The sequence below is a fragment of the Pleurodeles waltl genome, chromosome 9 (genome assembly GCF_031143425.1).
Source record: "Pleurodeles waltl isolate 20211129_DDA chromosome 9, aPleWal1.hap1.20221129, whole genome shotgun sequence".
Lineage (NCBI taxonomy): Eukaryota > Metazoa > Chordata > Amphibia > Caudata > Salamandridae > Pleurodeles > Pleurodeles waltl.
In genome coordinates, this window is record NC_090448.1 from 776,979,628 (window position 1) to 777,267,985 (window position 288,358).

Genomic DNA, 288,358 nt, shown 5'->3' on the forward strand with positions numbered 1-288,358 from the left:
GTGACTTCAAAGACTAAAATGGGTATAAGAAGGGCACCCAAATCTACAGACTTTAGAAACACTTCTGGAACCAAGAGGAACCTCTGCCTGGAGAAGAGCTGATAGCTGAGGAAGAAGTGCTGCCCTGCCTGTGACTGTGCTTTGTGGAGCTTTCCTGCAGTGCTGCTTCTGCCAGAGTAAGAGGGCAAAGACTGGACTTTGCGTGCCTTCCATCTTGTGAAGAAATCTCCAAGGGCTGGAGTTAGAGCTTGCCTCCTGTTGTTTGAAGTCTCTGGGACAGCAAAGACTTCTCTCTGCCAGCACCTGGAGTCTCTGGAGAGACTCCTGCTCTGACAAGTGGTGCCCGATCCAGTCTCTGGGCCCTTGAAAGGAAAGCTGGTGGAAATCCAAGGAAATCGACTTCGGACGACTCCGGACCGACGCCGCTGCTGAATCCGGTGACGCCGCCTGCACCCGACACCATGACCTTCGCTGGAACGCGATGTTCTTCGCAGGCCTGATGCCGCAGCAGCCCGCTGAAGTCCGCGACTCCGTGGAAGTCGCCGCACCACGTCGTGACCGCCGCCGCTCGAAGTGCACGGATTCAAAATTTCGCACAGACGCCACGATCCCCGACTTTGCGCATCGGCTTGTTTTCACTCTTCACCAAAGGTACTGTACTTGGGGGTCTACAGGACTCCGTGTCCGGCGCCACTGGTGTCGGCTTGTTGGGAACATCTCGTGTTAACATCTCATCGAAGCATTCTTGCTTCTAAGAGCTATTTTTGAGTTTAATCTCTAAAAATTCATAACTTGACTCGTGTATGTTGGATTTTTGTCGTTTTGGTCTTGTTTTGTTTAGATAGATATTTCCTATTTTTCTAAACTGGTGTTGTGTCATTTTGTAGTGATTTCATTGAGTTACTGTGTGTGTTGGTACAAATACTTTACACCTAGCACTCTGAGGGCAAGCCTACTGCTCTGCCAAGCTACCAAGGGGGTAAGCAGGGGTTAGCTGAGGGTGATTCTGTTTTACCCTGACTAGAGTGAGGGTCCTTGCTTGAACAGGGGGTAACCTGACTGTCAACCAAAGACCCCATTTCTAACAGTTGTCAATGAGGATAAGAACACAATAAAACACACTCCCACACAATCTCCACTCCCCAAAAGAGTTAGCCATGCTCCCACGCCTGCTGTTATTTTTTCACTAAATAATTACGCCAATATTCTTGCAAATACCCACGAAAAAAATCACTTCACGGTGGCATCTTAAGAAAGAAAATGACATGAAGTTATGGGAGAAAATAATTTTTATTATTTGGCAACAGTAATGTGCCATATATGCAGACAGGGTTGGGCAAGTAGCTAGAAGCAGCCATGGAAAATATTTGTTGTGCAGGACTGACATTGCAGAGAGCAAGGATGCGTGCCGAGCATCCCTGGCCCAGGTTTTCCTCTGAAGAAATAAGGGCGACAGACAGGTAATTTAATAGCTCAAATAAGAATCTTTCAGTGCACTCGGGAGCATTAATTCCCTGTGGAAACTCATTTAATCGACCACTATTGCTCTGATCACTGCCGAAAGTCCTCCAGCCTGTCATGGGGTTTCTTTCCTGTCTCTAGTCTTGCATTGATGTTACCCAAAACCCAGATTGGTTGGGCGGAGTGGGTATTTCATACAAGTGTGAACCCACATCCACTTGTGCCGCAATTCTACACTGAAACCCATTCATAAAGAACAGTTGGAGCAGACAGCCTTTTACAATGTGCCTTGCAATTAACGATTTTGGTTTCACTCACCACTAGAACACTGTAATCGTTGGATTTGTAAATCTATATTTGTGATATTTGTAAAAAGCAAACTAGCAACGGGTCAGACTAAGGGAAGATTTCGCCTCCCTAGATCCGCCTATCATCAGTCCTGGGTTGCAGAATGGAATGATTTTGTCCGTGTCTTCGACGGGCGTTGAGTGGAAGCAAGCGTGGAAGCGAAGTGGGGCCCGTTGTGCAGATGCTCAGGAGGGACAGGAAACTCTTTTGCCGTGGTTAAGGATGGCAGTCACCGGGTATTTGGTGATGCCGCACATATTGGTTCCTCGGCTAAGGCGAAAATAACCCTACAAAAAGAAAGTGCAGGAAAAGTGTTAAAACATTCATATGAAATGTAATGTCCATTTTTGCTTTTTCCTCTTTTTTTTTTTAGGCATTTATAGTGCATACACTAAGCTGAGGCCTTCTTAGTTCATGCTAAACGTTTTTGCAGCTACAAACGGTTTGAATCGCAGGATCTACCTGTTTGTGAATGCAAAAAAACACATTTTGGTATATATGAATCTCAAATTGCGATTTGATAACACATTACCACATCGCAATTTGGAATTGTGAATACATACTGATTCGGTATTTGGAAGGGGCGTCTTTAGGGCATCTCGTCCTAATACCAAATCTGAACGGGCCCTATTAATGTTTTGTGACCAATTTCCGGTAACAAAACATTAAGGGGCATATTTATGAGATCCTTTGCGTCGCTCTTGCACAACACAACATGGTGGAAGAGCAATGCAAATGAAAAGAGAGATTTATGAAGCCACGCAAGGCCACCTTCCGTGACCCTGGGTGACTTCATAAATCTTGAGTAATGTAACGTAGCTCAGATCGCTGGTTTGCATTAACCTGCACCAGGGAAGCATTTCCATGGGTGTTCTCATGCCACATCCATGATTTTGATGCCTTCCCAGATTTACAAGAACAGGTAAACCTGGGAATGCTCCAAAAAGATACGCTTTCCCAGGAGAGGCATAACAAGGAGAAATATCTTTAAAAGAAAAAGCCTCTCAGGATTGTCTTTGTGCAGGAAGGTGCCCAGCGCAGCAGTAAGGACACAATTGTTCCGTATTGCTTAAATATGGTACATTCCTGCCATTTCCCAGTGTCACAAAGCAGCAAGGTGCCCTGCACCACTTTGTCATAAATATGTCTCTAACATTTTACTGACACCTTGAAGGTGGTAACCTAGTCCCCTTTGAGAATGTTTCTTTTTTTAAACGCATCCTGTTTTCTTTCAAGGCTTGCTTAATCAGTTTCTTGCACAGGTATGTCTGCGTCCTCAAACACAAATCACATTAGAAAAGTGGTATGACCAGTGTCCAGTGTGGGCCTTTTTTAGATGGAAAACAAGAGAACATTCCGCATAACAGGGAGGTGGGAGGGCAGTGATAAATTTGGGGTGAGATAGAATATCCACCAGAAAGAGCATTACCAAAGGTAAAAAACATGTTCCTCTGGTAGAGACTTCTAGTCAGCTGATAGGTAGATAGTGGCATGGGTGGCAGGGTTTCCTGTGAATGGGAGGTAGTAACCCCACTGAACAATTTAGGGGACCCACTGGTCTGAGGTTTTGGAATGCCAAAGGGGCAGGAAGTGCCTAATTCTGCATTGACTGGTTGCCTGTGATTGTGAGAGAGCATAATATAGGGCTTTGGAGGCTGTGGCTGCTGGGGTGGTGTGTGTGGAAGACTGGGTAGATCTCTCTCTTGGGTCCCACAGGGCTTGTGGGAATCACATCTGTGGTCCTGTTTGACATGGTGGTTGGGTGGTACAGGACGTGGTTGGTAGCTTCTCATTTAGCCACGGAAGAGGCAAGTGGGGCAGGTAGGGTCTGGGAAGAGTCCCTGTGACTGGGCGGTGGCCCTGCTATCCTGAAGGTACTCAAGCACAGAATGTGCTGTATCACTGAACAGAAGAGCACCATCGAAGGGCTTGTCCATAAAGGATTCCTTACATCCCACAAAAAGCAGTAGGTCTTAGCCAGGCGTGGAGTGCCATTAACAAAGCAGTTGCTCTGCCTTGTGAGTCAGTCGTTTCTAGTCATATCCAGTCTGCAGCGTATAATTGATTTTGCTGCATCCCTCCCATTAGCCCTTCTCCAAAACCATTGGCAGCACTTGTGCACTGAATCTCAAATGGTTTGGGAATACCAGCTCAAGAGGCACATATTGTTCACTGCCTGCAGTGCAAGGTTGGTGTAAGAGAAAATCTTCTTACCTTCCCTATTCAATAGTGTGGTAGGGATTGCCTCAGGGCTGACTTTGGACATCAAAACCTGGACAACCAGATTCTCCGGGGTGGGGTGTTGGTTGAGGAAAGCTGTTTCCCCAGGAGCAAGGTGGGGGCAATGGGCAATCACCTGTGCACCGGAGAATCTGAGCAGGCTTAGCTCATGTCCTGAGCAGGACATCAGAGAGGGCTTTATTAAATAGTAGAAAAGCACCTGTGTCAAGACATTTGTCTTGACTGCCAATGAGAGCAGCGTAAGGTCCAGGACCTCAGCCATCCTCCCACCACCATGATAAATGAAGCCCCTTCCTCTATAGCCACACTAGGAGGAGAGACTAAGCCAGTGTCTGGAGAGTTGTCCATACTTCTGGCATCCGCCAGTTCCTCATACCAGTTAAACCTGTACTCTTTCAATGGGTTGGGCGTAACAATAAGCATTGTCAAATCTGCCACAATCATGTTCTCCACTAAGCCTATCAGTAAAAAGAGGCACTGTCTCCAAACCAGAGGGTCTTGTTCTAGATGCCACCAGTCCAGCTCTGTACTGGAGTCTGGTACAACAATCGAATTACTGCTGCAGAGTGTTCTCAGCAGCACCGAGAACAGCGCGACTGGAATGGGCTCAAGGGAAGGTCAAAGACTCACAACTGGAACTGATCCAGATCCATAGGCCCCAACTGGCGCAGAGGGTGAACCTGATGGCGGGAATTCAATGGGGGTACTGCCCTTGGGCTTGAAAGTGCTGCATATGGGTAGGCCTGCCCAAATATGAGGTGTAGTGCCTCAAAAAATTGTCTTAACCGGGCAGGGGTCACTCCGGCTTTGAGAAATTCTGGGAGGCGCAGAGCACACCTGGACTCAAGCTCAAGCTCTGCAGCTGAAGTGTGGGAGTGGGCCCTAGATTTGTGGCATTGTTTTGACTTGGACCTGCATGGTGAAGTTGAAACCTCCTGGACTTTTTGTAGGACTTACCCAACGATGACTTGGACCATGACAATAACATTTAGTAATGACTCTAAAAGCAGGCCCCAGGCCTTGGTTGCAACTGGGGCCTTGAGCATTGAGGAGTCATCCAGTTTCGGGTGACCAGGAGCTTCAGGGCATGCTCCTAAACTGCCTTAGGTTTCATCGCTCGACAGTCGGGGCAGGCCATGGAGTCATGGCCCAGTTCTAGGCACCAAAGGCAAACCAGATGGGGGTCTTTCACAGACATCGGCCTGTTACAGGAACCACAGGGTTTGAATCCGAAATGTTTTTTAGGGGACATCCCTATTTGCACACTGGGAGCAAAAGCTCAAAAGAATTGACAAAACATTTAAAAAAACAGTCTCAAAAAATGGACTGAAGCAGCTCTCTCTGGATCTGCACTGATGGCGCAGAAAGAAAAGAAGTGATGTCAGCACTCTGGAGTGGCACCGAGATAAGCGGCACACACATCACATGCAACGCAAAGCCAATTCATGCCACCTACTGGTGTGCACCGGTACTGCTCAAGATTTTCCAGATCCAGTCTGGCGTCTGGGGAATATTGTAAAGCAGCGGATCCCAACCTTTTTGTCTGCTGACCGCCAGGGATCTGTGACACATTCCCGGGGGGTCCGCAGGCCTGGACCGACAGGAAGGCACCTCTCCAGGTGGGGCCTCTCGACCGAAGCACATGCGTGTTTTTATATTTCTTACTTAATTTGTGCAGCAGTTTTGAGAGCACTGCTTTCGGGCAAAAATAAAAGTGTCAAAATAACTCTAGTGATTAATGTACCTGCTGAAGTGAGATGGGAGTTTTGTCTAGTGGCAATTTTGACTCATCTAAGGTAGCGCAGATGGTTAATATCCCTGCTGTAAAGAACGTGTATCATGCAAAGAATAGTATTCTATGTGCGTAGCACAGTGGGTTACCGCCTTTGTCACTGAGATATTTTTGCTACTGTGCAGGTCATAAGTTATAATTGTAATCTATCACAGTGAGCTATAAACCGCCAACAAAGAGCTGCATGCAAACTGCATGGCACAAATTAGAAAGTTATGTTTTTTCACCCAGTCTTTGATTATCATTATGCTGCTAAAAGTTTTGCTTGCGTAAAAATAGTCTTACTATTGAGGTCAACGCTAACCACTGTGTTATGAATCCTGAGTTTGTGCTTCTCCATGTGAGGCACTCTTAGAAAATGCCTACCAGTATGGATGATGTGAATCCTACACCTTGTAGTCCCCTGTAAAGTGCTCCGACACCCTACACTGGTATGAGAGGTGCTATAAAACAAATGATTTACATGTGACAGAGAGGCTATGGAGAGATGAAAGGGCCTTATGGTTCTACACCCTCTCCCCACCACATATTTATGTGAAAAAGCTTTCTCAGATCTTATGTACCTAACAAATAAAAACAGAAATCGCTTCAGAAATGTAGAATCTGACCTGAGGATTCAGCTTTCCTAAATAAAGCCAAACATTGAAATGTTAGTCGCTGAGATGCTGCACCAACCTTCCCGTTAAAATCTTTACATTTTTGCATATTTTTTCATTTTGTTTTACTAATTACTGTTTTAATGTTTGAAATTTAAATTGTACAAATTGCTTAGAGGTCCCCAGCTTTCAGTAATGATTTAGTAGGGGTCAAAAGGTTGGGAACCACTGACATAGAGAACGAAGGGGCAGATATGGGGGGGCTGGAATCAGCGCATGTGGGTTAGCAAAAACAAACATACACTTTTATGTAGTGCTTAAAGAAAAAAAAGTAGTTCCCAAAATGTGAGCACTGGAAGGATAAAAGGATAGTAAAGAAGGTATGCTCCAGGGAAGGACAAACACAAGAAGAAGGCGGGATGCCTTCGAATAAGAAGCAAGCAAGGAGGTGACAAAGTCAACCAACCGTAAGCTTTAATCCCACTGTAAGCTTTTGCTATGGACCACAACAAGTTACAATTACCAAGAGAATACTGGGGTAATTCATGACTGTTGTTCAGACTACCCTTTGTGGGCATATGACCTTTAGCATGTTTTCCTCAAAGAAGACCCCCTGAACCACTCCTGACGAAGGTGAGCTCGCTAACTTTACTTACGGTCAATGTAACATGCAGCCAGCACCAATGGTAAATTGGGCCATACCAGTGGTGGAGGTGGGCAGTGTTGGAGGTGGACGGCAGCAGTCAGGGAGTGAGTGGCACCAGCGGGCCGAGTGGCCCCCTGTGCCTTTTTCGTTTATGAATTAACCACTGAATTTTCTTGAACAATGTTAATGTCTCCCTGAATTTTATCGCAAGACCGTAGGCTCTTATTATGCTTTCTAATCTTGCTTTAGTTTAAAGATCATCAGTCAAGACATATAGAAAAAAAAATACAAATTGCATAAAGCTTGAACAGCACAGCCAATGGGATAACAAACGTAGTACATGTGAACAGCTAATACCAACCTATTGACAGCTATAATACCTAGCTTGACTGTGAACAGCCCTCTGTTCTTGCTGCTTGCAGTCAAGAGAAGTATTTGCATACATTTCTCTCATTTCACTTTTACATGTTTTGTGTTCACTGCCGCTTTGTTTAATTGCTGTGTGGTTGCTAATAATTCAGTTTGCTGGTTCGTTGCTCTGTCCCAATCAGCACGTTGCAGCATTGTCTGTGAGCGCTGTTCTCTCTCGCGCTCTGATGAGTTTTGGACCGCAGTAGGTATTTTATTGCCGCCCGAGACGCTCGTTGACATTTCACACTATTTTTGTTTCCTGCAATACAGCAGAATTTCAGCCCCTTTCTCCCTGCTTGGGGTTTCGCTTCCTTACAAGGATTTACTCGCTCAACGATTTGTCTGTTTTCAAGTGTCTGAGGAGTGTTGGGGGCGTGGCTTCTGTTGCCGTCTCTGACCTTTCCGTTCATTTTCCCAGCACGCCCACAGGAGAAGTCTGAGTCTCTCCTCACAACTTTCTATACTTTAACCCCTGTTTTTCACAATTCCAGTGTATTCTCTGATTATATTTGCCTATTTTTGGTTATTATTGAGATAGATAGTTTGGCCATCTTACATTACAATAATGAGAAGGACAAGTCCCTCAAAGGCAATTTGAATTAATTTATACAGACTTCAGTGGAGCAGGATGTTGCAGCCTCTATTGACAAAGTTTCCAAAAATATAGAAGATTCAGTGCTTAATGTCAAAGATGATTCTGGCCCATTCTGCGGGGGAAAGCAAAAAGAGCAATGAGATGGGGTTTCCTTCTGTGGCTGGTTTTAAAACCAAAATGATGAATAATGCTGCACAATTGATTGGTGAGGTTTCCCCACACATGACAGAGCCGTGGTTCTTCCCAGGCCTTCTACTCAGGAAGGGAACAAATAAAATTCTACTATTATTCAAAAGAAATTTTCTTCTTCCAAGTATAAGGCCAAGTTAAAGCACATTTCTTCTCCTATCGTCATTTCTCAAATCCCTCATACTGACAAAGATATGGGTGATATGGATTCTGATCAGGACAATGATGGATTGGGGGGCGTGAATCCTTTCGCCTCTCCTCCTCCCAAGAAACAGAAAATGGCCTCTCCCTCTCATGATCCCTTCAAGGCCAAAATAGTTATGAACTCAGAGGGTGTGCCTATGCTCGACCCCATTCTAATTCATCACCACAAATCCACTGAGTAGTTGCCCGCTGACCATGTGGAAGAATATGTGGCTTCTAGGTTGCGGTTGCCTCTGGACAAGCAAACAAGAGCTAAAATTAAGTCTGAATGTCCTCGTCCTTCTCTTCCTTCCAAAATTACAGCAACTCCTGCCATTGATCCCTCTCTACTAATTTTCTTTTTGAATTTTTGGAAAGACCTACACAATGGGATTATCAAAGCCTGGTCCACTTGCCAAGACAAACTATTAGATGTGGTTGGTCCACCGGCTCGGATGTTTGATTTGACTGAATCGGCAAGGCTTGACAATTCTCCTGTTGATCTAGTTGACCTTTCCCTGTGGTTACAATTGGCTTTTTGCTTACTGGACAATGCAAATTCTGCTTTGACTCATGAATGCAGGAAGAGATTCTTGTTAAAATTGGACGCTAAACTGCTCAACCTTGCATCTATGGATTCCAGAATAAAAGCGAAGGGACTGCTGTTTGGAGACTCATTTATCAAAGAACTTAGTAAATACGTCTCTACATTTGCATCCCTGAATAAGGTTCAACTGTCGCTGAGAAAAGTTTTCTCCCAACAGACTTTTGTCAGTGCCTGTAGAGGCAGGAACCGCTTTACTGACCGCAACATACAACAACCAAGGTTCCAGAGGCTCCTTCAATGTGTCCTACCAGGACTACAGGCTTCAATTTTACCCACAAAGAAGTTGAGCCTTCTGTGGTGCTGAAAACAAAGATGCCAGATACAATTCTCAAACAGGTGAGCCTCTCTTCTGGCCCTCCTTCCGTAGGGGGCCATCTTCGTTGGTTTCTTCCAAAGTGGTGTTCCATAACTTTATATCCATGGATGTTAAACATCCTCCAAGGTTATGCTATAGAGCTTTACTCTGAGCATTTCTAAACTGTGTTTCCTTGCCCTCCATGTTTTTCTTCCGAAATGTCCAACCTCGTATCACTAGATATTCAGACCTTATTACAAAAACAAGCAATACTGACTTCCCCTCCGGATCCATCCGGATTCTTCAGTTCCCCCTTTCCAGTCTAGAAGAAAAACAAGAAAATGAGAGCTGTCATCAACCTCAGATAGTTCAACCGTTTTGTTGTTTACCGCCACTTCAAAATGGAAACTATTATTCATCTCAGGGATTGCTTCAACGTGGCTGGATGGTTAGTTTGGATTTACAGGATGCTTACCTCACCTCCCCCATACATCCAGATTACAAGAAGTACCTCCTGTTTCAATGGTTGGGGCATATTTTTTCATTTCTCTTCTCTACCTTTTGGACTTTCGGCAGCACCACAGTGCTTTACAAAACTCACGAAACCAGTTGTAGCCTCCCTGAGGGCCCAAGTTGTCCGAATGATCATATATTTAGATTACATTCTTTTGATGAACCAAAGTCTGCATTCTTTACAAGCTCAAAGTCATCTAACATGTTCCCTAGTGTCACACCAGGGTTTTCTCATCAATTCGGAAAATGTTGCTATCAACTACAAAACAGCTAGAGTTCTTTAGTTTCATAATTAACTCATCCATCGCCACCCTTCAGCTTCTGCCTGTGTAGGTAAAGTCAATAAAACCACAAATTCTCCAGACTCTCCAGAGTTCAGTAATCTCCCTCAGAACTCTAGTGGAATTGTAGGCCTCCTCTCTTTTTCCTTTAAGGCCATCTTTCCAGGTCCTCATCATTATCGGGCCCTTCAAAGATGAAAAATTCACAATTTACATAGAGTTTTTTTTTATTCTGATACCATATCCATAGATTAGGAGTCTCAACTAGAACTTCAGTGGTGAATAGAACATTTAGACGTCTGGAACAGCAAGACCATCTGCGCATTAGCCCCAGATCTTGTGTTAGAGTCAGATGCAGGTCTAATGGGCTGGGATCAGTCTCGACTGGGGGTACATGGTCTCTAAAGGAGTCCAATTTGCACATCAGCTGTTTAGCTCCATTGCAATCAGAAGCCTAGCAAAGAACAGAGTTTGTTGTTCCATTCTTCTTTGGATGGACAACATATCAGTCTGTTATATCAATCATCTAGGTGGCACAACTGGCTGAACTAGCAAAGGGTTTTCAGGAAGTCTGCCTCATAAACAACATTTCTGGACATGCAGAATACTTGCCAGGAAATCTCAACTCTGTAGCAGATTGGCATTCCCGTTATCTTCGAGACTCCAGCGAGTGGAAAGTTCATCCATCAGTGTTCACTTCTTTGCAACGCAAATAGGGTCCCTTTCAAATAGACTTGTTTGCTTCCTATCTGAATTGCCAAGTTCCTCAATTCTTCAGTTGGTGCCTGGGTCCCTTGACTTTAGACTTAGATGCTTTCCTTCAGGACTGGTCCATCTCAATCAATTATGCTTTTCCTCCTTTCCTTATGATAAACAGGGTATTAGCGCAGGTCAGGGGACAAGAAGTAGTTATTGTACCGATGGCTCCTTTCCGGCAACAAAAGGTGTGGTTCCCTCCACTCCTCTTCTTTTCCCGATCTGCTCTTGGATCCCCCCGACATTCTGCACAATCTAGTAATAGACAACTCCCTCATTCTTTCAGCCTGGAAGAAAACAGGATCTCACAATCTTTCCCATTATTTCACCTGAAGCATCACACTATATTAATAAATCCTTGGCCCCAGAAACTACAAAAGCTTACAAATTAGCTTGGTCTTTATGGGTAAGCTGGTGTGTGGGAAAAGGTATCAGTCCCTTTTCAGCAGATATATCCTACATTGTTAACTTCTTGGCAGAGGAAGCTAGCAGCAGAAAAACTTACCCCATTATCAACCTGGTCAGATCTGCCATCTCCCCCAATCATCCCTTTATCAATGGAAAACTGTTAGGACAGCATCTGCTCATCTGTCAACAGTTAAAGGGAGTAAAGTTTTGCAATCCTCCTATTCTTAAATACAGTACTTTGTGGGATGTAAATGTGGTTTTGATTTAGTTTCCTTCATGTCCTGATAAAACTTTCCTCTCACTAAAAATATTGTCAGCTAAACTTACTATGTTATTATATCTGATTTCTATAAAATGTTTGTCTGATGTTAGAGCTTTAGATATTTCATCTAGTCAGTTTACGCATACAGGTGTTTTGTTAACAGTTTGTAGATGTACTAAGACAAATTTGACCTCTGTCTTTTATCCCTACATTCCTGATCAACCTAAATTATGTGTGGGATAATGCCGCAAAGTATTTGAGCAGGGTACATTTAATCTCAGAAGGTCCTCAGACAATGAACTCCTTAGCTCTTTTTGAAAGCCCCATAAATGGGTCTCCTCCCCTGCCTTTGCTCGCTGGGTGAATCGGATTATGTCTTTGGCTTGTATAGATACTTCCATTGTTTGTGTCCATTCTTCTAGAGGAGCCATGGTTTCCAAAGCTTGGGCTGGCTCTCGTCTCAAAGACATTCTGAAATCAGCTGATTGGTCTAATGATAATGTATGCAGAACGTTTTATTGCAAACCTGTACATACATCTTCTTCTGTTGTTGTTAACATGTTTTAAGCAAGCATAAAAGAGCCTCCGGTCTTGCCATAAAATGTAGATTTTCCTTGTAATTTATGAAGGAAAGTCTTAATTCTATTAAAGAAACAGAGGCCAGTATTATCCCAACTCAACACTGTTTAATTTAATGTTTCTTTCCCTCCCTGACAGTGGCTTCAGCACCTCCACCTTCCTCATAAGGCTACCTCCTCTTCTGCTGGTGCTCCACTGCAGCCTCCAACAATTTTGGACGTCCATGGTGTTCCTGTTTCTTCTACACCATCATCTGTTTACCTTGGACCTGAATTTATGAACTTTGGCAAAGAACAGTTTTCTCTGATAATGGCACTTGCTATTGTGTTTTCTCTTATTCTGTTATTCAATATTTATTTTCTTCTTGCACAAGAAAAGATGGCTGTTCGCTATCAAGTTAGGTATTATAGCTGTTCATATGTTGCTATTGGCTGTTCACATGTCCCGTGTTTGTTATCCCATTGGCTGTACTGTTCAAGCATTATGGAATTTGTAGTTTTTTTCTATATATCTTGACTGCTGCTCTAAAAATAAAGCAAGATTAGAAAGCATAATACTCACCTCTGTGTCTTTATTAAAATTAAGACTTTCCTTCATAAATTCTAGGAAAATCTACATTTTGGTCTATGACTCCCTGTCCTTATGTGCTGGTATCGAAGACCTCCTGTTCTGTTTTAGGTGTATCTCTGCATTTCTCTGTTATTAACTTGCTTCCTTGTCCCGTAGTCCTTGTTGCAGAGTCTCAGTGTGTGCTTGTCTATGTCCCATTGTAGGTATAACCCTGTTCAATTTAGCCAATGCCCGTGTCTGCGTATTCTGTATTTTCCCCAAGATTCCCACCCACGTCTCTCCTTGTGTACAGGTCCCTCATCCATATCTGGCTAGTACCTCTGCAGTCTTGCATCTAGGGGTTTTCCTGCCAACACCAAAGAAGGTTATGACAAGAAATACAAAAACAAAAAGCCGGAAATCACATACCACTCAAACAGACATAAAAGAGAGGGAGGGAGAACATGAGCATCCCGATCTGTAAGCTAAGACAAGAAGGTGCCTGGACGAGGTAACAAAAAGTCACCGTGACGGGGTAAGTGGCCAAGGGGGAAAATGCCTTCAGGACAGGGCATCTCCCCTCACCTGTACCTGTGGTCCGTTCGCATAGACCTTTCCCCAATTGCCTGTATGTCTGTCTCAAAAGGTCCCTTTATCTCCTGTCCACTTTCCATATGGTCTGTGTTTGTGTAACCCAGTGTATTTCTTCCCATGTCAGATTCTCTAGTTGACTTCCATGTCCCTTTCTCCCTTTAACCTTATATTCTTGCGTTCATAAAACATCTAACTTTGTCTCTTCGTGTACACCGGTGTGATTCAGTGTGTTTTCCTTCCAGTGTCCAGGCTTTAATGCATTAGTGCTTCCCCATATTTACCTGTATCCATGCTTACTCATGTCAATAAGCCTCTGTGTCTCTCTGGGTTTCTGTCTCCACATGGCTGTGGACAATGCCATCATATCTCTGTGTTTTCCTACAGTCATGTCTCCCAATTAAAAAAAATATTATGTAAATTATATATATTACTTTTATTAATTTTACATAAAATTAAAACAATGATTGTTGCACTTGCTTTGTAGGGTGTGGGGGAGCATCTCTTTTAAAGCTGCTCAGCAGTGGCATGCACTTGCAGTTACTGTGAGAGCGCATTCTGAGCTGCTGAAATTTAGGAAAGCCCTGAAGACTTGGCTATTTCCCAACTAGACTTTCTACTTTGATCCGGGCTTCCTTATGCTCCAGTTCTTCTCTTCCTCTCTTCACTTCCCAATAATCACTGCAGCAGCAGAATACCAGTCAGTGTCACAGATGCACTTTACAAATATCTTAAATAGATAAATAACTAAAAGAGGTGATACCGGTTTTCAGCAGTTCTTTAAAGGGAAGGGGTTGAACTAATATGTAGGGGTTTAGTGTTGCAAAGGTTGGGATTGTAAACCCGAAAGAGCAGCCCCAAAGATGTTCAGAGCTCCAAGTTGGACATGATGATCATATGATTTTATGAATTATGAAGAGACCCTAAAACAGGGATGGCTCCACTCTTTCTCCTAAAACCATGAAGTTGACCTTCCACATCATCACCTCATGTGAAATTTTAAGAGGTATTTGATAAGAAGTGAATCAGCACAGCAGAGAAGTGTCCTCTTATACTTTGGTCTTGTCCAGGGAGCCTGAGTTGCTAATGAGAGTGGGCTAGGAGATCTAATCATTCTAGGAGGGATTCATTCATAGATGCTAAAAACTTAAGAGCCTGATTTAGAGTTTGTCAGAGGGGTTACTCCGTTACAACGGTGACAGATATCCCGTCCGACCGAAATATAAATCCCATGGAATATAATGGGACTTATATTTCAGTGGATAGAGTAACCCCTCCGCCAATCTCTAAATTAGGCCCAAAGTTAGTGTGGTGGCTAAATTACTTTTAGCAAGATCAGGCTCCTCAGAGGTGACAAGTTACCAAACTTGCTGAATCTATAACACTTGCAGGAGCTTTCCCAGTAAGCTGCAGAGGGTCAAGTAATGGTGTGAGAACTTTCATGACAAGTGAAGGGTCTGTCGCAGACTACAACGCCTGCTGTAAATTTGCTTGTGCAAAGCTTAATCACACCAGATACCCCATTTTCTAGTGTATGTTTAAATGGACATTTGTGGCTCTTACCTTTTCGCCGAACGTCTGCCCCCAGCTGTTCTGTAAGATCCAGTACGGTTGCTCTTTTCCTCTTTTTTTAAAAACTAAGCAGGAAACAAATCACACATTCGATTGTTACATTTAAGTTATGAATTGCAAAACCCTCCCCTAAAGCAACTAACCTTCTCAAAGTCCCATCCCCTCTTTAGTCATTAACCAAAACCACAACAGCTGTTTTGTAGGAAAGTTTCTCCTTTGCGCCCTGCTCTTTTGCTGAAAACATAGAATCGCACATTTGCTCATAAATATGCAAAGAGATCAGGACTTCCCCATCGTATTCAGTGCCACAAACCCTCCAGCTCTCCCATATTAGCATTTCCTAAAATAGTTTTCATTTTGGTAATGAACCACATTACCAAAGCCTAATTTGTGCCTCTGGTGGCAGGTGAGGGGCATCCACACTCCGTTTCTGTTATGGAGACGTATTTTTCATTGTTAGAATATGATCTAGGTCAAGAGAAACGAAGGCAGAAAAATAAAGAAAGAGGAATAGAAATGTAGAACAAGGGTGATCAAGGGAAAATCAGTGGTGAACAGAACCTAGAAGAATGAAATAGTGGGACAGAGGAATGAAGTGCCATCAAGAATGGACAGATTTGGTACTGAATAACCACGGCATTCGGCGGCGAGCTCATAAGAAAAGCTTTAGGCCTCTGCTCCTATTTTTGTTATTGTTTGTACAAATTAAACACTGGTGTTAAGTAGCCCCATTCACTTTTAGACAGCAAGGCTTAAACTAACCCTCTACTAAACACAGCAGTTCTGCCCCCGTGTATGCCTTCTCGAAGTATACTATTTACCGCCCAAAGGTCCAGGGATAGAGCTGCAGGACGACTTTAATTTCTGCTAAGGATTTCAAAGACTCACCGCCATAGCCGACAAGAAGAACTGAGTGGTTCACGAGGGAAGGGTCGCATTCTTTCTTTTCAAGTTTGATAATCCCCTTCTTATAAGCCTAGACACACAAAACACAGAACAAGACTTTGTGATCGATGGAAGGAATTTTAGCAGAACCCAAAACTTCTTAATTCAAACGCATGACATGTTCAAGCCCAGAGAGGGATACCTCCTACATTATTATCTATTATAACCAGCATTATTATTCTTCAGACAGTCACTTCACTCAATAATGTTGCTAACCATTCATGGCTTGACTCATGCTCTCACATGAACTCTTGGTAAACTATTTGTTTCACAATTTTAGCAAATGTTTTCAATTTTAGATTATGAACCATCTGTTCAGTATTAAGGCCAATGGGTATTGCTCTCATGGTAATGACTGATAAGAATCTTTTCCTGGCATTGCAGAGATCAAGCCCGATCACGTTGCATATAACATTGTAACTCACATTGTAATCATAAAGAGCCAGAGCTAGTGGGGTGGGTATAGATTTCAATATAATTATCACATTTTGGAGACTGAATATGCTTTCCAGCGGACAGAACCTGTTTCGTCCAATCTAATCCAATCATAATTTATAGAGTGCAACTACTCACCCACAAGGGTCTCAAGGTGCTGAGGGGGGTTGGTCCTCTGTGCTACGGTCGAAGAGCCGGATCTTAAGGTCCTTCCAGAATTGAGGCAACAATGGTGAGGTGAAGAGGCAAGGTGTTCCAGCTCTTTGCCGCGAGGTAGGTGAAGGATTTTCACAGAGGGTGTGATGCAAGACTGTGTCAAAGGTGGCTGATGGGTACAGTAGGATGAGGGCTGCTGTTTGGCCCCGGTCGAGGAGCGAGTGGATGTCATCTGTGGCGGCGAAGAGGGCGGTCTCCGTGCTGTGGTAGCTCCTTTAACCTGATTGGGAGATGTCCAAGACGATGTTGTCCTCGAAGTGTTTGCGGAGCTGTACGTTGAGGGCCTTTTCGATCACTTTGGCTGGGAAAGGCAGCAGAGAGATGGGCCAGTATTTCTTGAGGTCCAGGGGTTCAGCTGTGGGTTTCTCCAGCAGCGGACGGATCTCGGCGTGCTTCCAGTCATTGGGGAAGGTAGCTGTCTCCATGGAACATTTGAGAGTGTGGCAGAGCTTGGGAGCGATGGAGGTGTTGGGTTTGTTGAAAATGTGGTGAGGACAGAGGTCAGTAGTGGCTCTGGAGTGGATGCCGTTCATGATGAAGCAGGTCTCGCCAGTGGTGAGGGTGGTCCAGCAATGCAGAAACTGTGAAGGTTCGGAGGGCCCAAGCTGGAGGGTTGTTGTTGGGCTCAGGGGGTCCGTAGACTGTAGATGTCTTTTTTTTTCCGGTGGAAGAAGGTGGCTAGTCTGTCGCAAGGGCCTGAGATGTGGGGATGCTTGTCGCTTCTGAGTGGGGTTTGGAAAAAACTTCGACCACGGCAAAAAGCTCTTTGGTGTTGGAGTTTAGTGTTGTGTGCTGTGGAGCTTATACAGTCTTGCAGGGTGGCTTTCCTGGTGGATCTGATGTGGCGGTGGGATTTGAAGGCTGCAGGGACTTAGGAGGACTTGCTGTTTCTCCATCTTTATCCTAGCCATCTACAGGTACACCTGGAGTCCTGCAGTGTGGTGGAGAACCAGCTGGCCTTCTTAAAGTTGGGTTTTGCTGAGGTCCTTCAGGGTGGTGCTAGGGTGTTGGCACATTCGGAGATCCATTGGTGGAAGTTCCGTGGTGAGATGTTTGCGTCTGTGGTGAGGGGAGGAAGTGACTTGCTGAGGGTGTTAGTGAACTGTTCCTTAGTGATCTGGTTCCATTTCCTGCATGGGGAGCAGAGTGTGCAGAGGTGGACAGTTGGTGTGGTGATGGAAAAATGAATGCAGTGTTGGTCGGTCCAGTGTAGCGTGGAGGTGTTGTCAACAGTGATGCTGTTGCTGGTGGAAAAGATGGGGTTGAGTGTTTGTCCAGCGATTTGTGTTGGTGAGGTGACCAGATGCTTGAGGCCTATTGTGGCGAGGTTCTCGAACAGGGACGCGGTGTTGATGTTGTTGCAGTTGTCAATGTGGTAGTTGAAGTTGCTGAAGAGAAAGTAGTTTGTGGATGTGAGTGCGTGGGGAGATATGATGTTGACTATGGAGTTGCTGAAGGCTGGGTGGGGGCTGAGTGGACTGTAGATGAGGGTGCAGCGGGAGGTGGACTTGGGGGGGACATGGATCTGAAAATGGAGGTGCTGCATGAGGTGGGAGTGTTCTTCTACGTTGGTTGTTAGGCGGAGGGTGGATTTGTGTACGATGGCCAGGCAGGCCTACTGGTTGAGAGGACCGGTCTTTGAGGAGCGGTTTGTAGTCACTGAGGATGGCAATGACGATGTCTGGTGCTTAGCTAGGTTCATCCATATTTCTGTGAGAAAGGCGATGTTCAGGTGGACGGAGTCTAGCAAGTCCCAGAGTTCTACGGCTTGTGGAGGGAGCGTATGTTGAGGAGGATGCAGTTGAGGCACTTTGTGTGTTCAATGGCTGGAGGGTCTGGCGTTTGGTGTAGGGTGAAGGTGCAGTGGCCGTGGAAGCAGGAGATAGGTGTCTCTGGGTGATGCAAGATGACAATCGGTGGAGCGTCCTGTGTTCAGCAAGGAGAAGGTCTCTACGTTGTAGTGATGGATGATCAGAAGACCAGGGTTTGTGGCACAGACGGGCCTGCCTTTGGCGTGCTAGCGGCAACCATTAAGAAGGGGAGGGAGGCGAGAGGGTCCTGTCAGCTGGGAGGCGGAAGGTCAGGAAAGCACTTTGCATGGAGGCGACGGGGCCGCAGGGGTAGCAGCAGCACAGAACAGAGCACGGGGAGAGGGAAGGGTGTTAAGAAAAGAGGAAAAAAGGTGCTACAAGAAAAGAGGAGAAAAGGAGAAAAAGCGAGCCAAAAAAAAAAAGAGACAGGAAAAATAAAGATGACAGAGCAAAGACATACACATACAGATGGCCACTGGGCCACCAGCGATAAGGCGCAAGCGGGTGCCTGTGGGTGGAGGTGGGCCTCGAACTGAGAGTCAGGCATACTGTTAGTTCGCTTGCAGCAGAAGCAGCAGCAGCAGCAACAGGTGGAACTGCGCAGAGGAGAGCGACCAGACGCTGACCAGGAGGTCCAATTCGATTTCCAGGATTGGTTGTACATCAAAACATCTAGATTTTGGTTGTTTATTAGAAAATTGTACGTAGACATTTCATATGATAAATATTGTGTCCTCAATATTGTTTGCAAAAAATGTAGTGTATGTTTTCTGTTCACTCCAACTGGGGTGGTGATTATTTTAAACATCAGATGGTGATTTCCATGGTGTTTTTGTGACGAAGCCCTGCCGGAAAGTTGTGCTGCTCTGTTACAAAGGAGAAAGTGGTGGAGTCAGACCAGGAAGAGGAGAGAGTGGTGGAGGGTGGGTTGGTTTGTTTCAATTTGGTAGCTGGATACTCTTTCAAGCAGCCCTTTTTTTCTGTGATAGGATAGCAAGAACAGCAAATCAGCTAAGAGAACCACCTTTTGCCAACTATATAACTAACTAAAAGCTACAGTACTGGCACATGAGTGGTCCCACTGAGCCGTACATCAGCCCTAAAATGCTTACCTTCTTGAATATTGTAGTCTTCAGATCTGTTGGACGAGTTCTCTTGTGTTTTTGCTCAGTTCACACATTTGGCTCCCAATACACTTGTTTCTTGGGGCTCTTTGGTGCCGTATTTCTGCAGGCAGATCATCCTGCCTATCAGCTTCTTAGTGCAGATTTCTGATCGCCTCTGATTGGTTCCTGTCACTGTCTTCAAAGAATGCAGGTATGTTCCTACAGACTGTCCTCAGAGTGCTTGAGGATCTCAACATCTCATGCATTCAAGCTGCTGGTAGGATTATTTTGAGTTTTGCCCATCAAGAATTGGCTGAACCAGGGAGAAAGTCTGCATAACCCACCACTTGAAGGGGGCGTTTGCTCTCAACCCAAATAACACCCAATAACCTTAACTAGAAAAGGAACTGGAAACCTCTGGTCTAAAGGAAAGTTTGAAGGTCTTTCCTAGCCCTTGCATTAAAGTAAAGTTCACAGCATGGGCTCTCAGAAACATTTTCCCAGCGGATCAAAAGTTTGGTCTGTGGTGTGACCGAGGGCAGCACTAAAGCCAACAGGCTGGCGGTCAGGGACATTTTTGGAGGGGAAAGATGTAAGGTGGATGTATGGAAAGCAAAGCATGTACATCTAGTGGCTGAATTGCACAATGTGAACCCACAAAACCTGGGATCATTCCTGGCATCCCCACTTGACCTAATTGTATGATCCTAGGCAATTGTTTTATTTGATGTTCCCTCCTTTTTTTTATTATCACATATAAGTGATCCTCAAAAGACATGACTTTAGGATGTGGGCTATTCAAAACCTTTTCCTGTGTTTGATTTAATAAACTATAATATTCATGTTCATGTATGAAAGTAATCCTGGCCACCCAACGGGTGCACATAACTGACTTACCTCTTAGTTTATTATTAGCACAGCTGACAGTGTGGGGGTGAGCATTCATGTTTCTAAATTTATGCTAGCAAACTATTACTTTAAAAAAAAAATACTTCTCGATGCACGGAGATAATCTGAGGTCCTATGGTGAAAGGGCTCTGTATGTTAATGAAAGACACTTTTTGAATTTTGAGGAGACTTTTTTGCAAGAGGGCATTAACAAGTAAGGCATTCCTGCAGTTAAGTGGTGCAGGACACTCTATTTTCTTCCTTTAGCTTCAATTACCCTTTAAATAAATGCTTGCCCATAGGTTGAACCTCTTTTCAATGTTAATGCTGAGTTGAGTAAACAGTATCCCAGTGTTGCTGCTGACCAGGGGGCCGCATGTAAAGGTCAGGAGGGCCACATGCGGCCACTGGTCTACAAGATCTAAGCTTTTAGAGAACACTTAAATAAGACAAATCTAAAGGAATCTACCCTGGTCTAATATCTTCAGCATGTAATAGAAAGACATCCATGTGCATGAAGGTGAAAATCCAATTAACGTAGAAGAGGTCCATGAAACCCAATTGGAATGACCATTCCAGTGATTCCTTGATCTGGTTCCTGCTTGTGTGTTGTGCTTACAATCAGAGTCAGCTTTAGTGCTGGTGGTGCCCAGTGTGACAAACCTTCTTGGCGCCCACCCCCATAATCTCTTCCTCGATTACCTCACAACCATCCAGAAAAAGTGTGTCTCATCTCTCCACAGCCCCTCTCTCACATGCATTTTATTTGTTTTGAAGCATTGGTACAGGCTGGCTTTACTAATCCACTCATCTATCAACATAAAATACAGATCTGTTCTTTGCAGCAGGCATATTAACCCTCTGCACTACTTTATGGCAGGTTAAAACTGCCACTGGACAATACACCTGATCTGTCTCTCTCTCTGACTAGCAGTAACATTAATCACAAAAGTTATCTTGACATTTTTATTGCTGCATTAAAGCTAGATGCACAAAGAACTCTGCAGCAGATGCTTTTAAATATTAAATTATTACTAAACACAGCGCCCTCCCAATGGTCACTAGTTTTACTCCCTTGTTGCATGGCACTAGATATCAATCATTAGGGGTGAGCGCAAAGCGCTCCGTCCCCTGTTGTAATCTCTCTTTGGGCGTAAGTCACTTTCATTGGTTCGTGGGCTTGCCTTTTAAAATCTGCTTGCTTTTATTAGTGAAAGACATGCATATGTCATGCCTCTTCATGTGTTTAGCACTCCTCGAGGACACCGGACAACTACTTAAAACATACGAGGCTCGATGTTTTCAGCATGGTTTCCCGAATATTTTCTCTTTTTATTTCCAAGCAGCCCGATTGCGCTGGGGTTTACATAGCGCCCTCGCACTTGGTTTTTCCGTTTTCAATTTCAGCACGATGGCGCTGCGTTTTACATAGCATGATCGCTCTGCACTTTTTTTCTTTTAATTTGTATGGCAAGAAAAGTCCGGTTATGAGTTTACAACTCTAATAGCTCTAACTCGAGCAAATATTACAAACGTTGCATTGCAAATGCTCGTTTTTACCTGCACTTTTCTGTTTGTTCTGAAAAAGGCGAGGAGGCTAAAAATGTCAAAAAGAAAACTGAAACTGACAAAACCGGTTTGCACCTATCAGGCATATCATTCCTCTAGGACTCCCAAAACAAAATACAATGGAAAAAAATAGCACGTCAACCCCTTTTCTCACTACATTTCCAACCGGGTGATGTGATCTTTCTGAACAGGGTTTGTAAGTTGGCAAACCCATGAGTGGTTTTGGCTCATTTAGTGTTAGGATTTCTCTGTGTGTATTAAGGCCAGGGTTCACTTTGAGGTGGTTCAAAAACGGATTCCTGCAAAAGGTGATATGACTTTTCACGAAGTGTCACATTCATCTCATGTAACACGAAGGACTCCTTCAAGGTGTGTGCTGATACTCCAGGTTTGGCCAAGGTTTTTCAAATTCAAGAGTCTAGACAAGAGTAGAGTGATAAAACCACAGGGAGTTATTGTGTGCCGCCAAACCAGTGATCAAACCGGACTCAGTTTCACAGGATTTGATGGGATCCAATTATTCTCTTTCCATTTTCATGTTATCACAACCTCTCGCTCTCATGAACTTTGTGACTCAAGTTCCTGGGGGTTCCAGTCACCCATTCCAGCTGAAACCCGAAGGGTATATTTAGCTCATTGCACAATAAACCTTACATTTCATCTTTGGCACAAATGAAAAAATTACTTCCTTGTGGTATGATCTTTCTGGTGGAAACTCTATCCTAGATTATACTTGGAAGTCCAGCAGGATGGACATAGCAAATTTACTATCACTTCTCACTTAAGAGTCTAGACAATAGTGCTCAGCAAATGTGTGCATAGGTCCAAGTTTCCACCTTCCAAATATCTGCAATTGGAATGACCTATGCAAGAGCAAAAATTGTAGATTTGGCTTTGCTGGAAGGAGCACCGTTCACCTTCAGGCAGCTCGTTCTTGGCTATGTTGTAGCAAGTATTAATGCAGTCGATTATCCATCTTCATAGCATCCTTTTCTGTACCACCTTCCCATTTTTGGCACCACAGTTGCCATTAAAGAGCTGATCATCTAAACAGTGTTAATTGGTGTGGTCTAGGTAGTAGTTGATTGTTCGCTTAGGATCTAACCAATGGAATGGCTTCTCCTCTTTTGGGGGGGTGATAGGGAGGATAAAAAGTCAAAAGTGTGATGGACTGGGCAAGACGGAAGGGGGTGACCACCTTAGGAAGGAAAGCAACTCTGGTTTGCAACATTAGCTTGTTTGGGGAAAATGTTGTGAAAGGAGGATGACAGCTAAGGGCTTGCAATTTACTGACCTTCCTAGCAGATGTTATTTCAACCAAAAAGACTGCCTTAATAATTAACATATGAAAAGTACAACTGTGAAGAGGCTCAAACAGACTCCCCATCAAAAATGTAAGAACCAAATGTAAGTCACATTGAGGCGCTACAAAGGTGGAAAGAGGATAAGATTGGTCGGGCCCTTAAGAAAATGCTTGACAACCGGGGACTTAAACTGGGAAGGCTGATCTGGCAGAGTAAATACAGACAAGGCAGCTAAATAACCTTTCACAGTGCCAACTGCACATCCAATTTTAGTCAAGGAAAGCGCAAACTGCAACATGTGAGATAACTTGGCCTGCAAGGAATCCACACAATTGTCTGCACACCATACAAGAAAGTTGTCCAATCTGCCGTAATTAACTGACTTAGTGGAGGGTGATGTGCAGATAAGATGACATCCACCACCACCTCTGCCAGCTGGAAAAGGCTTAGTTGTCTCTGCTCAATCTCCAAGAATGTAGTTGGAGGTCTCAGAGATTGGGGTGCAAAATCATTTGACCCGACTGGCAGAGAAGGTCCGGCCTAAATGATAGGCAGAGCAGGGGACATGTGGAGAAGCACAGGAGATCTGCATACCACACCCTTCTCAGCCAATCCGAGGTGATGAGAATAACTTGGGCCCAGTCTTGGCTAATCTTCCTCAGAACCCACAAAATTAAGGGTATGGGGGGGAATGCGTTAGGCAGCTGAAAGTTCCACATCAACCAAATTATCCTTCAAGGCTCCCCTTAACAGATACTGGAGAACGCAGAACTGCAGGCATTGAGCATTTTCTGGTGAAGCGAACACGTCCACCAGAGGAGATGTCCTGTGTCCTCTGGCTGAAGGTGCCACTCATGATCTGCAAGATGACAATGGCTCAGACTGTTAGCTTCGACATTCAGAAACCCTGCTAGGTGATTGGCGACAAGCCATATCCCATAGTGGTGAGCCCAAGACCACAGTCTCAAGGCTTCCAGACAAAGGAGGTGAAACCTTACTCCACCTTGCTTATTGACATACCACGGTGCTGTTGTGTTGTACATCAATATTTTGATGGACCGACTGACATTGGAGGGGAGGATGACCTTGAGTGCCAATCAACTTGCCAGCAATTCTAGCAGGCTGATGTGAAGCACCTGCTCCTCTGGACACCAGAGGTCTCTGATCACCCGATGAGCACCACACCCCACCCCAGGGTGGAAGCATCCATCCCTACCATAGCCACAACTGGCGGAGAATTGAAGGAGGTCATCCTGTATGTCAGGTTCGCTTAATTCCCCCATCAAGCCAGTTTCGCTGCAGCGCTGGGGAGATCACGATTAAGTCAGACAGATCTTCCCCATATTGTAGTCACTTCTTTTGGAGGTGCAACTGTAGGGCCCTCATGTGCAAATGTGCGTGTGTGACTAGGATAATTCAGGAAGCCAGCAGACCTAGGAACCACAGGACTCTCAGGACTAGGATTGTCATGCATGGTTGGAAGAGGGGAATCATTTCCAGAATGTCTTGGACTCTCTGAGAAGGTGGAAAGGTGTGCAGAAGGTTGGTGTCCACTGCAGACCCTCTCAATTGGATTTGTTGGGCGGACCACAGATGAGATTTGGGCTCATTAATAAAAAAGCCAAGGTTGATTGGCAGAAATGCCAACTGCAACTGGCACAACACCAACTCCAGCAAACTGGCTTTGAGTTCCTAAAAGACATGCCTGACCGTCTGAGCTGGGCCACCAACGTTGGCATCATCTTTGTTGAGTCTCCAGGGGCCTAAGTCAACCCAAAGGGCAGTATTGCAAATTAGTAATGTACACAGCCCCATCACAAATCGCAAGTACTTCCAATGAAACTGCAATATAGGGATGTGGAAGTAAGCACCCTGCAAGTCTAGGGACAACATCCAGTCTCCAAGCTCCAACACCAGTAGCACTTGAGCTAGGGTCCCCATTTTGAACTTTTCATTCATGAAAAATTTCAGGTGCCCAAGGTCAAGGAAAGGTGGGAGACCGCCATCTTTGTAGGGCACCAGGAAGTAACATGTGTAACAACCTACTCCACTGCTCCTTTGAGGAGAACTGCCACCTCCTGTTGCAGAATGGCCAGTGGGTTGGAGAAGCAGGTACAGGGGCAGAATGGTAGGAGGAACCTGTAGGCCGTCCAGGCCTGCAGAAGATGGGTCACCCTTCCTCCCACAGGCTTTGTGTGGGGTTGAGGAAGAAACTAGGCCTGCTTTCTTTGGGCATTGGGGAGGAAGAGGAGGTTTCAATGCTGATCCTCTAACATTTGCCCTGCCATGACCTCTGTGCTGCCTGACAGGCGGGTTCTGCTGCTGTTGTTGCTGCAGACGTAATGGTGTGTACTGACAGGACAAAAGGAGAATCCTTTTCCAAAGCCTAGAAAATAACAAGAGCTTCTGTAGTTCTTAGCAGGCAGAGACTGCAAATCTAAGGATCTTGTGATGGCCTTGCACGTCCTAAACCCCTTTAGTGCAGAGTCAGATTTATCTTCCAAGAGTCCAACGCCATTGAAAGGAAGAGCCATGAGATTGGCTTGGATATCAGAGGAGAAATTCGATGTCTGGAGCCAAGCGTGTGGTTACACTGAGATGGAGGCGCCGATCACTCTGGCAACAAATCTGCGGTATCCAGCTCAGATTTTATGATGTGCTGTGAAGCATTCTGACCATGTGCTATTACTTCCTGGGCGTGTTCGTTCATGTCAGCTGGTACCTGAGAAAGTATCATTGCGCCATGTCCCACAATGCATGGTTGTAGTGAGTGAGCAGGTAATTAGCATTAAGGGATTTGAGGGCCATGTTCCCTGTTTAAAAGACTTTCTTCCCCAAAACCTCCATTCATTTTACCGCAGCATGGTAGAGCCAGTATCGGCGCCATCCACAGCACTGGCTGCAGTGCCATGAAGCAAAGTGCAGGGTCGAAGAGTATGGAGTTGGCATCTGGTCCACAAAAATGGCCCCAAAGAACATGCAGAGTGAGAAACACTGCACTCCGTTGGGCTCAAAGGAGCATTGTATGGCTTAAATGCTTCTGCAAAGTTGGAATACATGGTGTTAAGAAATACTGCAAGATTGGCTCCAAGTACTAGGAAATTAGGAAGCGCCAGGGCTGTGCTGAAGGAGTCACTGCTGTCTGGACTGGAGGTCAATATATAGCTGGCTCCTCAGGGGAAGCAGGGCTGCATGAAGGATCCTCTGTGGGGAGAAGGATGATCTCTGGCTCTGAGGCTAAGGGCTCTGTTGGAGAGGGAGATCGACTAGGGTCTGTCTCTAAGTTGCTTATTGTCCTTCCTCTTATGTTTGCACCCACCACTTCCTACCTGAGGATCTCGATGGAGACAGGGAGAGGTGAGACCGTTTTCGGTGACGTTGATCAACCTTTGCCCGAGCCATAAGTAGTGTGGCCTTGTGCTCTTTAATGGCTTTAGGATTCATGCTGAGGCATGAAGAACACCAAATAGTGTTGTGGTCAGAGCCCAGGTGCCATAGACAAATGGCATAAGGGTTGTAATAGATATTTGTCCTTAACATTCCTTGTAAGACTTAAACCCTGACTTTTTTAGGGGAGGCCTTCTTTTGAAGGAAGGTACTGCATATTTGAAGAATTTGTGAGCAAGGACTTCCCTCAGAAGAAAAGCTCCGGATCTTCATCATAGGCATAGAAAAAAGCGAACTGATGTCAGTAGTAGGGCAGTTGATATATGAGCTCGGTAGCATCACCTGATGTCACTTCCAGCACTGACCGAGTCCAGCACCCTCTACTAGTCACCACGAAGCTTTGAAGGTACCGGGTCCAGTCTGACAAGTCTGATTCCTGGGATTATTATACAAGTGATCAATCTGCAAACAGAAGTATTCATCAGAAGTAACCAGTGTCCCTTGAAAGGCCTTTGATTGAGAGTCTCTTGCACAGCTCTGAAGATTCACGTAGCAAGTCTATGCCCTTCCCTAGCCCTGCAGTTTTCAATGCTTTAGTCTGAAATTCAACATTGCACCTCTGCTTCCCAGTTTTCCACTTAAACTCCACTACTGCAGCTTGAAGCATCTGCCCTACCTGGTATCAGTCTCAGATATAAGTATACCTGTTACACTTGGACTACTGGCTGAAGTCTGTTTTATATGCCATCATTTTTCTGCTTATGATTCTGCAAGTTGTATGCCAGTGCCTAATCATCCATACATCATCACCTGCTAAGCTTGCCTGGCCTTTTAGAATTTCTGGAACCACCTCGTTCTATGCCAAACAAGCCACATTTGCACTCTGGAAACTGTGGATAAACAGACAAAAATTAGGAGTCTAAGAAAGGCTAGATAGCTAAGATTCATGTCTTTCCTCCTCATGTGATGATGTAATTTTATGAATAGGGTTGTAACTCGGTGAACCCACTCCTACTAGGAAAACAATGGTTCCCCTTTTATTGTTATTGTATTAGCAACATCAAGACCAAAGGGAAGGGCAGACTTATTCAATGCCTATTGTCAATTTGAAAATAGAAAATGTTCTTATATACATCTGGGTGAGCCTGAAGCCCCTAAACATTTCCACAGATGATTCAAATATAATGCAGAGCTTTGATAGGAAGGTCTGGTGGTCATTTTTGCTAAGTTTGCTGTCAGGTCCTTTCAACTACCTGCAGTGGCTTCTAAGGAGACAGAGATCTCTCCATGGATCCGGAGGCTTCTCAAGTAGGATAGCTAGACATAACAGGTCCTACGATTACCAGTAGTTTTCAAGTAAGCACTAATCAACGATTACTCTTCATCTGTAAATACCATCTCCTTACTGTCAGGTTTCGAGAGATATTGGGTGCCTTCAAGGGGAAATTTCTGTGGTACGTCAAGTGGTTATACCCCATGTCCTCATCTATTTATAGCCATTAAATTTCTCCAGGGCTAAAGAAAGAGATAAAGGGTCATCCAGATATAGGATGTTCACAGAACTGGTTTCCTTGCCAGAGACTGATAACTCATTCTGCTCTCACCTCTGTTGTAAAACAAAAGAGGGTGTCTTATGACTGACTATACTTAGCCTCAATAATGTTATCCTCTCCCTAATAATGTGGGCTTTTAAGATAGTCACACAAGCTCAAATCCTGTTAGCATTTTGGAATCCATACTCTTAGCAACACTTACAACACTGGTATGTGTTGGCATATTACTTTCAGGGGATTTTCAAAGGACGTACCGAGCATCTGTGGATGGAAACTCACCATTGGTGCCAGGTACACTTCTTTAGCCTGTATTTTGTACAAAGATCATGACAGTAGATGCTGAGTTTCTGCTTAATGTGAGAGTTTCTAGTCCTCCCTATGCTGACAGGTCTGGTTTGAGAAAGAAAAGAGAGCAGCTTCATCTCAATCTGCGTATTATTCCCCGAGGATAGTAAAGGTCCTACTGTTGACCATGGAGAGGAAAGTGAACAGGGCCTAATTTTAATGTATTCTGTCCAAGGGATCAACCAAGACACCTCTCCTGGACAGGCCTTTTCTCCTCATGACAACATCCTGGTTCTATGCAATGCATTTTTACACTTTCAGTGCCACCTTTTTACCAGATGGTCTTTTCAGAGGATGACTGGCTTTATGACGTCTTGTGTCCAAGGGATTTCTCGCCAGAGTGGAAATGTGCCATACTAGCTTCATCTAGCAGAGCATTTGGACCAAGAAACAAATCTCCAGCCCTGGGTGATTACTGTTTTATAGGTAGTATTTTGGGATTTGTATTTGGTTGGTACAGGAGAGGTTTTTTCTTTAAACTCATTTCCTATCCTTTGGCCCACAAATTTCACTCTCAACAAACTTGTCTCAACATCGATCAAGAACTGTAATTAGAAGCTTCACGATTCACAGCCCTTGGTCACTAGAAGGATGGGCCTTTCATATCAATATCCTAGAGCTGACAGCCATCTAACTAGCTCTTTTAGGCCTTCACCCCTTTGGTTGAATGGATGTGGGCGGGTTTGGGACATCACAACTGCTATCTCTTACATCAACTAACATAACCCTGCTCACTGTCCTCAGCTTTGTCTTCTGGCTTTGGAGTTGTGGTTATCAGACTAGAATGTGTCCCTGTATGCCTTTCCGGAATTTTAACTTCTGGGCAGAGAGGCACAGCAGGTCATCTCATAATTCACGGGAATGGATCTGTGTTAAGAAGTGTTTTTTGTCTATTTACAGGGGCGGGTAGCTTAGACTTCAGACAAGGTTGCAGTGAACAGCAGGACACCTGTCTGTTTCTTGGATCGGCGAATGGGATCACCTCTCAGCTAGTTACTCAACTGGAGTGTATGTTCCCAATAGCTCTGCTCCTTCCCAAAGCAACTCAGAAATGTGACTCTCACAACAGTTGTTAATAATTCTGTTTAAGCCATATTTCCCCCGGCTTCCAAACATTCAAATCGGATGCAGTCCCTTCCACATCTATCACGCACGGGTCAAGTGACTCAAAAAGGAGGAGTGGTGCTTCACTCCTGCCCATTATTGATGACCTTGGCTGACATGTTCTGGAGCAGTCTAGTCTATGGACATCTGTGTTTAGTTCTTCAATACTTATCAGGCATCAGTCTTAGCACAAGCAGCTCATATTCTGCCATTGCACCCTTATAAAAGAAATACATCAACCAAAATGTTCAATCAAAAACGTTCTGTCCTCTGTCGGACCCCATCTGAGTTCTTGGTACCATGACTTATATACTCCACAGTATCCAACATGTATAGGCACCTATAGAGGTTCAGAGAAGGGATGTTAGCTTTTACAGAATGTTCCTGTTATAGAACAGTGTGATAACCTCTTCGATTTTTATGCTTTTTCTGTGACTCCTTACACTTTGTTGTATTAGTGCCAACTCATGAGTCCTTTGGACCCACATATACCAGTGACATTAAACTGATGACAGGGAAGACCGACTTCTCTGTTGCAATTATTCTGGCTAACAGGCAGGTTAGATGCAATTGTGATCTCCTGGTGACCTCTACATGGTGTTCCAATGAGACAAGGTACTCCTCTGAAACCATCACTCATTAGACATGAAGATTTTCTTGTGAATCGTACAACTTTTCATCTGATATGCTTTCAGATCTCCTCTTTGGTTACAATGTGCCTCCTTCCTAGCCTGAACATTATAATGGGTCTCAAAATTCACAGAAAGGTTTTGCGGAAGCCAGATAGGATGTTGTTTCTTATTGTGACCTGGCACTAGGTAAGCAGGATTTGCTTTGCCACATCTTATATTTCAGACCTTCTGCGACTTTCTGCTTCCTTTTCAGTGCATGGTGTTTCCAGAGACTCCCTCAGAGTTACTTGCAACACTTTATATGAAGCGTACATATCAGATACCTGGTCCAGACCAGATGCCTAGCGCTATGAATCTCTGTTAGGTAACATTTTAGCATTTTAGCTCCGCAAGTCTTCATGCAGCGCTGCCCTACGTCAACGTGATAGGGCGGGAATGCACTGTATTTTTGAAATACAGTGCATTCCTAGCCTTAACCCCTGCGCTGGCACACAATTGGTTGTCAATCGCCAACGCAGGCACCCTTGCACCATGGTGCAAGGGTGCCTGGGCTGCATGCAGGAGTGTTAATGTGCAGGAAGGGACATCTTCCTGCACAAAAAGAATGTATGGAGGGTTTTCCACTTTCTATGTGTGCTGCACAATGCAAAAGAGGAAAAAGTGACGAGAAATGAAAATACCTATCCTTGTTATGCCTGCTCTGGGGTGGGTCTGCTTGATTAAGTACATCTGGGGCAGTACCAGAATTCATGTGGGGGTTGCATGGTAAAACCCACTGCAACGACCATGGAACGCCTCCTTGGCGCAGAGTAAGGAAACGCAGCGACTTGCTTTACTTTGTCTTACTCCATATCTATGAGGCCATGCAAAGTGGCTTTGAGTGGCCTCATAGCTATGGTTAGGAGTTTTGCATCACCAGAGTGCCAAAAAGTTACGCTGTGGCAGCGCAAGTCTCTCATAAATATGCCCCTCAGGGCATAGGAGCACCTACCAGAAGGAACTCGCCGTATCAAGCTTGATGGAACCCATAGCCTGCCTCACTACACCAAAAATCTCAGCTTGAAATGCTTGGAGCGCCATCCACAAAAACACACAAACTGGTGCCTATTTATGAGATGGTTTGCATTGCTCTTGCACCATGCAACGTGGTGCAAGAGCCGGAGCATCAAAAAAAGTGATGGTCCGCCTGCGCAAGCCTCTTATAAATATGCCCCTCAGGGCTTAGAAGCACCTACCAGAAGGTACTTGTCAAATCTAGCTTGACGGAACGCATAGGCTGGGCAAGCACACCAACAATCTCAACGTGAAATGCTTGGAGCTCACACTGGGGCCAATTTATGAGATAGTTTGCATCACTCTTGCACCACGTAACGTGTTGTAAGAGCGACGCAAACCATAAATGCGATTTATGAAGCCACATGGCCACTTTGCATGGCCCTGAGTGGCTCCATAAATCTGGATTAAAGCAATGCTGCACAAATCGCAGTGTTGCCTTCCTCTGTGAAAGAGAGGCGTTCCATGGGCATTGTGTGGGTGTTCCCTATCAACTCCCATGGTTTTTAATACATTTCCGGATTTACCAGAACTGTTAAATCTGGGAATGTGTAACAAGGAGAAATATCTTTATTTCTCCTCGTTACTTCCTCTTTCTGTGTGCTGCATTCTGCTGCATACATAGAAAGAGGAATATTCCTCTCAGGATTGTTTTTATGCAGGAAGGTGCCCCTCCCTGCACAAAAACAATCCTGCATGCAACGCAAGCACCCATGCACCATGGTGCAAGGGTGCCTGTGTTGGCGCTAGGCAGCCTATTGTGTGCCAGCACTAGGGAAAGGACAGGAATGTGCCATATTAATAAATATGGCGTAGTCCTGCCCTTTCCCTGTAAGACAAAGCAGCAAGGTGATTGGTTGTGCTGCATTGCGTTACTATCTCATAACTGGGCCCCACTGTGTCTACCAAGCACAACAAACTGTGTTGCCTCTCACTAGTCCACAAAGAACAGCTTTGGGGCCTACAAAGGAGCCTGTGGCACAAACAGTACAATATTGTTTGTCAATGCTTTGCCCAGTTTTGAAGACCAGGCTGGCAGCTGCTACCACCCTTTTGCTTAATTTGTGCAGGTGGTTGCCTGTGGTGGGCACCAACCCTCAATTTTGGGGACTTAGATTTATTTCTCATAATTGGACTTTGACCAACAACAAGAGAAAGAACTGCCAAAAAGTGCAAAAGACGAAGGAAAGGAGTAGCAAAGGGAGAAGCCATGGCTGAAAACTAATGTGTGAGAGTGAAGTTTAGAGACTGTAAGTGTATGGTGGGGAAAAATGAGGCATGATATAAAATCAAGCCTTGGCATTTTAAAACACCAGCATTCGGCAGCTCTGGCAGCTGGTACCTATGGAAAGCTTTAGCCATAGTACATTTTTTGCATAAAACATTGTGCCTGGAGGTCCCTTTACCCCATGTAACAAGAAGGAGTTTGAAAGATCTTGGAGCTCTTACCTTCAGCGCTGTATCATTAATAGTAACGGTTATGGGACCGTTTGAAGCCACATATTCAGCCATTTCTTCTCAGAACAAACCAGCATGCGTGAAAAAGAACAAAGAGGAAAGAAAATGATAAAAATAGAAGTCTGATCCATTGAATGCATAGTGGTCATTTCATATCTGTGTTTGCCCCGTGTCACACTGCCAACCTCAGTATCTCAAAGTCAAACCTCTCAAATCGTCTGGGCAAATGCTGATTTTCTTTCGTGGCTTGGAGCACAATCTGTATGTATCGTGGCGTCTGCAAAGTCAAGTGCATTTCTGAACCCCAAGGTGATCTCTGACTGGTCTAATGAAGACATACCTTATCCTCCAGTGCATGGATGAGGGAAAGCTATTGGTTGGCAGTATCCTCAGTGTTGACTTTTGGAACAGTAGGTGTGCTGCAGATTTGGCGCTCCTGCGTATATCAGCTTCTTATGCATGAAGCCAACCAAGGTACAAGGTATTCTGTCTGTAAGGAGGAGTGGGCTTTCACACTGACATACTTTATGCTTGGCCCTACTGACCAGGCTGTTAAGTGTGTTTTTCTTCAGCAACCTCTCCCTGTATTTTAAGTATTTAAGTACATGATCAGGTGAGTAACAAAGGTCCCCACAGCCCCCGCGATGCGGCCCCTCCCAAGCTCCAGGGGCCCCCTCAGCAGAGCACCTTGCCTGAGTGAGTCCAAAGGGGGCCCTTCCATGTTCTAAGCAGGGGGCGCCCTTCCAGTTTCGTTATGCCACTGTGGATCATAATAATAAGAAAGCTTTGTTCTGGGAAAGTTATTTCATTAAGAGCCTGCAAAAAGACTAAGGACCTAATTTAGAACTCGGAGAATTGGAAACTTCATCACAATGGTGACGGATATGCTGTCCACTGAAATCTAAATCCCATAGGACATAATGGGATTTAGTTTTCGGCGGACGGGATATCCGACACCATGTGACGGAGTAACCCATCCGCCGAATTCTAAATCAAGCCCTAAATCCAACCCATTAAGAAATAACTCAATTCCTTTAAGCTGTGTTAAAGATAGTAATTCCATTCTTACCTTTTTTTCATACGGAGGACTTGGTCAATGGCGGTTAAGCCAAATGCATTCCTTGATGTTTTCCTCAAAACCGTAAAACAGATCCCTGAAATGGTCACCTCAGACACCCTTTCAGAGCAGCACCAAGGAGTGTCCTTAGTTGAGGGTGAGGGAGCTATACTCTCCATCTCGTTGAAGATTTCACATTACCAGATGGGGACACTGAGGAGATAAATAACCTTACAGAATAGTAATATCCTACTGTATCTGTAGGAGGCTGGCCTGGCTTGTAGTGGGTACCAAGGGGTACTTACACCTTGCACCAGGTCCAGGTATCCCTTATTAGTGTAGAGGGGTGTCTAGCAGCTTAGGCTGATAGAAAAAGTAGCTTAGCAGAGCAGCTTAGGCTGAACTAGGAGACGAGTGAAGCTCCTACAGTACCACTAGTGTCATATGCACAATATCATAAGAAAACACAATACACAGATATACTAAACATAAAGGTACTTTATTTTTATGACAATATGCCAAAGTATCTCAGTGAGTACCCTCAGTATGAGGATAGCAAATATACACAAGATATATGTACACAATACCAAAATATGCAGTAATAGCAATAGAAAACAGTGCAAACAATGTATAGTCACAATAGAACGCAATGGGGGCACATAGGGATAGGGGCAACACAAACCATATACTCTAGAAGTGGAATGCGAACCACGAATGGACCCCAAACCTAGGTGACCTTGTAGAGGGTCGCTGGGACTGTAAGAAAACAGTGAGGGTTAGAAAAATAGCCCACCTCAAGACCCTGAAAAGTGGGTGCAAAGTGCACCTAAGTTCCCCAAAGAGCACAGAAGTCGTGATAGGGGAATTCTGCAAGGAAGACCAACACCAGCAATGCAACAACGATGGATTTCCTGACGAGAGTACCTGTGGAACAAGGGGACCAAGTCCAAAAGTCACGATCAAGTCGGGAGTGGGCAGATGCCCAGGAAATGCCAGCTGTGGGTGCAAAGAAGCTGCCACTGGATGGTAGAAGCTGTGGATTCTGCAAGAACGACAAGGGCTAGAAACTTCCCCTTTGGAGGATGGATGTCCCACGTTGTGAAGAGTTGTGCAGAGGTGTTTCCGTGCAGAAAGACCGCAAACAAGCCTTGCTAGCTGCAAGGGTCGCGGTTAGGGTTTTTGGATGCTGCTGTGGCCCAGGAGGGACCAGGATGTCGCCTATTGCGTAAGGGGACAGAGGGGGCACCCAGCAAGACAAGGAGCTCTCTCAGAAGCAAGCAGCACCCGCAGAAGTGCCGGAACAGGCACTACAAAGTGGAGTGAACCGGAGCTCACCCGAAGTCACACAAGAGGGTCCCACGACGCTGGAGGAGAACTCAGGAGGTCGTGCACTGCAGGTTAGAGTGCTGGGGACCCAGGTTTGGCTGTGCACAAAGGAAATCCTGGAAGAGTGCACAGGAGCCGGAGCAGCTGCAAAACATGCGGTTCCCAGCAATGCAGTCTAGCGTGGGGAGGCAAGGACTTACCTCCACCAAACTTGGACTGAAGAGTCACTGGACTGTGGGAGTCACTTGGACAGAGTTGCTGAGTTCAAGGGACCTCGCTCGTCGTGCTGAGAGGAGACCCAGAGGACCGGTGATGCAGTTCTTTGGTGCCTGCGGTTGCAGGGGGAAGATTCCGTCGACCCACTGGAGATTTCTTCAGAGCTTCTAGTGCCAGGAGGAGGCAGACTACCCCCACAGCATGCACCACCAGGAAAACAGTCGAGAAGGCGGCAGGATCAGCGTTACAAGGTCGCAGTAGCCGTCTTTGCTACTTTGTTGCAGTTTTGCAGGCTTCCAGCGTGGTCAGCAGTCGATTCCTTGGCAGAAGGTGAAGAGAGAGATGCAGAAGAACTCTGATGAGCTCTTGCATTCGTTATCTAAGGAATTCCCCAAAGCAGAGACCCTAAATAGCCAGAAAAGGAGGTTTGGCTACTTAGGAGAGAGGATAGGCTAGCAACACCTGATGGAGCCTATCAGAAGGAGTCTCTGACGTCACCTGCTGGCACTGGCCACTCAGAGCAGTCCAGTGTGCCAGCAGCACCTCTGTTTCCAAGATGGCAGAGGTCTGGAGCACACTGGAGGAGCTCTGGGCACCTCCCAGGGGAGGTGCAGGTCAGGGGAGTGGTCACTCCCCTTTCCTTTGTCCAGTTTCGCGCCAGAGCAGGGCTGAGGGATCCCTGAACCGGTGCAGACTGGCTTATGCAGAGATGGGCACCATGTGTGCCCATCAAAGCATTTCCAGAGGCTGGGAGAGGCTACTCCTCCCGAGCCCTGACACCTTTTTCCAAAGGGAGAGGATGTAACACCCTCTCTCTGAGGAAGTCCTTTGTTCTGCTTTCCTGGGCCAAGCCTGCCTGGACCCCAGGAGGGCAGAAACCTGTCTGAGGGGTTGGCAGCAGCAGCAGCTGCAATGAAACCCCGGAAAAGGTAGTTTGGCAGTACCCGTTTTTGAGCTAGAGACTCGGGGGATCATGGAATTGCCTCCCCAATGCCAGAATGGCATTGGGGTGACAATTCCATGATCTTAGACATGTTACATGGCCATGTTCGGAAAACCATTGTGACGCTATACATATGTCGTGACATGTGTATAGTGCACACGTGTAATGGTGTCCCCGCACTCACAAAGTCCGGGGAATTTGCCCTGAACAATGTGGGAGCACCTTGGCTAGTGCCAGGGTGCCCACACACTAAGTAACTTAGCACCCAACCTTTACCAGGTATAGGTTAGACATAGACGTGGATGTTATTTCACTCAGGCTGCACTGGCAGGCCTGTGTAAGAATTGTCAGATCTCCCTATGGGTGGCATAAGAAATGCTGCAGCCCATAGGGATCTCCTGGAACCCCAATACCCTGGGTACCTCAGTACCATATACTAGGGAATTATAAGGGTGTTCCAGTATGCCAATGTGAATTGGTGAAATTGGTCAGTAGCCTGTTAGTGACAATTTGGAAAGAAATGAGAGAGCATAACCACTGAGGTTCTGGATAGCAGAGCCTCAGTGAGACAGTTAGTCATAACACAGGTAACACATACAGGGCACACTTATGAGCACTGGGGCCCTGGCTGGCAGGGTCCCAGTGACACATACAACTAAAACAACATATATACAGTGAAATATGGGGGTAACATGCCAGGCAAGATGGTACTTTCCTACAGTATCTCTCGCAACCCCTGTGTATAATTCTCAGAACTCTATGTTTAAGCTCTTTAGTAGTACGCATAGTGAGAAGTCATTAAAGGTCTTGGAAAGTTCTGCTACCTCAGACCTTGAGTTCCCTTAAAAAAAATCCTTGTGTAATCCACCAGAATTTTATGTCTAATACTCTGAGTCGCTTAAATGTTTGGAAAGGATTCTGCCTTCTATTCTCGCATTACTGTAAAACCTAGTAAACTACTCGGATCATGTGCTAAACTTTCTCCTGGAAATTCTTAAGTCAGTTGATAAAACATAAAGAGGAAAAAGCAAAAGCCACTCTTTCTGAAAAAGAGGAAGCAATTAGCCCTTGCGATGTGGGACCTTGCCTTTCAAATCAAATTAGGGGGGCTAAGGCCCCATGGAGTGATAATGGAATGCAAGCGGGCAAGGCTAATTTAAGGGACCTAATATGAATAATAAGACAGTGACCAAATATACTCTTAAAAAAAAATCTTGAACCTTAAGCTCTGAATATTCTTGAGTTGACTGTACCTGGAGTATCATCCTGCTCACAAAGCAAGGTATTTCAGATTTTTAAGGGTAAAGAGACTTCATCATGGTGCTCATCCAATCCAGCTAGAGGTACACAGTCCCAGAAGTATGGTAAACAATGAAAGCATATTCATCAGAAGAAAAAAAACAGCACAAAATCTGAAAAAACACCCACAAAACAATCTGTTTTGAGAATTCAGAGGCACTGGACTTAACTACCAATAGAGGAGAATCCCAGTTCAAAGGTGCATGGTCGAAAGATGAGTATCTCAAGGGTCCATGTGGATCCGTCTCAGGCAAAGGCGTCAAATACAGATATTTCTCATAATGGACATTATTCTCTTAATGTGCTCTCAAGTTGTCTCAATTCTTTGTACAAAACGTTTGCCTGTCCCGAAAAGGCCACCAGCAATGGATCATTCCCTTCAGGAAACGTAATGTCACAGGCTGTGCCAAATGTAACTTCCACACTAGATTTTATTGCCATATTTGACCAAGATGTCATTCTGAATAAGTCCTTTTTCTTATCTTGTTTTATGATAAAAAATTAATAGAAGATAGTTCAAAGTAGTGATATCGCAATAGTGAATGTTATGCACTCCCACTTGATTACTAAGGACCTAGTTTGGAGTTTGGCAGGCAGGTTCCTCTGTCACAAATGATTCCTACAGGATATAATGGGATCGTAATACTGTGGACGGGAGATCCGTCACTTTTGTGACGTAGTAACCCTATCCACCAAACTCTAAATCAGGCACTAAGGGCCTCATTATGACCCTGGCGGGCGGCAGAGGCCGCCCGCCAGGATCCCGCCCTCCAAATTACCGCGCCGCGGTCAAAAGACCGCGGCGGGTATTACGAGTTTTCCCCTGGGCTGGCGGGCGGTTCCAGTTAAACCGCCCGCCAGCCCAGGGGAAAACGACCTTCCCACGAGGATGCCGGCTCGTAATCGAGCCGGCGGAGTGGGAAGGTGCGACGGGTGCTACTGCACCCGTCGCGTATTTCACTGTCTGCAAGGCAGACAGTGAAATACATTTTGGGGCCCTCTTACGGGGGCCCCTGCCGTGCCCATGCCATTGGCATGGGCACGGCAGGGGCCCCCAGGGGCCCCGCGACCCCCCCCTACCGCCATCCTGTTCATGGCGGCTTTCCCGCCATGAACTGGATGGCGGTAGGGGGGGTCAGAATCCTCATGGCTGCGGAGCGCGCTCCGCAGCCATGGAGGATTCCAATGAGCAGCGGAAAGTCAGCGGGAGACCGCTGACTTTCCGCTTCTGACCGCGGCTGAACCGCCGCGGTCAGAATGCTCATTGGAGCACCGCCAGCCTGTCGGCGGTGCTCCCGTGGTCGGTGGCCCTGGCGGCCACCGGCCGCCAGGGTCAGAATGACCCTCTAAGTCTAGAGTGACAATGTTGCGTAAGGCAGTGTCTAACTTGAGCCTACAAAATAGTGGGTATTTCAATTGTAGGGGGATTGATGTAATGCCAGTATCCCATGAAAGTCACAGAAATTGGTACCCCTATGAAGTGGGAAACTTCTCCCTATGAAGGGGAAAGAGTTGCTGGTGGGAAACTATGACCATCTTTCATTTTCCCTAGGTGAGGTTTCTCTGCTGGAGACAAGGGAGGAAGGGGGCCTTTCAAAAACAGATAAGTTGAGAAGATGGCGTTGGCTGCCAGCCACGCTCAATAGCAATCATGTGTTGGGGCACAAGATTGAAAGGTGCAGTTAATAAAACGTTTAAAAGTGGTTTTCTGGAATGCCGAGGAACTTTTTAACTACCCTGATTACATGGATTTTTTAAATAATTTGAGAGCTGATATAATTTGTGTACAGGAAACATGGTGCTTGAATGACTTTGTTTTAGATGGCTATTTTGTGCTTAGCTGTAAGGCTGCATGGTCTGGGGGGACATGCGAAGGGTGGTGTAGTTATATTGTTGAGCAATAAATTGAGTTGGAACTACTGTAGTTTCTCAAATCCATCAAATATATTCCAAGCTGGAAAACTCTCTTCCGTGCAGGATAGGATCGCGGACGAGTCAGTGTTATTGGTCAATTCTTCGATTTCTTCTGACCTGTGCATAATGCTCTTCTCTCCACCTTGTTTTCATTTATAAATGTGGTGGTGGACCAGGAAAGTATGCATAACGTTTTATTAGTTGGGGAACTGAACTATAAAGTCTTTAATTGCTCAATTTGCCTTTTCTCTGACATAGAGAAAGAAGAACTCTGAATATTCCCCGACTTGCTGCCCCCACATATAAAACCTGATAAAAGAGGCTTTCTATCTACTCATAAAAAATGAGTGTGTAACAGTTAATGATAGAGTTGATTTTTACTCCCCGGCAAACTTAACCCATAAGTCAGTAACTGGGTGGTCTATAATTTAATATTTTATAGCTTTTTACCCAGCATATAAATAGATTATGGAGATAACCATTATTCACGACCCCTGCACTGACCATAAAGCAGTTTCTTTATTGGTAAAATTCTCCCCTTTAGCGGTGAATCCATGGAAGTTCAATTGAAATACAACAAATTTTGGGAAATCAACAGGTAGAACCCATTTGAGACCAGTTTTGATTATTAGAGTATAAGTGCTGTTGTAAGAGACGATGTATAATAGGGAGTCAGTGGAGGTTGATGTTCTTCATATATATCTATTAAGACTATGAGACTGTTCACTCCATAGAGCCCCCTTTGACAAGGAACTGAAGCTATGGAATCTTACGCCTTTTCGGGCATAGATAATGCCATGTCCATGAAGCAATGGAGGGCGAGGGGTTGGGAAGTGGCGGGTGATATCTATCCAGGCGAGACAGTTATAACATTTCAAGAAACCCAAGACACTTTCGGAGTTGGCCTGGGTCACTTCCAACACTCTGCAAAATTTGAGAGCGTCGCAAGAGAGATTTGGTGAAACTTTTCAGCTGCCCTGAAGCCCTCGCAGGTGCTCAGAGGTTTTTTGGGATGGGGAGAGGGATAGCATCTGATCACATTATTCTTAAATGCTCTAAGGGGCGATATCTTTCACCCCCCCCTACCCTGCACGTGGAGCCTGGGAGAGGGAGCTGGCAGAGCCAATAGCAGATCCTGATTGAGTTAGTGCATTAGTGTTAGTGCGCACAGTCTCTTGAAATAATAGGTTTAAGCTGCTACTTTTCCATTTCTTCCACCAAACATACATGACCCTTTATAAATTAAACAGAATATATCCCATTTGAAGGAGAAGGTGTGTGCTCTGCAGTGAGGTGAGAGCTACATTTCTGCATTTAGCCTGTGACTGTGTGGAAGTATGGGTATTCTGGGGATCGGTGATGCCTAGAATCACAGGAGTCATGTGTGTGACAATTCCTTTGACTTCGCTGGCCTGTTTGTTGGGGGTAGTGAAAAGACCCAAGGGACATAAAATCCACTATATGTTGGCACAGCTGGCTCTGCTCCTAGCCAAACGTAGGCCCAGATTTCAGAGGGCCTAGCGCCATTCTAATAACACATTAGCGTCATATTTTTTTTACACCAATGTAATGTTAGATGACCAAAAACGCTGCACCATATTTACAAAGTGGCGCAATGGATGCCTTACGCCATTTTGTAGCCCTTTGCGCTACATTATGCCTGCGCCAGGCATAATGTATGCAAAGGGGGCCATTCCCCTGTTAGAGGGGCCGAAAAAAGATTTATTTGCGTCATGTTTTTCGGCACTTTTAACGGCTGCTCTGAGTGGACGTTAAAAGGAGGCTCGCATTGGTTACAATGTACCACTGGGTGCTTTGCAGGATTTGTGTCAAAAGTTATACGATCTTGATATTCCATGGTCCCTGTTCTGTTTAATTATTGATTCTGCCGCATGGTGCCAAGTATTGATGAGGGGGGCAAGGGTTTATTGCCTGTATTTGATTAAAAAAATGGCCTGAAACAGGCCTGTCTTTCGGCTCCATTGCTGTTTTCGCTTTTCATCGCTGATTTACCTTCGTATATGGATAACAGTACAGGCGATTTGCCAAATACTGGTGGCAGGTTGGTGTCTTGTCTGTTATATGCTGATGACATTGTGATACTGGATTTAACACTAAAGGGTTTGAATAGACTTCTGCTATAATTACAGAAATTGGTGTTACACGTTTTGAAAATTAATGTCTCTAAAAGTATGATACTGGTATTTAAAAATGCAACCTCCCAGAAATACTATAATTACACTTGGCTCATGTGAAGAAAAACTAGAGTTAGTTAAGTCATACTCCTTTCTGGGGAAAATCATGTTGAGTAACTTGAGTGACACAGATCATATACCTCAGAGTACCAGTAAGGCTAAATCTCAGCCCAACTGACTAAGGGCTTTTTACAGTGCTGCGGGAAGAAGGCATTTTGGGAACATACTAGCTGTGTAAAAGGCAAAAAATCCCATTCACCCTGCGTTATGCATTGGTATGAACTGATTTGAAGAAATTTTATTTTTTGGATAAGACAGAGGTTAGTTTTGAGGAAAATATGTGGTTTCAATACGGAGGTGGTTCTTACAGCAATTAGATTAGAATTTCGTCTAAAGCATGGGTACTCGCAAACATTTTCACAGGGGCCACAAAGTTTGGTTTGTGATGTCACCGGGGGCCGCATTGATGCTAGGCGGGGGCGGAGGGTGCAGTATGGTGGGTGAACTGCATAATGTGAAAACAGAAAACCTGGTATGAATCCTAGCTTCCCCACTTTAGCAAAATGTGTGATCCTAGACAATTCTTTTATTTCACTTTCCCTCCTTTTTCTTCATTAGTGCATATAAGGAAACCTCAAAATACTTGACTTCAGGACGTGTGCTGTGCAAAACCTCCTCCTGTGTTTAATTTAATAAACTATACTGTTCATGTGTAATAAGAACCCAGCCCACCCATAGAGTGCCCATAACAACTGACTTGCCTCTTAGTGCACTATTGGCATTGTTTTCAGGGTGGGGGGGTGAATGTTTCTGGATTTATGTTTGAAAACCATCACTTTAAAAGAAAATACTTCTCAATGCACTCATATAATCTGATGTACTAAGTTGAAACGCCTCTGTAAGTTAATGAAATACAGTTTTGATTTTTGAAGAGACCTTATTATACTTATACAATTTTGCTGCAGTATGTCTTTAAAAATGAAGGCTTTCCTAAAGGTGCAGGACAACCTAGTTACTTCCTTTTTTTGCCTTCAATTATCATTAAAAAAAGGGTTTCCTTTTATTTAACATATTTGTAATCCTTGTGCAGAGTTGAGAAAACAGCAGCCCAGTCCTGCTGTTAAGCAGGGGGCCTCATGTAAAGGTCAAGAGGGCCGCATGCGGCCCCTGGCCGTACTTCGAGTATCACTGGTCTAAAGGTTGACTTTGCACAAGGTCTCTCTGAAGTTATCTGCTGGGGCTTTCTGCTATTAAAAAGTGATGTAACGCCATTAAGAAATTGTATGTGTAAAGAGATCTTCGAAGTAAGAAAAGAAAAGTGCCTTTTTAATAGAAATGTTATTCATGCGTTAAGTATAGTTGATTTAAATCAAGAGCATTTACTTTCCTGGTCTGAGCAGCAAAGCATATATTAAGATTCTCTCCTCTACTGTAAGATGCATTTAGATGCTGATTGTTGTAGGAAAAAATCTCAATTTAAAGTGATAGTGAACTATTTCATTCCAAGAAAGCCACCGCAATATTTAACTTGGAATATTGACCGTGGTGTTAGATGTTGCTAGTCCATACTATGCCTTGATATTTTACCATTAAAGATTTTAACTGCCAGCTGGCATCATTTACCCAGCAGGGATAAAATATGTAATTTCTGTATTTATGGTGTCAAAGATCTGAAACACATGTTATTTATTTGTCTTGCACTGCTTCTCCATCTCTGCAAAATTTTGAGATCACTGTTTCTGAATTACCTGGTTCGAACTGCAGCTGACGCTTTAGACTTATCAATATCCTCTGCTAATTAAATGATTTGTCCTCAAGTTTGTACATTTTTAGGGGCATGTCTATACAATGTTTGCACAAGATTTGTGTCATTTTTTTTTAACGCAAATCCGGCGCAACCTTAACTCCTTATTTATAATCTGGCACTAGACATGTCTAGCGCCATGTTATTGGAGTTAAAGTCATTTTTTGCCTGCGGAAAACTACCTTGCATCAATGAGATGCAGGGTAGGCGTTCCCGGACAAAAAATGACTCTAAGGCCCTAGCGCCTTATTTATCTTCCCATGCAAAAATCATGCACTGGGAGAGGAGAGGTCAAAAAATGGTGCAAAGCTTGCTTTGCACCATTTTTTAATGCCTGGGTCAGGGCAGGCGTTAGGGGTCCTGTGGGCCTATTTCCATGGTAAAACACCATGGAATAAGCCCACAGATGCCCTCCCCAGACCCCAGGGACACCCCTAATCGCACCAAAGGGACAGCGGAGGATGGGGGACCCCATCCCAGATAAGTATAGGTAAGTAAAGGTAAGTATTATTTTTTTAAGTGCCATTGGGGCCCTGAAATGGGCCCCCTACATGGCACTAGGTGCAATGGCCATGTCCCTGGGACCCTGGTCCCCTGTGCTGGCCATTGGGGTGGTGGGCATGACTCCTGCCTTTTCTAAGGCTGGAGTCATGTGGTGTGGATGGTTTTGCATCAGAAAATGACTCTAGGCAGGTTAGAGTCATTTTTTTAAAACTTTAACCTGCCTTACGTCATTTTTTTGGTGCAAAAACCCCTTCTTCCATACCACCAGCCCCACCTGACCAATGTCATTTTTTTTTACGCTAGCCTACCCTTTGCACCGCCTTGCACCATTCCATGAATATGGTGCCCAGCTAGTGCACAGAAATGGTGCAAGCAGGTGCTTTAGTGCAGTTTTGCACCAAAAAGTATAAATCAGAGCCTAAATGTCTTTTACACTTGCATTGACTATAATGTTATAGTTATAGCTATTAATTAATGTTGTTTTTGTCCATTTAATGAAATGTCTAGTTTGCATAATTTTAAAACTTGGTGTATTTCTTAAATCTCTCCTTTTATTTTACAATGCTTTATTGTATTGTTTTTGTGGATCTAATATGATATTCACATCTTAAAATAAACTTGAACATGACTAGAAACTCAAAGGGCATCCCTGCCTGGGATTTTGGTAGGAGTCACCCATGAGCAACAGAAGTGAAAACTCCTGGAGGCACTTTTAAGCAACTGGAGGAGATTGCAGCCCAGACCTGGTTCCTGGTTCCTCCTGACCCTCTATGGGGGCACAGAAGGAGCATGTAATGCTCTTCCATGCCAGGCTGAACCATGCAAAAAAATGATGGATGGAATGTTGAACTAATCTCAGTCACTGGTAATCATGTGGGTTGTATCTTAGTCCATTGTTATTTTTCCCACCATGTCACCTCAGTTTGGACCAAACCATATTCAAATCCATCTTGACTCTGCTCCAAATGCAACAGTCCAGTTCAAACTGTGAGGTCCCCCCTGGACCAGAACACAAACAACTCAAAACCGGTTTTGATCAGGGCTCATTGTTAGACCTGACAGCCTTAGGGTGGTCAATTCCTTCCTTGTCACTGGTAGGAGGCTCACCCACCTCCCCAAACACTCCCCAGATACTCCCCACCCCCCTCCATCCATGCTCCCCCCTTCTGATCCCGCACACCCCATACACGCACACTCGCAGACACGCACCACACATACACACACTCCCTCACACTGGCATACACGAATTCATTCACACATGCATCCATTCATTCTCGCACACATCCGTACACACATTCACACTGACATGCAGACACGCATTCACATTTCCATTTGTACACGCATTCTCACACATGCATACACCCACGAACACAACACTACACACACAAGTGCATTCATGCACACACTCACACATACATGCACACAACCCCCCCACACAACGTTCTCCAGCCCCTCTCCTGTCGGAAGCCCAACTTACCTGCTCCAGGGGGTCTTCCGGCAGGGAACGGGACGGGGCGCTGCTACCGCCGGCAGCGCCCGCCAGCATAACACCGGCAGGCCGTTTCATGTGTCATGATATGGCTGGCGGCAGTCTACTGGCGGGGCGCTGTTACCTGATGGTAACAGCGCCACCTTACCACCATCCGCCAGTATGGCCACAGCTGGATTTCCGCCTTTCTTTTTGGCAGAAATCAAGCTGTGGTCATAATTTGGCAAACGAATGGTAGCCGCGGCGATGGTCTTTTGGCAGCTGTCGCCGCGGTGGTAGGGAGCTTTTACTGTCAATTTTAAAATGAGGGCCTTAATCTCTCCAAGGAAACTTCTTGTGCACCAAAAATCGATGCGAAGTCTGCCAGAAACTATGCACAGCCTACTCTGCAATGAGAAAATCGCCGCACAGCCGACCCAGAAAGATGCAGCCCGTCTTCCTGAGTGAAGAATCGACACAAGGCCTGCCTTGTGACAGAAAATTCAATGCATCACCTACTGGATCGATGCAACGCCTGTGACTTCTACTCGCACACCCAGGATTTTTCTCTGCATCGTCCCTGGGTGTCCAAAGATGCCCGATCGCAGTGAGGAACCAAGACTGCGTGCCGGGAATCGAAGCAAAGCCCCTTGCAGCGTGGAAAGAAACAATGCAACATCTGTGCTGCGTCAGAAAATCCAACGCACACCTTATTTTTCCACGCATCTCCTCTGCAGTCTCCATGCATGTAAGTTGACGCAAACCAGGTACTTTGTGCACACAAGAGACAACTGTTGATTTTTTAAATCTAAGACTCCTTTTAATCTTACATTAGTGATATTTCAACCTGCGCTTATTGAATCGTTATCATGTTGACCTTAATTTAACCAGATAAGTATCTTATATTTTTCTGAGCCTGTATGGTGTATTTTTTGTGGTGTTTCAACTGTATTATTGCATGTTTTTTGCACTAATACTTCACACATTGCCTTCTAAGTTAAGCCTGGCTGCTCAGTGCCAAGCTACCAGAGGGTGGACACAGGATAATTTGGATTGTGTGTGATTTACCCTGACTAAGCTTGTGGTCTCTACTTGGACAAGGGTGTACACCTCTGCCAACTAGAGACCCAATTTCTAACACTCAACAGTTGGGTATAGCTGGGTTCCAGGTTCATAGTGTGAAAGGAAATCCCTAAACCCCTGGTGGCAAAGTTAAGCCTTCATATGAAATGCTATTGCTCTGTTTACAAGTTAGGAATGAACATGAACAGAAATTTCTGCTGGCTGGAATTATAGTTTGCAATCGGTATCTCAACACATTCCTCCTATTACAAGTTAAACACAACATAATGGGGAATAACTGTACGTATCTGGATTTACCAGTGTAAAACCAAATGGAATGCTCATTTTTCTTAGGGTTTAATGCTCTCGTTTACCACCTACCTAAAGTAGGTGGTAAACAGGAGAAGTGGTATATCTGCATGTAAGTGGTGGAAGGGAGGAGTTTAGAAGACTGGGGATGTGGACGGGAAGATTTCCTCTGGCTGTGGGCGGATCACAGAATGCTGCCCTCTTTGCCATATAAAAAAAGATCAAGGATCAAAGGACAAAGGATTTGTAAAAGAATATCACACAATAAATGCTAAATTATCATAAAAATACCAATGTTTGTGTGTATCATCGATAGCTGCAAGTCTTATCTCTGTTCAGATTTAGGTAGTTAGGGATATCCATCCCTGTGCTGCCCTGAACTGGACACCAATATTGTTTGGTGGACATTTTGGGCTGCATTAACTCTGGACGGCCTACAGCCTTGGACTGCAGACTGAACTTCAGTGAGTATATTTATAGTATGCCGCATTCACATAACGTATTACATTTACATATCCTTATAATATGAGATATTCTCAGAAATGATAAATTGCACAAGTCTGGTGGGGTACAACTCTTTAACCATACACATGTGGCTTCAGCATAATTCGAACAGAACTAGAACCACAAGTAGTCAACTATAGTTTCACCGATTAGCTACATTTTTCACAGGCTTTCTGATGCTTTGGCTATCTTCTCAGGCTAAATTACGAGTTGCATAGTACTGGGGCGATTTCATTGTGTCCTAGTGGTAAAATCGACTCAGTAACATGTAAATCTGAATAAAACGCTATGGAATGGGGAATTACCATCTGCGGCTGAGTTTTCTAGCAGGAAAACCACACAGAATCCTCTGTTTAATGTGATTCTACCACATATATTTATTACATCGTGGTTTAAGCAAATGCATGAGGGGGCTGGTGCTTAGTAGGGGTGTTTTTTTTAAGTTTTTTTTTTTAGCAAGGGGTGCATTGTAGGCTTTCCCATGTCAGGATTAAATAATCCTGCAGCAGTCAAAAATGATATTTTCCCACCGAAACAATCCGATTAGGCTATTCCACAACCAGTAAACCGGGGTGCAGAAATGCTAACAGCTAAGGGGCAAATTTATGAAAAGTGTTGCTGCACCTAGTGCAGCACCACTTTTCTTGCGCCCCTTAGCACCCCCCTAACTCCATCATGTGTGCTGTATTTAACATACGGCGTACCACGGTGGTAGGTGGGGAGCTAGCGTCAGAATTTTTTATGCTGGTTCTGCGCTTTGCAGGATTAGCATAAAAAATGTTGACACTAATCCTGCAAAGCACTCAGAGGCCCATTGTAAACAATGGGAACCTTCGTTTAACGCCTGCTCAGAGCAGGTGTTAAAAGTGCCACAAAAATGATGCAATGAAATCTCTTAGATTTCTTTGCGCCATTTTTTAGGACCCCCCTAACGAGGGAATGCCCCCTTTGCATACATTATGCCTGGCACAGGCATAATGTAACGCAAAGGGTTACAAAGTGGCACAATGCATGCATGTGCCACTTTGTAAATGTAGCGCAGCGTTTTTGGCCTTCTAACACCACATTGGCTTAAAAAAAATGACGCTAATGTGTATTTAGAATGGCGCTATGCCCTCATAAATCTATGCCTAATAATCAGATAGAGTAAATTTAATTAGTTGTATTGAACTGTCCTCAAGTCGGTGTTTCTATTTGTAATCCCAACAGTGTTCCAAATAGTCCGTTTGCAATCTATAAGCCGCCATTATGACACCTTTGAGTCTTTATTGTGTGATACATAAAAGTACGAAATAAACAGTTATTCTCAGTGTAACTATCTTTTAATGGAATATATACAAATGCATGTTGCTTGGTGGGACATTGAATGAATGCAGAATGAAAAGTGTATGGAACATACCTGCTCTTGTACTTCAGTTATTATCTCTCTGTTTTTTTCTTTGTAAATGTATTTTGAGGGACCTTAACAAATAGGATTTTTTTCATATCTGTGTTATCTTGTTCAAAGAAAGCGTCTTTATTTCCTACTCCGCCTGGTGTAAACGGGCTCCGACACCTATTTAGAAGAATCATAGGCTACAATGGGGGAGAGGCTTTCTTTTATTTAGCTGGTGTCTGCTCTCCTCCCAGAGGAATGTAGCAGGGCAAACGTTCCTTGAGGAGCACACAGGCAATCTTATGTATGGCAACTAGAGACCCCACTTCTAACACAAAATCCACAGTATAGAGTAGGAGGCTCAAGAAAAGGTGCAAGGATATAAAAAAGGGACAAAATAGTATCTATAATCCTAGCAGAGATTTTAGCAGCTAAAAGTATGAATGGAAGAGGGATGCTGAACCAGCATGAAAAAGCACATGCAAGTATCTTATATAGTGGATCAGACTCACCAATGAGGATGAAAATAAGTTGTTTCCTGAAGAAGGTATCTTTGACATAAAGCCACTAAATAATCGTAAGAAAAATGATTAAATTAATCCAAAAGCAAGGCAGATGCCAATCAATGGGTGGCTTTTTTAAACTGGTATGAGATAGCCAACAAAAAGAAACAAGAGTCTGAGTTGTATGGAATTGCATGTTAAAAAAAAAACATAAGAGACTAAAATGACAAAATACCACTTGAGCAACAGGACTAGAGCTTCTGACCCTCTTGCCCCATCTCCTCTTTATTTCTCCAAAATATACCTGCTAAAACAGAATTAGTTGAAGGAAAGGTGAGTGATACATTACATGTTCTGACCTCCCCCATACTGGTAGAGGATACTAGGGATGTACCATTGTGTGTCCCTGAAACAGAACAGCACCTGCGGTGCAGCCAGTCAATGGTGTAAAACATATTAAATGCATGCAAGTGTAGGAAGCATGGTGAGCACAGAAAATGAGACAAACAGCAAAGCATCACAGGATGATGCAATGTTTGGGAGGCAAGAGGCTGACTCCACAAAATCACATTCCTCCAATGGAGCTCGTTCTTGGGCGGCACCCTTCCTTTCAGATGGCCGACATTGGTGCATCAGGTCATGCAGCGGGACTGCAATTTAGGACTATCTAAGATGTACAGCAGGATGGAGAACAAGAGATCTTGAAAGGAACACTTAAAATGTCCAACATACCAACCTCCTGTAGTAACAAAAAGTGATAACTACCAGAATATACCTGTCCAACCAGCACAGGCCCTCCTGCCCTACAAGATGATCCTGGCACCGCGACAGGGCACTGTATCGCCATCCCTGCCTGGTCCCCAATCAAAGTTATGAATATAAAACAACAATTCCCCAAAATCTATGATGATCTCCGAAAATGTAATTGGCCTTGACAGACCTCCTGCAATGCAGCCACTCTTGTTAGGGCAAGAGAGGCTCTGATTAATACTGTGATGGACATGTGTCTGGCCAAGACTGAATGGACTAAGATCAGTAAATGTAAACGAAAGTAGGGGTGAAGTTCCTACTGATAATCTTTATTGTTTGGAAGATGTGTTTGGATGTTACTGTGGTATTGCACAAGTACCAGAATGCACAGGAAGCTGCAGGTTCTGCTTTTGTTCACAGGATGCTGCCCCAGGTGTAGAAGCAACTTTACTACTATCTGCATCACATGGCAAACGAGTAGCCTTGCTTTACTAGTTTCAGTTGCAAACCACTGTGTGGCGATACAAGAAAATAACGGGGAGCCAAAATGATAGAGAACACCAAGGAACAAATGCTGATGTGCTGGAAATGGAATGCTGGGGCAAAGCCAGGTGTTCAAAGTGATTTGGCCCCAACAGTGACTTCTCGTGTTAATTGTGGATAGCTAGGATATTCGAAATGCCATATTATCCCTACCACAAAACTGAACTGCCTAAATTCACTTAGGTTTCACAAACTCGTACCCCACTTTTCAGCACGGCCCAAGAATAGCTGACTGCACAGTAAACACTCTAATTTCTGTAGATCAAAATAAGCTATACATTTGGACGTGTTACTAATGGAAGGCCCATCTCCTGTGTTACTGATAGAGGTGCTAGCTGTTCTGCTCTAAAGACCTCTGAATTCTCTTGCTTAACTCTCCTTGGCATGTCTCTTGATGCAGTTGGCATTTATAACACTGGCCTCCCACACCAGATAACCGACCTCGTATCTATAACTTTGGGTCCCATAATTGATCAATGAGCCTTTTTTGTTACGCTCTGCCTCTTAGTTAAAGCTCTTGGTAAAAGCTCTTGGGGAGAGATCTTTTGTGGTCGAAAAGTCCATATTTACTCATTCTGGAATATCTCACAGAGGGGCATTAAGGCACAGTGTTGCATATGAGATTTCAGAGCTCAGGATATTATTTAAGGATTTAGAAGGAGAGATGTATCCAAAGACAAGATCGGTGACCTGTGCATTTGTTTTCTCCTCAGGCAAAAAAACATGCATCTGTTTATCTTTATTAGTTTTAGTTTATTTTGTTCATTTATTGTTTGTCCCCACACCACCTTCCCTTGGGGTAACGGCTGGTTACCTGGAAGTTAGATTTCAGTGATCATCGCATGTTTTGGAGGGACTATTGGGTTTCATCTAGCTCTGCGATCAAAGCAGAGAGAAGAACACATCACAAAGTTCTATGTCTGACACCTATGAGCTATTAATGGTAGGGTAATATGTAGTTCTCTTGTTGTTCCTAACCATGCAACCATATTGTCACATATATCTGATTGAGACTTCTAGCTGCAGATTACTTACTTTAGAATTATCCCCAGATGTCAGACTGGACCTAGAAAATCTTGTACAGTAACCTTCTGTGCTGGTAGGTGGCTGTGCTTCAAAGTCATCTGCACAGGAAGTGACGTGCACTGTACCTATATAGATGCTAGTCAGTGCAGATCTGGAGAGAGCTACCCATAATACATTTTTGACTTTTTTGACATTTTGTTGAAGATATATTTTGAAACTCCTTGTGTGCTAGCGATGTCCCCTGTAAAACCAACAGGTTTCAAGCCCTGTAGTGCCTGTCACAGGGTGATGTCTGTGATAGACCCCCCCTTGGTTTGTCGGTGGTGCTTGGAGCAGGACCACGATTCCAAGACCTGTGAAGACTGCTGTGCCATTAATTCAAAGGCACTGAGGGAAGGCTCTTTGAAGCTCTTCACTGCCCGATGCCAGATGACCAGGCAACGTTCAAGATCCTGGTCACATGGAAGGTCCCGGGACTGCTCGCAGAGCTGTTCCTTACGATCATATTTACAGTCCAAGTCATTTTTTAAGGCCTATAAAAGGAAGATGTCAAAGCCCTATTGAACATCACTGCATTGGTCCAAGTCCTTGGATGACGAGTGGGAATCAGTGGCGTAACAAAACTTGGGTGGGCCCCCCTGCAAAGTACCTGGAGGGGGCCCCCTCCTACCTGGAACCAATCAGGGGCCTCCTGCCCGTGCACAGTATACTGTGCTGAGTAGGCCCCCTGGAGCTCACGGACCCCACAAAGTGCTGGGGCTGCAGGGGCCTATGTAACACCACTGGTGGGAATGACGACTGCTCAAGGCTTAGGTCCCTCTCTTCCACTGCAGAGCCTGTGCCTGTGTCTGCTCTGCACCTCCCAGGGTTTCCCATAGCCAGAGCAACCCACACTCAACGCAAAGAGTTTTATGAAGCCATGCATCTCATATTTGGTGGACTGATCCCTCTGGATTGTCATCGGCCCCAATGTGCTCAGAAGGGACACCAACTGGATTTTGGCTGGCACATCCATCCTCAGCACCAGTCGGGCCTTATGAATCTGGTGCTGGATCTGGAGTGGCTCTGCTCACGAGGCTGTGACCTTCCATAGACCCTATTCCAGTGCAGCTGCCGACTCCCTCCAGTGGTGCCAGCCCTATTGTCATACCACACTCCGATACGGCGATACCAAACGCTGACTCTGGCACAGGCCGGTACCATGCCTTCCGAGTCAGAGGCAGTGCCTTTTTCTTTTGATAGGCCTTGAGAGGCAGATGATTTGGATGGGTTTGAGGACCCATATGTATTCCATGTCCCCTTGCGTACCTGAGGACGTCTGGTATGAGGAACTGGGGGATGCCAGTGGTTTGGACAAGTCACCAGACTCTGGCTTGATCTCTCCTCTCACCATGGCTGTGGAGGAGGCCGCCTACTTTGCAATGGTGGTGCGGAGGGTGGTTTAGGGTGGCAGCACTGCGGGTATCCCTCAGCGGTATTCAAGATGAATGTCTTGATGGAGGTTCTTCAGCCGGAAGTTACCCCCTTCAAACCTATTCTCCCTTTTAATGAAGCCCTTATGAATGTTCTGCATGGGACATGGTCCAATCCCTGCACAGGGGCTCCTGTGCACAGGACAATGGTCTGCTGCCATTGCCCCACTCCTGGGAACCCCAGTTTCCTCACTCAGCACTCCGTCCCAGAAAGGTTGGTGGTCCAAGCCTACACATCCTCAGTAGACCCTGGTGTGTTTACTATCACTCCACTGGACAGGGAATCCAAAAGGATGGATGCCTTTGGAAAGAGGATATTATCTTCTGCAACCCTTTCACTGTGGTTAGTGAACACCACATATTTTTTGAGTGGATAAACCCTCAATGTGTGGGATTCAGTTGCACAAGTGCTGCCCATGGTATCGGAGGAGGCCCAAGCCATACTCTCTGAAGCTATTGCTGATGAGAGAGATGCAGCAAACTTTACCATTTGATGTGGGCTGGACAGAACGGACTCGCTAGGCAGAGTGATTGCATTGTCAGTGGTAGGCAGCACGCCTGGTAGAGAACTACTGACTTTTCAGGGGAAGTCCAGGTTTCTTGCATGGACATGCCACTGGTTGACTCTAGCATTTTTGGCGAAAAGGCAGACTGAGCGCTAGAGCACTTTAAAGACAACTAGGCTGCTGCCTGGTCTTTGGGCTTTTCCATACCTCCCTGCCAACCCCAGTCAGCCTTTTGCCCCTTCCATGGCTACAGTAGGGGCTACCAACTGTGTCATTTGCGACCCAGCCACGAAGGCCAACAGACTTCCCAGGCTTTTCATGGCTGCTGATGATGTTCCCACAGACGTTGTGGGACCACAAGCCAGAGGTCAGGCCAGTCCACCAGCCCAGGGGCAGCTGCATCCCTCAAATCACTTTAATTTGCCCTCATACCAGAACAGGCATCCAGTGGGAGGCAGGATTTGCCATCAGCTGACCCACTGTCAGTCTATAACATCGGACAAGTAAGTACTTCATATAGTCCAGCAGGGTTATACCATACCCTTTTTAGAAACCTCACCACCCATGACCCCTTCTCACGACTGGCTGAGGGAGGATCATTTCTCCTTACTCCAAGAGGGTTCCAGAATAAGAAGTAGGTTATGGTTGCCATTCTCGCTACTCCCTGGTGCCCAAAAAGGATGTAGGTCTCTGCCCTATTCTAAACATGCACTCTCTCAACTTCTTCCCGAAGAAGGAGAAGTTCAAGATCCTTACCTTGGCTCAGGTTCTGTCTGCCTTGACCCTGGAGACTAGATGGCTGCCCTGGACTTGCAGGACGGTTATTTCCACATCCCTGTCCTGCCTTCCATCAGGCTTTATATGCAGATTACAATGGGCTATGAGCATTATCAGTTCGCTGTGGTGCCCTTTGGCTTTTCCAGTGTCCCTGGACACCAAGGCGTTGGCGGTGGTTGAATCATGCCTGCGGAGGTCTGGGGTTCCAGGTTTCACCTACCTCTGTGACTGGCTGTTGGAGGCAGGCTCGTCCTAAGTGGTCATCTTCCACCTTCACATTACAGTGAACCTCCTGCCGAAGTCACACCTGACTCCCTCTTAAATACTCTTTTCATCTGAGCTATTTTGGACACACTGCAGTTTCTGGCCTTTCGTCCAGAATGGTGAGTCCACAATATTCAGGCTATGATTCTGATGCTTCAGCCTCTATCCTGAATTTCGGTGAAACTGACTCTGAGGTTGTTGGGACCCATGGCTTCCTGTATCTTGCTAGTTATGCATACCTGTTGACACATGCAGGCTCTGCAGTGGGACTTGAAGTCCCAGTGTGAGCAGCATAAGGATAATCTCTCTGACCTGGTCTGGATCTCGGAGGGAACTGCATAAGACCTTCCTTGGTGGCTAACAAACCCCAAGGGGGTAAGGGGAAAGGGAGAGGGGTCAGTGGCAGGCCCTCTCCCTTCCCCAGCCAGGGTTGTCTGTAGCGATAGATGCAGCACCCCGGGGTTAGGGCGGCCATCTGGGAGGGGTGGAGATCAGAGAACTCTGGTCTCCAGCAGAATCACGGCTCCACATCAACTTGTTGGACCTGTAGGCAATCCGACTGCCATTGAAAGCCTTTCTTCCTCCAATCAAGGGAAGGCTGGTGCAGGTGTTCATGAACAATACCACCACCATGTGGTACTGCAGCAAACAGCAGGATGGGGTTGTGGACCCTGTGTCAAGAGGTCCTGCTTCTCTGGACATAGCTGGAATGTCAGTGCACTTCTCCGTGGTTCAACACCTGGCAGGCTCTCTGAAAGCCAAAGCAGACAAGCTCAGCTGTCAATGTCTAGCAGATCACAAATGGCATGTCCATCCGAGGTGGTGCAAGGTTTTTTGTGAGATTGGGAAGAGCCTTGGTTAGTTCTGTTAAATACTAGCAAGAACGGGCAAAGTCAGCAGTTCTGCGCACTATAGCTTCCAAGGTGGCTCTCGCTTGGAGATGCTTTTCATCTCCTTTGAAGCTCAGGCCTCCAGTACGCCTTTCTGATGATGTCACTCCTGCCGAGACTTCTCACGAAGACCAGAAACAACATGGTTCAAGTCATTCTTGTGGCTCCAGAATGGGCATAGAGAGTTTGATATCCCAGACTACTGAGCATCTGTCCTCTGATCAGGCTGCTCTTCAGATGGATCTTTTGTTGCAGCAGCAGGACAAGGTGCTGCACATGAACCTGCACATGCCCCGCCTGCATGCTTGAAGACTGATCAGCGGCAGTTTCCTCCTCCCCCGAAGTCTGCAATCTTTATCTGGCAGCAAGGCATCCCTCCACCTTAACGGTACATGCCGTCCATTGGGACCAACTTGTGTTATGGTGTGCATTTAAGAATATTTATTCCCTTTCTACAACCTTATTCCAAGTTTTGTTGTTTATTCTTTCTCTGGCGCAGCACGACTCTGCCTTGGACACAGTCAAAGGTTACGTTTCAGACATTTCTGCTTTTTTGAAGTTGACAGAGCAACCTTCTTTGTTCAAGTCATCCATTGTGACTCATTTTCTAAAGGGACTGTAACACTTATTCTCTCCACAGCCATTCATTATGCCCCAGTGGGACCTCAATCTGGTCTTGACATTATCTAATGTTTGAGCCCTTTGAGCTTCTACACAACTGTCCACTTTGTTGACTCATCATCAAAATGGCTTTTCTGGTGGCCATCTTATCAGCCAGGAGAGTCGGCAAACTGCAAACACTGCCTGGGCACCCACCATACACAACATTTTACCAAGACAAACTGGTTCTGAGAACTAATGTATCCTATTTCTCAAAAGTAGCGACACCTTTTCATGTAGCCCAAAATATCACCTTGCTCACTTACTTGGCTCCACCTCACACTTCGAGAGAAGAGGAGAGACTCCACGGCCTGGACCAAAACACAGCGTTGTGGTTCTATATTGATTGTACTAAAGAGTTCCTGGTAGATGATCAACTCTTTGTTGGGTACATCAGGCGAAGAAGGGAAAGGAAATGCAGAAAAGAACTATCTCAGGATGGATAGTTCTTTGCGTAAAAATTTGCTATGCATTGCTGCAAAAAAACAACCCCCTGAAGGCTTGCACACTTATTCCACTAAACCAAGACTGCAACCACTGTGTTAGCTTGTGGACTCCTTGTCCTGGATATCTGTCAGGCATCAATGTGGGCTTCTCTGCACACATTCACCAAGCATTACTGACTGGACATTCAGGTCTGTTTATTACAGACATTTTGCCCATTCGATCCTACAGGACTTTTTGACCTAATGGGTTTGCAAACCCACCTTTGGGGAGGTATTGATGGGTATCTTTTCTAAGGTAAGGAATCTGTGGCTAGAAGTCTCTATCAGATGAACAATTTACTTACCCTCAGTAACGCCTCATCTGATAGAGAATCTGTCTAGCCGCAGATTCCTTACCAATCATCCCCCTTTACGAACGGATTTCTGCATAAGATCAGTCTTCTGAGGCCCTTAGTGCTGCACATCAGTGCATTAGCATCTTTTGTCGCTCCGCCCTTCTGGCATAGAAAGGTTGTGAAAAGAAACTCATGTTGGCACACCTTAGCAGAGCCTATCTAGGCACTGCGCCTGTCACTCCTGGTGTAGATGACAATGCCAACGGGGAGCTGAATGATGCCACCTACCTACTTACAGGGGTACTGCTCAAGATTTTCTTTATCCAGTCTGACACTGGGGATATTTCTAGGGTAAGAAATATGCTGCAAGATAAAGCCTCTACCAGATAAGATGTTAATGAAGGTAAGCAACTGGTTCTTCATCTACCTCCAAATAGTTTACTGTAGTAAATTTTTGCTCAGCTTCTGTAATTCCTATACAATGATATGGTGAATATCTGTTTGTATTCACATTCACAGAGGTCCAGCTGACATTTGGGTTTACACAGTCACCATTTATTTTCTCCCAAGGACTCATTAAAATTTGGACACCGTTGTCATCCTGGGAGGATCTACATTAATTCAATAAGTAGATTATTTGTTAGTTGCGACTGACTTCTTGGACCAGTGTCAAGTTAAAGCTTTGTATCCGATTACTGAGTTAACAAAGAATGAGCACGGAGCTCCTAGGGAAAAACACAATACTACTATCCAATGTTCACTGTCTAGGTCACAATATTTATGCAGGGGAGAGGCATTTCTACAGACCACATGTACCGCCCACAGTATCACAACCTACCAATCCACCACCTTTTCCAGGGCGGATTCACCGCAAACAAAAACACGGCGGAAACAGGACTTCGAAGGGAAAACGCTCACCTCTACACACCCCACTAGGAACCAGGACGCCATGGAACCGGAACTTCAGATACTCCCAGCCATTATCTTCCTGCTCCTCTACCAGGAGCACGAACGCCGGCGGCGATGACCACGGTGAGTACTGCACCTTGACACAGGTGAGGGGGGAGGGAAAAACCAGGGACACACACACGCAACACCCCCACCCTCACCCACAACAACTCACACTAATACATGTTGATACATTACAGTTACACCCCCCAAACCCCCCAGAAGAATGCAAAGACAAAAGGAAATTAGTGTAACCATAGTAATATATTAAAATCCAGTACGCAAAAATATATGTACACTATAAACAAATATATACACCAAGAATAGTAGTCCAGGTATTGCTCCATTGAAGTCCGTGGAACACTGGGCCCACACTGCATGGGCGAGGCCCACACTCAATACCCGAACATGACGGAGAGAACACTGCAGGGGCATCAGATAGCAATAAAACAGGCACCTCAGGGGGAAGGGAAAGGGGGGGCACCTCAGCCGGTTGAGTGCATGACACCAAATCCACGAGGGGGCCCCGTGCCCACTGTTCAATCCTGGGGAGTTCAAAGCCACAGTCTCACAAGTCTCTACAGTGGGTGGGTTGGCCACTGTTCAATCCTGGGGAGGGCAAAGCCACAGTCTCTCAAGTCGATAACAGTGGGTGGTTTGCCCACTGTTCAATCCTGGGGAGTGCAAAGCCACAGTCTCTCAAGTCTCTACAGTGGGTGGTTTGCCCACTGTTCAATCCTGGGGAGTGCAAAGCCACAGTCTCTCAAGTCTCTACAGTGGGTGGTTTGCCCACTGTTCAATCCTGGGGACTGCAAAGCCACAGTCTCACAAGTGGATAACAGTCTCCACTGGTTCTGGAGGGGGCTTTGTGCCCAGAGTGCTTCATCCTGCCAAGGACTGAGGTAGTGGATGCCTTACTCCACTGGTTCTGGAGGGGGCTTTGTGCCCAGAGTGCTTCATCCTGCCAAGGACTGAGGTAGTGGATGCCTTTCTCCACTGGTTCTGGAGGGGGCTTTGTGCCCAGAGTGCTTCATCCTGCTTGTGGCGGACTCAGTAGCGTCAGTCCCCTAGGTGCTCATGGGCCAGCGGTGCTTGTGGCGGCAGTGTCCTGTTCAGCAGTGCTTGTGGCGGAGGTGTCCTGTTCAGCGGTGCTTGTGGCGGCGGTGTCCTTGGCAGCGGTGCCTGTGGTGGGGGTGTCCTGTTCAGCGGTGCTTGTGGCGGCGGTGTCCTGTTCAGCAGTGCTTGTTGCGGTGGGGTCCTTGGCAGCGACTGAGCTTCTGGCGGTCCTGTCGGGCCCAGCGGAGCTGGTGCTGGAGGTCCTGTCTGGGCCAGCGGGGCTGGCGGTCCTGTCAGGCCCAGCGGGGCTGGTGGTGCTGTGTGGCCCAGCGGGGCTGTTGCTGGCGGTCCTGTCTGGCCCAGCGGGGCTGGTGCTGGCGGTCCTGTCTGGCCCAGCGGGGCTGGTGCTGGCAGTCCTGTCTGGCCCAGCGGGGCTTGTGCTGGCGGTCCTGTCTGGGCCAGCGGGGCTGGTGCTGGCGGTCCTGTCTGGGCCAGCGGGGCTGGTGCTGGCGGTCCTGTCCGGCCCAGCAGAGCTGGTGCTGGCGGTCCTGTCTGGCCCAGCGGGGCTGGTGCTGGTGGTCCTGTCTGGGCCAGCGGGGCTGGTGCTGGCGGTCCTGTCTGGCCCAGCGGGGCTGGTGCTGGCGGTCCTGTCTGGGCCAGCAGGGCTGGTGCTGGCGGTCCTATCTGGCCAAGCGGGGCTGATGCTGGCAGTCCTGTCTGGCCCAGCGGGGCTGATGGCGGTGGCCAACAGGCCAGCGCGGCTGATGGTGGTGGCCTCCTGGCCAATGGGGCTGATGGTGGTGGCCTCCTGGGCAGCGGGGATGATGGTGGTGGCCTCCTGGCCAGCGGGGATGATGGCGGTCTTCTCCGCCGTGCTGCTCTTCCCAGACTTGCCGGGTTTCTTGTGCCCCTTCCCCACCTTGGAAGGTGTCGCAGCTGACTCCACACTCCCACCTGTACCACTGGGAGCGGCTTTGGTGGCTGGCGTCTTCCCCATATCCAGACAGGCACTGGCCAACTTTTGATGCTTGACAGGTGGGGGACTGTCTGTGCTGTGGCTCCTTGCTACACTGGCTGCCCTGCTGCCTGGTGCACTCCAGAATCCGGTGACTACTGGCACCACTAGTCCCAGAGATGTTGTGGCTGAGGTGCTAGGTTGGGACCTGGAGAGTCGGGCCCTAGGAGACTGACGGGGTGGGGGAGGTGAGGGAAAGAGGTCAAGGGTGGACAGGAAAAGTTTCTTGGGAACACTGGGATGCGTAGCTGGAGGGGGTTTGGGAGTGGAGGAAGAGGTTGTGGTTGTAGGAGGTGTACGTTTGGTGACTTTGGGTGAAGGTGCATGCGCTGGAGGCTGTCGTGAGGTGGATAGCTGTTGGGTGGGTGTGTGCCTGTGTTTGTGTCCCTTGGGAGGTGGCGTCACAGACACACTGGGAGAGGACACAGGGGACGTGTGAATGGTAGTGGGGGTGGTGACTGCACGTGAGCGGGGTGTGGTGGTGTGTGTGCTGGTGATGGAAGTAGTGGCTGTAGATGTAGTGCATGCAGGTGTGAGTGGAGACGAGACTGGGAGGGAGGAGGGAGACGAGGAGGAGGGGGACACAGTGCAGGCAGTGGATGCTGGTGTGTCTATGTGTGTGATGCTTGCGTGAGTGCCTGTGGAATGTGTGGTGCTTATGTTTGCCTGAGCTTCCTTTGTGTGTTGAGGTGTGTGCATGCTGGTCTGATGGTGTGCTTGGGGTAGGCTGAGGTACAGGGGTGTGGGTCTGGGTGGAGCAAGTTGGAGGGGGGAGGCTATAGACAGGGACAATAGCTGCCATCAGTGCTGAGGCCAGAGTCTGAAAAGCTTGCTGAAAGGCTGCCTGACCAGAATGAATGCCCTCCAGGAATGCATTGGTTTGTTGCAACTGCCTCTCTACACCCTGGATGGCATTCTGGTAGACTGCCCAACAGTGAAGGACCTGAGGAGGTCAAAGGCCTCCTCACTGAGGGCAGCAGAGGTGACTGGGGCAGGGCCTGAGGTGCCTGGGGCGCAGGTGATGCCCACCCTCCTGGGTGAGCGGGCACGGGACAAAGGCTGAGGGGCTGCTGGGAGGGCGGTGCTGGTAGAGGGGGTGGTGGCTCTACCTGTAGATGCGGGGGCACAGATGTGGCCACCGCCACAAGGGAGCTCCCATCAGAGAACGAGTCCGTATCACTGGTGTCAGCTCCTGTCCCCGCCGTGGAGCTCCCCCCGCCGTCCGTCCCACTGGTGAATTCAGACTCCGTAGTGTCGCCCTCCAGGGCCATGTGGGATGCAGCTCCCCCCTGCTCCGGTGCCACTGCTCCTCCGCCTGATGATGCTAATGCACACAAGAACAGGGAGACCACCAAAATGGGGGGGACGACAGAAGAAAGACATGTTGAGTGCATGCATTACCGCTACCGTTGGCAGACACAACAGACACAGAAGCCCCCTGCACTACGCCACGCACTTGGGGTCCACTGTTCAATCCCTGGGACATGGCCTACAAGGCTATGGTTGACATCTGCACACATGGATGTCACAGGAGCCTGACTAGGTGTAGTTGGCACTGGACACAGGTGGGGTGGGGTGCCACAGGGTCTGCCAGAAGAAGGGGACCTAACTAGCACACTCGCCCTGGCCTAGGGCAACCCACAGCCCACCTCCCCACCCAGACACCTCCACTGCGCACTGAATCAGCTGAATGAGAGTTTACTCACCTCCTTGTGGCTGCTGTGATGCCCTCAAGCGCCCATCCAACTCCAGGTACGCCACCGCCAGGATCCTGAACATCACGGGGGTCATGGTGCAACGGGCACCCCTCCCACGTTGGGAGGCCATCCCCAGCTGGGCCTCCACCTTCTTCTTGCTCCAGCGGCAAATTTCCTCCCATCTCTTACGGCAGTGGGTGCTCCGTCTGTGATAGACCCCCGGGGTCCAGACGTCCTTGGCGATGGCACGCCAGATATCCTTCTTCTGGTGGGCGCTGACCTACATTAATTGTACAGGGGAAAAAGAAAAGTTATTACCAACTGCACTGTCACAGTCATTGGCTCCCATCCCTACCCTTGCCATGTGGCACATGCACTCACCATCGTTTCATGCACGCCTCATTCTCCCCCCCCATCTTTCATCCACCCCACTCCACACAGACATAGCCCATACAGCATGCTCCCAGTGTACTTACTTGTTTGTCTGGAGGACCGTAGAGTAGCATGTACTGGGGGAGGAGCCCATCCACAAGTTTCTCCAACTCCTCTGTGGTGAAGGCAGGGGCCCTTTCCCCAGACGCACGAGCCATTGTCTGTTCCAGACTGAGGTCACAGCAGCACTTGCAGTGTAGTTCCTCTACTGTCGAAGATCAGGTATCGAGTGATTGAACAGAGAGAAAATGCCAGTCACGTCCGCGGCGGTGCGTACCGTCACCGCCGGCGTACATCTTCTTTGGCTCCTGGGACCCATAGGGTCCAATGTTAACCAATGCAGAATTGCACCGCGGTCTTCGACCGTCTACCGTGACGGTGTACAACGCCAGTGCAGTTACCTCACATCCCATTGTCCCACTTTACAGGTCAGGAAGCCGCCATTTCAGGGGCCCACATGGCTTAATTTTTTTAACTGCATCGCAGATACCTAGGCCTTACCTCAACACTAATACATGCAAATTCCGGATTATGAATCATGTTCTGTGTAAGCTGTGGGTACGTACCTCTGAGTTGGTTGACTCTGTGCTCGCTGTTGTCCTTCATAGGCACCGTCCGCTGGGACATGTGAGGAGATGGGGGCATCCTCCGGTGTACAGACCGCTGGTGGACCTGTCGACAATGGAGGAAAGACATGTGATCATTACCTACAGGCTTGATTGTGCCACAATCCTGGAACTGTGTGCCCAGTTGGAGCCAGACCTGATGTCAGCTATCTGCCATCCCACAGGAATCCCCCCCTCTAGTGCAGGTGCTGTCAGTACTCCATTTCCTTGCAAGTTGATCATTTCAAACAACAGTGGCCACAGAATCAGGGATGTCCCAGCCTATGTTTTCCAACGTGTTGTCCAGAGTGTTGTCTGCCCTGCTGAAACACATGCGGAGCTACATCGTTTTCCCTCAGGTGGCGGATTTGCCTATAGTGAAAGGTGATTTCCATGTCCTGGGATATATCCCCAACATCATAGGTGCCATTGATAGGACACATGTGGCTTTGGTACCCACCGCAGGAGTGAACAGGTGTACAGAAACCGGAAGAGTTATCATTTGATGAATGTGCAGATGGTGTGTTTGGCAGACCAGTACATCTCCCATGTGAATGCCAAATTCCCTGGCTCAGTGCATAACGCTTACATCCTGCGGAATAGCAGCATCCCTAATGTGATGGGGCAACTCCAGAGGCACCGTGTGTGGCTATTAGGTGAGCAACTGGAAGCAAGTCAGTGGGAATGGTTGTCTGGGTCTGGGGATATCCCTACAGGTTAGTGTGTGTCTAACAGTTGTCCCTCGCCATTTGCAGGTGACTCTGGTTACCCCAACCTGTCATGGCTACTGACCCCAGTGAGGAATCCCAGGACAAGGGCAGAGGAACGCTACAATGAGGCCCATGGGCGAACTGAGAGGATTATAGAGTGGACCTCTGGCCTCCTGAAGGCCTGGTTCAGGTGCCTCCATATGACAGGTGGATCCCTACCCTACTCACCAAAGAAAGTGTGCCAGATCATCGTGGCCTGCTGTATGCTTCACAACTTAGCTTTGTGAGGACAGGTGCCTTTTCTGCAGGAGGATGGTCCAGATGGAAGTGTTGTGGCAGCTGTGGAGCCTGTGGACAGTGAAGACGATAAAGCAGAAGAAGAGGACATCGACAACAGGAACTCGGTGATCCTGCAATACTTCCAGTGAGACACAGATAAGAATACAAACCTGCCTACTACATGTACTTTAACACTACTACCTCTCTACTGTCTGTCGTTTTCACCCAGTGTATGGTCACTGAGTTGTCACTTTCCCTTACGATTTCACAGATGTGGGTCCCACTGTGTGACATCTGCTTTGTTTCCTCATGGACTAGAGCTGTGTGACATAGGTATGTTGACATTACAATTGAAAGAGCATTTTGTCACTGCAAATGCTAATACACTATTTCGAAATCACGGACAGACTCCAGATTGTCTTGTGCTGTAAGGGTGTTTATTTAAGTATTTAAGTGCTCAATATTGGAGGGGGTTGTAAAATGGTGAGGGGTGATGGTGGAGGAATGTCCATGGCAGAGTCCAGTCTATTAGTCTCACAGGTGCATTGCCCAAAGGGACATAGAAAGTGGAGCTGGGTCAGTTTGAGGATGGACAGGGTGACAAGGTGGGACAAAAGGATGACATTCATGGCGGTCTCATTTCTTGGCGGGGGTCTTGGCATCCTTCTCTGTCTTTGTCCTGGATCTCAGGGACCGCTTGCGGGGTGGTTCTCCACCTGCAGGGGGTGGGGTGCTGGTGTGGTGGTCCTGTGGCGGTGCCTCCTGTCCACTAGCACCGGCGGAAGTGGTGGGCAGTTCATCGTCCAGGCTAGTGTCAGGGGCCCCTTGTTGTGCCACAGTGCCCTCCTGCTGTTGAGGACTTCCTTCAGCACCCCTACGATGGTGCCCAGGGTGGAATTGATGTATCTGAGTTCCTCCCTGAAGCCCAAATACTGTTCCTCCTGCAGCCGCTGGGTCTCCTGAAACTTGGCCAGTACCGTTGCCATTGTCTCCTGGGAATGATGGTACGCTCCCATGATGTTGGAGAGGGCCTCGTGGAGAGTGGGTTCCCTTGGCCTGTTCTCCCCCTGTCGCACAGCAGCTCTCCCAGTTACCCTGTGTTCATGGGCCTCTGTCCCCTGGACCGTGTGCCCACTGCCACTTCCCCCAGGTCCCTGTTGTTGTTGGGGTGGTGAGTTAGCCTGGGTTCCCTGTAGTGGTGGACAGACTTCTGATTGACGTGTCCTGAGGACAGAGGTATGTGCCCGCTGGGTGGGTGCTGTGCTGGTGTTTCCAGAGGGGGGAAGCTCTGTGGTGGCCTGTGCCAGTGTGAGGGGAACCGAATGTCCCGGGGTCCCAGATGGGCCGGGCTGGTCATCTAGATCCAGTTGGACAGAGCTGCTGTCATCACTGTGGGCCTCTTTTGTTGGTGATGTGGACATGTGTTGACCCTCCTGTCCGGTGACGTTGGGTAGGGGTCCTGCAGGGGTATAAAAGGATGTTTATTGCATCTGTGTGTACCATGTTGTGCAATGGGTGGGTGACTGTGTACCCCAGTGCTTGCATTCCTGTGCGGGACCTTGTGTGATGGTGGTTTGGGGGGATGTATGGGTATGTGCAGTGGCCATGCTTTGGTGATGGTTGTCCATGCTTTGTTGTTGCATGCAGGGCTTGGTGTTGGGATGTGTGGTTTGTGATATTGGGACATTTGTGAGGAGTTGGAGTGATGGGGGTGAGGGCGAGGGTGGGGGTATGTGATGGCATGCAGGTAGGGTGGGGGATATAGTGGTAAAGCATTGCCTTACCAGAGTCCATTCCTCCATCTACTACTGCAAGGCCCTCAGGATGAAGAATCGCCAAGACTTGCTCCTCCCATGTTGTTAGTTGTGGGGGAGGAAGTGGGGGTCCGCCGCCAGTCCGCTGAACCGCAAGGTGGTGTCTTGATACCACGGAACGCACCTTCCTCCGTAGGTCGTTCCACCTCTTCCTGATGTCATCCCTATTTCTTGGGTGCTGTCCCACTGTGTTGACCCTGTCCATTATTCTTCGCCATAGCTCCATCTTCCTAGCTATGGAGGTGTGCTGCACCTGTGATCCGAATAGCTGTGGCTCTACCCGGACGATTTCCTCCACCATGACCTTGAGCTCCTCCTCAGAGAACCTGGGGTGTCTTTGCCGTGCCATAGGGTGGTGTGGGGTGGTGTGTGTTGTGATGATATTTAGTGGTGTGTTGTGTGAGGTGCGTGGAAGTTATGTGGATGATGGTATTGTGTGCCTGTGGATGCTTCGTAGTAGTTTGTAGTGTCTCTCTCTGGCCTTCTTTCGGTATTTTGGTCGTAGGGGGTGTGTTTTATATTGTAATGGGTGTGTGGGAGTGGTGTGTGTATGTGTATCAGGTGTGTGTATTTTGATTTGTCCAATGTGGCTGTGTTTTGTAAGAGTGTGTGTATTTTGAGCGCGGTGATGTGTACCGCCAATGGAATACCGCGGTTGAAAGACCGCTGCGTGGATTCGTGGGTCGTGATAGTGTGGGCGTATTTCTGTTGGCGTGACGGTGGAGGTTTTGTTTTCAACAGTTTATCAGTGACCTTTAGTGTGGCGGACTTGTGTGGGTGTCTCAGTTTTGGCGGATTCGGAGCAGTGGGTCATAATGACCGTGGCGGAATTCCGCTGCCGAGGCGGTGTGTTGGCGGGCTTCTGCATGGCGGTAAGCAGCTTTTTCCGCCAATGTTGTAATGAGAGCCTATATGTAATCTGTACAAAGTAATTGAAAGTTATCTTTCACTTCAAGTGCATTCTCCTCAAGTAGCTGAATTTATTGATCTCACATGTTCTGATATTCTTGCTGCTCCAATGATTGTTACCATATTTATGGAATCAAAATATGACTCTAGGGTGGTCTACGGTTTTGCACTCCTCCGAATGCGATACAGTTTCCTTATCTCAATAGAGACCACAATCATGACACCTATTTTAAAGGATTACTCGAGACACCCATGTTGCCTCCTAAACTGGCCATTGTAATGTGTGTTAAACACCAATCCTCTGAAGTTTCTAGAGGAAACACTCTACCTGACCAGGCTGCTAAAAAGCCTGTGTTGTGGCCACAGACTGAATAAACTGTACGTTTCTGAGACTATTTAATTTCTTCTGCTGACTCGACTCTAAAAGATCTTTCTAATTTACGAGAACACTCCTCAAAGACAGGGAAGCAGATTTGGATGATGGTAGAAATGGGGTTTTTGGTTGGCAGTCAGGTTACCCCCTGTCCAAGCAAAAGCCCTCACTCTAGTCAGGGTAAGTCACACACAATCCAAGATTGTCCTGTGCCCACCCTCTGGTAGCTTGGCACGAGCAGTCAGGCTTAACTTAGAAGGCAATGTGTAAAGTATTTGTGCAATAAATCATACAATACCACCATATAGCACCACAAACATACACCACACAGTGTTTAGAAAAATATATAATATTTATCAGGATAATTGTTGGTCAAAACGAATAAAGTTGCAATGTTAATTTGTAGAGATATCACTGAAAAGTGATATACAGTGTCTTAAGTCTTTAAAAAGCAAACAAAGTCTCTTTCAAGCACAAAGTACCTGGTTTGGAGTGGAGAATCTCCTCAGATGGCCACAGAAGAAGAGATACATGGAAAAAGGGTGTGTGCGTCGATTTCTCCCCAGCACACACGGACTTGCGTCGTTATTTTTCACGCGGGGAAGTCGTGCGTCGTTTTCCGGTGCGCGGACAGTCTCTTTCTGTGGATCGCGGGGATTACCAGATGTCCCGGGTCTGTGAGTGGATTCTCCTGCTTGTTTACCGGCTGTGCGTCGAAGTTTCGCTCTCACGGCAGGCGTCGTGTCGATTTCTCCTCTGGAGGTCGGGCGGCGTTGTCCTTGCGAGGCCGTGCGTCGAAGTTCCGGTCATCCCGAAGGCGTCGCGTCGATGTGCAGTGTTTTTCTCGCCGCGGAACAAGCTGTGCGTTTAAAATTTCGGCGCACGAAGCGTCCAAGTGAAAAAGAGAAGTCTTTTTGGTCCTGGGACTTCAGGGAATAGGAGGCAAGCTCTATCCAAGCCCTTGGAGAGCACCTTTACAACCAGACAAGAGTTCAGCAAGGCAGCAGGGCAACAGCAAGGCAGCAGTCCTTTGTAGAAAGCAGTCAGATGAGTCCTTTAGGCAGCCAGGCAGTTCTTCTTGGCAGGATGCAGGTTCTGGTTCAGGTTTCTTCTCCAGCAAGTGTCTGATGAGGTAGGGCAGAGGCCCTGTTTTATACCCAAATGTGCCTTTGAAGTGGGGGAGACTTCAAAGAGTGGCTAAGAAGTGCACCAGGTCCCCTTTCAGTTCAATCCTGTCTGCCAGGGTCCCAGTAGGGGGTGTGGCAGTCCTTTGTGTGAGAGCAGGCCCTCCACCCTCCCAGCCCAGGAAGACCCATTCAAAATGCAGATGTATGCAAGTGAGGCTGAGTACCCTGTGTTTGGGGTGTGTCTGAGTGAATGCACAAGGAGCTGTCAACTAAGCCCAGCCAGACGTGGATTGTAAGGCACAGAAAGATTTAAGTGCAAAGAAATGCTCACTTTCTAAAAGTGGCATTTCTAGAATAGTAATATTAAATCCAACTTCACCAGTCAGCAGGATTTTATATTACCATTCTGGCCATACTAAATATGACCTTCCTACTCCTTTCAGATCAGCAGCTACCACTTCAATACTGTATGAGGGCAGCCCCAATGTTAGCCTATTATGGGAGCAGGCCTCACAGTAGTGCAAAAACGAATTTAGGAGTTTTACACTACCAGGACATGTAAACTACACAGGTACATGTCCTGCCTTTCACCCACACAGCACCCTGGTCTAGGGGTTACCTAGGGCACACATTAGAGGTGACTTATATGTGGAGAAAGGAGAGGTTTAGGCTTGGCAAGTACTTTTAAATGCCAAGTCGAGGTGACAGTGAAACTGCACACACAGGCCTTGCAATGGCAGGCCTGAGACAAGGAAAAGGGGCTACTTAAGTGGGTGGCACAACCAATGCTGCAGGCCCACTAGTAGCATTTAATCTACAGGCCCTAGGCACATAGAGTGCACATTACTAGGGACTTATAAGTAAATTAAATAGTCCAATCAGGTATGATTCAAGGTTACCATGTTTTAAGGGAGAGAGCATATGCACTTTAGCACTGGTTAGCAGTGGTAAAGTGCGCAGAGTCTAAAAACCAGCAAAAACAGTGTCCAAAAAGTGGAGGGAGGCAGGCAAAAGTTAGGGGTGACCACCATAAGGCTGTCCGGTCTAACATGTGTCCCCCCCAGCTGAAAGTGGGGAGAGCTACCTGACCTCCTGGGAGCTCTCATCGCTAAGGCGGAAGTATCTGGAGAGACCATCAGCATTGGCGTGGTCAACCCCGGGGCGATGTTCCACCGTAAAGACCATCCCCTGTAGGGAAATGGACCACCTCAAGAGTTTTGGATTCTCACCCTTCATCTGCATGAGCCATCTGAGGGGCCTGTGGTCTGTCTGAACCCGGAAGTGAGTCCCAAACAGGTAGGGTCTTAGCTTCTTCAGTGCCCAGACCACAGCAAAAGCTTCTCTTTCAATAGCACTCCACCTCTGTTCCCGTGGTAATAGCCTTCTGCTAATAAAGACTACTGGTTGATCTAGGCCCTCCTCATTTAGCTGTGCTAGGACCGCCCCTGTGCCATGCTCTGAAGCGTCTGTCAGCACAATAAATTCCTGGGAGTAGTCAGGGGCCTTGAGCACGGGGGCCGTGCATATGGCTTCCTTCAGGGCATCAAAGGCTTTCTGACAAGCCTCTGTCCAATTCACCAACCTAGGTTGTTTCTTGGAAGTGAGTTCTGTCAAGGGTGACACAATGGTACCATAGCCCTTGACAAATCTGCGGTAGTATCCTGTGAGGCCTAAAAAGGCTCTCAGCTCAGTCTGAGTTCTAGGTGGTTGCCAGGCCTTGATAGTTTCAATCTTGGCCTGGAGTGGCTGCACCTTGCCACCACCCACTAGGTGTCCCAAGTACACCACGGAACCCTGCCCAATCTGGCACTTACTAGTCTTGATGGTCAGGCCTGCCTGTTGCAGGGCCTGAAGCACCTCCTTGAGGTGGAGCAGGTGTTCCTCCCAGCTGGAACTGTAGACAGCTATGTCATCCAGGTAGGCTGCACAGAAGGCATCCTTGCCAGCTAGGAAACCGTTAACCAACCGTTGGAAGGTAGCGGGGGCATTTTTCAATCCAAATGGCATCATCTGGAACTGGTAATGGCCATCAGGGGTTGAAAATGCGAATCTCTCTTTAGCCCCCTCAGTCACGGCGATCTGCCAGTACCCTGCAGTAAGATCAAACGTACTCAGGAACTTGGCAGCGCCCAGCCTGTCAACGATCTCATCAGCTCGGGGGATGGGGTGAGCATCAGTCTGTGTGACTGAGTTGAGACCCCGGTAGTCCACACAGAACCGGAGTTCTGGCTTTGCACCTGGGGCAGTAGCCTTAGGGACCAACACCACTGGGCTGGCCCAGGGACTACTGGATTTCTCAATAACCCTTAAAGCTAACATCTTGGAGACCTCCTCCTTGATGCTGGCTTTCACCTTATCCGATAACCTGTAAATGTTGTTCTTCACAGGGTGACTGTCACCTGTGTCAATGTCATGAACACAGAGGTGGGTCAGTCCAGGAGTAAGGGAGAACAGGGGGGAGAACTGCTCCAACAGCTCATAGCAGTCTCCTTTCTGGTTTAGAGACAGGGAGTCAGAGAGAATGACCCCTTTCACTGACCCATCACCTTCTTGGGCAGAGAGGAGGTCGGGGAGAGGTTCACTCTCCTCTTCCATTCCTTCATCTGTGACCAGAAGCATGTTGACCTCAGACCCCTCAAAATGAGCCTTTAGTCGGTTGATATGGAGCACCCTTAGGGGGTTCCTAGGGGTTTGGAGGTCCACTAGGTAAGTGGCCTCCCGTTTTCGCTCCTTTACTTCAAATGGGCCAGACCAGCGGTCCTGGAGAGCTCTAGGCTCTACTGGCTCCATTACCCACACTTTGTCTCCAGGTTGAAACTCTACCAGGGTGGCCTTCTGGTCATAACAGCGTTTCAATACCTCTTGACTGGCCTCAAGGTTACTTTGGGCCTTTTTCCAGAAGCAGGTCATCTGGTTGCGGAGGGCCAACATGTAGCTGACCACATCCTGAGGGGGCGCCTTTGGAGCTTTCTCCAACCCCTCCTTGACAATGCTTAAGGGTTCCCTGACAGGGTACCCATAGAGAAGCTCAAAGGGACCCACCCCCCTCTGGGGGACCTCACTGTAAGCAAAGAGAAGGCATGGTAAGAGGACGTCCCACTTACGCCTCACGGCCTCAGGGAGGCCACCAATCATGCCTTTCAAGGTCTTGTTGAATCTCTCCACAAGACCATTAGATTGGGGGTGATAGGGTGTGGTGAACTTGTAGGTTACACCACACGCATCCCACAGAGACTTCATGTATGCAGACATGAAGTTAGTGCCTCTGTCAGACACTATCTCCTTCGGGAATCCCACACGGGTAAATATCCCCATCAGAGTTCTGGTCACCACTGGTGCAGTTACGGTCCTCAGAGGGATTGCCTCTTGGTAACGGGTGGCATGGTCCACCAAAACCAGGATGAACCTGTTGCCTAAGGCAGTTTTGGGGTCCAATGGACCAACAATGTCGATGCCCACCCTTTCAAAGGGGGTGCCAACGACAGGAAGTGGGATCAGGGGGGTTTTAACCCTTTTTCCTGCTTTACCACTGGCCTGGCAGGTAGGACAAGACCTACAGAACTTATCTGAGTTTGTCCTCATTCTGGGCCAATAAAAGTGGGTGACAAGCCTGTCAAAGGTCTTGCCTTGCCCCAAATGTCCTGCCAGGGGAATGTCGTGAGCCAGACCCAGTAGGAAGGTTCGGTAACACTGGGGGACCACCAGCGCACGCGCTGCCCCAAAACCGGATCTTTAGGCTCACTGTAGAGGAGATCATTATCCCAATATATGTGGTGATCACCAGAGGCTTCACCTGCTGCCTGGTCTGAGGCTTGCTTCCTCAGACCCTCTAGAGTGGGACATTCTTTCTGCACCTTGCAGATTTCCTCCCTGGTGGGTCCACCCTCAACTTGCCAGCCAGCAAGCTCAGGTTGGTCACCTAGGGTGGCAATGTCTTCCCCAGTTGGTCGGGAGCTTCCTCCTCAGGAGCTCCGTCAACCACTGTGGGAACTTCTGGGACCGGTTTCCCGCGCTCCTTGCCCCTCCTCTTGGCAGTTCTCTGGGCCATTGTTCTAGGCTCCAGACGCCCTTGACTTCCGTCTCGGTCAGCCATGGACCGTGTGCTCATGCAGACCCACTCAGGTAACCCTAACATCTCCAGGTGAGATCTGAGCTCCACTTCTTTCCAAGCAGTATGCTCAAGATCATTGCCTAACAGACAATCTACAGGCATGGCAGGACTCACAGCTACTTTCAGAGTACCAGAGACCCCCCCCCCCACTCAAAGGGAACCAGAGCCACCGGTAGGTGACTCTCACGATTGTCAGCGACTATGACCTGGTGGAATGTATTAGGGACTATCTGCTTTGTTGACACCAGCTGACTCTTGATAGTAGTCATACTGGCTCCTGTGTCACGCAGAGCCTCCACCTTCTGCCCATCAATGGTGACCCACTGCCTGTACTTGGAAGTATTTTGGGGCATGTGGGCTTTGGGCATAATTTCTCCTTCTCCCAGGGACACTAGGGAAATCTCTACCTGTTCCCCAAAGCTATCTGGATCCATCTCCCCCCGAGCGCTACACTAGTCAACCCAGGTGTGTGTCCGGTAGTGGACAGTGCTCTCTTGGAGCATTGGGGGTCGCCTTTATAGTGACCATACTGGTAACACTCCATGCATTTGGGGTTGGACTTCCCTGACCTATCATATGTCCCTGGCTTTTTCCCAAATCTGGAAAAGGAATTGTTGCCACCTCCTCCCTGGGAATTCTTTTGGGGGCCTTTGGAGAGTTCCTTATCTGTAAGTTTATCTCCCCCCTCTTTCTTCTGTTGGGAACCCTGACCACCTTTGTGGGTGTCTCCCCCAGGTACCTTCTTGGACACTCTGGTGCTAAGCCAGAGGTCCGCCTCTTCAGCAAGCTTCCTGGGATCAGTCAGCTTACTATCCACTAAGTGCTGGCGCAACTCTGTAAAAGTAGTATTAAGCATATGCTCTCTCAGAATCAAGTCATATAACCCTTTATAATCATCTACTTTGTTGCCCCGCACCCATCCATTCAGTGCCTTACTGGAAAAGTCAAAGAAATCTACCCACGTTTGTGTGGTTTGTTTAGTGCTGTCCCTGAACCTCTGATGGTATCCCTCAGGGGTCAGCCCAAACTTGGCAAGTAAAGTGGCTTTTTGAAGTGGGTATGTGTTTTGATCAAGTTGATCCAATGTAAGAAGTGTGTCCCTCCCCAAAGGCGGCACATAACCCCACATACCTACCCCCCATTGCCCTTCAGGAACCTCATGAGCCCTTAGTGCAACTTCATAAGCAGCTAACCATTTATCTATGTCATCTCCCACCACAAAACTGGGCACCACGTTTTTGGGTATACAAACCTTCTTTTCTCCAGCAGGTCCTGTCAGTATGCTGCCGCCATTATTGCTGGATTCAGACTGCTTTCAGACTCAGTTCATGAGCCAATAACAGTTTCTTTTCAGCCAAGGCTCTCTCAGCTGCAGCTTCAGCTCTTTCAGCTTCAATCTGTTTGGCTGCTCTTTCAGCCTCAGCTTGCTTGGCTTCTCTCTCTGCCCTTCTTTCCTCCTGTTGAGCCTCAATTTTCAGTTTTGCCATTTGCAATTGGAACTCCCTTTCCTCTCTCCTTTCCTCTGCGGTCAGGCTTTGCACAGAGACACTGCTCCCTGGTCTGGAAGGGCGCACAATTGCAGTGGTAACACCATCCACAGATAGTAACAAATCCTCTGAGGGGCCATTTTCTGGCTCCTCTCCCTCATCATCCTCTTCTAAATGGGCATCTGCCCAGGCCATCAGCGCCACTTGAAAGTCCTCCTTTTTGGAGGCCCCTTGGGTGGGTACCCTCATTGCCCTGCAGAATCCTTTTAGTTGTTTGACCGTATATGTATCCAACAGGACTAGGTTAAAGTCTCCTATCTGAGACCCAGTCAGAGACATGTTGAGTGAGGATTTAGTTTTTGAAAATTGTCAGGAAAAAACGAATTTGCAAAAAGAGATAAAAATCAAGTTGACCTTCAACTGTGGGTAGGTAGTGAAATACTTAGCTACTGTATGTCACTGCACAAATACAAGTCCTATCCCACTGCTGCCACCAATGTTAGAAATGGGTTTTTTGGTTGGCAGTCAGGTTACCCCCTGTCCAAGCAAAAGCCCTCACTCTAGTCAGGGTAAGTCACACACAATCCAAGATTATCCTGTGCCCACCCTCTGGTAGCTTGCCACAAGCAGTCAGGCTTAACTTAGAAGGCAATGTGTAAAGTATTTGTGCAATAAATCATACAATACCACCATATAGCACCACAAAAATACACCACACAGTATTTAGAAAAATATATAATATTTATCAGGATAATTGTAGGTCAAAACTAATACAGTTGCAATGTGAATTTGTAGAGATATCACTGGGAAGTGATATACAGTGTCTTAAGTCTTTAAAAAGCAAACAAAGGTGGTCATTACGACCCTGGCGGATTACTTCCGCCAGGGCCGCGGGACGCGGTGGCACCGCCGACAGGCCGGCGGTGCCCCGCGGGGCATTCTGACCGCGGCGGCTTAGCCGCGGTCAGAGAAGGGAAACCGGCGGTCTCCCGCCGGTTTCCCGCTGCCCCCAAGGAATCCTCCAAGCCGGCGCAGCTTGCTGCGCCGGCTTGGGGATTCCGACTCCCCCTCCCGCCATCCAGTTCCTGGCGGTTCTCCCGCCGGGAACCGGATGGTGGGAGGGGTAGTCGCGGGGTCCCTGGGGGCCCCTGCAGTGCCCATGCCAACGGCATGGGCACTACAGGGGCCCCCGTAAGAGGGCCCCAAAATGTATTTCACTGTCTGCATAGCAGACAGTGAAATACGCGACGGGTGCAGTAGCACCCGTCGCACCTTCCCACTCCGCCGGCTCGATTACGAGCCGGCTTCATGGTGGGAAGGTCGTTTTCCCCTGGGCTGGCGGGCGGCCTTTCGGCGGCCGCCCGCCAGCCCAGTGGAAAACTTGGAATACCCTCCGCGGTCTCTGGACCGCGGAGCGGTATTCCTGACGTGCAACATTGACGGGCGGCCTCCGCCGCCCGTCAATGTTGGAATGAGGGCCAAAGTCTCTTTCAAGCGCAAAGTACCTGGTTTGGAGTGGAAAATCTCCTCAGAGGGCCACAGAAGAAGAGATACGTGGAAAAAGGGTGTGTGCGTCGATTTCTCCCCAGCACACCCGGACTTGCGTCGTTATTTTTCACGTGGGGAAGTCGTGCGTCGTTTTCCGGCGCGCGGAAAGTCTCTTTCTGTGGATCGCGGGGATTACCAGATATCCCGGGTCTGTGCGTGGATTCTCCTGCTTGTTTACCGGCTGTGCGTCGTTCTGCGGGGCTGTGCGTCGAAGTTTCGCTCTCACGGCAGGCGTCACGTCAATTTCTCCTCTGGAGGTTGGGCGGCGTTGTCCTTGCGAGGCCGTGCGTTGAAGTTCCTGTCATCCCGAAGGCGTCGCGTCGATCAGCGTCGGTGTGCGGTGTTTTTCTCGCCGCGGAAAAAGGTGTGCGTAAAAGATTTCGGCGCACGAAGCGTCCAAGTGAAAAAGAGAAGTCTTTTTGGTCCTGAGACTTCAGGGAACAGGAGGCAAGCTCTATCCAAGCCCTTGGAGAGCACCTTTACAGCCAGACAAGAGTTCAGCAAGGCAGCAGGGCAACAGCAAGGCAGAAGTCCTTTGTAGAAAGCAGTCAGGTGAGTCCTTTAGGCAGCCAGGCAGTTCTTCTTGGCAGGATGCAGGTTCTGGTTCAGGTTTTTTCTCCAGAAAGTGTCTGATGAGGTAGGGCAGAGGCCCTGTTTTATACCCAAATGTGCCTTTGAAGTGGGGGAGACTTCAAAGAGTGGCTAAGAAGTGCACCAGGTCCCCTTTCAGTTCAATCCTGTCTGCCAGGGTCCCAGTAGGGGGTGTGGCAGTCCTTTGTGTGAGAGCAGGCCCTCCACCCTCCCAGCCCAGGAAGACCCATTCAAAATGCAGATGTATGCAAGTGAGGCTGAGTACCCTGTGTTTGGGGTGTGTCTGAGTGAATGCACAAGGAGCTGTCAACTAAGCCCAGCCAGACGTGGATTGTAAGGCACAGAAAGATTTAAGTGCAAAGAAATGCTCACTTTCTAAAAGTGGCATTTCTAGAATAGTAATATTACATCCAACTTCACCAGTCAGCAGGATTTTATATTACAATTCTGGCCATACTAATTATGACCTTCCTACTCCTTTCAGATCAGCAGCTACCTCTTCAATACTGTATGAGGGCAGCCCCAATGTTAGCCTATGAAGGGAGCAGGCCTCACAATAGTGCAAAAACGAATTTAGGAGTTTTACACTACCAGGACATGTAAACTACACAGGTACATGTCCTGCCTTTCACCCACACAGCACCCTGCTCTAGGGGTTACCTAGGGCACACATTAGAGGTGACTTATATGTGGAGAAAGGAGAAGTTTAAGCTTGGCAAGTACTTTTAAATGCCAAGTCGAGGTGACAGTGAAACTGCACTCACAGGCCTTGCAATGGCAGGCCTGAGACAAGGAAAAGGGGCTACTTCAGTGGGTGGCACAACCAGTGCTGCAGGCGCACTAGTAGCATTTAATCTACAGGCCCTAGGCACATAGAGTGCACATTACTAGGGACTTATAAGTAAATTAAATAGTCCAATCAGGTATGATTCAAGGTTACCATGTTTTAAGGGAGAGAGCATATGCACTTTAGCACTGGTTAGCAGTGGTAAAGTGCGCGGAGTCTAAAAAACAGCAAAAACAGTGTCCAAAAAGTGGAGGGAGGCAGGCAAAAAGTTAGGGGTGACCACCCTAAGGCTGTCCGGTCTAACAGATTAAATAAAACTGTAAGAGGGATCCTGATGTGGAAGGAGAGCATCAGTAAAGTGGTTGCCCCAGAATTCATCCACCCCATCCTCTCTCTGCTGTATCACATCAGCAAGGGAACCATGGTTGGTGCTGCAGGTTGCTTCATTCTTTCCCTTCTGTTGCCCAACAATATTGCCATTGCTGTACCACTTGCCAATCCTATATGTTGTACGTACATATGTCCTTGTTTTGGTATGTATGTTTTCTGGCTATAATGATCCTATTCTCATGCTGTTCTCATTACAATTGTTAAAAGGCTGATCAGGTATTTCATTTCTAACTTAGTGATTCCCTTTTGAATAGAGAGTGCACGGGTGCCCACTTTGTATCTTCTGTAGTTCAGGACCCATGCTAAGCTTTAGGAACTAAACAATACATTCAAAGTGCACATTAACCCAAATTCTCCAGAAATGTGGAGTGATTCAACTCCAGGTTGGAAAACAAAATAGCTAAGAATTGTCCTGAGATGGGTCTCAAATGGCCAGATGTTCTTCATTAGCACGGTGATCGATCAGAGCCATTCTAGAAAGAAGCCTAAGTAGCGTGAAACTGTGATGGGTCAGACTATAATGCTTCAGTCAAGCCATCCCCTGTCTCTAGCTTTACTTTATTTGTATTTAACCGATAATATTAAATTTCAATACTGCAACTTATTTTCTGTCTTAACACCTTCCGTTCTCATGTCCAAGCTGCCTTACCTGCTGAAGCTTTCCACTATCTGCAACCAGGAGACTGGGTTTATGGGCAAGTACATCAGCAGAAGTCAGCGGTTCAACCTCTTGACTTTTGACATTACCTCTTCAAAGTCCTGGCCACCATGAACACAGCTGTGAAGTACCACAGATTATCACCCTGCATGCACACTAGCCATTGAGAATGGACCATTGAGCCCAGAAGTTGCAACCCTGCTGCTTCCTCCAAACCTCTTGTTCGTGCTCCAGCAAAAAGTCATGCTTCCTTGGCTCAAGGAGAAATTCCTGCTGCCAATATTCATCAACCTTGCTCTCACCAGGATGCAGAAAACCTCCTGCTCACAAGTAGCACCTCGGGCCTATTACTGGATTCCTTGATGGGTCTGACCATATTCTTTGCTACAAGTCGTATTGTTTGGCTCACTGTGTGGTTGTGCCTAGAAAGGCCAGGTAGTGGGTGCCCAGAACTCAAGAACACCCTCTGACCCACTTTTGAGATCAATGATTTGTGTACAGTTAGAGCACCACTGTGTTCATTTTAAAGCAGTACAGACAACATCTCAATGTTTCCTCTTGGACTTGTGCCCAGGGTCTACAGATTCCCAAAGAGAATACCAATTGTCCCCTATTCCCTTTGATGAACAAGAACAATGTCTTGACTTTTGCCTATATGGGCCTTATTGTGATGCAAGTCCATTTTGCTTTTTTAATTGGGGGTTTCAGTTTCCCTGGGACCTCCTGTGTCCCCTTGCTGACACTGTCCATACAATGGCCTGAGAAACTCAAAATATGTGGGCCACAGCGATTGTGATCTATTTCTTGTGGCCTGCTCGGATTTTCAGCTCTGCCCCATTATTTTGAAGTCCTTTATTTTCACTGCTGTTCTAAGAGGATCCTAGTACCTAGTTAATCTGTGGCAAGCAAGCTGATACTTGGTTACCCAAAGACTGGTCTGGATCTTGCTAACCTGTTTACACCATCCCAGCTATCTGACATACTCCTGCCGAATCTCCAAACCAATAAAGAGTGCCCTGGGAAATATTCTAAACTGTCTGCTTATTCACTATATTGCAAACAAACACAAATGATGGACGGAATGTGGGACCAATCAAACATTCACAGACCTCGGTTTAATCCATCAAATCTTCTGCTCATAGGGGGTCATTCCGACTTTGGCGGGCGGCGGAGGCCGCCCGCCAAAGTAACCCCGTCGGAAGACCGCTCCGCGGTCACAAGACCGCGAGGGTCATTCCGACTTTCCCGCTGGGCCGGCGGGCGACTGCCAAAAGGGCGCCCGCCGGCCCAGCCGGAAAGACCCTGCAACAAGGAAGCCGGCTCCGAATGGAGCTGGCGGAGTTGCAGGGGTGCGACGGGTGCAGTGGCACCCGTCGGGATTTTCACTGTCTGCAAAGCAGACAGTGAAAATCTTTGTGGGGCCCTGTTAGGGGGCCCCTGCACTGCCCATGCCAGTGGCATGGGCAGTGCAGGGGCCCCCAGGGGCCCCACGACACCCGTTCACGCCATCCCGTTCCCCGCCAGGAACGGGATGGCGGGAAGGGGGTTGGAATCCCCATGGCGGCGCTGCAAGCAGCGCCGCCATGGAGGATTCCCTGGGCCAGGGGTAAACCGGCAGGAAACCGCCGGTTCCCCTTTTCTGACCGCGGCTTTACCGCCGCAGTCAGAATGGCCCTGGAAGCACCGCCAGCCTGTTGGCGGTGCTTCCGTGGTCCCCGGCCCTGGCGGTCATGGACCGCCAGGGTCGGAATGACCCCCATAATGCCACTGGTCCCAGGATGCTTGTTTCCGGTCCAGGGAGGACCTGGCCTGGCAGTTAGGGCTGGACTGTTTCCATGGGGAACAGGGTCAAGACTGATTTGTATACAGCTGGGTCCAAACTGGGGTGGCATGGTGAGCAAAATAATTGATGGATTAAACCCAGATCTGTGACTAGGGGTGAATGTTTAATTGGTTTCGCACTCCGTCCATCACTGAGTCAGCATTGAGTCAGAAACAAATTTTCTGTTTTCATGCCATATACATGATATGCTCAAAGAAGAAAATTTTGTCACAACCTATACTGAATCATGGTAAGAATAATCATCAGAACATAATGAGAAGATGAAAATTTGAGATTCTGAAGATTATCAGGATAGAAGTATCACATCTCTTTACTTGCCACCTGGAGGATCTGTTGCAATTTACTTCAATCTGCTTTTAATGAATAATGAATTTGTGGATATCACTTTACAATGGAATTTTAGATGTTTATATTTTTATATAGTTATTATGTTATTTATTATGTTCGTGTCTAGTACGGATATGTAATATGAATGAACATTTTTGATTGATTGATAGACTAATAAAGAACAACTTGTGAATGTTTGGCCACAGCACTGTGGGATACACTAATCAACGTTTACTAAATGCAGGGCTTCAAAAACTAAGATATGCATTTGCTGAGGTGAGATGTCATCTTTAATAATGCTACGTTGGATCTGAACGATAACAGGATTAGCTATGATGACCCTGATTTTGCGGTAAAAGTTTGTATGGTTGACGGGCACTCTGTAGTAGACCTGAATTTTGTAAATTTGGGATGCGTTGACTTTACCATTGGCTTGCCCACAGTGAATGATGGGCACCAGCTAGGAAAATATAAAATGTTACTATTAACCAGCGTGCTCCAGGGAAGTGGAAGTTCCTTTTCTCTGTCTTTTCCCACTGCCTCTTGATAATGGAAGTATTGTAAATTGTGAGGAATTGGACTCAGAGCAGGGTGGTGGGTAGGAAAATGCACCCATTACTTATCGTAAATGGCATTACTCCTAGTCCTATTCCCTTGCCTTCTTTAATGACCAATAAGGCCCCTTTGCCTCACCTAGACCCCTCCCCTCTCTTTTTTAAAGGACCCACACCCACTCCTGTACAGAAACAAGCCAAAGGCAACTCAGTTGTCCTGTACCGGGAGGGAGGGAGGGAACTGTAAGGGAGGGGAGGGAGTAGGACTAGGAGTAATGCCATTAACGATAAGTAATGGACGCATTACCTCCCGTCCCTCCCTCGCCTTCCTTAATGACCAATGAGACATAGCAAGAAAAACAAGAGACAGACAACTGAGTTGCAATACACAAAAAAACATATTTAATTACAACCAGTCCAAACACAGAAAGACCCCTATTACTTCATAGAGGACAAAACCCTGTTCCCCAAAACAGCCTAAAAACACTCCAATTCAGGAATACAGCAGTGCCTCACAAAAGTGGACGGAGACACCCAAGTAGCGGCTCTACGAATCTCCACCACCGAAGCGCCCTGCAACTCAGCTACAGTAGCAGCCATACCCTGAGTGAAAAGACCCTGAATCCCAGAAGGAGGCACCACCTCTTTCAAATCATAGGCCATCAGCACCAGCAACCAGATACAGCGACTCAGGGAAGCAGTAGAAGGCTTCTCCCCTTTCCGATCAGGACCAAAATTTTAAAACAAAGAATCCCCTTTACGAAATGAGCAACCACCTTCAAATAACACAACAAGACCCGCCCCACATCCAAAGCATGTAATCTGTCCTCCTTCGAGGAAGGGTCAGGACAAAAAGCAGGAAGGATCACCTCTTGTCGACCATGAAAAGCCAAATTAACCTTAGGCACAAAAGAGGGAACCGGAACCAGCACAACCCGATCAGGAAAGATTTAGCAAAAAGGAAAAGAGCAGGATAACGCATCCAACTTCCCCAAACGCCTGGCCAAAGTAATAGCCACCAAAAAACAAGTCTTCAACGTCAAATGTTTTAAATCAATGTCCCCCAAAAATTTGAAAGGGGGGGTCCAGCAACACATCTAACACCAACTGGAGATTCCAGTCAGGAAAAGATCGCACAGGTCTCGGAAATAAATTCACCAGACCCTGAAAAAATTTGAGCTTCAAATGACCTTCATCGTCCAAATTTCGCCAAGGATCCCGAAAGGCTTGGATCGCCACCCACTGTATTCACAACGTAGCCACTGACAACTCCATATGTGCCCCCATCCTGCAAAAACTGCACGATCACAAACAGAGAAGCCACCGTAGGGTCAATATGCTGCTGCAAACACCACGAGGAAAAAACCTTCCACTGACATCCATAGGAATGTAACATGGATTTATGCCTAGCAGCCTGCAAAGTCACAGCCAAAGCACTAGGAACCCCCAGTGCAGTCAATTCCCGCCATTCAACCTCCAAGCCATCAAGTGCAGCCTTTGCAAGGATCCCCGGGAGAGACAAGGAAACACCGGAGGAGATGGATAGAGAGGAAGAACCCACTCCGTCCCGGAGGCCCACCGCTGAAGCAGAAGAAACCAATTTGCAAGAGGCCAACGGGGAGCGATCAAAATTACCCGAGCCCCCACCTGTCTGACCCAGACAAGAAAGGATCAGATGAACTGAAAAGGGGGAAAAGCATAGAGAAGACCCTGCGGCCACTGACATGTCGGACCATCCACTGCCCATGCCTGAGGACACCGAGGCTGGGAGCAGAACTCACCACCTTCACATTTTCCGGGTATGCAAACAAGTCCACATCCGAACGACCCCATTTCTGCACCAGACAACGGAATAGAGACACCCGAAGGGAAAAATCCCGGGAGGAAGGAATGACTCTGCTCAATTGGTCTGCTAGAACATTGTCCGCCCCCTGAAGGCAGGTGGCCCGAAGAGACAGAACTGAATGCTTAACCCATAATAAAATGGCCCGAGCAACCCGATTCAGAGAGCAGGACCCGGTCCCCCCCTGCCTGTTGATATAAGACTTGGTCACCAAGTTGTCCGTCTGGACTAACACTGCCTCCCCTTGCAAGAGTGCTTGAAAATGCCCCAGAACTAGCCGGACCGCAGTCAACCGCCTCCAATTCAAGGACCTCCCCGATTCTCTCAGAGACCAAAACCCCTGAACCTGCTCCGACCCCAGCCACGCCCCCCACCCTGAGAGACTGGCATCAGTCGTCAGTACCACAGGCCCCGGAGGAGACAAAGGAACCCCAATCTGCAGAGGATTCTGCACCATCCACCAACCAAACTCCCGGCGAATGTAATCCGACACAGGAATGGGGGTCCGAAGATTGCAAGGATCCGGAGACCACCGGGAAAGCAACCAATTTACCAGACAAAGAAGATGAAACCTTGCCCAAGAAACCAAGAATATCACTGAAGCCAAGTGACCCTGTAGCCGCAACCACTGAAGTGCCCCGGGAGCCACCTGAGACAGCACAGCGTTCACCTGATCCTGAAGACCCTTCCACCTCCTTTCTGACACAATCACCAACCCACTCAGATTCAGAAATAGAGCCCCGATAAACACCAGGTCCTGGGAAGGCACCAAATCTGATTTCCCCCAATTAATTAAGAAACCGTGACCCTGGAGGACCCCCAAGACCCTTTCCACATGAAACCTCATGAGATTTGCGTCTGGAGCCTAGATCAACAAATCATCCAGGTAAGGATGCGCAAACACCCCTTCCACATGCAGAAGCGCCGCAAGAGGAGCCAGCAGTTTCGCGAACACCCTGGGAGTGGACTTCAAGCCAAAGGGAAGAACACAAAACTGAAAATGGTCCGGGCCTATTGCAAAGCGTAGAAACCTCTGAGAAGAAACTGCGACAGGCATGTGGTGGTATGCACCTTGAAGATCCAGAGACCCCAAAAAATCCCCTGGAAAATTCAGAGAAAGAATATCCTGAATGGTCAACATCCAGAAGTGCACAGTCTTGATCCAAGAATTCACCCATTTGAGATTTAAGACAGGACGAAAACCCCTGCCAGTTTTGGAACAAGGAACAGAACAGAATAAGCCCCCTTTCCCCATTGCTCCACCGGCACCCTGCAAATGGCTCCTTTGAACAGCAAAGTTTGGACTCCTTCCACCAAAGCCCCTCGCCTGCCTTCTTCCACAGGTAAAGGAGTCGGACGAATCCGTGTCTGGAGGAACAAGATTGAACTCTATGGAGTATCCATTCTCTACAATGTTGAGGACCAACTGATCAGTGACATCCTTTCTCCATTCGGACAGAAAATGCCTCAGTCTTCCTCCCACTGGCCACTCTCCAAAACCTTGATTGTCAGTAACCCTTCTTTAGAGCCCCCTTCGCCGAGGGAACTGACCTCTGAGGAGAAAACCTAGGCTGAATCCTACACTTCCTGGAAGAAGAGGACAGAGGAACAAACTTGGGCGAGGACCTGGAGTGCGACTTCCACCCCTTGCCTGATGCGGAACTTCCCTTATAAGGCAATGCATGCTTGCGGTCCTTAAAGGCTTTAGAAATCACTGCAGGCATTTGATCACCAAACAGAGTCTGACCCTCAAAAGGAAGTTTCAGGAGAGCCGCCTTCTCCCCAAGATCAGCCTTCCATTGCCACAACCAGAGAGACCTGCGTGCTCCAAAGACTGCCACAGAAGCCATAGCTGAAGAGAGGATAATATCCAAAGAAAGTCTGACCCTCAAAAGGAAGTTTCAGGAGAGCCGCCTTCTCCCCAAGATCAGCCTTCCATTGCCACAACCAGAGAGACCTGCGTGCTCCAAAGACTGCCACAGAAGCCATAGCTGAAGAAAGGATAATATCCAAAGAAAAATCAGCTAATAAACGGGCCTGTTGTTCCATAACAGACAGTAATTCAGAACATTCCGACCCATCCTGCACAGCCACAGCAAGTCTGTCAAAAACCTGAACCAAGGACTGCGCAGAATAAGCTGACAAAATACCAGCAGGAAGAGTCAAATTTGCAGCAGAAAAAACCCTCTTCATACCAGAGTCTACCTTCCGGTTGGTGGCATCAGAAAGAGTACAGTCTTCAGGATTGACAGCTGTTTTACCAATCAAAGTAGCCAGCATGGAATCTAAATGCACAGAAGGAGGCAGAGCATCCTCTCCTTCCAGCAAATACAATTTCCGGAGAAAACGCGGAACCTGGGCTTTGTCAACCTTCTTCCATTCCCGGAAAACCATGTCCTTTACAGGCCCCAGGAAAGGCATAGCAAACCGAGAAGGAGTAACATATTGAGGAAATAAGGCAGAATCATCTCCTGCTGGCTGAAAAGCAGGAAAACCCATATTGTCCCGTATGTGAGCCAGAATGCTCCACATCTCCTCACGAGACACATATTGCCCCCAGAAGAAGTAGAAGGACCATCCTCCTTTGATGAAGATGAACCAGCAGCCTCCATGGAGGTGGGAGCAGCAGATTGATGACTCGACCGGACAGCCCCAGCCTAGAGAACTCTTGAAACTGCCACCTCAATGATATCTTGAACCTCCTCACGAGACATAAGAGAAGCAGCACCAGCCACATCACCTCTGGCCACTCTAGTAGACTGCAGTGGCACAGGAACCCCCCCTTCCTCAGAAGAGGAAGAGGAAGAAATAACCCTTCTTCGTTTTGCACCCTTCTGCCCCAACATGATGGAACATAAGAAATGCCCAACTCAATCTTTCTGAGTTTAAAAAGGGTTAAAACGCCCTCTCAGACCATCAATCAAAAATTAATCCGTAACAGGCCCCCCAATCAGGAAAACCCATGAAAAATATAAAAAATGCAGGCCCATACGCCCGCCTTACCGCACAGAAAGGTAGAAATCATGCTGCTGGGCGTTCGACGTGCTCCGCAATACTTCTATCCAGAAGCACAGCCCCAGTCACAGCTGGGCCGGCCGACCACGTCAGACGACGCTGCAGGGAACAACAACGAGGCAGCCATGCACACCTCAACATTGCCGTCGCCCAGCGAGGGAAAACGGCACCAGAGGCACCGCGACCAGCACCGAGGAAAAAGACGACGACTCCCTCAGCAGCGCCAAGGAGGAGAGAAAGGTAAGTCTAAAATGGTGAGTAGACAAAGAAGGGTGGGGTGTCCTTTTAAAAAGAGAGGGGAGGGGTCTAGGTGAGGCAAAGGGGCCTCATTGGTCATTAAGGAAGGCGAGGGAGGGACGGGAGGTAATGAGATCTCTCCCTCAAGATTGCACTACCCGATGCTGGAAGCTTTACCTGATGTTCTCGAAGGGTTGGCCCATACTGGGGTGTGGGACTGGTGTCGTTTCCAGCCTGGTGGTGGTTGGAAGTGTGTTCCCCATATCTTGAAAAATTCTGGAAGGAAGCTGCCTTAAACACACAGCAGATATCTTTAAGGAGATTGAAGGACTTTTCCCAAACTATTTCTATTTTCTCTTGGTGGTGATCATCTTGGTTTGTGAAGAGTTCAATGCTTTATTTGCTTCTCATGTCAGTCTGTTGTTAAGTACTTCCTATTACTCTATTTCACTTCTAGACAGTTTATTTATTTACAAGCAGCATTATCAGTGAAACTTCGTTGCAAAATTGCAAGTTGGTTGGTTCTTTAACTTCAACTAAGTTTTCACCAGTCCTTCCTAAGTTGAGCAACTTTGTTTTTTTTGTCATTCCCTCAGTTCTCCTTTTTTCCTCGGTGATCAGTTGTTGCTTCTCCTCTTCCTTCTCCTTCCCTCTACATTCTCCTTAAAGAGTGCTCCTGGGGACCTTCAGAGGCTCATTTCAGTCATTGTTTCCATTTAGACCAAAGCAGAAGGAGTTACACATTTACTTGTTATTTAAACACTAGTATAGACTTATCCTAATATTTTTAAATACCCTTTTGGTCTTATTTTTCCCTATACAGTAAGCTACTGGTACCTACGCTTTGCCGAAGGAGGGCTCAGAGTTTCACTCCTTACTTTGCTCGTTTTGCTTTCCTGTTTCCCCTTTCTTCTGGTGGGTTGGTTAAGTTAGTCTTGGCTAATCGCTAAGATGACTGAGGAGGCCATGGGTCTCACAGTGGTTCAGGTTTGAATAGCAATTTCCTTGGATTACATGCCCTAATATAACTCTACATGCCCTCCTTGATACTCACTTGTTTCATCTTTCTCAACCATTGCAAAATCATGGATCCAGGCGACCGGAAGGATTTTTCTTCTTTTGCAATGCCCTTTCTTCCCCTTGTATGGATATTCTTCTTCACTAGATAATCCAGCTGTATGGCGAGAACACAATAAGTAGATTTAAGAACTGAACGCTTTTTAAAGTAACCTCTTCATGGAGTCCTACTAAGTATCCCATGACACTAAGTGAGTTTGCAGCGGGTTTTACTGTTATAAGACCATGCCCTTTAAAAAAGCACCTCCTCACTGCCCTACCCTGTTCCTCTCTATGGACATCATTTATGACATAAATTTCGTATGCCTTGAAAAAGGATGCTGTTTTACATTTACTTTTAAAGAGATACACTACAAAAGATCACATAAATTTAGAAAGACTCCTGAATCAAGTCAAGGTTAATAAACAACGAATTCAAGAAATAATATAGGTGAGTAGGTGTGCTGAGTACTGGAGTTTCCCACCTTCAGGGTCAGCAAAGAAGCAGCAACATTCACATTCATGTCAGTAGTGAGGGGAAAGGTCATATAAGGAACTCAGGGTTGTTAAAAACAAAAAATGAGATGTTGTCAGTGATTTAATTGTGCAGGAAGATGTCGAGGCTGAGAAGAGAATGGTAGTAGGAGGATGGATGGTGTAGAGTTGGAGGTACAGCAGGGTTGGTTGTCTCTCAAGGACAGAAGGAGGGTAGAGGCAGGTTTGAGGAGTGAAATGGTAGACATGTATTTAAAATGAAGGTGCAAACGTCTGCCCAGTTGCATGGCACATTAGTGAAAGGACCTGAACTTTAATTTGGTAAGATTTTGTTGGTCATGGTGCTTGAATGCCAAGTGCTATGTAAGGGTTATGCAATGCTCAGACTATAAAAGCATCGTTAGGTAGTGGCAGGTGAGTATCTTCGTGAGAATAGAGATGAGGTCAAGAATTGTGCCATTTGTATGGGTTAGTTAGGGTGTATGTCATTTTTCATCCAGTGTTGACTTTAGGTGGAAAAGGTGTCTTGGCAGTTTGATGATTCTGAGGATGATGACGTTTGAATAATGGATGCATTATAAGGTGTATAAGTTTCTAAGTGAAAGTTTATGTGGCTATAGAAGTGGATGCATTATAAGGTGTATTAGTTTCTAAGAGAAATTTTCTTTGGCTCCAGAATGCCTGCAGATCAGGTGATAGTGACCGTCTAGAAGCTGAGATGGGGACATAGTAAGCTAGGACCTATTTAGAGTTGAGTGTAGGGAGGCCACCTTCTGCCATGAGTATTGATACTGTAAGCTGTACGTATAAGAAAATCAAGAACAAATGTGAAGGTCATCATGTGACATATAGCTGTGATAAATATTACCGCTTTGTTACTTTTCTTTTCCTGCTCCTAACACATCCTAAGACATCAGACCTATACTACACCTGCTATTTTATTCTGTCTTTGAGAGAGGCAGACTCCTGTTGCCGTTTCCTGATCTTGATGGATTTCTGATTTGGGTACTGCTGTACTGATTTCCTTTTTTCGTATTAATTGTCTTAAAGTAAATAGAGTTAATGCTGTGCAGCCACTCCTCTATACATAATGAGGGTAATTTATGTGTTATGTGGGCTGCCGTCCGTTTCCCAGCACAGCCAGCGGAAGACTGCTTCTGGCTAGAAATGACGGAAAGAGCATGAGAGCCAGTGGCAGCCGGCAGCTTTAGGAGGGAGGGGGGCGGGCGGGAAGCACACACACACACATACACACTCATTCTTTCACACACAGACACCCACGCATGCACATCCATTAACAACACTCATAACATTCAAACATGCACGCACCAAACATTCATTTTAAAAGATCACACACACTCATTCTTTCACACACACACGCACGCATGCACGCACATTAACAACACTCATAACATTCAAACATGCACGCACGCACCAAACATTCATTTGAAAACATCACACACACTCACTTACCTTCAGCCTCGAGGTCTCAGGAGAGTTGGGACTGCTGCCTTCCCTGGCAGCAGTCCTAACTTCGAAACAGAGTGGGGTGGGGTCAGTGAGTCTCACTGACCCCACTTCTCACTGACCCCACCCCACTCTGTAACAAAATGTCACTGATTGACACTCGCCCTGGACGCTTCAGGGCTTACACCTGAAGCGCCCAGATCAAAGTCAATGGGTGACGCTTCCCTCGTCACCCAGGGGAGGGCCTCGAGGCACCTTTGCTGAGCCGAGGAGGTCACGCCCATAGGAGCTGTGACTTCCTCAGCCCAGCAAAGTTCAGCTCAGGCAGCCAGGAGTCTGCACAAATCGTGCATGTCTCACTCCTGGCTGTCTGAGCTGAAACTGAAGTGTCTGTCAGGCTGACCTTTGTTCAGCCTGACAGACACTCTTCATGAGGGACAAAAGGTGGGGGGGGGTGCCCCCTCGCCCTAAAGGACGGGCCGCGCCTTATGAGAGCCAAGGGTGCGTACTCCTGAGTCTTGTCTGACTGGGCCGACTGGCCGCACCCATAGGAGAGCCTGAGGTCTGTTACCGCTGAGGAGAGGCCTGGACGCTGTGAGGTGCCATCTGGTGGAAGCGAAACAGCCGAGAAGAAAGGAGAAGTGCGCCTAATTATGACCTGACTGTCCCCTGGGTGGATTGGATGGACTGTGGATGCGCCCCGCCTCCTTCGCCGGTAAGGAGAGCGGCTCTCTAATCCTCAGTGCCAGCTGCAGAGGACTACTGCAGGCAGCGAACACCAGGAGGAATATGGCAGCAAGGGGTGCTAGACGAGGGTCAGTGAGTCGACACAGCAGAGATTCTTTCCGTATTCAAATAATACTGCTCTGCCTTTTTCAGGTGCAAGCCTTGGACGAGCGTTTTCCAGATGAGTATTTCCAAGGCTTTATGCCCCCGACATAGAAGCAGATTTGCATCGCATGGAGGAAGAGATCTCCCACAATGAAGTCCGGGCAACCATTATTGGCCTGCCTTCTAGAAAAGCATCGGGCGCAACAGGTTTTCCACTTCCTTCTTCAAGACTTACACCTCTTTGCTACTTGAGCCCCTAATAAAGGTCTTCAACCATTTCCTAGAGTCAGTGGTGACAGATTCCATGAGAGGCTCCCATCTGGTTTTCCCCTTGAAGGCCGACAAAAGTCTGAGGTGCTGCCCTTGCTATCAGCGCATTCCACTCTTAAATTATAATGTTAAAATATTCACCTCCATATTAGTCGGTAGATTACACCATGTTTGGCCACACTTAATATGCCTTAATGCCTTAATATAATTAGACTTTATCAAACCCAAGGAGGTCAATTATAACACAAGATTGGCAGTAGTGCTTATGGAGGTGGTAGAACATTAGAGACAACCCATGGCCCTTCTGTCCCTTGAGGTAGAGAAGGCATTTGACAGGCCCAACTGGCCATACCTGTCAAAGGTGCTGGATAAAACTCACCCTGGCCCCAAAGTGAAGGTGTTCGTTATAGCCAACTACAAACATCCTACCACCAAACTTAAAGTCAATGGAGAATATACCCTGGAAATGCTATTATTCAGAGGGAAAAGGCAGGGCTGCTATTTGTACTTCATTTGCCCTGACCCTGGAACCCCTTGTTTCCAAAATCCAGAATAATCCTAATATCCATGGCATGCGAGTGGGGGACAGAGATCAGGAGTTATCTCTATTCGCGGATGACATCCTCTGCCTTGTCACCGACCCTGATATCACCCTGCTGGCACTCCAGGCGGAACTGTACTGCTATGTCCTAGTATCTGGCTTCCAAATCAACTACTCCAAATCCTAAGGTGTTGTGGTGGCAGACCCACAAGGCCAACTTCGCGGTCCCATGTGCAAAGCCGATTGTACCTGGGTAGAATCTACCATCCGATATCTGGAGTTTGACTTGCCTAACCATTCTTGGGCACTATTTGACTGCAATATCCCATCATTGACCACAACCTTATTTAAGGAACTTTACAGATGGGGGAAATTGCCTCACCAATTGTATATTTTAAAGACCCTCCCCCTGAATCTCCCACACACAACTCAACAACTATTCTGTCGAAGAATGCTTAGTTTTGGTCTGGGGGATGCAAACACCCTTGGGGTCGCAAGTGGCCTTGCCAAAGTCTGTTCATGAAGGGGGCCTAGGTTTACTGATATATCCACATACCTACTAGCAGCCCAGCTCTGCCCCTTCCTTGATTGGAGCTGTCACCCTGAGAGTAAGCCATGGGTACAGGCCAAACAAGAGTTTTCAACCATGCCACTTAAAGACATACTGTGGCTGCCAGAGGGGACTGGCCCTGCTTCCTACCCTTTCTACCTTTAACATCCACACTACTGTCCTAATGGCACCATATATTGGCACACAGGCATTCCTGTCCTATCCATTTCCCTCCCACTTTAATTTAGAGTCCAGATTCCCCACCAGGACTGTTGGACCTGGGGTTACACTTGTGGAACGCAGGCCGGTCACCATGTTTTTGGGAATTCTATAATGGGGAAGACTTACGTTCAAGGAGATAATCAAGCACTTTGCCCTAATTAAGCAGGATACTCATAGTCTCACACAAGCTCTGCATTGGACGGGGAGTGACCAGGCAAGGAGGGCACTTCAGAGGGGAGAGCAACAAATTGAATCCTTGTTCACTAATAATGTCAGACCGAAGGGCATTTTCTGGTTCTAACAGCATTCTGGGGCTCACTCCTCCTAAAAAACATGCATAACTGGACCAATGGGAAAGGACCTGGGTACGGAGATATCAGAAGACACATGGTAAGTTATTTGGGCGAGGGCTGCCAAATTGTCTATATGCGTGCCTTATAAAGAGAATACTTACAAGTTATTGACTCGTTGGTACTTTACCCCAGTACGCTTGCATAAGACATTTGGGCCCATATTTATACTTTTTTAGCGCCGCATTTGCGCCGCTTTTTGACGTGACAAAAAATGACGCAAATGCAGCGCTAAAAGAGTATAAATATGGGCCTTGGTGGCTCTACTGTGTGCTGGAAAGGCTATGGCGACAGGGGTACTTTCTTGCACATTTGATGGTCATGCCCCAGTGTCCAGCCTTTATGGAAGACCGTCCCTTAAATGATAAGCGACATCAGAGGCACCACACTGCCTTGCAACCCGCTACTTATTCTGCTAGGAAGCCCTGGAGACCAAAGACTGTAACCCACATCTACACCAATTCTCTCTCTTCCTTTCAACTGCTCGGCTGTGCATTGCCCAACTGTGGAAGCCACCTCAGACGCCTGTGGTGGGGCAAAAATGTGGTCAGTTTTCACAATGGAAAAACTTACAGCCCTAGTTCACAACAGAATCACCAAGTTTGACAAAACTTTGCACCCATTCCCAACTCACATAAAAGTTCTGCAGAGCTCCTGAGGCTTAAACATGTCAACGTCCAAGACACTGCACACCTCTGGCATTATCAGACACAAAGCCTGCCAACCAAACCTGACAGGTAACTTAGCTGAACCGACAGTATTTGATTTTTTACCTCCGTACATGTTGCACAACTGACCACTCAGAATACGTCTGATACATGAATGAGGTGCATTAAATAGGAAATAATGGGGGAGGTGATGGTTCATTTTAGTGAAAATATGAGATTTCCTGATTTGGCCTCTGTCTTTGGGCAACACATTTGACTATACTGTTTTCGCTTGTTACCACCCACCAACCTCAACATCTCTTCCTTGTCACCCAGATATAAAAAAGATCATGTTGCAATATATAACAGGGCCTGAATAGCCTCTGTTGCTATGGACTGGGCAAAATTGTATTCATTGGAAGATTTTGAAACAGCTCTCCGGATTCTCTCATAATAGACTCTCTTTTGCCATGTCTGGCTGGTCTCTCTTGTATTGTTTCAGAAGATTTGGCTTCTGCTGATTCTATCAATAAGAAACTGGAGTTTTTCCTTCAGAGAGAACATGAGGCTACAATCCTCTCCATACAAGCACAGACCAGTGCTACTTATTTGTCTCAATCCTTATCCAAGGTTTTTCAGTACCTGATGGTGGCTTTGGAGGAAGGAAATTATAGTTACAATCTCCGTGGCATTTTATAGAAGCAGCTGTAACTGATTTCAGATATTGCTTTTGATACATTCAAAGTTTCTTCATCGGTGCAGTTTCAGAAGTGGCTGCTATAAGGAAATTCATGACTTGGACATTGGAAGGGGAACCAGGGTCAAAAATCTCTTCACTTGTGATTACCTTTTCTCTGCCAACACGTCTTTGGACCTTGTCTTAAAGAACTGGTTAAACAGGTGAAGGAGAATAGAACACCAGCAAATCCTTACAGCCACTAGGCGTCAAGCACCCCTCTACTAGGTACCTTTCTATATGCTTTTCCAGTGGAAAAGGTGGAGGAAGAGGTAAGTACCTAACAGTTAAACTCAGATAATCACTAATCACTATCCTGGGAATTATTCCCTCAACACCAGCTGAAGGATGTATTAAACTAGTTGGTGCTAGATAAAATCTAAAAGAGTCATTCAATGTAGTTTGCCCAGGACTTTCCCTTTAGACATCTTCAAGACAACTCCATAGTCAAAAGGGCTTTGGAATTAGGAGGCAATTTCTCTGGGAACAGAGAAACTGTTGCAGAAAGGAGCCATTATCAGAGTTCCACCATCCTTGGAAGGAAAAGGTGTATACTCCATTATTTTTCAAGTGCCTAAATCTTTGGGAGACTTCCGTCCTGTGATAAATCTAAATGATTTGACTACCTTCATAGAGGCTATTAATTTCAGGATGCTCACTCTTAAGGACATAATTCCTGCCATATCTCTTGGGGATCTGTCATCACTAGATCTCCAAGATGCATAATTTCATTTTCAACCCTATAAGGTCATCAATGCTTTCCGAAATTCCAAACACTTTCAAATTCAGATCCTTCCATTTGGCTTGGTGTCAGCTCCACATGTGTTTACAAAGGTGCTTGCCCCGCTGGTTGGAATCCTACAAAAGAAGGCATACAAATCCACCCATACATGGACAACTATTTCATTAATTTCTCATCTCATCACCAGATGAAACAAGACACTCTGGTCATGTCTGCATGCTCTGGCAAGCCCATGGCTGGACATTAAACAAATACAAATAACGTCTACAGCCAACTCCTCAGCTCAAGTTCGTTGGAGCACGGTTCAACACATCCACTGGAAAGGTTTTCCTCCCTACTCATTGGATCCCAAAGCTACAGAATTGCCTCCCCTTCCTTCTAAGGATAACATCTGTTCCAGTGTGTCTTTGTCTTCAGGTTCAAGGAGACATGGCTGCATGCTGCAGTGATGTTTGTGGTCCTGGGGCAAGGTTACATATTAGATCCCTCATTTGCCTGTTCTTGCTAATTGGAATCCTGAATCACTGGTAATGGTTGAACCTCAAGTTCCCTGGCATTTTGTTCCATCTCTGTAGAGAGTGGACACACTGAGCAGACTCTTACTACAGTACTCACAATTCTGCCTGAGAAGGAATCATTTTTGGCAGATATGTCTCAGGTTCAGACTTCCAAAGTCCCACACACCTGGAAGTTGCCCTTTTTGTAGGCTGTTACAATTCCAAACTGCCCGTTTCTTTTACAAGAGGAGGGATCCTCGGGCACTCTGGGTAGATGCCTTGATGTCTGCATGGGCCCGAAAAAAGCCATTTGCCTCTCTTCCTTTCCCCTTTCTTCACAGATTACTCTTGAGAAACATGTGGGACAGAACTTATGTAATAGTGGTTGTCTCAGCAGGCCAAGAAGAACTGTTTTTCTCTTCTCAGTAGCATGTAGGTATGTAAGGAATGGTATATATTCCTGTCTCAGTCTCCTCTTCAGTAGCCATTCTTACATGTGCAGATGTCTACATCTAACAGTTTAGCTTCTGTGAGGCCTTTATGTAAACTGGGGTTGCACCTGAGATAGCAATTTCAATTCAGAACTCACATAGGTCTCCAACATTACCTTCTTGCAACCACCATAGGAACTCATTTGTTGAATGGTGTTCTAATAGCTTAGGGCATCATTTAGACCAGGGTACGCTGTACTTCTTTCCACAAGAGCAGTGAAGGAATGTACTCAGCTGCCCACGTGGACTGTCATATGTAAAGAGTGCTGCACCTGTCTGGCAGCTCCTCTGAAGGCTAGGAAAGTTTGTTGAACAGTCGCCATATTTCACATGGATACTCAGAAATATTTTTTTACAAACTCCTAAACCAGGAGTGTAATGGCCTGGACACCCTGCCAGGTTTCTCCCAGGTAGTGTGGTCATTTCTATTTTTTACAGTTTGGGAGCACCAGGCTTTTCCTGCTTGGTGCAAGCCAGTGGGGACTCTGCTGGTAGAAACATGACAGTCCATCCAACTGTAAGTAGAGAAGGCAGACCATCAATTTGGTGGACAGGGTATGCCGACACATTTGTGGAGAAGTAACCTACCTGCCAAACTCTAAATTAGATCATTAGTTCAATTGTCTTGAAATCCTATGAAATTCTTACACTTTTATCAAAATTGTATCAATATGAGCCTTGCTGTTCCTTCTTCGAGGTATCAGTATGCAGCCTGTTGGGCCTTCTGTTCACCATAGGGAGGAAGAGAAACAATGCTTTTCTTGGAAGCCCAATCCCTACATAGTTGGGTGGAGGTGGGTGTCGGGCCTACCTGTTTTTGTCACCAGTGGAGTCCCACTGTGAACTGCACTTCCCGAAGATCAATATTTCTGTATTTCTGGTGTTGAGCTTCAGACAGTTGGTCTTCCAGTGGCCAATTTCAGTCAGGCAGGCATTGAACTTGATTTGGGTATTGGGTATTTTGTCGGGGAGGGTGAGTTGCAGTTCGAGGGTGTAGGAAAGGACGTTGATATTGTGGGGGCTGGTGATGCTGGCTAGAGGGATCATGTATGCGTTGAAACGGGTCAGAGTCAGGGAGGGCCCTTTACGAACTCTGCAGATGAGGCTGCAGGCATTTGAGGTGTGCGATGCTAGGCTGACTGACTGTGTCCTTCCAGAAATGAAGGAGCAGATCCATGTAGTGTGTGCCCTTGGATTCCAATGCCATGTAGCCACTGGATGAGGATGTCTAAAACACTGCTAAAAAGATGAAGGTTGCAGTGTCTCCTCCGTCTTGGCTGCCTATTAAGCAACAAATACAGTTTAAAACCTGCTGCTTAGAATTTATGGCCATCCATCATCTTGTTCCTACTTTTGTTACAAAGAGACTAAGAAAATACATTTCTTCAAAGACTCTTCGACCTTCTACTGCCAGCCGGTTGAAAATATAGAGATTTAAAATGGTCAAATTTTGTGGTTGGAGATTTTCTACCCATGTTCCGGTAGAGTGGAACAATCTATCTCCTTATGTGCACTCTAAGTCTGATTTAGTTTCTTTTAGAAAAGACCTCAAGGCATGTCTGGTTAAACAAGCCTTGTTCTAGGCTGTAACAGATATGGGGCTGACTATTCAAAGTTCCTGAATCTGACAGCATTCCTTCTTGCCATCTGCCGATACTCACATTATAAATAATTCAGCACTGTGAGAAACTGGATTAATAGTTGGAGAGGATGTAAGTTCTCACCACGTAATAATGTCAGTGGTCCAGTTAGGTCTCAATAATTTAAACCTGAGCTCAACCCTTGGTAGTTGTAGAACAGAGCAGATAGGCTTAACTTGGGAGCAATGTTTACACCAGTTATCACTACCAAAGCCGTTATAAAGTAGACAGCACAAAACATTAGAAATCACACTCCAATTTATGAAAATAGAGTAACATTTACTGAGCAAACAGACATCAACATGACAAAAAATCAGACATAGGAAACCGGACATATGCTTTTTTAAAGTTTTAAGTCAAAATATTGCCAAAACAATGTTAAGTGCCAACCGTGGTTGCACTTGACCGGTACTTAGGCAAGAGTTACAGCCCACGCAAAGGAATACTGCTCGGATACAGAAACCAAGTTCACACAAATCAGGATTTGACCTTTTGACAATCTCAGAAATGGAAATGAAACATCCTCAGTGGGCTAAGGCAGCAGGCTGTGGCTTGGAAAGGTTCCACAAGGCCAAATAACCTTCGGACAAAGTTTCGGTGAAGCTGTTGATTTATGGCTGGAAAGCTCAGAGTGGGAGAAATTAAAAATTTATGCCAAAGGATGGTCCACCGTCATCTGGATACTCTTGATGCCTTCACCCGGTGAAGATTTACACCTTCAGACTTAGGGCTTGATTTAGAATGCAGCAAAGGGTTACTCCATCACAACATTGACGGATATCCCATTCACTGAAATCTAAATCCCATTCTATCCTATGGGATTTAGGTTCCGGTGGATGGGATATCTGTCACCATTGTGACAGAGTAACCTGTCCGCTGAGTTCTAAATCAGGCCCTTAGTCACTTTCTGGATTCCTTCTGAGGGGCATGGCTGCAAGCTGTGGCCAAATAGAGCTCCATGAGGCTGAAATCTTCTCAGTGATGTTCATTAAAATGGATTTGATGCTGTGGAAAAGCTCCCAGCCGGAGCAATCTAAATCTTTGGCCCAATAGCAACGCACTTTCATCGGATTGAGTTGGCAGATTCAATCCCAATCTTCTGTCGATTCGCCAGGCAAAAATCATTGAAAAGTTTCTAAGTCCCAGCTCTTAGGGTTAGGCAGGAGGTGTACACTTTGACACTTATCCACGGACCCCAGGACCTTAGCGAACCCATTTGGGAGTCAGTACCCCCTCCTGGGGACACCAACAGCAGGGTTCAAGGCAGGAGGGCTTCTTGCAGCTTTTGTGTCCCTGAGGCTTAGCAGGTGGTCAGCCTACTAACCCGTGGAGTCCACCTCTTAGGCATGGGTACAAGTGGGAGCAGGTGCAGCCCTTGGTGTCTCTATCCACAGGTTCAACAGCAAAAGCAGTCCTTCTTTTCTCTTCTGCATGTTCATAGGTGTTTTGAGGAGATTACTGAGGGTACCACTTTTATGCACAATGCCAACTTGTGGGTGGGTGAAACTCCTGGTCTTTACCTAACCAAAACATTCACAGGGGTATCCCTATCCACTTTTCCAGCACTTCCTGTGTGCTTTACTATAAGCTATCCCACTGTGCCCTTCTTAACTCAACACTAACATGGTAGTATCTTTCGTTCTTTCTGCAGAGGTCCCTGGGCCCATCCAGAGTTGTGGCTAGTATAATGGGCTAGCCTTCCGTTGTGTTCACTCTAAACCGGTTCTGCAGGCAGCCCCTCTCGCACTGGAATTGGTGTCCAGTTGGCTATCAAGACAATTAGAAGCCAGACCTATGTGAGTAACATCTGTTTGTGACTGAATAAACACTTTTGATGTTTAATTAAGTTCCTGGGCACAATCCAGATGACCATCCTGTTAGGGAAGGAACAGCTCCTCCAACACCCAAGCCATTTGTCCACTGTCTGGAAGCAAGACACAACTCATCACAGGAGAGTCATTAACAGTCTGGTGACACTAAACACTGGCAGAAAGGCACCCACCAATGTATGCTCCAATTACCCATTATCACTCATCAACATGACAGGGAAAGCCCTTTGCAAGTTTCATGCCAATATAATACAATGCTTAACGCTGCCTTATTACATAAGGACCAATGTAGGTTTATTCCGGGTCGTAACATCTTCCTTAATTTACAGCACCTGTTCCATGTTACATTCCATGTGGTTGCCGCAAACCTGGTAATTCTTTCGACAGATTTCAAAAACCATTCAATACTCTCTGGTGACCAAACTTATTTGCAATACTTCAGACCATTTGATCCTTTGTGGATTTCATTTTTATACACCCATCTATTAACAAAGATATGCACAGGTCACACAATCTTGCAACAGTTGTCTATTGGATGCTGCACTAGGCAGGGATGCTCTTCTTTCTGGTAATATAGACTTTAGCTGTTCTCCTTCATTGACGGGGGTCCGAGTGGGTCATCCAGTTACAGCATGTCACACATATTCTATTGATGCATGCAGATGATACTATTCCATATTTGTGGGATCCTGAGGTGTGCTCTCTGAAGTGATGATGCTGTTAACGTTGTTGGCCATGTGTCTAGCCTGAAAGCAAACTGGAGTAAGTCTTGTCTCTACTTCTGCAAGCCATGCCTAGACTAGACTGGCTATTGATAAGTACTGTTGAAATGTTATGAGAAGCTGACAGATTTTGATATCTAGGCTGCATATCTAGTGTGATGAAGTCCGTCTGTTCAGTGAGAACCTGGGCTGGATTCTAGCAGCAAGTAGAGGCTCTCTTGTCTTTTGGTGTGCCCTCCCCATGCCCCCAAGATGCTGTTGCTCCCTCGGGTTTGCCCCTCTCCCGTTGCTGCTGCACAGTGGATTTTATACAGAGTTTGAGACTCTCCGATGACAGCTGATTTGAGGCGGAGGCAGGAGAAGAGTAGAACTCTGGAAGCTCCAAGGACTGCTGGAAAGGGCGTCTGGGTGCTCGTAATTACAAATAGTACTATTTGGTGGTGCAACTTCAATGGCACACAAGATAGTTGGCCCCAGGATGGGATATAATTCAGATGGAATTTGTGAGAGTGATGGACCCTATATATATATATATATATATATATATATATATATATATATATATATATATATATATATATATATATATATATATATATTTTAAACAAAAGCGTCCTCTCTGTGAAAGCGCACTCCCACCAGGTTAATTTAGGAATTTCGATATAGGCCTGAATTTTGAAAAGACTGAAAGGAATTCGCTGTGAGTTGCTGAATTTCGATTTTCCTAAATCAACCTGGTGGGAGTGCGCTTTCACAGAGAGGACGCTTTTGTTTAAAATATATATATATATATATATATATATATATATATATATATATATATACGTATATATATATATATATATATACAGGGAGTGCAGAATTATTAGGCAAGTTGTATTTTTGAGGATTAATTTTATTATTAAACAACAACCATGTTCTCAATGAACCCAAAAAACTCATTAATATCAAAGCTGAATATTTTTGGAAGTAGTTTTTAGTTTGTTTTTAGTTTTAGCTATGTTAGGGGGATATCTGTGTGTGCAGGTGACTATTACTGTGCATAATTATTAGGCAACTTAACAAAAAACAAATATATATCCATTTCAATTATTTATTATTACCAGTGAAACCAATATAACATCTCAACATTCACAAATATACATTTCTGACATTCAAAAACAAAACAAAAACAAATCAGTGACCAATATAGCCACCTTTCTTTGCAAGGACACTCAAAAGCCTGCCATCCATGGATTCTGTCAGTGTTTTGATCTGTTCACCATCAACATTGCGTGCAGCAGCAACCACAGCCTCCCAGACACTGTTCAGAGAGGTGTACTGTTTTCCCTCCTTGTAAATCTCACATTTGATGATGGACCACAGGTTCTCAATGGGGTTCAGATCAGGTGAACAAGGAGGCCATGTCATTAGATTTCCTTCTTTTATACCCTTTCTTGCCAGCCACGCTGTGGAGTACTTGGACGCTTGTGATGGAACATTGCCCTGAATGAAAATCATGTTTTTCTTGAAGGATGCAGGCTTCTTCCTGTACCACTGCTTGAAGAAGGTGTCTTCCAGGAACTGGCAGTAGGACTGGGAGTTGAGCTTGACTCCATCCTCAACCCGAAAAGGCCCCACAAGCTCATCTTTGATGATACCAGCCCAAACCAGTACTCCACCTCCACCTTGCTGGCGTCTGAGTCGGACTGGAGCTCTCTGCCCTTTACCAGTCCAGCCACGGGCCCATCCATCTGGCCCATCAAGACTCACTCTCATTTCATCAGTCCATAAAACCTTAGAAAAATCAGTCTTGAGATATTTCTTGGCCCAGTCTTGACGTTTGAGCTTGTGTGTCTTGTTCAGTGGTGGTCGTCTTTCAGCCTTTCTTACCTTGGCCATGTCTCTGAGTATTGCACACCTTGTGCTTTTGGGCACTCCAGTGATGTTGCAGCTCTGAAATATGGCCAAACTGGTGGCAAGTGGCATCGTGGCAGCTGCACGCTTGACTTTTCTCAGTTCATGGGCAGTTATTTTGCGCCTTGGTTTTTCCACACGCTTCTTGCGACCCTGTTGACTATTTTGAATGAAACGCTTGATTGTTCGATGATCACACTTCAGAAGCTTTGCAATTTTAAGAGTGCTGCATCCCTCTGCAAGATATCTCACTATTTTTCACTTTTCTGAGCCTGTCAAGTCCTTCTTTTGACCCATTTTGCCAAAGGAACGGAAGTTGCCTAATAATTATGCACACCTGATATAGGGTGTTGATGTCATTAGACCACACCCCTTCTCATTACAGAGATGCACATCACCTAATATGCTTAATTGGTAGTAGGCTTTCGAGCCTATACAGCTTGGAGTAAGACAACATGCATAAAGAGGATGATGTGGTCAAAATACTCATTTGCCTAATAATTCTGCACTCCCTGTATATATATATATGTATATGAAGCAGTTGCTGTAGCAAGATGCCTCTGCCTACAGAAATGCCTATAAGCTGTACAGGTGGTTAGACAGTGCTGGGTATGGTTAAGAAAGTGTTTGGGACTGCTGAAATTGTATGCCCCAGAGATCCCCTCCGGCTTCATCCAAGATTCCCTGTGCAGTTGAGTTACCATAATCACGGGGTGTGGGCCTAGGTCGGGATACTAACAGTGGGACACCTGTTCTCTAATGGCACTCTATAACCCAATGACATCCTGCCTGATAAATGGGAAATGGGCTAGGGTCACGTCCTTGCATACGGGGCCTCAGGACTGTCGTCCGGATCATATATGGAGAGGGCCAGATTGAGCTGCCTACGTGTGACATCCTTCAAGCCATTCCTAGCCACGGGATAGAACAAAAGGCCATTACTCAATTATATGTCACAATCTCAATGATATTCTATGCCAATCTGGGCCAGGTAAAATTCTTTGGGAGCATGCCCTGGGGAGGGAGCTTACTGACCGGGAGTGGGACATGAGCATGCAGTATGCTACGGTACTCTACGTTTTAAATTAAATTCACACAATTGCACCAGGCCTATGTGACCACAGTAAGGATAGTTAGGATGTACCCAAAATCTACTGATACCTGTTCTTGATGTTGGTCACCAGGGGCTGACTTTTTATATATGATTTGGACCTACCCTGTGAGCACAAACTACTTGGCACAAATAGATTTGATTCTTTCAAAGGTGTAGGGCAAGTTTGTACACCAAGAAATACTGAACTGCTTGGTGGGACTCTTCCCCGCCGATGTGCAAACAACCAGACCAATCAGGTTTCTCAACTTAGGCCATGTGCTTGCCAAGCGGGCCATAGCAATGCCTTGGAAGGCTTGTCACTCACCAGACAGCAAGCAATGATAATTGACTGTCCAGAAATCATAGTTTTAAAGGCCTTCAACAGGGGTTCCAGTCTTCTCTTACCCTGACCACTGTCTGTTGTAGTTATCACACACCTCCAGACTACGGCAGACCTCTTGCATTTGCTGGGGTTAACTATCAATGTGCCTAAGTCACACCTGACTCCCTCTCAAATACTCCCTTTCATCTGAGCCATTCTGGAAACAGTGCAATTCCATGCCTATCATCTGGAGCAGTGCATCAAGATCATCAGGCTATTATACCAATGTTTCAGCCTCTATCTTGGATTTTTGTGAGACTGACTCTGAGGATGCTGGGTCTCTTGGTGCCTGAATCCTGCTGGTAAAGCATGCTGGTTGGCATATGCAGTCTCTACAGTAGGACCTGAAGTTCCAGTGGATGTGACATTACGGGAATCTCTACAACCTGGTCCAGTTATCAGAGGACACTGCAATAGCACTGCACTGGTGGCTATCAAACCGCACTTGGGTCAGCAGAAGACCCCTCTTCTTCTCCACCCTGAATGACAAATGCATTACTTGTGTGCTGGGGTGCCATCTGAGTGATCAGAGGACTCTGTGACGGAATATCGGCTTCACATCAACTTGTTGGAGTTGAGGGTGGTTCACATAGCACTGGTGACCCTCCTTCAAGCGAAGACTGGTTCAGGAGTTCATGGACATCACAGACACCATGTGGTACTGCAACAAATGGTGTGTAGAATCTGAGCCTTAGTACATGGCTGGAACATCAGGACATTATCCTGGTTGTGCAACACCTTGAAGGGTCTTTGAACGCCAGGGCTAACAAACTCAGCCGCCGATGACTTGCGGATCACAATTGGTGTAAACATCCGAAGGTGGTGCAAGATTTCTTCCACAACTGGGGAGAACCTTGGTTAGATCCATTTGCCACGCTAAGAGCGTGCAATGTCAGCACTTCTGTGCGTTCGAGTTTTCAAGGTGGCTCTTGTGTGGGGCTCAGGACTCCTGTATGCCTTCCCACTGATATCATTCCTGCCCCATGTTCTGAAGAAGATCAGAATGGACTGGGCCCAAGTCATCCTTGTGGTTCTGGATTAAGCACAAAGAGTATGGTATCTCAAACTCCTGAACATAAGCTTCTGTCCTCTGATCAGGCTGCCCCTTTGGGAGAATCTCCTGTCGTAGCAACATGGAGATTGAACTGCAGCAGTGAAGAGTCTTCGAACTCCTTCCCAGAGACTGTGAGGACATCTTGGTTTCAAGGAGAGTTTTTTGATTTGTAGGACATCTTGGCAGCTAGGCGTCCCTCCACAAAAACCATATACAATTGCCATTGGGACAAGTTTGTGGTTGGTGCACTGCAAAACAAGTTGAATCTCTTTCTGCACCCTCTTCTGAAGTGTTGGTGTTTGTGTTATCATTAGCCCATTCTCTGGGAATGGATAAGTGGTATCTGTCAGCCATTTCTGCTTTTTTTCATCTACTGGAGCAATCCTCCCTGTTCAAGTCTCCTATTGTGACACGCTTTTTGAAATGTCTTCAACACCTGTTTCTCCTCAAACCTTTTGTTATGTCCTAATGGGACCTTAACCTGATTTTAACTTTATTATTGTGTTCACACATTAAACCTATGCATAGTGCCCCTCACACCACTCATGACCAAGATATTCTTCTGGTGGCTATCACATCGACCAGAAGGGTCAACGAGCTGCAAGCATTCTCTTTTAATCCTCCGTACACAAACTTCTTCCCAAACTGGTTCTCCGCACCCATGCCTCTTTGTTGCAAAAGGTGGCAAAAGCAAGAGGCTGCTTACCTTCTTTGCTCAGCCTCACCCCTCTAAGGAGGAGGAGAGACTCCATTAGTGGGACCCAAAAAGAGTGTTGTCTTTCTACATCGATCACACCAAAGTGGTGCATGACCAGCTCTCTATTGGGTTTACTGGAGAGAAGAAGAGGAAAACAATGCAGAAACGGACCTTCTCCAGATGGACTGTCTTCTGCATTAAGATTTGCTACCCATTAGCTAAGAAGCACCCCCCTGAGGGCTTAAGAGCTCATTCTATCAGAGCCTAAGTTGTGACAACTGTGTTAGTTTGCGGAGCCCCCATTGTGGACATCTGTCAGGATGCTCGGTGGGCATCATTGCATAGGTTCATCAAACGCTACTGCCTTGACAGTCAGGTCTGTACTGACAGGCACTTTGCCTGTTTAGTCCCCCACTTTTTGGTCTGAACCAGTGATGTTTATGCTTTATTGCGTAATTACTTAAAATCATTGCACCCGTACAAGAGGAGACGTTAAAAACACCATAAAACAATTAATACATTCTTACTTTCTTTGTGTTTTTTAGTCCAGTTAAGCCCTGTTCACGTATTGATCGTCTTGTGATTTATAGTCGTACTTACTGGACAACACTGAGTTACTCACTGTTAAATTAGACATTTCTCGAAGGGCGTCTAGGTGAAAAACATCAGAAAGTGATTTTCTTTTTTTGTTGTTGTAACTGATAAAATATAAATAGTTCCGTCCACAGGTGGAGTATGCAGAGTGCCGTTGGTGTGAATGCTGCAGCCATTACTCATAAGCCTCGGGCTGCTGGTGATCATGTCTTATGCCAGTTGAAGGCTTGTTTTCTCATCTTGTTTCTTTGTGGCCTGGTGTAAGGAATGTTCTGTTTTTAAAATAAATTTTGCAAAACAGGCCATGTGTTGCGGAGTCAATCCTTTCAGACTAAACAGGATAGCCTGCCTGCATGCTCTCATACCATTGTTGTTGAAAATGTTTTTCAGATACAGCTTTCTCCAGGGTAGCAGAGAGGGGCAAATACAAAGGATGTGTATGAAGTCTTCCCGGTGATGTAAGTAAAGTCTGCATCGTCTGTTGTTTGTGGGTCTAAGCCATTTTGGTTCGGCCTCCAATGCAGGTAGTAGTCCGAGTCTGGCATGTAGCACCTTTATTTTTAGTGACGTTTCTAATATTTCTGCCATATAAGGCTGTGCTGTTGGAGCCTTATATGTGTTAAGTGTCATCCAAGAGTGAGATTGATTTCTGAACTTATCTTTGTTCTTACTCCAGGAGAGCATCTTAATTTGTTTGTTTAGAAGTTGCTTGAAATTTTTATGGGGAAAAGACTTTTGCCATAGCTCCTCTGCCTGCAGATGCTTTATGGCAAAAGCGATTCTCTTTAGCAATAGAGCTGAGACTCCCCCCTGGTTTGTGTTGATTCCCTCGCAAATCAGTGCCTTTAGTGTGTTTGGTTGGGCATGTCTTAGCATGGATGCGTATTTGAGCAATGGCCCGTCTTGTACTAATGAACCAGTTTCCAGACTCAACTTCTGGGAGGTATTGCTTTGGTAACTATTCTTTGCTTTGGTATCAGTTCTAAAGTAAGGAATCACCAGCTAGAGATCTCTATCAGAAGATCAAGTTACTTACCTTCTGTAACGTCTTATCTGGTAGAGGCCATCTAGCCGCAGATTCCTTATCAGCCTTCCCAGCTGCCCAGTTACTGCGAGTGGGTCTTCCTACCTAAAATGGTCCCCGCAGACCCTTAGTTTGTGAACACTAGCCAATCAGCCTTCTGACGTGGATCTGTGCTTCTGGTGTGGAAAAACTCCTGTAAAGAAACTGATGTCATTATGCTGGGGAGGTGCCTATATAAGCACCACGCACATCACATCCGGCGCTGATGACAAGGAGCAAATCAACACCACCTACCAGCATGCAGAGGTACTGCTCAAGAGTTTCCGGATCCAATCTGATGCCTGGGACTGTTCTAATATAAGGAATCTGCAGCTAGAAAGAGTCTCTAGCAGATAAGGTATTTAGGGATTAGCCAATCTGCTTGTGTTTAAGGGTCAGAGTACATATACTGGATGCTGAACTTTTTTCCCCACGGTTCAGGGTCCACACACCAGCAAAAAAATCCAGGAAACACATTGTGGTGTGTGAGGGGGAGGGGGTCACAAGCACCATGAACCTTTTAGGCGTATGAGCATTTTGTAAACTACATTAGCATCTATAATCAAGGGCTGTTCCATCTCCTATTATATCTTCTTTGGTTAGTAAAGGAGCGAGGAGGAGGGACAAACTGGTATTGGTTGGATTACTTAAAGGTAATCTTCATAATGCTGTGTCTTTCTCTTCCTTACCCTTTTCCTACCCTCTCCCTTCTCCCTGGGTGAGTAGGCATGGATTGTTTACTATTGCCTGATGAAATGGAAAGTAAAGTGGAAGGTATGTCCTCTTACTCCGTCTGCAAATGGAAAGAGTTTAAATTTATTTTAAACAGGTGCTTACAGGTGACCTTCTGAGGGGTAGAACTTTCTCATTGCCAAGGAAGTGGACAAGAAAAGCAGAACTCAGAGTAATGAAGATTACCAGTGTATATTTCTATCATTGTGTCTAGCGGTATGTGGTGAAGGTTTGTCATGCTAGTGGCATGAGGCACTCTTGAGAACATGAGGCATTGGGGGTGATTCTGACCGCGGCGGACGGCGGTCGCCGCCCGCCACGCGGTTCCCGCCGAAAGACCGCTCCGCGGTCAAAAGACCGCGGCGGTCATTCTGGCTTTCCCACTGGGCTGGCGGGCGACCGCCGAAAGTCCGCCCGCCAGCCCAGCGGGAAACACCCTTCCCACGAGGACGCCGGCTCAGAGTTGAGCCGGCGGTGTGGGAAGGTGCGACGGGTGCAGTTGCACCCGTCGCGAATTTCAGTGTCTGCTAGGCAGACACTGAAATTCTTTTTGGGGCCCTCTTACGGGGGCCCCTGCAGTGCCCATGCCATTGGCATGGGCACTGCAGGGGCCCCCAGGGGCCCCGCGGCACCCCCTACCGCCATCCTGTTCCCGGCGGGAGAACCGCCAGGAACTGGATGGCGGTAGGGGGTGTCAGAATCCCCATGGCGGCGGAGTGCGCTCCGCCGCCATGGAGGATTCTCAAGGGCAGCGGAAAGTCGGCGGGACACCGCCGACTTTCCGTTTCTGGCCGCGGCTGAACCGCCGCGGTCAGAATGCCCAGCGGTGCACCGCCAGCCTGTTGGCGGTGCTACCGCCGACCTCCGCCATGGCGGTAATTACCGCCAGGGTCAGAATGACCCCCATAGTGTCTTTGCCCAGGACATGGTTTTGCTGACTTGGGTGTAAATGGGAATTGTGGTGTTGAATACTCAGCAGTGTTATACATAAGTCACAGTTCGATAGATGGATAGTGCCAGGTGTGCAGATGAATTTATATTCTAAGGGCAAGAGTAGCCCATAAGTCTATGAGAATATGCTTATATAATTATTTCATGCAACAATGTGTCTCACAATTTATTTCAGACTTTTAGCGAAATCACTATGTGCAAAGAAAGCTTAGTCTTATTATATGATCAACAAATACAAATTTCTTATTCAGAGACATTTAATTAATGTGATTAAATAATTAAATTTACAGAACAATATCTGAAAATCGTTTGATAAGTTCTAGAAAGCAGTAAAGGGTTTCCCATGTGAAAGAAAATAAACCACAAGAGAAAAGGAAGTGAACAGTGATTGACAAATGAAAATGTGTGTTTTATTGACGTCCAAAAACCATCTCACTAAAACAACAGCATATTCTGTCTGGACCTAAATCTAATTTAGGAGAAAAAAGCATCAGTCTGTTTGTGGCCCCTGCTGACTACGTTTCGATCCTGGATGGGACATCAAGGTTTTTATCAGGACTAACTGTGTGTCAGAACACATAGAAGAAGTAATAGACACAATTAGGAAGGTAGCTATGTGGTCAGCCAGTGTGACAAGAAGGTGATACATATATATTCCCCTTTTGTGGGACCCCTCCTGCAAGGGATAGGGAGTGTAAGGTAATATCAAGTGATACCGATGGGCACTTTATATCTATTACAGGACCATTCAAACATAGCATTGTCCTTGTGCTATAAGCAAGTAGTTGCAGGGGGGCAGGGCCACCTCACCCAACCCCTGGGGACATAACTTGAAGCACAGGGCGGTAGGGCCCAACAAGCAGGCCAGCACAAGGGGTTTGCAGTCAGTGGCAGTTCCTCCTAGTGACCCAGCAGGTCACAGGTCAGCACAACAGCAACAGTCCAAGGCAATTTCTGGTGAGAACCTCCATCAGCATTCTGTGTCCCAAAAATAACTCTTCTTGTTTCAAGGTATCTCTAAACATGGGGAAAATCCCCTGTACTTATACCCAGTTTTGCACAATACTTATAAAGAGGGGGGAGTAGAGGTTCTCCTCCAACACAGGCTCCAGACATCATTTGGGTGTAAACGAACCCTTTGTGTGAAGCCAAGGCACAACCTTTACAAATGCAGGAGTGCCTCACCTCCCCTTCTCTCAGCCCGGGAAGACCATTCAATATGTAGAAGCATCTCTGTGACATCTACAGCCTCCCTGTGTACAGGTTGTCTGAAAAGTATTCACAAATCCAAGCTGTCACTCTGCCCCAGACGTGGATTAGAGTCAAGCTGCAAAACACCAGACTCATAAGCACAGAGAAATGCTCACTTTCTAGAAGTGGCATTTCTCTAATGGTAATAAAACATCTACCTACACCAGTAAGCAGCAGTTCTCGCTACCATTACAACCATACCAAACATGCCTACACTACCCCTCACAGATCAGACAATACCCCTTAGATGTATGGCAGGGCATTTCCAATGCACTCCTATGAGTAAGACAGCACTCACAGCAGTGAGAAACCAAACAGGCTGTTTGAAACTACCAGGACAGGCACATGTCCCGCTTCTTACGTACATGGCACCCTGCCCACAGGGCTAGCTAGGGCCTATCTTAGGGGTGACTTACATGTATTAAAGGGGAGTTCCAGGCCTGGCAAGTAAATTTAGATGCCTGGTCCCCGTGGCAGTAAACTGCGCACACTGGCACGCCTGAGGCAGCTTTGAAAGACTACTTCTGTGGGTAGAGCAAGCAGTGCTGCAGACCCACTAGTAAAATTTAGGCCCTCATTACAACATTGGCGCTAAAAGCCGCTTACCGCCGTGCAGAAGACTGCCAACAAACCGCTGCGGAATACCGCTGCAGCTATTACGACCCACTGCTCAGAAACCGCCAAAATCTAGACACCCACACAAGTCCGCCACACCAAAGGTCAGTGATAAACTGTCGATAACAAAACCTCCACCGTCACGCCAACAGGAATACGCCCACAATATCATGACCCACAAATCCACGCAGTGGTCTTTCAACCACGGTAAACCATTGGCGGTACACACCGCCGCGCTCAAAATACACAGACTTTTACAAAACACAGCCACATTGGACAATTCCAAATACACACACCTGATACACATACACACACCACTCCCACACACCCAATACAATATAAAACACACACCCACATTACCCACAAACCCTTACTACCCAAAAATCCAAAGAAGGCCAGAGAGACAGCAAAGCAAAGACAACACCAGCATACAGAGGCACACATCACCATCACACATACACATCCACGCACAAAACACCACACACTCTTAAACATCACCCCACACATCACAACACACACCACCTCACACATCACCCACACCACCCCATGGCACCGCAAAGACACCCCAGGTTTTCTGAGGAGGAGGTCAGGGTCATGGTGGAGGAAATCATCCAGGTAGAGCCACAGCTATTCGGATCACAGGTGCAACACACCACCATAGCTAGGAAGATGGAGCTATGGTGCAGAATCGCAGACAGGGTCAACGCAGTGGGACAGCACCCAAGAACACGGGATGACATCAGGAAGAGGTGGAACGACCTACGGGGGAAGATGCATTCCGTGGTCTCAAGACACCACATTGCGGTTCAGAGGACTGGTGGCGGACCCCCACTTCCTCCCCCACAACTAACAACATGGGAGGAGCAGGTCTTGGATATATTGCATCCTGAGGGCCTCGCAGGAGTAGCTGGAGGAATGGACTCTGGTAAGTTAAATCTTTAACTACTTCATCCCCCACCCTACCTGCATGCTATCACATACCCCCACCCTTGCCCTCACCCCATCACTCCAACTCCTCACATATGTCCCACTACCACAAACCACACATCCCAACACCAAGCCCTGCATGCAACAACAAAGCATGGACACCCATCACCAATGCATGTCCACTACACATACCCACACAGACCCCTAAACAATTATCACACAAGGTCCTACACAGGAATGGAGGCACTGGGGTACAGGGTCACCCACACATTGCACACCATGGCACACACAGATACTACAACTATGCATTTACACCCTTGCAGGACCCCTACCCAACGTCACTGGACAGGAGGTTCCAGACATCTCCACTCCCCCCACAGAAGAGGCCCACAGTGATGACAGCAGCTCTGTCCAACTGGATATAGATGACCAGCCCGGCCCATCTGGGACCTCCGGACAGTCGGTTACCCTGACACAGTCACAGGCCACCACAGAGCCTCCCCCTCAGGTAACACCAGCACAGCACCCACCCAGCGGGCCCATACCTCTGTCCCCAGGACACGTCAAGCAGCAGTGTGTCCACCACTACAGGGAACCCAGGCCAACCCACCACCCCAACAACAGCAGGGACCTGGGGGCAGTGGTAGTGGGCACATGGTTCAGGGGACAGAGGCCCAGGAAACCCGGGGAACTGGGAGGGCTGCTGTGCGACAGGGGGAGGACAGGCCCAGGGAACCCCCTCTCCACAAGGCCCTCTCCAACTTCATGGGAGCCTACCATCATTCCCAGGAGACGATGGCAACGGTACTGGCCAAGTTTCAGGAGACCCAGCAGCTGCAGGAGGAACAGTATTTGGGGTTCAGGGAGGAACTCAAGTCCATCAATACCACCCTGGGCACCATTGTAGGGGTGCTGAAGGACCTCGTGAACACCAGGAGGGACACTGTGGCACAACAAGGGGCCCCTGACACTAGCCTGGACGATGAACTGCCCACCACCTCCACCGGCGCTAGTGGACAGGAGGCACCACCACAGGACCACAACAACAGCACCCCACCCCCTGCAGATGGAGAACCACCCCGCAAACGGTCCCTGAGATCCAGGACAAAGACAGAGAACAATCCCAAGACCCCCGCCAAGAAATGAGACCCATCCTGATTGTCATCCTTCTGTCCCATTTTGTCACCCTGTCCATCCTTAAGCTACCCTAACTCCACTTCCTATGCCCCTTTGGACAATGAACCTGTGAGACAAATAGACTGGACTCTGCCATGGACATTCCTCCTCCATCACCCCTGACCATTTTACAACCCCCTCCACAAATTTGCACTTAAATAAACACCCTTGAATCACAAAACAATCTGGAGTCAGTCTGTGCTTTCACAAATGTGTATTAGCTATAGCTAAGGAAAATACCAATGTCCATTGTATTGTCAACATACCTATGTCACGCAGCTCTAATCCATGAGGTAACATAGCAGAGGTCACACAGTGGGACCCACATCTGTGAAATCGAAAGGGAAAGTGACAAATCAGGGTCCATACACTGTGTGAAAGTGACAGACAGATGAGAGGTCGAACAATTTTATCAGATGTAGGAGGCAGTGAGGTCTTCTTACCTGTGTCTCACTGGAAGTATTGATGGATCACGGCGTTTCTGTTGTCTATGTCCTCTACTTCTGCCTCCTCTTCTTCACTGTCCACAGGCTCCACAGCTGCCACAAGACCTTCATCTGGACCATCCTCCTGCAGAAAAGGCACCTGTCGTCGCAAAGCCAAGTTGTGCAGCATACAGCAGGCCACGATGATCTGGCACACCTTCTTTGGTGAGTAGTATAGGGAACCACCTGTCATATGGAGGCACCTGAACCTGGCCTTCAGGAGGCTGAAGGTCCTCTCTATAACCCTCCTAGTTCGCCCATGTGCCTCATTGTAGCGTTCCTCTGCCCTTGTCCTGGGATTCCTCACTGGGGTCAGTAGCCATGACCGGTTGGGGTAGCCAGAGTCACCTGCAAATGTCGAGGGACAACTGTTAGACACACACACTAACCCTTAGGGACAACCCCAGACAACTATTCACACTGTATAGGGTCCATGTCCTTACCTAATAGCCACACACGGTGCCTCTGGAGTTGCCCCATCACATAAGGGATGCTGCTATTCCTTAGAATGTAAGCGTCATGCACTGAGCCAGGAAACCTGGCGTTCACATGGGAGATGTACTGGTCGGCCAAACACACCATCTGCACATTCATTGAATGGTAACTCTTCCGGTTTCTATACACCTGTTCACTCCTGCGGGGGGACCAATGCCACATGTGTCCCATCAATGGCACCTATGATGTTGGGGATATGTCCCAAGGCATAGAAGTCATCTTTCACTGTGGGCAAATCCTCCACCTGGGGGAAAATGATGTAGCTGCACATGTGTTTCAGCAGGACAGACAACACTCTGGACAACACATTAGAGAACATTGGCTGGTACATGCCTGATGCAATGGCCACTGTTGTTTGCCAGGAAATGGAGTACTGACAGGACCTGCACTGGAGGGGGATACCTGTTGGATGGCAAATAGCTAACATCAGGTCTGGCTCCAACTGGATTGTGGCACGATCAAGTCTGTAGGTGACTATCACATGTCGCTCTTCCATTGTTGACAGGTCCACCAGCGGTCTGTACACCAGAGGATGCTGCCATCTCCTCACCTGCCCCAGTGGACGTGCTCTATGGATGAGAACAGTGATCAGAGGGTCAGCCAACACTAAGGTACGAAATAAACAACTTTATTGCACACATTTGTCAATCCGTTATGTGCCTGTCTTGGTGTGTATGCAAGGTCTAGATATGTGTGACGCATTTAAAATTAATGTCATGTGGCCCCCTGAAATGGCGGCTGCCTGACCTGTAATGTGGGACGATGGGATATGAGGTAACTGCGCTGGCATTGTACAATGTCGCGGTAGGCGGTCGAAGACCGCGGCGCAATCCTACATTGGTTAACATTGGACCCAATGGGTCCCAGGAGCCAAAGACGATGTACGCACCGCCGCGAACGTGACCGCCATTTTCACTCTGTTCACTCACTTGATACCTGATCTTCGACTGGAGAGGACCTACACTGGAAGGGCTACTGTGACCTCAGTCTGGAAGCGACAATGGCTCTAGTGTCTGGGTAAAGGGCCCCTGCCTTCACATCAGAGGAGTTGGACAAACTAGTGGATGGGGTCCTCCTCCAGCACACGCTACTCTACGGTCCTCCAGACAAACAGGTGAGTACATTGTGAGCATGCAGTATGGGCAATGCCTGTTTGGAGTGGTGTGGATGGGAGATGGGGGGGGGAATGAGGCGTGCATGAAATGACGGTGACTGGATGTGCGTCAGGGCAATGGTGGGAATGTGGGCCAATGACTGTAATGGTCCGGACGGTTATAGTTTTTCCTTTTCCCCTGTACTATTCCTGTAGGTCAGCGCCCACCAGAAGAAGGATATTTGGCGTGCCATCGCCAAGGAAGTCCGGACCCTGAAGGGTCCGCCACAGACGGAGCACCCACTGCCGGAAAACATGGGAGGACATTCGCCACTGGAGCAAGAAGACGGCGGAGGCCCAGCTGGGGATGGCCTCCCAATGTGGGAGGGGTGCCCGTCGCACCATGACCCCCCTGATGTTCCGGATCCTGGCGGTGGCGTATCCGGAGTTAGATGGGCACTTGAGTGCATCACAGCAGACACAAGGGTGTGAGTACAGTCACATTCATCTGATTCAGTGTGCATGGGAGGTGTGTGGGTGGGGGAGGTGGGCACTGGCTTCCCCTAGGCCAGGGCGAGTTTTGTAGGCAAGGTCCCTTCGTGAGGCAGGCTATGTGGCACCCCACCCCACCAGTGTTAAGAGCCATCTACCCCTAGTCAGGCTCCTGTGACTTCCATGTGTGCAGCAATGGGGCATAGGCCTTGTACCCCATGGCCCTGTGATTAATTAGGGAACTCTAAGTGCATGGCATAGTGCAGAGGGCTGCTGTGTCTGTAGTGTCCGCGGTAGCGGTATTGCATGCACTGAACATGTCTTTCTACTTTCTTTCCCCCCGTTTTTGTGGTCTCCCTGTTCTTGTGTGCATTAGCATCATCACGTGGAGGAGCAGTGCAACCGGAGCAGGAGGGAGCTGCAGCCCACATGGCCCTGGAGGGCGAGACTCCGGACTCCAAATTCACCAGTGGGACGGATGGCGAGGGGAGCTCCACGGCGGGGACAGGAGCTGAGACCAGCGACACCGACTCCTCCTCTGATGGGAGATCCCTTGCGGTGGTGGGCCCGTCTGTGCCCACCGCATCTACAGGTACAGCCCCCACCCCCCTACCAGCACCGCCCTCCCAGCAGCCCCTCAGCGTGTGCCCCGTGGCTGCTCACCCAGGAGGGTGGGTATCTCCTTCGCCCCAGGCACCTCAGCCCCTACCCCTGTCAGCCCTGCTGCCCTCAGTGAGGAGGCCATTGACCTCCTCAGATCCCTCACTGTTGGGCAGTCTACCATTCTGAATGCCATCCAGGGTGTAGAGAGGCAGTTGCAACAGACAAATGCATACCTGGAGGGCATTCCTTCTGGTCAGGCAGCCCAACAGCGAGCTTTTCAGACTATGGCCTCAGCACTGATGGCAGCCATTGTCCCTGTGTCCAGCCTCCCCCCTCCAACTTCCTCCACCAAGACCCAATCCCCAGTACCTCAGCCTATCCCAAGCACACCATCAGACCAGCATGCACACACCTCAACACACAAGGGTAGCTCTGGCAAACATAAGCACCACACATCCCACAGGCACCTACACAAGCATTATACCCATGCAGATATACCACATCCACTGCCTCCACTGTGTCCCCCTCCTCCACGTCTCCCTCCTCCCTCCCAGTCACGTCTCCACTCACACCTGCATGCAGTACATCTTCAGCCACTACGTCCATCACCAGGACACCCATCACCACACACCGCTCACGTGCACTCACCACCCCCACTACCATTCACACATCGCCTGTGTCCTCTCCCAGTGTGTCTGTGAGCCCACCTCCCAAAGTACACAAACGCAGTCACACACCCACCCAACAGCCATCCACCTCACGACAGCCTCCAGCCCGTGCACCTTCACCCAAAATCAGCAAACGAACACCTCCTACAAACACTACCTCTTCCTCCACTCCCAAACCCCCTCCATCTACCCGTCCCAGTGTGTCTAAAAAACGTTTCCTGTCAAACCTTGACCTCTTCCCTCACCTCCCCCACCCTTTCGGTCCCCTAGGGCCCACCTTTCCAGGTTCCAACCCAGCACCTCTGCCACCACATCACCGGGAACAGTGGTGACAGCAGTAACCGGCTTCTGGAGTGCGCCAAGCAGCAGGCCAGCCAGCGTCCCAAGGAGCTAGGCCAAGGACATTCCCCACCTCAAAAACAAAAGAAGTTGGCCACAGCCCGGAGGGAGAAGGCCAAAACACCTGCCACCAAGGGCTCTGCCAGGACAACAGTTGGGAGTGGCAAGACAGCTGTGCCACCATCCAAGGTGGGGAAGGGCCAGAGAAGAAAAAGGGAAGTTGCCGCCAACCTGCACAGCGGACAAGACCGCCACCGGCACTGCCACATGCACCGCCGCCCAGGACACCACCGCCAGCAGCACGCTCAGTGAGCCCCCCACCAGCACTGCTGCCCAATGAGCGCCGCAAGCACCGCCGCTACTGAGACCGCCGCCAGCACCCCCAGCGGCCACGCCACATCCTGTGCCAGTGGCACCACCGTAGACATGGCTGCCATCCCCAGTGGTCAGTCGTACGAGGCTGGTGGTCAGTTCCAGGGGCCTGGACAGCTTCCATGTTGGCCCACCGTCAGTGGAGTGTCAGATCCACTACCTCTGTCCTTGGCAGGATGAAGCACTCTGGGCACAAAGCCCCCTCCAGAACCAGTGGAGAAAGGCATCCACTACCTCTGTCCTTGGCAGGATGAAGCACTCTGGGCACAAAGCTCCCTCCAGAACCAGTGAAGAATCACATCCACTACCTCTGTCCTTGGCAGGATGAAGCCCTCTGGGCACAAAGCCCCCTCCAAAACCAGTGGAGACTGTTATCCACTTGAGAGACTGTGGCTTTGCACTCCCCAAGATAAAGCAGTGGGCAAACCACCCACTGAAAAGACTTGAGAGACTGTGGCTTTGCACTCCCAAGGATACAGCGGTGGGCAAACCACTTACTGAAAAGACTTGAGAGACTGTGGCTTTGCACTCCCCAGGATAAGTCAGTGGGCAAACCACCCACTTGAGAGACTTGAGAGACTGTGGCTTTGCACTCCCCAGGATAAAGCAGTGGGCAAACCACCCACTGAAAAGACTTAAGAGACTGTGGCTTTGCACTCCCCAGGATTAAGCAGTGGGAAACTACCCACTGAAAAGACTTGAGAGACCGGCCGAGGTGCCCCCCCCTTCCCTCCCCCCTGAGGTGCCTGTTTTATTTTGATCTGATGCCCCTGCAGTGTTCTCTCCGTTTGGATGGGGTATTGAGTGTGGGCCTCGCCCATGCATTTTGGGCCCAGTGGTCCACGGACTATGTAGGTGCAGTACATGGACTTGAATTCTTGGTGTACATATTTGTTAATAGTGTATATATATTTTTGAGTAATGGATTTTTCCTGATTACAATCGTTCAAATCATTTCCTTTTGTCATTGCGTTCTTCCAGGGGGGATTGGAGGATGTAAATGTAATGTTTCAGCATGTATTGGTGTGTGTGTTGTTGTGTGTGAGGGTGGGGGTGCTGCGTGTTGTGTGTGTGTGTCACTCTCTTTTCCCTCCCCCTCCCCTGTGTCGTAGGTGCAATACTCACCGTGGTCGTCGCCGCCGTCGGTCGTGCTCCTGATAGAGGAGCAGGAAGACAATGGCAGGTAGAATTTGGAGTTCTGGCTCCATGGCGTCCTGGTTCCTGTGAGAAGGCCAAGAGTGTGTAGAGGTGAGAGTTTGCCCTTCCAAGTCCAGTTTCCGCCGTGTTTTTGTTCGCGTTGGTTCCGCCCCGGAAAAGGTGGCGGATAGCCGTGTTGTGATAGGGTAGGCGGTACATTGTCTTCCGCCTGTCTGTTGGCGGTGACCGCCATGCTGTTTGTTTGTACCGCCATGGCAGTCGGAGTGTTAAAGTGGCTGTCTATGTTTCTGCCATGGTCGTGATTTCATTTTTTTTACCGCCGGCCTGTTGGCGGTGTTACCTCTGCTTTACCACCGACCGCCAGGGTTGTAATGAGGGCCTTAATGTACAGGCCCTGGGCATAGGAATACCTCTGTACAAGGGACTTCCAAGTAAATTAAATGTGCCAATTAGGTGTGAGCCAATCATGCCAACTTTAGAAAGGAAGAGCACCTGCACTTTAGCACTGAACCACAGTATTAAAGGGCTCAGGGTCCTAGAGCCAACAGCAAGAGGTCAGAAAAAAATAGGAGGAAGGATACAAAAAGTTTGGGGATGACCCTGCAAAAAGGGCCAGGTCTAACAATGATAATTGCCCCAAGGATGGAAGATTTCAGTACTAAGACAGGCATAAGAAGCTGATAGTAAATTGCATTATATGTGAGCCTGGAGTAGTGGGGAAAATGCTATAGGCACTGAGAGGGTGGTAGACCCGAGAGTGGATGTAAAATACATTCCCTTGCTGACCCCCCATAATGTGGATGCATTTTTGACTTGCTCCTGTTAACAGTATCTTCCTGTGATTACTGGGGGTCTGTGCAACACCTGGGAGGAGGCTGCCTCTTGTCTTATTGCGTGGTGACCCTTTGGAGTAAAGAGGTGGGCAGACAGTCCAGAACTGTGGAAATTGGGCCATATTACTGCCTGAATCGCTGCACTGTGATGCCAAAAGGGGACCTAGTTTTCTCATGCCCCCTATTCACTAGTGGGGTGAAGCGAGTCTCTGGCCAGTAAATAGCCACTTGGCTGCAGGGACCTGATCAGCTGCTGTAATTCTGTGGCTGGTGAGGTCCCAGCTCTGTGCATTACCCTAATGTGCATGTAGACACTCAGCTAAGTGACAATCTGCACCAACCATACCCCAAAATGGGCAAAGCAGTGGACCGAAAGCAGTACAAAATCACGTTTGAGGATGTGCGGGTGGGAGGCTGGGCAGATGAACAGACTTTGAAACCACCCAGGAGATGCCAGCGACTAGTGAACACCAACCTACTGAAGAGGAGATTGACATGAAATCACTACTTGGTGAGATACAACACCGGACGATGCCTTTTGATCGCAAGATAGATTCACTGACTGTGCGAATGGACACAATAACTCAAAGATACAAAATCATGAAAGACGCATCTCAGAAGCCAAACAAAGAATCTACAGCGTGGAAGAGGATCAACAGACATGCAACAAAAAACGCGTTCAGATGCATAAGGGCCTAGCCCTAATAAATGCAAAGAATGAAGCTCTCAAAGAACTCTCTCGAAGGAATGATCTATGCATAATGGAAGTTGCAGAGTCCACAGCAACTGGGGAAATAGAACTCTATGTACAGGAAATGTTGGTGTCCCTGTTTGGGGAGGTAAGCTTTTCCAAACTGTTAATTATAGAGAATACCCACAGCTCACTCACACTCCGTCCTCCCCCAGGCATTTCATTTCTACAAGATACTCACCTTACACCTATTATGTCATCCTTCTCAACCTATGCTTGGGGAGAGGCTATCCTCGTCAGATGAGGCATTTTCCACTCCAACTGATCTGCTCGCTGAGAGATGATATGGGCAGACATGTCTTAGTCAAGCCCACTGGAATTATGTGATTGTGCAGCAGCAGCGATTTTCAAATAATTATAGATTCGCTGCATTTGCCACATGACCCATCATCTGTCACATACTCTGCAGATTTTACCCAAAAAAATTGTTACTAGCTCAAATGGTTCAAAAGTTACTAAAAATGTAGCAACACGCGTTGCTGTACCGTGAAAAGCCCTTTGCGGAGCTGGACTGGTCTCCTTCTGTTGCTTATTGCTATATTTGGTGTTAAACTGTTACTAATGAGGTGCAACAAATGCCAGACTGTGTAAGTAAGTTTAAAAATTATGAAATAATAACATTATACCAATATAATGTGCCCCATTATGCTGCATAATTTGCCTTTTCTTGCTGCATAATTTTCTCAACCCTTTGCATATTTTGGCCATCTCCTGTCCCATAGTTCAAGTGGCCCTGGTCATAGTGCAGGTTGTGTTATACTTCAAACATGTCACTTTGGTGAACATTTACTGCCCAAATGTGGATGACCCAAAGTTTTTTTGTGCCTATTGGGTAAAGGTCAAAGAGTTGTCACGCAAGTACTTATATGGTGTGGGGACTTCGACTACTCTTGACCCTCCCGTAGACAGACCACATACATCGTCTAGGGATCACTCATCAGCTAGTAAACCCAACAACAACATTATCGGGATCTATGAATTGGCAGATATGTGGAGCAGTACACATCATGGTACAGGGGAGGAAACGTGTTAGTCAGCTGTCCACAATATGTGGTCTAAACTAGGTTAATTGCTCATAGCCTGAGATATTAGTTCCGGGGTGAGGACAGTGGAACACCAACCTGTACACTTTCTGACCACTCCTCGGTGGCACTTGAAGTCTCACTGTCGGATGTGTCTTCAGTGACAAGATTATGGTGCCTGTCACTGATGATACTCTTAGATAGCTGTTTCTAGGACAAAATACGAACCAACATTCAGAACTATTTCACTGAAATAGAGGGGCAGTCACAACACTAGTCACACTTTGGGAGGCTTTTAAAGCACTTTGGGAGGCTTCTAAAGTGGTGCTAAGAGGAAACTGTCTGGCTAGGCAAAACTGGGTGCTCAAGGCATTACAGCAACAAATGGCGACCTTGGAGAGGGACATCAAAGAAACGGAGTGACAGTTGACTAGAAGCAGTCATCATGGGGAAGAGTTCAAATGAAAAACCACCGAATATAACAAACTTGGTGAGCGAGAGGTCAACTATTTAGGCAAGTACACGCAAGCCTGAGCATATGGGGAAGGTGAAAGGCCCTGGAAAGCACTGGCCGCTATCATAAGGAAACCTTGGGTCACGAATGACATCCCTCCAATCATACATGATGATGGTCAATTGCAATATGAAGCAACAGAAATACGGGTGGTGTTTCATGCCTTCTACAGTCACCTCTGAACCTCTAAATGCACAGGTGCTCCTGAGCAAGTACACAACCACCTTCAAAACAAATAGAATTCAAGAAGGATTCTACTGGGAAAAGTAACAAAAACGTTTTTTACAACAAATTATTTAATAAAGGGTCAAAGAATCCCTTTTGTTCAATTATGTTTAAATATAGCTTGCATCAAACTCTTAATTCATGTAATTGTCAAGATTTTAACCCATAAATTGTTTGAAACCGGGTTTTCCCCGGGACAACAAGGATGGAATACAACCTTGGAAACCACATAATGGTTAGCGGTGTTACTAGTAGAGGTCGTTCGTCCTTGTAGGCATGCAGAACAGGAACTATCCCATGTATTACCCTCTGAGATACACGCAAGTAAAACATATACGCGGGTTGAAGCATCGACAAAGAAATAAATTATAAGCTTGATGCAGATTGAATGTCAGAGGCCAAAATAAGGGGTTGCAAATTGCTCTTTTTTTAATAACAATGAACATAATAGTTCACCGGCTCTTATTGATATAATATATGTTGTACATTGTTTTGTTGTAATCTGACTTTCACGAGCGCTGTGCCGATCTCATTGTGTAGAACGCCCATATACAATGCTGTTGTCTTATGATTCTTAAATATAGTTTGTTTTGCATAAGTGGTGTGTTATTCTAAGTTAATATACTATCCGCTAATGGGGATTTTGGACCCCCTACTAAATATTTTATTGTTAAAAAACCTTTTTGTACTTTTCCCGGCAGAATCATTCTGGAATTATATATGTAGTAGACCCAGATTCTGAAGGTTACAGGGTCCACACGCAAATATTTAAACTACTTAGAAAACACGTTGCTTGCGTAGTAGAGTATAGCGCAAAGTGAATTTTTGGTTCACGCTCTCACGATAGACGAAATAAAAGACACTATCCGAGGGCTGCTCAACGGAAAGGCCCCCGGTCTGACGGCTCACCTGCTGAAAAATACAAAACCAAGGGCCAGATGTAGGAAACAGTTTGCGACTCGCAAACGGCAAAAATTGCCGTTTGCGAGTCGCAAACCAGAGTTTCCTATGCAGAAATGCATTTTGCGAGTCGGGACCGACTCGCAAAATGCATTTCCGACTCGCAAATAGGAAGGGGTGTTCCCTTCCTATTTGCGACTCGCAGTGGTATGCAATTCCATGGAGTCGCAGTTACCATCCACTTGAAGTGGATGGTAATCCACTCACAAATTGGAAGGGGTCCCCATGGGACCCCTTCCCCTTTGTGAATGGACCCAAAAATATTTTTTCAGGGCAGGTAGTGGTCCAAGGGACCACTACCTGCCCTGAAAAAATTCTGAAACAAAAGGTTTCGGATTTTTTTTTAAGTGCAGCTCGTTTTCCTTTGAGGAAAACGGGCTACACTTGAAAAAAAAAAACTGCTTTATTTAAAAGCAGTCACGGACATGGAGGTCTGCTGACTACAGCAGGTCTCCATGTCAGTGAGTGCCCATAGTCGCTATGTGGCTGCAATTTGTGACCCACCTCATTAATATTAATGAGGTGGGTCTTTGCGACCCCATTGCTTGGTACCTACATCTGGCCCCAACTGATCTGTTAGCGCTGGTTTGCTAACTCTGGTTCTGGCTGTTGCGCTGCATTGCATCAAATCTTAATAAATATGCCCACACGTGTTAGGGCTTACAAAGAGTAATAACGCACGACAAAACCTCAAAATATTGCATTATTCGAAGATTAGATGGGGAGACATAACGAAGTGACAACACAAGTGTGAAAAATGTGAAACAATTGTGACATTGAGACAAGGGGAAAAGTGTGCACTTGCAGTGGTGCCAGTAGTAGAAGTGGCCACTACAGTGCTGGAAGTGGGTGGCACCTCCTAAGAAAGAACTTTGGGTTCTGGCCCTTCTGAGGTTTTTTATACACATTAGGCACACAGATTTACCAGAGAGGGCCAACAGACGGCCTCCCCAGCTCGGCGCAGGTAAAAAGACCATTACGCCAGGAATAAGCTAACACTAGGCACCAACCCTTAGTCAAGTCATGGCCCAAGCACGAAGACAAAAGGCACCCCTGCTAAAATGAGCGTCACACAGGGTGCATCGCTTTTCCTGCAGGGCATGCCGCATCTTCAGCATAGTTGAATACTCTTCTGGTTAAAACCTAACTTGGCCACATTTTGTTGAGTGCCTACGTCGCATGGTCAGGAAACTACTACATACGTCGTAGAACAATGAAATCAGGGTAACACAATGACACAGGCACAAGGAGCTTTCGGCCTCATTGTATTTTGGGTAACAAGCATAACACAAAAACCTAGTTATATGTCTTTGAGTAAGACTTCATTACATCTTTTTTCAAGATGGTTTATTTGTTTATCTCACTGTGCTGACGGTGGTGGTGTAGTGGTAGTTTTTTTCTTTTTAGCACAACAGATTATAGTTTAGTTTATCATTTGAACTAAATACAAAGGACTCGTTTTCCTATGAATTGATGGAGGTTAACCTGTTTGTTAGCTGTCCATATACAAATACAATAAATCATTCATAGTGAGTAGCTGGGGTAGCACATTCGGCGACGTAGTTTCGGGGGCTGGGAGTGTGTTTAATCAATTTATTTTCTGGCAAATAGTTGTGTACAGGTGCTTTCAGCCAGGTATGGTGGGGGGGGGGGTCTGTCAGACTTCATCAGGAATTTTTACATAATTACAGACAAAAAATGCGCACTCACACTCTTTTCCTCTCTGCTTAGAAAGATTTAAAAAATGTTGGTTATTCCACAAAATATTTATATAGAAATGGGGTCTCTAGTTGGCAGTCAGTTTACACCCTGTCTACCTAGGGACCCTCGCTCTAGTCAGGGTAAGGGAGATACACAGCTCAGATAACCCCTACTCACCCCCTTGGTATCTTGGCACAAGCAGTCACACTTATCTCAGAGGCAATGTGTAAATGCTTTGCACAAACATATACAGTAACACAGAGAAAACACCACAAAATGACTTAACACCAGTTTAGAAAAATAGCCAATATTTATCTAAATCAAACAAGACCAAAATTACAAAAATCCAGCACACACAAGTAAAGATATAATATTTTAAAGTAACAGTAGTCTTAATCCATAAGAATCAATGGAAACATTGTTTTAGCACAAAGTACTGGGTATGCATCAAAAATAAAGCTGCAGAGGTGAGGGTGCATCAGAAAAGCAAGTGATGCATTGATTCCTTAATCACAATTGAGGCCGTGCACCAATTCTTTCCCCGCTGGGTAAGCAATGCATTGATTCTTTCCTTGGAGGAAAGGGATGCGTAGATTTCCAGAAAGCAGCTCTGGTCTGTGCGGTGACATTGAAGATTTGACACCCAGGGACAAGGCATGAAAAACCAGATGCACGGCAACCATGAAGTCATGCTGTGCTGGCGATGTGGAGTTTTTGCAGCCGCGAGGCAGGTGCTTTGTTGGTTTTACAGCCGCGAGGCAGGTGCTCTGTTGATTTTTCTGCCGTTTGGCTCTGTTGCGTGGATTTTCACTCTGGTTCTGCCAGCCTTGCCTTCCAGGGACCCAGGGACTGGATGTGGCACTGCTTGGCAAGTCAGGGGGTCTCAGCAAGAGAGCTCAGGTGCTGGCAGATGAAGTCTGTGATGTCCCTGAGACTTCTTAACAGGAGGCAAGCTCAGCCCAAGCCCTTGGAGAATCTTCACAAGCAGGATACACAGCAAAGTCCAGTTAAGGCAGAAGCAATAACTCCAGGCCAACCTAGAAAAGAACACACAGCAAAGGGGCAGTATTCCTCCTCACAGCTCTTCAGCTGATCTCCTTGGCTGAGGTTCCTCTTGATCCAGAAATGTTCTAAAATTGAGGGGTCAGCAGTCCAATACTTATACTCATTTCTGCCTTTGAAATAGGTAAACTTCAAAGGAAAGTCCTTGTAGTGCACAAGCCCCTGCCTCTTCCGTGCCCTGCCCCAGCCACGCTCTAGGGGGTTGGAGACTGTACTGTGTTAGGTCAGGCACAGCTCTTTCAAGTGCAGGTGTCAGCTCCTCCCTCCCACTCTAGCCCAGGAACACCCACCAGGTTATGCAGGACACACCTCAGCTCCTTTTGTGTCACTGCCTAGAGTGAATTCACAAACAGCCCAACTGTCAATCTGACCCAGAAGTGGATTAAAAGGTATTTAAAGGCAATCTCCATGTTAACCTATTGGAGAGATAGGCCTTGCAATAGTGAAAACCGAATTTGGCAGTATTTCACTACTAGGACATGTAAAACACAACAGTACATATCCTACCTTTTAAATACACTGCACCCTGCCCATAGGACCGCCTTAGGCCTAACGTAGGGGTGGTGTCTATGTAGTAAAAGAGAAGGTATAGGCCTGGCAAGTGGGTGCAATTGCCAGGTCCAACTGGCAGTTCCAAATTGCCCACACAGACACTGTAGTGGCAGGTCTGAGACATGTTTACAGGGCTGCTCATGTGGGTGGCACAATCAGTGCTGCAGGCCCCCTAGTAACATTTGATTTACAAGCCCTGGGCACCTCTAGTACACTTTACTAGGGCCTTGCTAGTAAATCAAATATGCCAAGCAGGGATAACCAATCATAATCACAATTTAGATAGTGAGCACTTGCACTTTGACACTGGTCAGCAGTGGTAAAGTATGCAGAGTACCAAAACCAGCAAAAACTAAATCTAGCACATAATGAAAAATACAGGAAGCAAAGGCAAAAATACAGGGGAAACAACACCAAGGATACCAGGTCTAACACTTGTGTTTTCTCTCACTGACTACCCCTGCCTATCCACATTCATCTGCCTTTCCCCTCCCCTTTAGCTCCTCACATGTGCCCTGCTTGTCGTACTTGTTGGAAAATCTGAATCTTACTGACCAAGCTCTGCTCCTGAGCACTGTCAGCATGTCATTGTCCAGTGTGAATGCATGTGAGGGACTCTGTGAAGCCTGAATTTGTCCCAGACTGCCCAGCCTCGAAGAGGCGGATACAGTACTGCAGCCATAGGTAGTAGCTGCTCACAGAGCAGATGCAGACTTGGGACCTCCTCTTTTAGGACAGCACTGTGAGCCTCACAATATATGCTGAGGAGTCGTTCTGCATGACAGATACTGAGGTGTGAAAAGAGCTTCAGAGAATTCAACATGAAAATTCCACTATTTCTGATAAAGCGTAAGCATGTAGAACATTCCTAAAATAACCAATCCTGAAAGGATGCAGAGGAGTGGGTGCACTTTTTTAAAGACAGGCGTCTTAATATAGAGGTGGCCTAGAGCTGGCTGACAGGAGAAGGCCAATACTCACGGTTGCTCAGTGTAACCAATACAAGGTAGCGATCCTAAATAATTATTGAATTTGCAGTTAGTACATACCTCGTTGCAGAACTGTCATGAAGGCGTCCCACACCCATCCTCCTTTACAGCCATCGCTGCTGGCACAATTGTCGCAGTCAATGAGCTCTGAAATGATAAATGTCATTACCCATTACCTGAAGGCCCATGCTGGTAGAAACTCAAGTCAAGGAGATGATTAAAATGCACAGGTCCACAAGCCCCTAAGTCAGGGAAGGCACTGGCCTCCACTCCTCTGTGGAGAGCCAACAGCCTTATTTCGAGATCCCCACCTGCCTGATTGACATTTCTGGGGCAGTAGGGTGGATGCACTGAAAGCACGGGCGAATGCTGAGCAGTCAACATAAACAATGATCATCCAAACGTGATTGTCTAGTAACTAGAGATAACATGTTTATCAAGGGACACAACAGCTGGGGAGTGCACAGTAGCTATTTTCCACCTGTTTTATTATTATTTAGGTGCAAACAATTCCACGAAAACAGTTTCAGTGTGCTGACATAATAATGCAAGTTGCATCGTGAGAGGGACATTCTATATACAGGAACTCAACTACTTTTATACAAAGATTGATATAGAAAATTAATAAACAACCACTTCATGGGGCATTGTAGGTTTATATACTATTTGCCATTATATAACCACACAGTGATGCTGTTCAATTTAACAGTAATATTCATCTATACTTTATTTTATCTCATTAAATGACAGCCTTTACTTGGTGTGCAAGAACATTAAGGCCCTGATTTATACTTAAAAAAATTACCCCTAACCTGCCCAGAGTCATTTTCTAACACAAAACCATCCATACCACACGACTCTTGTCTTAGAAAAGACAGGAGTCATGCCCACCACCCCAATGGCCAGCACAGGGGACCAGGGTCCCCTGGGCATGGCCACTGCACCCAGTGCCATTTAGGGGATCCCATTTCAGGGCCCCCAATGGCACTTAAAAAAAGCAATACTTACCTGTACTTACCTATACTTACCTGTGATGGGGTCCCTCATCCTCCCCTGTCCCTCTAGTGGGGGTGTCCCTGGGGCCTGGGTAGGGCATCTGTGGGCTTATTCCACCATGGTGGTCCATCATGGAAATAGGCTCACAAGTCTCCTAAGGCCTAACCTGACCCAGGCGTTAAAAAAGGTGCAAAGCAAGCTTTGCACCATTTTATGACCCCTCCTCCCTCCTGTGCATGATTTTAGCATGGGGGGGATAAATATGGCGCTAAGGCCATAGAGTCATTTTTTTCACGGGAATGCCTACTTTGCATCTCATTGATGCAAAGTAGGTTTCCATGTCCAAAAAATTACTTTAACTTCATAAATTTGGCGCTAGATGGGTCTAGCGGCAAAGTATAAATATAAATATGGAGTTAGTTTTGCACCGAATTTGCGTAAAACAAGTATAAATATGCCCCTTAATTGGGTAACAGTAACATAGTAATATACGGTATTTACAACACTTAGAAATAACTAAAGTGCAGAATGAATTGCTATATAAAAAATGTAGTTATTGTACTTGAAAACGGCAGAAGTGCAGAATGAATGTCTATATTTACACTACTGATTATTGTTGTTTTTACTAAATTGAGGTGGCTATAATTGCTTAGCCTTTGAAATTGCTTGTGCACAGACTGACTCAGCACAATTCTACTGGCCATTTATAGGCACAAGCCTAAGATGACACTGGCTCTTACCCAGCAATACTTGCCTTTCAAAAGGCACAATCCTTACGTGTCTAACCTGTAAACCAATCCTATTACATTATTGGCATCTATTTCAGGAGTCATTAAAGGCTTCGCTAAGAAAAAAACAAGCTACTTACCTGTATACTGTAGTTATCTATTACTGATATCTTTTATAAATTCACATGCTTAAATTTGTTGTGGAGGAAGGAGTCTAACGGTATTATAATAACAAGCAGTTCAAAACATGTTATGCTTTAATACCGATACCTCAGATTTCTTACACATGAGTGTTTATTATGTGACAGAGATGAGCTCATACCAGGTAGGAGGGTTAAGAACTATAGTGTACACGTTAAATAACTTGTTTTTTCTTCAGTATTGGGTCTTCCATAGAGTTCCACGCTTGAATCAGAATAGCAAGCAGTAAATACGACTTGTATAGATATGAAGTATTGTAGAAAAATTTCAGTTTTGCATTACTTACCAAATTAGGAGAGGTTGGAGGGAATCGTGTGAAAACATTTACATTTGTTAATCAGCTCTCATTATGAAAAAAGGTTGGGAAAGATTGCTTGCCCAACTGAATAAGGACAGTAGTGTTAAGTAAACACATGGATGTTCTTCCATGTAGCATGCTATGCAAATCTTTGACGGGGGACACCAGAAAATATTGCAGTAAAAGTTGCCATGGTCCTTGCGGAATGAGCCATTACAACCTATTTTTAAATGACAGAAGACTATGCTAGCTGAAACCCAACGTGCTACTGTCTATTTGGAAACAGCATACATCTTTCCTGGGTGACCGTAGGCAACTAGAAGTTGATCAGATTTTCTAAAATTCTAAGGTCTGTCTGTCAATGTAGAAAGTGAGACAACTATGTAAATCCAGAGTGTGGCGAATTCCTTCTGTTGCAGTCTTAAGATCTTTGAAAAAGGTCCAGAGTGCCGCTGGTTTATTAAGGTGAAATTCTGATGGTGCCTTAGGAATAAATATGCACATGTATTCTTATTATGACTTTGTTGTCGCAGTATTGCAAATACAGCTCTTTGGTAATGGGTGCTCCTATCTCTCGCACACTCCTTGCTGTTGTCAGACCAAGTAGGAGAAATTTCTCCCAAGACAGGCATTTCAAATCTGCCTTGTGAATAGGTTCAAAAGGGTGTTTTGCTAGCTGTGTTAAAGCAGGCTTAAGTTGCAATAGAATAGGAGGTTTTCTGATGGGGGCCTGAAAAGATCTTCAGTAAATCCCTTGACAACTGTTAGACCTGACAGCCTTAGGGTGGTCTTCCCCTCAACTATATGCCTACCTCCTCCACTTTTCTGACTTCGTTTCTGCTGGCTTTAGGACTCCGTGCACTTTACCACTGCTAACCAGTCCTAAAGTGCCTGTCCTTGCTCACTTATATCATGGTAACGTTAGCTGAACTCCAATTGGCATACTCAATTTATTTATAAGTCCCTAATAAAGTGCACTGCGTGTGCCCAGGGCTTGTAAATTAACTCCTTCTTGTGGGCCTGCAGCACTGATTGTGACACCCACTTAAGTAGCCCTCTAAGCATGTCTCGGGCATTCCAGTGCAGAGCCTGTGTGTGCAGTCTTGCACTGCCAGGTCAACCTGGCAAAATAGCCCTTTTTGCAGGCCCAAACCTTCCCTTTTTATTCATATTTCACTCCTAAAATAGGCCCTGAACAACCCAGAGGGCAGGGCAAAATGTATTAAAAAAGCAAGACATGTAGGTTTAAAATGCCCTGGTAGTGAAAAACTCCTAAAGTCGTTTTCACTACAGCAAGGCCTATCTTTCCTATAGGATAACATTGGGATGACCTTATTATATTTTAATAAGTTTGTCAAGTTTGGTGTCTCTGGACTCACAATTTAAAATCACAGCTTATGGTGAAGTTGTATTTTAAATTGCAGTTCTGAAAATGCCACCTTTAGAAAGTTAAGACAAGTGAAAGTGCCAACAAGGTATTTATTGTGACATATACTATTGAATCAATTAGTTAAATATTTAAGATGTCCAAAAGTGGCATTAAAACTGAATTAAGTAGCTATTTAACACGATAGAAAGAAGAAGACAAAAATGAGAATGAAAGTGAATATGTTGGGAAACTTGTACTTCAAAAAGATAAAATATTTAAAACAAAATTACAGAAGTTCAAATATACATCTCAAGATACATTGACACTGTATAATTCTAATACAGTTAAATTCTTCTGCAACATAGGTTGATGTGTGGACAACCCATTTTTGAGCAACTGAGACTGTCTCTCACAAAAATAGAAGGTTCACAATCAGTGTTAATGAAATTCACAGTGGAGAGTCAGTTTATGCGTTGATGTTTTGGTCTCGGTCGTGAAACATCAATGAGACCATCTTCAGGACTGTGTCTTTCTTATGAAAAAGAAGGACTACCATGAGACAAATATGGGGCAGTACTCATCAAAAAGAGAAAATACATATGAAGCAGATAATAAATAATCTGTTAGTGAGCTGATGAAATAGGAGGGACATTCTGAGCAGAGCACCAAACGCAGAACTGCTGCTCTAGGCTTTGTAATTTTGTTTTCAAAATCTCCTGTGGCCTTTGCACATATCTATCTGCAATCTTCTGCGATGGCAAGGAGATGGCATTCATTGTGCTCAGGAGCCAGTCGAATAAATTGAGTGATATTGGGTTTGGATGTAACACTTAGCCCTTGTCCATCGTTAAGAGTGCTGTAACCAGGTTGAAAGGAATGAGAGCACACTGAAAGGTGAAGTAGCTCTTTCTACCAGTACTGTCAGCGCCATGTTGGGGATATCACAATGAGATTGCATGGCTCTTCTTTAATTGTATTAGCTTCAGCACCATAAGAATTGGATGGAAAGTATAGGCAAATAATCCCATCTATTCTATGTGAATGCATTTACCTATGATCTATCTTAAGGGAACCTGCTGGCATAAAACTATCACTTGAGGTTCTTGGTGGTCACAAACAGGTCAAGGTTCAGAGTTCCTAATCTTTGAAATATAGTTTTTAATTGGCGATTGTCTAGTTCCCATTTGTGACACTCCTTTGAATTTCGACTCAGGGTGTAAGCACATTGGTTGCTGGTACCTGGAACATGTTCCACTTTCAAAGATATCCTGTGGTTGATACCCTAAATTAATTTTTTTTGTGCCTCTCTGGACAGTAGGCTTCACATTGTTTCTCCCTGCTGGTTTATGTAGTAGATGACTGTTGTGTTGTTTGTGTGTACTAGTATGGAGTATCTCAGAGTTCTAAGAGATTGATATGAATTTGAGATTCTTGAAATAACCATTGTCTGTTGACTCTTAAGTCCTGAAGGTGAGCTCCAAGCCTTCTAGGGATACATTTGTGGTCGATACGAAAACAGGAGGTGAATAGAGAAAGGTCAGTCCTGTTCGTTTTCTTTTGTCCACAAGGGCCATCTCTTCATGTTTTTTGTGATCTTGACTAAGTCCTCAGAGGATCTTTGGTATTACGACCATTGGTGGTCTAGTTCTACCTGGAATGGTCAGATTGGCAAATTGGAATCACAGGGTTGCACAATGACAACTTGCCAAGGAAGAATGTGTACATATCAAATGAAGTAGATTATTTTTTTGTGATTTGTGAGCATGAGCTTCTTCTTTGTGGGAAAGTCTTTCCCTGGTTTCTGTTTAGTAATGCTCCAAAGAGGTTTTTCCATTTTAGTGTTAGAGGAGATTTTGCCTTGGTGAGGTTTAAACCTATATTGTTGAAAAGTTGAAGAAAACATTTATTGAGACTCTTGTCTTCCAAAAGGCTTGGGCCTTGACAAGTCAATAGTCATAATAATGGAAAATTTGGTGACCCAATCTTCTGAGATAAGCTGCCACTGATATTATGCATTTCGTAAAGATGCGTGGAGCAGATGAAATCTAAAGGGAGAACTTTGAATTGGTAATAGTGACCGGCCACTTCAGATCTTAATTATTTTCTGTGGGCAGAATGCATTGACATGTGAAAGAAGCATACTGGAGGTCTAGGGATGTCATGTAATCTCACTTGTTTAATAGCTGTTGAACTTTCTGAAGAGTGACCATCTGAAATGATTGCTTCTTTAGGATTTTTCCAGCTGTCTTAGATCTCTAGCATTGGTCTCCTTTCACCTGATTTCTTTCTTATAGGGAAAAAAACTTGAGTAGTAACCTAAGTTTTGACTGGAAGTAGGGCACAATCTTTATTACTAATTTCATTTCAAATTGTGGTAGATGTAGCATTGATCTCCTTTGAGGTGGGGTGTAGGGTGCAAGGTAAGACATTCTGTGGTGTGCCTGTTTAGATCTAATTCCATGACTCAGTTGTCTGTTCCAATAGCCCTCTAATGTTTGTAGAAGTTTGATATTGGTCCATCTATCGATTGGTGAATATCACCAGCATCTAGAAGATGTCTGCTATCGTTGTGGGGTCTTCGTTGTTCTCTGAGGCACCTGTCTGGAGTTAGCTGATAGTGAAGATTGTCTATTTCTTAATGGCGGTATTGCTGGCTGTGACTTTGCTGAATTGAGTGTTAGCATTGGTATTAATAACGCTGGTATCTGCCTCTATAAGAAAATTGACGTCTCCCTCTAGTACACCAAAAAGAGTGGATTTTTCCTTGGACTCCTAAGGATCATGTGTGTTTGTGTCTGTTTTGATAGATTGTAAAGAATTGCCAACATGATTTCCAAACAGTACTTATCCACCAGAACGTATGTTGATAATCTTGGTCTGGACCTCAGAGAGGAAAGACGTTGATTTGAGCCATCCCTGATGCCTAAGAACTGCCGCTCCCCTAACTGCTGAAGCCAGTGGAGGTTGTATCCATTGCTGTGTTGATGATCTTGGAGGATGCTTTCTCTTCCTCTTGGATAACAACCTTTGTCTCATTTCTCTTATCTTCTGGAAGGTGTTGTAGGCTAGAGCTCAAGTCCAACCATATTTGTCTATCATATATGCAAACTATGACTAGAGCATTAGAGGTTCTGACGGTAGTAGCCGCCATAATCGAGAAATATTTTCTCACGTTATCTAGTCTCCTTCCTTCTTTGCAGACCAAGGGTAGAATGATTCCTCAATATTCTTTGGTCTACATGCATGACCACATATTCAGGTCTTGAGTGGCCTATGAGAACAGATTGAGACTATTCTGGAGCCTTGTATTTCTAATTGAGGCTCTACATAATAGCTGCAACTGTCGCTAGGTTCTTCATATTCTTGAATCTCTCTGCCCAGACATCGTCAATAAAAGGGATAGACCTTACAGATTTTCCAATTGTTTCTTCTAAGTCATACAAGAAACCTTCAGTTGGTTTGGTAGGCAAAGGAAAGTCAAAATGTTTTGATATTCTTTCACACAAAGCATGAATTCCATCTATGACATCTGGAGGTGCCATAGCCTGAGGTGGAGTACAGGGAGCAAATAACAGAGCTACGTAGTCATCCCACTCTGTTCCTTTGTCAACTGGAAGTTAATCCGGCATTTCACTCTCTTCCTGTTCGTTATCAGAGTATATGTCCTCATGTGGAGGTGGTATGAGAAGTCTTTTAGTAGGAGGCTCTACTAATTGATTTGGTAACCTTGGACTAGTAGAAGATATGTTCATCTTTGTTGTATGGGGTGTTGAAGGGTGAGAATGTGTTTGCATCACTGGTGATTTGGGTTGTTCAAAAATTGATAATTATAAACCATTAACATTAAGCATAAGTCCTTAACCCTAGCTGTGGACACCTGCATCCTGGGTTCATCATGATAGTGGTCACTTTCTTCTATAGAGTTGTTCTCACAGTGTTCCTGAAAAGATTCTATGTCTCTGGTTTGCAGGGTTGGCCAAGATGGTGGCTGTCTGACAAACAAATATTCCTCTTGTATATTCTGATTGTAATCATTATCATCATTATAGTCTTGATATTTAACTTTTAGTTGTAATGGGCTATTAGCAGCTCCAAAGAGACCCTCATCATCAGAGTATTCTGAGTGTAGTAAATGCCTTCGTGGATAAGGCAACACTTTAATGGCCAATTTCTATTCCGGGAGAATTGGCACTAAAACGCCCTTATCTGAAATAAATATGACCTTTGAAGGTCTTGTTGTTCAGTCTGTCGGTGAAGTCTTAATGAGTTGATGAAGACATGTGTCGATCCATCAACTGTTCTCACGTCATTGACGCTGAGGCTGTCAACACTGTCACCATCCACATTGTTGGTGTCCTAGTCATTGTGATAATAGATCCATGCTGTGTCACCATTTTCTTCGTTGAAGGAGTAGTCGACGATGTTTCTGGTGATGGAATCCTCCCTATTTATCCTTTGACTTTACCTTTTGGGATGGAGTTGAGAGTTCTGAGTGAGCATCTAGAGACTTGACTCATTTTCCCTGTGGCTTTCTGAAACTGCAGGCATAGAAGTTGCAGGTCTACGAGACTACACCTCATTGCTCATTTGTCTTCTTTTCTCAGACCCACCAGAATGTTCACATTGAGAAGAATCCTTAGGAGAATTTTCTTTTGAATGGTCTTTTGTAGTGTCTTTTAGCCTTTTTTGAAGTATTTGGTTCCTTTCTGAAAATTGAATGTCCCTGGCTTTAAAATACTGGAGCCATAAATGATGTCCAGATTCTCCTTGTAGAAGTGTCTTGGTACAGAAAGTGCAACAGATGTTGCACTCTTTAGGCATGTGGGAGGGGTGTAGACAATGAAGACATACTTTGAGGGATATTCTGAAAATAGCCTTAGGTTCTCACAGGATCCATAAGGCCTGAAGAGATACTTTTTAGGAAATTCTGCCATAATCTGTGTCAGGTGAATTCACCTAGAGGTGAGTCAGGTTGTTGTGGTAAGCTGTTGAAGGATCAAATTTAGGGAAAATATTTGAAAAAAGTTTTCCTGGCCCTTGAGGGGAGAGGTGCTGGTCTTCATGTACTGTGACTGGCTGAATGCTGTACCTTTTCTAATGATGTGAACAGGCTAACAATGTGGTCTTTCCAAGCTACTTAAGCTTAGCTTTTATACATATTTCTATAATAGTGTGAGACTCCCAATTTGAGGATAAGGGTGATTTAAGCATGTGAATCTAAGGAAGATCCAGTACTGGAGAATAAGGAGGATCACCACCAATCCACTGTGGCATTAGAGGTCTCATCTCTACTTGCCCTGAGGGGAACTGCCTACCTTATTTAGAATCACCGGTGTACTGGAGTATTTTCACTTCCTTTTCGACAAAACGGGGCACAGTTTTGAGGGAAATTACATTTTTGGCAGCCCGTAAAGTCACAACGAGGCACATGGCTTTATTTTTCATGGTTTGCAGGCTATAGATTTCCAGTGTCTACCCACCTGAGGCTCTGCTTTCAGAAACCAAACAGTTGCCCCATTTCTAACTGAGGTTGAGGAACCATGGAGCTAGCAGATGGGGAATCTGCCATTTTTTGACCCTCTTTATTCTTCCCATCTCTAATTGGGCTCTCAGAAAAATAAACCTAAAACGTGATTGACACATCCAGCTTCACAGGCTTTTCAAAAATCACACTTTGGACATTTCATCAATTTGGGCCGTATGTAGAGTTTAAGCAATGGTATACTCATTCAAATTGTGATGGCAATCCCATTTGCCATGTTACTAGTGCCCTAAGCCATAATGCATTTGTAGTACAACAGATGGGATATTCACCACATTCGTGATGGAGCAACTCATTCTTAACTGCATTAACTCCCCTTCAAAAGAATAACTCTGGCATTTGACTGACTCCGTTCCAGCCCTATTTGCTTATAAAACACAAGCTAGATGTGATCAACTATGAACCACCAGCAAATGCGTTTAAAAAGAATGCCTGCCTACCAGAAACAGTCAGCTAAGCTTTTGCTCCACCCTTGTGATGGTGAGATCTTTCCAAATGTATTTCACAACGTTGATTAAATTATGCCAGTAGCATAATAAGGAAACCCAATTAGGCAAACAAGCTCATAGGAATCAGGTATCTAAAGACTCTAGTATGGTGAAAAGACAAAAGTGATATCTCAATGAAGGGTGGACATGGTCACTCTCAGTCAAACTCTTTTGAATAGTGAAGAACAGCAAAACAAACTTGAAAGCAGAGTGATTGCCTTTGAAGAAAGACCTTCCATTTTGGAGGACAAAAGTATTTAAATGGAGGTTAGAATTTGGCTTGCAATTACAGTTAAAAGAGGCACAGTATAGATTTATTTAGCAGGAAAACTACTGTGGACACAATAATATAAGAATTTCTGGTTTTCAAGAATGGATAGAAAAAGGTAAAGTAATTGAGCTACAAAAAAACGGTTACCTCTATGCTGGATTCAACACCAGGAAAACAAATAACAACAGAGAGAGCTCATTGCGAGGGACGTAAGACATTAGGATGTTAAAGACCTAGACAAATCATAATTAAAATAACAAAGTTCCGAGTTAAAGAACTACTTCTCAAGTATGCCAGGGAGATGCCCACACAACAGAACATAAATTTATTACAGCAAAGGATCTAGAAAGGATTCAGAAAATATTTTAAATAACTCTAAAACAAGAGGCAAGGCTATGATGAAAGGGAAATAATTAAAGGCTGATGAACAATATTAACAGTCAGGATGTTTCAATGGTTGGTTATATTAAAATGTTTACATACTTATGTAAATTTCAAAGAAAATAAATGCAATTAGTTCAGAAATTAAAATATATCAAAATATTTAAAAGAGACAGAGCACCTTAATAAAATTAGGGCCAGATGTAGGAAGAATCCAAATTGCGAGTTGCAATTTGCGAGTCCCAGCGACTCGCAAATTGCAACTCGCAATTTGGAATGCAGAAAGGTGTCTCAGACACCTTCTGTGAGTCGCTATGGGGTCGCAAAGACCCACCTCATTAACATTAATGAGGTGGGTCGCAATTTGCGACCCCATAGCGACTCAGGGCACTCACGGGGATGGAGGCCTGCTGGGAACAGCAGACCTCCATGTCCGTGACTGCTTTTAAATAAAGCAGTTTTTTTTTTTTCAAAGTGCAACCCATTTCCTTAAAGGAAAACGAGCTGCACTTTGAAAAATAAACCGAAACCTTTAGTTTCTGTATTTTTCAGGGCAGGTAGTGGTCCATGGGACCACTGCCTGCTCTGAAAAATTATTTTTGGGTCCAGTCACAAAGGGGAAGGGGTCCCATGGGGACCCCTTCCCGTTTGCGAGTGGTTTACCATCCACTTCAAGTGGATGGTAACTGCGAGTCCATTTGCGAGGAATTGCATACCACTGCGACTCACAAATAGGAAGGGAACACCCCTTCCTATTTGCGAGTCGGAAATGCATTTTGCGAGTCGGATCTGGCTCGCAAAATGCATTTCTGCATAGCAAAGAGGCTTTTGCACCTCGCAAACAGCGTTTTTCGCTGTTTGCGAGGCGCAAACCCTTTGCTACATCTGGCCCTTAGTTCCTACATATAAATTGACTTTCGGAGTGGCCTTTATTAATCAGTAGGGCTCTACAAAAATAGTTAGTATGCTTATATTATTAATATCATGATCACATATGGAGATTTTTGTCAGCAGGAAAGGCAGGTGATAGTTGGTCATATGCTACAGGTTTTCTTCAAATCTGCTACAGCTCTGTCGGAGCCACTGAAGCTGCCTTTAATGTCAGCATGAAGCCTTTTTTGGCTGGTAGTAAGATCATCAAGGCTGTGTTCAGAAGTACATGATGAAATGCCTGTGACACCATCACGCACAACACATATAAGGCGTCACAGGTATGGTGTTCATCAGAGCCCTGTCATTGTAAACACATTGCGCAAAGCGATGACAGGCACACTAGTCAGCATACCATAATGTCATTTTGTTTGCAAGTTAGCAACATTTTGTAGAGCAGACACAAATCTCTGTATAGGACTCTTTGACACAGTATGGCACACACAGCCATGTATTGGACCCTGTGCCATAGTAATCTGTTGTATTGTTACACATCGCAGTGGAAAACCTCAAATTTGAAGACTGCAAGCATAACTCCTATTGTGAGTGCATGATAATCTTACAACATTTTGGACATATTGAAAAAAATGCCATACGTATTCTTACATTTGACACAATTCCATGACTGTCCTTAATGGGTAGTGCAAGGTCTTGGGGGACTCTGTGGAGTTGATCTCTTAGCACTGACAGGCTATGTGCTTCACTAAACCGTTCTCTGATTCGTTGCTTACTTAAAATTTGATGTAGCAATTTTTCATGTCAGTCATTAGGATATTGGTGTGGTAAGCAATATTATCTGTATTCACTATTTGGGATGTTTGTATACAGTAAATAAAAAACTGTGCTTGTACTAAACTGAGTGAGTGTTGGAGTGAACACAGTTTCTGCTAATGCCTTTCCATAGAATCTATCACTTATTGCCATTGTACATATTAATATTTCTATTAAGCTAAGGGGTTTGACGGAACATTACATTATGAAAACATCTGCTTTTGTTCTCCTTCTCACTTGGCACCCTTTCAATTTATTTGTCATAATTATGCTTTATTTCTTAAACATAAATGTTGGATGGGAAATTCAAACTAGAGATTATTAGCTAAATGATGAATTTACTTTTAATAATTTTAAAGAATACGATTTTTTAAAAATAATTATATTGCAAAAGATTTGTTTGTGTAGTGAATGTTCTATAGCTTTTCCAATGTTATATTAAAGAATAAATTACGGTAACAAGTTAACAGTATTTCCCTAGAATGCAAAAAGGCAGAAACAGTCATGTTCAAAGCAAAAAGTACTGAATTATTTAATATAAAAGGAACAAACTGCTTTTTGATAGGTAACCCAGCTTTTATAAGAAAACGATAACTAAAGTCGTTACAAAACACCCTAAAATATACTAGCAATTACAATAGGGATGTAACTATTATTTTTAAATGGGCAGGGAACTCTTGTGACTCTGATGACCAGGAGCAGCGGCCAGGTGCTGCAGCGCAAAGCTCTGAGTGAATGGCACTCTGGGGGGGATGTCTGAAGGGGAACGACGAGCGGAGTAGGGGGGGTGAGGAGTGGTGATGATTGTGAACCATCAGAGCTCAGTTTGGTGCCTATTTGGGACTCAGGCGGGGTGGGGGGCACGGATCTGTGATACATGGGCAATTGAATGGGATAGGGATGGCATGCATGGCCATGTTCGACCACCCTCCTGCCTGTGTGGCAATGAGGTGACAGCTGGGGGAGATGTCAGAGCTTGAGATACGGACACCCTGGTGCTCTCTTCTCCCCCCTATTTTGCCCGTATTCCCCTCCCTCACCCACCCCGCCGACATTTTCTGTGTTCTCTTACTTGCTGATAGCGTCTAAATTATTGTAGAATTAAAAGAACACTGGAAATCGTACTGGACAAAATGTGGCCATATGAAGGTGACTGCTACCCTGCCATTCTGTTGGTATTGTTTACTGTGTTATGCAATGCTGTTGTATTGCTCGTTGTAAAAACTGAATAAAGACATTTCTAAAAAAAAAAAAAAACTATTTTTTTTAAAACGTATGCTCGGTGTCTTATCAAAAAAGCTATGTCTGATACTGAAGGTGGATGTGAGCATGTCGACATTAACCTAGACTGTCCTTCTGGGTAACATATATGCAGCTAATGCTATCCCAAACACATTTTAAAGAGCTTTCTAAGCAGCAGGAGAGTTTGTTCTGTTTGAAGATGATAGTACGGAGGTTTTAGATGTTTTGTAGCAAAGGAGATCAGCCTAGAGGTTTTAATCTAGCTAAAGAACTTTAATATATATGTATAAAATGTGATCTTCACGAAATATGCAGTTGCAACATAAATGTTTTCTCACCAGTGCATCATTCCTTTCCCATAATAAATATGCTTCTATTTTTAGGACTATTAGCAAGTAAAATACAAATTGATTTCAGTCAGAAATAGTGATGCCTAATCATACAAGTATCACACTTCGGCTGAATCTAGAAAAATTAAATAACTACTCTTTTAAATGGACACTAAGGTCGCCTTATTTGAACGATAAAGGCTTTGTAAACACTTAAAGCAAAGAATTCATGGAGGTATATATTAGCTTGAGTTATTTACATCTACTCTGGGATGCATTTAAAGGTTCTATAAAAGAGGCTTCATTAGCTATTAGAACATTGGAATGTTGGCAGCTCCTTTGAAAATAATGGAGTGCTCCGGGATTTTACTGGCCGGTAAAAGCCCGCAGCGCCAACATTCCAATCTTTGTTCACAGCAACAGCTGTGAACAAAGCCTCACGGAGCCTGAGGGGATTTTAATCCCCGCCGGTTCCATTAAGCCTTTGTTTAATTTATGAGAACATTCTGCCCTCTAATGGCAGAATGTTCTAATAGCCTTAGAACCCGCAGTAGCCGTTGTTTAACGTGGGAGCGGGCCTTTAATAGCCTGAGAGCCTGCTACGGCGGGTTCTAAGGCTATATTAGAACAATAGAATGTTGAGATCTCACTGAAAACAATGAAGGCTAATAATGGCCTTCTGCTCCAACATTCCAATGTTAGTGCCAGATTTACTAAAAAGTGGCACAGTGCAGTTCTGCGCCAAAATTGGCAGCGCCGCATCACTTTAGAAATGCAGGGATGTGCCGTACTTACAAGAATAAGGCACACCTCTGCGTTTCCCCCTGCGCTGCCACTAAATTGAGCTGCCTAGCACCAACTCAGGCATTCTTGCACCATCGTCCAAGGACGTCTGCGTTGAGTGGTGACCCTTCCTGCACATAAACAATCACGAATGGCGATTTGGCACTTCTGTGTGTGCTGCCAAAGTGTCATTTTGAAATGATTGTTTATGTGCAGGAAGGGACACCTTCCTACTTAATAAACAATAATTTCTGGCATTTTGCTCTCTCTATGCAAGCTGCAGAATGCAGCCCACTTTGAAAAAGCAAAAAACGAGGAGGAAGAGGAGGAATAAAAAGTATTCCTCCCTGTTGCGCCTTGGGTAACGCCACCCCTGGGTTGACATTAGATTTGGGCGCTGCCTTAGGATTACGAAAACTTGTAAATCTGAGACACCGTCAAAATGCAATGGGTGTTGCTGTGGTATGCCCACAGCAACACCCATTGCACACCCCTTCCACGCAAAGTGCTGCGAGTGAATGGGCTGTATTTACAAGGCATTAAGCCAAGGCATTAAGCTACCTTCTAAATACGGCGCTGTGCACAGCGCCACTGGAGCGTCACTAAAAATGACGCTCCGGTGGTGCTTGGGGCTCTCAAATATGACCTTTAGTCTTTCAGTTTTTTTCGTTTTTAATTTAGAACATTCTACCCTCAGTGTGTGGAATGTTCTAATAGCCTTCTTCTGCCTCGGGCTATGCTGGTTGTTAAAGGACCTCTCCTCATCATAGGTCCAAACTTGGGTTCAAGGCCTTTAACAACCTGTTTAACCCTTGGCAGGGGGCTATAATCTTATGTATACTCAGTGCTTAATTTGTAAATAAAAAGGTGCCAATGCCCAAAGCCCTCCTCTTAAACGCGGCTGCTGCAATTAAATGTGTTAACACGGAATACTGAGGCAGCGTAATTCTGAAGCCATCTCGGGCCTCTTCAATCCATATAAAGCCACTCCCTGCCCCTTAGGCTCACTCTTGCAGCTTTCTACTTTCTCCCATTGTGACGCTTTTTTTTTTTTCCTTCCTCCGTCTTTCCCATATGTGTCTTTTGCTCGCGGCAAACGCTTGAGGCAGAAGAATAAGCCCCGGCCCTCAAAAATAGGTGCGGTGCTCAGCACTGGAACCAACAAGCACAAATTGAGCACTGTGTATACTAAAGAAAATGAGATTGAACATTGAAAAGTTACAGAAGTAAAAATATTAAAGAAGAACTTCATGCAAACCTTCTGATGAACTCTCGACAGGAAGAAAGTGAGAAAATAATTAAATATGCTGCTTTGTTTTAAAGCTTAAAACAATTCATGAGAAAATTGTACTGGAAACAGAATAAAACAACAGGATTATGAGATAAATAATATATTATTTCCATGCAGAAGCAAAGTGGCACACAGTAAAAGAAAGGATAGCAATGGATTTGTAGACTTCTCAAACCTTTATGATGAAACACTGAAGTAATCTTGACAGTAAGTTTGTACAATGTATCTCTGATATAAATCCCTCCACACTAGCACATGAATAAGCAACTATTCTAGATAATAGGATCTCAGGTGCTGAAGTCTCTGAGGCAATAGAACACCTAAACATAAAGCAAGCACCATGGTTAGATGGTTCGATTTTGGATTTCCATTCATTCTTTCCAGTATAGCTGTTCACGTTTTAAAGCAAACTGTTAAACTACTGCCTGAGGGAAGACAGGCTAGCTACTCCACTGTAGGACGCATTTGTTCTGTAATTACCAAATCAAACAAAGATAACACAATAAATGAACGCTTTCACCTTATCTCCTTGACACATTCAGATGTTTATCTATTAGCCTCAAGTTTGGGTAACAGGCTGCCTAGATTGTTACCAAGCCTTCCTCAATGTGACCAGCTCTGTTTTATGAAAGGAAGACATGTGAGCGATATTTGACTCCTTTCAAATGTTATTGCATTGCAGAAGGACGATTCCATCCCTAATGTGCTAATGTCTTTGGGTGATAAGAAAGCCTTTGTCAAAGTAAATCTGTATTAGCTCAAATGTGTCCCTAATAGATTTAAGCCCATATTTATACTTTTTTAGCGCTGCATGTGGGTCATTTTTTTACGCAAAAGCGACGCAAACTTACAAAATACAATTGTATTTTGTAAGTTTTTGTTGCTTTTGCGTCAAAAAGCGGTGCAAAAGCGGCGCTAAAAAATTATAAATATGGGCCCCAATTCTATTTTGTAAGTTTGCGACACTTTTGCTTCAAAGAACGGCCCAAATGCAGCACTACAAAAGTATAAATATGGGCCTTAGGAGTGGAAACAAATGTATCAAGTTTTTCTAAAATGTATAGCGCCTTTCTAGTGCCAGTGTCTTGCTTTTCATTCAGTCTAGCCGTAGAAGTATTAGTGATAGAGATGTGTGAAAATCCTCACTTCCCACGGTTTAAATATTGAGGTAGATAAAGAAAAACACTGGTATAAGGAAATGAAACTGCTGCTCGTAATTACCAATCTAAACAAAACGGATAGCCACCGAATGCCTTAAAGGGACAGACTAGTGTGTGAAGCTGAGGAGTGATGATGATGACGGAGAGAATTTATAAACTGCAACAAATACCGTAAATGTGTCTAAGCGCTAAATGGTGCAGAGAGCAGGCAGGTTAGAGTTGACAAAAGAGATACTTTTAGACTTTCCGGCGATTACGTTTAACTCTTAGAGCCACTGCAAGACTGCTCTACAGTTTAGGGGCTTAAAGGAAGAACGATCTTCTACCAATCTTTCACCTTTCCTCCCATCCTAATTCGCGAGGAAACGAGAAAACATGCACACTCGCATTTTAAGAATCTTTTTGGACATAGGCCTTGAGATTTGTAGAAGGCCATTTTATACAACACTCTCTGATTAACAGATAGCTAATGAACCTCTTCAAGAGGTGCTGTAAGCTGAATCTTGCTTTCTTCTTGTGAGCAGCTTGGAAGCCTAATTCTACACTGTTTGCAGTCTGCACCGCACCTTTTTTGTGAAGACCTAGGTTCAAGGCATTGCAGTAGGCCAGGCATGATAAAATCAAGGCCAGGGCTACTGGAATGTTAGTGTGTTTGGGGAGAAGAGGAAGTATCTTGTGCAATACCATGAAGTAGAAAAAACAGACAGTGGAAACTGCATTCACTTCCTTACCTCTGAGTCAATAATGACACTTACATTGTTTCCACTGACGCTGGAGTCAGGAACTCCCCCAGGGCTTTAGGCCACACTTTTAGAGTGAGTTTTAGATAAAGGGCAGAAACATTATGGTTTTCAGCAATGTTGCACGTCCACTGCATTACCAACTACATGTTGTCATGAAAATTACTGGCCACAGTGGACTCTTCTGCCACAGACACCACTATGTTTGAGTGTCAACAGCATATGACATCAGAGATAGTACACATCTCTTAATCAGAGAAGCCAAAGGAGAGCCATAAAGATTAAACAACGTTAGGCTTAAAATGTATCCTCGAGGGACTCCACATAACTGCATTTTCACTGCAGAGAAGAAGGAGGTTAGTCTTACAGTCTAGGTGGGGTGTTAATTTGAATTAAGACAGTATACAACTTTCCCCTCAAGTCCCATAGTTTTCATTCTATGAATTAAAATTAATTGGGAGACTTATCAAATGCCACACTCAGGTCAAAGAATACTAATGTGACACTCCAACCTTTGTCCAGAATACGTCTAATGTCACCTAACACTGTGACTTATGCAGTTACCATACAGTGTAGTGACCTGAAACCCACTTGGGCTTTAACAAGTATGTGGTTCTCTGCCATGTGATGTTTCAATTAGCTATTTATTTCCTTCTCTAATATTTTCACTGGAATGGGCAGACTCAGGATTGGTTTACAATTAGATAGTTGTTCTGGATAAGCACTTTTCTTCTTCAAAATAGGCAAAATTGCGCATTTTTCCAGGTTTTGGTGCACCTGGCTGTGAAGATAGATAAATTACAGAGCTGTGTTATCAATGGGCCTAGCACCTCTGCTTCTAGGTGAAAGAGGGATGTAGGACAGGGGTACCTTGGACAGACATATGATTGTCATCATCAGCGATTAAACTACATCCTGATTGAGTAGGTTAAACTCCCTTACAGTCAAACCTAACTTTTGCTGTATTAAGCTACTCCGGGTGGTAGACACTGAGAAGCTTTGACTGATTTAATCTATTTTCTCCTGGAAGAAGGCCCCACGTGATTCACGCAGGGAAATGGTTTCTGGGAGTTTGGACTGAGCAAAAGATGGGCAACTCAAATTCTTTGCTATCTTAAAGACTTACCTACTCAGATTCTTGCTAGTTAACATTTGAGCTTCAAAACGCCTTTGTTTCTTCAACTTACATGTTTCACGTATTCTTTTAACTCTATTTTGTACCTGTCTCTGTCTTCTTCAGAATAAGATTCTCTGCATATTCTTTCAAATTTTTCAAAATTTCTTTTTGCGGCTCCTTGTACTTCCGTACACCAACAAATGATGACCATTTCCTTTTGGTACTCTTTTTTTGTAGGGGGGCAATTGAGTCTATCACTTTGGTGTACAAAGCACAAGGACGCCCTAATCAGCATTGTAGAATAGGGGAATCCATGCCAGATTACTTTCCAAATATATTACTTGCAAAATTATAGAAAAGCAGAAATTCAAATAGGACCTGGCTGTAACCAGATCTGTGTTTTTTCAGGAGCAGTTATGTGTCAAATATAGCAATTGAAATTTCAACCTAAGATATAGTGTGACTGTATGAACTTGGATTTTTATTTGAAGTGGGTGACTGCCCACTTCAAAGAACAATTACAACACATGTCAGGGAGAACCCTAAAAGTCACTAAATTAAACTCAGCTCAACAACCCTAGCAGGCTTAACTTAGGGCAATGTGTAAACTATTTAAGCAATACCAAAACAGTGACAAAGTCAAAAACGAAAAAGATACCAAACCAAATTAGAAAACCAGAGTAAACGGAATGCCCAAAATAACAACAAAATCCAAATGTTCATTAAGGAGTACCAGAGATATGAATTTGGAACGTTTTAGTCAAACGTAGTGACAAAAAGTACAAAGTGCCAATGATAGTCAAGGGTCATGGAAGACCAGGACCTAATTGCAATTTGAGGTCAACCGTGATAGTGTGTGTGTGCCAATACACCAGCCTGGTTCTTCTTGGTCAAAAATGTAACCTGCCCACTTAAGGCCTGATTTATATCTGGGAGGTATTACCGCCAAGCCACGTCCTCGGGGTACCCTAGGAGACTGTCAGTTTGACAGTGTTCCACCAGATGTATTTAGATGTTACAGCGCTGCAGGCGGTGAACTGGCAACTGATTGCTGACGGACAGAGATGGCGGTGGGACCAAATATACTCCGTACAATGGCAGGGGCTATGGAAAAGAGGTGAGTGACACACACACACTGCCCTTTAGCCATATGTGTCACCCTGCACTACACACTACACAACACACCACGTGCACACCATCATCCATTACAATTCCAACACAACACAACCCATACATGCCGAAAACACACATTGACACACATCCATGCCACAACACACACACATACCATGGACACTGCACCCACATACAACACAACCACAAACACAACTACACAGTCACACACAAGCACAGCTACACACACAACAACAACACTCACATGAATGTGTCACAAAGCAACACAACATACATAACAGCATCGGTCTCACACACAAGTGACACACATACAGACACAACCACATCACTCACTTCAGCACCCCCACCTCAACCAGCCAATCCACACAAACACACACACACACATGCACGTACTGAATCACAATCACAACAGATACCACAAACCTATCAATACAGGCCCCTTTGCAATGCACACCCTTGACACCCTTGTCCAGTGTGAGTGTACCGTCATTGGGGTCCATTATTAATTTTGCAATGCATGATGACACCACAATAACAATTGTGTATTGTGCAATATGCGTGTTGTGCCAGTGTGTCCCCAGCCACATGTGACACAATTGTCTCCTCGACATATGCATGTCACAGTGATTTAAAAAAATTACTGTGACTTGTATATTCCTCAGGTGGATCCAACCTTGGTGCAATGCACACCCAAAGTACCCTTGGCAATGCGACGTCCCTATCTTCGAGTCCAGCGATGTGGGGGGTTGTGTTTTCTCTGTGGGTCGGTGACAGCAGTGATGGCAGGTGTTGTGCAGTCATGTCCAGTCGAAGACGGAGGAGGACTCGGGAAAAAAGGTGAGTTTTCACCCATTTACCCCCGCCCAATCCACCGACTCAGAAGTGGAGATCGGACCGCCACTTTTTTCTTGATGATAAGGCTCATCCAAATGTGCACAGGGGAAGGGTGGCTGGGGTCCCGCTGGTGTCCACTTTTTACTTTCCCGCCGTCGATGTGGGCAGTGTTTCCTGGTGGAAACAGTAGTTTGAATGTGGTCTTTCGTCTATGGGACCGCCAACATCCAAATATGGCGGGCGGGTTTGGACGGTCACATTGGTGGATGGGTTTTCAGTCAAAAAGTCGACTAAAGGCCAACATCTAAATCAGGCCTTTAGTCTTTTAGGATCCAACCAACCGACCACAGGAATATATTTCCATGGCCCTCAAGACCTTTGTGAAGGCACTGAGAGACTCACAGGGTAAAAGGCTTTGGTCAACAGCAGTGTTTAGTCACGGTCCAATTGCCATGTGTCAGATGGGTACTTCCAGGAAAAGGCCTCTTGAAGATTGTTGTCTGTCTATAGCCAAAGAGGAGATCAGTCAACTGACCCTTGGAGTCCACTTCTTTGTCCTGGGTACAAGAGGTAGCAGGTCTAGTCCTTTGGGGCTCCTCTCTGGTCAGAGACAGCAGGTCCAGTTTTCTTCTGATCTTCTGCGGATCCAGAAGGTGTTCTGAAGAGGGTGCCTCTAGATGCCACATTTATACCTGGCATTAGCTAGTGGGCTGGGATAAGTCTAGGTCATAACCAATCGGATAAAGGCTACTCTGGCCAACCCTACTCGCCTTTTCAGGAGATCCTGTTTGCCTTACTGCAAATAGGCCCAAAATGTCATACGTCAGGGCATTTTCAAAATGATGAATGAATTTGGCCACATTAAACCTAGACTTTAAGAGATGGATGGTGTGTTTGGGAGTGTACTATGATAATCCCAGTGTCCTCTCATATTTAACACTAAAAGCCACTTTGAAGAAGTCACTGTTTTCACAATAGAGCCTGATACAGAATTCTGGAAGAGCAAAAGCAGGGTCATTCAGCAGCCAGACAAGGGATCCTTACAAATTTCTTTGGCATCCTGTTCTCTCCATTTCAATTGTGCCCCAAATGTTACATGTCGTTTAATAGACCTGTCAAGCAGAATTTTATACTGCCGTCAAAAGGAGGCCCACAGCACCCATCCTGCATATTCTGTTGAGCTCAGAAAAGACATCTCTGCTGATTCTGGTCAGCCTACTGTTTGCTCCTGGAAGGTATTTTGCACCTCTTTCACATCTGTGAGAAAGTGGATTATTAGTTGGGATGGATGGTAGCCCAACACAGCAATAATGTTACTATTCTTGTTAGGTCCAGTGAAGGTGTCAGTAATTTAAACCTAAGCTCCTCGTCTGGTAGCTATGGAACAGAGAAGGTTGGCAGAATGGTGTTGGTCCTCTATCAGATCCCCAGGCAGAACGTTTTGAAAAAGCTTATAAGTCCCAGGTTCTGGGGTTAGGCAGGAGGAGTGCACTCTGATACTATCCAAGGGTTAGAGGACCTCAGGAACAGCCCTTGGGGGCAAACCTCACTCCAGCAGAAACCACCAGAGCGGTCCAGGGCAGGGCCAGTGGAAATTGATCATCTGGGCTCTTCTAGGAAAGTAGGCCTCTCATAAATTGTGTGGCTCTGTGGGTTAACAAGAGGTCAGCCAACTGACTCTTGGAGTTCACTCCTTTGCCCTCTGTATATGTGAGAGCAGGTCCAGTCCTTAGGGTTCTCCTCACAGGTCTCAACAGCAGGTACAGGCTCCCTTCTGTCTTCCACATGCCCAATAGTATTCTGAAGAAGGTACTCAAGGGGTGTCACATTTATTTCTGGCACTAGCTTGTCAATGGGTATGACTCCTCGCAACACCCTAACCGACAGGGAAAAGTTCCCAGTGAAAACTCTGCCAGCTTTTGCATCCATTCCTGTTTGCCTGGCAGCAAACAAACCCACACTGCGCTTCTCTTTCCAAAGCCAATGTAGCAGGACATTAAATCCCTTGTATAGATTAGAGATCTCCCCATTCCCCAAAGATATGATTATGGAAATGGGCAAACCCTTGTTCCTGTCACTCTAAACCAGTTCTGTTGCAGCACCACCTCCCACTGGGTTTGGAGTCAGCCTGACTAAGAAGGCAAAATTGAGGTGGGTTCACGTATGAGCTACATCTGCCAGTGACAGGGCAGGCATCCTTTGAAGATATGCAGGGGGCTGGGCACAGCCCCCCGGGGATCGTGGCAAGGGATCCTTAACCTCTGTCCACACCCAAAGGCCATGTCCTAAAATCATTTCACACCTCACTAAGGGAGAGCCACCAAGTCAAGTGATAATTGAATGTTTTTACAGAAATACCTCTAGAGGCTCTACAGGCCTTACGCAGGCGAAAAGGTAGCATTCAAATTGTAACTTTTCTGTAGTAGTTAGGCGAAATTCAACCTTATCAGCAGTTGTATTGTGTTTAACTATTAACATAAGTCCTAGTTACAGTGAAATTAGGTTCGATAGTGTTTTCCCCGTAAGCAAGTGTGAAACATTAAATTAATACATGTCCTCATTTTATATGTTACGCTCCCTGCCTTATGGCCAGTGAGGCCTACTTCTGGGGTGGCTTATTAATATTAAAAAGGGAAGGTTTAGGCTTCTTAAGGGTTCTTTTTGCAGGTCAAAATGGCAGTTAAAAAACTGCATGGCAAGACTGCAGGGACAGGCCTAGAGCTATGTTTTACATTGTCCCCGTGGTGGTGGCATCAGTGCTGCAGCCTACTAGAGACATTTAATTTACTCGCCCTGGGTAATTTGGTACCAATTACTAGGGACTTACAGGTAAGTTAAGTACACCAATCAGGGATAATAGTCAATTCAACATGTTTTTGGAGGTAAGTACACCTGCACTGGTGCCTGGTTTAGAGTTTCCTAGCACCGGGAGTAAAAACACAACTGCAGCAATCCCAAAAAAGGGGGTAATCATGCAAAAAGAGGACTTCTTACAACATTTATTCAAGGCTAATCACTGGTTGAGAGAAGCAGGAGAGCTAATGCAAATAAGGCTCCAAGAACTTCAAGCAGGACAAATTAAGGTTCTAAAAGTTGTTTCCTTAATATTTATTGAAAATCCAACTTCACCATTGAATTGGATTTTTAATAACTTGTAAAAATATGTGTTTGTTTATTTTCTTAGCTGGTCCCAATCCTGTTATACACTATTAGTATTTTAATTTGTACTCTGGGTTTCTAAATAGGGCAAGTATGCCTGCCACAGTGAAAATAGTTTTGTGGACCTTCTCACTGTAGGGATAGGGTAATAATCATTTTCTACAAATCCCCCTTTTAAATATACTGTGCCTTAACTTGTAGGCTATAAGATGTACATAGAGGTGACTTACTTATATTTGAAAGAGAGGTTTTCACATCTCAAAAAAGGCTAGTTCCATAGATCAGACTGCACTGAGGCAGTCAGGCTGCACAGGGTAGGCCTGAAGCTATGTTTGCTTTGTCACTGTAGTGGATGGCACACTAGGTGCTGCAGTCCACTAGCAGCATTTAACCTTGAAGCAGCGTGCACTCCTTTGTACATGATATACTGGGGACTTGGGGCAAGTTAATTATACCAAGAAGGAATAGGCCAATTCACCCATGCTAAACGGAGGAGCACCGGCACTTTACTACTGGTTACCAGGGGCACAGGGTTCTAAAGCCAGGAAATAAAATGGTCCATAAGTGGGTAACAATCCGAGGTGACCATGCAGTAAAGCAAATTTCCTAGTGTACTCATAACATTTACATCCAAAAGATTGTCACATGGAATTAACTCCTTGGGTGCTAAAGATGTGTCCAGCACTTCATAGCACCCACTTCCTAGCACTTCCTAACGCTCCCTCTGTGGGCCCCAGTCAATCTAATTTTTTTGTCATCGACAATAACACTCTATTTGCTATTGGCTATATAATTGCATTTTAACATATGACCTTTAGAGGTTTGTAAATGGATATCTCTTCCTTGGGCAAGGGTTGCTCCCCAAAATATCTGGGCATTTGGTTTGGCTGGATCTGCCCCTCCTCCTCCCGGGCAGATAAGCCATGTTTTTAGGCCGATCTGCCCCTGCCCCATGGGGTGGGAAGACACTAGGCACCAGGGATTAGGGTAGCTATACATTCTCTAGGGAGCGACCCTTTAGGCAAGGGTCACAACGTCAGGGGCACAATTTTCCTTGTTTCCATTGCCTCTACCCACCCAGGGGTAGATTGGGTATTTCTTAGGCTGATCTGCCCCAGGGGAGGTGGAAACCCCCTCAACACCAGGAATTTAAAATGTCTGCATGTCTGGGAGCTGCCCATTAGGAAAGGGTCGCTCCCCAAAAAATGTGGGTATTTGTTTCAGTCATTTCTGCCCCAAAGGGCACATCAACCATTTTTTTAGGCCGATCGGCCCCCAAGGGGGGGCGTAATACCACTAGACACTAAGGATTATATGGTATATGTATACTGGGGAGCAGTCCCTTGGTCAAGGGTTGCCACCCCCCATTTTTGGAGACATGTTTTGGCCATTGTATAACCCCCTGGGGGAAGGTCATAAATTGTTTTAGGCCGAAATGCCCGTCTGGGGGGCAGAATACCACCAGAAAAATGGGACTTTATTGTATGTGTTTGCTGGGGAGCAGCCCCTTGGGCAAGAGTCACTCCCCATTTTTGGGGAACTGTTTTGGCTGCTTTCTGTCCCCACCTCGGGGACATCTGTAGGGCTGATCTGCCCCATGAGAGCAGACAACTACTAGACACCAGGGACTGTATTTTTTGTATATGTTAGTGGACCAGCCCCTTGGTCAAGGTGCCCACAGTAGGGGGGGTAGAAAACTGCTAGACACCAGGGAATATGTGTGTGTGTGAATGGGCGTTTGGCTAGCGGAGTGTGCACTGGTGTTTGGCTGGAGATGTAAGTGGATTGGGTTGTGGCTGGCATTTGGCTGATGGCGTATTTGAACTGGGGTTGTTGCTGGTGGTTGTTTTGGACTGGCTTCTGACTGGCGATGTGTGTGGCTGGCGTTTGGATGGTGGTGTATGTGAACTGGTGTTTGACTTGTCTTTGGCTGGTGGCTGGGGCAAGGGTCATTCCCCTCTGGGGTGCCAATTTCTTGCCTTTGATTTGTGTCCCCGTTGGAGGCAAATCAGATGTGTGTGATGCTGATCGGCATCTAGGGGCAAACTTCATAGTGTTCTATCATGTTACTTGTTTTATTATTTCTTGTCATATTTGCATTTGTGATCTTAATATGTTATTTCTAATTTTTATTGTACAGCAAAGTTTTTTATTTCCTTGGTGGTGACTCCTGCTTGCAGTTTTGGCAATGGTAGATCTGCAGTTTGGAAGTTGCATGTGATTGGTAAGGAAATCTTTTTGTAATGTTTCCTTCAAATGAGTATCATTGCCATGCTTGAATACTTATCTTAAGATTTTTTTCAAATTCATGTTTGAATTTGAGAAAAATCTGTATTGTGTTATCTTCTGTGTAATCTTTTTTTGTTTTGCCCTTCTAGTGGGATATCTTTGGTGCTTTCTGTGTCTGTGCAGAGTAGGTGCAGTTGATCCTCAGTCTAGCTGTCTTTGGCAAGTGATAGGTATCTTTTTAGAGTATCAAATTCATCATGTGGATTGTATGGATAGTTTGTTTCCAGATCATATTTCACAAGTTATATTTATTGCTTGATACAGCTGAGTTTGTTGAATCCTTAATTGATGCAGCATTATTGTTGTCTTATATGTTGTGTTAGTCTTGGAAGAATTATGACTGCCCACAAGCTGACCGCTCAGCAGGTTGTAGGTTTGCTATTATGAATCTGCCTCTGAACAAGGCTCTGAGACTGTCTTGGCATCTGTGACAGAGGACCAAGCTGAAGATTCTGGCAGTGAATTTTCTGTTAGAAAAGATTCATCTAATGATGAATTAGTGCTGATTAAGCAAATCTTTTAGAGGAGGACAGTGATATGCAGATAGTTCAGCAAAAGGAAGCTGGAATGCAGCCAGGGGTCGAAGACTTCACATTGCATGTGCTGAGCGCTGTGTTGTCCCTAACCCCTAATGTGGTGCAGCCTGCTTTACCTGCCTTTAGTTGTGATTCAGGGTATGGAGTTCAGTGCAGAGAACATTTTGCCTATTAAATTCTTCCAACAGTTTATTGACGATGTAGTAGTAGTATTTTATCCCAGCAACATATGATAATTTACAAAAAATACATCATCACATCAAAACACATAAATAAATACATTTTTAAACAATAAAAGACACAAAATACATTTTCAACAGGTCAAATACAAAAGAAGCATTACAGAATAAAGTGACATCCAAAGGGATTTTCCGAGCTACACAATAACCAAAAGGTAAATAGTACTAGTTATGGACTAATATTTTGTTCCTAATCCAGTAGGCAAAAAGGAGGTACATTGAGACAGAAAACACAAGCCATTCTTTCTTATCTGATCTTAAAATGTGTATAGTTTCTGCAGGTCATGAAATAGACATCAGTCAGCAGGCTGAGACTATCCATCGTCTACTGGTTTTCACATATACAGAGCAAAAAAACATAAAATGCTCCACAGATTCAGGGCATAGACTACAGGTTGGGAAAGTCAAAAATACAATAGACTGCTTCCATTTACTTTTACTTAGATTCACAGGCAAATTCCCATATCTGAATTGTAAGTAAAGTGCTCATGTAAACAGCTGTTTTATCTGCTCCACAAATGTCTCCAGTAGGAAAGTGCATTTAATATCCAAGAACTGTCCAGTTAAAGCACCAAGGCCCTCATTACAAACCTGGCGGTCAGAGACCGCCAGGGCTGTTTTGGAGGTTGCACCGCCAACAGGCTGGCGGTGCAAACTCAGGTATTCCGCTGCGGTCGCACCGCCGGGACCGGCGGTTTTCCGGCACGTTGGTCCCGGCGGAGTTAATCCTCCAGGGCAGCGCTGCTTGCATGGAATGGCTGGCAGAAGGGGGAGTCGTGGGGCCCCTGGGGGCCCCATAAAGCTTTTCACTGTCTGCGCAGCAGACAGTGAAAAGCGCGACAAGTGCAACTGCACCCATCGCACGGCCGCAACACCGCCGGCTCCATTTGGAGCCGGCTCCCGTGTTGCGGCCGACATCACTGCTGGGCCGGCGGGTGGAAACTCGGCTTCCGCCCGCCGGCCCAGCGGGGATGTCATAATGGCCACCGCGGGAGTGCGCCCGCCAAAGTTGTAATGAGGGCCCAAGTGCCAAAGAGTTAAAAAGGGTACCCTGAATGAAGTCCCAGAATCTCACATTTAGCAAATATACCAAGTCTTTGTTCATTGACTCTGGATCCTCCCATAGTTCCCTCAGATTTAATTTATACAGACAATGTTTGATCTTCTTTAACCAGAGGATACGCTCTGCCGACTTGTCTAACACCTGTACGATAGCAACAGCATCTTTGACAGGATACTGTGTCTTACCTGTCCAAAGTCTTACCCAAAACACTAAGGACCTGATTACGAGTTTGGTGGATGGGAATACTCGTCTGTCAAACTCCCAATGGGGCTGCCACCACTGTAGTGGCGACATCCCTGCTGGCCCCATTATGACTTTCCCACTGGGCCGACAGGCAAAACCAATGTTTTGGACGGTCAGCCCAGCGGGAAAGTGGCAGTTGCATTGTCGCTGGCTCATAGTCCAGCTGGCAGCAATGCTGCTACCCGAAGGGGGCACAATGTAGGAAAGCTTCGTCTTTCTAGCTTGGTTACCCCCACTTTTTGGCCTGTTTGCCAGTATGTTTGACTGTGTTCACTGGGATCCTGCTTACCCAAATGATTATACTCTCTCCTTTAAATTTGGTTACTGGTAACATTTCATCCCACAATTGGCATGCTGGTCCCCCCAAGGAAGTCTCTAGTATATGGTACCTACGTACCCAGTGCATGGGGTTCCACGGGATCCTTATGAGCTGCAGCAGTTATTCTGCCACCCATATGGAGCCCATGCAACGGGTTCTGCAGGACTGCCATTGCAGACTACGTGAACTGGGTGCATTTACCCGTTTTCACTGTAGGTCACTGCACCAGGTCACTATAAGTCACCCCTATGGTAGGCCCTCTCAGCCTAGAGGGCAGGGTGCATGTAACTGTGTGTGAGGGCACCCCTGCACTAGCAAAGGTGCTCCTACAAACCCCAGACTCACTTTCATGGAATTTGTAAGTGCAAGGATGCCATTTTACGCATGTACTGGACATAGGTCACTACCTATGTCCAGCTACATAATGGTATCTCCAAACCTACGCATGTTTGGTATCAAACATGTTGGAATCATACCCCAATACTTTTGAAAGTATTGGCTGTATGATTCCATGCACTCTGGGGGCTCCTTTGAGGCCCCCAGCATTTGGGAAATCCTTTGAGGATCCCCAGCATTGCTTCAACAGCCTTCTGAGGTTTTCCAGGCAGCCACAGCTGCAGACACCTCAGAGACAGGCTTCTGCCCTCCAGTTGCTTGAGCAGCTCAAGCCCTGGAAGGCAGAACAAAGGATTTCCTTTGGGATAGGGGTGTTGCACCCTCTCCCTTTGGAAATAGGTGCTACATGGCTCGGGAGGGGTACCCTCCCCAAGCCACTGATATGCTTTGAAGGGCACATTTGGTGCCCTCCATGCATAAACCAGTCTAAACCGGGTCAGGGACCTCAAGTCCCTGCTCTGGCGTGAAACGTGACAATGGAAAGGGGACTGACCACTCCCCTGTCCATCACCACCCCAGGAGTGGTGCCCAGAGCTCCTACAGAGGGTCCCTGGTCATCTTGAATCCAAGGTTGGCAGGTTCTCTGGGAGCATCTGAGTGGCCAGGCCAGGCAGGTGATGTCAGAGCTCACTCCTGATAGGTGGTCACCCAGCTAAGTGACCAATCCCCCTTTCAGGGCTATTTAGGGTCTCTCTTTTGGGTGGTTCCTCAGATTTGGCTTGCAAGATTCCAGCAGGATTCCTCTGCATCCCTTACTTCGACTTCTGACCAAAGAAACTGCATCTTGGCTCTCCAGGACCAACAATCTGCAACAAAGACAAAGACTTTGCCTGCATCGTGCATCCTCTGAGGACAGCCTGTCTTCAGTCTGCATAGGAAAGAAGAAGGAATCTCCCTTGGAGTGAATGAGTCACTCCCCTACATCTGCAGGTAGCAACAACGACTGGCTGTGTGGATCCTGCAACATGGGTGGTGGTTGGAAGTGGTCCAGATGGTCCTCTCTACCAGCTGTCCAACTTTGGTGGGGGTAAGCCCTTGTTTTCCCACACAGGACAGTACTCCCATGCACCGCATTCTTGCAGCTGCCAAGGCTTGTTGGCACTTCTTCCAAGGGGTCTTCAGTTTTTGTGTTTCTCCAGCTCCCAGCACTTCTTCCCATGACGCACAGCTGTCTGAGTGACTCTCCTGAGGCGTGGGACTCCTTTTCGTAGTGCTGTGAGAGCTCCATTTGCACCTTCTGTATCCCCGTCCTGTGGGACTACTGTGCATTCTACCTGTACTTCAGTGGGCTCTCTGCAACGCTGAGGGCCCCCTCCCAGTCCCCCTCCTGGGTTGAGTCGTCCTGGGCCTTGAAGGTCCCCGGCAGCACCACTTTCTGCCAACTGCGAGTTTCCCTGTGCCAAGGCTTGTTGGTGGAATCCGGACATGCAAACCTGACTGCAATCTTCCTTCCAGTATGGGACATCACCTGCATCCTCCAGGAACTTGACTCCGACTCCAGGGCAGCAGTGCTGACTTTCCTTCTGCACTGTTGACCAACTCCTGCAATCCTCAGCTTGGAGGGTAGGGGCTCCTGCCCCCACTGGACTCTTCTGTGTCTTCTGGATTTGGTCCCCTCTTTCCACTGGTCTTCCTCTTCAGGAATCCACGTTGGTTTCTTGCAGTCATCTCTGGGTTTTGCAATTCTCTTATTTTCTTCTATGTGGGAGTTTTGGGGAAATTCTAGTGATTTACTCCTTGGCTGCTCATCCACAGCTACCTCTAGAGAGCCTGGTTTCTAGACACTACCTGCATTTCACTAATAGGGGATACATGGACCTGGTATAAGGTGTAAGTACCTTAGGTACCCACCACACACCAGGCCAGCTTCCTACACACAAGCATCCTCATAATGTACACAGTCTGCAAAGCAGACAGTGTGCATTATGAGGTTGCTGGGCAGGGAAACCCATGCACTGGCCATGCCACAGGCATTGGTTAGTGCAGGGGCCCCCCGTTGCCCCCTGCACCTGTTCTCAGCCAGCCTTTTCATGGTGGTAAAACCACCATGAAAAGGCTGCCAGAGAACAAGGTTGTAATCAGCAGGGTGGCGCTGCATGCATGCATGATTACAACCTGCACCCACCGTCAGCCCGTTGGGATCACTGATCCCGGCGGAGACGGCGGTACCCTGGCGGTCAGACCACCAGGGTCGTAATGTGGTGGTCGGACCGCCACAGCAGGAGTGGTCCAGACCACCACACCGAGTCTGGCAGTCTAGTGACCACCAAACTCGTAATTAGGCCCTAAGGGTTTTAATACAGCAATATGGGAAATACCTTTCAATCCAAGGTCAAGACGTACTGGGACCAGCGGTGTACTTAATGGTAAATTTAGTATAGAACATATAAATTTATTCTCGATCAGCTCTAATCCCTTTGTCGGTTCCAAGCACCACAATATGGGCACATATAGAGCTGCACCAGCCCTTTTCCTCAATAGATTTCACGTACGGAGGAGATGAGGTGGAAAACAGGCCTATTTAATTTTTTAACAATCGCCACCTCTACGTGTTTCAAAGCCATTTCTCTTTTTTTAATCTGGGCAGACCATGAGAGATTGCTAGACAATCTAAACCCCTAAGTAATCAAAGATCTTAACCTGCTCAAGAAATTTCGATCCCAACCGCAACTTCCCTTAAATGATCGATTAGGCCAATAAGCCATAAATTTAGTCTTCAAGCAGTTGATCTCTAGGCCAAAATTATCACATACAATGGCAGACCTATTTAGTATGATCTGCAGGCCCATTGTTTTTTTTTAGATCAGCAACATATCAATGGCAAAGAGATGTGCTGGTATTGGGCGACCCCCTAATTTAGAGGTATGTCACCTACTCAATCATTAAGTGTATTAACTATCCCATTCATGTATATGGTAAACAATGTTGGGGCTAGGACACAGCTTTGGTGGAGCCTCTAGAGTCATTCCTTTTCTTGGTGAGCTCACCACCTTTACCCCACCTAACTTGTGCATAGTTACCTTCATGCAAGTGAGCTATGTGTTGCAACAGACCCAGGGGCATACAGCATCCCTCAGAGCAACCCACAGTTTGTCCCATGGAATTGAGTCAAAGGGAGATTTAAGTTCCACGAATACAACGTAAAGGTGCCCCTTCCCAATCACAACCACCTTCCAAACAATCAGTAAACAACAAAACACCTGATCTAGGGTGCTAGTGTATGCCCTAAAGCCAGCTTGTAAATTGTATAATACCCGATCCACAATTGCATCCGTGTCAGAATTAGTCTGCAGAACACTTTCTGCACAGTATTTATCAGGCTGATTGGTCTATAATTTGCAGGATCCCCTTTGATCCCTTTCTTATAAATTGGGATTATTTAGGCCCCCTTCCATGTGCCTGGTATTTCTCCACCCCGAGGAATTATGTTAAAACCTACATTAAGTATGTAGGCCCAAATGATAGGCTCTGAACAATAGATGTCTCCAGGGAATTCTATCGAACTCTGGTGTTTACCCCTTTTCATACTACCAATTGCAGTTGTAGTTTCAGCCACTGTAAAGCTAACACTTTCCTCTCCCTCTAATTCTATTCTGTTATTCTAGAGGTTTATACTGTACTTCCCTCTTGATGTCTAATCCCATCCCCCCCCAGAATATAGTTTGTAGAAGTGCTGTTTCCATACATGGTGTTGTTTTGAAAAGTCCTTGTTTTTTCTTCAGTATTGGGTCTTCCATAGAGTTCCACGCTTGAATCAGAATAGCAAGCAGTAAATACGACTTGTATAGATATGAAGTATTGTAGAAAAATTTCAGTTTTGCATTACCTACCAAATTAGGAGAGGTTGGAGGGAATCGTGTGAAAACATTTACATTTGTTAATCAGCTCTCATTATGAAAAAAGGTTGGGAAAGATTGCTTGCCCAACTGAATAAGGACAGTAGTGTTAAGTAAACACATGGATGTTCTTCCATGTAGCATGCTATGCAAATCTTTGACGGGGGACACCAGAAAATATTGCAGTAAAAGTTGCCATGGTCCTTGCGGAATGAGCCATTACAACCTATTTTTAAATGACAGAAGACTATGCTAGCTGAAACCCAACATGCTACTGTCTATTTGGAAACAGCATACATCTTTCCTGGGTGACCGTAGGCAACTAGAAGTTGATCAGATTTTCTAAAATTCTAAGGTCTGTCTGTCAATGTAGAAAGTGAGACAACTATGTAAATCCAGAGTGTGGCGAATTCCTTCTGTTGCAGTCTTAAGATCTTTGAAAAAGGTCCAGAGTGCCGCTGGTTTATTAAGGTGAAATTCTGATGGTGCCTTAGGAATAAATATGCACATGTATTCTTATTATGACTTTGTTGTCGCAGTATTGCAAATACAGCTCTTTGGTAATGGGTGCTCCTATCTCTCGCACACTCCTTGCTGTTGTCAGACCAAGTAGGAGAAATTTCTCCCAAGACAGGCATTTCAAATCTGCCTTGTGAATAGGTTCAAAAGGGTGTTTTGCTAGCTGTGTTAAAGCAGGCTTAAGTTGCAATAGAATAGGAGGTTTTCTGATGGGGGCCTGAAAAGATCTTCAGTAAATCCCTTGACAACTGTTAGACCTGACAGCCTTAGGGTGGTCTTCCCCTCAACTATATGCCTACCTCCTCCACTTTTCTGACTTCGTTTCTGCTGGCTTTAGGACTCCGTGCACTTTACCACTGCTAACCAGTCCTAAAATGCCTGTCCTTGCTCACTTATATCATGGTAACGTTAGCTGAACTCCAATTGGCATACTCAATTTATTTATAAGTCCCTAATAAAGTGCACTGCGTGTGCCCAGGGCTTGTAAATTAACTCCTTCTTGTGGGCCTGCAGCACTGATTGTGACACCCACTTAAGTAGCCCTCTAAGCATGTCTCGGGCATTCCAGTGCAGAGCCTGTGTGTGCAGTCTTGCACTGCCAGGTCAACCTGGCAAAATAGCCCTTTTTGCAGGCCCAAACCTTCTCTTTTTATTCATATTTCACTCCTAAGATAGGCCCTGAACAACCCAGAGGGCAGGGCAAAATGTATTAAAAAAGCAAGACATGTAGGTTTAAAATGCCCTGGTAGTGAAAAACTCCTAAAGTCGTTTTCACTACAGCAAGGCCTATCTTTCCTATAGGATAACATTGGGATGACCTTATTATATTTTAATAAGTTTGTCAAGTTTGGTGTCTCTGGACTCACAATTTAAAATCACAGCTTATGGTGAAGTTGTATTTTAAATTGCAGTTCTGAAAATGCCACTTTTAGAAAGTTAAGACAAGTGAAAGTGCCAACAAGGTATTTATTGTGACATATACTATTGAATCAATTAGTTAAATATTTAAGATGTCCAAAAGTGGCATTAAAACTGAATTAAGTAGCTATTTAACACGATAGAAAGAAGAAGACAAAAATGAGAATGAAAGTGAATATGTTGGGAAACTTGTACTTCAAAAAGATAAAATATTTAAAACAAAATTACAGAAGTTCAAATATACATCTCAAGATACATTGACACTGTATAATTCTAATACAGTTAAATTCTTCTGCAACATAGGTTGATGTGTGGACAACCCATTTTTGAGCAACTGAGACTGTCTCTCACAAAAATAGAAGGCTCACAATCAGTGTTAATGAAATTCACAGTGGAGAGTCAGTTTATGCGTTGATGTTTTGGTCTCGGTCGTGAAACATCAATGAGACCATCTTCAGGACTGTGTCTTTCTTATGAAAAAGAAGGACTACCATGAGACAAATATGGGGCAGTACTTATCAAAAAGAGAAAATCCATATGAAGCAGATAATAAATAATCTGTTAGTGAGCTGATGAAATAGGAGGGACATTCTGAGCAGAGCACCAAACGCAGAACTGCTGCTCTAGGCTTTGTAATTTTGTTTTCAAAATCTCCTGTGGCCTTTGCACATATCTATCTGCAATCTTCTGCGATGGCAAGGAGATGGCATTCATTGTGCTCAGGAGCCAGCCGAATAAATTGAGTGATATTGGGTTTGGATGTAACACTTAGCCCTTGTCCATCGTTAAGAGTGCTGTAACCAGGTTGAAAGGAATGAGAGCACACTGAAAGGGGAAGTAGCTCTTTCTACCAGTACTGTCAGCGCCATGTTGGGGATATCACAATGAGATTGCATGGCTCTTCTTTAATTGTATTAGCTTCAGCACCATAAGAATTGGATGGAAAGTATAGGCAAATAATCCCATCTATTCTATGTGAATGCATTTACCTATGATCTATCTTAAGGGAACCTGCTGGCATAAAACTATCACTTGAGGTTCTTGGTGGTCACAAACAGGTCAAGGTTCAGAGTTCCTAATCTTTTAAATATAGTTTTTAATTGGCGATTGTCTAGTTCCCATTTGTGACACTCCTTTGAATTTCGACTCAGGGTGAAAGCACATTGGTTGCTGGTACCTGGAACATGTTCCACTTTCAAAGATATCCTGTGGTTGATACCCTAAATTCATTTTTTTTGTGCCTCTCTGGACAGTAGGCTTCACATTGTTTCTCCCTGCTGGTTTATGTAGTAGATGACTGTTGTGTTGTTTGTGTGTACTAGTATGGAGTATCTCAGAGTTCTAAGAGATTGATATGAATTTGAGATTCTTGAAATAACCATTGTCTGTTGACTCTTAAGTCCTGAAGGTGAGCTCCAAGCCTTCTAGGGATACATTTGTGGTCGATACGAAAACAGGAGGTGAATAGAGAAAGGTCAGTCCTGTTCGTTTTCTTTTGTCCACAAGGGCCATCTCTTCATGTTTTTTGTGATCTTAACTAAGTCCTCAGAGGATCTTTGGTATTACGACCATTGGTGGTCTAGTTCTACCTGGAATGGTCAGATTGGCAAATTGGAATCACAGGGATGCACAATGACAACTTGCCAAGGAAGAATGTGTACATATCAAATGAAGTAGATTATTTTTTTGTGATTTGTGAGCATGAGCTTCTTCTTTGTGGGAAAGTCTTTCCCTGGTTTCTGTTTAGTAATGCTCCAAAGAGGTTTTTCCATTTTAGTGTTAGAGGAGATTTTGCCTTGGTGAGGTTTAAACCTATATTGTTGAAAAGTTGAAGAAAACATTTATTGAGACTCTTGTCTTCCAAAAGGCTTGGGCCTTGACAAGTCAATAGTCATAATAATGGAAAATTTGGTGACCCAATCTTCTGAGATAAGCTGCCACTGATATTATGCATTTCGTAAAGATGCGTGGAGCAGATGAAATCTAAAGGGAGAACTTTGAATTGGTAATAGTGACCGGCCACTTCAGATCTTAATTATTTTCTGTGGGCAGAATGCATTGACATGTGAAAGAAGCATACTGGAGGTCTAGGGATGTCATGTAATCTCACTTGTTTAATAGCTGTTGAACTTTCTGAAGAGTGACCATCTGAAATGATTGCTTCTTTAGGATTTTTCCAGCTGTCTTAGATCTCTAGCATTGGTCTCCTTTCACCTGATTTCTTTCTTATAGGGAAAAAAACTTGAGTAGTAACCTAAGTTTTGACTGGAAGTAGGGCACAATCTTTATTACTAATTTCATTTCAAATTGTGGTAGATGTAGCATTGATCTCCTTTGAGGTGGGGTGTAGGGTGCAAGGTAAGACATTCTGTGGTGTGCCTGTTTAGATCTAATTCCATGACTCAGTTGTCTGTTCCAATAGCCCTCTAATGTTTGTAGAAGTTTGATATTGGTCCATCTATCGATTGGTGAATATCACCAGCATCTAGAAGATGTCTGCTATCGTTGTGGGGTCTTCGTTGTTCTCTGAGGCACCTGTCTGGAGTTAGCTGATAGTGAAGATTGTCTATTTCTTAATGGCGGTATTGCTGGCTGTGACTTTGCTGAATTGAGTGTTAGCATTGGTATTAATAACGCTGGTATCTGCCTCTATAAGAAAATTGACGTCTCCCTCTAGTACACCAAAAAGAGTGGATTTTTCCTTGGACTCCTAAGGATCATGTGTGTTTGTGTCTGTTTTGATAGATTGTAAAGAATTGCCAACATGATTTCCAAACAGTACTTATCCACCAGAACGTATGTTGATAATCTTGGTCTGGACCTCAGAGAGGAAAGACGTTGATTTGAGCCATCCCTGATGCCTAAGAACTGCCGCTCCCCTAACTGCTGAAGCCAGTGGAGGTTGTATCCATTGCTGTGTTGATGATCTTGGAGGATGCTTTCTCTTCCTCTTGGATAACAACCTTTGTCTCATTTCTCTTATCTTCTGGAAGGTGTTGTAGGCTAGAGCTCAAGTCCAACCATATTTGTCTATCATATATGCAAACTATGACTAGAGCATTAGAGGTTCTGACGGTAGTAGCCGCCATAATCGAGAAATATTTTCTCACGTTATCTAGTCTCCTTCCTTCTTTGCAGACCAAGGGTAGAATGATTCCTCAATATTCTTTGGTCTACATGCATAACCACATATTCAGGTCTTGAGTGGCCTATGAGAACAGATTGAGACTATTCTGGAGCCTTGTATTTCTAATTGAGGCTCTACATAATAGCTGCAACTGTCGCTAGGTTCTTCATATTCTTGAATCTCTCTGCCCAGACATCGTCAATAAAAGGGATAGACCTTACAGATTTTCCAATTGTTTCTTCTAAGTCATACAAGAAACCTTCAGTTGGTTTGGTAGGCAAAGGAAAGTCAAAATGTTTTGATATTCTTTCACACAAAGCATGAATTCCATCTATGACATCTGGAGGTGCCATAGCCTGAGGTGGAGTACAGGGAGCAAATAACAGAGCTACGTAGTCATCCCACTCTGTTCCTTTGTCAACTGGAAGTTAATCCGGCATTTCACTCTCTTCCTGTTCGTTATCAGAGTATATGTCCTCATGTGGAGGTGGTATGAGAAGTCTTTTAGTAGGAGGCTCTACTAATTGATTTGGTAACCTTGGACTAGTAGAAGATATGTTCATCTTTGTTGTATGGGGTGTTGAAGGGTGAGAATGTGTTTGCATCACTGGTGATTTGGGTTGTTCAAAAATTGATAATTATAAACCATTAACATTAAGCATAAGTCCTTAACCCTAGCTGTGGACACCTGCATCCTGGGTTCATCATGATAGTGGTCACTTTCTTCTATAGAGTTGTTCTCACAGTGTTCCTGAAAAGATTCTATGTCTCTGGTTTGCAGGGTTGGCCAAGATGGTGGCTGTCTGACAAACAAATATTCCTCTTGTATATTCTGATTGTAATCATTATCATCATTATAGTCTTGATATTTAACTTTTAGTTGTAATGGGCTATTAGCAGCTCCAAAGAGACCCTCATCATCAGAGTATTCTGAGTGTAGTAAATGCCTTCGTGGATAAGGCAACACTTTAATGGCCAATTTCTATTCCGGGAGAATTGGCACTAAAACGCCCTTATCTGAAATAAATATGACCTTTGAAGGTCTTGTTGTTCAGTCTGTCGGTGAAGTCTTAATGAGTTGATGAAGACATGTGTCGATCCATCAACTGTTCTCACGTCATTGACGCTGAGGCTGTCAACACTGTCACCATCCACATTGTTGGTGTCCTAGTCATTGTGATAATAGATCCATGCTGTGTCACCATTTTCTTCGTTGAAGGAGTAGTCGACGATGTTTCTGGTGATGGAATCCTCCCTATTTATCCTTTGACTTTACCTTTTGGGATGGAGTTGAGAGTTCTGAGTGAGCATCTAGAGACTTGACTCATTTTCCCTGTGGCTTTCTGAAACTGCAGGCATAGAAGTTGCAGGTCTACGAGACTACACCTCATTGCTCATTTGTCTTCTTTTCTCAGACCCACCAGAATGTTCACATTGAGAAGAATCCTTAGGAGAATTTTCTTTTGAATGGTCTTTTGTAGTGTCTTTTAGCCTTTTTTGAAGTATTTGGTTCCTTTCTGAAAATTGAATGTCCCTGGCTTTAAAATACTGGAGCCATAAATGATGTCCAGATTCTCCTTGTAGAAGTGTCTTGGTACAGAAAGTGCAACAGATGTTGCACTCTTTAGGCATGTGGGAGGGGTGTAGACAATGAAGACATACTTTGAGGGATATTCTGAAAATAGCCTTAGGTTCTCACAGGATCCATAAGGCCTGAAGAGATACTTTTTAGGAAATTCTGCCATAATCTGTGTCAGGTGAATTCACCTAGAGGTGAGTCAGGTTGTTGTGGTAAGCTGTTGAAGGATCAAATTTAGGGAAAATATTTGAAAAAAGTTTTCCTGGCCCTTGAGGGGAGAGGTGCTGGTCTTCATGTACTGTGACTGGCTGAATGCTGTACCTTTTCTAATGATGTGAACAGGCTAACAATGTGGTCTTTCCAAGCTACTTAAGCTTAGCTTTTATACATATTTCTATAATAGTGTGAGACTCCCAATTTGAGGATAAGGGTGATTTAAGCATGTGAATCTAAGGAAGATCCAGTACTGGAGAATAAGGAGGATCACCACCAATCCACTGTGGCATTAGAGGTCTTATCTCTACTTGCCCTGAGGGGAACTGCCTACCTTATTTAGAATCACCGGTGTACTGGAGTATTTTCACTTCCTTTTCGACAAAACGGGGCACAGTTTTGAGGGAAATTACATTTTTGGCAGCCCGTAAAGTCACAACGAGGCACATGGCTTTATTTTTCATGGTTTGCAGGCTATAGATTTCCAGTGTCTACCCACCTGAGGCTCTGCTTTCAGAAACCAAACAGTTGCCCCATTTCTAACTGAGGTTGAGGAACCATGGAGCTAGCAGATGGGGAATCTGCCATTTTTTGACCCTCTTTATTCTTCCCATCTCTAATTGGGCTCTCAGAAAAATAAACCTAAAACGTGATTGACACATCCAGCTTCACAGGCTTTTCAAAAATCACACTTTGGACATTTCATCAATTTGGGCCGTATGTAGAGTTTAAGCAATGGTATACTCATTCAAATTGTGATGGCAATCCCATTTGCCATGTTACTAGTGCCCTAAGCCATAATGCATTTGTAGTACAACAGATGGGATATTCACCACATTCGTGATGGAGCAACTCATTCTTAACTGCATTAACTCCCCTTCAAAAGAATAACTCTGGCATTTGACTGACTCCGTTCCAGCCCTATTTGCTTATAAAACACAAGCTAGATGTGATCAACTATGAACCACCAGCAAATGCGTTTAAAAAGAATGCCTGCCTACCAGAAACAGTCAGCTAAGCTTTTGCTCCACCCTTGTGATGGTGAGATCTTTCCAAATGTATTTCACAACGTTGATTAAATTATGCCAGTAGCATAATAAGGAAACCCAATTAGGCAAACAAGCTCAAAGGGATCAGGTTTCTAAAGACTCTAGTATGGTGAAAAGACAAAAGTGATATCTCAATGAAGGGTGGACATGGTCACTCTCAGTCAAACTCATTTGAATAGTGAAGAACAGCAAAACAAACTTGAAAGCAGAGTGATTGCCTTTGAAGAAAGACCTTCCATTTTGGAGGACAAAAGTATTTAAATGGAGGTTAGAATTTGGCTTGCAATTACAGTTAAAAGAGGCACAGTATAGATTTATTTAGCAGGAAAACTACTGTGGACACAATAATATAAGAATTTCTGGTTTTCAAGAATGGATAGAAAAAGGTAAAGTAATTGAGCTACAAAAAAACGGTTACCTCTATGCTGGATTCAACACCAGGAAAACAAATAACAACAGAGAGAGCTCATTGCGAGGGACGTAAGCCATTAGGATGTTAAAGACCTAGACAAATCATAATTAAAATAACAAAGTTCCGAGTTAAAGAACTACTTCTCAAGTATGCCAGGGAGATGCCCACACAACAGAACATAAATTTATTACAGCAAAGGATCTAGAAAGGATTCAGAAAATATTTTAAATAACTCTAAAACAAGAGGCAAGGCTATGATGAAAGGGAAATAATTAAAGGCTGATGGACAATATTAACAGTCAGAATGTTTCAATGGTTGGTTATATTTAAATGTTTACATACTTATGTAAATTTCAAAGAAAATAAATGCAATTAGTTCAGAAATTAAAATATATCAAAATATTTAAAAGAGACAGAGCACCTTAATAAAATTAGGGCCAGATGTAGGAAGAATCCAAATTGCGAGTTGCAATTTGCGAGTCCCAGCGACTCGCAAATTGCAACTCGCAATTTGGAATGCAGAAAGGTGTCTCAGACACCTTCTGCGAGTCGCTATGGGGTCGCAAAGACCCACCTCATTAACATTAATGAGGTGGGTCGCAATTTGCGACCCCATAGCGACTCAGGGCACTCACGGGGATGGAGGCCTGCTGGGAACAGCAGACCTCCATGTCCGTGACTGCTTTCAAATAAAGCAGTTTTTTTTTTTCAAAGTGCAACCCATTTCCTTAAAGGAAAACGAGCTGCACTTTGAAAAATAAACCGAAACCTTTAGTTTCTGTATTTTTCAGGGCAGGTAGTGGTCCATGGGACCACTGCCTGCTCTGAAAAATTATTTTTGGGTCCAGTCACAAAGGGGAAGGGGTCCCATGGGGACCCCTTCCCGTTTGCGAGTGGGTTACCATCCACTTCAAGTGGATGGTAACTGCGAGTCCATTTGCGAGGAATTGCATACCACTGCGACTCACAAATAGGAAGGGAACACCCCTTCCTATTTGCGAGTCGGAAATGCATTTTGCGAGTCGGATCTGGCTCGCAAAATGCATTTCTGCATAGCAAAGAGGCTTTTGCACCTCGCAAACAGCGTTTTTCGCTGTTTGCGAGGCGCAAACCCTGTGCTACATCTGGCCCTTAGTTCCTACATATAAATTGACTTTCGGAGTGGCCTTTATTAATCAGTAGGGCTCTACAAAAATAGTTAGTATGCTTATATTATTAATATCATGATCACATATGGAGATTTTTGTCAGCAGGAAAGGCAGGTGATAGTTGGTCATATGCTACAGGTTTTCTTCAAATCTGCTACAGCTCTGTCGGAGCCACTGAAGCTGCCTTTAATGTCAGCATGAAGCCTTTTTTGGCTGGTAGTAAGATCATCAAGGCTGTGTTCAGAAGTACATGATGAAATGCCTGTGACACCATCACGCACAACACATATGAGGCGTCACAGGTATGGTGTTCATCAGAGCCCTGTCATTGTAAACACATTGCGCAAAGCGATGACAGGCACACTAGTCAGCATACCATAATGTCATTTTGTTTGCAAGTTAGCAACATTTTGTAGAGCAGACACAAATCTCTGTATAGGACTCTTTGACACAGTGTGGCACACACAGCCATGTATTGGACCCTGTGCCATAGTAATCTGTTGTATTGTTACACATCGCAGTGGAAAACCTCAAATTTGAAGACTGCAAGCATAACTCCTATTGTGAGTGCATGATAATCTTACAACATTTTGGACATATTGAAAAAAATGCCATACGTATTCTTACATTTGACACAATTCCATGACTGTCCTTAATGGGTAGTGCAAGGTCTTGGGGGACTCTGTGGAGTTGATCTCTTAGCACTGACAGGCTATGTGCTTCACTAAACCGTTCTCTGATTCGTTGCTTACTTAAAATTTGATGTAGCAATTTTTCATGTCAGTCATTAGGATATTGGTGTGGTAAGCAATATTATCTGTATTCACTATTTGGGATGTTTGTATACAGTAAATAAAAAACTGTGCTTGTACTAAACTGAGTGAGTGTTGGAGTGAACACGGTTTCTGCTAATGCCTTTCCATAGAATCTATCACTTATTGCCATTGTACATATTAATATTTCTATTAAGCTAAGGGGTTTGACGGAACATTACATTATGAAAACATCTGCTTTTGTTCTCCTTCTCACTTGGCACCCTTTCAATTTATTTGTCATAATTATGCTTTATTTCTTAAACATAAATGTTGGATGGGAAATTCAAACTAGAGATTATTAGCTAAATGATGAATTTACTTTTAATAATTTTAAAGAATACGATTTTTTAAAAATAATTATATTGCAAAAGATTTGTTTGTGTAGTGAATGTTCTATAGCTTTTCCAATGTTATATTAAAGAATAAATTACGGTAACAAGTTAACAGTATTTCCCTAGAATGCAAAAAGGCAGAAACAGTCATGTTCAAAGCAAAAAGTACTGAATTATTTAATATAAAAGGAACAAACTGCTTTTTGATAGGTAACCCAGCTTTTATAAGAAAACGATAACTAAAGTCGTTACAAAACACCCTAAAATATACTAGCAATTACAATAGGGATGTAACTATTATTTTTAAATGGGCAGGGAACTCTTGTGACTCTGATGACCAGGAGCAGCGGCCAGGTGCTGCAGCGCAAAGCTCTGAGTGAATGGCACTCTGGGGGGGATGTCTGAAGGGGAACGACGAGCGGAGTAGGGGGGGTGAGGAGTGGTGATGATTGTGAACCATCAGAGCTCAGTTTGGTGCCTATTTGGGACTCAGGCGGGGTGGGGGGCACGGATCTGTGATACATGGGCAATTGAATGGGATAGGGATGGCATGCATGGCCATGTTCGACCACCCTCCTGCCTGTGTGGCAATGAGGTGACAGCTGGGGGAGATGTCAGAGCTTGAGATACGGACACCCTGGTGCTCTCTTCTCCCCCCTATTTTGCACGTATTCCCCTCCCTCACCCACCCCGCCGACATTTTCTGTGTTCTCTTACTTGCTGATAGCGTCTAAATTATTGTAGAATTAAAAGAACACTGGAAATCGTACTGGACAAAATGTGGCCATATGAAGGTGACTGCTACCCTGCCATTCTGTTGGTATTGTTTACTGTGTTATGCAATGCTGTTGTATTGCTCGTTGTAAAAACTGAATAAAGACATTTCTAAAAAAAAAAAAAACTATTTTTTTTAAAACGTATGCTCGGTGTCTTATCAAAAAAGCTATGTCTGATACTGAAGGTGGATGTGAGCATGTCGACATTAACCTAGACTGTCCTTCTGGGTAACATATATGCAGCTAATGCTATCCCAAACACATTTTAAAGAGCTTTCTAAGCAGCAGGAGAGTTTGTTCTGTTTGAAGATGATAGTACGGAGGTTTTAGATGTTTTGTAGCAAAGGAGATCAGCCTAGAGGTTTTAATCTAGCTAAAGAACTTTAATATATATGTATAAAATGTGATCTTCACGAAATATGCAGTTGCAACATAAATGTTTTCTCACCAGTGCATCATTCCTTTCCCATAATAAATATGCTTCTATTTTTAGGACTATTAGCAAGTAAAATACAAATTGATTCCAGTCAGAAATAGTGATGCCTAATCATACAAGTATCAGACTTCGGCTGAATCTAGAAAAATTAAATAACTACTCTTTTAAATGGACACTAAGGTCGCCTTATTTGAACGATAAAGGCTTTGTAAACACTTAAAGCAAAGATTTCATGGAGGTATATATTAGCTTGAGTTATTTACATCTACTCTGGGATGCATTTAAAGGTTCTATAAAAGAGGCTTCATTAGCTATTAGAACATTGGAATGTTGGCAGCTCCTTTGAAAATAATGGAGTGCTCCGGGATTTTACTGGCCGGTAAAAGCCCGCAGCGCCAACATTCCAATCTTTGTTCACAGCAACAGCTGTGAACAAAGCCTCACGGAGCCTGAGGGGATTTTAATCCCCGCCGGTTCCATTAAGCCTTTGTTTAATTTATGAGAACATTCTGCCCTCTAATGGCAGAATGTTCTAATAGCCTTAGAACCCGCAGTAGCCGTTGTTTAACGTGGGAGCGGGCCTTTAATAGCCTGTAGAGCCTGCTACGGCGGGTTCTAAGGCTATATTAGAACAATAGAATGTTGAGATCTCACTGAAAACAATGAAGGCTAATAATGGCCTTCTGCTCCAACATTCCAATGTTAGTGCCAGATTTACTAAAAAGTGGCACAGTGCAGTTCTGCGCCAAAATTGGCAGCGCCGCATCACTTTAGAAATGCAGGGATGTGCCGTACTTACAAGAATAAGGCACACCTCTGCGTTTCCCCCTGCGCTGCCACTAAATTGAGCTGCCTAGCACCAACTCAGGCATTCTTGCACCATCGTCCAAGGACGTCTGCGTTGAGTGGTGACCCTTCCTGCACATAAACAATCACGAATGGCGATTTGGCACTTCTGTGTGTGCTGCCAAAGTGTCATTTTGAAATGATTGTTTATGTGCAGGAAGGGACACCTTCCTACTTAATAAACAATAATTTCTGGCATTTTGCTCTCTCTATGCAAGCTGCAGAATGCAGCCCACTTTGAAAAAGCAAAAAACGAGGAGGAAGAGGAGGAATAAAAAGTATTCCACCCCGTTGCGCCTTGGGTAACGCCACCCCTGGGTTGACATTAGATTTGGGCGCTGCCTTAGGATTACGAAAACTTGTAAATCTGAGACACCGTCAAAATGCAATGGGTGTTGCTGTGGTATGCCCACAGCAACACCCATTGCACACCCCTTCCACGCAAAGTGCTGCGAGTGAATGGGCTGTATTTACAAGGCATTAAGCCAAGGCATTAAGCTACCTTCTAAATACGGCGCTGTGCACAGCGCCACTGGAGCATCACTAAAAATGACGCTCCGGTGGTGCTTGGGGCTCTCAAATATGACCTTTAGTCTTTCAGTTTTTTTCGTTTTTAATTTAGAACATTCTACCCTCAGTGTGTGGAATGTTCTAATAGCCTTCTTCTGCCTCGGGCTATGCTGGTTTTTAAAGGACCTCTCCTCATCATAGGTCCAAACTTGGGTTCAAGGCCTTTAACAACCTGTTTAACCCTTGGCAGGGGGCTATAATCTTATGTATACTCAGTGCTTAATTTGTAAATAAAAAGGTGCCAATGCCCAAAGCCCTCCTCTTAAACGCGGCTGCTGCAATTAAATGTGTTAACACGGAATACTGAGGCAGCGTAATTCTGAAGCCATCTCGGGCCTCTTCAATCCATATAAAGCCACTCCCTGCCCCTTAGGCTCACTCTTGCAGCTTTCTACTTTCTCCCATTGTGACGCTTTTTTTTTTTTCCTTCCTCCGTCTTTCCCATATGTGTCTTTTGCTCGCGGCAAACGCTTGAGGCAGAAGAATAAGCCCCGGCCCTCAAAAATAGGTGCGGTGCTCAGCACTGGAACCAACAAGCACAAATTGAGCACTGTGTATACTAAAGAAAATGAGATTGAACATTGAAAAGTTACAGAAGTAAAAATATTAAAGAAGAACTTCATGCAAACCTTCTGATGAACTCTCGACAGGAAGAAAGTGAGAAAATAATTAAATATGCTGCTTTGTTTTAAAGCTTAAAACAATTCATGAGAAAATTGTACTGGAAACAGAATAAAACAACAGGATTATGAGATAAATAATATATTATTTCCATGCAGAAGCAAAGTGGCACACAGTAAAAGAAAGGATAGCAATGGATTTGTAGACTTCTCAAACCTTTATGATGAAACACTGAAGTAATCTTGACAGTAAGTTTGTACAATGTATCTCTGATATAAATCCCTCCACACTAGCACATGAATAAGCAACTATTCTAGATAATAGGATCTCAGGTGCTGAAGTCTCTGAGGCAATAGAACACCTAAACATAAAGCAAGCACCATGGTTAGATGGTTCGATTTTGGATTTCCATTCATTCTTTCCAGTATAGCTGTTCACGTTTTAAAGCAAACTGTTAAACTACTGCCTGAGGGAAGACAGGCTAGCTACTCCACTGTAGGACGCATTTGTTCTGTAATTACCAAATCAAACAAAGATAACACAATAAATGAACGCTTTCACCTTATCTCCTTGACACATTCAGATGTTTATCTATTAGCCTCAAGTTTGGGTAACAGGCTGCCTAGATTGTTACCAAGCCTTCCTCAATGTGACCAGCTCTGTTTTATGAAAGGAAGACATGTGAGCGATATTTGACTCCTTTCAAATGTTATTGCATTGCAGAAGGACGATTCCATCCCTAATGTGCTAATGTCTTTGGGTGATAAGAAAGCCTTTGTCAAAGTAAATCTGTATTAGCTCAAATGTGTCCCTAATAGATTTAAGCCCATATTTATACTTTTTTAGCGCTGCATGTGGGTCATTTTGTTACGCAAAAGCGACGCAAACTTACAAAATACAATTGTATTTTGTAAGTTTTTGTTGCTTTTGCGTCAAAAAGCGGTGCAAAAGCGGCGCTAAAAAATTATAAATATGGGCCCCAATTCTATTTTGTAAGTTTGCGACACTTTTGCTTCAAAGAACGGCCCAAATGCAGCACTACAAAAGTATAAATATGGGCCTTAGGAGTGGAAACAAATGTATCAAGTTTTTCTAAAATGTATAGCGCCTTTCTAGTGCCAGTGTCTTGCTTTTCATTCAGTCTAGCCGTAGAAGTATTAGTGATAGAGATGTGTGAAAATCCTCACTTCCCACGGTTTAAATATTGAGGTAGATAAAGAAAAACACTGGTATAAGGAAATGAAACTGCTGCTCGTAATTACCAATCTAAACAAAACGGATAGCCACCGAATGCCTTAAAGGGACAGACTAGTGTGTGAAGCTGAGGAGTGATGATGATGACGGAGAGAATTTATAAACTGCAACAAATACCGTAAATGTGTCTAAGCGCTAAATGGTGCAGAGAGCAGGCAGGTTAGAGTTGACAAAAGAGATACTTTTAGACTTTCCGGCGATTACGTTTAACTCTTAGAGCCACTGCAAGACTGCTCTACAGTTTAGGGGCTTGAAGGAAGAACGATCTTCTACCAATCTTTCACCTTTCCTCCCATCCTAATTCGCGAGGAAACGAGAAAACATGCACACTCGCATTTTAAGAATCTTTTTGGACATAGGCCTTGAGATTTGTAGAAGGCCATTTTATACAACACTCTCTGATTAACAGATAGCTAATGAACCTCTTCAAGAGGTGCTGTAAGCTGAATCTTGCTTTCTTCTTGTGAGCAGCTTGGAAGCCTAATTCTACACTGTTTGCAGTCTGCACCGCACCTTTTTTGTGAAGACCTAGGTTCAAGGCATTGCAGTAGGCCAGGCATGATAAAATCAAGGCCAGGGCTACTGGAATGTTAGTGTGTTTGGGGAGAAGAGGAAGTATCTTGTGCAATACCATGAAGTAGAAAAAACAGACAGTGGAAACTGCATTCACTTCCTTACCTCTGAGTCAATAATGACACTTACATTGTTTCCACTGACGCTGGAGTCAGGAACTCCCCCAGGGCTTTAGGCCACACTTTTAGAGTGAGTTTTAGATAAAGGGCAGAAACATTATGGTTTTCAGCAATGTTGCACGTCCACTGCATTACCAACTACATGTTGTCATGAAAATTACTGGCCACAGTGGACTCTTCTGCCACAGACACCACTATGTTTGAGTGTCAACAGCATATGACATCAGAGATAGTACACATCTCTTAATCAGAGAAGCCAAAGGAGAGCCATAAAGATTAAACAACGTTAGGCTTAAAATGTATCCTCGAGGGACTCCACATAACTGCATTTTCACTGCAGAGAAGAAGGAGGTTAGTCTTACAGTCTAGGTGGGGTGTTAATTTGAATTAAGACAGTATACAACTTTCCCCTCAAGTCCCATAGTTTTCATTCTATGAATTAAAATTAATTGGGAGACTTATCAAATGCCACACTCAGGTCAAAGAATACTAATGTGACACTCCAACCTTTGTCCAGAATACGTCTAATGTCACCTAACACTGTGACTTATGCAGTTACCATAGTGTAGTGACCTGAAACCCACTTGGGCTTTAACAAGTATGTGGTTCTCTGCCATGTGATGTTTCAATTAGCTATTTATTTCCTTCTCTAATATTTTCACTGGAATGGGCAGACTCAGGATTGGTTTACAATTAGATAGTTGTTCTGGATAAGCACTTTTCTTCTTCAAAATAGGCAAAATTGCGCATTTTTCCAGGTTTTGGTGCACCTGGCTGTGAAGATAGATAAATTACAGAGCTGTGTTATCAATGGGCCTAGCACCTCTGCTTCTAGGTGAAAGAGGGATGTAGGACAGGGGTACCTTGGACAGACATATGATTGTCATCATCAGAGATTAAACTACATCCTGATTGAGTAGGTTAAACTCCCTTACAGTCAAACCTAACTTTTGCTGTATTAAGCTACTCCGGGTGGTAGACACTGAGAAGCTTTGACTGATTTAATCTATTTTCTCCTGGAAGAAGGCCCCACGTGATTCACGCAGGGAAATGGTTTCTGGGAGTTTGGACTGAGCAAAAGATGGGCAACTCAAATTCTTTGCTATCTTAAAGACTTACCTACTCAGATTCTTGCTAGTTAACATTTGAGCTTCAAAACGCCTTTGTTTCTTCAACTTACATGTTTCACGTATTCTTTTAACTCTATTTTGTACCTGTCTCTGTCTTCTTCAGAATAAGATTCTCTGCATATTCTTTCAAATTTTTCAAAATTTCTTTTTGCGGCTCCTTGTACTTCCGTACACCAACAAATGATGACCATTTCCTTTTGGTACTCTTTTTTTTGTAGGGGGGCAATTGAGTCTATCACTTTGGTGTACAAAGCACAAGGACGCCCTAATCAGCATTGTAGAATAGGGGAATCCATGCCAGATTACTTTCCAAATATATTACTTGCAAAATTATAGAAAAGCAGAAATTCAAATAGGACCTGGCTGTAACCAGATCTGTGTTTTTTCAGGAGCAGTTATGTGTCAAATATAGCAATTGAAATTTCAACCTAAGATATAGTGTGACTGTATGAACTTGGATTTTTATTTGAAGTGGGTGACTGCCCACTTCAAAGAACAATTACAACACATGTCAGGGAGAACCCTAAAAGTCACTAAATTAAACTCAGCTCAACAACCCTAGCAGGCTTAACTTAGGGCAATGTGTAAACTATTTAAGCAATACCAAAACAGTGACAAAGTCAAAAACGAAAAAGATACCAAACCAAATTAGAAAACCAGAGTAAACGGAATGCCCAAAATAACAACAAAATCCAAATGTTCATTAAGGAGTACCAGAGATATGAATTTGGAACGTTTTAGTCAAACGTAGTGACAAAAAGTACAAAGTGCCAATGATAGTCAAGGGTCATGGAAGACCAGGACCTAATTGCAATTTGAGGTCAACCGTGATAGTGTGTGTGTGCCAATACACCAGCCTGGTTCTTCTTGGTCAAAAACGTAACCTGCCCACTTAAGGCCTGATTTATATCTGGGAGGTATTACCGCCAAGCCACGTCCTCGGGGTACCCTAGGAGACTGTCAGTTTGACAGTGTTCCACCAGATGTATTTAGATGTTACAGCGCTGCAGGCGGTGAACTGGCAACTGATTGCTGACGGACAGAGATGGCGGTGGGACCAAATATACTCCGTACAATGGCAGGGGCTATGGAAAAGAGGTGAGTGACACACACACACTGCCCTTTAGCCATATGTGTCACCCTGCACTACACACTACACAACACACCACGTGCACACCATCATCCATTACAATTCCAACACAACACAACCCATACATGCCGAAAACACACATTGACACACATCCATGCCACAACACACACACATACCATGGACACTGCACCCACATACAACACAACCACAAACACAACTACACAGTCACACACAAGCACAGCTACACACACAACAACAACACTCACATGAATGTGTCACAAAGCAACACAACATACATAACAGCATCGGTCTCACACACAAGTGACACACATACAGACACAACCACATCACTCACTTCAGCACCCCCACCTCAACCAGCCAATCCACACAAACACACACACACACATGCACGTACTGAATCACAATCACAACAGATACCACAAACCTATCAATACAGGCCCCTTTGCAATGCACACCCTTGACACCCTTGTCCAGTGTGAGTGTACCGTCATTGGGGTCCATTATTAATTTTGCAATGCATGATGACACCACAATAACAATTGTGTATTGTGCAATATGCGTGTTGTGCCAGTGTGTCCCCAGCCACATGTGACACAATTGTCTCCTCGACATATGCATGTCACAGTGATTTAAAAAAATTACTGTGACTTGTATATTCCTCAGGTGGATCCAACCTTGGTGCAATGCATACCCAAAGTACCCTTGGCAATGCGACGTCCCTATCTTCGAGTCCAGCGATGTGGGGGGTTGTGTTTTCTCTGTGGGTCGGTGACAGCAGTGATGGCAGGTGTTGTGCAGTCATGTCCAGTCGAAGACGGAGGAGGACTCGGGAAAAAAGGTGAGTTTTCACCCATTTACCCCCGCCCAATCCACCGACTCAGAAGTGGAGATCGGACCGCCACTTTTTTCTTGATGATAAGGCTCATCCAAATGTGCACAGGGGAAGGGTGGCTGGGGTCCCGCTGGTGTCCACTTTTTACTTTCCCGCCGTCGATGTGGGCAGTGTTTCCTTGTGGAAACAGTAGTTTGAATGTGGTCTTTCGTCTATGGGACCGCCAACATCCAAATATGGCGGGCGGGTTTGGACGGTCACATTGGTGGATGGGTTTTCAGTCAAAAAGTCGACTAAAGGCCAACATCTAAATCAGGCCTTTAGTCTTTTAGGATCCAACCAACCGACCACAGGAATATATTTCCATGGCCCTCAAGACCTTTGTGAAGGCACTGAGAGACTCACAGGGTAAAAGGCTTTGGTCAACAGCAGTGTTTAGTCACGGTCCAATTGCCATGTGTCAGATGGGTACTTCCAGGAAAAGGCCTCTTGAAGATTGTTGTCTGTCTATAGCCAAAGAGGAGATCAGTCAACTGACCCTTGGAGTCCACTTCTTTGTCCTGGGTACAAGAGGTAGCAGGTCTAGTCCTTTGGGGCTCCTCTCTGGTCAGAGACAGCAGGTCCAGTTTTCTTCTGATCTTCTGCGGATCCAGAAGGTGTTCTGAAGAGGGTGCCTCTAGATGCCACATTTATACCTGGCATTAGCTAGTGGGCTGGGATAAGTCTAGGTCATAACCAATCGGATAAAGGCTACTCTGGCCAACCCTACTCGCCTTTTCAGGAGATCCTGTTTGCCTTACTGCAAATAGGCCCAAAATGTCATACGTCAGGGCATTTTCAAAATGATGAATGAATTTGGCCACATTAAACCTAGACTTTAAGAGATGGATGGTGTGTTTGGGAGTGTACTATGATAATCCCAGTGTCCTCTCATATTTAACACTAAAAGCCACTTTGAAGAAGTCACTGTTTTCACAATAGAGCCTGATACAGAATTCTGGAAGAGCAAAAGCAGGGTCATTCAGCAGCCAGACAAGGGATCCTTACAAATTTCTTTGGCATCCTGTTCTCTCCATTTCAATTGTGCCCCAAATGTTACATGTCGTTTAATAGACCTGTCAAGCAGAATTTTATACTGCCGTCAAAAGGAGGCCCACAGCACCCATCCTGCATATTCTGTTGAGCTCAGAAGAGACATCTCTGCTGATTCTGGTCAGCCTACTGTTTGCTCCTGGAAGGTATTTTGCACCTCTTTCACATCTGTGAGAAAGTGGATTATTAGTTGGGATGGATGGTAGCCCAACACAGCAATAATGTTACTATTCTTGTTAGGTCCAGTAAAGGTGTCAGTAATTTAAACCTAAGCTCCTCGTCTGGTAGCTATGGAACAGAGAAGGTTGGCAGAATGGTGTTGGTCCTCTATCAGATCCCCAGGCAGAACGTTTTGAAAAAGCTTATAAGTCCCAGGTTCTGGGGTTAGGCAGGAGGAGTGCACTCTGATACTATCCAAGGGTTAGAGGACCTCAGGAACAGCCCTTGGGGGCAAACCTCACTCCAGCAGAAACCACCAGAGCGGTCCAGGGCAGGGCCAGTGGAAATTGATCATCTGGGCTCTTCTAGGAAAGTAGGCTTCTCATAAATTGTGTGGCTCTGTGGTTAACAAGAGGTCAGCCAACTGACTCTTGGAGTTCACTCCTTTGCCCTCTGTATATGTGAGAGCAGGTCCAGTCCTTAGGGTTCTCCTCACAGGTCTCAACAGCAGGTACAGGCTCCCTTCTGTCTTCCACATGCCCAATAGTATTCTGAAGAAGGTACTCAAGGGGTGTCACATTTATTTCTGGCACTAGCTTGTCAATGGGTATGACTCCTCGCAACACCCTAACCGACAGGGAAAAGTTCCCAGTGAAAACTCTGCCCACTTTTGCATCCATTCCTGTTTGCCTGGCAGCAAACAAACCCACACTGCGCTTCTCTTTCCAAAGCCAATGTAGCAGGACATTAAATCCCTTGTATAGATTAGAGATCTCCCCATTCCCCAAAGGTATGATTATGGAAATGGGCAAACCCTTGTTCCTGTCACTCTAAACCAGTTCTGTTGCAGCACCACCTCCCACTGGGTTTGGAGTCAGCCTGACTAAGAAGGCAAAATTGAGGTGGGTTCACGTATGAGCTACATCTGCCAGTGACAGGGCAGGCATCCTTTGAAGATATGCAGGGGGCTGGGCACAGCCCCCCGGGGATCGTGGCAAGGGATCCTTAACCTCTGTCCACACCCAAAGGCCATGTCCTAAAATCATTTCACACCTCACTAAGGGAGAGCCACCAAGTCAAGTGATAATTGAATGTTTTTACAGAAATACCTCTAGAGGCTCTACAGGCCTTACGCAGGCGAAAAGGTAGCATTCAAATTGTAACTTTTCTGTAGTAGTTAGGCGAAATTCAACCTTATCAGCAGTTGTATTGTGTTTAACTATTAACATGAGTCCTAGTTACAGTGAAATTAGGTTCGATAGTGTTTTCCCCGTAAGCAAGTGTGAAACATTAAATTAATACATGTCCTCATTTTATATGTTACGCTCCCTGCCTTATGGCCAGTGAGGCCTACTTCTGGGGTGGCTTATTAATATTAAAAAGGGAAGGTTTAGGCTTCTTAAGGGTTCTTTTTGCAGGTCAAAATGGCAGTTAAAAAACTGCATGGCAAGACTGCATGGACAGGCCTAGAGCTATGTTTTACATTGTCCCCGTGGTGGTGGCATCAGTGCTGCAGCCTACTAGAGACATTTAATTTACTCGCCCTGGGTAATTTGGTACCAATTACTAGGGACTTACAGGTAAGTTAAGTACACCAATCAGGGATAATAGTCAATTCAACATGTTTTTGGAGGTAAGTACACCTGCACTGGTGCCTGGTTTAGAGTTTCCTAGCACCGGGAGTAAAAACACAACTGCAGCAATCCCAAAAAAGGGGGTAATCATGCAAAAAGAGGACTTCTTACAACATTTATTCAAGGCTAATCACTGGTTGAGAGAAGCAGGAGGGCTAATGCAAATAAGGCTCCAAGAACTTCAAGCAGGACAAATTAAGGTTCTAAAAGTTGTTTCCTTAATATTTATTGAAAATCCAACTTCACCATTGAATTGGATTTTTAATAACTTGTAAAAATATGTGTTTGTTTATTTTCTTAGCTGGTCCCAATCCTGTTATACACTATTAGTATTTTAATTTGTACTCTGGGTTTCTAAATAGGGCAAGTATGCCTGCCACAGTGAAAATAGTTTTGTGGACCTTCTCACTGTAGGGATAGGGTAATAATCATTTTCTACAAATCCCCCTTTTAAATATACTGTGCCTTAACTTGTAGGCTATAAGATGTACATAGAGGTGACTTACTTATATTTGAAAGAGAGGTTTTCACATCTCAAAAAAGGCTAGTTCCATAGATCAGACTGCACTGAGGCAGTCAGGCTGCACAGGGTAGGCCTGAAGCTATGTTTGCTTTGTCACTGTAGTGGATGGCACACTAGGTGCTGCAGTCCACTAGCAGCATTTAACCTTGAAGCAGCGTGCACTCCTTTGTACATGATATACTGGGGACTTGGGGCAAGTTAATTATACCAAGAAGGAATAGGCCAATTCACCCATGCTAAACGGAGGAGCACCGGCACTTTACTACTGGTTACCAGGGGCACAGGGTTCTAAAGCCAGGAAATAAAATGGTCCATAAGTGGGTAACAATCCGAGGTGACCATGCAGTAAAGCAAATTTCCTAGTGTACTCATAACATTTACATCCAAAAGATTGTCACATGGAATTAACTCCTTGGGTGCTAAAGATGTGTCCAGCACTTCATAGCACCCACTTCCTAGCACTTCCTAACGCTCCCTCTGTGGGCCCCAGTCAATCTAATTTTTTTGTCATCGACAATAACACTCTATTTGCTATTGGTTATATAATTGCATTTTAACATATGACCTTTAGAGGTTTGTAAATGGATATCTCTTCCTTGGGCAAGGGTTGCTCCCCAAAATATCTGGGCATTTGGTTTGGCTGGATCTGCCCCTCCTCCTCCGGGGCAGATAAGCCATGTTTTTAGGCCGATCTGCCCCTGCCCCATGGGGTGGGAAGACACTAGGCACCAGGGATTAGGGTAGCTATACATTCTCTAGGGAGCGACCCTTTAGGCAAGGGTCACAACGTCAGGGGCACAATTTTCCTTGTTTCCATTGCCTCTACCCACCCAGGGGTAGATTGGGTATTTCTTAGGCTGATCTGCCCCAGGGGAGGTGGAAACCCCCTCAACACCAGGAATTTAAAATGTCTGCATGTCTGGGAGCTGCCCATTAGGAAAGGGTCACTCCCCAAAAAATGTGGGTATTTGTTTCGGTCATTTCTGCCCCAAAGGGCACATCAACCATTTTTTTAGGCCGATCGGCCCCCAAGGGGGGGCGTAATACCACTAGACACTAAGGATTATATGGTATATGTATACTGGGGAGCAGTCCCTTGGTCAAGGGTTGCCACCCCCCATTTTTGGAGACATGTTTTGGCCATTGTATAACCCCCTTGGGGAAGGTCATAAATTGTTTTAGGCCGAAATGCCCGTCTGGGGGGCAGAATACCACCAGAAAAATGGGACTTTATTGTATGTGTTTGCTGGGGAGCAGCCCCTTGGGCAAGAGTCACTCCCCATTTTTGGGGAACTGTTTTGGCTGCTTTCTGTCCCCACCTCGGGGACATCTGTAGGGCTGATCTGCCCCATGAGAGCAGACAACTACTAGACACCAGGGACTGTATTTTTTGTATATGTTAGTGGACCAGCCCCTTGGTCAAGGTGCCCACAGTAGGGGGGGTAGAAAACTGCTAGACACCAGGGAATATGTGTGTGTGTGAATGGGCGTTTGGCTAGCGGAGTGTGCACTGGTGTTTGGCTGGAGATGTAAGTGGATTGGGTTGTGGCTGGCATTTGGCTGATGGCGTATTTGAACTGGGGTTGTTGCTGGTGGTTGTTTTGGACTGGCTTCTGACTGGCGATGTGTGTGGCTGGCGTTTGGATGGTGGTGTATGTGAACTGGTGTTTGACTTGTCTTTGGCTGGTGGCTGGGGTAAGGGTCATTCCCCTCTGGGGTGCCAATTTCTTGCCTTTGATTTGTGTCCCCGTTGGAGGCAAATCAGATGTTTGTGATGCTGATCGGCATCTAGGGGCAAACTTCATAGTGTTCTATCATGTTACTTGTTTTATTATTTCTTGTCATATTTGCATTTGTGATCTTAATATGTTATTTCTAATTTTTATTGTACAGCAAAGTTTTTTATTTCCTTGGTGGTGACTCCTGCTTGCAGTTTTGGCAATGGTAGATCTGCAGTTTGGAAGTTGCATGTGATTGGTAAGGAAACCTTTTTGTAATGTTTCCTTCAAATGAGTATCATTGCCATGCTTGAATACTTATCTTAAGATTTTTTTCAAATTCATGTTTGAATTTGAGAAAAATCTGTATTGTGTTATCTTCTGTGTAATCTTTTTTTGTTTTGCCCTTCTAGTGGGATATCTTTGGTGCTTTCTGTGTCTGTGCAGAGTAGGTGCAGTTGATCCTCAGTCTAGCTGTCTTTGGCAAGTGATAGGTATCTTTTTAGAGTATCAAATTCATCATGTGGATTGTATGGATAGTTTGTTTCCAGATCATATTTCACAAGTTATATTTATTGCTTGATACAGCTGAGTTTGTTGAATCCTTAATTGATGCAGCATTATTGTTGTCTTATATGTTGTGTTAGTCTTGGAAGAATTATGACTGCCCACAAGCTGACCGCTCAGCAGGTTGTAGGTTTGCTATTATGAATCTGCCTCTGAACAAGGCTCTGAGACTGTCTTGGCATCTGTGACAGAGGACCAAGCTGAAGATTCTGGCAGTGAATTTTCTGTTAGAAAAGATTCATCTAATGATGAATTAGTGCTGATTAAGCAAATCTTTTAGAGGAGGACAGTGATATGCAGATAGTTCAGCAAAAGGAAGCTGGAATGCAGCCAGGGGTCGAAGACTTCACATTGCATGTGCTGAGCGCTGTGTTGTCCCTAACCCCTAATGTGGTGCAGCCTGCTTTACCTGCCTTTAGTTGTGATTCAGGGTATGGAGTTCAGTGCAGAGAACATTTTGCCTATTAAATTCTTCCAACAGTTTATTGACGATGTAGTAGTAGTATTTTATCCCAGCAACATATGATAATTTACAAAAAATACATCATCACATCAAAACACATAAATAAATACATTTTTAAACAATAAAAGACACAAAATACATTTTCAACAGGTCAAATACAAAAGAAGCATTACAGAATAAAGTGACATCCAAAGGGATTTTCCGAGCTACACAATAACCAAAAGGTAAATAGTACTAGTTATGGACTAATATTTTGTTCCTAATCCAGTAGGCAAAAAGGAGGTACATTGAGACAGAAAACACAAGCCATTCTTTCTTATCTGATCTTAAAATGTGTATAGTTTCTGCAGGTCATGAAATAGACATCAGTCAGCAGGCTGAGACTATCCATCTTCTACTGGTTTTCACATATACAGAGCAAAAAAACATAAAATGCTCCACAGATTCAGGGCATAGACTACAGGTTGGGAAAGTCAAAAATACAATAGACTGCTTCCATTTACTTTTACTTAGATTCACAGGCAAATTCCCATATCTGAATTGTAAGTAAAGTGCTCATGTAAACAGCTGTTTTATCTGCTCCACAAATGTCTCCAGTAGGAAAGTGCATTTAATATCCAAGAACTGTCCAGTTAAAGCACCAAGGCCCTCATTACAAACCTGGCGGTCAGAGACCGCCAGGGCTGTTTTGGAGGTTGCACCGCCAACAGGCTGGCGCTGCAAACTCAGGTATTCCGCTGCGGTCGCACCGCCGGGACCGGCGGTTTTCCGCCACGTTGGTCCCGGCGGAGTTAATCCTCCAGGGCAGCGCTGCTTGCATGGAATGGCTGGCAGAAGGGGGAGTCGTGGGGCCCCTGGGGGCCCCATAAAGCTTTTCACTGTCTGCACAGCAGACAGTGAAAAGCGCGACAAGTGCAACTGCACCCATCGCACGGCCGCAACACCGCCGGCTCCATTTGGAGCCGGCTCCCGTGTTGCGGCCGACATCACTGCTGGGCCGGCGGGTGGAAACTCGGCTTCCGCCCGCCGGCCCAGCGGGGATGTCATAATGGCCACCGCGGGAGTGCGCCCGCCAAAGTTGTAATGAGGGCCCAAGTGCCAAAGAGTTAAAAAGGGTACCCTGAATGAAGTCCCAGAATCTCACATTTAGCAAATATACCAAGTCTTTGTTCATTGACTCTGGATCCTCCCATAGTTCCCTCAGATTTAATTTATACAGACAATGTTTGATCTTCTTTAACCAGAGGATACGCTCTGCCGACTTGTCTAACACCTGTACGATAGCAACAGCATCTTTGACAGGATACTGTGTCTTACCTGTCCAAAGTCTTACCCAAAACACTAAGGACCTGATTACGAGTTTGGTGGATGGGAATACTCGTCTGTCAAACTCCCAATGGGGCTGCCACCACTGTAGTGGCGACATCCCTGCTGGCCCCATTATGACTTTCCCACTGGGCCGACAGGCAAAACCAATGTTTTGGACGGTCAGCCCAGCGGGAAAGTGGCAGTTGCATTGTCGCTGGCTCATAGTCCAGCTGGCAGCAATGCTGCTACCCGAAGGGGACACAATGTAGGAAAGCTTCGTCTTTCTAGCTTGGTTACCCCCACTTTTTGGCCTGTTTGCCAGTATGTTTGACTGTGTTCACTGGGATCCTGCTTACCCAAATGATTATACTCTCTCCTTTAAATTTGGTTACTGGTAACATTTCATCCCACAATTGGCATGCTGGTCCCCCCAAGGAAGTCTCTAGTATATGGTACCTATGTACCCAGTGCATGGGGTTCCACGGGATCCTTATGAGCTGCAGCAGTTATTCTGCCACCCATATGGAGCCCATGCAACGGGTTCTGCAGGACTGCCATTGCAGACTACGTGAACTGGGTGCATTTACCCGTTTTCACTGTAGGTCACTGCACCAGGTCACTATAAGTCACCCCTATGGTAGGCCCTCTCAGCCTAGAGGGCAGGGTGCATGTAACTGTGTGTGAGGGCACCCCTGCACTAGCAAAGGTGCCCCTACAAACCCCAGACTCACTTTCATGGAATTTGTAAGTGCAAGGATGCCATTTTACGCATGTACTGGACATAGGTCACTACCTATGTCCAGCTACATAATGGTATCTCCAAACCTACGCATGTTTGGTATCAAACATGTTGGAATCATACCCCAATACTTTTGAAAGTATTGGCTGTATGATTCCATGCACTCTGGGGGCTCCTTTGAGTCCCCCAGCATTTGGGAAATCCTTTGAGGATCCCCAGCATTGCTTCAACAGCCTTCTGAGGTTTTCCAGGCAGCCACAGCTGCAGACACCTCAGAGACAGGCTTCTGCCCTCCAGTTGCTTGAGCAGCTCAAGCCCTGGAAGGCAGAACAAAGGATTTCCTTTGGGATAGGGGTGTTGCACCCTCTCCCTTTGGAAATAGGTGCTACATGGCTCGGGAGGGGTACCCTCCCCAAGCCACTGATATGCTTTGAAGGGCACATTTGGTGCCCTCCATGCATAAACCAGTCTAAACCGGGTCACGGACCTCAAGTCCCTGCTCTGGCGTGAAACGTGACAATGGAAAGGGGACTGACCACTCCCCTGTCCATCACCACCCCAGGAGTGGTGCCCAGAGCTCCTCCAGAGGGTCCCTGGTCATCTTGAATCCAAGGTTGGCAGGTTCTCTGGGAGCATCTGAGTGGCCAGGCCAGGCAGGTGATGTCAGAGCTCACTCCTGATAGGTGGTCACCCAGCTAGGTGACCAATCCCCCTTTCAGGGCTATTTAGGGTCTCTCTTTTGGGTGGTTCCTCAGATTTGGCTTGCAAGATTCCAGCAGGATTCCTCTGCATCCCTTACTTCGACTTCTGACCAAAGAAACTGCATCTTGGCTCTCCAGGACCAACAATCTGCAACAAAGACAAAGACTTTGCCTGCATCGTGCATCCTCTGAGGACAGCCTGTCTTCAGTCTGCATAGGAAAGAAGAAGGAATCTCCCTTGGAGTGAATGAGTCACTCCCCTACATCTGCAGGTAGCAACAACGACTGGCTGTGTGGATCCTGCAACATGGGTGGTGGTTGGAAGTGGTCCAGATGGTCCTCTCTACCAGCTGTCCAACTTTGGTGGGGGTAAGCCCTTGCCTTCCCACACAGGACAGTACTCCCATGCACCGCATTCTTGCAGCTGCCAAGGCTTGTTGGCACTTCTTCCAAGGGGTCTTCAGTTTTTGTGTTTCTCCAGCTCCCAGCACTTCTTCCCATGACGCACAGCTGTCTGAGTGACTCTCCTGAGGCGTGGGACTCCTTTTCGTAGTGCTGTGAGAGCTCCATTTGCACCTTCTGTATCCCCGTCCTGTGGGACTACTGTGCATTCTACCTGTACTTCTGTGGGCTCTCTGCAACGCTGAGGGCCCCCTCCCAGTCCCCCTCCTGGGTTGAGTCGTCCTGGGCCTTGAAGGTCCCCGGCAGCACCACTTTCTGCCAACTGCGAGTTTCCCTGTGCCAAGGCTTGTTGGTGGAATCCGGACATGCAAACCTGACTGCAATCTTCCTTCCAGTATGGGACATCACCTGCATCCTCCAGGAACTTGACTCCGACTCCAGGGCAGCAGTGCTGACTTTCCTTCTGCACTGTTGACCAACTCCTGCAATCCTCAGCTTGGAGGGTAGGGGCTCCTGCCCCCACTGGACTCTTCTGTGTCTTCTGGATTTGGTCCCCTCTTTCCACTGGTCTTCCTCTTCAGGAATCCACGTTGGTTTCTTGCAGTCATCTCTGGGTTTTGCAATTCTCTTATTTTCTTCTATGTGGGAGTTTTGGGGAAATTCTAGTGATTTACTCCTTGGCTGCTCATCCACAGCTACCTCTAGAGAGCCTGGTTTCTAGACACTACCTGCATTTCACTAATAGGGGATACATGGACCTGGTATAAGGTGTAAGTACCTTAGGTACCCACCACACACCAGGCCAGCTTCCTACACACAAGCATCCTCATAATGTACACTGTCTGCAAAGCACACAGTGTGCATTATGAGGTTGCTGGGCAGGGAAACCCATGCACTGGCCATGCCACAGGCATTGGTTAGTGCAGGGGCCCCCCGTTGCCCCCTGCACCTGTTCTCAGCCAGCCTTTTCATGGTGGTAAAACCACCATGAAAAGGCTGGCAGAGAACAAGGTTGTAATCAGCAGGGTGGCGCTGCATGCATGCATGATTACAACCTGCACCCACCGTCAGCCCGTTGGGATCACTGATCCCGGCGGAGACGGCGGTACCCTGGCGGTCAGACCACCAGGGTCGTAATGTGGTGGTCGGACCGCCACAGCAGGAGTGGTCCAGACCACCACACCGAGTCTGGCAGTCTAGTGACCACCAAACTCGTAATTAGGCCCTAAGGGTTTTAATACAGCAATATGGGAAATACCTTTCAATCCAAGGTCAAGACGTACTGGGACCAGCGGTGTACTTAATGGTAAATTTAGTATAGAACATATAAATTTATTCTCGATCAGCTCTAATCCCTTTGTCGGTTCCAAGCACCACAATATGGGCACATATAGAGCTGCACCAGCCCTTTTCCTCAATAGATTTCACGTACGGAGGAAATGAGGTGGAAAACAGGCCTATTTAATTTTTTAACAATCGCCACCTCTACGTGTTTCAAAGCCATTTCTCTTTTTTTAATCTGGGCAGACCATGAGAGATTGCTAGACAATCTAAACCCCTAAGTAATCAAAGATCTTAACCTGCTCAAGAAATTTCGATCCCAACCGCAACTTCCCTTAAATGATCGATGAGGCCAATAAGCCATAAATTTAGTCTTCAAGCAGTTGATCTCTAGGCCAAAATTATCACATACAATGGCAGACCTATTTAGTATGATCTGCAGGCCCATTGTTTTTTTTAGATCAGCAACATATCAATGGCAAAGAGATGTGCTGGTATTGGGCGACCCCCTAATTTAGAGGTATGTCACCTACTCAATCATTAAGTGTATTAACTATCCCATTCATGTATATGGTAAACAATGTTGGGGCTAGGACACAGCTTTGGTGGAGCCTCTAGAGTCATTCCTTTTCTTGGTGAGCTCACCACCTTTACCCCACCTAACTTGTGCATAGTTACCTTCATGCAAGTGAGCTATGTGTTGCAACAGACCCAGGGGCATACAGCATCCCTCAGAGCAACCCACAGTTTGTCCCATGGAATTGAGTCAAAGGGAGATTTAAGTTCCACGAATACAACGTAAAGGTGCCCCTTCCCAATCACAACCACCTTCCAAACAATCAGTAAACAACAAAACACCTGATCTAGGGTGCTAGTGTATGCCCTAAAGCCAGCTTGTAAATTGTATAATACCCGATCCACAATTGCATCCGTGTCAGAATTAGTCTGCAGAACACTTTCTGCACAGTATTTATCAGGCTGATTGGTCTATAATTTGCAGGATCCCCTTTGATCCCTTTCTTATAAATTGGGATTATTTAGGCCCCCTTCCATGTGCCTGGTATTTCTCCACCCCGAGGAATTATGTTAAAACCTACATTAAGTATGTAGGCCCAAATGATAGGCTCTGAACAATAGATGTCTCCAGGGAATTCTATTGAACTCTGGTGTTTACCCCTTTTCATACTACCAATTGCAGTTGTAGTTTCAGCCACTGTAAAGCTAACACTTTCCTCTCCCTCTAATTCTATTCTGTTATTCTAGAGGTTTATACTGTACTTCCCTCTTGATGTCTAATCCCATCCCCCCCCAGAATATAGTTTGTAGAAGTGCTGTTTCCATACATGGTGTTGTTTTGAAAAGTCCTCTCTTTGATAGTGTACCATACTCCTTTGGACAACAGATGCCAGAATAGCTGGATGTCTCTTATATTTTTGACGTGCTAACTAATTCACAACAGTTATCCCACTTCCAACATTTCCTGGCATCTTACTGTGTTCTTTTATAAGCCCTCCTTCTCTCTACTATGGCTGTGCTGTTACCACTCATCACAGCTAAGATCAGAGCTGATCTTGCCAGCTTACAATTTCTGTGGTACCACAGGGCATCTCTCCACCTGGCTGGGACATTATAACATTTTCTGCAAAAATGACCTCTGATGGAGGTAAGTAAATTAGTGAAACTATTCGCAATAAAAAAGTATTTGACTCAGTATTCTCGAGGGTGGTTGAGGTCAAAATTACTTCCTCGTAAATACCAACTAATAACTCCGTATCAGATTCTACAAAAGGCTATTTTATCCTCTTATTATTATTAGAAGAAACTATGGGGATTTACAGAACAACAAAGCAGTTAGTCAGATGGGGATATCAGCTAATTCCATAACCAATGCATTGTGATCACAATCAGATCTATCTACGACTTTCTTATTGTGTACCTTAGGTCCAGATCAACCATAATATAGTCTGTCCTAGACTGAGTGTTTGCCCTTTTAAAAGTAAAGGAAGCGTCTAGGCCTGAAGTTGTCCGCCTGTTACAAGCATGTAAGCCATAGGCTTAAATAAGGGACATAACTTGTTGAGCAACCTTTGAACATCACCTAAGAGGGGGCATTTGCAGTTTTTGTATGCCTCTTGCTACCTCTTCCTTATGGACAAGATCTTGAATAAAATCTATTGGCTCATATGACACATTAATAGCTCCAGCTAAAATGAGGTATTGCTCTTTATCTATATTTTCAAAGACATTAGCCAGAGTCAGACGTGTAGCAGAGATCTGATTCAAACATTTAAAACAATTATAAATATTCACCAGCCTACCTGCCGCTTAACTCCTTATGATTCAACATCAAGCCCAAGTTATCAGCTAAGTCAATGATTAACCTCTGTATTTTGCAGGCTAAGCTGGTCTTTACGATTAGTAAGCCTCCAGCTGGGCGACCTGCTGGTGACAGTCTAGCCTGGACACTAAAGTTTGTAAATCCCACCCATTTTGCCCAGGTTTCCTGGAGTAAAAAAATATGACATTCTGGATCATTCAGTTTTGACCTCAATCCAGAAACATTCCATGAGATCACTTTAAAGTAATGATCATATGTCTTAATCAGCTGGATAGCCCCAGTCTAGTTGACTATACCCTGTGTTAAGAGTCTCTTTTATCCTTATTCCCCACTAGTCTACAACTACCCTCTAGGCATAATAGGGACCAGGGTTGGTTCTCTATCTGAATAACTGTGCCATTGTTTACCATATACTATACCATATATACATTGAGGAGACTCACCTTGGGTCTGCACATGACATTTGGTAGGACCGATCAGGCGTCAATCTAAGCTTTCAAGGTCTGTGAGTGGCTGGAACATATTATGAATTGCAATTGTGGATTTTGGTGGTTCCATAAACCTCCTCCAGGCAGGAAAACTAAGATGGAACTAATGACTGAGGGGGATAAGATGTTTATAAAAATATTGCAAACAGACAATGGTGGTCATTCTGACTTCGGCAGTCTTTTCCTAAGACCGCTGAAGCCGCGGTCTCCCGGGCATCATGTTACAAGTCCTGAAGGATTTCCGCCAAAATTTGGGCAGAAATCCTCCAGTAGTCGTGCTGGCAGTAGAAGGTGCAGAGGCGGTTCTACCACCGCCCCGCCCAGCCATAAGCACTCCGCCAGCCGTAGTACAACCCGTAATACGGCCTGGCGGTGTCCTGATGGTGGGGCGCTGCCGCTGGTGGGAGAGCTGGGTCCCGTCCCCTCAGGTAGGAGCACCTTGTCAGACGAGGTAAGTATCCTCTACAAGTGGAGGGGGGTGGGGTGTGTGAATGGATATGTGTGTGTGTATGCGTGTCGTGAATGGGGGGGACGGAGGTGAGTGTTTGTGCTTGCATGCGTGTGTGTCTGTGTGTAAATGTGATGGCAATGCATGAGTGAATATAAATGCTGGGTCGGGGTGTGTGTGCATGCATGTAGACTGGGATGGGGGTTGTGCATGTATGTATGTTGAGAAAAGGAGGGGGTGGGGGATGGAGTGTGTATGCGTGTCAATGGGGGTGAATGTGGTGAGAGCGTGTTTGAGTGGGGGTGTTGTCCGTGTGTCCGTGGATGTGTGGATGGATTTTGGAGGGGGGTGTTGCATGTGTGTGTGCGCGCATGAGTGTAAGGGTGTTGTGAGTGAGTAAGTGTCAGGGTGTTGTGAGTGAGTGAGTGTCAGGGTGTGCGTGTCTGTGGGTGCGTGCGTGTATGCCGGGGGAGTGGGGAGTAAGTATGTGTATGCAGGGGTGGAGAGGGTTACTACTGGGAGCGGGAGGTTACTGGGGGTTCGGTGAGGTGGGGTGGGAATATTGTAAGGTAAGGGGGGCTGGGTGCTCTTAGATAGATGTGGGGGGGAGTCATCTACCAGTGACAGGAATGCAAATTCCTGTTACCCGTAGCCTTTCTGTCAGGGATTTCATGGCGGGTCTTCCACCATGAAATCCCTGGCGGAAAGGGGACTCGTGATAGCGCTGGCGTTATTGGGTGGACTGCCAGGTCGGAGATGCTTTTCTCCGGCCCGACCATCATGGCGGTAAGCATGAGAAAATGGCGGTTTGGCACAGGCCAAACCACCACACTCGTATTGTGGCGGTCTTCACCACGCGGCCCTGGCAGTCTTCGGACCTACAGGGTCGGAATTACCACCAATGCGTAAGCCAAACCCCACACACTTCCAATGGAGTTTAGAACCACAGTTAATCAGTCGTTCAACAAGTTTAGGGTATCTACAATTCGCCAGAATGCAGTCACTATTTATATGTTTGGGTGATGGGCCAACCCACCCTTCTAACAAACAAAACATCCTGAATATCATATTCCTAACATCAGTATTCAATTTTAACCAATGGCAGACTTTGTTCTTCTGTTGGCCTGTTGACTCTCCAATATTTTGACTCAATCTGGGAAAATAAGTTAGAATAACCCCATAGGGGCAGCATTCTGGGGCGGGGAGAGACACAAAGTAACCTGATTAGGGTTGGGTGGCAGTCTTGTGGAGTTTTTGATTGATTCACTGGATACAGAGCTGGAACCCCTAGTAGAGCCTTTACGCCGACACTGCTCTACCATACCAACAGTTCCCTTTTTATCTGGTTGACCAGATGTAGCGTTACAGCCTCTTAGAGTACCCTCGTTTTGAGGCTCTCTTGTCTCAACATCAAGACCCCTATTATGTGTGAGAGGGGAAGTAGTGTTATAGGGATGGGAGGATAAATGTCCAGCCTGAGAGACACCCTCTTCTGTGCCATCATTCCCCACTAAATCCACTTTGTAGTCCCCTTGGACTTGCAGGTTGTCTATTGAATTCTGAAGCAATAAGACAGCATCTTCCAATTTACCGAGTCTTGCCAATATTCGGGAAATGCTTGCTGTTAACAGAATCTCATATTTACTAAGAATTGAGTCCAAATCCATGTCCAGCTGCAATGTGACACCCAGAGTTTCAGGAATAGGGAACTTAATCACATTTGGCAGTGAAGATGACAAGAGAGTATCAACCATTGAGCACTGAGCGTTTGTGGCCCTAATTGCTCTAGATCTTGGTGCCTTTTTTGGCTTATATGCTTAATTTTCTTATTCTTTTTTGACGTACGCCCATCCACACTAGTGATTAACGACTGCGACAACTGGGAGGCCTGCAAATCTTGAGAGGCAACGTCATCCCCAACCATATGGCCACTTTTGTTACCATTAAGGGGAGTCTCTGAAGTGCTGTGGGGTTCTATGGGCAGCGTGATAGAGTCTCCCATCTCCATCGTTAGGCATTGTTCCACCAACGTAATCTCATTGTCAATGACCCTAACAGCACACACCAAAAAAAGAGTCCAAAGTGGTGCCATGCAGCCTCTTAGGAGAGGCCTCTTTGTCCCCCAGTAACTTTCGGTTCACCATTTCCACTGGATTAGTGGTACCAAACTTGTTGGAACCCCAGCAGCAGGCACTCACCAGATACTAGTGACACAGAAGAACAAACCAAGGGAGGTGGCCCAGCCCAGTCCCGTTCGGCTGCGGAAAGATGCAGATGGGCCCAATTTTGGCCCGGGCACGTGCCCAGGTGTATCCCATGCTGCGGTGGTGAAAGGCGCTTTTCAAGCACTATGAAGCCTCTCCTTCTTGGGGGCAAGCCAAACAAAACACAGCCTCACTCAAGCAGATTACAGGAAGTGTCAAATTGGGTCTCGTGCCGCGGTTGTAAAAAGCTCTTTTCAAGCGCTATGAAGCCCCTCCTCCTTGGTGGCAGGTCAAAACAGCAGGGCCTGCTGGGCAATGTAGTCCCACCCCAGCAAGTTACAGGAAGTGAAGGAAGTGATGATGTGTTTTTAGATGATATTGTTGAGCAGACTAATCTGTATTCAGAACGTTTTTGAGGGACAACAGTGCCACACTTAAAACCCACTCCACAGCTAACCACTGGACTCCCACAAATCTCCATGAGATTAAGCAGCTCTGGGGTTTAACTTTCCTGATGGGATTAATAAGGAAGCCATCACCGTCTTTATATTGGTCTACTGGTCCCTTGATGGCAACTGCTATATTTTCAGCAACTCTGAGTTGAGATTGGTATTTGCTTCTGCAGTGGATTCTGCATTTTGTGTAGAATGCTACAGCATTGACATGAGATCACCCTGAATGTGACCTTCTCATCAAGATTTGGACTGTCCTTCACCATTTAGTAGATTGTTTCTCAGAGATTTATGTTCCAGGGAAAGATATATCTGTGGATGAGTCTCTGGTCCTGTTCAACGGGCATTTGGTTTTCAGACAATACATTACCAGATAGAAAGCACAATATTAAGCTGTCTATGCTGTGTGAAAGTGTCACTGGGTATGCGTATAATTTAAGGGTGTATACTGGTAAGGATTCTTAAATTGACCTCCCCCCATCCTCTCCCCACGGTTGCCCTTCCACTTATGGACTCAGGGGGGAAATTGTTTGGGAACTCGCAGGATCACTTTTTCCATAAAGGTCACTATTTATAAGTGGACAATTTCTACAGAGGTGTGAAATTATTGAAATGATTGTTCAGAGTGGGCACTGTGACTTGTGGCAAAATCCGCTCTAAGTGTAAAGGTTACCCTAAAGCACTTGTGTGTAGAAAACCTCAAAGGGGATAGAGCAGTGGTTTGGATAGTAATGAACTCCTTGCAGTGAAATTTTCAGACAGAAGCGATATCCATATGCTTTCAACTATTCATGATGAAAGTACTGCACCTGTGACTGGTTGTGGTCATGCTGCAGAAATGCACAAACCAATGTGTGTTTTAGACTACTACATTCACATGGGAGGTGTAGATAGAGTAGATCAAAGGTTGGAGCCTTATAATGCTACTCGAAAGTCCCACATTTGGTTCAAGAAGTTGGCTGTTTATCTATTTCATTTAGCATCCGTCAATGCTTACGTTGTTTTCAAAGATTGTTCTCCAGAATCCAAGATTACTTTTGTACAGTTTCAGATGTTTGTAATAGGCAGCCTTTGTTGCAGTTGAGCAGGCAAGTGTTCCTAGAGTCGTAGAGGTGGAGGATGTAGCTAGATTGAAAGATCGCCACTTTCTTGAAAACATCCCTTCGACACCCAAAAAGGCCTTTCCTTGTCAGAGATGTAGAGTCTGTGCCCGAAGAGGAGTATACAAAGAGAGTTATACATACTGCATGAGTGTCCTTCAAATCCTGGCCTACATGTACCCATAAGTGTTAAATTGTACCACACAACTCAAGTATTGGGAGCAACCATAACAGTAAAAGAGAAATGACTGTTGCCTGTCTTGCTATATTTTTTTCTGTTTAGATACCTATTTGGCAGTAGTTTTATGTGCTTAGTTACACCTGTTGTGTATGCATTCACAATTGGTATTTCATATTCTACCAATAAGTTGGTTCTTTCTATTTGAAAAAAACTGTGCTCATTTTATTTGGATGCGTTATTTTTTCCTGTCTGTGCTTTGTGTGTGTTATCTGTTCATTGTGGAGGTACTTTGGAAATAAAAGTGGTGTGAGCTCCATTGTGATGTCTTAGTAGCGTTTGACTGGCGCTGTGTGTGTACTGGCACTTGGCTGTCTGTGTGTGTAGGGACCAACAGCAAGTCACTACAGACACAGCATAATCGAAACGCAAGTCCACACATTACGCCAGTTGCCAGGTAGTGTGATTGCTATGTCTGAACTGGCATCTGGCTGTGTGTGTCCAGCATTTAGCTGGCGGGCTGTGTGAACTGGAGTTTGGCTGGCAGTGTGTATAGTGGTTTGCTGATGGTCACTACACACATACACTGTCAGTCAAACGCCAGTCCACACACTCAGCCAGCTGTCAGGCAATGTGAATGCTTTGTCGGTCTGTATGAAAGTGATGGGCCACTGAATGGCGCGGTTTGTTGATGCAAGTGTTGTAATGTGCTGGCAGTGTGAATGGTTTTGTGTGTGTGAGACGCATGAAACGTGCGTGAATAACCTGTAGAATGGTTGGTGCTTTCTTGTGGCTTTACAGCTCATGAGCTGTGATTCACTGGTTCAGTACTGAAAAATTATGTTTGTCTTATTAACAACGATTCCTACTTTTTAATTCTGGAGAAATATTTTCACTCACCCTTGTGCTAAACTCAGCCAGTATGTGTGTGAACTTGAGTAGTAGATGGTGGTGCAGTAAAATTTGTCATTTCTATTTTCTATGCCAGGGTGCACATTGTTTTTAGGGACAATCTACCAAACTTAGATAGTTTCCCAAATTAGACACCAGGGGTGATCAGGGTGATGTATCTTGTTTGGATCCCAGAAGGTTTTCTTACCCAGAAGCCTTTGCAATTCCCAAACACTGGAATGTGCGATGAGCCACACATTTCCTGCCACTAAGAGTTTCCACATGCCTCCTTATAAAAATGTACCCACCCAAATGGGTAGGCCTAGGGCCCCTAAAACGGCGGGGTCCAAGACACAATGTGGCAACATCATCAAAAATGAAGGCTGTAGTTTATTTGGTCTGGGTTCGGCTGCCATCCAGGGAATACTACCAGACCCAGGCTTTTCAGAAAACTAGACACCCAGGGGAGTACAGCATTGTGTGCCTCTTGTGGGTCCCACACAGTTTTCTTACACACAATGCCCTGCAAACCTCAACATTTGCCTCAAATCGCATTTTTCCTTGCATTTCTGTGATGTATTCTTCCATAATCAGAAGGAATCCACACAATTGTTGCTACACAGTTCTTCCCCACTTGTCCCAGTAAAAATGGTATTCCACTTGTGTGGCTGGGCCTAGTGCCTGTCACAGGAATGGATCAAACTAAGGTCAACTTGGAGTCCTCACAAGGGGACACTCATTGACCTTGGTTTGATCCGTTTCTGTTGCACGCACTAGGCCCAGCCGCACAAGTGAGGTACCATTTTTGGTGGGAGACTTTGGGTAACAGTAGGTGATAGGAAATGTGTTGCCCTACATATTCCAAAACATTCCATCACAGAAAATTGAGGTAAATGTATCTTTGAGTCAAAGTGTGAGGTTTGCGAAGGCTTCTGGGTAAGAAAACCTGGTGAAAGCCACCCAAGTCATCCTATCCTGGATTTCCCTGTGTGTCTAGGTACCAAAAATGTGCTGGTTTGCTAGGTTTCCCTAGGTGGCAGCTGAACTAGGACCCAAAATCCACAGCTAGCTGCACTGCAAAAAAAGGGGTCAGTTTTCAGTGGAAAAATGGGATGTGTCCCTGTTGCGTTTTGGTGCTTCCCCTGTCCCAGCCGCCACCCCTATATAAACAATTGTGGTACCGTGTTAATTTAGAGACTTGGAGGAATGGAAGGTGGTAGAACATTTGTTTCTCCCTGCAGATTACAAAACTTTCAATCACAGATGTGTGAGAGAAATGGGTTTTAGTCAAAGTTTTAGGTTTGAAAGGGCTTGTCAGTAGGAAAACCTGGTGAAAGTCATCTCACCTTGGATTCCTATGGGTTTCTAGTTTTCACAAATCTGCAGGTTTGCTAGATTTCCCAAAGTGCAGGCACAGCTAGGGCTCAAACCCTACAGCTAGCCACATTGCAAAAAAGGGACAGTGTTCAGAAAAATGTGATTTGTACATGTTGCGTTTTGGCGCCTACTGTTGTGACCACTTGCCCTATGCACACAAGTGAGGTACCATTTTTATCGGAAGATTTGGGAGCATGGCAGGAAATTTGTTGCTCCCAGCTGATTGCAGAACTTTATCAAAGTTTGAGGTTCACAATGGCTTCTGGATAAGAAAACCCGAGGAGAGTCACACAAGTCACCCTACCCTGGATTTCCCTGAGTATCTATTTGTCAAAAATGTGCAGATTTGCTAGGTTTGCGGCGGTGCTCTCTTATTAAGGGCCCAACATCAACAGTCACCCACACTGCTAAAAATGGTCAGTTTTCAGTTGAAAAATGTGAGGTGGCCATGTTGCATTTTGTGCCCTTTCTTATTGCAGGCACTGGGCCTACCCACAAAAGTGTAGTATAGTTTTTATCAGGCGACTTAGCGGAACACAGAATAGTAGAACAAGTTTTCTTACTTATTGTATTTTTCTGCATTTGTGCCTTCCAAATGTAGGAAAGAAAGCATTTTGAGAAACGCTCTGTAATCCACCTGCTAGTCTGGGTACCCACAACTTCAGAGATGTGTAAACAACCACTGCTTCTAACCTCGGTATCTTGTGCCCTTTTCAGAAATACATTGGTTTCCTTGATACTTTTTTTCACTTTTTATATTTTACCATATGAATTGCTCTACACCCGGCACTCAATGAAAAACCATTGTAAGATGAAGCTCAGTTATTGGCTCTGCGTATCTTGGATTCTTGGAAAATCCTACACATTCCAGCAACCAGACGGGTCTGGCTGATGTAATAGTGTATTACTTTTGTAAAACAGCCATTGTGATGAGAAGTTATGAATGAAAACGTCATCAGAAATGGACGTTTCTTCCTACTAATTTTCAATATTTTGTGTACACTTTTCAGAATTGTCTTCAGGATCTGCTACGAGTTTCACAGCGGTTTGCATCACAAACTGGAAGTAGGTAAAAAGCCCAACAATTAAGAAAAATGGGCTACCTCTTTGAAAAATGCCAAACTGTGGTTAAAAAACTAGTTTTTTTGAGCCAGCTCTTTATGTTTCTGAAAGCCAAGAAAATGGGGATTTTAGAAACAAACATTTTGTTGATGACATTTTTAGGAAACAACAGAGACTTTTTTACCAAGCACTTTTTTTCATATTGTTCCCAAAAAACCCTAAAAATTTAGCTACATTTTTCCTATTTTCTCAGTCCCCATGAGGGGTATACTCAAACCTTGGGTTTCTTTATAATCCCCAGGATGTTGGAAAAAAGGACGCAAATTTGGCATGGATACCTTATGTGGAAAAAGGTATGGCTGCCTGAGATTGAACTACCCCAAATAGCCAAAAAAGGGCTTAGCATTCTAAGGGGGGGGGGGAGGCTTGGAAAGGCTTCGCAGGAAAGGGGTTAATATTTTTAAACCTACATTTTCCTTGACAACATTTTGGGAGTCAAATTTAAGGTCATGATATACCTGTAGACTGATATTCTGGCTGTATAGTTCTGATATATATAATCTTGTGCTATGTTTGTATTTCGCAGAATAGACCTTCAGATATATCATAGCTATAAAATAGGCCACCATAATATCATCAAGGAATTGTAGCTTTCCTATTAGTAATTACACTATGACAATATTTTGGGAGTTGATTTTATGTTTGTGATATATCTGTAGGTCGATATTCTGACTGCCATATTGTTATACAACAATAAGCAAAAGCCTGATACCACTGATTCTACATCAGCCCTACCAACCTTTGAGTGCTGCAAGTATGACAGCCTGTTTTAGAAAAGACATGAAGGTGGATTTGTGACTCTGGGAAGCATTAGGCTATCATCATTTGGTTTTACAAATACCAGCACTCAAAACCTGCTTTCGCGGCCCGGATGTCCCAGCCTTTCATCCCATGCAATGTGTTCTCTCTACATAGTAGTCTACCTTTTGATGTGCACTCGTTAACTACTACTGCCCCACCTCTAGATAGAGGATCACTACCTGATGGCAGATTTTGGAGCAACCAGACAAGCAGTTTCTCTAACGTGAGATAACAAAAGAAGTAGAAAAGGAATTTGAGGGTGAGATTGTACAAACAGTATCACATCATGAAATATGGTGAAAGACAAAATAAAGATGAGAGAACAAAAGAGTGTAATAAGCAAGAATGAGTACAAGAGTGCAAGAGAGGACAAAGTTCAGATAATCAAAGAACAAAAAATGAAGGAGTGGCTAAGAAAAAACATAAGGGCCGAGAACATAAAGGGTGGCAGAACAAATGCAGATGATAGGGAAAAAAGAGACAAGTGAGATTGAGAACAAAAGAGGATGAGCCTCTACCACAGATATTTCAGAGAACGGTGAAAGAAAAAAAAAGAAATAATGATAGGATACATAAGGTGAGAAGGAAAACGTGTGATAAACCAGCACAGGAAAACAAGCAGCCAAAAGAACTCAACATTAAGGGCCTTGTTACAAGTTTGGCAGAGGGGATTACTCTGCACAAATGTGACGGATATCCCGTCTGCCGTATTACAAGTTGATTATATCGTATGGAACTTGTAATATGGAAGGCAAGATATCCCTCACGTTTGTGACAGAGTAATCCCCTCTGCCAAACTTATAATGAGGCCCTTAGTACTGAAATGGGTGAAAATACAGTTAAAAGGAAGTGAATAAAAGATGGCAGAACAAATGAAGGCGAGATAATGTATGTTAAAGAAAGGAAAATTATATTCAAACAAGGGTAACATAACAGAACACATAAGATGGTCATAGAAAAAGGAATGACAAGGTAAGGTGAAAAGTTAGGCCTAGTATCTCAGTGTGCTAGAGGAACATAGGCTGTGGTTATCGAAAGAATATTAGAAAACACAAAAGGGTAAGAAAACTAAAAGTGTTAAAAGAGAATGAAAGCATGAAAATGGGGTTATCAAACAAAAACGAATTAAACAGAATATAAGAAAGTGAAAGTGAAAGTGAAACATTGAAACATAGGGGAGCCTATTCACAAACTGCATTTTGTGGTGTATGAAGTAGGAGTGCAGTAATACTATTACTACTCATGTAATATTAAATGCTAATCACAAATCTCGGTGACCTCACCATCTGACTTTCTTTTATTTTTTTACGCAGAGGTCTCCAGACAAGTGAGTATATGATTTAGGTGTAAATGTTTGAGGCGCTAGGGGAAGTGGTTGAAAATCGGAAATAATTACTCAAAAATGGGAAAGGTTCAGGGAAATGTAGGGAATGGTTTTGGGAGGGGCATGCTAGTACAGTCACACCCACAAGATAGTAAGGCCATTGCTATTCACAAACATCAATCCTAAATTTACTGATGCTCTAAATATGCCAAAATTGCCCTAAATGTTCTGTAGCCAGCTTTAGTGTAAGTCAAGTACCATATATGACCCCTCACAGGTTCTCCAAAACACTCCCATAGAAAATAATGGAGACATGGCCTTAAAATAACACCCTACAGGAAATAATTTCAAAACAATCAAACTGATAACGCAACACTAACATATGTATTAGTGTTAAATTCATGGCTAAATTGTATAAAAATATATAATAAAACAAATTAAAATATGTTTAAAACTTTTAATAACATTTTTAAAATAATGTGCATTATTTGAGAACATAGCTTTTAATTAATGGAATATCTTAATTAAAAATGAAAATGCTAATGAGGGTGTAATTTTTTATTTTATTTAAATATTAATATATTTAAATATCAATTAATACAGTTAAATTTAGTTGTGGGTTAAACATTATTATTTTACATTATTTTCATTTTTTCCTATTAAAATATTATAATTTTCTATAAAAATGAATAGATTACATTTCCCTATACTTTCCCACTGGGAGAACTTGACCACTGTAGCAAAGATATCCACCTATGTGTGAAAAGTTACTAAAGGTAACATGTAAATTCGGTCTTGCATGTTTACATCCAATGAACTGAGGGAGTTGAAACATGTAAGCTTACAGTTCAGTGGGAATCTACAATCTGAAAGGTGGGCAGCAAAAAAGTGTAGCCTTACACCTACATGTAGTAGTAAGTATACATATGAGTAAATATACACATGTATATTTATATTGTGTATCTATCACAGGCTGAGAAAAGATGGTGACAACATAAGTATGCAAGATTTAGCAAGTACCTCCAAAGCCAACAGGCCATGCTTGCATTAAAAAAACCTGCTGCAGTGAATATAAATATATAGAGGCTTTAAGGATTATAAGTCAAGAAGGAGCTTAACATTTCATCGGAAATATGATGACATGTATACAGAGAGTGGGAAAGGAATATAATGACTGTGGTGAACCTATCCAGTAGGGTATTAACTGATGAAGGAAGAAACCTATTGGCATTAGGCTTATCATTTTGTCCAACTAAGGATTTAGACTATGTTCAAACAAGGATTGACCTTTTCCACTTTGTCAGGAAATTGAAATAAAAAAAAAATGTATAAGACGAAAGTGACTGAAGAACCTCATGCTCTAGACAAATGTGCAGTTAGCAGTTTATGTATTTCTGATATAGAACTGTTACACACACTGTCCATCTTACATGATAACATAAATGCTCATGGGGATCCGATCATGAATTTGGATAACTTAGAAATTGAGACAGATTCAGCATGACCCACTTATTTTAGATCAAAATTGATGTTTTTTTACCTGTGGTACAATGTGAGGCCATAGAGGTATTTGAGAGGGATGTCATTAAACAATTGAAAAAAATCAGATATGAATCAAGAAACAGGCAATATGACAACCTCTCTAATACACAGGAGACGGCTCTTCAAAGGTTGCAAAATGATACTAGCATTGTAATTCATCAATCTGATAAGGGAGGGAATGTAGTGATTTTGGACAAAAGTCAAAATATCGTGAAGGGTGAGAGACAGCTGAAAGATGTCAAATGTTACATAAAAGTAAAGATGTCGGAGGTGAAGTCAGCCAATGCCCTCTACTATGAGTTACTGGTTGATTGGAGAGAAAAAGATTTATTGAATTGGGAGGAATTTTGTATTTTAAAATGTGACCATCCGATTATTCCTATGCTGTATCTTTTACCCAAGTTACATAAAAGTAAGACAATTCCGCCAGGTAGGCCTATTGTGTCTGCTATTGGTTCTCTACTCGAGAACACCTCAAGATATATAGATTATTTTCTTAGACCATTTGTTGAAGGTCTTCCATCATATGTGAAAGACATGACTCAATTTTTTTTAATTGATTGATGGTGTACGATGAGATGATGACTACATGTTATTAACTATGGATGTTACAAGTCTTTATACATGTATTCAACATGGCCTAGGACTATGGCCCTTCAACACTATATGAGAGCTAGATCGATATCTTATTTGTTACATACAGAGATGATCTGTGATATGATCAGCTACTGCCTCAAAATATTTTTTTCTTGTTTGACAATCAGGTGTACAGACAGATACAGGGAACAGCGATGGGTACTTGCTTCATGCCCAGTTATGCTAATCTATTTATGGGCTGGTGGGAGGAGCAAGTATCCATTAATGTACCAGACTAAGAGGATAAAGTAGTGATGTTGTGCGTTATGTAGACCACATTTTTGTGATCTGGAAAGGTGATGAATGTGATCTATCTAGGTTTGTGGGGGTTTTGAATGAAAAGGAGAACAATATCCGGCTTAGTGAGCAGCATAGCATTAAACATATCCAATTTTTGGATGTAGAGGTTACAGTTCAGGGTGATAGCTTAAGTACTAGATTGCATAGAAAAGCCACTGCTGGAAATAGCTTATTGAATGCGAAAAGTGCACATCCACCTAAGCTCATAGAGAGTATTCCATATGGAGAACTATTAAGAGCACGGCAAATCTGTAGTACTTGGGATGATTATCAGCGTGAAAGTATGATAATGTGTAAGAGATTTCTAGAAAGAGGGTATACGAACAAGACTATACAACAAGCTAAAAATAAAGTAGATAATATCAAAAGGGAGGACCTCCTACATACAAAGGTTGGTGAGCGGAAGTTAGATGAAAGCTTGAGATTCATTACGACATACTCAAATCAGGCACACTCAGTCAGAAAGATTCGCATTAAAAGTTGCCATATTCTACAGATTGATTCTATCTGAGATACTTCCATTATCAATATGCCTTTGATCACTTTCCGTAAGGGTAAGTCACTAAGAGACGATTTGAGCTAAAATTTAGTAACGTCTGGGGAAGAGGTAAGATAAATGTCATGAAATTCGGCTGGATTTTTCAGTTGCAATTGCTGTAAAGCTTGTAAATATAGTGTCAATTGTATGGATGTACTAAGAGATAATGGTCTCAGTTCCCATGAGATAAGGGGTCATTACAATTGCAACACAGATTTCTGTGTATATTACTTAAAGTGCCCCTGCAACAAATTGTATGTTGGGAGCACAATACATAAGACCAAAAAGAGAGTTTTGGTACATATAAGAGCTATCCGCATTTGTGACCATAACTACCCTGTGGCTAGACACTTTCATGTAGCACACAATGGAGATGAAAGAATGCTGAGTTTTGTGGTCATTGATCAGATTCAGTCAAATATACGAGGGGGTAATAGAGAGAATCCAAACTGATTATTAGATTAGATACTTTAAGTCCCTTGGGTTTGAACTCCAGTGAGGAAATTAATGTTCATTTGGGTTAAATAATGTAAAGTGGACTGACTCAGTTGAACCTCTAATGGATGATTTTTGTGGTTGTTATACACATCAAGTATGTTTATCTTTTTATGTGGTGTTGGGACTGGCTTGGTTTGAGTTGTTTTAATGTGCAAGGTGGAGTAGGACAATGTGGATTGGGCACATTTGGTAACTGTGATATTAATATGGTGGGTGAACCTGGTTGTGAAAATATAAAAAATTAGAGTTCATTGATTATAATATGCTGTTGCCATATGTGATATGCTCATCTGTAGGATAGAGATTAGGAATTTGTTCAGTGATAAAAAAAAAGTATATATATGATTTTTTATACATATATAGTATTTATAGCCAAGATAAAGATGGTCTGGAAATAGTTTTATTGAAGGACACAATATATGTGACATTTCAAGATGGCCGCCACCTTTTCTGCAGTGGTTTTAGATGTGCATGTTAGTCTGTTTTCTGTGTTCACCTTTTGAGGGTATTTAATATGTAAACAGAAAAGACCTCCCATACGCGATCAAGGCAACGGCTGAAACGCGTTGTGAAGAGGCATTGTTTCATTAATCATATGCACTGACGACCAGTGTCCGAGCATGTCCTTCTCATTGTGGAGGAGTTGGTGTTTTATATATATATATATTTATGTTTTTTTATATATATATATATATATATATATATATATATATATATATATATATATAAAGCATCTATGAGATAAAGAATCTAATTTGTGATGATTCGGTGACCATTTGAGATGTAGAATAGTCCCCCATGAATTGCAATGCAAGTACTTCATAGGAAACTAATTGATACACCAAATAGCCAATAGAATGAGGTGAAGGATAAATATTTCTCTAGGACAAGTCAAGGTCCACTCTATATATATCAATAGAACAATTGTAACATTAAGTCTTGCCGACAGCTGTGCTGTCAAGTGAAAAATAAAAGTCATGGTGCAAATAAGGGGTGAGCAAAGAAAAGCGGCAGGAGAACTAAGGATTATTACGGAGTAAAAGGGGGAGAAGGCAAGAAGATGGAAGAAGAAACCACAAAGAGCAGTAAACCAAGAAGTAAGTGTGCTTTCGTTCTTTGTGTGTTTCAGTTTTTAGTAACAGTATTTAGAGTTAATTAAGTATTGCTTATGTGATGTTTTTTGCAGCACCATGATGGGGCATGTATTCTGTGTAACTATGAAAACATGGGGAGAAATTTATGACCAGTATGCACTGATTTCATTGTCACCAAAAAGGACACAAACCTGCGCAAAGTGTTAATTTGTTATTTACTCTGCATCTGAAAGCTGTCTACAGCTAACACGTTACTTTGTGTCCAGAGTGTGTTCCTTGCTTCGTACACAGATGTTTCAATATCTACTAACAATCTTAGAGCTTTATACCCGGACATTATACCTGCTTGAGGCAGGTGTAAAGTAGGAGAGAAGATTTTTCTTCTAACGTTTTATATGTGCCCCAGCAGCGGCCCACCCATACTGGCGGAGGGACCACCTCTCTACCTTTTTCTTGATGTGAAGAGTGTCTGTCAGGCTGAAAATAAAAAGACAGCCTGATAGATACTCTTCGGGTTCAGGTGAGGTAGCCAGGAGCTGGACATGCGCTGAATGCGCAGACCCCTGGCTGCCTGAGCTCAACTTTGCTGGGCTGAAGAAGTCGCAGCTCCTGTGGGTGTGACCTCTTCAGCCTGGCAAAGGTCCTCGAGGTCCTTCCCCTCATGACAAGGGAAGGCATCACAGATGGCTTCTGACCTGGGCGCTTCAGTTTTAACCCTGAAGTCCCCAGGGCCGAGTGTCAACTAGTGACACATCATCACATAAACTGGAAATGGAAAAAATGGAAGCTGCTTCATATCTGCAAATGAAACACATGATGCAGCCTAGGTCATACATGGCCCGAAAAAGTCTATGCTTTCCAAACGGGCTACCAACACGAGGAATGCTGCAGACGAATTGGTGGCCCGGTGCCCGATTTTGACGAAATGTGCACTTCGTGGTGAAAAAGGGAATCATCCGATACCGACAACTTTGAGGCCCGGGGGCATCCAGACCCAACACAAATTGTATTACTGTCTGAGTTACTCTAAGTGACGCAGTCAGGGCCCCCCCACAGCCGCTGTGGGGCCGGGGTGCTGAACACTAGTGGCCCCCTCATCACAGTAACCTGGCATGAGATCTCCTGAGAGAGTCCGAAGGGAGGCCCCTCCATGTATTTTGCAAGGAGGGGCCCTCCAGTTTCAGCACGCCAGTGTGATATTTAATGACTATTTAGACAGTTGTCTTTTAGTTTGGTTTATACACCAGAAGTTTGCGTCAGGAACTATTTATCCAATGTTATGCAAAATTTACAGGAATTAAACGTTATAAAGCAATTACAATTTTGGGACGTTTTCTTAAAATCACATTCGTCAGTCTCTTGGTGCATATTTTAGGGAGTCCCTAAAAGTCCTTCCACAAAGCAATCTTTTGCTTAAGGTTAGAGGAGGAGGGCAAAAAGTACAAGGTTCAGAAGAAGTAAAAGAGACAGAATGAAGGCTGCCACACCGTAAACGATCATTAATCGTACCTCATTGTTTTTAGCCTTTGTTCACTGTACTCTTGCTGTCCAACTAGACTTTCCTGACATACATACAAAGGCTCTTGAGATACCCTATTCTATCCGAGCTGGGCATAGAGACCTTTGTGCCGTATGGCACACAGGCCAAGATAGGACCTTTGTAACTTAGGGCAGAAACAATAAATGGTTACTCAGAGGAAATAGGGACATTAAAATTGAACAAGGGGTCTGTAAAGTGTACTTTGAGTCAAGAGAATACTGCCAGTGTGACCGAGAAGACATACCTTGCACTGAGACGTTCTTTGGTTCTACTCCTATTCCCCAAAGGTACTCAATATTGGAAGCAGCTGAACAAGCCCAGCATGAGCCGCACTGGCCCTGGAACAAATTAAAGTGGTGAAAGGTTCATATTTACAGTAAAGCGGTGCACGTGCATCATATCTTTACAGGACGTTAATAAATTCAACATCAGCACCAACACTGCAACTGTTTCTGGTCTTATCCTCCTTCCCACAATGATGGCAATTCAGTCCACCTCAGTAGAACTAGCAACGGTAGTTGTCTTAAGGATTTGCACCATTGGGAAATGAAGGGCCAGCTTCGAGCATGAGAAGAGATGGAGTGCTTACCACTTCCCAAGATGTAGTGGGTTATCTCCTCAAATTCTAGAAACAGAAAATGTCACACATTGACTGCAAAACAATAATGTTTGCAATTTGTATGAGTTTATTTCTCATGGGAAGTTGGGTGCTACCCTCCTTTTTTACAGCAGGAGCAGCCCCTTGCTTCACCTTCCATTCCCTTTTGTATTCTCCTCCTTTTAGCCTTATCTGCCTTCTAGCTACTGTTGTGTTTGCTCATTTCTCAAACCACCCATTCGTACCATTCCCTTTGCTTAGCCAGCCCTCCTCTCTTATAGGCCCATATTTATACTTTTTTTGCTCCGCATTTGCATTATTTCTTGATGCAAAAGCGGTGCAGACTTACAAAATATAATTGTATTTTGTAAGTTTGCGCCACTTTTACATCAAAAAGTGATGCAAATGCGGTGCAAAAAAAGTATAAATATGGGCCATAGTTTAGCAATATAACCATTGTTAAAACAGGTATAGCTTTTCCTTACTTTGACCATAAACCCTCATACCTCCATAGGCCCTTCTTCTAAGAAGAGATTACTGTTCTGCCTACAAGTGTCAAGAGTGGTATCTCTCCCAGTGTGTCCACAGTCTCTTAGACCAGAGTATGACACCCATGGTTTTCTGCCACAAGGCAATGAAGGGAAAGACAGAATCAGAAGTGAGGGTTGAGGTGAACGAAAGAAACCAGTGAGTGTGAAGTAAGGTGTTGGAAGGAGAAAAAGAAATTAAGAAGAGGAGGAAGAAACAAAAAGACAGCCAGAGAGCTCCAGTAAAGAGGGTAGAGCAGTCATGAATTTATTCCATACCTGATATCTTATCTTGTTGGCCACTCCAAGCTTCCTCCAGTCGCAGTTCTTCTGTTGGCTATGGCTTTCATTAAGGACTACATGTATCGTCTGAGCAGGCATTGTCTTTGGGAGGCGGTGGAGTCCCAGGAACTCTTCATCTGCAATGTCGATTGCATTCAATACACAAAAGTATGTGCCACACAAGTAAAGCCACATGTTATGAATAAAGAATATTTTCACTTATGTGTAATAACGTTTTTGAGTTATTTTTTACTATTAAAAACAATCCACTGGCTTGAGAAAATGCAAGGTGGTCCCAGATGTGGTCACCTTCATCAAATCCTAAGAGGACACATCTTTTGCTCCAACGGCATGCAGCAAGTACATGGAAGGAGTAATACCCAAAACTAGCAAGTGTTTTTCAGCGGGGACCCAATTTCTTTATCAGCTTTATGAATTTGAACATCATTAGATAAATCTGTAAGAGAGTTGAACATATTTCATCATTGTTTGCGAGGTTTACTACTCTTTATTAGAACATTGGAATGTTGGGAGTAGACTGAAAACAATGGAGTGCTCCAGGCTCCTGATGGCTGGTAAAAGCCCGGTGCTGAAACATTCCATTGTTGAGAGGCCTTTGTTTTATTTATTAGAACATTAGAATGTTCGGATCTCCCTTGCAGACAATGGAGTGCTCCGGGATTTTACTGGCTGGTAGAAGCCCAGAGCCAACATTCCAATATTCTCTTTGTTCACAGCAACAGCTGTGAACAAAGCATCACGGAGCCCGAGGGGATTTTAATCCCCTCGGGCTTCGTGAGGAATTTGTTTTATTTAATAGAACATTCTGCCCCCGTAGCGGGCTCAACGGGCCATTAAAGGCCCTCTCCCTTGTTAAAGGAGCAGGCCTTTAATGGCCGGTAGAGCCCGCTACAGTGAGTTCTAAGGCTATATTAGAACATTCTGCCTTGTAGTTGCAAAATGTTCTAACAGCCTTATAGCCTTCCATAGCTGGGTTATACTGGCATTAAAGTCCTGCTCCCTTGTAAAAGATCCTCACTTTCGGCTCAGGCCTTTCATGATGGAGTGGGCTTTTTATGGCCAGTATAGCCCACTACGGTGGGCTATAAAACTATATTAGAAACTTTGAGTGTTGAGCACTCCATTGAAGACAATGAAGTGTTCCGGGCTTCTAATGGCTGGTAGAAACCCAGAGCTCCAATATTCCAATGTTTGTCTTCCACAGCTGTTGCTGTGAATAAAGGCTGCACAGAGCACAGGGGATTTCAACCCCCTCGGGCTCTGTGACACCTTTGTTTTACTAATTAGAACATTCTGCCCTCTAGGGGCGGAATGTATCAATAGTCTTTCAGCCTGCCATAGCTGGGTTATACCAGCAATTAAAGGCCCGCTCCCTTGTTAAGGGCCCTCGCCATCGGCTCTGGCCTAGAGCGGGCCTTTTATGGTTGGTATAGCCTGCCAAGGTGTGCTATACAGCTATATAGGGAGGGTGATGTGGTGTATTTTCTTATCTTTCGATGAGAACTGTGGTATGAAAGATCGTCTTCAAATGAAGGAAGGACCTAAGGTGTTGCCAGCGAGTGCAGTGAGTAGGGTCTTTCTCCTGTCTTATTGGAATACGTCTAGATTCTGTATGGGTCCAAGGAAGTTATCTGCTGGGATGATATGAGTACATAACACCACACTTCCTCCCAATTACATCCTGGTTACAAATAAGTCTGGGTTCATACTGGGGTGGCATGGTGAGCACAAGGACAATGGATTAAACCCAGATCTTTGACTGGGTGGGGGTGTTTGCATTGTTCAGCACTCTGTCCATCATCCTTTTATGTTACAAATAAGTCTTAACTAAGCCACGCATACCACACCCTTCTAGGTACAGCATGTCAAATTTGGGTTGGTATAATACAAATGCAGACTGATGCCCTCCTTGTAGCTTGGATCTATCTATCTATCTATCTATCTATCTATCTATCTATCTATCTATCTATCTATCTATCTATCTATCTATCTATCTATCTATCTATCTATGGTCATAAGCAGCACTTGAAAAAGGTGTGAGATATGGTTTGTGAAGTAAACCACAAATGGGAAAATGTAGTGGATTTTGCATTGTTACCATAATGGAAATGTAACTGTGCCTTTCAATGGAATTCTTAAAGGTTTAATCAATACTTGTTAATTTTATCAGAGTAAAGAGAGTCATTACATACTTTTTACAAAGCTATTTATTTTACGAAATACTGCACTCACTCCCATCCTACCCAAGCCAACTGAACACACATTCTGCTGTGGCCAGCAGCCTCTGAATGGAGGGACTATCATATGGCTGTATGATGTGCCAGCCTTCATCTAGGCCAAAGCAGCCGTGTGGGGCTTTTGGCCACATACACAGCAGGCTCTCTGCAAAGATCCAGGCTAGATGTCAGGTCTAGCGGTCAGGCCCCAACCCACCAAAGTAACTGTGCCTGACCAGAGGCCGTGTACAGCAGGCTGTGGGTGCAGGGTCCCATCCCACTCAAATTAGCTGTCTGGGTGCAGTGACTCTGGCAGCATGGGTAGGCCTATAACATGGGCCCAGGGCTCCTCCTACAAAGTAGCTGATGATGGCCTATAGCAATGCACAGCAACTTGTAGGTTTTTCTTGTGTTCTTTTAAATCTGTGGGTCAGGAACCTTGCATTTGGGAGTGGATTTGAGGATTTGGGCCTGGATTGAAGTATACTGATTCCATGATCCATGACCTGGATTACAAGCTCTGGATCTGTGTATCCAAATTTTCAGACTGGTGGCACCTACAACAAATATGGGGGTTTGTGACTATCTGTTATCCAAATAAATGTACCATGAACTGAGGGAATGCCCATTCTATGCCTTTCATATACTGTGACACTTTTATCCAAGATGGAGGCCTAACTGATGTGCATCCTGTAATGGCCACTGCAACAAATCACTTTCAGCCAACTACTAAGTTCAAAATCACAGACTTTCAGAGGGTCCACAAATCCACATTAGACGAAGGGAAAATGTTCCCCTTATTCAAACACATTCCTTTATTTATCATTTATTGATTGAAAAACTTGGCAAATACAAGATTAGGACCAACTGTTAGATAATTTCACATATTTTTAAGCATGTCGTTTTGATTGAATGTTTGCACCATAGTATATATACACATAACTGAAATGTTTTCAGAGTCAGTTTTCAGAACCCTAAGGCTACGAGGCAAGCAGAAACTACTGATCCCAACTATGGAGATTGAGGCCTTTTACTCCTGATATCCCAGGGTCCGATCTACTGTGGTTCCTGAGCAACTGGGCCAAGTGCCTCTTCAGCACTTCACTCTTAGTGATAGTGTGGCCCCAGAGCGTTTGTGGGGGAGGTAGAAGGTAGACACGGGGACAGGTGAACACCATCTCAAAACTCAAAATACATTCAGCAGCAACAATAAATGATTGTTCTGTTAAATACTTCATTTTATGGAAAAAGGAGTATCAAAACACACAATCCCCTGAGGTCAGGGCTCTAGTGTTGTAACGGGTGGGTTCCTGAGTCCCACTTCACTCTCACTAGTGGCTATTCCCCATTCACGATAAGTGACAATCAGGTTAAGCCCCACCAGTAGCCCGAGTTTCAGGAGTCACCCTCCGACTCTTATTATGGTCAAAAGTATTTCAGGGCTGAAGTGCTATTTGGGGATGAAGTTCCCCCGGGGCACTCTGGCCCATAAATCCTACATGTGCCAGAATGCCTATACCAGCAGGACCTGCACAACTGGGGTCTCTAAGCCCACCCCCTTTCTCCAGTGAGTTCTTGACATGTGGCCCTGGAGGAGCAGCAGTTGGGACTCCTCAAGTTCCTCAATGCTTTCCTGCAAGGCAGCGTCTGTGGGGGTCCTTAATACTCCCCCAATGCTGGCAAGTTTTCTAAGATTCTCTCCACAGGTGTAGAGGGATTTGATGCTTCTGGTACTGGTCCTCAGTCCGGGCTTTGGACCGCATGGGTCACCACAGTGGCTTCTTCCTTCTAAATGACAATTTCAAACAGATCCTTGACTTTTCCCAGTGCCTCCTTGGAATACAGGGTCACCTTCCTCACTTTGCACATGGGCTATGGCCCAATTGTCACAGCATCAATCTTCACAGTGACATCACCAGGCATATGGGGTTGCCGACTTCAAACCTGTACATGCTCAGCGACCCGATCGGTGCAGCGAAGTTCACGGATCACTTCACAGCTACACCCCACTTCCATACTAGGGTCACCAACTTTAACCTGCACACACGCAGTGACCAGATCAATGCAGCATTTTTCTCCTCACACCTCACTACAGGGATCCAATCGCCAGGATCCCCTACAGTACCTCACTCCCTCTAACACTCTCCTCCTCTTTACAGGGCACATTGGTCTTGCCAAGCAGGCAGGCACTGGTGCCCCAGGGGCATGTGATCTTGAATTCCTTAGGTGATGTCCACTCACCCAGCTGGGAGACTGGCAGGCCTTGGCCCCCAGTCCTGGTCTAAGGCAGAAGTCTTGCAGAGCTTCTCCTCCTCGCACAGCCCAACTGGCTGCCTGACAGTTGACAATTTCCTGGGCCTGAAGCACTCCTTCTTTACAATACACCAAATGTGACACCAAAGGTGATTTATATTCCGAATCTTTGAAGTTTATGTTGGGATCGGCTTCCATCTGAAGTGCCTCTTGTCAGTTCTGCCCTTCCTCCAGAAAATGGTCTTTAACACCAGGAGCAACTTCAGATCTGATAGCCCCACAGCACAGGCCATGGCAGTGACTCGAGGTTTCTACCTGGGTGTCAGCCACAGTGATATGTGTGTCAAAAGGTTACCCCAGGACCTTAGCCCTACGCTTTTTGATTCTCCTATCAGCCCCATTGCCTTCCTGAGATGTGACCAGGCCACATCCCAGTGACCTTTCTCTGAATCAAAGAGCAGCCTTTGAAGTATGCTGAAGTTCCTGGGTCTCCCTTCACAACTGTGTCCTACCCATCTCACAAGAATGTAGCAATCCCCAAATCTGTCTCGAGGGGATTCCTCTACCTTCTCATTTTACTCCAGTTAGTCCTAGGTCTCCCAAAATAGGACCCAGAATTTCCCACGCATTGTACCATTCACAGGCGGACATGTACCCAGCACATGCATGTCACACACGCACGCACACACACCCACCCACCCACACACACACATACACTGCACATCACTACATCTCCCTTGTATTGTACCAATCACAGGCACACATACACCCAACACAGACATAACACACATGCACTGTGCAGCACTACAGTAAACCAATGTAGGCCAATGATGAGATAAGCACACAGCAGCTTAGGTTTAAATAAGTGAGTCTGTAGACCTCGATCCATTGACAAAGGTAAAAAGTAATCACTACATGGTATGCTGCCACCATTGTGCTCGTGCTGCTTTACTCCTGGAAAAGGCAGTGATCTTTCATTATTATTAGCACTTTGGGTGCCTCTCCTGGTCCAAACAAAACACAATCCATGAGCCAGCCCTATGTCATGGTGCACGGTCTGTGTTCATCCATGACAACAAAAATCAGCATCAGGGATCCAGATATATTTACAATTGGGACAATCTGGGGAGGGTGCATGTCTATCACAATGAGACTTTTCCATCCCTACAGTAGGTTTGCTAAAATGTATATAATTTTCTCTCATATAGCAATTCAAATGAGTATGTATCTCGAGTAATGATCATAACACTGGCCCTCTTCCCTGGCTAGGGGAAGAGAACAAAAGGCTAAGAGGGGGTTGCATTAATCAATCAGTAAAATATACATCTAAAAGTGTTCTTCCTCAAATTATGGTTAACCCCAAATCCTTTATTAGTGGTGTCCTATTCTCTAATTCTTTAAACTCTTATATATTTATAAAACCACTCTTTACACTTCAAAAGTGGATTCTCAATAATGAAATAGATTCAAAGCTTGTACGCGAGTTGGTCAAGAAGCCATTGATATCCCCTCGGAAAGAAATTCCACCAGAGGACCTCTGACAGATTTGAAGTTTTTATAGTTGTCAGCAATAGCGCTTGAAAGACTCTATGGCCCATATTTATACTTTTTTTAGCGCAGTATTTGCGCCATTTTTTTATACAAAAGCAGCGCAAACTTACAAAATACAATTGTATTTTGTAAATTAGCGCCGATTTTACATAAAAAAACGACGCAAATTCAGCGCTAAAAAAGTATAAATATGGGCCTATATCTCTAGAAAGTTGTAAAGGCACAGCTGCAACAGGCACAGAGGAAGAGGATCTTTCTTCTTCCAGGAAGAAGGTAGGAAAATCTTCACTACCCAAAACAATTCTACAACAAGATGCAACCTCCTTTTGTTTGAGAGGAGCAGGAATGAGAGATCTACCAGTATGGTGTAGGCCAGTATCTTTTCCATTGCAGCCAGCATTTTTGCCCAGTATTTGATATTTAAGTCACATCATGCATTTTAAAATCTCATAGAAAGCTGCAGCCTCAAAAGAATAAAACACTGACCTGTAGGTGCAAGTTGTTAAGGTTAACTGCAGAGAGGTACCATTAGTATGCTTCAGGCATTTTTACTAACATCTTGCAATAGTATGCTCTACTTTATTCTCCTGCCCCTGACCCACTTAGCTTGTTCCAGTGCTCTGGCAGAGGCAGAGGGTCACGTATTAAAAGGATGTTGTAAAAAGCAGTGATTCAGCCATTAATGCTTCCTGAGAATTTAACAAAATTGTATCTGTAGGTATAAGCTCCCTAGCGTCCTTGTTGAGGGGAGATGAATGACCCAGTGTCTCGGCTGGGTGAAATAAATCATGTTAATTCTCATTTAAATGAAATGTCCTCATATAGGATTTAAAGCTGAGGACCTCTTGACCACGAACATGCCTGCGGTAGTTAAACAGTTGCTTTCTTTTCATTTCTCAAATGGCCACAGCTTGAGAGCTGGTGTAAATGTTGGGTTTTGATGTATGTGGGTTTGCTGTGAGGGAAAACAGGTCCAATTCCAATTTTTTGGGTCTGATTGCGCCAAACAGTGAATGCAGATTTGGTAGGATGCTAATGTATGCGTTAAGTCTATCAATCTTAGGTTTCCAAATTAGGTCCCAAATAGTTTTTCCCACTATTGCCCTGCCCATGCCCATCCAGTGCTGGTTTGATTCTCTCAGCGACCAATCTGCTATGACTCAGAACCGGGAAGCTTTGTGGTATAAAATCTGGCAAAACCAGACCTTCAGACAGTTTAGGAAAGCAAAGCACCTCATATTCACCAAGAGAAAGCTGTAAGTGCACAGTGAGTCTGCACAAGCAGTTAAAGATAGCAAGACATTGTCTGGAAACAGTGTACCATTAGGTTCAGTTTGACTCAAAGGAATGTCACTTATATTCCCAACCCTACTAATTTTGGTTGAAACAATTCTATACTAAAAGGAAAAAGCAGCAGAGAGAGGGGGCATCCCAGGTTCCATGTACCAGAGTGAATGGTGAAAGGTTCCCATTTACCAAAATTCATGATGTAGAGGCGTAGTGATCGGTCACAACCATGGAAACGACAAACCAGCCTAAACATAAGTTCCTCTAATATTTAAGATTGGAAGCAGCGGTCCACATCTCAGAAAGATTTTTCTGCTTCAAGTGATGCCAATATTGCTTGTATATTCTTATTAGCTTTTTCAATCAGGTGGACCACCCTCTTAATATTGTGGGGCTGCCTAATGCCTAAAAAGCTTGATTGATGCAGAGGTATTTATTTGGGGAATATTGTGCCCTGTCTATTAGCTCAAATTTTAGTATATACACCTTGCCATCTACATCAGGGAAGGTTCCTCCATTAGGGTAGAGAAGTGTCACCCCCCTTGCCAGTAGCGGCAGCTGCAAAACCTTTGTTCGTTATCCTTTTCTTTTAAAGGGGCGGGCCACAGGGTGAAGAGCAGCAAGGAGGAGTGCTCAGCACTCCGTCTCACAGTGCATGTATGTTTGGCCGGCCGTCTCAGGGCAGCCAAACACACATGCGCAGTAGGCTTTCTCAAGCCCAGCAACACAGTTTCTGGGCTTGAGAGAGCCTGCACAGGCTCCCAGTCTGCCTGGGAGTGCCCTAACTGGGTGCTCCCAGCCAATCCTGACGCTGCTTTGAGCACCGTCAGGATTGGCCGCAGAGCAGACTGGGATCCTGTGCCTGCAGCAGCGACGACGGACAGAGGAGCAGCGCGCGGCAGAGGAGGTAAGTGTTTTTCTTTTATTTATTTAGTTTTTATTTACACCCACCCCCTGTGCACCGCATCACCCCTTCTCGTTGGTGCGAGCCGTGACTGATCTACATTCCATAGCCCTGTAAGAAGAGCATTGTGAGGTGTGTCTCTACCCATTTCGTGAATAAGGGAACTGTGAGCTTTCCTTATCAGGAAATCCTTTTATCTTCTTTAATGGAGTTAAACAGAGGGACTAAATTTGGGCTAAATGTTGTCAGGAACACTTTAAATAAATTAGTGGCATACCCTTCGGGCCTCTGGATTTGTGAAGTTTTAATGTTTTGTTGACTTCTAATACTTTCTCTTCAGAGGTGGGGCACACAAAATGCATCTTGATTTTCCCTTCGTGACCTTAGGGAGGTATTTATCTTGGTTAGATTCCACAATGGTGGTTTGCAGTGTAAACCAAAATGTAAAAGTCTCAGAAGGTTTCGATATTTTAATTTTGGTGGATGTTATTTGGCCAGAGAATAACTAAATGACCTTAATATATGTTTGTTTGCTCTTGATCCTGAGTTGCTAGACCAAAGGTGTACCTGTTTTTCTGCCTTTCCTGTACAAAGTTTGGTTTCAGCTTAGGAAAGTGATCTCAGTTTTCTAAGTTCATCAGTTGGCAAGTGTATGAAATTCACTTTTCTGCATGGTTTTGCCTTTTGCTGGATCTTATATTTTTCTTGGCTTTAGAACTCTGTGTATTTTATCCCAGCAGAAAAGTGCCTGTGTTTTCCCTTTAAACATGGTTAAATTGGTTTATTCCTAATTGACACATTTAACTTTCCTTTACATAGAAAGTGCACCCAGGGCCTGTGAGTTCAATGTCACTTGTGGACTGCAGCACCTAATTTGCCATCCACCATTTTGGCAATACACACAAAGCTTTAGCCCTACCCTGTCAAGACTGACTGCTTTAAGTAAGCTTTGTAGCCGACAAGGTATGGTGCATGATATTTAAAAGAAGGACATGTAGAACATTAATATTGCCATATTCCTACAGTGACAAGGTTCCAATTGTTTGCCTTTATGGGCATGACTTTGTGCTGTAGGGTTATAGTGGGGTTTATTTTATGGTCTCTCAGGTTGTGTGAGTTCCTCTGCTAAAAGTGTACACTCAGTGGAGCTAATCCTTTTTAAGATGTGCTAGTTTGCATATCCATCTGCCATGTAGGGCTGTGTTTAAAACATCCCACCTTAAAGCACTGTTTGTGTCACTTGGGGAGCTGTTCTGAAAATACGTGAGAATATACTCTTTTCTATACTCACATAGCACAGTTCCTAGAGTAAAACTGAGGGAAATGTCCATTTTCCCAGGGGAAGAGGAGTTATTACACCCATCTAATGGCCCGCTCTAACAGAGTATGATCAGAAAAGATGATTGGGTAGTTCAGAGTCCTGGACTCGGGGCATACGCATTTTTTATTAAGATGTAATGAATTCTTCAATATGTTCTATGGGATTATTAAAAGAAAGTGTCATCTATTTGATGCAAGTGGTGCTCCCAACATGGATCTCTCAGGCCCATCTCTCTGAGTGAATGTTTGAGTTTTTTTTTTTTAAAGAAAAGGGAAGTAGTTCCTGATCGTCCTTTTCATGGTTCCAGACCAAAATAAAATACCAATAGTCTTATGTGTCCTTCTGCAAAGTCTTCCAGGATGTTGAGGAATAGAATCAAAAAAGCGTCTTTGTGGGTGTTTAGAGCATAGATCACCTCTACCGTTATTTACCTACCTTGTAGATTCTCAGACACCATTAAGTATAATCCCTTCTTTGACCATTTTTGGGCTTTTGGTATAAATCTCAGTGATTTATGGTAAGTGGGGTGACCCCATTATGTTTTGTCTTGGCTGATGCTTAATGTTTGAAACGATGTTCCTCTTCCTTTCTTAAACAGGTTTCCTGCATAGAGCTTATGTCAAACCTCTCTACCCAGAGATATATTACAAAATGTTGGTTTTCTCATTCATAGACATCAGCACTTTTGTATTAAATTATATTAATTTAATTGAAATTTGTTCAGCAGTTGAATAGATGGTTTCATATTTTAGAGACTGTTTGACACTAGAATAAGGTCTAGAGTTATTGCTTATGCACTGTGTAGTAGTGGCCAGGGATGACTTTGTAAGAATCGGACATTTTGCCGCTCCCTCTGTGCCCCCCCAAACTTTTAACTCTCTTAAAATCCAAAAAAGAAATTTTAGTCAACATTGTTATCAGAACCTTATGTATGAGTCAATGCTGTGTGGGGGACTACCAAAAAGAGTTGGCCCATCATTAAACCAGTTAACTTTTTCCACCTTAAAGCACAGAACCAGATGCTGTCCACCGGGCCCATTCCGGTCCCCACCAACTCTATAGAGCTGTTCTCGCCTTGATAAGCTTGACTTAAAACGTGTGGCAAATTAAAGAGAGCCCACCAGTTTATCAATATCTGTCCTTGGTGACTATGTAGACCAACTGCTTCCTTGTAGTATTTAATTATATGATCTTTGCTCAAAGGGATGAAAGTTCTGTCAACTCATAAGTACAGCTGGTGGTATCTCTTGATAGACTGAACATTTGAATATTTGACAGAAAATAAGAGTCCATTGTTTGGGAAGCATATAAAACTTCCTCTCACTCTTTGTAGCCTTTCAAATTCTGAAAGGTTATCCCCTGGTCTCATGGTACCTCCCCTCTGGTCTGTAACCCACCCTCAACACTTTTTTTGGTCAGATCTCAGGGTGTTTGATTCAGATGCAAAAAAGGCCAATTAGGAAGACTTTGCCATATGCTGTTTCTACTTCCTCTTTTAGACCTCTGACTTGCAATTTCCAGTAAGATATTCATGAAGTCCAGTTCTGTTCTCTACAATGTTTCATTGTTTTCCAACTTCTCAACCTTGGCCTGCCTTTCTAGTGCCCAGGATCCTACTAAGTTGACATCATATCTGAGTGTGTATATTAGAGCAGAGGTCTGGTTTTAAGTCACCAGGCTTTTAAGTATGTTGCTCTGTGGGAGTCTCCTTACTTGAAAACTCGTTCAGATAGGTGCATATTGAATGGAAGAAGCTTGATATACTTTTAGGTAGTGGTTTCTTGGGTGGCATAAGGCCGAGGTGCTTGCTGTGTCACAGACTTTGTGGGTGTGAATACTCTTCAGCACATTATTTATTTATCCGCTCACTGTATTCTTTCTCCTGGATCTAAATTCTCTGTATAGTTCATCTAGTCTACACTGGTGTAAGTTGTGAGTTTATGGGCTTCTTTACAAGACCCCCTCCTGTTACGACTCTGTTGTCCCATCTCTGGGCGGTGCTGTAAACTGACTATCCGCAGCCTGGGAATCACCATTAACACTCACCCAGAGTCCCTTTTTGACCCCTGCTCCCTGTTACTTAGCCCTGTTCCTGCTTGCTTCAGCCAGAGCCTGCTCCCTGTTTTCAGACCTGTTCCTGCTTTGCTTCCTTGTTTGTTCCTTCTGTTCCTGGTATTATTTTCCTTCTGCTTATTCCTTTGCTTCTTCCTTGGTTACTGTAACCTCTCTTATGTGTCTCAGACTTGCCCCCTACTTTCTGTTCTCTTTCTCTGTGATCCCTGCAGCCTCTAGTACTCTTGTAGTTAGTTTCTTTCTTGTTACAGTTTCCTGGTATCCCTGTGTATATTTTGAGGTTCAGTTCTTAGGCTCCTTTATAGCTCTTTCTTTGTAATTTCCTTTTTAGGTTCTTGTGTCTTGTAAGTGTACTATCAGTCCCCACCTGTGTATAAGTGTTTTTCCTTTGTTATGGGGTTGGCTCCTGGTTTGAAGACGGCAATTCCTGCCCCATCCTTTGTCTAGTTTTGTATGTTATATCCTAAGTGCCTAACTGTGACAGTGTGCCATTGCTGTTTTCCAGGAACTGCCACTGTGTTTCCAGCTGGACCTACAAGGGACTGTCTCATGTATGTAAGTACCATCCTTGTTTGTGCCCTGAGGTTCCAGAGACAGAATCACTTCTGCTGCCTCCTTTCTATGGGGCTTGCGTGGTGACTATCTGTAAGAGTAATCTGCACAGAGGCATTGATGTTCCCTGTTGCTGTGGGAAGTTCTGAGCCTTACCTGTGTACAACCTTAGTGGTAACCCCAGTGTGGTTGTCCATTACTGATTCGTTCCCTGTTTGTTCACACTAAGGTTGCTCTGCCTTAATTATCCTGTTTCTGTGCCTTACTATAGCTGTTCATTCCCAGTGTATGTCTTTATCTGCTCTTCTGCTTTGGTACACTACCTCAATGGGGAGATATTCTGTGACCTCAAGGGGTGCCCTGCCAAGAGTCCTGATAGAACCGCCCGGAACCATGACATCTCCCTATTCAGGAGGTCAGAGGCTTCATTTTCCGCTCAGTTTCCTCTCCAGCCTCACCTCAGCTGCTTTGCTTTCCTGATGCTTCTTGGGGTCTGCAGCTAGTACGGAACACTCACATCTCTCCAGCATTTCTCCACCTCCCCAGCCAATTTGTGAAGCGGAGGAGCAATCACAGGCAGCGCTTGATTCCCAGACTGTTTCTTACCTCTCTGTAGATTCATACAAACATCAGGTGGCCTTTTACTGTCCTGCTACCAGGTGGTTGCATCCCAGTGCGGATGGTGCTATTTTCTATCTTTGGAAGCCTTCTTGGCTCCAGATGGTATTGGCTGAAATGGATGCTGGCTGATTTCAGTGGATATTAAGAGGGGCCCCCCTCAGATCACATCAGGGCACCCATCTTGCCAAGCTATTCCCCCATTTTTTTACCTTCGCAGACTCTGGAATGTTTTCAAAAAGCACTGAAAGGACTGTCCAAATGAAGAATGAATCACAAGTTGGTCCAGACCACTTCACTCATCAAAAGTTTTGAAAATCCATTCAGCATTTTATGCTTTAGGTATGACAGTTTTTTGCCTTTGGGAATGAACATGGGTTTTAGCACATTTTGTACCTCTTCAGTAACTTTTGACCCCCTTGGTACAATCTTGGTACAATATCTGCACAATCAGGTCAATGTAGGTCAATGAAAATTTAGGAACGTTTCACAGAGTTTGGTTAAATGGTCCCAGAGTTATTAAAGGTTCATGAAATGTAATTTCTATGGGAAACGTGATATAACCATAACTACATTTACAGTGTAAATGCAAAGTGTGATGTGCTATTATTATCATTGATGAGCATGATGAAGGACTATGGCTCACGAAAGGTGACGCCTCAAATACCCATGATACCCCTGCACTCTATCACACATGGTAATAAATAGCAAATTACCCTCTGTCCATTTTCATAGTTTATGCCATGAAATGTTTCTGTTGATCATTGGTTTGTTCTGGTTTTTATTTTTAAAATTTACTTAACCAACACCACGATACAATGGGTTTAATTTGTCCAGTAAGGTAAAATCACACTGAGGAGGCAGTGTGACTATTAGTGTTGTTTCCATGTGTAAAACAAATGTAACATGTAACCTTTGAGGCAGTAAATACAGTTTTTCAATTGTTATCCTACTGTGGTAATAAAATAAAATGTGACCTTTGCACTGTAGTAATAAATGCATGAATGGGCATTTATATGTACAGTTGCTCGAACTAACGTTATTGGGCCACATTTCTTTTCACTGCCATGAAATTCACACACACATCCATACATATATTTTTTTCTGAACAAAAATGTTGTGAAAGAAAAGTTATGGGTTCTTCTGCTTGTAACTCCTTTACATGTGTTTAAAAGAACCTTAAAAATGCCCAGAAAAAATAGTTAAATTGCAGTTATGGCTACAAAATAAAAAGAAAAAGCTTGGAATTGGCCAGTTGTGGCCCGTTACACAAACCCTAGTGCAGGCCCTCACAATAAAAACATAACTCAGTGACCATGTGTAGTGATCATGATCTTGCACATGATGCAATGATGACATCACATATTACATCACTGGCGTCACTGGCAGCATTACTTATGACCTTACCATTGACACGATGGTCGTCATCATTCAGAGCTATAATACCATCTCTTTGTATGGATAAATGGTGTTATTTAATAATGTCAGGTTACTATTTTGTTATATTTATTGTGAGGTCATGGGACTGTGGGGCTTGCGATCCAGGCACAAGGTTCACAAACCTAGTATAAAAACAATGTTTTTTAACATTTTGAGGTCAAGAGGGTCCCTTGGAGCCCTTCACATAGTCTTGGGGTCTGGAAATGCTCCCTCAGTCCCCTCATAGACCCTTTATGTTTTTGTGAAAGTAGGGACAGAGACTCTTGTCTTGTATTAGCAGCTACAACAAACGTTTTACTGTTATGGCCAGCAGATTAGAAAGCAAGATTAATTTATTCTTCTGATTTCTGAACACTTTGATAGTTTGAGAGTATGGGTTCATGGGCTGTATAAAAATTAACGGTCAAGATTTACAACAGTCTTTCTCAAATTAGACCTTCAAAGCCTGTCTGAAACAGTTTTTAGGATGCAAATTTCATTCAAAGCATACCTCGATCCATGACCTCACATTATTTATGCAATAGATAACAGGACTGAGCAACACAGTATCATTATACAAATATATGCCAAGAAATAAATTATGCTGTTTCCACAGCGACGTGATTGAGGTCAATGTTAATGTGGTATGTCTAGCTATAATTGCAATCTTATGTTCCCTTTAACTGGGTTTCTATCACCATTTGGAAGGTTTTTTAAACATACTTTAAACTAAAGTATTAGACTCAGAGTAACCATAACATCTTTGTTAAGTGAATTTCTGAGTTAATTTGATGATTTCTTCCATGCAAGCAACTTCCACTCTGAATAGCCTTTTTCAGAAACCAGATTCTGTGGCCGTCATCCATCTATGCCCAACCGCTGATGACCATGGCCCTCAGCCCTGTGTAGCAGGGGTTAGCTGCAGGACATGGCCTTCAGCCAGTCCCTGCACCCAGCCTCCTCATTTCTTGAAATTAATGTTGGGCATGGGTTTGTAAATCCGAGCCCCCTTAGGCTCAAAAATTATAATCCAATGTTTATGAACGCACCTTGATGAACACCATTAAGGTCCACCAATATAGTGCTGTCTGCAAGTCCCATGACATAATTTTTTTTTTTTTTAGTTTAGACATTTTTTTGTTGGTTTCTGCCAATCATAGAGAGCCTGAGCTTGACACCTCACTTTGGTTCATGGGATAAAACGCTCCCTTCGAGTAGCGTTTGTTTAGCTTGGGTGCACATAACGTCTGAGAGTCTGAGTTCATAAACTGTAGTCACATTAAGGAATCTCTATAATTAACCGGACCGATTAACAACTCTAGATATTATTATATGTCTATGTTATATTTGGCGTAATTGTGTGTTTTTGCAATAGCAAAAGGCAGAAAATCCAATCTAGGTTTTCTTTTTCTCCTCCTGGAAGGAGTAGCACAAAAAAACGTGCCGTGACAAAACTTAGCCCGTAACATTTGATTGAACTCATTTGTCAAACAGTGCTAAAATTATAAGCAAAGCAAAAATCTAATTTTTAATTGGAAATTTACACGTAACTATATATTTTCACACCCTACACACGTATATATACAAAAAAGACTACAGAGGAGTTTTGGTTGGTTTTGTTATTTTACAAAAACCTCAGAATTTCACCTCAAAGAACACAATCGAAGTGCAGCTTTGGTTTAGATTTAAAACTGAAACAAAACCACTGAAATTTGCAAGCTATGGTTAGGACCACACTCTATTGATCACACACCAGCCAATGAAACATAACTCACACAAACTGCAATTCATCTGTGTGCAGGAGGGGTTGGGGGCAGGGCCTGGCCAGAAGCTAGGCTCCTCACCCAGCCCTACAAGGGTAACCTATCTCTGAAGGCAATGCATAGCAGGAGTTTTAAACTGCTAGTTTGACTTTGCCAACTAAACTAATGGCAGAGCTCCCACTTCCCTTAACAATATATGTAAGTCTCCCCTAAGGAAGGCCTATGGAGCCTTGACAGAGGAAGCTATATATTAATAGGTAGGACATATATTTTATTAAGTAGGACATATGCTTTTAATCCATCCTAACAGCAACACTACCAAATTGTTGTTTTGCTGTGGAAAAGTGAGTAGCCCCATTGGCTCATATAGAGTTATCGGCTTACCCCTCAGCCCAGCTAACGTTTGAATGGGACTTCTAAAATGAGTCCTTCAAGCTATCAAATTAATTGTGGAACTAAACCCTACTTGATGCCCAAGTCTAATTTAATGTCACATTTAGAAAAAGGCAACGTTTAGAAAGTTGCCACTCTGTAGCACACTATGTCCAGTGGCCTCACATGGTTGCTGACCACCAGACAGCTTTCTGCCCTCCTTTGGAGTAGTGTGAATGACTCCCATGCTTAAAAATAATGACAGCCTGCTACAGAGGGAGGTGTTACCTCCTTCTTGCAGGAAGGCACTCACGGTGTTGGCCCAAAAGGGGAGCTTGAAAGGTGAAGCTTTGCTGGGCTAATGGCGATGTGAGAGGCCCATCGTAGCTTATGGGTCTTCCTAGTGCTTTGCTGCACTGGCGCTATTGTGGAAACAAGCACCATGGTACGCTGTATTTACAATACGATGCACATATGGTGTCATTATAGGGGTGCAGGGGGCGCAAGAAAAGTTGTGTGTCAAAGCTGATGCCCCACTTTCTTGTAATCTGGCCCTATATTTTCACTGCAAACAAGAGTACGTCTATTTCATTTTGGAATATAATCTGAATATTAATACTTTTCTTGATTAGTAGGGTTTAATCTTACCGTTTATGGAGTGCTCCTTCTAAACATTTGTGTAACCATATATTGTGTCTGGTGTTCCAGATTTGCCAGTTGGAACATGTATGTCTGACAGACCAGACACTGTGGCTCAAATAAACTACAGCTATATATTCCTGATTGTTTGTTATTCTTTCAATTTGATGATGACAGTCAATACCATATTATGGTTCTCCCCAATTATCACTGCTTGCAAAAAAAGTCACACAAGTTACGCTAAATAGGTCAAAATGTGATCACTTTCCAAATGTGAATTTGCTTTTTAGGGGCAGTGTGCAACAACACGATGCCTCTCTTGAGAGAGTTCTTCAAATCTTGTGTGACAAAGATGTGGTTTAGAGGAAAAATTAGTATTTGTAATGTGTGAAATGGAGTATTCAGGACATGTATTGATGAGCAGTAATGTGAGGCCAAACCCTAGACTATTCAAAAGTATCAGCAATACTGCTCCCCTTAAGTACAAGGATCAGTTGTGTGCCTTTATCGGGTTGTTTTTTTTCTTCTAGGTTTTTATAGGATTTTGCAAATATTACAGAGGTTTTCAGGAGCCTTTTTCAAGACTAGTGTGGTGTTTAAATGGAATGTTGATCTTTAGGTTGCCTTTGATAGGGTGACTAAGGAAATTTGGAGGTTCCGCACCTACAGCCATATGTAGAAAGAAGATTGAGTTGCATTAGGGTCCATACAAGGCAATAAAATGTTTGGGAGCTGTGCTCAGTTAGTGTGATGAATGTGATGAATATACAGTCAATAACGATTCAAGGGCACTGACGTTGTGATGTGTAGATACTAAGGCCCTCATTATGACTTAGGCGGTCTTTGAAAAAGACCTCTGAAGCTATGGGAGCCAACATACCGCCAGTGCTGGCGGTATGTCTGGCCCCCGATCATGACTTTTCCGCTGGGCCAGTTGACGGAAACAGTGTTTCCGCCCACTGGCCCAGTGGAAAAGTCACATCAACATTGGAGCCAGCTCATAATAGAGCCTGTGGCAATGTTGATGTGCAGCGGGTGTAGCAGCACCCATTGCACATTTCACTGCCCGAAATTCGGGCAGTGAAATGCGTGATGGGGCTGTGCCTGGGGGCCCCTGCACTGCCCATGCGCAGTGCATGGGCAGTGCAGGGGCACCCCGTTGCCCCCTTACCGGCTTTCACCACTCCCCTCCCCCCCCCCAATCTGCCAACTCAAATGTGGAGGTTGAACCGCCACTTTTTGCTTGGAGGCAAGGCACATCCAAATCTGCTTAGTGGTAAGTGTTGCTGGAGTCAGCCACTCTTTCCAATGGTGCCGTTGCGGCGCTTGGGAATCCTTGGTGGGACTCGGGTGAGTTATCTTCTATGGGACCACCAGCGTCTAAATTGTGTGGGTGGATTGTCATGGTGGCGAACGGGTTTTCAGTTGGAAAGCCGACAGCATGGCCGTCACCTCTAACATCTAAATCAGGCCCTTCATCCACATGTGGAATTACACATTTAAGATCTCCATTGTATTGGCCTCAGAGCAATGGCATGGTGAGGAGATTCAATCGGGTGATTGTAAATCACATCCAAGGTGCAAACAGAAGTAGAAAGGAAGTTAGTGAGGCATTGGAGGAGTTGTTCTGTGGCTACTGGGAAAGGCCAGTCTGAAAAAAATTTAGCTTTGTGTGGATGGTGTCATATCTGATATGAGAAAGAACATTTTCACGGGTCAAGCCAAAGGGAACAGGTGGAGTGATGGAGATGGGGTCAAGATCAAGGGCTTTTATTGATTTATAAGAGTCTGTCTAGATACATTGTGTGTGTGTCTGTGTTTCAGAGGTATATGGAAATGCTGTGAGATTCAGTGGTGGTCAATAAATAGTGGCATATTGAAAGGCTTGTCTTCCCTCATTTAGGCTTTGAATGAGCTCAGCGGGGTTGCTGAAATTGAGTCACTTGGTATTCACTGTCACAACTGAACCCACAGACCATCTAACAGACTTTGAGACTAGCCATCTAACAGACAGACTATTGACTCAGCCTACAATATAGATTGGATTTATACGGCATTTATTTATTCTACATTATTGTTATTCTTGTGTGCTATATGTTTACCATAAAACCATAACAAGTCAACAATGCTCCAGGTTTCCCAGATAGAGCTTGGCAGAATGTGAAAACTGAAGGGGGGTTGATTAATGAGTGATAGGCACTCCTGTTCTCATACCAAGTAACTCATATTATCTCGTAATACACGGTGCACAATACTGGGGTTACACCCTCTAAATCCCCCAACACGATAACATAACGTTACCAAAATTCCACAATAAGTATTCGCACACGTGATCAAATTAAATTCTGAAAAGTGTACAGTAAGTTGCTCAAATTCTGATATTTATATCCACAATAGTAACAATTCTTAAATCCAAACAAACAACAATGATACAGTAAACCAAAAACAAATAAAATACAAAATATATGTCCTCCTAATAGTAGAGTTCCATGTTATATAGTCTATGTTCCAATGTAACTCATGTCAGCTACAAGTTCCATTTGATGATCCAAACTTTTTCCCCAAATCTAAATCGCCCTTTCAAAGTTGATTCATCCCAAAGGTTGCCACTTGTTAGTCCATCCTTCGTCAACACGTGTTTCATCCGGGGAGTGCCCCTGGATTTCCTCAGGACCTCCTTCCAAATAGAATCAAGTTGTATATACACTTATTGCTCCTCCCTGAAAATCCAAGAACCTTCTGTGTACCCAGAAAGTTATCAGCTTCTTTAACTTGCATTCGAGTAAGTATTATTAACCGCTCTTTTCCAGTTAATGCGGGTCATGTAAACCGAGCGAGTGCGCTCTCGAATGTTTTACATGACCCGGATGGACTAACAAGTGGCAACCTTTGGGATGAATCAACTTTGAAAGGACGATTTTGATTTGGGGAAAAAGTTTGGATCATCAAGTGGAACTTGTAGCTGACATGAGTTACATTGGAACATAGACTATATAACATGGAACTCTACTATTAGGAGGACGTATATTTTGTATTTTATTTGTTTTTGGTTTACTGTATCATTGTTGTTTGTTTGGATTTAAGAATTGTTACTATTGTGGATATAAATATCAGAATTTGAGCAACTTACTGTACACTTTTCAGAATTTAATTTGATCACGTGTGTGAATACTTATTGTGGAATCTTGGCAGAATGTGCTCTAATTAAACTATAGCTATTGGTTCCCAATGACTCTTTAGCTGTAATCATTTTGGGAGACCTTATCCCTTCATTTCCAAATACCTGAAGTAGTTTCGTGATCTTCAACAAGCTGCTGTAGTTGGAGACAGGATCTGAAGCCCATCTTTGATGGCCCTTTTATTGAAACACTGCACTTTGCCTGTCTCTGCTGTATTGTGTTTTGCACACAAGCCTCCACTGGTAGGTCCTGTGATGGTGAAGTGTGAGAACAGAGTAATGAGGATGTGGTATTCCACTACACAGGTAAACAAGCAAGGTACACTCGGGTTGTGTTATATTACCACCAATTGGACTGCAAAAAGCTCATGAACATTGTCTGTCCACGCTTTGTGTTTCGGTGCCTCATGGCCTCAGTGAATGTAGAACTGTAATGTAAAAGGCAAATGAAATACCTGCTACATCAGTAATCAATAATAGATCTCAATTATAACTAATTGCTGGTGATTTGAAGGCAGGAAATTTTGTTGATCTACCTAGGAAAAAGCTTGACATCTAGAGGCTAGTGGTTTTCCATTTCAATCAGTGACCATGATCCAGAATGTGGTTTGGTTCTTTAAGGAATGCCTTGTCTCGCTTTCGATTAGGTAGTGCTGCTGAAGTGGCAATACCTGTGAGGTCACTGAATTGGGTCACTCCGTATTCAGCAGTCCCCTGATCCAACACCTGTAGCCGTCTCGCCTCTTCCAGGTTCTTCTGAAAGATCTGAAATCTCTGCTCTAGTTCTGTAGAAAAACATAAACAGAATCATATTAGGCCGAGTGGAAAGTAAGGCTACCAACTAATCAAAAGGCTCTAGAGTCCTAGACTCTAGTTCACTTTAAACCTAAACCAGTCTGCTACCCCTTGCCCTTAAGTGCACAAATCTTCCAATGTAATTGAATCCTGACTTACAATACTCCCTGGTATTGTAACACACAATCATATCATGACGTATCTGTATACATGGTGTCCGCGGTCACCCACTGTAGTGGAGTATGTATTTATTACTCATACTCCACACGCGCCTTGATACTGAGACATGTTATTATGTTGATCAAAGCAATTATATAATTAAATGTACCTAAATGCACTATGGTGCAATGCTCCTCAGGGAAAGAGTGTTTATCTGGTTTTGTCAGGGTTTACCTGTGAGGACTGGTAGAGACCCACTGCTTGAGTTAAACTTGCCCCACCCCATTCACACACACCCTTATGTCGAGGCACCCCAAACTTTAGGTGCAGCCACTCCCACAGTTCAGTAATTTAGAACCTGCAAACATAATTGCTAGTGCACCCTATTTAACATTTCTCATCTGCCATTTCTGTTGTTGTTTTTTTTTTTTTAATGCTTATTCTGGTACGTTGCACCCCACAAGTAAAGTTGGAGCTAGGACCCAGCAGAGACATCACAGGATGGAGGCCATTCAACCCCTCTGGATAGTCATCGCCTCCTGGGAAGGAGACAGAAAGGAAGTGTAAGGGTGCACAGGACTCACTTGGAGTCAGGGCAGCGAAATGATGCACGGATGACGGATTGCTCACACGTTTGTTGATGATCAAGGTATCTGTGAAAGCCTTAATCAAGAAGTACCATTCGGCACTTGTGTGACTCCTGTGGTGCGTTCTTCATCACTCCTTTATTTGATGGTTCTCAAACACGACATCCCAGGGAAAAGAACAACAAGAACCTTCTGCATTTTTTCCCAATATTATAAATAACACGAGGTTGTATAGCATAATCATCACTTCAGGCTACCATTCGTCCATGTTAGCTGATCCACTAAAATACTTGTACTTTAAATTGGTCCTCATTTGCTCAAAAAGTGCAGCGCTTGCGGTACCTTTGGTCAGTGTAACATAGGGTGACTTACTAACTCCAGGTCTCTGGGCACACTGGGCCAGGTGTATGTAAAAAATGGTTTGCGATTTCCTCATAGCGAATCTTTTCAATTCACTATAAGGAAATTGCAAACTGGGATGTAGTACAGTGGGATGTAGTGACACTGTTTGTGATTCCCAAATGGATTCCAAGGCACCTGCCTCATTAATGTTCATGAGGCAGGTCGCAATTTGAGACCCATTTGGGAATGGCCACAATCCCAGGAATGGTGGCCTGCTGGGGCAGCCAACCACCAGGTCTGTGATAGCTTTTAAATAAAGCGCCTTTTTTGTAATTCAGCCCGTTTTCCTTACAGGAAAACAGGATGCATTACAAAAAGAAACTGACAAGTTTTCTTTTAATTTTTGTAGAGTAGGCAGTGGTCCGCGGGACCACTGCCCGCTCTTCAAAAGTCTTTGCACCCCAATTGCACCCACTTCAGGACCCCTTCCCCTTTGCTCATGGGTTACCACCAACTTGAAGTTAGTGGTAACTGAGAATGTTTTGTGACCGCATTCCCAGTCGCAAAACATTCTTACTTGGCCCTGCAACTCGCTATTAGGAAGGGGCAACCTTGGCATGCTCCTTCCTAATAGTGACTCACAACTCCTATTTTGCAAGTTGGTAACAAGTTACTGAGTCGTAAAATAGGGATGGTACATGGCCAGAAGCTTTTTACCACTTGCAAACTGCAAATTGCCACCGGCACAACTGCTTCATACATCTGACCCACTGTCTATAGTCCTGAACGTTTAACCCACAAATCATGTTTTGATGTGTGCTAATCTAAGTAGTTCAATGGATCTCTCTTAATCATCACAATTCAATACACAAAATGAGACAAAAATGACAAAACTCCTATAAGGGGAACTGGAGATATGATTTTTTAAAGTACAATTAGCGCCAAAAAGCACAAAGTGCCAATGATAGTAATGGTAGCAGTAGCACAGGACCGAAGCACAATTTGACATTGATCACGAGGAAGCGCGGGGCAGATACACTTGCAAGGTTTGTCCTAGTCAAAGATTTTACCCTCTGACTTTAATCCTTTGAGGCCCAATCCATCTCAGGACCTCATGGAAGGCACGTAGAGACTTGTAAGGTGGCAGGCAGTGTGTGGCCCTAGTGGATGCAATTTCAATGCTGTAGTAAAGTGCCTCAATCCAAGTGCAAGCAGCTCTTTAAAAAAGTATTAATCAGTACTTGGTCCATGCTCCATCAGAAAGAAACAAATGAGTTGACAGTGAAAATGGCATGGGCTGACCAATGAGAAGGAATTAAATGAGAGTAATGATGAATCCCACCACTTGTAAGTAATGGGTTGGCTCTAAATTAAGAAAAAACTAAAACTCTTGCATGCAACAGCCCATGTGCTGTCTCAGGCAAGACCGACAAATGGGGAAAGGTCTACAAGGAGTTCAGATCGGAACAGCGAAAACAAAAAAGGTAAGGCCCATATTTTGTCTCACTGTGATATATAATGTTTATGCCGTTCTTACTTTTTATTTTATAGCTTTTTAAAGTTGGAAAGTGGAGGTCTACATAAGTGTTCAAAATACCTTATTTTTAATACAGTTTTCATAGAAAAATAATGCTAAAGTGGTTCAGAAGTGATAATTCTACAACTAAAAATGGCAAAAAGCAACAAAGGTATGGAATTCAAGACACATCAAACCTGTTTATTTCCTAGCCTAGTCTATGAAGAAATTATCCCGACTTTTAGCATAACCACTACACCGTGTACTTTGCCAGTTAGATATTTGAGGCTCTTCTCTAAAGAATTGTGGGCTTGCATTAGGGTTTTGTAGGCTGGGTGAAGACAGACAGGGCGGAGGAGTACTTTACATCCTGCCTTTACTTTGCCCATCAAATTGAGAGATGTCTTCCGGCACCACAGTTATGGCTGTTCCTGTGAATGTAGGAAAAGCCTGACAGACTGCTTCATAAAACATGATAGCCTTTTCCAACGTTTTTTTATTTTTCAGAAACAAAATCCCAAAGTGGGAGTTTGTTATTTAAAAACAAAAAACATGATGACCTCCACACCTTGTGAGTTTTCTCCAATGGTGTTCGGGTAATTTTTCCTTTTTTACTGTGCCTCACTGCCAAGATTTACCACACAGTGATGGACAGTAACAAAAAGGTACCTGACCATCTATCCTAAAAAGCCATTCGACTGCCCACTCGAAATATGGCGGACAGTCAGACGGATTACCTTAGGTGGCCCATCTCTGAAAGATTGACGAAGGAAGATTTACTCCAACGGACTAAATTTTACACTGCGTAAACCTGGCAATACACCCACTCTAAATTGTAAAGCATACAATACGTGACTGATGGAATGCTTACATTCATATCAGCCACTGGCAATTACTCGGGCTGCAATCCAGTCCATTGTTATTTTGCACATAATGCCCCTTCAGTTTGGACCCAGTATATGCAAATCAGTCTTGATCCTGCTCTAACGGGAACGGTCTAGCCTGAACCACCAAGCCACGTCCTCCTTGAAAGCAGAACACAAGCATTCCAAGACTGCTTTTGCCTTTGTTATGGGGCTCATCAGGGTGCATGCCTTAGGTCCGTTGGATATGTCCAAATGTGGCTTTTGTGTTCACTGTGTCAACGTTATACCTGGCTGATGAGCCCTCTAAATCGGGCAGGTGAGCCAAGAGTTTGGTGGAGAGGGTACTCTGACACCATTCTGACAGAATACCGCCTTTATCAAACTCTAAGTCGACCACTGAGGCTTACACCAGGCTCCTTTTTCACCACCTGTCTCTGGACTGTCTTCATTCAGTCTGTGCCCTTAGGAGAGAAAGTCTCCAGGTCCAGACACAAAAGGCTCCAAAAAACTGAACATAGTTCATTCCGAAGATGGCACTCATTACTTGAAACAGTACTGCGAATATGACCTCCAGAAGTACATAAAATAATCCAGGGGAGCATTCCAGAAAACAACACAATGGATCAACATACTACTTCTATTACTGGACGCAACACCTGTTGAGTACTCTTGATTCTGGCACAATGCTCCCCAGAACAACACACCAGTTATGCCTACGGTGGTAACACAACCTACATTTGTCTCTAGGTTAGATATCTTGAAATTTTAGAACTTGAATACCAAGAATTCTAATAGTCTGTAGTTAACTGATGTCTGAAAACACTACATGCTGGATATGGCATTCTTCTGCTGGCCAGAAATAATTTCTTCTAAATGTAAGCATTGTATGTGTTGTGGGTGGGGACTATAAGAAAACTCTAAACAAATGTGAACTATTATTTGGATAACTTTCATGCTCCTTACCGTCAAATTCCTTACAAAGTATTCCATTCCATCAAAGCCTTACCATTTTGACTTCCGTAACTCTTGTTGAAGGCAACTATAAAGTCCTTGAACATTCCTATCTCAACCTAGGAAAATTGGAAAAATGGTAAATTGCGTTATTAGATATTTGCAATACCTATCAGAACTGCTGATAGCACTGAAATGGAAAATATAATGCACCAATTTCACTCTCCAGCGTTCTGATTAATGACCAGTCAATGGTTGCATTTATAGTGAAAGAATGCACTGTAGCCTTCAGAATATAGAATAACCCATTTACTCCAAGGTGAAATTACATTTCCATTTCTTGAAAATCACACCATTCTATGTTGTTTCCAAGCAACTTCTTGAGGTTAAAGTTAAATGTGGTGAATTCAGGTAACACATGCTAACTCATCCCTCGCTGCACATGCACCTTCATTCGAGCCTTTGTTCTGTTTCTCTCATGGCTCTGTTTGACATTTCTTCTTTGGATCACATTCTTGCTGTAGGAAAGGGCGACTTTTTGTATGATCATCCCCCAATTTTTTTAATTGATGCTGCTTCTTTTTCGATACTGGTGCCTTGGACACTACTGTCTTTAAAAGGCATTAGTTCGCCTTTTGGCTTTTCAAAATGCTTGCTGCTGATGCTGTACAGCTTTAGTACAAAGGAAAATAAAATGCTTGTTGAAAATGCTGAACATAAAAAATAAAAAAAATACTGGCTCTCGCATGGTGATATCTACATGGGCATGCATGATCACACATGTGCCATAGGGAAAATAAAAATAAAAATGCAATGGGGAGGGGCAGTGGAGCAGTTGATAAGTAGTGAGATGGGGTGAGGAGTTTAGAGGATGATGCCAAGCGACCCGATGCATGGAAGGGTGGAGGAGATGGCAGGAGAGGGGTGTCAAAAAATAAAGAAAAATACTGAAAAATGCAGCCAGGAGAGGTGAGACAAGCAACAGACTCACTCAGGAGAAGCGACATAGGGAGAGTAGACAGCGAGGTAGTAGGGGTGAGCACAGCAAAATATATGGTAGAGCGCAGGAAAGCTGATCTACTCCCACGGAGTGTTGAAATAAAAATACAAAATAGTTCCCTGTTGTCTGCCGCTTAAGTACACAAGTCATCGAGTCAAAAGGATGGAAACAGTGCTGTGCCCCAGGAGAGAGCAAACACAAGAAGAGGTCAGTCTGCAGGGGTTCTCCCCGGAGACAGCTAATAGATGTCTGTAGAAGAGCTAAAACAGGCAGTAACAAATACTAAAACTCAACCTAAGCTTCCAACGCACACTGCCCTCGTACTATGCCCAGACCAGTGACGTTTCCCAAGAAGATGATCTACTGTTGTTGCCTGATCTGAAGAAGGAGATTCAGGTGACAAATGCATCATGTAATTTATGCAAATTCGCAGCTACAACTAAAGTGTGGGTTGCATTAAACAAATATGAGGCATAAAAATAAAAGCATAATTTACATTTTTTACCTCCTTAAAAATAAAATCATCTGGAACAGAATTACTTGTTTAATTATTACTCCTAACCTTCAAAATTAGTGATCAAATATTCCTTTTTCAAACCTTTCCTGAACCCCTGAGAGGCAGGAATCTCAGCACTTTCAATGCCACAATAGTCTTTCATTATGGCTGGATAGAACAAGCCATGCCTTCTCTTTTTCCCAAAAAATGCTTTTCAAATTTGACATTAACCAAGAGATCAATCTTCCTGCCGTCTTTTGCCCACACTCTTCCTACACACTTAGATCACTGAAAGCCTTCTAGTAGTTTTTTCAATGTGCCAATTTCGCAAGCTTTAATAAAAATAGTGTGTGAGTTTTTTTTTTCAAAAGTGGTTTATGTGGGAGAAAAAATCCTGCACCACTGAGAACACAAATCTTACATACAAAAGAGTTGAAAGTGAGCTGCCTGTCTTGCGCACCTTAGACAAGTCCCTAGTCTCAAAATCTTTGGTGCTCTGTACACCCAGCATAGGTAATTTACTGGATAGGGGCCTTATTCTGACTGTGGAGAAGAATTCAGAAGTGAGCTATGATTGTAGAAACAGTGAGGTTTTTCCCCAAGTAATATTGACCAGTCAAACTGCCAAAATATAGCAAGACAAAACGGGACATAAAAGACAAAATATACGTATTTCATTGATACAAATTACTGCATCTGACGAATTTACTACACCCGGTAAACACCTCGCCTGGTGGTATTAATATTTACTGAGTATGCTAAACATCACCTCTTTTTCTGAAGCCTAAACGGTCAAAGTAAGGGTGGGCAAACACATCCCCACTTGGTTCTCTGTCAGTCCTCACCGTGTACAAGTCCCTCTGGACGTTGGTAGCCTCGGCCTTGCCAGAAATGGCCCAGGCTGCGAGCAGCGCCAAGAGGACGGCCTGTGCTTCCATGCTGCACCAGTGCTTTGTGCCATCCTCGGGCCGTATTTATGGGTGGGTTCAGCCAAAAGTCCAGGATGTGGTGGGCGAGCGGTGTCAAAGCCACCAGTGGAGGAAAAGCACATGGTTAGAGGTGCGACATCAACTGCCTCAGGTGCCTGGGCTGGGCGTGGGCGAGAATGTGCAGGAAGCCCAGAGCTTCTGCTGTGTGGTACCTCACTGCACTCAGCCACACTCACATTAGCAAAAACGGTGGTAACCAGACTGACTTCATGTTTTCTATTCTCCTTTCCTACCTGGGTATTTTATTAAAGGCCATTAAATTAGGAAGCAACAAGAATGATTACTCTTTAAACTAATCAGGGCAAGTCCCCACGTGTACATACTTTATTGTTGCTTGTTTGATATACATGCTAAGGAAACTGCGAATGTGCACACTCCTGCACCTACACACTCGTGAGCACTGATGGAGTCAAGCCACCGCCATCATTTGTGAAAAGCCAAAATGTCACGCTGTGCTGAATACAAATAGCTTTTAGACACCTATTTATATGTTTAAAGAAGTTTCCATAATGTAGAGTCCCATTGTCCCTTTAGAGCCCCAGTACGAGTTGCACAAAGCGTAATCCCCACCGATGATACTGTTCTGGGTAACTATGGGACATATTTATGAGCCCCTAGCACCACCGGAGAGTCACTGTACGTGACACTATCCCCTGCACCATATTTACAAAGTGGTGTTAAGCCACTTTTTGGCCAGATTTATGAAAAGTAGCGCTGCACATAGTGCAGTGCCACTTTTCCTGCGCCCCTTAACGCCCCCCCGGCACCACAATGGTAGCGGCGCATTTAAAATACGGCACACCATGGTAGTAGTTAGGGTGACTAGTGTCATAATTTTTGTTGTTAGTCCGGTGCTTTGCAGGATTAGTGTAAACAATTATGACGCTAACCCTGCAAAGCACCCAGAGGCCCATTGTTTTCAATGGGAGCTTCTGTTTACACCTGCACCTAGCAGGCGTTAAAAATGCCAATAGAAATGGCGCAAAGGAATCTCATAGATTCCTTTGCGTCATTTTGCAGCCCCCCTAGCGCCGGAACGCCCCCTTGCATTATGCCTGGCCACCTTGTAAATACAGCCCCTTCACACGTAGCACTTTGCGGGAAAGGGGCGTGCAATGGGTGTCGCTGTGGGCGTGCCACTGCAACACCCATTGCATTTTGATGCTGCCCCAGATTTACAAGTTTTCGTAAACCTGAGGCAGCGCCAAAATCTAAGGCCACACCACAATGTGCAAGGATGTCTACATTGGCGCTAGGCAGCACAATTTAGCACCCGCGCAGGGGAAAACAAAGGGGTGTGCTGTATTCTAATAAATGCAGCACATCCCTGCATTTCTAAAGTGACGCAGAGCGGCACTGCCAATTTTGGCGCTGCACCACTTTTCAGTAAATATGGCCTTATGTCTTTCCTGGTGTGTCCTGGCCTGGAATTATTGGGGTCTCAAACTACAGACTCTCCAGTTTCTGGCCTGCACGTCCACGTGGATCCCCAGCGTTTGCAGATAGCTTCTGAGCATTGACTCAGCCTGCATCCTTCAGCTGCAGGAGCAGAAGAACACCATCCCAGCTGAAGAAAAAAGCTGACCATCTGTGGACCCTTGCCTGCCCACAAGAAAAATCAAAACTCCCGCAACATTTGCCACTTGGTCGAAGAAGTTAGTTAATGTTGCGCATTTGGGATCCATTATTTCCTCTGGAAGAGGGGAAAAATACAGGTCAGGACCCTTTATGACCGGTCCGCATGTTATTCCCCATTTTAATGAAATACCTTGTAATCCCTGTCACCTCACCAGGAGATCCTACCCTGCGCCATTAGTTCCTGTGGACCTAACGAGTAAAATAATGGGAACCTTAATGCCATAGCTATTTGACTCACTTAACCATGCAAGAGCAAATGGTGTAGGCATAGATAGCAAAGGACAGGGCTCTCACTTCCTCTCAACTGTCACCCGAGGTCTCCATGCAAAAGACCAGAGGGTTGAATGCTTGAAAAACACATGCATTGGCAGAGCTAATGGATCTTGCCCATATAAGAGTTACTGGCTTTGCAATGTCTACCAGTGAGGCTGCTGTTCAGCATGGCCAAAAGTTAGTGGAGTGGAGTGCCATAGAGTGGAGTGGGGAAGTAGTACTGTAGAGTGGATTTGCTGGAGTAGAGTGTCGTAGAGTCTAGTGAAGGGAAGAATATAGTTCAGTGGCAGAGAGTGTTGTAGAGTACAGTGTCATAGAGTGGAGTGGCGTAAAGTGGAGTGGAATGGGGTGGAATAGGGTGGAGTGGGTTGGAGTGGATTGAGACAGACTGGCGTTGACTGGGCGGGTGGGATGAATTGAGTGGACTGGATGGGGTGGACTGGACTGGGGTGGATTGAAATGGGGTGAGGTAGATTGGATTGGGGTGGATTGGACTGGGGTGGATTGGAGTGAGGATAGGTTAGACTGGAGTGTGGTGGACTAGTCTGAACTGGAGTGGGGTGGATTGGACTGAAATGGGGTGAATTAAGTGGGCAGATTGGATTCCTTGGATTGGAGTGGGGTGGATTTGACAAGTGGAGTGGGCTGAGTGGATTGGACTAGAGTGGGGTGGACTGAACTGGGGTGGGGTGGAGTGGATTGGAGAAGAGTGGGGTGGATTGGAATGGAGTGGGGTGAAATGGATTCGGGTGGGTTGTAGTGGAGTAGGGTGGATTAAGTAGGGGTGGGCTGGATTGGATTGGAGGGGTTGGGCTGGAATAGGGTGGACTGAAATAGGGTGGGTGAGGTGGATTCGACTGGGGTGGAGTGGATTAGAGTGCAGTAGAGTGGGGTGGACTGGAGGGCGGTGGATTGGAGTGGGGTGGATTGCATTGGGGTGGCTTAGATTGGGCTGGGCTGGATTGGGGTGGGGTGGGGTGGACTGGATTTGGGTGGAGTGGGCTGGATTTAAGTGAACTGGATTTGAATGTGGTGGATTGGACTGGACTGGTGTGGATTAGAGTTAGGTGAATTGGACTGGTGTGGATTCGATTGATGTGGGGTAGATTGGATTGGAGTGGGGTGGACGTTTTGAACTGGGGTGATATTTGGAGTGGGATGGATTGGACTGGGGTGTACTGTGGCTAGGTGGATTGGTGTTGGGTGAATTGGATTAGTGTTGGGTCAATTGGAGTGGGGTAGATTAAGGTGGACTGGAATGGAGTGGGTAGGTGGGTGGATTAATGTGACTTGGATTGGAGTGGGATGGATTAGAGTGGATTGGGTTGCGGTGGAATGAAGTGGGGAGGATTGGAATGGGGTGGAATGGATTTGAGTGTGTAGATAGGGTTGGACTGGATAGGAGTGGGTTGGATTGGTGTGGGGTAGATTGGACTGGAGTGAGGTGGATTGGAGTGGAGTTGGGTGGATTGGATTGGAACGAGGTGGATTGTGGTGGATTGGATTGGAGGGGGTGGATTGAGTTGGGATGGAGTGGGGTTGATTGGTGTGAGGTGGTTTTGATAGGAGTGGGGTAGATTGGAATGGGCTGTACTAGATTGGTGTGGGGTGGATTGGAGTGGGGTGGATTGTGGTGGATTGAAGTGTGGCAAAATGGGAAGGAGTTGTGTGGATTGGATTGGGGTGAGGTGGATTGGATTGGAGTGGGCAGATTGTTTTGGATTGAGTGTGCAGATTGTTTTGAATTGGAGTGGGGTAGATTGTTTTTGATTAGAGTGGACCAGATTGGAGTGGGGGGATTATTTTAGATTGGAGTGGGGCATATTGTTTTTGATTGGAGTGGGGCAGATTGGAGAGGGGAAGATTGTTTTGGGCTGGAGTGGGGTAGATTTTATTGGACAGGAATGGGGCAGATGCTTTTGATTGTAGTGGGGCAGATTGTAGTGGGGTAGATTGTTTTGGGCTCTAGTGGGATGGATAGTGGTGGATTTGAATGCAGTGGGGTTGATTGGATTGGGGTGAGGTGGATTGAATTGGATTGGGGTAGACTGGATTGCTGTGAATTGAAGAGGGGCAGATTGCAGTGGAGCAGATTGTTGTGGATTGGAGTGGGGCAGATTGGAGTGGGACAGACTGGAGTAGGGCAGGCTGTTTTGGATTTGAGTTGGGCAGATTGGAGTGAAACGGTGTGAATTGGAGTGGGGCAGATTGTTTTGGATTGAAGTGGGGCAGATTGTTTTAGAATGGAGTGGAGGAGATTGGAGAAGGACAAATTGGAGTGGGGTGGATTGGAGAGGGGAAGATTGTTTTGTATTGGAGTGGGACAGAATGGAGTGGGGCAGATTGTTTTGGATTGGTGTGGGGCAGATTGCTTTAGATTTGAGGGGCAGATTGTTTTGGATTGGAGTGAGGCAGATTGTTTGGGATGGGAGTGGGAGAGATTGGAGTGGGGCACATTCATTTGGATTGTAGTAGAACTGATTGGAGTGGGAAGACTGGAGTGGGGCAGATTGATTTGGAATGGAGTGGGCAGATGGGAGTGTGGCATATTGGAGCAGGGCAGATTGATTTGGATTGGAGTGTAGCAGATTGGACTAGGGCAGATTGTTTACGAATGGGTGGGCAGATTGGTTTGGGTTGGGGTTGAGCACATTGGAGTGGGGCAGATTGTTTTGGATTGGGGTAGGGCAGATTGGAGTGGGCAGATTTCTTGGGATTGGATTGAGGCAGATTGGAGTGGGGCACATTGCTTTGGATTGGGGTGGGGCAGATTGGAACTGGGCAGACTGGAGTGGGCCAGATTGTTTTGGATTGCAGTAAGGCAGATTGTTTTGGATTGGATATGGCAGATTGTTTTGTACTGAAGTGGGGCAGGTTGTTTTGGATTGGAGGGGGGCAGATTTGAGTAGGGCAGATTGTTTTAAATTGGAGTGAGGCGGATTGGGGTGGGGCAGATTGCTTTATATTGGAAAAGAGCAGGTTGTTTTTGATTGGCGTGGGGCAGAATGGAATGGGGAAATTGTTTGGGATTGGAGACAGGCAGATTAGAGTGGATTAGATTGTTTTGGATTGGAGAGGGGCAGATTGGAGTGGGACAGATTGTTTTGGATTAAAGAGGTAAAGATTGGACGGAGCAGATTGGAGTGGGGAAGATTGTTTTAGATTGGAGTGGGGCATATTGTTTTGGATTGGAGTGCAACAGGTTGAAGTGGGGCAGAATGTTTTGGATTGGAATGGAGCAGGCTGGGGTGGGCCAATTGGAGTGGGGTAGATTGGAGTTGGGCCGATTGGAGTTGGGCAGTGTGTTTTCGATTTGAGTTAGGCAGATAGTTTTGGACTTGAGTGGGGCCAATTGTTTTAGATTGTGGTGGGGCAGATTGCTTTAGATGGGATTGGGGCAGGTTGTTTTGGATTGGCGTGGAGCATATTGGAGTGGGGCAGATTGATTTGGATTGGAGTGGGAGATTTTGAGTGTGGTGGATTGGAGTGGACTGGGGTGAGTGGTTTTGTTTGGAGTGGGATAGACTGGATTGGTCTGGGGTCAACTGGACTGAGTAGGGTGGACTGGATTGAGCGAGGTGGATTGCAGTGGGGCAGACTAGATTGGAGTAGGGTGGATTGGGGTGTAATGCATGATTATGTGTTAAAGCATCATTTCAGAAACTACACATAAGAAAGAAACTATGTCACTTTACAATATTTAGAACAAGATACTCATCATCTTTTGAGAACAACGCTCAGGAGCAAAAACAAAGCAAAACATGAGTGCAAAGTGGGAAAAGAAGACTTGGCAAAATAAAAGAAAAAAAGGTAACTATAAAAAACAAAACTTTGCAGTCTTGTTTGTCCTGCTGAGCACGATTTTGCCAGTCACACCCCTTCTGTTTGCCAGTCACACGCCTAGAATTTAAAAAGAAGTGCCTCACTCATGTAGGGAGGAGCAGACGGGCACTGATTAAGTTTAATCAATCAGTGCTTGGTCCCTGCTCCACAGACAGGAATTGAAATGATGCTTGGCCTGCAGTAACGAATTACGAGACTTTAAAGAAGAGTGCCACTCATGGCAACAAGTGGTAAGCAGCCGGCACCAAGCACTAAGGTGCAGCAGGCCTATTAAGCCCCTGTGCTACTTTATGGCAAGTCAAAACTACCACTAGACAAAGCTCCTATCTCTCTCTAGTAGGAACATTAATCATAAGCGTTATCTTAGCATTTCTATTGCTGCCTGAAAGCTGGGCCCACAAGGAACTGTGCAGCAGGTTTTTTTAAAACGAAAGTTACTGCTCAACACAGCGCCCCTCCACCCACCCCCCTTGAAGATAGTGACCCCCTTCCACGTCAGCGCCCAGAGCGACCGCACCAGTCGCACCCCCCTAAAGCCTGCCCTGCCCGCGGCTCCCTCTATTGTGCCTTATTTTATTGTTCTGAGAAGGTGGCACAGCTGCACAGCGTCCACGTGGGCACTGACATGCGCCTTCCTGGCACTGGATGCAGTAATTTGCACTTCAGAAAATGAATGCCCGTCTCTTAGTTTCCAGAGCGTATTCTTCTTGGACGCCACTTCTTGTGAGAACAGACAATCCTGTCTGTCCCTCCTGTCAGCACTTTTCCCTTTCTTTGTTTACTTTACAGTTTTAATCTCCTGACAAGATAAAATCCTTATCGATTTCTTCATTTACCTTTGCAGTGAAAGTCTGTGGTATTCGTTTAATTTGTAACCTCCAGCGCCTTTTACCTTTTAAGTAATGCTCTATCCTTTCAGTAGCATTCATATGGTTTCTCTGTTTCGCAGACACCATTAGGTGTATTTCCAAAAACTTAAATGAAACAAGCAAAAAAGTTACATGATAAATTAACAATGTGTGCATTTTTTCTGTGAGTGGAAGAATACTATCTTGCTTTCAGGCGTGTCAGACGACAGCTTGAAGAAGTGAGAACGGAAACCAGGGGGTCGGCTATCTTTTTTTCTCCTCATGCAATCTTAGTAGATGCAACATTGTCAGGTAGCAGACCAAGCTTTTACCATTCACACAGAAAAAGTGTAGCACAACCAGGGGCGTGGCTTACTCGGTAACACTGGGAGTGTGTGATTTCCCAACAATCACGTTGGCACATGTCAAAATACATTATACATAAGCAGGGCACATGAGAGGGGATAAAAGCGCAGTGGAATGAGAGACAAACAAGGATTTTCAGGGGTACTAAGTGAGAGAATACACAATATTTTTCAAAATAACCAACATTTTTTAAACCTATCAAAGCAGAGAGGGAAAGGGTATGTGTGTGTTTTTGTGGTTTACATAAAAAGTCCTTGTCAAATCCGACGGACACCTCACCATAGCCCACTGAAAACTCCTGTACCCAACTATTTTCCAGAAAATACATTTATAAGGGGGGTGTAACACCACAAACACCCCAGCCCTCGAAGCTACACCCCTGAGCACATCAGCAGTGCCATTTGGTTGGGTAACAGTAAGTAAGACGTTTTATAAACAGCGCTTAGAAAAGGCAGAAGGGTAAAGCCCCGGATCTGGTGGGTGAAGGGATGGAGACAATATCAGGAGGGCACCAAGTTCGGTTTTGCTCAGGGTGCTATCTGAGAAAAGGTCTGGCCGCACCATTGCTTTTGGGTTTCTGGGCTCCCTTCGACCATGACTCGACACAGGGCATTGCCCCCATCTACCCCCTTTATGGCCATTAAATCTGCCAGTGTTGTGGAGGGCTGCTATGCCATTTTGGAAGGCCCAAGGACAGCGCTTTGGTGCATCTAAACACTGGAACTTTAAACAGGAGTTCAAATCTCAGCAGAGTAATTAGACACATGACTGACTGAAGTGTAGCAACCTGAGCTTGGCTGCCTGGTGGCCAGATTGATCTGTACCTTGTAGAAGGCGGAGGTTGTGCAGTGTACTTTTCATATCTCAAAATATCCAAAGGCATTTAAGGGAAATTCTAACTTTTGGCACCAAAGTGCTGTGTTAATGTTTGTGGTGAAAGCTCTGCCTAAGGGGGAGTTGGAGAGTTACTAACTCTATTTCACAGTGTTCTAGACCCCATTCCATAGACTTCCATGGCCCCATCCCAACATGTCATGACCTCATCTCACACCAACAGTGTTCTGGGTAATGATAAAATCGTCATAATTTGAATAGTACATTTCAACCCCATTGACAGACAAATTGGTGGTTACTTGAAAGCTATTGATGTATGGTGCAGAAACATAATCCACGTTCAGTAGCAGAATTCAGTGTGCTATAGAGCAAAGTCCTATGTTTCACACAAAGTGCAGAGATTATAGAAAAGAACATATACACTTAAAATTGCCCAGACCTATTAGCTCTGCCAATTTTTGTTTTTTATTAGGTCTCGCCTATAGCAGGGCATACACTGCTTTGCCCATGTGTTCTCACTTGCGAGGGATATAATTTACTGGAAGGGGCTTGGAGCATGCCCATTGCATACCATTTGTAGGTTTCACTGTCACTCTCATTTGCTGCCACCTTATTGGGAAGCACCTCCTGGCTTTACTTTGTCTTCTTTCGTCTGAAGCCAGGACCAAGTATTGATTGCTTCATCTTAATTAGGGTCCTTCTGCTGCAGGCACTCTGATTAAGGTACTTCCTCCCATTGCATGTTTTGCCCGCACTACCTGCCTGCAGAAAAAAGTGCTATAATGCAGCCAGTGCTGTTCGCGTCATGGTGCTCTTTTTTAGCTTCCCCTTCCCATGTCAGCGTTTTTCTAGCCATGCCACACAGCAACCAAGCAGCTATACAACATGGCTAAAACACAGCAGCAAAGTCTATTATCTGAAGGACTGTGGCTTCAAGGGGATCTGCCAGTACTGGTTTTCATTCAAAAGAAAACAAAAGAATCCTTCTCTGTTTGCCATGGGGACCATGAACAGCAGCTGCTGTACCATTTAGGCTACAGACAGGGTATTAACAAAGTCAGACGTTTGGTGAGACCTGCCAGTCCTCAGCCCCACCAGAAGTTAAAATGTCATTATCTAATTGGTCCCTAACTTTAAGAGCAAAACAATCACAGATTTCTCAACAAAGAGTGTAAAAACTACTCCCAGCGTCATCACAGTGACTACGATGCCAACGACACCCGCAGAGTGGTCCTACGCCACCTACCAACGCACAAGAGTATTGCTCGATGAAAAATCTCCGGATCCAGTCTGACGCCTGGGGGAAATTCTGAGGTAAGAAATCTGCAACTAGAATATGTCTCTACCAGATATTTCGTTACCAAAGGTAAGTAACTTGTACTTCCATGTCAGTGATGCAGTCACTGTTCACAATTCAAGTTTTAATTTAATCTTTCTGTGCATATTTTTTTTTTTTCTCCAGATGGTTGTGATTCCGTAGTTTTTGTCATGCAACAAATGAGGCTTGTGAAGCACATACTGTGAATTAAGTCACCTTTAGGTGACTTTTTGAGTTCAAGGTCAGTAAGATTGTTCATGACTGTGCATATTTGAGACCCCTGGAGTTGAGGCACAAGGCATTACAAGTTTCTGACAATGTCAGTTACAGGTTAATAAAGGTGTTCAGATTTCATGGTCATGCAATCCTTGGCCTCTCTGCAGAGCACAAAGACCAATGGTCACATATGTGCTAATTGTAATTGCCATTTTGTGTGCAAATGTGTGCAGGGGGTATACACAGTTGTGAAATAATGATAGCTCCAGTGGAAAAGAAAATTATGTTTTTACAGGAGGGGCAAGGCAGAGAGAGGGCATGGTGAATGGGAGGTGACACAAAAAATTACATGCAGAAGGTCAAAGTGATAATGCAGCTATGACGAAGCAAGAAATGTAAGAGGCATGTAAAAGAGGGATTCCAGAAAGATGTGGGGAATATAGACAAGTTCATATTCAACAAATGTTTCCAGAGTTTTTTTTTTTTTAATCCTGATTTTTACCCGCTTTCCTCATAGCCCTCCCTGGCTTCTTCGTAGCCACCCCATGTAAAAAATCCTGGAGCCGGGCAGGAATCCTGTAGTTGCAGACTTTGTCTCAGTCAAGCAACTCACTGACAACGGGGATTGTCTCTAGCAGCTCTGAGACATCGACCTTCCTCCTGCCAGGCATGAGGAGACCACTGGGCAAGACTTAAACAAGTTATCTTCGATGAGACGGGGCTCTTTCGATGACTTGCATGGATGTACCCCTTTTGTAACCTGATGATAGCTGCTCCAAATTTAAATTGACGCTTTCTCCCTCAAATCAGCGAGCTTGTATACAACCCCCTAATCAATGGTGTAACGAAAAATGATGAAATGTAATATGGGGTCCAGAGTCTGCCATACCTTAAAAATATTCATTGGCTTTGGGCTGAATGGGGCCGACTCTGGAGGTGTGGAGGTCCCTGAAGGGCTGGGGGCTCCCTTGCGCCACAGGGGCTTGTGTTACGCCCTGCTTCTAAGGATATCCTCACAGACACTCCACTGACGCCTGTGGCCCTATTATAGAAAGTGTCCCTGCGCCTAAGGGGCCCTTTAGCACTAGATTAGGGGCCACAGATGCTTGTGCCCTTTTTGTGATATGGATGGCGCAGGCGCATGTTTTTCACAGGTGCAATTAAAATGTTCCCTCATATGCAAGAGGGAGTGGCTCCATGAAGTGGTAGAACATTTTTCCTTGTTTGCCTTTGCACCCCCACTTACTTAAAGACGTGCATAGTGGCAAAGAAGCTTCATAAAAGGAACTAACAGCGTCACATAGAGGGACACACAGTCAGTCACCCCTACCCCCCTCTAGAGAACCCTTGGCAGGTGCATCTGAGTAACTGGTACTCCTTAGATATCCCACTGTAGATCGGTGCAGGGGGATACTTTACAAACAGAATCCGATATGCCTCTAGTGAAACACCAAGCTATGATTTCAAACCGCAGCCCTCTTTCACTAAACTCTCTCCTCACAGCAGGCTGAAATGGTCAGGAGAAAGGACATTTTTTCAGGTCGAGTATGCGATTGTCTGTGGTAGCTCATGCGTCTCGCTTGAGAGACACTCATATAATCAACATAGGGCTTGGAGGTCCCCGTTGCTTACTGTCTTTTTACCTGCATGGCGCTCTTCTTTACAGCCTGGTATTTGCTCACTGCGGGCACTTCATCATTTCCCTTCTCGTCCCTGAAGAGGGACCAAGCACTGAATGATTGTTCTTAATCTGTGCCGGTCTGATGCTCCTGAAGTGATTGAGGCACCATTTTGTTCTTTTTATCTTCTAATGCCCTGCAAACAATCCACCCCACCTGAGACCACTCCAATCCAAACCACTCACCATAACCCAATCCATCACACTCCAATCGTCCCCACCCACCTGCTCCAATCTGCCCCACTCCGGTCTAAAACCATCTGCTGCGCCTCCAATCTAAAACAATCTGCTCCACTCATGTCCAAACAATCTGTCCCACTCCATGCTGCCCCACTGCAATCTTCCTCACTCCATTCTGCCCTACTCCAATCCAAATCATGTGCCCCACTCCAATCCAAACAATCTGCCTCACTCCAATCAAAAACAGTTTTCCCACTCCAGTCCAAAACAGTCTTCCCCACTCCAATCTGTCACACTACAGTCAAAAACAATCTGCCCCGCTACATTTCAAACCAATCTGCCCCACTCCAACCTGTCCCACTCCAATTCACCTTAGTCTGTCTCAGTCCAGTCTTTCTCACTATAATAACCCTATTCCAACCTGCCTACTCCAATCCAAAACAATCTGCCCCAATCCAATTTAAAACAATCTGCCCCACGCCAATAAAAAACTATCTGCATACTTCAACATGCCCACTCTGATATGCCCCTTTCCAGTCAAAAACAATCTGACCCACTCCATTCAGCCTCACTCCAATCCAAAACTTTCTGTCCCACTCCAGTCTGACCCACTCCGATGTGCCCCACTCCAATCCCAAACAGTCTACCACATTCCAGTCCGACCCACACAATCTAATTCACCTCACCCCAATCTAATCCACCCCACTCCATCCCAATTCACCCCACTCCATCCCAATTCATCCCACTCCAATCAAAACCACCCCAGTCCCGCCCAATCTAATCTACACCACTTCAATGAACGCCACCTCCCCTCACACAATCCAACCCACTCCGCCCCAGTCAATCCACCACAATGCACCCCATTCAAATCCAAAACAATCTGCCTGGCTCCAATCTTCCCCACTCCAATCCAAAATAATATGCCCCATCACAATCCAAAACAATCTGCCCCACTCCTTTGCTGCCCCACTGCAATCCTCCTCACTAAATTCTGCCATACTCCAATCCAAATCATCTGCCCCACTCCAGTCCAAATCATTCTGCCTCACTCCAATCCAAAACAATCTGCCCCACTCCAATCCAAACAATCTGCCTTACTCCAATTGAAAACAGTTTTCCCACTCCAGTCAAAAAGAGTCTTCCCCACTCCAATCTGCCACATTCCAGTCAAAAACAATCTACCCCACTACAATTCAAAACAATCTGCCCCATTCCAACCTGTCCCACTCCAATCCACCCTAGTCTGTCTTAGTCCAGTCTTTCTCACTCCAATAACCCTACTCCGACCTGCCTACTCCAATCCAAAACAATCTGCCCAATCCAATTTAAAACAATCTGCCCCACTCCAATACAAAACTATCTGCATACTTCAACCTGTCCACTCTAATCTACCCCTCTCCAGTCAAAAACAATCTGCCCCACTCCAATCTACCCACTCCAATCAGACCCACTCCAATCCAAAACTTTCTGTCCCACTCCAGTCTGACCCACTCCAATCTGCCCCACTCCAATCCGAAACAGTCTACCACACTCCAGTCTGCCCCACACAATCCAATTCACCTCACCCCAATCTAATCCACCCCACTCCATCCCAATTCACCCCACTCCAATCAAAACCACCCCAGTCCCACCCAATCCAATCTACCCCACTCCAATGAAAGCCACCACCCCTCACACAAATCCGCCCAACTCCGTCCCAATCAATCCAGCACAATGCATCCCATTCAAGTACAAAACAATCTGCCCGGCTCCAATCTTCCCCACTTCAGTCTGGCCCACTCCAATCCAAAATAATATGCCCCACTACAATCCAAAACAATCTGCCCCACTCCATTTAAAAAAACACTCTGCTCCATTCCAATCCAAACCAAGCCGCCCCACTACAATCTGCCACATTCATGTCCACAGCAATTTTCCTCACTACAATCTGCCCCACTCCAGTCCAAAACAATCTGCCCCACTCCAATACAAAGCAACCTGCCCCACTCCAATCTTCCCTACACCAACCCAAAACAATATGCACCACTTCAATCTGCCTTACTTCAATCCAAAACAATCTGCCCCACTCCAATCTGTTCCGCTCCAATCCAAAACAATCTGCCCCACCCCAATCTGCCCCACTCCAATCTACCCAACTCCAGTCCACCCCACTCCAAATCGTCCCACTGCAATCTGCCCCATTGCAATCCAATCCACCTCACCAAGTCCACTCCACTCCATCCCAATTAACCCCACTCTAATCTGCCATAATCAACCCCACTCCAATCCAATCCCCCCCACACCAGGCCAACCCAATCTATCTCAGTCCAATCCAGTCCACCCCATCCAAAACCAATCCACCTCACTCCACCCCAATATACCCCACTCCAATCCAAAACAATCTGACCCTCTGCAATCTGCCCCTCACAATCCAAAAGGATCTGCCAACCTCCAATCCAAATCAATCAGCCCCACTCCAAAACAATTGGTCCCACTCCATTCTTCCCCACTCCAATCCAAAATAATCTGTCTCACTCAAATCTGCCCCTTCCCAATGGACAACAACCTACCCAATCCACTCCCCTCTAATCTGCCCTACTCCGATCTAAAACGACCTGCCCCACTCCAATCCAATCCACCTCAACCCAATCTAATTCACCCACTCCAATCCACCGTAATTCACCTCATTCCAGTCCAATCCACACCACACCAATCTAATACACCCAATCCCACCCAATCCAATCTACTCCACTTCAGAGCATTGCATCTCACCTCATCCCAATCCAATCCACCCCACAACACTCCATCAACTCCAGTCCAATCTACCACAGTCCATCCCATTCCAATCCAAAACAACCTGCCCTGCTGCAATATGCTGTGCTCCAATCTGCCGCATTCCAATCCATCCCAGGCCAATCCAATCCACCTCAAGCCACCCTACTTTACTCCAGTGCAGCCCTCTTAATCCATCCCACTTTACTCCAATGCAATCCACCCCACCCCAATCCACCCCACTCCAAACTAATCCATCCCCCACTAATCCAATTCAGCCACTCCAATCAATCCCGCTCCACTCCAATTCAATCCACCCCACTCAAATCCAGTCCACTCAAATCCTGGCCAGTCCACTCCAATCCAATCCACCCAATCAAATCCACCCACTCCCATCCATCCCTCTCCATTCCACTCCAAGAAAATCACCCCAATCCAATTCCTCCTCCTCCAATCCACCCCACCCCAATCCAGTCCACCTCACCCCAAACCAATCCACCTCAATCCAACCCACCCCAATCAGTCCAATCCACCCCACCCAATCTAATCCAGTCCAGCCTACCAAATCCAATTAAATTTAAGCCACCCCAACTCAATCCACCCCACACCGATATAAACCACTTCACTCCAATGCAATCCACCTTATTCCAATCCAATCCACCCCACTGCAATCCAATCCTCTTCACTGGTGTCCACCCCCACCCACTGCAATCCAATCCACTCCATTCCACCCCACTCCAGACCATCCCACTCCATTCCACCCCTCCCCACTCCATTACACCCCACCTCACTCCAGTCCACCCACCTCACTCCAGTCCATCCCACTCCACTCTAGTCCAGTTTAGCACACTCCATCCAGTTCATTTCACCTAAGTGCAACACACCCCACCCCAATCCACCACACTCCAAAATACTGCACCACAATCGTCCCCACCCAAATCCAACCAACCCCACCCCAATTCAATCCACTGGACCCCAATCAAATCCACTCAATTTTAATCCACTCCCCTCCAATCCACCCTAGTCTACTCTAATTCAATCTACTCCAATCCACCTGACTCTATCCCAGTCCAAAGCAACCCACCCCAGTTTAGCAATCCCATTCCAATCCAATCTATCCAGCCTACCTCACTTCAGTCCAATTCAACCCAACCCACTCCCATACTATCCACCCCACTTCACCACTCTATTTCGATCCACCCCACTCCTTTCCAGTCCACCCCTTCCACTTCACCCAGCCAAACCCCAATCTAACCCACCACACCCCAATCCCACCCAAACCAATCTAACCCACCTCAATCCACCCCAGTCCAACCAACCGTACTCCAATCCAATCCACCCCACACCAGTCCACCCATCTAAATCCAATCCTCGCCACCCCATTTCAATCCACCCCACCGACCCAATCAATCCATACCACTTCAATCCACTCCACTTGACTATAATCCAATCTACTCTGATCCACCCAACTACACAGCAATCTAATCCACGCCACCCCAGTCCATTCCATCCCACTCCAATTCAATCTACCACTCCAATCCACCCAGTCTTATTCACCCACTCCAATCCAGCCCACTCCAATCCAATCCACCCTACTACACTCTAATCCAATCTACTCCGATCCTTGTGACTCAAATCCAATCTACCTCACAGCAGTTCAGTCCACCCCAATGCAATCTATTCTGCCCACCACACACCAGTTCAACCCACTCCCATAATCCCACCCACTCCAGGCCAATCTAGCCCCTCCTGTCCAATCCACCCCACTCCAGTCCAGTCTACCACACTCCAATGAATCCAATCCATCTCACCCCACCCCAATCCAATCTACCCCACTCCAGTCCAATTCAATTCACTCCACTCCAGGCCACTCTAATTCAGTCCACTCAACTCCACCCCACTGCAATCAACCACACACCACCCCACCCTAATCCAATCCACCCCACTCCACCCCACCGCTATCACTCCAATTGAATCAAACTCCCATCCGATCTAATCTACCCCACTCCAATCCACCACAATTCAATCCATCCCATCCAGTCCACGCAATCCAATCCATCCCACATCTTTCAATCCACACTACTCTACCCTAATCCAATCCACCCCACTCTTTTCCAATGCAATCCACCTTACTACCTCAATCCACTCCAACCCATTCCACCAATTCCACTCAACCACACTACACTCTATGACACTCTCTGCCACTGAACCACTGAACTCTATTACCCTCTACTCCACTTCTCCACTCTATGACAATCTATTCCAACAATCCACTCTACCACACTGCACGCCACTCACATTTAGCCGTGCTGAACAATAGCCTCACTAATGTACAACATGGAAAAAACACACTGCCAAAGTCAATGGCTCTTGTATAGGCAAGACTTATAGGCTATCCAATGCTTATTTATACAGCAGTCACACTGAATCAGTGTGCACTGGGTGCTTCTAGTAAAGGATGCACAGCAGCTCAAAAAGGGACAGAACTCCTGATATTTCATTCGGGCCCAGGCGTCATGTACACAAGAGGCACACACCTTGGCACAAAAACATTTACCACTAAATGAAATGCAATTCGGACTGAAAAAATACAACAGTGAAAGTATGCCTTTTGACTCCACAATGCCCTAAGCAGAAGCTGTCAGCCTCTAACACTAAGGGCCTGATTTAGATAGCAGCAGATGGGTTTCTTCATCACAACGGTGACGGGCGGGTAGTCCGTCCGCTGAAATCTAAATCCTATTATTTCCTATGGGATTTAGATTTTGGTGGATGCGATGTCCATCACCGTTGTGACGGAGTAACCCATCCGCCAATATCTAAATCCAGTGCTAAACTGGAGCGGGGTAGGGGAACTGGAGTTGTTCTTATCTTTTCAAATAAGCAGACAATAGAGTAATGAAATGTATGTTTGAGAGGCTTCAGACACCCATATCCTGTCAGCATCACTTCTGAATTTACTGCCGTACTTTAATTCTGGAAATGTGGAGCACTGGATTATGAGGGTGGATTTACAATGACGACAACAGTACCTCAAAACAACGTGCACATAATTCACAGGGCCAGGATTATGCGCTACAAAAGCCTGTGGCTGCTCCAAAAGTGCAGAAGATCTGTATCAAAATATTTACTCTCCTGCATCACATGGGCTACTGGGGCTAGTTTGGGCCCCTTGCTTAGCATGGTATTGTTTGCAAGTCTGGAATGTGGCTAGGGCGGCTGACTTTGTAACTGGAGAGCCTGGTCTGAATCTCAGTCTCTTTTTAACATCCTGTGGTTCAGGGCAAATCACTTAACCTCCCGGTGCCTAACATGTGTGATGTCTAGCTCTCATATAGAGCGCTCTGATGCCCTTGGGCCAGGTTCTTGCTATATAAAACTGTGCATTAAAAAATGAACCTCTGGCAATACTCAAAATACCAGTTCACTAATTTCAATGGTCCCAGTAACTCCTGCGGTAATTATGAAAATCCAGATTGAACAGCTAACCTTATCCTATCCAGTGCCCTGGTGGAACAAGAAAACAAATACATAGCGGACAAAACCAAAGACAACATTGATGGAAATACATTCACATTTGAGTGAGTCAATAAAGGCAGAATGAACGAAGATGTTAAAAGTCCTGTTAAAATAAAGGTCACATAATACATGCTGCTGATGACAGAGAAATAGAATTGGATCACGCGCATCACGTCTTCTGTATTTTCCAAATTAAGAAATAGCAGACTATAGACATGATAACAAGAGTCAATTTTTATTAGATTAAAGGAAGATATATTAACCATAAATTGTAAACAAAATTATATCTAGTTTAAAGGTGATTAACGAGACGTGTTTCAAGATGCAGCTTCAGCAACGCCCCAAATATGCAGAGATAGAATTGTTATCGCTTATGACCGTAAATCAGACTTTGTTACTGCAACTGGAAGAACCTATTACTGAGGAAGATGTCATAATAGCCATAAGTAATATAACTAGCCATCAGTATTTAGGCCCAGATGGTTTTATGGCTTCTTTTATAAAGCATCCGAAAGATTTTATAGCAGGTCTATTCGCAAATTTTCAATGACTTTCTACAATTTAGTGCAGTGGCATAGACAAAGTTTGACTTTATATTAATTTTATTACTCAAACCACACAAAACTCCAAAAGCTTATAACTTCTAGAGACAATAAGCATTATTAAACCTCAGTGTTGAAACTTTTACCAGAATATTACTGGCCTGCTTGACTTCAATATGAGCAATCCTAACATCGATTTACCTAACTGGATTTGTGAAAAACAGATCAACTTGGGTTGATCATCTACATATAGCAGTTGATGTTATAAAACTGCTGAACTAAGTAACATTTGAATGTATCTCTTCACATAAGATGCTGAGAAAGCATTTGATAGAGTTGAATAGGGGACTACCAACTAAAGTACTCAAACAAACATTTCAGAGACTAGTTATGAAGACAGACATTTCTTTTAGCTAACTATCAGTACCCAAATGCCCAAATTAAAATCAGTTCTGAATTTTCAACAGAAATAACCAGACAGGGTTGTTTCCATTCCCACATTTTGTTCACCTAGTCCGTGAACCTCTCAAACACAAAACAACCCTGATATTTACGGTTTGATGGCCAATAGTGTTTACCACAAAGTGGTGTTATTTTATGATGACATACTTTACCTCATAACCTATTCAAAGCAATCTTTACCAAAAATATTAGAATAAATTCAACAGTTTTTAAAAGTGCTGAGGGTTTAAAATTAACATCTACATATCAATAGGCATGAACATTTCTGACGTCTAGTATGTAAATGAAAAACTCCTGCTTATTTCGGTTGTTTAAAGGTCCCAGATAAATATCTGTAAATCTATCTCACCACTTCAACTTTCATATTACATGAGAACAATGTACCACACGTACTGGACACTCCTAATCATTAGTATTTTGTTTACTGACCCTCACTGCTAGTATTTATCTGGTGGTGACGGACAGAAGAACAGCACATAACCCCATCCATTCTAGGGTGAATGATGTTATGTGTAAATCTGCCATGGATTTTACTCAGTCGGGGTGTTGGAGGAGTATGCCAGTGACAGAGATGGAGTAGGCTCCATTGTTAGCATCTTAAGGTCTGCCCGCCTTGAATCTGGTGGGCGAACAAATGGTTTGGCAGAGAGGATACTCCTTCGAAGTTGCAACAAAGTACCCTCAATGCCAAACTGTAAGTGGGATCCTTTGTGACCAGTTAGAGTGGTAGATCTCTATCCATAGAAGTACTCCTTGGATTGGTGCAGGCTTACTACTTTTTGGAATCCACAAACATTGGCAGCAGCATATTTGAGAAGTTGCCCTAGCCTAAGGTTTCCATGCATAATACTGGCAATCAAACTCCAACAAAAATGATGGGATATATGCTTGCAAATAGTGTAACCTAGTGTTTCATTTGAAAAATTAAATAAATAAATAAGTGCCAGGGTAGAAGATATTTCTCAGTGAGCCTCTGCAGCTTTATGTCCCACTGCCCCTGCCAACACTGCCAAATGCTAGTAACAACTAGTACATATCTTCAAACCTCTCCAAACCACTACTCCATGACTCATCCTTTGCCTCTTTAAAAATATCCCCTACCTTCTCTGTCTGATTCATCCCAAACCTCGTTCCTACTATTAACTTCCAAATAATCCTTTCTACACTCTTCCTTCCTCTATCCATTCTTTATCCTATTCATCCAACTAGCAGGCTCACATGTCCACCATTCCTACTTCTCCCCAAAACAATATACAGTTCCCTCTACTAATCCACCACGAATCCTGCTTGGGTTCTGGAGTAATGTGCTACTCACCGAAGTGCGTCAATGCCTCATCAGGGGTAGTAAGCACTATATAAATGCAATTATAATAATGATGTCTACCACTGAGGGCAACTGGAGATATTGTGGGTTGGACGCGTGACTTGCCACAATAACAATAGCACTGGAACTTTTCCTAAGTTGGTCGTCTGCGCATGACAATAGAAGAAGGTGCAATTTATTTGGCTCATCAAATCACCCAATGATCACAAAGATAATAATGATTAGGAATATTTCTCAATGTGAAGAATGGCTTTCTTACAGCACAGCCACTCCCAGCTTTAGAATAGTCAAAACATCCATGTCTGAAGCCTTGAGGGTTTTTGGAAAGTAGTGGTCAGCAGTTCCCCTAAAATCCATTTTGTAGCTAGCTACGATATAGAGTGCTAGACAACTTGACTTTGTATTCTGTGACAGCATTATTCAAAGGGCAGCCCGAAGGGCTGAGTCACATCATATCCTTCTCTTATGACAACTACAATATTCAACCTTGATTTCTCCTGAGACTTGACTGGCCCAGTTTCCAAAGCTGAGAACAACATGATTCACCATTTCTTGGTGACATGCTTGTTGATGCAATTATGACTAGTGGCGATAATAGTGTACGATTTTGGCTAGGCACCTCCTGACATCAAATGTATATTAGAAGGGGCACAGGGGGCAGGTCGCTATATTTCACATGTGGTCATTCTATACGAAGATTTATGAATTTTGGCCCAAGGTGATTGAAATCGTTCTGGAGAGAACTTCTTTTCTTTGCCTAGACCTGGAGCTATTGATTTTAGTACTCAGCTTTTTGAGGGAGCATAGGTAATACCTTATGACATCCCCAGAGAGAAGACTGATGACTCACATATTTTTGTGAGAACATACAGAAAAGTGATGGAGGGAATGCTTGAATTAATCTCAGCCACTGATAATTGAGCAGTGCCACATCCCAGACACCTCAGTTTGGACACAGCCATATGTATTTCAGTCTTGACCTGGTTCCAATGGGAACAGTCTAGCCTGAACTACCAGACTAGGTCCACCTTGAACAGGAGCACAAGCAACCTTGGACTAGTTTTGCCCTCATTTGAGGTAATCGGACACATATAGTATGGTTCCAGTGGCACAGTTTGCACCGCACCCACATCTGGACATACCTGTCCCACTTAAAACATCACACTGAATCATACAAGAAAGTGATGGAAGGAATGTTTGAATTAATCTCAGCCACTGATGGCCTGGGCCGCATCCCACTCCATCATTTTTTTGCGCACTTTGTCACCTCAGCTTGGGCCCAGCCATATGAAAATCAGTCTTGAGCCTGCTCCAACAAGTTTACCCGTCCCATGTTAGGGTATATGCATCCCACTTAAGGCGTCACATTGAAGTATACAAAAAAGTGATGGATGGAATGCTTGACTTAAAATCAGCCGGTGGTAACTACTCCAAACACATCCCAGTCCAATGTTATTTTGCAGCCAATGCCTCCTCAGTTTGAACTCGGCCATAAGCAAATCAGTCTTGACCCTATTCCTTTCACTGTGCCACTGGAACTAAGCCATATGTGGCTGCTGAGCCTTGATAAGGTCTTGGGTTGCTTGTGTTCAGGATCAGGAAGGACTTGGCTGGCAGTTTAGGCTTGACTGTGCCTGTTGGAGCAGGGTCAAAAATGATTTGTATATGGCTGGGACCAAACTAAGGCGGCATGGTGTGTGAAATAATGATGGACTGTGATGCTGCCCTGCATAATTACTAGTGGCTGAGATGAATTCAAGCATTTCATCTATCACTTTTTTGTGTACTTCAGGGTCACATATTTTTGGCCACTAGGCTGTCCATCACCCACTTTTGGAAACTGCCTGACCCACCTCTAATAAGCTTATGATGGACCAAGGCATGTGAGATATATGCCATGCAGGAGATGATGAGCGTTGTACATGACTAAATGCAGAAATTCAAATAAATGAGGCACCTCTTCATATCATATGTGAATAGACAAATATCTGGAAATGCAGTCATGCTGAATATGGTCAGCGGGGTCTCTTGAATCTGCCATCTCTCTCATGTTATTCACATACAAAATGCTCAAGGGTTTCTGCTCAGGGGAGTACCTTCAAAGGTGGTTTTTGGGGTGTGACACCCATCCCCAAATAAATGCATTTGTGACTTGACAGTTGGGTCTGCTCTCTTTGTGTCAAATATTTTATTTTACAGAGCCTCCTTTTTGTTTATTATGATACATGAGCGCAATATTAAACACTTGAGTTTAGGATGTGTACTGTGCAAGCGCAATTTATATTTGATTTAATAGTCTGTAATGCTGCTCCATCTATAATAAGACACTAGGCCATGCTTAGGGTTTGCATGACTACTAATTGGCCTCTTAGTTAACTAGTGGCATTGTTGTTGGTAGGGTAGCCATGAAGGTCTTTGAAAACTATCACTTAAAAAGCTCTGTCTATGTACTCATATAGTCTGATGTACTATGGTGAAACACTTCCACATCTTAAAGAAATATATTTTTTAGGAGTTTAAATAGATTGTATCTTATTTTCACATTATGTTTGTTGCACGATAAACACGCCAATCATTGGCTCGACTCTCTTCCTGTTTCCGATTTGCGAATCGGGCTTAGTACGTGGGGACATCAGTCACTTGCATGGAGCCCTGCCTATACACCCCAATTTGACAACTATACCATCAAGTCTTCTTGTAGCAGCACCAAAGAAGACTACATGCAGTGAAAATGCAGTTTAACACTGAACAACAAAATTAGGCTGCCACCAAGTCCTTATTATCCTGTCTAAGTATCGATTTACCCCACTAATCTGTCCAACATAAAGGCCAACCAATGTTGGTAGATACTCGTATAAAACTGTTTCTCATTTATGGAAACTGCATGAAAGCCAGCCTTCGCAAATATACCTGTCACCGACTGCACAGGCTTGAGCATACGGCAATTCAACTCATTTTTAATCTGATGAGACAAAATTGCATTTCTGCACTTACTACCAATTGTGTAGCAGAGGTTATAGAGTCAGCATTGTTCAACACCCACAAAAACCTGCATCGCATCAGCAGTAGATCACAGTTTGTGAAGATCGAATCATCTCGATCTGCTTCCCTTCTATGGTTCGACCTGGATCAATTCTGGATCCTTCTCTCTTTAGAGCCATTAGAAAGCATTGTAGGTGGACATGACATTGCTATTGTCCAGTGTGCAGTTGATGTCTACCTCTACCGTAGATCACATCTCTGGAAGACATCTATTATTTGAAACTCTTTACAGTCTGATTAACTGAATGCCCTTCTTTTGTCTCAAGCCATACCTTAAATCAACCGAATCCCTACATATATATCCCAGTTTTCCATGCTCTTGGACTAATCTTGGCAACTTTCCTCACTGGGCATTTTTACTTTCACTTGTTGCTTTACCAAGATATTTTGGCTTCACACTTGACTCTCCCTGTACTATACGTGACCATGTTGGTTGACTGACCAGATCTGAACTGTATCATGCATGGAAGTTCATACCCTCTGATGCTGGTAACTCCTTATTGATAGGCCTAAACAAATGTAATCAGTGTTGTCTAAATTCTGAAGCTTGTCTGGTGATGGGTCCCAAGAAGTCTGATTGCAAATGTATAATAAAACATCCAGCTCCATTATATACTTTTTAAGTATCTCTGAGTGGCTGGGTAAGTAAGACCACAAAAGGTTTTTAAGAAGCATTCCAAATTATTATTGTTTATTTTGCTTGAGCAAGTTGTGCAACCTTGCTGCAATGAAATGACTTTAAGATTAATTTAAGCATTCCATCCAACATCTTGCTATTGTTGCTGCAATATTCTGTAGCCACTGGCAATCTTTGGTCCACATTCCTGTCTATCATTTTTCGCACACCATGCCACGTCAGTTTGGACACAGCCATGTGCAAATCAGCCTTCTCTTTATGGGAACAGTCCAACAGAACTTCAAAGCCAGTCTTCCCTGAATACAAACAACCCAGGATCGGTTTAACCCAGATAAGGGATCAACAGTCAGGTAAAGCATCATTCCAGTGGCATGGTGAGTATGGGATCCACATCTGGGCATACACGCCGCAGTATGTGAACAATGCTATAACTGTTTTTCTCATCCAAAGTTTTTTGTGTAATTATTGACATCTGGAACACTCCTGTTGACAGCATTACATGTTTTCAAACCACAATCCATGCAGGTGTATGCTTGTCTTATAGGGACCTTCTCTTTTAAGCCAAAATCTGAAGGCCTGGCGGGCCTGCAGAGCACTTCAAGGAAAAGCCTTCACTGAGTTCACAGGAAACCTTCCAATGAGTTGATGGGTAGGCTCATGGTAATTACATCTAAATGTTATGGCATCTTCCCTGGATATTGGCTTGCAAATTAGATATTAATACTAAGAGCTTGTGCAAAAGAAAAATCAAGAGACACCATAAACCTGCGAAACATCCACAGAGCAAGCATCTATTTTTTTTAACAAAATTTAAAAAACGATTCCCTTCGGAAACAGCTAGGGGCATATTTATACTGTTTGCGCCGGATTTGCGTCGTTTTTTTTTACGCAAATCCGACGCAAAGCTAACTCCATATTTATACTTTGACGCTAGACCCGTCTAGCGTCAAAATTCTTAGAGTTTGCGTCATTTTTTAGCATGGACACCTACCTTGCGTTAATGAGATGTAGGGTAGGCGTTTCCACGCTGAAAATGACTCTAAGGCATTTGCGCCTTATTTAAACTCCCGTGCAAACATGACGCACGGGAGAGGGCTGGCCTTAAAAAATGACGTGCAGCCGCATTTGCGTCATTTTTTAACGCCTGCTCAGGGCAGGCGTTAAGGGATCTGTGGGCTCGGTGGGAGCCCAGAGGTGCCCTCCCATGCCCCCAGGGACACCCCCTTCCACCCTCGCCCACCCCTGGAGGACACCCATGGATGGGGGGGACCCATCTCAGGTAAGTACAGGTAAGTAGAGGTAAGTATTTTTTTTGTAATTTTTAAGTGGCATATGGGGGCCTAACTTGGGCCCCCCTACATGCCACTGTGCCCAATGGCCATGCCCAGGGGACAGAAGTCCCCTGGGCATGGCCATTGGGCAGTGGGTCATGACTCCTGTCTTTGCTGAGACAGGAGTCATTTCCATGGTGGTTGTGCGTCATAAATTGACGCGAGTCAGGTTTTCATAAAATGTTTTGACTCTAACCTGACTTGCACCATTTTTTGACACACAACCCCCATTATTCCCTACGCCAGCGCTGCCTGGTTCATGTCATTTTTTTTTACACTCACCAGGCAGCAGCGCCGGCTAGCGTCATTCCATAAATATGACGCCCGGCTGGCAAGTTGGAATGGGGTTAGCCGGCGTTAATTTTTTTGACGCAAAACTGCATTAGCGCAGTTTTGCGTCAAAAAGTATAAATATGGGCCCTAGAATCTTCAATCACTTCTCCATTTTAAGACACAGATAAAAATCCAGTTTTATCTTCAATAGTTAATTTTATTTCTACTCACCACAACTTAAGAGCTAATTCAACTGATTCTGCTACAAGTGAGCATTATTCTGAAATTTGCCTGCCACAGGGAAAAACTATTCAAGAGCGCAAGTGCATCACGGTAGAGCGCAGAACAAAGATCACTCTGTCATTGAGTTATTTCTCCATCCACACTTCATCTGACTATTAGGACCAACCACCAATCGAAAGCCAGTCATCTTAGCCACCCAGTAGCTCAGTATCACACAAATCTGATGTCGACCATTCAGACATTTCTACTCAGCTCTCTTCAATCGAACAAACAGATGACATTCCATTGAACCATCAGGTTATAAACATCAACTTTGATGATTCTCTCTCAAGTACAAGATCTAGTTCTCTCAGCTCTATTACCACAATATAGGCGGTATAGATTTTAAACTGGCAATTGCACAAACTAGAACTTCAAGTCAATCTTTTGCAGTCAATTGCCACCTGCATTACTAATTTGGATAACAAAATTGATATTCTGCAGAACAAGGTGGAATCCATATCAAATACTTTGTTCGCCAATCTTTCCTTCAGTAGCTACACTCCAATACTTAATAAATTATTCACCATGCCAGAGATGCCAAAACAACTATAGACATCTTTAAATCAAACACAGCTTCAGGTACACCTATCACAGAAAAACATACCAATAGATGTTCTAAGGCTCAACCCTCTCCCTGGAACATAGCTTTATCTATTTCTCAAACCGCAAAAGTGGGAGAATGATAATGATACAACCAGCGTTTACAGAAGAAAAACTGACACCATCAATCAAGCCTCGAGTCAACCAACTGGTGTACATGACTTATCTGACAGAAGCTCTGCTAGCAAGACATCCATTAAGCAGAAAAGAAAGGAAAAATCTGAAGAAAAAACCCCCAAAAAACAAAGAGAGAAAACAATCGTATTTGTATCAATCCATAGCGACCCCCTAATGACAGTGAAGCAGGTTTACCCAATTTTTTAAACAAAACCTGCCTAAAAAACTTACGATGTTTGATGCTTCAACTTCTGTTTCTAGCTTGTCAGTCAATATAATTACTGAAGAACCTCAACAACCCAACCAGGATGGCACTGATAAAAGTCAACCGACACCCCTTAAACTATGGAACATCACAAAAGGCTTATCACTGCAATTATAAGCACAATAGTTTCTATTCAGCCACTACTTGTGACAGAATAATGGCTCCAGTAACAGCCCTCAATAGGCCAACTTTATTGCCCCAATGAATAAATCATACAAGCTACCGAGCTAAGTCTCCCAGCGACCATCTCTGTAACCAATCTTTCATTACATCAGATCGCAAAAGGGGGCCTGATTCACTTGACATTAGCCAGGCACTACAGACTGTTGCTGCTAAACCAAAGAACAAATAATAAGGTTAAAGAAGAAGCCCATGTTGATCCTTGCATAAAGTCATCTACTACACCTACTAAGGCAACAACAGCAGGGAATAGTGATCTGGATCATGCACTGAGCCCGGCTAAAAGATCTACTATTGCTAACTGGAAGAAGAATCAGCCATCAACACACTGATCTTCTCAGCAGAAATATACATCTAGGTGGCACAAGGATATCCTAAATTGTGGCAATATTCTCTGTAACCTTCATTACATCACAGGTTTGTCAACTTTTACTTCTCAGGATATCTTAAGCATCCGATTTGTTTCTGGTCCACAAAAGAAGGCTACGAAGGTTACCTGGCGATCCTCAGATATAACAAATCTAGTGTTCGATCACAAATAATTATTCTTAAGATGGGGAGGATTAGTCTATACACAAAATTAAAATATCTACTGGTGCTAGCTCCAAAATATGTTTAGTGGAAGAAGTAGCATACAACATCTTAAAAGAATCATCAGGAGTACACAATTCTATACTAGACAAAAACAAGGCTGTCCTCATCTTAAACCAATCATCAGGAATACACGATTCTATACTAGACAAAAACAAGGCTGTCCGCATTTCGGTAAATGAGGATACTCAGCAATATTGTTGAGCCGTCATACATCCTCAAAAAGCCTCGGAAAGAAGACTGGAGCTGGCTTGACTCCATTGTGGGGAGAAATCTAAATCAGCGCTCCTAGTTAATCAGAAAGAATGATAGATATAAATCCCGAGTCACAAACAAATCTCCTCACAATTCCCTCCAGGAATGCAGCAGTTTTAAAAAAAAGTAATTATCAAATTAAAACGCTTCAGCACTCATTATTAATTAGGGCATTATTTGTCTCCAGGACACATGGAATAAAAATCCAACCTTCATCGATTTTCTCCAAGTGTTTGCAATTCTAGCAGTCTCACGTTGGAGATTTGGCAGGTCGTCTCAGGAATGCTGACAAACATCTCAACCTCCATAAAAGCCACAGCGAGACTGTTAAATTCAACTTTTCCATTCCGCCATACTGTTATAATCGAAAATGCAATCATCAGTAAATCGATACGCAGGATATTACTGATAAAAATGTATTTGAAAATACACTGTAGTGATCAAAAAACTATAGTAAAACGTTTTCTGGATGAGCTAGATACCATTGTCTGCATCTTTGCTGATTCAGGTGTGATTATAACTGGTGACTTCAGTCTTATACTGTGAAACACTGAACATAATTCAACAATATACTCAGTACCTAAAATTCCAACAACTAAGATCAAATCAGAGCAAGCAAGATCCATTAGGAAACGCACTGATTACTGTTTCACTAGCTTGTCACTGGTACCCCTGACATTATGCAGCAGATGTCTCACAGCCAGCTGGTCTACACATCACTCAAATACCGGGGGTGCCTTATTAGACTATAATTATGTATCTCAGTTCCTCTTTAGCCATTATCAGGATTTCTCGGTCCTAAAACGCCAGGAAAAGGCCCACTACCCCACTCTCATAACTTTAAACTTAACCCCTTCAAGAGTCTACAACTAGTTCACCTTCGACATAGCTTGGCACACAGCAAATTCATCACAATCAAATTTACCACTGAAAGTGAGGAGAAACTACTCTAATGGAAAACATATTGGGACATCACAATATTAGAAGAAATGTTATTAGGAGTTTTGGCACCTTGGAAACACACTACTAATTTGGACAGAACTTATAAAATCCTTTCATAAGGCATTCTGAAGGATCACACATCTCACTCGTCTCCCCCAACATTTTGGAAAACTGCCCTCCTAGTCTCTTCAGCTCAGAAAAATAGATTGTTCATACTAGCGCTTGAAGAGCAAATGGTGCAGCTTTTAAAATTAACTTAAAAATGTAAAAATGGGGACGGTTGATCTTTTTATGGCTGGAAAGTTGCAAAATCTCAAAAAAGACAACAAAAGGAAGCTATGGGTGGAGAAATTGAAATACGTCGGAAACCAATGGCCCACAATCCACAACTACTTAATGCTTAAAGATCATTGGAGCCTTTGGGAATATGTAATCAGTCTAGGAAGGAAGGATCACCCGCAGCGAGAAAATTGAGTACCCCTTGATGACTGGGAGAATTTTATTTTGAAACTCTATTACAACAAATGTGCCCCCAATGAGTAGCCAGGTTACTTGGCAACACTTCAATATCATGTGAAGGAAAATGCTGAACCTGGTGACAGCATCCTTCATCTAAAAGGAAATATCGAAATTCTAAAGTAAGTAGGATCTAGCAGGTCCCAAGCATAAATGGTATGCCAACTACTATGTTCAAACGTGATGAAGATTATTCGGAGCCCTGGCTGACCTCTATGTTCAGGGCTCCATTTTTAACAAGTTGCTTTGTTAATGCCTGGAGCGGGTCAATCTTATGCCTACTCTATAAAAAAAAAGAGAAGCAAAATGAATCCATCCAGCTAATGTCAAATCGCACTGCTAGATGTCATAGTTAAAGCTTATGTGGAGATCTTACTCCAGGAACTTGAAACTTGGTCAACCTATAACAACCTCCACCCAGTTTAGGCCACATTGCAGTACCACAGATAACACTGTGACAATATCTTTCTTGGCTCATTTTACTATTAACTCTAAAGGCCCCCCGTTATTTGCCCGCTTTATCGACAATATAGCAGCCTTTGACAGGGTCAGTCGTCAATACTGTGGAAAATGTTGCCAGGTTAGGGCATTCTATTAAATTTGCTTCCAGCTAAAATTTTACTGTACACCGACACCTGGTTCCAAGTAAATGTCAGAAAAGGCTGACTACAGACTTTTTAAAAACAATATGTAACAAAGGGGGCTTGATGCAGGGATGTGTCCTTGTCCCCACCTTTTAGCCTCTACACCGCAGAAAGAGGGGCATCCATGGGAAAGCAAGATTGTTTACTCCAAAGACCAGTCATGTCCACCTATTCATTCTACATTACATAGATGACTTTTTCCTCCTTGACCACACATATATAGGGCTGCAAAGGGCTTTAAAATAATGACATACTTGCATCTGTGAAAACAAATTAGAACTGAGCCCATCCAAGTCAAGTGGAATGATCTTAGGAAAATTTGCAAAAAAACAATCAGGAAACTTATGGCATTCTGACAACTGCTCACCTGGATATTCTGTATGCTATAAATACTTGGGCGTTTGGCTCGTGGACGAAGCTCATCTAGATACCAGCTGTCAAAGCAGAGACAAAATAGAACCTCAGTAACACACGCTGTTTGTAGATGAAACACAAAGCTCCACAGCCCTTCAGCAAATCTGATTTTCTTATCTTTTTATCTTTTTGCATTTTTATTGCTTTGTATTTTCAAACACCAGTACGACACAATACATCATTATTAACATGGCGCAGTAGCTCCAGTGGAGCCAAACAAACAACACATTGGTTATTGCCCAGCAGTACAGCAATGTCATCCCCCAATCAGCCATGAGTCTCTGGCATCTTCTCCACCATCAGAATTAAACAACCCAAAAACCATCTTCACTTAACATCAAGAATGAATTACTCTGCCTGCACAGTATCTGATGTGAGCAAAGTTCCACAGTGGTGGCCAGACAGTGTGTAAGTTTCTGCAACCATGGGTCTTTCGTTGGGGCTTTACCACGTCGCCAGTGCCTGGGCCACCAATCTTTTAGCTAAGAGCAGAGCAAGGGCAACACATTTATGATCAGTATTGGGAATCTTTTGGGACCCATCTAAGAGCTCTACTAGACTGTTTTTTTGTGCCCCAAGATCAATCATTTCCTGTAGTAAGAGTGTAATAATATGACCAGAACTGCTGAATTGGTCCACATTGCCATGCTAGGTAAATAAAGTCTACCTTCCCCCACCACAACGTGAACAATTAGAATTGTCTCTCACACCAATTGTACAACTTCCACAGGGTGTAATAGACACAATGAAGAAAGCGAAAGTGTATAAGACATAGGGGGTCATTCTGACCCCGGCGGTCGGAGACTGCCGGGGCCAGGGTCGGCGGTGCCCCGCAGGGCATTCTGACCGCGGCAGTTTGGCCGTGGTCAGATGCGGAAAACCGGCAGTCTCCCGCCGGTTTTCCGCTGCCCATGTGAATCCTCCATGGCGGCGGAGCGTGCTCCGCCGCCATGGGGATTCTGACACCCCCTACCGCCATCCTGTTCCTGGCGGGTCTCCCGCCAGGAACAGGATGGCGGTATGGGGTGCCGCGGGGCCCCTGGGGGCCCCTGCAGTGCCCATGCCAATGGCATGGGCACTGCAGGGGCCCCCGTAAGAGGGCCCCACATCGTATTTCAGTGTCTGCATTGCAGACACTGAAATACGCGACGGGTGCCACTGCACCCGTCGCACATCCTCCACTCCGCCGGGTCCATTCTGAGCCGGCATCCTCATGGAGGGCTGTTTCCCACTGGGCTGGCGGGCGGCCTTTTGGCGGTCGCCCGCCAGCCCAGTGGGAAACCCAGAATGACCGCTGCGGTCTTTTGACCGCGGTACGGTCTTCTGGCGGTTCCCTCCAGGCGGGCGGCTCCCGCCGCCCGCCGGGGTCAGAATGACCCCCATAATCTACTACTTGGGAGCAATTCTCCCGTTTGCGTGCAGCAGTAGAACCACATCTGCTCTGCTATGGGCTGATTAAGATCCACTTCACATGCCAATCCTTCTGCAGGAATCATAATAGTGGTCGACTTCTGCACAGCTCTATAGCTAAGGAAAATTATTTTTTAGGTCAAGCATAGCAGCGCACAAGCGCTGCTTTTCCAACATGTTGGTATGTATCTGGACTTTAAACCATGCCCACCGCACGCCCATCACTATCACTCCTTTGTGGGCTTACCTTTCAAAAATCCTTTCTTTTCATTGGTAACTGCTTTACGTTGTCCCTCCTTAGGGCGGTTTTGTTACCACCTTGGCCATCGACCCTGTTACATGGATAAATGCACATTTACCGATAACGTTGACTGCAAACAAACTTTGTTTTCCTTTTGTATGTCTCTTTCATGCTTGCTGCAGCGCTTTGAATCGGTTTGCTTATGTGAAATTGTTTTACTTTTTATTTTCAGTTGGTGTGGCAAGAAAAGCCCAGTTAGTAATTTACAACGCTAATAGCTCTAACTTGAGCAAATGCGAGACCCATTGCATTGCAAATGCTTGTTTTGAAACTGCAGCAACCAAAATTTCAAGGGGCCCGATCTGTCTGGTTCGCAAGGGAACATCAGATTCAGCTTCTTGCTTGTCATGTTAAGCCTATGAGGCAAGCAATAGTTCAGCGGCATAGGTGTGTGGTGGAATGCGAGAATAGCGTGTCCAGTTCGATAAATGTCCTTAAGCTGTAGAGGTTACCCCATTTAACTAACTGTGGGTTGCAAAGCAGAGTGCACGCTTTGAGCTCTGTCGCCACATTAAACAACAGATGAGCCAGTAGGGGTCTACAAGAGCGGCAGGGATAATCTCTGACAAATCTTATTCCATGCATGGACTGTGAATAGTACAGTGTTAATTTATTTAACTCTGTGGAATGCCCTGGCCCAGAGGACTACACTTAATGGATGTGGGTGAGCTACATCAGTTTCTGCAGTCAGATGGGGTGACTATTTAGGAGGCTGAAGCCAATAATAGGCAAAATGTGCTTGAGCGCTGAGGTAATAGAGTTCCATATCAGACATGGCAAACTCTCTCAAATGATATGGCAACATCAGTGCAGACCAGGCCATCCGCGGCTGTCTTCTTGCCCGAACTAGGTGCACTAATAGGGTTTTGAGGGTTCAAAAAATGTTTAGTCAGAGAAATAGGTATATTCTCAAAATCATAAAGAAACCACGTCAAAACCACCATTTTTATCTAGCCAATACGCCCTGCCATTGACACTGGCAACCTAAGCCACCCAGTGATTCTGTCCTCCAGCCTGGGGCTAGCTCTGCCATAGTTTGAAGTCTAGATTTACACTTTATCTAGACTTATCCAAATCCCTAAATACTTGCCAGTAGGGTCTAGCCACACCAACGGATATCCCAGCTCAAATTGGCGTGTGCAAGATGTGGGGAGAAAAACATATAATTTTGCACTGTTCATGGAGCGTTTGGACCACTCCCATGTTGAATGAAGGCACGTTTGATGTGGTGGGGCCCACGCTGTAGATTACTGGCATACAATGTAATGTCATCCACGCTAACTCAAATTAAATGGTTCTAGCCTCAAATCGAGGGAATGTCTGCAGTATTTTTGATGCAGTATAAATGCAAGGGGCTGCAGCACTAATGCAAATAAAATAGGAGATGGAGAGCACCCCTGTCGGATCCCCCTATGCACCTCATTAGGCGTCGAGACCTGCCCATTCAATTACAATTTGCCAATCGGCTTCCTATAAATTAACTGAACAAGACTTACAAAGTAGGGGGAATACCTATACAATGTAGCGTAGCGAGCAGGAAATCCCACTCAAAGGAATGAAATGCCTTTGTGGCATTGAGAAAGATCGCAGCAGCCTCTGTATCGGATCGACTTGATTCAAGAAGACAAAAAGTGTACAAAGATTATGGGCTTCCGCAAATGTCTTACTACACACACGAGAGACTTAAGCTTGACCAATGATATATACTATTTAAAATGGCATCAAGTGGCAGCTCATCCTGACATATTAAGTGCAGTGAACGCTGATCTTAAAGATTTACCTGCTTGTATAGAGGAGGATGATACTTTTATTAATGATCAACTGTTAACATCACACATCACTTTCTTCTAGAGAGTAGTGGCTCACCTCACTACTGACAGCAAACCTGGAAGCAATAAAGCCAAAGGGAATGTTGCATGTTAAATTTGTCACTGGTCAAAGCAATCAAATCTAAGAATACTGCTTTAATCCCTATACTTAGGAAGTTTTACAAGTTGGCTATTTTTAAAGCCAAGCTCCGCACAAGACAATGCTTGAAAGCCACATCAATATATGAGTTTGACATATAGATTGAACAGAGGCGGGGCTTAGCGAGGACTCCTTAGAGCCCTGGCAGGAAAGCCAAAGGACAGATTTAAGTGCCCCTGGCGCCTCCTTGCGCCACATTAGCTTCATTTTTTTTACACTAATGTGGGCCAACAAGGCCAAAATCGCATCGCCAAATTTACAAAGTGGCGCAATGCATTCATTGCGCTACTTTGTAACCCTTTGCGCTACATTATGCCAGTGTCAGGCATAATGCATGCAAAGGGGGTGTTCCCCCGTTAAGGTGGGCCTAAAAAACATAGCACAAAGAAATCTAAGAGTTTTCTTTGCATCATTTTTTTCAGCAATGTTAACACCTGCTCAGAGCAGGCGTTAAAAGGAGGCACACCATTATTTACGATGGGCCTCGGGGGGCTTTGCAGGATTAGCGTCCAAATTTTTTACGCTAATCCAGCAAAGTTCCAAACTAGCTTCAACAATTCTGATGCTAGTTCCCTAACTACCCCCATGGTGCACCGTATGTTAGATACATGCACACATGGTGGCGTTAGGGGGGGAACTAAGGGGCGCAAGAAAAGTGGTGCTGCACTGAGTGCAGCACCACTTTTCTTAAATCAGGCCCTAACAGCCTTAGCTTTAAAGCCAACACAACTGACCTAGTGGCAGCCAGCAGCTTTAGGAGGGAGGGGGGCGGGCGGGAAGCACACACACACTCATTCTTTCACACACGCACACACATACATTAACAACACTCATAACATTCAAACATGCTCGCATGCACCAAACATTCATTTTAAAAGATCACACACACTTCATTCTTTCACCCACACACGCACACACGCACATCCATTAACAACACTCATACCATTCAAACGTGGACGCACGCATCAAACATTCATTTTAAAAGATCAATCACACACACACACTTACCTTCAGCCTCGGAGGTCCCAGGAGGGTTGGGATTGCTGCCTTCCCTCATTGGCCGACCTTAGGTCAGTCAATGAGGGAAGGCAGCAGTCCCAGCCTCATCACAGAGTGGGATGGGGTCAGTGAAACTGCTGATCCCACCCCACTCTGTGACGAGATGTCACTGATTGACACTCGCCCTGGGTGCTTCAGGGCTTAGACTTGAAGCACTCAAGTCGAAGTCAATGGGTGACTCTTTCCTCGTTACCCAGGGGAAGGCCTTGAGGCACCATTGCTGAGCTGAGGAGGTCACGCACATAGGAACTGTGACCTCCTTAGCCCAGCAAAGTTCAGCTCAGGCAGCCATGAGTCTGCGCAAATCGCATATGTCTTCTCCTGGCTGCATGACCATGAAGAGTGTCTGTCTGTCAGGCTGACCTTTGTTCAGCCTGACAGACACTCTTCATGAGGGGCAAAAAGTGGGGGGGCGTGGCCCCTCTGCCCTAAAGGACGGGCCACGCCTGAACTGACTACTTGCACCCTGTCGATAAGGAAGGAATGGAGAAGATTTAGGGTTTTCCCCCGAACTCCTGCCTGATGAAGATGCTGTACCCGGCGGACAAGCGAGACAGCGTCAAAGGCCGCTGAAAGATTCAGCAACACATGGACAGCCACCCCACCCGGATCCCTGATACTATCAGTAGTGGCCACAAACGCAGTTTCAGTGCTATGACCACCCCTGAAGCAATTCTGTGAGGAACCAAGAATGCCCCTGTATCAATAAACGTTATTATATTCTGGTTGAGATATTTCTCCAGAATCTTTGCATGTGAAGGCAAAATCGGTATGAAGCGAAAATTCCTCTTGTCCTTAGGGTCAACATTAGGGTTTTTTTAAGGGCAATACTTAGGGCGCATACTAGAAGGTACCTCTGAGCCTAACTCAGCAAGGGCAGCGTAACATTGTCTAGATGTTTCATGATACTGTCAGCCTCGTATTTCTTACACAAAGCATACAATGTCGTAAAATGAACTACAAACTAATCCATCACTAACTCTTGTTGGGTTCCATAGTAGCGTGCTACTCACCAAAAAGCGCTTCAACGCCTCGTCAGGGGTAGTAAGCGCTATATAAATACTATTACAGTACAATACAAACACCCTCCCGATGCCGTCCAGGGCATACCTCAACTCACCCTCTGAATTGCGACTTTGTGTCACTGCCGCCCATGGTTTCCATAATGCGTGGGCCAAGGCCTTCCCCAGTCTGCCTCCATCACAGTACGTGTGTGCTTGTGCATATTTCCCTAAGTAGTGAGCTTCCCTTTTTGCAGTATAATTGTATACCGAGATCTTATTACGCAAAGCTTTCTGGAGAGCTGGGGTGGAGTCATTAAGCAGTCTGCTTTCTAACTGTTTGAAGAGAGTTTCTGGCTTGGGTGGTGAGAGCGCAATGGCCCCCAAAACCCCCTGCGGCTTTAAGATGGATTCCCCTCTGAGCACAAGCTTGAAGGCTTACCACAGGAAGATATGCATGCCGCTCGAGCCCTCGTTGTAATGAACGTTGTGCGCCTTGCACCCTTCGAACTGTATGTAGTTTAGAGTTCAGACTATATGGAGTCAGAGGTTTTCCCCTTGGTTGCGAAGCCTCAGAGTAGCTGCTCAGTAATGTAGAGTATGGTACAACCACAACAACTGCTCCTTCCCCCTGGGCAAACAGCGATCACATGCCACTGACGTTATCCACAAACAGACACGAGGACCAGATCCACCACACACACCTCATCCTCCAAGGTACCTGCGTCGCAGTTGAACTGTCCCATAAGAGTAATCAGCCCAGGAAGGCAGAGGAGGCTCGGCTCTGGCAGGCAGATCACCACCAGGCCCACACAGGCGCCGCTGGCCGCTCCTCACAGCACCTGGTCACTTTCATCACTGGAGGCCCCCTGGCTACTCGTAGCCACAGGATCATCGGCTCTCCAGCGCGGGTTCCTATTATTCTCGGTGAAAAAAATACTTAAGGTATCCTGGCACAACCAACGATAACGGAACCAGGGGTGCAGGCTATTTGATCACGAGCAAGAATCACTTGCACACATCACTTGTTGCTGTCCAGACATGCGCAGGGAGAGGCAAGTGCTACTTAAGCAGGTTTTTCTTATGAACAACATCAGACATTGTAAGGGAGCGCTGAAGCTTTGCCTTAACTCCCAGAGTATCTTATCTATGCCGAGCTGCTTAATTCCTTAGTAAAGTTAGTAGGAAATGAACTCTGTGTTTCCATAATTCTGCTTAGGACAAATATTTTTGCCCACTTTTTTTATTTCTAATACCAACTGTTGAGCAATTAGGAATTTGGTGACAAATTTTATCCAAAAGATTGTCTGCGATTTTAAAGTAACTTTTATGTAGTTATGGGATTTTAAACCTTATTACCGTTTTATTCAGAGCTGGTTGAATGAAACTGTACAATGATCGCGTTTTATGCATATTTTATGCAAGGTTTTAATTAATTAAACATAATAAGTTTACTTAAACTGTCCCTGTAGTACTCGCCAGAGGCATTCATAAAACATGAAATGATGCCTCCCCTTGCAGATTGGGTAGCAGGGCTCTTGGTTCTCCCATATCTCACAGATATTCATTAGTCGTGGGCAGATTAGAGCCCCTCTGAAGAGTTTGGGGGCTCCTGAAGGGGTTGGGCCCCCCTGCTGTGGGAGGCTTTATCATCAGCCTACCGGGGTAAATGAATGACTCTGTACATGCTGGAGCTGGCTCATATACTGCCATCGGGAACTCTGGGCAGCCTCTTTAATAATTTCATGTCAGGTTAAACCACACACCTGCACCAAGGCCCATATTTATGAAAAATGGCGCACAACTGCGCTAATGCACTTGTGCATAATTTTTTTTAACCCCATTCCCTAACGTCATCCATGTGCCATATTTAAAAAATGACACACAATGGTGCTAAGGAAAGATGCTAGTCGGTGAGGTATGGCGTTAGGAGAAATAGGGCTAGTGGGTCAGAAATGACGTTAGGCTGGTTAGTGGCAAAATATCTGCCGCTAGGCAGCCTAGCGTAATTTTTGATGCACGAGCAGCCAAAAAATTACTCCTGTCTAACTTTAGACAGGAGTTATTACCCCCACCCCAATGCCCACCACAGGGGACCAGTGTCCCCTGGGCAAGCCCTACATACCTGTTGCCAGGCAGGCGGCCCCATGTAAGGGGTCCCCAATGGCACACCACATACATACATGAACATTTACCTGGGATGAGCTCCTTCCTCCTGTAGTGTCCCTGTGGTGTGGATGGTGGTGTTGCTAGGGGTTGGCGTGGGTATCCCTGTGCCCATTCCATGGTGTGCACCCATGGAAATGTGCCTATCTGCACTTTAAGGCCCGGTTTGACCAGGAGTTAAATAATGATGCTAAATGGGCTTAGCGCCATTATGTAGGCCCGCCTCCCAGTTGTTTGTCATTTCTGTGTCTGGAGTTAAATATGGCGCTGGGGGGGGCTAGCGTAATTTTTAGGAAGGGAACGCCTATCTTGCATCTCATTAATGCAAGGTGGGTTGGCGCATCCTAAAAATGGCATTAACTCCAATATTTTGCAGCTAGACGTGTCTAGCGTCAAAATATAAATATGGAGTTTAGTTAGTGCCGCTTCAGCACCAAACTAAATTGTGCTAAGGCAACGCTAAGCTTCCGTAAATATGGGCCCAAGAAAGGTATCAGCCTTCGAGGCCATGCTAACCACCCCTTGTTCGTGGTGAAGTATCTTCAGGCTGGGAATACACTTATGGGCGTTACATTCCTCCCCACCAACAATAATAATTGGAGAAGTTAAACAAACAAGCATTACAGTAATTTGAGACAGTGTGAATATTCTTTACACCAGTAAGTCTCTCATTCTCCCTGAGGGAGCTGGCTTGCTTCAAAGATGGGATTGAGAACTAGCTTGCTGCCATCCTGAGACAACCTTCCTGTCAGTCTCTCAGTCCATCTTTCTTCCTTCCGGTCTCCTTTCGAATGTAGCAGGTGTTTTGGGAGCACTTGCTCAGAACAACGCACCTCATGATCCACTCTGCTAGGGAGAATATCATCTGCATGTTCACTCCAGCTACCATAACGTGACTGCGGCTGATCCTCCCATGGAAGGTTGCCAACACACAGCTCACACCTTGGACTGGTGTAACGCTTGAAGAAGGGCACTTTGCAGATTACCTCTTTGTCTACTGTCCTCGCTGGCACCATAGTACCACACCATGGACTACCTTCCATGACCAGCGCTTAAAAGGCATTCGAAATTTGCTTCCAGATGCCGATCCTTCACCAACACTAGATTTCTGGTCTTCAGGTTTGACTCTTTCGCCCTCCTTCTTTGACTGACCAGGGTGTTGCTTCTCGCTCATCATTGGAGGACGAGCTGCTCATCAGTAGTCCAGGGAGGAAATTGGGATATGTGGAATGACATCTTGGAGCACCTGTCTCAACCACACTTGGATTGGGGGCTTGACCTGTGGTAGCATGAGGAGTTTGTTGGTACCTGCAAAGGAAAGAATAAATGGCCCACTCTAATGGTTGACAACGGGCTTGGGCAATGAGAATTACTTTATTCATCGTTCTCATAAACTGTTATCCCTCTCCTTTGGCTTATTGCCATTGCTGTGTCTAGTTTTTGTTTTTCTCATTCAAGGACTTGAGATAATTTGCCATTTCTTGGATGTTAAATGGTGGCCCATTGTGATTGTATAATTCTTGCAGTATTCCAACTTCAGCAGGACTTCACCTGCGACTACAATGCTGATCAGCTCTACTTCAGGATAATTCAAATAATCATAGGTTAGCACTAGCATGTGGCGTCCATCAGGAGGAATTGCCAAGGTCCATACTGGCACAAATCCAGGCTTGCCTAGGTTCATATTCAGTGATAATTGGGACTGGGAGGCCTAAATGCCCTGATACCTGGCACATGATACAGCCACGAACCATGGTCTGTACCATCTTGACAAAGCCAGTAAATCAGACATTGCTCTGGAGCAGGCTTTTTGCCTTTCCTATGCCGTGATGCCTTGGGTTAGCCAGCTGCACCATGCAATTGCTGAGACTGTTCAGCACAACCTACCTGAACCTCTCAGCAAGCACCCATCCGCGCCCTCTGCCAGTTCCTGCTGGACACTGTATATAGCCGTAAGCGTATTCTGAACCTCTGGGATTCTCCTAGACCAATGCGATTTTAACATTCCCACCGTCCTGCGGCCACCCCTTGAAGGTCTAGTTGCAGACAGTCATCTTGGCAAGTGCCATCTTGGATGGCTTCATAAGTTGTTGGCAGTGACCTCTCCAACACACACCTCACATACTCCTCACTCTCCGCCACTTCCTGCTCATCTTGTCGCGCTGCATTTCGAGATTGTCTGGACATATAATCCGCAGGGTTGGAAGATCCCAGGCAATACTCTACTCAGAAGTCATATTCTTGCAGTTGAAGCACCCATTTCTTGATGCAGGTGGGGTTTGAGACAAAAACCCTTGGAAGAGGGGTATGAGCGGCGCATGGTCTGTATAGACTAAGGCCCAGATTTAGGAGGGCCTCGTGCCTCCTCGCGCCACATTAGTATAATTTTTTTAATGCTAATGCTAGCCCAACAAGGCCAAGATCGCCACACCAGATTTACAAAGTGGCGCAATGCATTAATTGTGCCACTTTGAAACTGCTTGCGTCACATTATGCCTGCACCAGGCATAATGTATGCAAAGGGGGTGTTCCCCCGTTGGGGGGGGGAAAAAATGGAACAAAGAAATCTAAAAGATTTCTTTGCGCTATTTTGTTCAGCATTTTTTACGCCTGCTCAGATCAGTTCCTTTGACCTTCTGAGGGTGAGTATATCAGGCAGTGACTTTCCTGACTCTTGAAGAATCCCTTAACTTCTTGGAGGCACCCCCTTGGATTACCTGGGCTCAGATCTCCTTTTTCACATCAGCAATTGTGCAGGTACTCACCAGCTCTTTCAGGCGAGTGTGGAAAGCATTGATCAGTGGCGTAACATAAGCCCCCGCAACTTTTATCGTGCGGGCCCGAGCTCCAAGGGTCTCTCAGCAAAACTGGCAGTGGTGCGCCAGGGAGGTGAGGCCCACTCCATGTACGTTGTAGAGGCTCCGTAAAGGTTCATAGACCACTGGCATTGAGGGCTTCTTTTGGCTCTTTTCAAGTCTGCCTGAATATAAACCTCTTGTAATTGGGGTTTGCTGTAGGTTTAAAATGGTTATTCAGTACTGCCACCATAGTGGCGTAAGTATGGTGGGCTAGCCTCAGGGACTATGCTGTATAGTTTTTAAAACTCAGCCAAACCAGTGCCCTTGGAAGTGGGTATAAAGTGCTGCTCCAGTCCAAATCAACGCATCACTGCTGCCGGGGCGGATAAGAATCAGCCCATCACCCCAGTTGCGTGGATTGGAACTGGTGCATCGGCCCCACTGCGTGTATCGGACTAGATGCATCCCTTCTCATGTGCGGATCCACCTTGGCGCATCACCTTCGGAAACAACGCATCTCAGACCCGACGCATCGCCGCTGTTCAATGGAGAAAATCAACACATCTTTGTGTGAAAAGGATCGACATGTCCAGTGCGGGGATTGAGATTGACGCATCGCTTCAATCTGCTCCCTGCATCCGCAACGTTGATACAAACAGGATCAAGGTACTGTTATTCAGTGAGCCTCACTGGGTCCCAGTAGTCGGCCTGTGCTTCATCGCTGTTGCCTTAACTTTTGACTTTGTCTTGGTGTGGCGCGATCTGATATCCCCAGTTGGCACTTCTTGTTTCTAAGCCTATTTCATAGTTTAGTCCTTATAAATTCATAACTCAAGTTTACTTCTTGGACTTCTGTTGTTTTGGTTGTTTTATTTATTAAATTAAGTTCTATTTTTCTAGCCAGCTGTGGTAATGTTATGCATGTTTTTTTCACTGTTTTACTGTTTGAAGTGTTCTACAAATACTTGGGGACATATTTATACTCAATTTGCCTTGAATGTGCGTCAAAAGTTTTGACGCACATTCGACGCAAACCGTGCACCATATTTAAACATTGACGCCCGAGCCCACAAATGCCAAAATTCTGCCGTGTGCATCATTTTCTGGATGTGGGAAACCGCCTTGCGTTAATGACATGCAAGGTAGGCGTTCCCGTCCAAAAAATGACTCAAACACCCATGCGCCTTATTTATGCTACCGCACAAAAATTCTGCACGGATAGAAGGCGGAGTCAGAAAATGACACACAGCAGGATTTGCGCAAAAAATAACGCCTGGGTCAGGGCAGGCATTAAAATGGGGCAAACACACCTGTACTTAATGAAAAAACTCAGAAGCAACAGCAGAGCTCCAAAAGGAAGACATGGGGGTGCTTCTCATCCAGCAGGCACGCAGACGCAGAGCACAGGACCGACAACAGCAGCTTCCACAACACCAGCAGGGACCCCAAAGGCAAAGCAGAAGGCAGGAGAGGATATTCCGCACCAGGACAACCCTTCTGGGACTCCGCCAACAATACATCATTCAGAGGTACAGGCCCAACTGGCAAGCCATTCAGCAGCTGCTGCGCAACATTAAGCCATATTTGGCACCCAGCTTGCAGACACCCGCACCATTCTTCCAGAAACCAAGCTGCTAGCTGTACTCCACATGTTGGCAAGTGGCTCCTTTCAAACCACTGGTGCTCTGGTTGCCGGGATCCCAAAGCCCTCATTCTCCGCCTTCCTTCCTAAGGTACTGGATGCTATCATCTCCCTCACACCCCGCCACATCGGCTTCCCCAACACACAGCAGAAGCAGCAGGAGACAAAACAGGGGTTTTACAAAATTAATGGCTTCCCACACATGCTTGGTGCCATTGACTGCTCACATGTACGCCTTGTGCCACCTGCTGCAACTGAACATCTATACTGCAACAGGAAGCACACACACTCCATCAATGTGCAGGCCGTTGTCGATCACCGGGGATTGATCACCAACATTGTGGCCAAGTATCCTGGGAGTGTACATGATTCATTCATCTCCCGTCACTGCACCATCAATCAACGCTTACAGGATGGATGATATGGAAATGGCCTACTTGTTGCTAAGTACAGAAACCCTGTTATATACACACAGCACAGCAACCCTCTAGGACACACAACACATACACCACGACATTGACACATGGCCAGGAAGACAATGAGGTTGTGACACTGCTAGGCATTGATATCCTCACCCAATGGGATACACACCTAGGGACAAATGACAGTACTAAATAACAACAGATGCCACTCCACAGACACAAGGGGACAATTTAAAACAACACAATGACAATGACATGGCCTCAACTGGCAGTACAATTTGGAAGATTCATCTTACAATTTCACATCAATAACACTCAATCAAACACCCTTCTAACCAATATGTACTGTGTAAGGGGTGTGTAATGTGTTTTGCTGCAGGTCAAACACCATGACACACATAGCATGATGATGACTGCAATGAAGGTCACATACAATCATTGAGGCTGTACCAATATCTCACATCACTCCTGCTCTCACATTGCCCACTACCAATAAGTAAGTGGACTGTGCGAAGAACACATATTGATGGGACAATATTGAAAGTGCACATTCCTACACATATGCATTGCGACAAATTCACACACACGACAGATGTACAGGCATACGGACCTTCTGACACTCAAAATGACAACCTCACAACCAAGTCAGCCAGCTGAACTAGAACATGTTCAGTAGTATAGGTATACCTTACAACCTGAGTCGACTTGGCAAGGGCAGAGAAATAGGTCTGCATTGAACTTGTCACACATGTGAAATTAATGCATAGTCAATTAACACGTCAGTTCTGACAACGTACGTAGATGTGTTGTACATTGTCACCTAGCCAAATCTAAGGGTCTCACTGATGTGTAAATAATTCTATTGCATATGTGAAATTAGATGGGATGTCCAGGGTATATAGATGCAAACGTGTTACCACCACTGTGGAATTGATTCTGTGTATGGAAGTATCATCTCACCCCCACTTAAGACACAGGGACACCACTTTCACATGACATAATGCAAGGGAGTACACACTGTACTGCAACTCTACAAAACTACCGCTGACATCCGGTCAATGAGCCAAACACCCGTTCAGATGAGGAAACAACCCAATGCTGATAGTATATCCTATAAGCCTAGAATTCCACACAATAACACAAACACAGATGAGTCACAGACAACACAAGATAACAACTGCTAAGCAAAGTGATAATTATGGTGCAAGCTACATCAACATGTTTTCACTCATTTTCTCTTTCAGCTGATCACGGGTATGGGATCCAGCTGTGGATCATGACCCCATTTGCAAACCCAAGCACTGCAGCAGAGTGTGCCTATAATGAGGCACATAGGAGGACACGCATCATAGTCGAGAGGACCTTTGGCATCCTGAAGTCAAGATTCAGGTGCCTCAACATCACTGGAGGCAGCCTCCTATACTCACCAGAAATGGTGTGCAAAATAATTTTGACCTGTGCCATCCTGCACAACATATGTGTAAGAAGGAACATTCCCCTATATGAACCCAACCCACAAATGCCTGAAGAGGAGGAAGAGGAGGATGCTGTCCATCAACATGAGGGACACCATCCAAACACAGCTGCAGGATTGCGTTGGCGCCAAAATATCGTCCAAAATTTCTTTTACCTTAACTCATCCATCACCACTGTCTTACCATATGTCAATAAACACCTCATCTAATCACTATATCATGGTCTGGATAATCATTTTTGAATCACATTATCCCTAACTATCAGAATCAGAGTGTAGCCTCATGGAGCATTGCATAAATACAGATTAGGATACAGAAAAATCCACAGCAAATCTGATCCGTATGAATGTACAGCCAAATTCACACACACTGTAAATGACATATATCCTGTACTTTTGACATTTGAAGGGCAATAGCAGAGGACCACAGCTATTTCACACACATGTTGGCAACATGGTTCATCGCAGCATAGGGCACACAACTAAGACACCATCAGTCAATAAGGGAAAAAAATGCCTCATACATGAAGCAGTGGATGAGCTATTGCATTGGTGACAAGAAGGTATGACCAGACCCTTTACAGCAGTAAGTGTTAGATCAACTATCTTTGCAAGGACTATGTGTGACAAGATTTCCATATAAGCAGCAATTTGATAGCACAAGTGCCCCAGGTATGACTAGCATTGCTCACAAGACATCCCCTGCACATGGCAGCCCATGTCCTTAGTCCTGCCACACCCATGTTCCCTGTCTCACCACACCCTTCTTCAGAGGTCCCTGGAAAGGGAATATGTGTACCCAGATAATCCCTCCTCTACACACACCCAGACTCACAATGTGAATCCAGAGTGCTTCCCTCTTTATTATGGTATGCCATAGTCATTGTACTTCTGTCTGCATGGACTTCTGGTTAAATAATGCACTGCCTTGTACTCTGTAGGACCTATAATCACCGATACATTGCTTCCCATGTGAAAGGTACTGTTGGCCCTTTGAACTTGATTCTCACCTACAGGACTTGTGAGAGACTGAAGCTGCACACACCTGTGAGCACCCTCATGGAGACCAGCCATTTGAACATGCACTGCCCTTGCAGCTGCCTGGAACGGCATAGAAGCTGCCATTTTATCCATAACACTGTTATGCATTGCCGTATAAATCAGCTGTGTAACACAGCCCTTGAGTCATTGTGTTACGTTCCAACACACAGGAGAAACACAGTTTTAATTTTCCACAGTGTTGTTCCACCTTTGACCAGTCTCAGTCTGCTCACTGTGTATTTGCCTTGCTAAATTTTAGGATCCTGATTGACCCTGCATCCTGTTAGCCTGACTGGTTCCTGTCTTTGAGTTACCATAAAGGTTCTCTGTGGCTACATTTGTATCATAGTTGCTTTCCCAGCCCTCACTTTCCTCCTGGGGTATTGTGTCAGGTGGGTCTACAATGCATACTCAAATTCATTGTATAGCATAATCAGTTGACTTATTGTACCATGAGGTTGAACTTTTCTCCAAATAGCCAAATCATGGCCCATCCCTTGTCTGGGTTTCATGTATGCATGAGTGACAAATAGTGACAGTGTACCATGGCTGTATGCATGGATCGGGTATGGTTCCTCCAGCACAACAAATAACGTCAGATAATGTGCATGAAATGTCAACACATGGTAGGACCCTGACAGTCCACACGCTGATTCACATTGCCCCCCACTTATCGATGGGGCTTGTGTGGTGAATAGCTGTGAGATTAATCAGCACAGAGGCACTGATGTTCCCGGATGCAGTGGGAATTTTAGAGGCCAACCTGTGTACAAATTTTGTGAGGAAACCTGCCGGTTTAAGAATCCTGATCCATTAACTTTGTCAGCACACCAAGGTTGCCCTGTTGTCAGTCTCATAACACGTCTGCAGTGCCATAGCTGGACTATTCCCATGTGTGTTCTCAATTCCTCATTGGCTTTCCTTCAATTGGTCTGTGAAGGATACATTGTAGATGCAGGAAATGGCTCCACAGACTCATGACTAGACCTGCACATAACTGTGACAACATGGACCCCAATAATGATAGAGGTCAAACATTGGCCCACACACTTGAACCAGACACCTTTGTGTATTTTACCACTGGAAATATGTGAACAAGTGCTGCTTGGTCTGCTGGTCCTCCACTGCCACAGGTTAGACATGGGTCATTTATATGACTCCAACTGTGGCGTGACCTGACATTCGTGGATTGTATTTGGGACTTGGTGTCACAAACACGGTGCCCACTAGCATTATCCCATGCCTGACTCATGGGGAGTAAACAAACAAGTGCCTAGGAAGTAGTATCCAACATTTCAGGACATATGATGGCTTAGTTTTGGAGCATTGCGGAGATCAACCGTCTGCTATGTATCCTGTGCATGCTTTGTCATTGGTGGTGCTTATGTTCCAAAAAACCTAGGAAGTGGACACAGCAGTTGTTGCTACGTGTATGAGAAACACATGTCTTCTCTCATTTCCACACTGAATAGCATCTGAGGGTTGGACACAGTGACTCCACATGCATACAAGCAGATTTGCAAAAATGCGTCTTGTGAAGTTCACACAGTGGGACAACTACAATAGTAAGAGCCAAATCACACACATTGAACCATAGGCATTGAGTTGCATTGCCTTCCTATCCTCTCTTGAAGCAAAACATGCCCAAACTGGGTAATACCTAATCGTGTTCAACACGTTTGGCCATCTATTGCGTCAATGAAGAGTGCAAATCTGGTACAACAAGTAGAGGATCATGGTCCGCAGTAGTATGATCAGTCACATGCGCCCATACACCGGAATGCACAATGTTGGTGCAATCAGCCTATCTCTGTATTGTCACAACTGTCATTTACTATTACAAATGATAAATGACCCAATCCCAGTTAAAGACAGAAATTTTGACGCATACGCGTCAAAAAAGACACACATGCGTCAGAAAATGACACAAAGGCATCGAAATATGACGCACATTGCCATGAAACATCCATTGGCCCTGAGCGGTATTTCCCACACTGTACCCCCAGAAATTGGGTAGGTATGAAACATATTTCAAAATATGGATGCAGGGTTATTTCTAAGCATGTGCGTAAAAAAAAAAAATGACACACAGACTGTAAGCGTCATAATATTTTGATGCATAACAATAAAAACACCACATCTGAGGCAGGAAGTGATGTAATAGGATATCCTGTTTACAGAATTGGTACAGTGGGTGTACTTTCACTTTCACTTTGCAGTCTGTGATATTTCCTGACTGTCTGGCTGTGTTTTGACTTATCTCTGTGCATTTTGTGTATTTGTCTCCAGTGTGGTCTTTAAATTGTCTTTTTGTGTTTCATAAGTGCCTGTGTTATCCTGTGTCAGTGTTTTCTGGTCATTCCTGGTGTCACCATTTGTCTTTATAGTGTTGGGAGTCTGTTGTGGGTAGTGTTCGTTTGGGGATAGCTGGGCTGTGTTCTGTTAGTTATTTTGCATTTCCCTGTCCTACTTTCCCTCTATTCTCCTCTGTACCCCTTTATTCCCTTTTTTTGGTGCAAGCATGTTGGAGAAGCCTTGTCTTGGCAGGATGGGAAAGGAGGAGCTGGGTGGCTTTATTTGGCTGGTGTGCCACTTCCTGCCATGAATGATTGAAGCAGGTGGTCGTGTGATACTGGGCTATCACACAGAGGCAAGGAGGCTCCGGTGGGCAAAGGTGTTGTACCATCTACAGCGAATCTATAACACACCGCGCAGTGACCACCAGCTGAAACACCGTTGGACTGACCTAGTTGCCCGGGAGCAAGACCTGCTGGACCACCTGGGGATTGTGATTGGTGGCCCTGTTGGTGAGTAGAAATCAGAGTAATGTGCACATTTAAATGCTCTGTAGTGACAGTAGGTGATTTGTACATATGCTGCAGGCAATGTTTTTGAACATGTGGAATGCAAGTTAAACATATGTAAAGGGTTCTAGGTCTATACGGGATGGATATTGGAATAAGGCTATAGGCACCGGGATTTGTTTGGTAGTTGCTTTATTATTATTTGTGTTTTCGGTTCTTTCTTATCTCTTTCCTGGGTTTTCTTGTTTGATTCCTAGTGAGTTCACCAGGGTGATGTGATGTTTTTACCTCCTCTAGGCGTTCGTGTGGATATCTGAACCTTGTCCGTCCGATGGTGAAATAGGCTCTCGTCTTCGCCCCCGTGGAGTTGGACCGTTCTCCCCAAAATAGAAAGAACGGGACAACAGGTAAGTGTAGATGTTGGTTTCAGGGGGTTTTAGGTGGTTAGTAGGGGTAGTGGGAGGGTAGGGGTGCAGGGTTGTGGATGGGAATTTATTTCTATAGTGGTTTCACCTCCCATGAATATTCTCTCTCTCTCTCTCTTTCTTAATAACTTTTTATAGCTGGATGGTTCTTAAACCAGTTGTCCGTGGGTTAATTGTTTTTAGTTCCTCAAACCACCTCTCCTTCCTTACAGCACCTCTCCTCAGTCCTCCCTTCAGCCCCACTAGACTTCCTCCTGCCCAGTAACCATTCAGGTAAGAAATAAAACTTGAGGTACGATCGTACCTGAGAATGTCATGCCCCTCCTGAGATGTGGCGGCTTCCTCCGTGTTTCCCCGGCGTCTCCCTGGAGCTCTTCGGCGCCTCGTACAGCGGCTCACCGGCCTCCAGCTTCCTCTGGTTCTCGTTGGTGGCTTTCTTCTCTCTGGATTCTCCATCTCTCGGATCTCATGGTTCTCCTGGCGTCTTCCTCTCCGCGGTCTTCGTTGGCAGGTCTCGTTCCGGATTCTCTGACGTCACCGTACGGCGTCCTACTTCTATTTCAGTCCCTCTTCTTGGGAACTCCGCGTCTGATCTCATTTCCGGTATGCCGCTCCTCTCTCGAGTACCCCGGGGGTGTGGGCTTGTCGGCTCGAGGTGATTATGCGTAACCGTGGCAATAGACGCCCGGTTACATGTCCCCTCCCTTGAATGGGGCTGTTCGAGTCCCAGAGTGGTCGGATAACGGGATAAATAGTCGGCTTGACCCATAAGCTCCCCAGGAAGGAGGCACACCTGGAAGGAAAAAGGTTGAAGTTCCATAAACCATCTCAGAATACGGACGTTGGTATCTTTGTGTCTTGACAGCCACGTAAGAGGAGCATGGTCAGTATATAGTAAGAAGGGCCGTCCCAGGAGGTAATACTGTAGGCTTTCAATTGCCCACTTGATGGCCAGACATTCTCTTTCTATTATAGGATATCTCTGTTCCCTGGGGGTAAGTTTGCGACTTATGAACACCATGGGGTGGCTTGTGTTCTCCTTATCCTTTTGAAATAGAACCACCCCCAGTCCTACATCTGAGGAATCAGTTTGTAAGTGAAAGGGCAGATTGAAGTCTGGGCAACTCAATTCAGGCTGAGTAGTGAGACATCTTTGTAGCGTTTGATAACTACGGGTTTGGGAAGGGTTGAGGCTTACAATTTTTGTGGGCTGACCTTTCTTCAGGAGATCTGTTAAGGGTGCCGCCAGGGTTGAATAATGGGGTATAAATCTCCTATAGTAACCAACTAGGCCCAGAAAAGAACGTACTTCCTTCTTTGTGGTAGGAGCTTTTATGCGAGTAATGGCTTCTACTTTATTCATCTGTGGTTTAATGATACCCCCTCCGATATGATACCCTAAATAAGAGATCTCATTGAAGGCTAAGCAACTCTTAGAGGGATTGGCTGTAAGTCCTGCTTGGTGTAAGACAGCAAAGATGTTATGTAAATGGCGCAAGTGGTCATCCCAGGTCTCACTATATATAACGATATCGTCCAGATAGGCAGCTGCGTATCTGGTGTGGGGTCGTAATATAGAATCTATAAGATGTTGGAATGTGGCCGGAGCCCCATGTAAACCAAAAGGGAGGACGTTAAAAAGGTAAAGCCCGAGGAGGTAGAGAAGGCTGTTTTTTCCTTATCTTTTGCTGCTAACGGGATTGGCCAATATCCCTTTGTCAAATCAAGGGTGGACATATACTTGGCTTTCCCTAGTCTTTCTATAAGTTCATCCACCCTGGGAAGGGGATAGGTGTCAAAATGAGACACCGCATTGACATGTCTGAAGTCAATACAGAAACGTATTGATCCATCCGGTTTGGGAACTAATACCACTGGGGAACACCATGTACTTTTTGAGGGTTCTATAATTCCCATGTCTAACATTTTCTCTATCTCTTCTTCTACTAGGATTTTTTGGGCCTCGGGAATGCAATAGGGTCGTAATCGTACTATTTTAACTGGTTGGGTTGAAATCTGGTGCTGCACTAAGGTGGTTTTACCCGGCTGCGTAGAAAATACCTGATTATGACAGGCGAGTAGTTGGGTTAACTGGTTATGTTGCTTTGGTGTGAGGTGTGTATTTCTCTCAGGTTCTTCTGTGTTGGAATTTCTGTCAGTAGGACACCATCCAATCTCTAACTCTTTAACTGTGTTGACCAAATATCCAAGTGCCTGAGAGCCAGCTGGTTCTTCCCATTTTTTTTAGCAGATTTATGTGGAATATCTGAGTTCTTTTTGGATTATCCGCCAGTTGGATTGTATAGGTAACCGGGGTCACTATTCCTATAACCTCATACGGCCCTTGCCATTTGGCCAACAGTTTGTTATCGGAGCTGGGCAAGAGTACTAAAACCTTCTCCCCCCCCCTTATTTAAGGTCCTCATTTGTGTACTCCTATCATAATACTGTTTTTGTTTATTCTGAGCTTTTTCCATATTTTCTCTAACGTCTTCCCATACTGATTGAAGTCAGGTTTTTAGATCGCTAGTATATTCTAAAAGAGATTTCTCTCCCCCTTCCTCCTCTTCCCACAATTCCGCTGCCATATCTAATAATGTTCGTGGTTGCCGTACGCACACTAGTTCAAAAGGACTGTGTCCCGTAGATGCTTGTTCATGGGTCAGAATGGCATACAGTACTAGTGGCAACCTCCTATCCCAGTCTTTTCCCGACTCAGAAACTGATTTTTTTAAGAGGGTTTTCAGGGTGCGGTTGTATCTCTCTACCAAACCATCGGTTTGAGGATGATAAACCACAGTCCTTATTTGTTTAATTCCCAGAAGTTGACATATCTGAGCCATTAGATTTGACATGAACTGTGTTCCTTGGTCTGTTAGGATCTCTCTAGGAAAGCCTATTCGGGATAAGAAACCTATCATAGCGTTAGCAACATTTTTGGTATTAATACTGGTGAGAGGGATGGCTTCGGGGTAACGAGTGGCGTAATCCACTAATACTAGTTTATCTATAACCCTTTGAGGAGGGTATGAGAAGCCCGATGATGTCCATCCCTATCCGGGAAAAGGGTATTTCGATAATGGGAAAGGGTTGTAAGGGGGCTCTCTTCTTTGGCCCTGGGTCAATAAACTGACACTTAGGACATTGTTGACAATAGTTCCTGATCGGGGAGAATACGCCAGGCCAATAAAACCTTCTTAACAGATATTCTTCAGTTTTTCTCTCCCATAGGGACCCCGCCCGGTTGACTATGGGCCAGATGTAATACCTGTAGTCTATAAGGCTCGGGAACAAGTAGTTGTTTCTTTTCCTGATTGTCAGTGTTAGTGAATCTATAAAGCAGATTTTTGATTATGGAAAAAGAAGGGCCCTTATCTTCAGGGGTTCAAGATTGGGCACTTCTCCAGGCATTAAGGAGGCTAGAATCCTCCCTTTGACACGTGCGGAATGGGGGAAGACTATTAAGGGTGTGGACTCGTGTAATTACCCGGTTATAGTTCTTGTCCTTCTGTCCATAGAGTCTCTTGGTTTCTCGCTTCTCCTTTCTACTAGGTTTATAACGGATAGTCTGAGGCTGTATTTGTGTGCTGGAAAAAGGGGCATTCTTCCACCAGGAATTAGTATCTTCCAGGTTCCTCGTACTATCCAAGAGAATAGCAAAGTCCTTATAATCTGTTCCGATTATGGCTTCTTCTACCAACCGTTCTACTACTCCCATTCTTATTTGTGTTTCTTTCCCCTCCCTAGAAAGTGTAACCCAAGTCATGGGGTATTCTCTGGTTTCTCTGTGGATACAGCAAATAGAAACGGTAGTCCCAGGAGTAATGGTATAGCTGGCTATCAGGTCAGCTCTGATTACTGACTGGCTACATCCTGAGTCAATAAGTACCATGGTTGGTCGCCCATTGAGTAATAGCTCTTTTTTATAATGGGTATCTCTTCCACCGGTGAAGTAAACCCGACCTCTAGTGATGCCTATCTCCATAGGTTCTGACTTATCGGTTTTAAGGGGACATACCCGGGCTATGTGCCCCCATTCCCCACAACTATAACATTGGGGTTGTTGTGAAAATGGTTTCTCCATCCCTCTAGCTTTCACAGTGTCTTCGACCGGTCTTCTTCCCAAGGAGGGAATTGGCCCCACGTTCTGACGAGATGTTGTAGGGGCCGCACGATGGAGGGGTGTTTTAAACTCAAGGGAGCGGTGAAAAGTGCAGGCCAACTCAATGGTGGTATTCGTGTCGGGACTAGGATGTTGTTTGATCCAGTTATGAGTGGTGACGGGTAGAGCTTCTAGATATTGTTCTAGCAAAATGGCTTCAATAATATCTTCCCGATTAATCCCTATGGGTCTGAGCCATTTGAGACCCAGTTCTTTTACCCTGAAGTACAAGACTCTTGGATTCTCGGACGGCCCCCACTTGGCTTTCCTAAACCGTACTCTATAATGTTCTGTGTCAAACCCTACCCTCAACAGAATGCTCTTTTTAATATCTTGGTATGGTACCTCCCGGGTTCACGGCTTGATAAGCTGCTTGGAGGGTCCCCGTTAATAAAGGGGCAATATACTGACCCCACCGATCTTGAGGCCAGGTGGCTGAAGTGGCGACTCGCTCAAAGTTTGTAAAAAAAAAGCGTCCAGGTCTTCGCCTTCCTGGTACCGTTGTAACACTGAGCTCGGTACATTTGGATGTACTCGGGTGGCCGCGGTGGTGTCTGTCAAAGACTTTAGAGCGTTCTCATGTACCAACTGATTGTTGGCCATGATAGTTGCCTGACTTTTTAGGGCACTTTGAAGGGCTTCTCTTTCAACCTTGGCTTCTTTCTGTTGTTCTTCCCACACGATCTGAAGGTGCCTCTGTCCATCAGCCAATTATTGCATCATATCAGCTATGGTGGGGGTGCCTTCCATTGTCTCTATCCGTCCTTGGTACCTATTCCAATATCCCACTTCTGACACCACTGTAAAGGGTTCTAGGTCTATACAGGATGGATATTGGAATAACGCAATAGACACCGGGATTTGTTTGGTAGTCTCTTTATTATTATTTGTGTTTCCGGTTCTTTCTTATCTCTGCCCTGGGTTTTCTTGTTTGATTCCTAGTGAGTTCACCAGGGTGATGTGATGTTTTTACTTCCTCTAGGCGTTCGG

General features: G+C 44.9%; 1 protein-coding gene across 1 annotated transcript; it reads right to left on the reverse strand.

Annotated features, from left to right (window-relative positions):
* Positions 1 to 1,280: 1,280 nt before the first annotated feature.
* LOC138259744 (cathepsin W-like) lies at positions 1,281 to 234,760 on the reverse strand. Its single transcript, XM_069207635.1, has 11 exons — positions 234,668 to 234,760; positions 232,382 to 232,445; positions 227,782 to 227,895; positions 206,941 to 207,080; positions 205,781 to 205,874; positions 125,077 to 125,163; positions 86,240 to 86,359; positions 32,673 to 32,737; positions 15,764 to 15,851; positions 14,867 to 14,940; positions 1,281 to 2,096 (listed from the first exon to the last, which is right to left on the reverse strand). Exons 1-11 carry the CDS (start codon positions 234,758 to 234,760, stop codon positions 1,995 to 1,997), a joined length of 1,041 nt encoding a protein of 346 aa, XP_069063736.1. The 3' UTR covers positions 1,281 to 1,994.
* Between the last annotated feature and the right edge of the window lie 53,598 nt (positions 234,761 to 288,358).

What these genes read in the sequence shown, in the direction of transcription:
- LOC138259744 (XM_069207635.1), bottom strand. Translation starts at nt 234,760, where the DNA reads ATGGAAGCACAGGCCGTCCTCTTGGCGCTGCTCGCAGCCTGGGCCATT. An exon ending in CATGACAGTTCTGCAACGAG is followed by an intron (nt 86,360 to 125,076) that starts GTATGTACTAAC and finishes CTCGCCATACAG; the next exon opens with CTGGATTATCTAGTGAAGAA. An exon ending in GGTTGAGAAAGATGAAACAA is followed by an intron (nt 32,738 to 86,239) that starts GTGAGTATCAAG and finishes TGTTCTGAGAAG; the next exon opens with AAATGGCTGAATATGTGGCT.